At 46.0% G+C, this 288,358-nt stretch overlaps 3 protein-coding genes and 1 long non-coding RNA gene across 7 annotated transcripts; 1 reads left to right on the forward strand and 3 right to left on the reverse strand.

Annotated features, from left to right (window-relative positions):
• Positions 1 to 12,122: 12,122 nt before the first annotated feature.
• LOC125135374 (uncharacterized) lies at positions 12,123 to 14,745 on the reverse strand. Its single transcript, XR_007136951.1, has 2 exons — positions 14,427 to 14,745; positions 12,123 to 12,443 (listed from the first exon to the last, which is right to left on the reverse strand). It is a non-coding gene; the product is annotated as an uncharacterized LOC125135374 (long non-coding RNA).
• On the forward strand, positions 13,461 to 141,995 carry IL16 (interleukin 16). 4 transcript variants are annotated; one of them, XM_047795470.1, is made up of 19 exons: positions 13,461 to 13,848; positions 45,748 to 46,160; positions 86,243 to 86,351; positions 94,859 to 95,001; positions 97,480 to 97,590; positions 100,681 to 100,795; positions 107,568 to 107,641; positions 108,777 to 108,996; positions 109,931 to 110,048; positions 112,634 to 112,766; positions 117,182 to 117,269; positions 119,771 to 120,252; positions 124,401 to 124,551; positions 127,224 to 128,334; positions 130,311 to 130,479; positions 133,163 to 133,264; positions 138,420 to 138,678; positions 138,912 to 139,034; positions 141,522 to 141,995. In XM_047795470.1, the coding sequence occupies exons 1-19, from the start codon at positions 13,809 to 13,811 to the stop codon at positions 141,713 to 141,715; spliced, it is 4,155 nt and encodes a 1,384-aa protein (XP_047651426.1). In that variant the 5' UTR covers positions 13,461 to 13,808; the 3' UTR covers positions 141,716 to 141,995. The 4 variants fall into 4 exon arrangements, with proteins under 4 accessions (XP_047651426.1, XP_047651423.1, XP_047651424.1 ...); XM_047795467.1 differs by having other exon boundaries at positions 13,701 to 13,848; positions 127,161 to 128,334; positions 138,909 to 139,034; XM_047795468.1 differs by having other exon boundaries at positions 13,703 to 13,848; positions 127,161 to 128,334.
• Positions 141,996 to 146,360: 4,365 nt separating this feature from the next.
• On the reverse strand, positions 146,361 to 157,948 carry STARD5 (StAR related lipid transfer domain containing 5). The gene is made up of 6 exons (XM_047796553.1): positions 157,734 to 157,948; positions 156,988 to 157,037; positions 156,501 to 156,633; positions 153,059 to 153,176; positions 151,980 to 152,073; positions 146,361 to 146,994 (listed from the first exon to the last, which is right to left on the reverse strand). The coding sequence occupies exons 1-6, from the start codon at positions 157,830 to 157,832 to the stop codon at positions 146,847 to 146,849; spliced, it is 642 nt and encodes a 213-aa protein (XP_047652509.1). The 5' UTR covers positions 157,833 to 157,948; the 3' UTR covers positions 146,361 to 146,846.
• Positions 157,949 to 167,354: 9,406 nt separating this feature from the next.
• TMC3 (transmembrane channel like 3) lies at positions 167,355 to 222,439 on the reverse strand. Its single transcript, XM_047796365.1, has 22 exons — positions 222,272 to 222,439; positions 220,690 to 220,836; positions 213,705 to 213,780; positions 208,488 to 208,569; positions 204,791 to 204,897; positions 203,560 to 203,658; positions 203,321 to 203,463; positions 201,164 to 201,311; positions 200,158 to 200,201; positions 193,414 to 193,561; positions 190,891 to 191,000; positions 187,726 to 187,804; positions 185,888 to 186,124; positions 184,731 to 184,859; positions 184,367 to 184,434; positions 181,899 to 182,027; positions 179,105 to 179,215; positions 177,434 to 177,559; positions 176,694 to 176,772; positions 174,274 to 174,316; positions 171,850 to 172,099; positions 167,355 to 168,192 (listed from the first exon to the last, which is right to left on the reverse strand). Exons 1-22 carry the CDS (start codon positions 222,358 to 222,360, stop codon positions 167,355 to 167,357), a joined length of 3,282 nt encoding a protein of 1,093 aa, XP_047652321.1. The 5' UTR covers positions 222,361 to 222,439.
• Between the last annotated feature and the right edge of the window lie 65,919 nt (positions 222,440 to 288,358).

Raw genomic sequence — 288,358 nt, forward strand, 5'->3', positions numbered from 1 at the left:
ATTTGCCTTCTAGCCTGGGCTTCCATATGCCGCAAGTGCGCTCCCTTCCCTGGGAAAAAAAAAAAGTTTGCTGACTCCTACGGTAGACAGATAGTCCTCTGGACCGAGAGCAGCTACATCTGGCTTGATGCAGAGACCACTGTGCATCTGCTGGGAATTCTGATCTTTTGAGCTGGGAGCTGGGACCGGATGGGAGGGTGCCTCGTCTCCCATGGACTAGGGGTGTTTTCTTTGTGTGGGGGAAGGGGACAGAAGCGGGATATTGGTGACCAGGCTATAGCTGAGACATTGAATCCTTGTGCTCTTTCTAGCTGCCTGTCAGCTGGGCAAGAGCAGAGGGTGAGTTCTAGGCAATAGATCATGAATGAAAATGACACGGGTCATGTCTGGCCTGAGGCATTGAAAAGCCCACGGGTAAGTCTCCACGCTCCTTTGTCCTCTGTTCTGGAACTCTGGAGGCGTCATGTTGAGATGCTGGAGACACAGGAGGAGACAGCCCGGGTCCCTGAGTCACCACTTGGAAAGTGCTGCCTTGGAGAGTGGCCTGAGTTGCATCAGACTTTGTGTGAATGAGAACTAAACGTCTGTTGGGGTGAAAGCACTGAGAGTTGAGGATTGATTTTGTTATTGCAGCTGAAACTGCTATTCTTTAAAAAAATTTTTTTTTGCATTGAGGTATAAATGACGTACAACTTTACACTCATTTCAGGTATGCAACGTAATGAGTCAATATTTGTATATATTGTGAAACAATCAGCACACCAAGTCTAGTTCACATCCCTCACCTTGCAGAGTTACAGAGGTTTTTTTGTTTTGTTTTGTCTTTTTGCCTTTTCTAGGGCCGCACCCGTGGCATATGGAGGTTCCCAAGCCAGGGGTTGAATTGGAGCTATACCTGCTGGCCCACGCCAGAGCCACAGCAACGCGGGATCCGAGCCGAGTCTGCAACCCACACTATGGCTCACGGCAACGCCGGATCCCCAACCCACTGAGCCAGGCCAGGGGTCGGACCTGCAACCTCACGGTTCCTAGTCGAATTAACCACTGCGCCACGACGGGAACTCCTGGAGCTCTGTACCTTTTGACTCCCTTCATTCGATTTGCCCCTTGCTCTGGCTGCCTGCCACTAGCAACCACTAATATGTTCTCTGTATCTGTGAGCTTGGATTTTCTTTTGTGTTGCTGTTGTTGTTTCTTCAGATTCCACGTATAAGTGATATCATGCAGTATTTGTCTTTCTCTGCCTGATATTTCAGTTAGCATAATCCCTTCAGGGAGCATCCATGTTATCACAAATGGCAAAATTTCACCCTTTTTTATGGATGAATAATATTCTATTGTATGTTATATATTTCATCATCAACGAAATAACATGTTCTTTCCTTTATCCATTCATCCATCGATGGACACCGAGGTTGTTTCCGTATCTTGGCTATTGTGAATAATGCTACAGTGAACATAGAGGGGCATATATCTTTTTGAATTAGTGTTTCTGTTTTTTTGGGGGTAAATACCCAGAAGTGGAATTGCTGGATCATATGGGAGTCCTCTTTTTAATTTTTTGAGGAACCTCCATACAGTTTTCTGTGGTAGCTGTACCAGGTTGCACTCCCACCAAGATGGCACAAAGATTCCCTTTTCTCTGAGTTCTTACCCACACTTGTCTCTTCTTGTCTTTTTGATACTAGACATTCTAACAGGTGTCAGGTGATATCTTAATGTGATTTTGATTTACGTTTTCCTGATGATTAGTGATGCTGGGCACCTTTTCATGTACTGAAACTGCTGTCTATCTGATATAATACACATCTCCTCTATGTAATAATTTAAATAAAATTGAGCTTACACTTGTATATAATTATTAGTCAATGATACAATTTATATTTATATTATTATTCTTATTTTGTCTTTTTCAGGGCCACACCTGCAGCATATGGAAGGTCCCAGGCTAGGGGTCAAAACGGAGCTGGAGCTGCCAGCCTACAGCACTGCCACAGCAGTGTGGGATCCAAACTGCATCTGTGACCTACACCACAGCTCACGGCAATGCTGGATCCCACAACCCACTGAGCGAGTCCAGGGATTGAACCTGCATCCCCCTGGATACTAGTCAGGTTCTGAGCCACAACGGGAACTCCCCATATTTATATTATTAATCGCCTTATGTCCTATGTCAAATAGTCTTGTAAACATGACTTTAATAACTTCTTAACATTTCATTATATTATTTTATTGATAACGTTCAATTCTTTGGCAAGTATGCTGAGAAAGACGAGTTCAGAAGGGTCACTTAATGCAATTTTTCTGAAATGAAGTTGAAGAAAGTGTTTGTCTCCTGTGATCCGGTATTTCTATTTCTGGAAACTTATCATCAGGACATAATAAGAGATGTGGACAAAAATTGATGAACAAAGATTTTTGTTTTAGCGTTATTATATCAAAATTGAAAATCATCTGGAGTTCCCGTCGTGGCGCAGTGGTTAACGAATCTGACTAGGAACCATGAGGTTGCAGGTTTGGTCCCTGGCCTCGCTCAGTGAGTTAAGGATCTGGCATTGCCGTGAGCTGTGGTGTAGGTTGTAGACATAGATTGGATCCCGCATTGCTGTGGCTGTGGTGTAGGCTGGCCGCTGCAGCTCCGATTTGACCCCTAGCCTGGGAACCTCCATATGCTGTGGGAGCGGCCCTAGAAAAGGCAAAAAGACAAAAAAAAAGAAAGAAAGAAAGAAAAAGAAAATTTTCTACATGTTCAACAGTAAGCAAAGAGTTACATAAATGACAGTGCTTTTCCAGGCGTTGCCTGTTTGTCGATGCGGCTTATTTAGCATCAGATGTTTGTAGCTAGAGACACAGAAAATCGGTCTGATCTAATACCTGGCAGATTGGATGCTGCTGCCTTTCACACTGTACCTATTCATTCCCTGCTGACTGCCTTGGATTGGGTGGGGCTGGCCAAGGTTTGTCTCCGTTTCATTTCTTTGGCGACTCACAACTCCTAGCTGCAAAGATTCTTCAGATGGTCTCTTGGACATCAAACAGTGACAGCCCAACATTTGGTTGCACAAAGTGCAAATGAATCATGAACACGTGGATTCTATTTCCTTTCAAATACACAGGGATTTCAATTTATGGGAAATGGACTGTGGGCTGCACAAATTAGCACTAGGTTTGGGAAATTGGTTGAATCCCTGACCAGGTCCTGAGTTTGGTCGTGTCCATCTGCTCTTTCCCTCAGCTCCCCTCCTTAGCATCCTAGAAATGACAGCTGTTTCATTCCAGGGAATGCGAAAAGCTAGCCTTTCCTCCAAGAAAGATGGGAGGCCAGCTTATTTTGCCAGAGGTTCCTGAAGTTTATTTCTTTTGTCCCCAAGCCAGCGAAGACTAAACAAAATACAGAATGGATCCTCCCTTCCCCTTGGCTTCTGTGTTGGAACTTAATTTTTATTTCTCTCTTTAGTTTCTTCTCTGCCTTGATGTGGCATGTCTCTTCTATAGCATATCCCTTAAATGTTGGAATTTCCTGAGGCTTCCTCCTGAGCCTGTTGTTCTTATTGCACTTTCCAGGTGATTTTAAATCTGAACCTTCAGGTTGGATGACTTCCTCTAGGCTGATGATGCCCAGATTTCTACCTCCAGCCCAGACCTGTCTCCCGGCCCCCAGGTCTTGCATCCATGTGCCTACCAGGCATCTTTACTCTCTGTAGCTACAGATGCCCCGAACTCACTATGTCCAATCGCCACTCATCCTTTCCCTCTTCACTCCAGCCATTCTTTCTCTGCCCTTAAACTATTTTAGGAACCAGCAGTGCCAGTCATTCGGTCACCAATGCCATTATTTAACTAGTGCAGGAAACTTTGAGCTCTCAGTGTATGCCAGGCACTGAATTAGATAAGGGGCCACAAAGATAATTAGGACCTAGTTCTTGCCCTGAACATCCTCATAACGCCGTGGGCTAGATGGACATATGAATGAGTGACCACAGCACTCTAGAAAGCCCAGCATTAGACATGTGCAGAGGCTCCTCCACAGCATGGCAAAGGGGACCCATCACAGTGGAGATGGGGGAAATTAAAAGGAAGGTGTTTTGTTTTGTTGGTCGTGCCTGCAGCACGTGGAAGTTCCCAGGCCAGGGATTTTTTAAAAAATTGTATTGGCCTAGAGTTGATGTACAATGTTGTATTAGTTTCAGATGTACAACAAAGTGAATCGATTATACATATAAATATATTCATTCTGGGCCAGGGATTGAACCTATGCCACCGCAGTAACCAGAGCCATAGCCATGACAACGCCAAGTCCTGAACCCACTGAGCCACCAGGGACTTCTTCGAAGGAAGGTTTTAGAAGCCTGATGCCTGAGCTGAGGATCAAAGGGTGAGTTGGGTAAAGCTGGAGAGGGGAGGCGGTGTGTGCAAAAGCCCTGGGGTGGGGCGCAGTGGGGTGGGAGCAGACAACCAGCACAGTTTCATTGCAGTTGGAGGTTGGAGGCTGGTGACGGACAGGGCTTGGCTGGGATTGCAGGACTGACAGGGGCCAGATCCTGCAGGTCTTACACATCTTGTTCGTAGGTCTGGATTTTATCAGATAGTTTATGGGGAATCTCAGAGGAACGTTAACTAGAAGGTGTAAAGTCTGATTTCTGTGGCTGCGGGAGAGGAGGAATTTGAGGAGAGGAAGAGAGGAAGGCAGGGAAGTTGAGATGCTAGGGTTGTTCTGGCTACGGGTCTGAGAGCCTAATTCAGGGAGTGGCAGAGGGAAGAGACAGAAGGCAGTGTATTCGAGAGATGTTTGGAATGTAGCCTGGCAGGATTGAGTTGAAGTAGGGATAAGAAAAAGGAGTCAGGGATGGCTCCTAGATATCTGGCTTGAGTGATAAGGAGTCTAGTAATGGTGCCAGGAGAGAAAGCACAGGGCGTTTCAGAAACATTCTCCCTAGGTTGGCTCATGGTTCCAGATCCCCTCCTGTTTCATATCTCCTGGTACCCTGGTGGGTGCTGGTTCCTCTGGTACAGACGTACCAGCATCCTTACTCACCTCAACTCACCTGAGTGTCAGTTCATCCATCCGGAGCCTCTCTGACCTACATCTCTGACCTGCATCTGCCCTCCTCTGTGCCCTCGCACCTCCCAGGACTAGGCTTGATCCCTGCCCCCACCCCACTGCAGTGTGTGTAACTGCCTCTGTCCCTGCCATCACTCTCCATTAGAGAGCCCCTCAGGACCACAGCCCAGTGGCCGTTCAGTTGCTGTTTGCTGCCTACATCTTGGTTATAGGATGGAAACTCAATGCATCAGCGAGATGAGGACAGCATGGGGGGGGGGGGTGTCATCTGAGCTTTGATTTTGTGGCTGTTGTTCCAATGTGGTCTCAGGGACGTTTGCAGCAGGGTGGCCAGCATCTGATGGTGTGACTTGGGGCTGTAGCAACTTCTTTGGACCACATCCGCCTATTGGGTGAGTGGGAAGTTTCACCTGCGCAAATGGATGGCCAGCCCTCTGGAGGCAGAGTCCACTGACCATAGGGTGTGGGCTCAGGCCTTTCAGAGACCCGCTCGGGGCTGATGGAAATGCTGAGCAGCGGAAGGAACAACATGAAGGCCATAAGAGGCCACAGCGAAGGGAGCCGGGATGGGAGCATTACTAGGCCTTTCCTTTGGTTCCTCAGTAGCCCAGGCAGACAGCTGCAAGCAGGATCTTCACAGAGGACAAGGATAGCAGATGATCGAGGTGTTGAGGGCAGAGGATGGGGAAGGCAGAGACTAGAGCAGTGGAAGGAAGAGGAAAGGGACCAGTGGCCCTGGTGAAGCAGCATGCTGTGTCCCCTGCAGATAGTCAGCCTCAGAGACAGTGAACTTGAAGCTGGTAGGGGGACTGACATTGGGAGGCTCCAGGCTGACAACCTCCCCTGTGGTTCTCCCGACTCTGTGGCCAGTGGAGGGGGCGGGAGGGTGGCGCGGCCTGGGAGGAGCTGGGAAGGCACCTGGACGGAGTGAGGCTGCCCTTGAGGCCCAGCTCCATGCCACGTCCTCCACGAAGTCTGGTCTGTGTTCTCACCACTGGGATTCCTGTTCCTCCTGGAGCTCACTCTGGCCCCCCACACCCATCCAGTCCACCCCCGCAGTGTGTCCTCAGCTCCCCAAGGTCCTCCCACGCTGTCCTTTGGACACAGGCCTGGGGGCTGGTCTTTGCAACTGGGCTCTTCAGCTTCCTTTGAGAATAAGCTCTGGCCTTTGTTGTCTCCTCTCTGGACCTCAGAGACGAGACCTGGCCTGGGGAGGACCTATTTCACTTTGGCGTCCGTCCAAGCACGTCCAGTTTCCCCTGCAGAGGTGGGATTCAGACAGTGGTCCTTTGTCTCCCTGGCCTCCATCAGCCTCCATCTGAGCACTCCCACCCAGCTGCTGCCTGGCGCAGCTCCCCTCTGCTGGACCCTGAGTCATTTCCCTACTGGGTAGGAAGGGTCAGCTCGCTCCATCTTCCCAATGGTGGGGTCACTGCCTACCTTTGTGATTCCATTGGCCCCCTGGGACTCTTCAGGATTGTCCCTTTATTTCAAAGTCAGCTGATTAGCAACCTTAATTCCACCCCCTCAAAGGAGAGCGAAGACATGACACAGGGCTTATGATGGGGTTTTCATGTTGGTTCTGCTTCCCATGTCCTTCCTGTGTCCTCACCCCTCACTGGGTCCCTTATTGCTTCCTCCCCCCCCCTCCCCCCCCCCCCCCCCCGCCTGGCCTGGTCCTGGAAAGACTGTCCTTCTTGTTCCCTGTGCTGCAACAGACAGCCTGGCTGAAGCTCTGGGCTCGGCCAGCCAGCCAGAGTGTGGCCACCAGGGTTTGTAGATAACTTGTCCGTTCCTTCCCTACCTTCTTGTCTGGAATGGAGGCGATGGCCAAGCTTTGCTGCAGCATTCTGCAGTGTGATGCTGACCGCTGCCTTGATTAAGACCAGTAGATGTGAGAAGTTGCCGTCGTGCCTCAGTGGTTAACGAACCCGACTAGTATCCATGAGGGTGCAGGTTCAGTCCCTGGCCTTGCTTAGTGGGTTAAGGATCCGGTGTTGCTGTGAGCTATGGTGTGGGTCACAGATGTGGCTCAGATCCCGAGTTGCTGTGGCTGTGGCGTAAGCCAGCAGCAAAAGCTCTGATTCGGCCCCTAACTTGGGAACCTCCATGTGCCGAGGGTGGGGCCCTAAAAAAAAAAAAGACAAAAAACAAACAAACGAAAGACTCGTAGATGTGAAATGACTAGTGTGGTGCCTAACATGGAGTAAAGACTCAGGAATTGGTGACTTTTTCCTGGGATCACCAAATCTTCCAGACGAGAAAACCGGTCTGTGCTTTTTCTCTTGTTTGAATGTTGTAGGAGGTTCGATTTGTCCTTCCAATACATGCTTAACAATGATAAGGCATTGTAAATATCAGAAATTGACACAAGAGGCTCTCAAAATTCCTGAGTGCAAAAGTAAAATTTAAAGGCTGTAAGCATTTTTAAAGTGAATGGGTTGGTTGAACAAGAAAATTGATTTTTTTTGGTGCATTTACCATCCATGGGGATAAAGGCATTTGGGCTCATGATTACATGAGATTGAAAAAAATAGTTTCCTGGCTTTCACTGAGCCATCCCAGGCTTCCTCGGGGTCCCTGTCATGCAAGCTGTCACATGTCCCTCCATGCAGTGTGGCAGTCCCATCTGTGGGCATGTGTGGGCGTCAGCACTGACCTCATCCGAGGACAGAACAGGCCACTTGCTGCACAGGCCCTGAAGGAGAATGAAGAGGCAAAGCCTTAGATGTCTGTGACATTTTGGTGCTGCTGGCAGACATTGGCTCAGCTCATCCTTCAGTGTTAAATGTGATTTGACAATGACAGCAGGGAGCTCAGACACCCCAGCAGAGGGGACAGGGTTTGGGAGGAGGAAGTGGGCTGTGGGAACTGGCCCTTGGGCTGTTGCGAGCCTGGCCTCAGGGAACACCACCAGTCCGTTACATAAGAGGCACTTGGTTTGGGCTGTTCCTCTGGGGGAAGATGCCCATGCTGGTTCCTGTCAGGGGAGTAGCTTGTGGTTCGGAAGAATGGAGCAGGGACAGGTGCCACGGGCCAAGCTAGGGGCCACTAAATTAGATGAAATCTACAGTCAAGGGTAGGCTTCAGATCCAGCTGAGGGTGGACAGGCCAGTCAACAAAAGTAGGAGGAAGGCTTGGCTGAGCAAGTTAACACCTGGGAGGACTCGGGACTTCTCCAGGCAGGTCGATCATGGGCTCACCAGCCAAGCTCTCTGAGCCTCCAGCATCCTGGGTGCCTGGTCAGACTTGGCTCAGGATTGGGTAGGGCTCACTTTGCAACGGGAGGCATCTATGTCTATAACCCTGAGGGGCTGGGGGACACAGGGACCAGCCAGGGAAGGAAACCCAACCCTTCGACGTGAGCATGGTCCAGAGGGCTGCTGAAAGGGTGTGGGGGCGAGACAAGTGCCAAGCCCTAGGATCCCAGTAAGGGACACTGCTGGGGGAGGCAGAGGCCGGGGCCAAGAGGAGGACACAGAGCTGAAACGTGGGGGTTGAGGTGACATCTTTCCTCAGGTAATTTGACTGGTAGGGGATGTGACAACCCCCTCCGTACTTTGTTGCAGACCCCGGGTGACAAAAAGATAGTCCCTTGGTCACCTTTTGCAGGGGAAGGATACCAAGGACAAGGCTTTAGTTATGGGAGGAGGCCACAGAGAAAGAATGGAGGAAACAGAGAGAAAGCCCCCCATGAAGGTGAGACCCCCATCATATTTCCCTTCTACTTTGTGGTTGTAATAGAGATTGTGCCCCTACACCCCCATTTCATTCCCTTGGGTTGGGGGTGTCTTCTGAGAGGAAGGAGCTGTGTGAGGAAGCTTTGGGGGCTTCTGCCTGAAGCTGGCGGTGGCCAGAAACTCAGAAGTCAGGGTCAGGGCCTTCGTCTCAGACATGAGCCCCTGGAGGCCGGAGGCTGAGAGCAGCTCGCTCACGGTTCTGCTTTTGTTTCACCCCTGCTGCGAACTGCAGAAATGTTAACCTCAAAAGCCACGGCGTTGGGCTGGTGATTCCTCGTGCAGCTTCCCAAACTTTCCACCGAAGCCCCTGGGGACATTCAGTAGTGGATGAAACTGTTGTCATCATTGCTAGAAACGGGACATGTAGGTTGTCTTAAAGGCATGCTGAGCAGTTGAGGAAATCATTCAGCAGATCCTTCCTTCCTTCCATCTGTCCGTCTGTCTGTCTGTCTGTCCGTCGTTTTAGGGCCGCACCTGCAGCATATGGAAGTTCCCAGGCTAGGGGTTGAATCTGAGCTGCAGCTGCCGGCCTACACCACAGCCACAGCCATAGCAATGCGGGATCCAAGCCACGCCTGTGACCTACACCACAGCTCACAGCAACTCCAGATCCTCAACCCACGAGGAGGCCAGGGATCAAACCCACAACCTCATGGATATAGTTGGATTTGCTAGCCGCTGAGGCACTATGGGAACTCCAGCAGCAGATATTTCTTAAGCATCTACTGTGCTAGACCCCAGCTTAGGCACCTGGGATAAATCAGTGAACAAAACCAAGACCTCTTCCTCAGCTGCTCAGCTCTGGCCTCCCAAACACTAGGGGCTCGTGTGTGTGTGTGTGTGTGTGTGTGTGTGTGTGCGTGTGCGTGTGTGTGTGTGTGTGTGTGTGTGTGTGTGTGTGTACACAAATCTGTTCCTTTTGGAAAAATTAATTAGGAAATGCAGACAAAAAGAAACGAAAAGCACTCATAATCTCACTAGCTAGAGATAACCTTTGTTTATATCTTGGCATAGACTGTTTGTAGAAAAAAAATCATGTATAAACATGCAATCTTCCTTATTTCTCTGTTATTGAACTTAACTCTTAGGCCCCCAATTCTGTGGATGGTGGAAAATTTGATTTTGCCAATTCAAAGTACATTCAGTCATTCCTGGTTGACTCCTGATTTTCCTGTCTCCTCTGGATACCTGCTCAGCCAGTTCGGGGTCTCCCTGCCTCGTTGCTATGTGTTATAGAGGCGCTGGGGAGGGTTTATACAGCCCACGGTTGCCTTTCTGAGACATTCACTGTGGAGGGAGCCTGATAGCCTCTCCTTTGCCTGGGAGGTTCCAGCCCCACTGTGTTGGCTGCCAGGGCATCTGGTCCCCCACCATGAAGGTCACCCTGTTTCCTCCACATCCAACTGTCCAGACCTCCTGGGTCAACTGGCATGTTCAGGCCTTCTGGGTACCTCTTTAAGGCACAGGGAACTTCCAGCTACACCCTCTCCTACCCTAGCCTCTGTGTCCCCATAGGAAGCTCAGGGGATTGTCCCAGGATCTTGGTCCAGATATCCCAGGTGGATATTTCCACTCCAAGTAGGCTCAGGACACTCAGTTGAGGCTCTTTCCTCTAAGTGTTTCAGGCAAAGGATGGGAGGCAGGTCTCCCTGCTAGGTCTTGTCTCCAGGGTGTACTGCCCCTGTGTCTTGGTGCCAACTGGGAAGAACACCAAAAGCAAGGGGTTCCTTCTCAGGCCCCAGCCTGTGGCACTTGAAACCCATCTTCCCTCCAGTTGGGCAGACTTTTATCTTCTTTTAAATAAGAAAATAGCTTTTCTTATATCATCGAATGTTCTTCCCAAGTCTGTGGTTTTATGGTGTAAATGTTGTGCTTTGTATCCTCCAGGCTTTGCTCTTTGTAGTCAAAGCCAAGCTCTTGGCATCAAAGAAAGAAACACAATAAAAAAAAGTCCAAATGTGTTAGTTTCCAATTGCTGCTGTAACAAATCACCACAAAATTAGTAGCTTAAAACAATATAAAGTGGTATCTTACAGCTCTGGAGGTCAGAAGTCCAAAATGGGTCTCATTGGACTAAAATCAAAGGGTTGGCAGAGTTAACACTCCTTTCTGGAAACTGGAAGAGAGACTCTTTTTTCCTTATTTTTTCTAGCTTCTGGGGGCCACCCACATCTTGGACACCCTCCTCTTGGACTCTTGTGATTCCATTGGGCCCACCTGCATGATCCAGGATAATGCCTTTTATTTTATTTTATTTTATTTCATTTATTTGCTTTTTAGAGCCTTACCTGCAGCATACGGAAGTTCCCAGGCGAGGGGCTGAATCCGAGCTGCAGCTGCCAGCCTACACCAGAGCCATAGCAACATGGGATCTGAACCGCGCTTGAGACCTACAGCACAGCTCATGGCAATGCCAGATCCCTGACCCAGTGGACAAGGCCAGGGATCAAACCCTTGTCCTCATGAATACTAGTCAGATTTGTTTCCTCTGCACCACAACGGGAACTCCTAATCCCTTTATTTTAAATTCAGCTGATTAGCAACCTTAATTCCATCTGCAACCTTAATCCCCCCTGAGTGAAACATAACTTGTTCACAGGTTCCCAAGAACAGCATGTGGCATCTTTGGAGGGGCCTTTATTCTGCCCACCAATCAAACAATACATCCTTTGTCAAAGATTTAACACACATGATCTAAAGATATGACTTCCAAAAATATAGTCTTTGCTACTGATTTAACAAAGTCTACTTAGGGGTTCCAAAGCCAATGACTTGACTTAATTTTTTTAAATTTAAAAATGTTTCTGGAGTTCCCGTCGTGGCGCAGTGGTTAACGAATCCGACTAGGAACCATGAGGTTGCGGGTTCAGTCCCTGCCCTTGCTCAGTGGGTTAACGATCCGGCGTTGCCGTGAGCTGTGGTGTAGGTTGCAGACGCGGCTCGGATCCCGCGTTGCTGTGGCTCTGGCGTAGGCCGGTGGCTACAGCTCCAATTCAACCCCTAGCCTGGGAACCTCCATATGTCGTGGGAGTGGCCCAAGAAATAGCAACAACAACAACAACAACAACAACAACAGCAACAAAAAAGACAAAAGACAAAAAAAAAGTTTCTATCATCCTATAGGTGGTGTGAACTGAAAGCCCTTGCTATTATCTTGACTTATGTAGATAACATTATGGATGTTGGAAAGCTCAGTGGATGCTGGGAAGCTCATGAAGAAAACACCCCTCAATTTTACTTCTCCACATTTAATCTAGTTTCACGTCCACTGAGCACACTCCACACTGATTTAATTCACTTAGCAATGTAATGCAGACATCTTTCCATGATAATAAATCTTACTTTATTACATCATTTTAACTTCTGCTAAGTATTCCCTATTTATCTAGTCAGTTTCTGTTGTGGCTGGAACTGGGTACCACTAGAATGCAACCAAAGTTTCATGCATAGTTTAGCTGCAGCATCCTGCAGGTTCATGGCCTGGGCAGTGAGTTGGTTACCCAGAGCGAGGCTGAGCAGGCAGTAGGGGAGCGCCATCTCCAGATCTTCACCCTCATCCTGGGATAAGGGTGACTTTCAGGGAGCTGTTCTGACTCCAGGTGCTGATAGCAGAGGTTCTTCTGGCACCCTGCAGCACTGCCCTGAGAAATGATTATTTAAGGGATGTGTAGGGGATGGGGAGGTGGGGGGATGGCTAGAGTGGTCACAGTGACCTAGAGGTGGTTTGATCAAGCGACAGTGACTCTTCAAGACTATGAATGCCAAGGGGCCTGAGGCAGCCGCCGCAGGGGCCCATCCCTGGAAGACCTGGGTCACTTGGCAGGTGACATGTAACCCAGGACCTGGCCCGGGGTCTGTCTCACTTGCTTCCCTGGTGAGTTTTTCTCTCTCTCTCTCCAACAGAGCAGGCTTTCCCCTTGGTCTGCTATCACACTGCTGTGTCCCGAAAACCATCACATTCTTCCCCAGTTTTCAGCGCTGACTCTTTGCCCACTGATTGTATATTCCTTTGGTTGTTTCGGTGGGGGAATCCAAGGATTTATTTAACCCAGCAATCAAATTGGTCATTTAAAATAATAGTACGTCTCATCCAAGTCTAAAAATAAATCCCCCTAGTATGGGAAGGCTAGTAAGGGGAAGTGGGGCAGAGTAGGCTGAAAACATTTTATAGCCCCGTTACCAGGGTCTGAGTCCACTTTTCTTTCATCTCTCCTTGTCCTGACATGGGCGGGGAGTCAGAGCGCCTTCTGTTTGTCTTGATTAAAAATCAGCCTCCACCTTCCCCTAAGGCCAACTGCCCTTCTCGGGGGACACAGGCTGCATTCACCATGCCCAGCTCTGCCCCAGCCCTGTGCAGATTTTATGAAAGGCGTTTTCACTTGGATTAAACAGGCGCTGTGTTTGTGTGTGGTGTGTGCAAAGGAGAAAATGAATCACTTCAACTTCAGGCAAGGATTTTAGGTGTTGTGTTTGTCCCTTGCAATTACATAAACACAGTAGAGCTCATTAAAAAAAAAAAAAAGACTTGGGGAGGGGGGGAGCCGGGTTGAGTACTTGGGATGATTTAACAGTTTAGCACAGTTTCCATACATTAGATCTCAGAAGGCGTTGTGTTCTGCCCTCTCACAACAGACTCCGAGCCCAAAGGAAAGTTTGAGGTTTTACATTTCTGTTTGTGGTACAGGAAAAGGCTTAGGATCTGAGGGCTTGATTCAGTGAAATAACATTGCCTTCTACACATTTGCTTCGCAAGGAGGGCAGGAGTTGGAAGCGACCGTTTTTTTTTTTTTTTTTGAGACGTTAAAGATTTGCTGGCAAAAGGAAAGGGTTTTTTTTTTTCCTCCCTCCCTGCCGAGGAAAAACAGTTCTAACGAGGAGTTACTTTGTAATTTTAACTCCCATTCAAATACTCCCAGCCGTAGGCACTGCCGTTGATCCCCCACGACTTCGGGATCCAGACTCAGAGGGACGGCTCCCGGCTCTCTGGCATCCTCAGAGCCCCCGTCATGAGTTTACAGAAGACAATCTTCCCTCGAAGGGAGAATGGTAAGTGGGGTGGCTTCCTGGGGGATTCATGGTGAGGTGGGGATGGAGGGTTTGACTTTTGGACCCCTTCTTTGGGAGTGGAAGCACAGGGAAGCATTGTCTTGGTTGTGCCCTGGTTGTGTGTGTGTGTGTGTGTATGTGTGCGTGTGCGCCCGCCCGTGAGTGATCGCTCCCGCACGTGTGTGGTACAGCAGGACGCGGTCCCTCCCTGCCTGTCTGCATTGTCCTCCCAGATGCTGGCTGAGCGCTTACTAGGCTGCTTGGCAGAGGGGTGAGGGATGGGCATATTGCAGGACCCACAAGGGCATGAGACTGAGCCCAGGCTGGGGCAGCTGGTTTCTACCTGCCCTGTCTTCCTGTCCGAGTGTGCCTGGCCACACTCAGGGGAGGGGCATCTGATGGGATGATGCCTAAATACCCAGCCCGTCCGGCCAGGCTCTGCTTCTAGCCAGATGCGAAACAGGAGGGGGAGCTGCTCGGCATCTGGGGGAGATGGGAAAGAGAGCAGGTCTCTGGAGCAGGGGACCCTTCTGAGCCTCGCAGATCTGAGCACTGGGAGGGGCGCCAGGACTCCTTACCTTGCTGCAGGTACAGCTCCGTAGACCAGATCGCTTCTTACGACAACCGCCTTCATTTTCTCGGGAAATATAAACAAACAGGCATCAGGGAAAAGGATTTTAACCCCTCAGCCCAGCTTTTAAAGTCAACACTGGCAAAACTTCAGCTCTGTCGTAACTTTGGCATAAGAGAATAAACACGTGGTTTTCTTTAAAAAGGAGAGCAAGTCAAAGGCACATTCTGACTTTTCCAGCTCCAGGAAGATGTGGCAGATATGGCTAGAATCCTGGGATCCCTTTGGTTAGGCTCTATTAACGCATCCGTGAGTTCTGAAGAAAGGCAGTGGAGCAAAGGGACTGAGAACCAGGGCTGTGGGGTCTGACCATCGGGGATGGAATCTTGGCTCTGAGATTAACAGGCTGGTTGCTTTGGGGAAAGATATTTAACCTCACAATGGCTCAGTTTCCTCCCCTGCAAATCGGGGACCATAAATTGCTGTCATAGGAGCAATGAATGAGATGAAGCTTGTAAATGGCTCCAGCAGCATCTGTGTAACACAGAAAAGATTTCAACACCCAGAGCAGCTACTCCCCCTGTTGTGACCCAGGGACCCTCACAGAGCACCCCGCCCTCGGGGATGAAAGATGGAGTGTTCCAGGGCTTCGGGTGGCTGTGGCCGCCCTCTGTTACAGAAGGTGGGCCAGGCACTCAGAGTGACTCTCTTAGGAGGTAAACTATAGAATGCTTTTACTTAAACTGGGGAGTCTTGGAGGACTGGCTTTAACCTGGTGTTTAGTAGGTGCTTGCTCTTTGGTGAAACCATTTTATTCCTTTTTATTTCCACGGCGCCTTGCCACTTCCTGTCCCTGGCTGCATCACCATCTCTGGTTGGGTTTCCTTGGTAACGGACTCTGAGATAGAGATTTGTGTGTAGGAAGTTCATTGGAGACTGTTCCTAGGAGCAATACCTGTGAGGGTGAAGGAGGCAGAACTGGACAGAGGGAGGAGTTGGGGTGAGATGCTCCCTCAACTCAGGCCTCAGTCGAACCAGCTGATCCCTTGGGGCTTTGTACCCTTGCTGTGACCCATCACTGCGTGTGGGCTGCCCTGGGGCCTGGAGCATAACTTTGAGAGAGGCAGCTCCCTTCATTTGAGGGTAATTCCTAAGAGAGACACTCAACTCTGAGCTGTCACAGGCAGCCTGCATGTCAGCCGTGGGAATAAATGCTTGGTCCTAGGGTTCGATATTTCTCTGGGTGTCAGCCCACATCACTCAGCAAGGATGCCCAAGTCTCTTCTCTGAGTTCAGCAGCTGGAAGATTGGGTGTTAAATGCATGGACATCCATTCAGTTAAATCGTTACACAGCACTGTGAGCTTGGATAAGCCCCTTCATGGATCCGGGACTCACTGTAGGATGGATGGAAGGGGTTTGCAGCAGAGATGGTCTCTCTCTCTCTCTCTCTTTTTTTTTTTTTTTTTGTCTTTTTAGGGCCACACCCGAAGCATATGGCCACACCCAGGCTAGGGGTTGAATTGGAGCTGTAGCTGCCGGCCTACAACACAGCCACAGCAACACAGGATCCGAGCCGTGTCTGCGATCTACACCACAGCTCACGGCAGCGCCCCGGATCCCTAACCCACTGAGCGAGGCCAGGGATAGAACTCACATCCTCATGGATACTAGTTGGGTTAGTTACTGCCGAGCAAAAGCCTTGCAGCTCAGCCTTTCAAGTGCAAATTCTGAGCATGTGGCAAGGTGGTTGGTTGTGTCCACAACAGTAGTCAGGTCACATGATCTGCACAGGTGCCTCAGTTCCTTCTTACAGAAAATGGAATCCAGCCCCCTGGGGGCCCTTATGGGTCCCCATGGGCAGCTATCAGCAGGGAGGGGAGAGGCCTGTGAGATGCAGAGGGCTGGACAGCAGGAAGTGGGATTTGAGGAGAATTATGCCATATGCCTTCTCCCGCTTCACCCTGACTGCCTGTCCCTCCAAACAGAGTAAGACCACTGTGGACACTGCTCTACTGCTTTAATAGTTACAAGTTACATATCATGTTGTCCAGGATAAACATGGATGTAGCTGGATTTATTTTATTGCCTTTCCCACCCCACCACCAATTTCTCTTTATTTTTCCATCTCCAAAAAAGTGAAGTCGCTTGGAATTCATTTTCAACCAATTATGTACTTAGAGCCGTCTATGCTCCAGGCACTGTGTTGGGCTCTGGGAGACGTGAGATAAACAATCACACACACACATACATAGAATGACAAAGAGGACCGGGTACTAGGACAGGCTCCAACCAGTGAACCCCTCCTAGCCTGGTGGGTCAGGGTGGGCCTCCCGGAGGAGGTGCTGTGTGAGCTGCGTGCGGGTGTTTGGGAGCTGGGGTGGGTGCAGAACCAGAGAAGCAAGCCGGGTAAAGGGAACAGGGTGCCGAAGAGTAGGGATGGGAAAAAAGAACTGTCTCAAATCTTCTGAGCTTAACGTCACCGCTGTGAGCTTTATAAGCATACTTTGATCCAGTCTGTTTATCTTGCAGCATCTCTTAAAAAATCATCCTGGTGATTTGTTAGCTCTGGGAAAAAGATTTTGCTGGTGGGGCAAGACCTCAAGAGTGCATTTCTCTGCGTGTCAGTTGGTTATCTCTGTTTCCACATCTGTGGCCAAGCCCCAAGGGGGCCTCCTGGAATCAGAGATTTTTTTTAAACGCTGGCACTTCCTTCCAGCTGGGTGCTCTTTGACACCAGGCATTGATTTAGGATCCCGATGGGCACTGATGCGCTGGGTGTCCCCTGTCCCTGCCTCCCACAGCTCTATGAGGCAGATGCCTTGTCTTCATTTTATAGGTGAGCAGAAATGAGACACAGGGAGTTTACCCAGATGGTCAGTGCAGGGCTGAGATTTGAACCCAGGCAGGTCTGTCTCGTGCTAAAGCCCACATCCTCATGGATACTAGTCGGGTTCGTTGCTGCTGAGCCACAGTGGGAACTAAGATGGTCTCTTTTCAGCCACCATGTGGCCGAAAAACAACAATAATGATCCTTAGAGACAGACAGACTGAGTCGCCGGCTGATGTTTCTTTTCCACGTTAGGCTTCTGAATTCCTGCGAAGTTATCAGAACCATCACTGTTGTGGCCTCAGAAAACCACATCAATGACACAGTTGATTTTACCATCCCCCAAATGATCGATCCTTCAGCTTGCTTTCAATTATATTTTTTCCAGAATAGTTTTATTTTTAAATTTATTTAAAATTTTTATTTACTTTTATTATTATGGCCGCCCCCATGGCATATGGAAGTTCCCAGGTCAGGGACTGAATCTGAGCTGTAGCTGTGACCCTATGCCACAGCTGTGGCAACACCAGATCCTTTAGCCCACTTGGCTGGGCTGGGGATCGAACCTATGCCTCCACAGCAACCCGAGCAGCTGCATTTGGATTGTTAGCCCACTGCCTCATGGCAGGGACTCCTTAAATATTTTTATTAAAAAAAGTTAAACATAAGAAAAGTGGAAAGAAGGGTAGCCAACAAGCATTTACCCATTATTAGACTCTACAAGTAACATTTTATTCTGTTTACCTTGTCACATGTCCACCCCTCCCTCCATCTCTCTATCCATTCATGCTCCCAACTTAATTTTTTGGACACATTTCCAGATAAGCTTCAGGCATCACTACACTTCACTTCTAAACACTTCAGCATGTGTGTAATTAAATAGAGTTCAGTGTTTGATTTCTCTGCTGCTTCTTTTTTTTTTTTTCTTTTTTTTTAGGGCTGCACCCATGGCATATGGAGGTTCCCAGGCTAAGGGTTTGAATCAGAGCCATAGGCTCCAGCCTACACCACAGCCACAGCAACGCTGGATCTGAGCTGCATCGGCAACCTACACCACAGCTCATGGCAACACCAGATCCTTAACCCTCTGAATAAGGCCAGGTATCAAACCCGAACCTGAGTCCTCATGGGTACTAGTCAGGTTCATTAACCTCTGAGCCACGACGGGAACTCCACTTTCAGTTTTTTACTAATAATATATACTGTGTCGCTAGATTTAAAGGCCTGGTTTAATAAAGTACAGTACCTGCTTTGTCCTACCTTGGCCAAGGGACAGAACCCTTGGTTGTAAAAGGTTAACTCTGCTGAGGAGGCCTCATAATGGGTTCAAGTGCAGATTTGGGTTGGGGTTTTGGGAGGAGGGAGCCACACCAAGCAGGAGGTGTTCTGGGGCTGAGGGGAAGCAGGAAGAGAGAGCAGAGCCGGCTGGGCATGGGGTTAGAGTTGGGGCTCTGGGGTCTGACAGTGGGGTTAGGAACAGGCCAGGACAGAGGAGATGGAGCTGGTGCCCTGTCCTGGGAACTGGACCCTGGGTGGTGGAAGAACTATATCAAGCTCTGTATATATTCCTGTGACCTGGGGCCTCACGTGGGGTCCCTATGGATCCTGGAGGCAGGGTGATGGGTGCCAAACTGTTTTCATGGGGGCTGCCTTTGTCCTTCCTGCTGCAGTCCATCTGATCCAGGAATTGCGTGTATCTATCCCTGGGAAGATGAACACAGAAGCAGCCAAAATGGTACTATGAGGTATGGGGCGGGGGAGGGGGGGGAGGTTTCGACCGTCTCAAGTGCTGTGTTGGTACGAGACGGAAATGGAGAGGGTCCAGACGCAGGGACTCCTGGCTCATGCACCCTGCATTCTGTCCCTCCTGTTGCTGATGGAGTGCCATTGAGGGAAGGCAGTGCTGGGTCTTGTTGAAACACTGCCACACCTCCGGCAGTGAGGGCATTCATGTTTAAGTCTCTTTTTTAATTAAATTTTTTATTATAGTTGATTTACAACATTCTGTCCATCTCTGCTGTACAGCAAAGTGACCCAGTTATATACATTTTTTTCTCACATTATCCTCCATCCTGTTTCATCACAGTGATTGGCTATAGTTCCCTGTGCTGTACAGCACGATCTCACTGCTTATGCACTCCGAATGCAAGAGTTTGCATCTCCTCACCCCAAACTTCCAGTCCATCCCACTCCCTCCCCTTCTCCCTCCCGCTTGGCAACCACAAGTCTATTCTCCAAGTCCGTGAGTTTGTTTCTTTTCTATAGATAGGTTCATGTGTGCTGTGTATTAGATTCCAGATAGAAGTGATATCCTATGCTATTTGTCTTTGTCTTTCTGACTTCACTTAGTATGAGAGTCCCTAGTTCCATCCATGTTGCTGCAAATGGCATTATTTTGTTCTTTTTTATGGCTGAGTAGTATTCCAGTGTGTATATATACCACACTGTAATCCATTCATCCATCGATGGACATTTCGGTTGTTTCCACGTTTAAGTCTTTAATTAAATAACATATTTTATAATGAGACATGGGAGGCTCAGAAGGGGGTGTGGCTTATCCCATGTCACACAGCCAGTTAGCAGCAGCCTGGGGGTGGGGCGGTGAGGGCTCAGGCCTCTGGACTCCTGGACCGGAGCTTTGCCCAGGCCAGACCTTGCCTGTGGCTGGAGCATGCATAAGCAGACCTGGGCGTGCAGCTAGTTACATCCATTTGTCTCTGCATCTATACTATATCTGCATCTATTCATCTGACCACGAAGGTACCTCTCTCCCTCCTTCTTCCTACCTTTTCTCCCATTTCTTTCCCTCTTCTCATCCCTTCATTTAACAGCTATTTAATACCCACTTTGTGCCACAGACTGTGTAGGGCTACAGAGAGAAAGAGCGAGAAAGAGAGAGAGAGACTTAAGACACAGTCCCTGGCATTGAGGATCACGCAGGTACCAGGTAAGGCTTAGATGAGGGAGCTTTGAGAGTACAGAAGGGCAGCTCCTAATCCCATCAGCAAGTTGGGAGGGATGTGTCAGGGAGGGCTTCCTGGAGGCGGTGACTCTGAGCCAAACCATGCAACACACGGGAGAAAAACAGGGGCCCTGTGAGTTCGCAAGGGCAGCGTGTGCGTGAGCTGAGGTGCGGAGGTGGGAGACAGCACAAAGCATCTGGAGGAACTTCAAGCCTGGGGGAGACAAGCCTGCAACCTTGGGCAGGGATTTAACATTTTTCCTCATTGAGTCAGGCATGTCATGACAATAACAAATTAAGAAAAGAAAGTAGGGATTTCTTCATCTTTAAAAATGTTGCTTTCTGATGCAAGGCAGGGAGCAGCGTTCCTCAGATAATTGTGTGGGCAGAAGAACGGCAGGAGGGGAGACTGGCCGCCTCCCTGGCCAAGCATGCTCCACCTCAGCTCCCCCCTTGTCCAGGCTGAAAACACTGGAGGGGGCCGGGCCCCCTGGCTTGGGGCGGGGGAGGGGGCGGCCTCCAGCATCCTGTAAGAGCCAGAAAAGATGAGGGACTGAAAAAGTGTGAGACCCCAAAGTGAACACACAGTCCCTGCCAAAATCTTGCTGAGTGGAAACATCCCTCCCCCGCCCTCCGTGTCATTCATTAATACCTGGGCTTTTTTTGTGGCCTGGTGGAGGGGAAGCATGCTGTGCAAACCTCCCTGATCTTGGCCTTGAAAAAGCACCACCCAAACCACAATGGTTCCCTCTCGCTTTGGGGGTTTAACCCTTTCTCAACCCACCCATGTGACGGGGCGGACAAGGATGGGTGGGATTTCCAGGTTGCTCAGCTAGGCTTGGTCTATTTATTCAGCTCTTATTCCAAGGGCCAGAGTTGCCTGGACTTTGTTGTCAGATAACCCTGGCTTCAAATGCCGGCTCCGCGCCTTGGGAAAGCCATTCTACCACCCCGCGCTTCCTCTTTCTCCTTTCCCCGTCCGGAAAATAGGAATGACTCATGGCATCGACCCTCCAGGTAAGTTGTGGCGATAGATGCTACAGAACTCAGTACCGTGTCCGGCCCACAGCAAGGGCTGCCCAAATGACAAAGTGTTACTGTTACTAATCAGTCAAGGTTCTGCATCTCCAAGTGTTTTTCTTCGTCCTAGAGTTAGGAATTAAAACCAAGAGATTCTGTTTGTCCAGTTCAAAGGGAAAATCACTCTCTCCCCCTGGAGAGAACATTCCTACCCCATCCTGATCTGTGCCCTTGAGAAACTGGGAGAGAGAGTATGAATATGTTTTTCAAGTTCCATCTAAACCTGAGCCTAATCACATAAATTAGGTTAAGAAAATGTCTGCAAGAGCTCTTTGTAAGCTCTAAAACACAAACAAATGTAGACGCTCATTGCATGGCATTAGTCATTTATTTATTCATTCAGTTGGGGGTTGATTCATTCAGTGAGTGTTTACTGAGCCCTTCTGAGCCAGGCGTGTCCTAGGGCTGGAGACCCTGCAGTGAACAAAGCTGATGAATTCCGGTTTGGGGTGCTTGCGCTCTAGATGGAACAGAGATGATGCTCGAGGACCAAATAGACTAACAAGACATCTTCAGACGGGGACGAGCGAACCCCAATGTACTCTATGGAGTTTCGTTAATCATAATGTCTCAATACTGATTTATGAATTGTAAGGATGTACCACACTAATGAAGAAAGTTAAAAAAAAAAAAGGAGATGTGATAGGGAGTACCTGGGGGCTAGTGTACATTGGGTAGATGGGAAAGGCCACATGTAGGATATCAAGGCAGGATGGAGTTAGCCATACGAGGATCTGGAGGTGGAAACTTCTCGGAAGAGGAAACAGCTTGGACAGAAGCCTTAGGGTAACATAGGCCTGGCTTATCCAGGAAAAGGAAGATCAGGTAAGTCTTTGGGGACATGGTAAAGAATTTGGATTTGATTTTGAAAAAGCAGTGCAAAGTCTTGGGGAGGGGTAGCGGGTGGGGCCCAGGGCATTTTTAGGGCAGCAGCACACTGTTCTTTGTGACAGTGCAGTGGTTGATACGTGATACCGCGCCTTTGTCAAAAGCCCATAGAACATGTAACACAAAGAGTGCACCCTAACATACACCATGGAATGGAGTTGGTCCTAATGTCTCAGTCCTGATTTATGAATTGTAAGAATGCACCACACTAATGCAGAATGTTAATAATGGAAGAGACTGTGCCTGGAGCCAATGGGAACTCGCTGTCCTTTCTGTGCCATTTTTCTATAAACTTAAAGCTGCTCTAAAAATAAAGTCTTTTTTTAAAAAAAATAATTTCAAAGAGCAATGCAAAGTCCTAGCAGGGTTTTATATAGGAAAGTGCCATGATCCATTTTATATTTTCAAAAAACCTGCTGGCTTAGTGTGTGGAAATGAACTATGGACACCTGACGGGGAGCCAGGATCCCAGTGAGAAGGCGAGTGTGGAAACCAGGCCGGAGGCAGTGGTGGTGGGGTTAGGACCGTGGCAGTGAAGACGGAGAGAAGAGGAAGGATTTGAGTTATCTTTTGGGGACAGGCCAGTGGGAATTGCTGATAAATGGGGTGTGATGTGGGAAGAGAGGAGGAGGGGAGAGAGAAGGGGAGAATCGAGAGAAAGTCAGAAAGAAGGAGGGGAGTTCCCATTGTGGTGCCGCAGAAATGAATCTGACTAATAGCCCTGAGGATGCGGGTTTGACCTCTGTTCTCGCTCAGTGGGTCTGGGATCCAGTGTGCACTGTGGTGTAGGTCGCAGATGCGGCTCGGATCCTGTGTGGCTGTGGCCGGCCCCAAGCCTGGGAACTTCCATAAGCCATGAATGTGGCCTTAAAAAGCAAAAAAAGGAGTTCCCGTCGTGGCGCAGTGGTTAACAAATCCGACTAGGAACCATGAGGTGGCGGGTTCGGTCCCTGCCCTTGCTCAGTGGGTTAACGATCTGGCGTTGCCGTGAGCTGTGGTGTAGGTTGCAGACGCGGCTCGGATCCCGAGTTGCTGTGGCTCTGGCAGTAGGCCGGTGGCTACAGCTCCGATTCAACCCCTAGCCTGGGAACCTCCATATGCTGCGGGAGCGGCCCAAGAAAAGGCAAAAAAAAAAAAAAAGAAAAGAAAGGAGGAGTTAAGATTAATCTAAGCCAATGTGGAGGGCTTGTTCTGGCAAGCGCTTTCTCGAGAACTTTACAAGTGTTCCCACATTCGGTCTTAGAGCAACCTCGGGAGGCCAGTCCTAGTGCAATAACCATCCTGTGGATGGGAAGTCAGTCCACAGAGAGGGACCCCTTCACCTGCCCGTGATCACCCCCCTGGCCAGGGACAGCGATAAAATGTGAATCCAGGAATTCTGGCTTCAGAACCCATGTTCCTAACTCCTTGATGTGGGTTTTTTCTTGGGGGGAGGGGGGAGAATGAGTGATGATGACACCTCCCAACATATGGAAACCTGGGAGGAATAGGTTTCTCTTGGGGGAGATCAAGGGTCCTGTGGGGTGGTGTAAAATTTGAAATACCTGTTAGACTGTCTGAGGACATGTCAAGCAGGTGGTAAGAAAAAAGAGTTTAGAACCCAGAGGAGAGTCCAAGGCTGGGACGTGAATTTGGGAGTTGTTGGCATAGGGGCAGCTCCTACACGCCAATGAGACCCACCGCCGTGTCTTGTATTTATCGCATATATAGTGTATTAGTGATGGAATATCGTTTTGAAAGGATGCGAGCCAGAACAAAGTAAGAGCCAGAGGAAGAGCGACATGGTCTCTAAGGAAGTCAGCTAGAATGTTCATATAAAGTGAGATCTTTGGGAGTTCCCGTCGTGGCTCAGTGGTTAATGAATCCAACTGGGAACCATGAGGTTGCGGGTTCAATCCCTGGCCTTGCCCAGTGGGTTGGGGATCCGGCGTTGCCGTGAGTTGTGGTGGAGGTTGCAGATGCAGCTCAGATCCCCGAGTTGCTGTGGCTCTGGCGTAGGCCAGTGGCTACAGCTCTGATTGGACCCCTAGCCTGGGAACCTCCATATGCCGAGGGAGCGGCCCAAGAAATGGCAAAAAGACGAGGAAAAAAAAAAAAAGTGAGACCTTTGGTTTGCATCGATGTATTGTGCAGGGTGGCGGGAAGAGAAGGAGGAGGAGGGGTCAGGAGACCAGCAATCCTGATCGCATGACCTTGGCCATTTCACTTTCCTGGGCCTCGGTGTCTGCATCCATAAATGAGGGGTTATAGTGACAAGGTCAAGTCCTGCCCTCACCCTGGTCTGGTTGTTAAGCTGAAAGTGCTGCATAAGCAGAGGATTTATCCATCATTGGATTATGGTGTTTCATTTCTGGCTGACACCGTTCCATTATGTTCTGCATCTTGACAAAACAGCTCTCATGACCCAGAGTTCCCAGCGTAAGGAATCCCTGGGGCTTTGTGGCCATGTAGCAGGGGGTTGTGTGTGAGAATCAGCGGGCTCTCCTCTAACATGTGGAGGGGCGAGGGCAATAGAATGGAGGGAGGCCCCTACCTCCTGTGTCCAAGTGTTTAAAAGTTACCCATCAAGCTTAAGAAAGTGTGAAATAAAAATATTGTATCTCTTACCTTGAATATATAGTCTTTATAACAAGAAAATTGAAATATGCATGTAAAGCTGTGGTTTTATATAATGAAAAGTTGGCAAAATAGCAAAGGCAACTTAATTTAATTATTATTGAATGTTTCTGAGATGAACCAGCACTGTTTGGAGGAGCAACGATATAAAGACAGACAAGCTCATACATTATTCTGTTTTCGTGACACTTTCTTGCTTTTAATTCAGCAAAATCACCATGTTGTTATAAACAGGATTTTTTATATACTTGTGTTCCTATTAATAAAACTTACAGAATGAAACAAAAAAAAAAAATGAAAGAACACTAGATGCTTCTGTTTAGAGCTCTGAGCAGCCCAGTCAGATTGTTGGTTTATTGTTCCCATTTTGTGGAGGAAGAAAATGAGGCTCAGAACGGTAAAGGGACCTGCCCAAGTCGGCAGAGCTGGCTTGGGCAGAAGCTGGGGTCCCAACCCTGCTTGGAAAGCCCTGCCCTCTTTATTTTGCTGCTGTATAATCAGAGGAAGAGATGACCCTTCTGTGGTGTTTTAAAAAGAAAGCACTTTTGCTTTTGCCTTCTGGCTGTTTTGACTTGCTCTGGCAAGCAGGTATTACTTCTGTCCTTGCAAAAAACAAAAGGGCAAAAAGCATCAGAAGAAAATGTAATCATAGTTAAAAAAAGTAAAACATCACTGTATAAATAGAACTCTTGGGGAGTTCCCCAGTGGCCTAGGGCTTCAGGATCCGGCATTGTCACTGCTGTGGTTTGGGTCACTGCTGTGGCTCGGGATGGATCTCTGGTCCTGGAACTTGCACCTGCTGTGGGCATGGCCAAAAAATATAAAAATAATAAATAGAACTCTTGGTATAATCCCAGAAGATGCTGGCGGTCTAGGGAGACTTGTAGGAAAGGCCTCCTGATCACTTGGCACTAATCTGATGGGACACATGCAGGAGTGTCTTGTCACTTTATGCCCTGACCTTCAACATGCGTTATGTGTTCTAGTGTAGGTCGTTGGTTATGAGACTTTAGCAAGCCTCAGAATCACTTGCTGAATAGATTTCTGGGCTCCACAAGCTGGAAGGAGCAACACAGTGAGCTCCTCTCCTTCCTGAAATGTCCACTTCTTCTCAGACTTTGCAGGCAGCATGGCCTGTGGATACATCCAGGGGCTGTGAGGCTGCTCCAGAAAGGCCAGCAGCATATTCTAGTTGCTCCACCTCTAAAATGGGTGTAAAAATAGAACCTACTGGAGTTCCTATCATGGCTCAGTGGTTAACGAACCCAACTAGTATCCATGAGGACACGGGTTCGATCCCTGGCCTTGCTCAGTGGATTAAGGATCCGGCATTGCTGTGAGCTGTGGTGTAGGTCACAGATGTGGTTCAGATCCTGGGTTGCTGTGGCTGTGGTGTAGGCTAGCAGCTGCAACTCTGATTCAGCCCCTAGCCTGGGAACCTCCATATGCTGCAGGTGTGGCCCTAAAAGGAAAAAAAAAAAAAATAGAACCTACTTCACAGAGAGGGTGAAAGGATTAAACAAAATAAAGTGCTCATGGGAGTGTCTAATACATGGAAAGCTCTCTGCAAATGGCAGCCCTGCTTCATATAACTGAGAGTGGAGATATGTGTGCACGTGTGTGCATGAGTGTGTGTGCAAGTACATAGGGAGGTCTCATGGGCTGAATTTTGATTGATTTTCATGCTAAGGGAAAACTGAGTTAATGATATGAGGAGGGCATGGTGATTTTCTTATCTTTTTTTTTTTTTTTAAGGGTCGCACCTGGGGCATTTGGAGGTTCCCAGGCTAGGGGTCTAATTGGAGCTGCAGCTGCTCTCCTACACCACAGCCACAGCAACACAGGATCCAAGCTGTGTCTGTGACCTACACCACAGCTCACGGCAATGCGAGATCCTTAACCCACTGAGTGAGGCCAGGGATTGAACCTATGTCCTCCTGGATGCAAGTCATATTCCTCTCCCCGAGCCATGCTCGGAACTCCACCTGGTTATTTCTAAGCACAGGGATTTGCCGAGCTGTTGCACGAGGATCCCTCTTCTGTTGTCTCTCTCTAACACCCTGCAGTGGGTGGGAGTCTTTAATTCCATTGAGCAGATGAGTAAACCGAAGCTGAGATGTAACCAGGCTCCCACGGCCGAGCTTTGGTGTGCAGCGGGGGTTCCCCAGTTCTCACCAGGGCAGGGATCTCCCAGCTGCGTCTGCCCCCCTTTCTTCAGGCATGAGGTGAACTGGCCTTCGGAGAGTTCTAGGGCTCAGAGGGAAGGCTCTCCCTTTTCTGGAAGAGGTCGTGGAGGGCACTGACGTGATACGGTCTCCACCTCAGGGGAAACCACCCTGAGTCAGTAACAGTCTGGGCAGGAGCACCTTCGCCTTCTGAGAGTGGACAAGCCATGTATCATCTGAACATGGAGAAGCAGGGTCTGGGTTCGGCCCAGGTGACCTGGGAGGAGCTTAGGCCTGGTGTGGGAGGGAGGCTGTGGGGCCCTCCCAAGCTGAGGGATCTCACACCTTAGCTACCAAATCGCTCCCACCCCACACCCCCAGCCTTACTGCCAGTGAAGCAGCCTTGAGGGCTGATCTCTGGGCCTGGCCCAGCCTGCACTGCAGATGTGAGGGGAGTAGGCAGTGTGACCAAGGCCCATGTTCTGGGTACTTTAGAATTGATTCCACGGTGCTCCAGACTCAGCCCTGCAATGCGGAGCTGTCCCCCGCACACCCTGACAAAGGCCGCTTTATCCCCAAAGTGCCTTCCTTGTGACTGTGGGCCTGGGTCCCACTTCAGTGACTGGATCTCTGAAGCCTTGCCCGGAATTCCTGGGGCTTCCTACGAGTTGCGCCTACACCCTCATTAAAACCCCCGTCCATCCCTGAAATGTTTGGTGGTGAGCGGTGGCAGACATTCCATTTGTTAGACGACAGGGCCACACAGATGTCCCGGCCTGGCGCTTACAGACAGCTTACAGAGGCCATGCTTAGGAGAGACGCGTGGGATGGTCCTTAAGGGGCAGATGGGTTAAATGTCACCTAGATTAGGTGCTCTGAGGGGACGTGCAGCGGGGGGCAGGGGGAAGCACTCTGGTCACATGATGAGAATCCTGAAAGGATGCACCGACGTGCTTTGTGCCTTGGTGCTGTGCTTCTCAACATGCTCTTCATAAGGCCTTGGTTCTTGAACGTGAGCAGGTACCAGAATCACCTGGAGGGCTTGCAAAAGCCGAGTGCCAGGCTCCACCCTCATTTTCCGGTACAGAAGGCCTGAGAATTAGCATTTCTAGCAAAATCTTCTATGTGTTCAACCCTAGTACAAAACTTATTTTTTTCCTTTATTTTTGTCCCCCGGAGGCCTCCCCCTTGATGCCCACTGCTGGCCTGAGGACTAGACTGGCTCCTAAGAGCCAGTTTCTTATTTTAAGGACAGCCTGTCGTAAGGAGGCAATGTGATACCATGAAAAGAGTCTGGGCTTTGGAGTTCCTGACGTGGTGCAATGGGATCGGCCGCATCTTGGGAGCGCTGGGTCGCGCAGGTTCGATCCTTGGCTTGGGCCTGGTGGGTTGAGGATCTGGTGTTTCCGCAGCTGCAGCTTAGGGCTGTGGCTCAGATCTGATTCCTGGCCGGAAACTCCATATGCTATGGGGCGGCCAAAAAAGAAAAAAGAGCCTGAGCTTTGGGGTCGGGTGGTTCTTGATGAGACCCTTGGCTTGATGACTTACTAGCAAGGTAAGCTCTGGAAAGTCACTGGATTTGGCTGAACCAGTGATGGGCTGTGACCCAAGGTCACCAGGCCTGGCACATAGTAGGTGCTTGATGAATTTTTGTGCAGTGACTTTTTCACTTGTGGAATGAGTACTGGATGGATGGTGAGATCGTGTAAGCTGACATTTGCCAGGCACTTTGGAGGCGTTGAGTAGTGTTTGTTACTTTCGTACCACTTCTGGGTTGTCCAAGGAAGTCAGGGGGTGGGGAGCAATGGGGGCCACAGTGAAGGAGCCTTGCTGGGTTCTGGGGTTCTGAGCAGGGCTGACCTCCTGGATATTCTCTGCCAGCCCAGCAGATGGTGGACTTTGTACTGAGGCTGAGCTTCACAGCGCTGGCAGCCCAGCCCTTCTGGACCACGCGTCTTCACGCCGAGAAGTCAGATGGCTCGGGTTGGGAGTCTCCGCGCCAGCCCTGCCAGTTTGGACCCGTTTGCCCTGAGTCACCTGCCCAGAGCAGGTGGTGAAAGCAGTGCCCAACTCACCGCATCCCAGCTATCGGAGTCTGCTCCGCAGATCAGTCTGAGGGAGAAACAAGCATCCCTTTCTCATTCTTTGAGGCTCTGACCCAGGCCTGGGTCCTGGCTTTTCCGGGCTTAATGGTGCTTTGGTCCTGGCTGGGCAGGTGGAGAGCGGTGCCAAGGAGGAGGCAGCCCCAGGGACTGTGAACAGAGAGGTAGGTGGGCCTGGGCGAGTGACAGTCCCTTGGGCAGCTGTTGGAGGCTGGAGGCTGGCCCCTTTGACCTGCGTTGGGGAAGGGCTTGGTTGCTCGAACTTGGTTTCCTGTTTGGAAGCTGGTGGGAGGGTGGGGGGGCTGGAGCAGAAACCAGTCTCTTGGGTGAGAATTGTGTGCAGAGTGGGGGGAGGAGGAAGCTGCTTGGGAGCTTGGGTGGGGAGGGGGCTCTCACTGGTCCTCGCTCTGCAGCCCCCGGAGCTTCTGGTTCTGAGATTTCTGCCTTATCAGCCGAGATGTCATCCTTGGGACTGGGGATGTGGAAGAGGCAGAAGGAAGGTTGGAGAGGAAGGAGTGGAGGTGCCCAGAGGCGGCTGTCCCCACTGCCCGCCAGGCTACCCCGCTCCCGGGCGGGTGTTGCCTGTGGGAAGAGTGTTCTCTCTGTGCAGCAGTCACTCCGCTTGCTTCAGATGAGGGTCCACTTGCTTTAGACATCCTCCACGTAGTTTCAGCCCCAACCATTGCTGTTCTTTGGGTGGGTCGACGTGCTTGCTGTCTGCAGGTCAGAGGACTCAGGAACCTAGCAGATTCCTTGCTCCCTGTGGACAAGAGGAAGCATCCAGTCCCTTCTCTTGCCAAGTGAAATCCTCCTGTTTTGGGCTGAGCCCCTTGAAGGCAGCACCCTTGTCTCAGGAGCCCTGTGCCAGGCCTTCCCCAAACAGCCCGGGATGCCTCGTTTCCCTTTCTCCAGGCTGCTCAGAAGGACAGGATGGCTCTATTCCTTTCCTCTGTCCTGTTCTCCTTTTTCCCACAGTTAAGTGGGGGTCAACACTTAGAACCACAGTAGAGGGCACCTCCTGTATTCCCAACATGGCGAGGGCATGAGCTGGCAGGGTGGGCTGGTCCCCTCCTCGAAGCCCCTGCTAGCCACCTGTTCACCCCCGCTGAGGCTTATTCATCATACTTAATACCCCAGCCACTCTTCCTGCCCCAGACTCTGTGCTAAGATCTTCACCTACATCAGTTTATCAGAGTCTTATAACAACCCCGAGTTAAGTAGCGTAGCCCCCAAACTGAGAATGAGGTGACTTGCCCAGGGTCCCTCAGCTGGCAAGTGGAACCGAACTCCAGCCTTGTCTGACTCCAAAATCTACACTCTTAATTACTCTGCTCCATATGCCTCAACAAATAGTCCTGTTTCTGAAACGCACACATGAAAATCAGAGTTGGATTATAATTACCTACAGCAGTTGTTTTCTAGTTCTTTTTATCCATGGAACCCTTTTTAGAGTTGAAATCTTTTGTAAAAATTCATATGTAAACAGTTAGAAGCAGGATTTTTCAGGCTGAAGGCAGGCCAGGAGTTTGAGACCTGCCCTCTTGCCAAAATCCTTCCTCCTCTTTCTGGGCCCCAGCTTCCTCCCCCCCCCCCCCCCAGCCTCCCAGGGTTTGGAGGTGACGGGGCAAGAGTGGACTTGGAAAGGAAATCCACTCGCTGACAGGATGGGGTCTTCACTCCTTGCCTGTGACTGCTCCTCTCTCTGAATTGACGATTTGGTCCCTTCCCCCTGCTCACATCCCCAGGCTCCAGTGCCTCCAAGAGATCTGCTCTGATCTGAATACAGAGGGCTCTTTTCAAGCTTTTCGTGCCTATGCAGGTTGTTCTCTCTACTGGAACTGCTCTCTGCCAAACCTTCTGTCTTCCCTTCTCCACGTGGAGAACCCTCCTCAGCTCCTGGGCTGGTTCCTTGGTGAAACCATCCATAAGGTCATTTCGGACTGTGGCACCTGAGTCAAACCTTTATTATTAGATTTTCCATGCTAGGAATATTATCCGTTTACACAGCTGTCTTCTCCGACTGGCTGTGAAGGACCCTGTCTTCATCTTTACATCATCATCACATGGCACACGACCAATCTCAGAAAATAGTTGTCAAAAAATAAATGACTGGGGTTCCCATCGTGGCGCAGCAGAAGTGAATCCGACTAGGAACCATGAGGTTGCAGGTTCGATCCCTGGCCTTGCTCAGTGGGTTGAGGATCCGGTGTTGCCCTGAGCTGTGGTGTAGGTCCCAGATGCGGCTTGGATCCCATGCTGCTGTGGCTCTAGTGTAAGCCAGCAGCTGCAAGGCCAGCAGCTGCAGCTCTGATTAGACCCCTAGCCTGGGACCCTCCATATGTCGCGGACGTGGCCCTAAAAAGATAAAAAAGGCAAAAAAAAAGAGACCGATATCGATATAACAGCAAGCCTAACTCTAATAATAACAGGTAATATTGGCCTCGTCCACTTGGTCTGGCAACACATTTTCATCTATGAGACTTTCTTGATACTAAGACACGAATCAGTGAAAATAGCCACATACTCGTATCTGCAGGGAGGAGAATACCCAGTGAGGTGAAATAAACAAACTAAGAGCTTGGAGTTTGGTTAGGAAGGCGGCCTAAAAGTAGGAATCGGTTTTGGGTTCTTCTTTTGGATCACAGCTTAAATAAGGACAAATCTACATTGGTCCTGTAAGCTCGGCAAGTTATGGGAGAAACATTGAGGGGTCTGCCTGGAAGCATGCAAGGATGCTGAGGTCAGCTTGTGGAGGAGCGGGATACCTGGGTGGAAGGGTAGAGCCCCCTGGGAGCTGCTGTGCTTGTGATGCTTGTGGATGCTGGAGGAGACGGTGTGCCTTGAGTGGGAGCACCTTGGAGGGCTGGCGCCACCTCTGGGCACTGACCTAGCTCTGGGGACCACCCAGGGCGGGGATCTCTGCTGGTCTTGCTTCTGTCTGAAACTCGGCAAGAAATGCTTCTCAGGCAGAGAGTGACAGCAGCTAGGACACGGCTATCCTGCCGGGTCAAAAGGAGGTGGGCCTCCCCCCCCAAATGTGCTCTCTGAATAATGCAGAAGCTCTCTTTACTCCCGTTCAGCCGGCAGTGGTTTGCCCTCCTTGCTGCTCACAGCAACTCTCATCAGGCAAGGGAAAGCGAGAGGCTACCTGAGCCCTGGCTCAGTCTTCCATCCACATGCGAAAGATGTGAACAGAGAATTTCAGGGTTCATCCCATCTCTCAAATCTGGATCAGCACAGGTCCCTGAGTAAGAATGAGCAGGTGCCGTAAAAGCAACAGACACGTGAAAAGATTCTGAGGCTCAGGGAGTCCCATCATGGTGCGGCGGAAACAAATCTAACTAGAAACCATGAGGTTGTGGGTTCGATCCCTGGCCTTGCTCAGTGGGTTAAGGATCCTGCGTTGCCATGAACTGTGGTGTAGGTCACAGACGTGGCTTGGATCTGGCGTGGCTGTGGCTTGTGGTGTAGGCCGGCAGCTGTAGCTCCAATTAGACCCCTAGCCTGGGAACCTCCATATGCCGCGGGCACGGCCCTAAAAAGATAAAAACAAACAACAAAAAGAAGAATAGGTTCTTAGCAAAACCATTTTAATATTATGTTTGCCAGGTTTTTCCATGATTACACTGTAGTAAGTGTATTCTTTCATAAGCCTTTTATTTGAATATTTATAAATATGTATATACATCTCATATGTGTTTATTTGTATATTTATAAATATGTATATACATCTTATGTGTGTCTATGTGGTATGTATTGTCATGTAACATGTAAATTCTTACCATAAGTCAGGATTTACAAAAATTCCAAAACCGTGCTGTGGAAAGGACGTTGGGATCTGGAATAGCAGAGATGTGTTAGGAGAGCATTTTAAGTCCCAAATATTCCTGATGTTGCCTTTCAACATGCTGGTCTTCTCCCCATGATCCAAGGCAGGCATTCCAGACCTCAGTCTGCTGTGAAGTGATCTTTCTCTTTTCCTGTCCTGTTCCTTATTGACTAGAAGAGTTTCGGCAATTGAAGGAGTCGGAGCAAATGGGCAGGCAGGCCGGCCTCATGTGCTGTCCCTTTCCTTCCTGCTTCTCCTCATCCTCTAAGGGTGTTCAGGGTCAATTCCAGCCGGACCTCCGTGTCTGAGCCCCTGCCTTGAGCTCACTGTCACAAGAAAACAATAGAAGTGTTTGTGCATGTGTGTGTGTTGAGACAAGTAGAAAATCGTATTGAAAGATGATATATTATCTCTTACCAAAACCCAAACCCCAAACAGTCATCACACACACACACACACACACACACACACACTGGCAGCAGTTGGACAACAAAGGCAGAACACTCCTCTCAGGCCAGAGACTCTAAGATGATTTGTAGCTGTATTTTGCTTTTCTTTGAATATCCTCTCTGTTCTATTTAGAGATCATGGGATTTTAATTTGATGGCCCTGCCATGCCTTCCCCAGGAAAGGATCCTCATTGTTTATCCATGGGGGTGTTTTGAGCATCTTTCTTGATCCAAGTCTTTTAGCAAGTGGGTCATATCTTGAGTTTGTTTTAAACTTGCTTTGTTGTTGTTGTTTTTAATCTTTTTTCATTTTTAGATTGTAGTTGAGTGGTATGTACAGATTTATTACCAGTTTACTACATCGCCACTTTGCACACAGAAAGACACCTAGAAGAGCCCTAGGTCTGGATAGGGTGTGGTTTTAATTCAAAGGAGTGTTGTCTAAAAATGGAATCTGAAGAGTGATGAAAATGTAGCGTCAGCAAGGGTTACAGAGAACCAGGTTACAAGACATTGAGACCTGTCTGCGCCGTGGCTGGCGGGCTAGATTAAATGAGGGTTGTTCAGGAGACTAAAGGGTTTAGGACTGCAGTGTACAGAGTTCAAGAAAGGAGCAGAACAAGAACTTGTGAGGGTGGACGGGGCAGACTGTGCTAATGAAAGAGTGGACATTCAGGGCACAAAATAAGGCTGGCTTTAAGTTAAATCTCAGAAGGCTGGCTCAAAGTCATTGTTCTTAACAGGATTTTGAAATAATACAAGTAATAAAAAATAATCTCGGGAGCTCCCGTCATGGTTCAGCAGTTAACAAACACGATTAGTATCTGTGAGGACACGGGTTCGATCCCTGGCCTTGCTCAGTGGGCTAAGGATCCAGTGTTGCCATGAGCTGTGGTGTAGGTCACAGACGCAGCTCGGATCCTGTGTTGCTGTGGCAGTGGTGTAGCTCCATTGAACACTTATCCTGGGAGCTTCCATATGCCGCAAGTGCAGCCCTAAAAAGACCAAAAAAAAAAAAAAATCTTGAAAGAGATAATGCATAATGTCCTTCCCCAAACTATTTGCTCTGAAGTGCAGACTGAGAGGTTGGGATGGGGAGGAAGTGAAAGAGTTCCCGGCACCTATAGGAAGAGGCATCAGATACAGTGTCTTTCCTGGGATGGATGAAGAGGAAACATCTTTGCTCAAATATCACTTCCAAAATTTTCTTATGGAGCCACCTACAACATAAAAATAGGATGTAAAACCTCTGATTCATTAAGGAGGATAAGAAAGAGTGAATGACTTGCCTGGAAAGCAAGAAAAGGAGGCAGTTAAGAAGCCACCTAAAGAGAGCAAAACAATATCAGAAGGAAGATGTCTCAATTAAGATATAAGATATATTGGAGAGTTCCCGTTGTGGCTCAGTGATAACAAACCTGACTAGCCTCCATGAGGGTGTGGGTTTGGCCCTTGGCCCTGCTCAGTGGGTTAAGGATCCAGCGTTGCCGTGAGCTGTGGTATAGATCACACACGTGGCTTGGATCTGGAGTTACTGTGGCTGTGGCGCAGGCTGGCAGCTGCTGCTCCAATTTGACCCCAGTCTGGGAACTTCCATATGCCTTGGGTGCTGCCCTAAAAAGACAAAAAAAAAGTATAAGAAATGAAGTTGTATATTAAGTGTGTATCAAATATATACAATATAGTATAATATGTAAGGTTATATATTAAAAAAGGAAGTCTCCCAGATTCAGCTTTAAAAAAGGGAAATTAAGAAAGCCAAATACTACAGAAAATAAACAAACTCATGGACATGGAGAACAGACTTTTGGTTGCCAAGGGGAGAGGGTAGGGAGTGGGATGGACTGGGAGTTTGGGGTTAGGAGATGCAAATTATTACATTTAGAATGGATAAGCAATGAAGTCTGCTGTACAGCACAGGGAACCATATCCAATCGTTTGTGATGGAACGTGATGGAAGATACTGTGAGAAAAGGAAGGTATATATATATATATATATATATATATATATATGGGTAACTGGGTCACTTTGCTGTACAGCAGAAATTGACAGAACATTGTAAGTCAACTATAATTAAAAAAGAAAATGTATAAAGTCAAATTAGAAGGGGTTGATTATTAAAAAAAAGAAACCCCAAGAAACAAACTCTCTGTCCCACTCCAACTTCATCCCACTTTAAGAGACACATTTAAAACTAAATCGAATGACGTTAAAAGCAAAGATTTGGGCAAAAAACATGCAAATGCAGATGAAAAGAAAGTGGGATAACATTGTTAATTCTGTCAGACAAAATAAAAACCAAAGCAACTGTTAAATAGATCATGAAGTACTTTTTACAACATGATCAAAGAAGAACATGCAATGGAGATATGAAACTCAGGGAAACTCAGGGAACTTTATGCACCTAAGCAAGGCATTGAAATATGTCAAACAAACATTTTGGACATATATTACAAATATGGTACCAGATTTCAATGCTCTAAGGTTTTTCAAATTAAGTAGACAAAATATAAAGAGTTAATGACTTACACGATTGAATATATACATATATATGTAGCTTAATATCACATTTGAATATTACATATTTGAAACTCCAGAGAATCATCATTCTTTTCAAATGTGTGCAGACCATTGAAAATATTTAGTGACATCACATACTGGTTTACGAAATGAACCCCAATAAATTCCAACAAATAAAAATTGTCCAGGACATATCCTGTGGCCACGATACAACTAAACTGGCATTTTCTAACAAAAAATTACAAGAACAACAAGGCTAAATCTTGGAAATTTAACCAGAAGAAATTAACACTAATAACAGCAGTCTTCTAGAAAACTGAGTTTAAATTTGAAATAAAAACTGCAACTATAGAACATTTCTAAAATAGCAATTAGAGCATCATGTTTCAAAATTTATGGGTTGCGGCCAAAGGGATATTCAGAGGAGAATTTCTAGCTTTTTATTACAATGGTGAGTGTGTGAACATTCAGAGATCACACAATTGGAAACTCAAGTGAACCTGTTGAATGGTTTCTGCAATAAGACAGCTGTCAGATTGCCTCTTATGAAATAAATCTGCACAAGTCATAACTCGCTTGTAGATAAGCCATAACCAATTAGAAAAAAATATTTTATAAATGGTTCCATTGAAAGCAGTAACAAAAGTGCTGAGGAATCAATGCTATTAGAGTTACTTAAAGCCCATATGAACAAGAAGAAAAAATTGGTTTGAAGGTCTGAAAAGAAAATGTAAATCTAGAATAAAATATAAAATAAAATATAAAAACAAAACGACAATTAAAAAGTGTTCCTGGATGGGAAGACATTCTCCCCAAATTCACCTGCATACCTAAGGCAATCTCAATAAAAATTAAAATTGGCTATTTTCAAAGCTGAGAAAATTATAAAGTTAATCAGAACTGCTGGTTAACAAAAAGAGCCATAAATTTCAATTTTTATTCTTCAACATAGAAACCTTTATTTTTCTGGTTATAATTTTGATGCATGATTGTCATCAACAGAAATCAGGAACAGGAAGCTATTAAATAGAAAGGAAAAACTTGCCGTAAATTCCATCCCCAAGCACCTTACTATACTTTCAAAAAAAAATTACCAACAATTTCATGATTATTCATACAAGTATATTTTTATAACCCAAATAGTCAATATGATTACTTTATGGTATTTCTTAGATTTACAATATACTGTGGACCTCTTTCCACACCCATATTTTGATCCTTGATATTGCTTACATAATGTTCCATTGTGTAAATATATCATAATATATTTAATCAAAGCTCCTCTTGATGTACATTTAGGTGGTTTATACTATTTTACCTTTTTTTTTCTTTTTAAAGGGCTGCACCTGCAGCATATGGAGGTTCCCAGGCTAGGGGCTGGATCAGAGCTACAGTTGCTGACCTACACCACAGCCACAGCAATGCAGGATCTGAGCCACGTCTGCGATCTACACCACAGCTCACAGCAACGCCAGATCTTTAACCCACTGAGCAAGGCCAGGGATCGAACCCACAACCTCATGGGTCCTAGTGGGATTTGTTTCTGCTGCGCCTCAATGGGAACTCCCTACTTTACATTTTTTTGAGTAATCCTTTGCTTTCTTTTTTAGTTCATGTTTTGTGTCAGGCAGGAAGCTGAGTCCCTTTCAGGATTATCTTCTTTTGTTCTCAGAGTGGTGAGCATTGCTCACCATTTTATAGGTGATCACCTAAAGCCATAAAAGAGTTGAGTGCTTTGCTTGAAGTTGCATAGGTAATGGGCGGATGTGGCATACAAACTAAGGCCACCTCCAGGACAGCTGTACACCTGCTTGTCACTGCTCCCAATCCCAAACATCCTGGTGGATAGCTCTGGGCAGCTGACTGCCTGTTTCCCGTCAACAACATTTATTGAGTATCTCCATATGTGAAGCCTTCTTCTAGGCGTTGGGATTTAACGGGGAATTACCCTTGGCCAGTCCTTCCAGAACAGAGGTGAGTGGATGTGCCTTTCTTGGATTTCTCTAGGTTCTTCTTGAGGTTAATTGCATTTTCAGCCTTTACCATCTTGGAGGGAGTACATGCCTAGGGGAATAGCCCTGTCTATCTTCATCCTTCATCTCAGCGGCCTGGGTCTTTGGGGGGTGGAGGGTGCATCCTGGTGACCCCACTTGTGTCTGTGTGTTGATGAATTCGATGGCCTTCCAGGATGCCGAAAGTTCAGTGGCCCATGTGAGGAGCCCTCTCAGGATTTCCCCATGCCTTTAGGATTTTCCCAAAGAAGCAGACTCCAGAATATTTTTCCAATGGCTTCAATGTGTCATCTGCTCGACATTGCTCTGATGTCAGTCAGTTATCTGGATCCTTCATTCTGTGGTCCTGGATGGGATGTTTTCCCTGGTGTATTAGTCAGGGCTCTGCGGAGAAGCAGACCAATAGGAGATAGATAGATAGATGGATAGCTAGCTAGCTAGCTAGATGATAGATAGATAGATAGATAGATAGATAGATAGATAGATAGATAGATAGATAGATAGATAGGTAGATAGATGATAGATAAATGATATATAGATAGATAGATGATAGACAGACAGACAGACAGATAGATAGTTAGATAGATACAAAGATGGAGATTTGTAATGAGGAATTGGCTCATGTGAACGTGGAGGCTGAGAAGTCCTAAGATCTGCTGTCTGCAATTCAGACGCCCAGGGAAGCCAGTGGTACAGTTTAGCCCAAACCCAAAGGCCTGAGAACCCCGGGAGCCAGTGGTGTGAGTCCTGGCCCAAGTCTGAAGGCCCAACAACCAGGAGCACCAAAGTCCAAGGGCAGGAAAAGCTGGCTGCCCAGCTCCAGCAGAGAGAGTGATTTTGCCCTTCCTGTGCCTTTTCTTTCCATTCAGGCCCTCAAGGGATTGGATGATGCCCGCCCACGTGGATGAGGGCAGCTCTTCTTTCCCTCAGTCTACCTGATTTGATGCTGATCCCGTCTTCTAGAGACTCCCTCACAGACACACTCAGAAATTATGTTTCACCAGCTCTCCAGGCATCCCTTAGCCCAGTCGAGTTGACACATCAAATTAATCATCACGCTGGGCATCATTTCATCTCACACTGGTGTGAGAAAGGTCATTTGAGGGCAAAGGGACCTTTGAGATGTTCGTACACTGTTTAGTCATTCATTCACTGGGTGTGCAGGTGTCCCACCTCTGTGCCAAGCCCCAGCAGAGCTCTGGGGACATAAAAATAGTGAGATGTGGTCTCTCCCCTCCAGGAGGTAACGGTGCAGAGGTCGAAAGACCAAGGGTCTAACACTGGCTTCGACACAACCTACTCCAGTTAGGAAAGAGGCCGGGAGGTCCTGAGCCATTCGTCTGTCCTGTGGCCAGAGTATATAGACCCACCCCCCACCAGTCCTAGCTGCAGGTCCCCTGGAATCCTATTAAAGATGTTCCTTTAGGAAGAAAAGGAGTCATAAATTCCCTCCCTTCTTTTCTTATCTCTGAGTCACTTTTCAGCTCAAGACAAAAAAAATACCCCCTGAGCCAGAGTGACCAAACTATAAAAATCGCCTTGGATATAGAACACTATCAGAGAATTCCGAAATTTGAAACACATTTGATGGAGTTCCTCTTTCTCCATCTGGTTATTTACTCTGAGTTCTCCGGTGAATTAAGTGTATTTCAACCAGATGGCAATACCATGGCCTTCCCTCCAGTGGGTTAGATTTGCCCAGTGTAGAGACAGGCGCCTAATAGCTTTTCTCAGCAAGCACTGAGAATGAGCACATGAAAAGGAGGGAAGGAAAGAAAGAAGGAAAAAAGGAAGGACTTGCTCCCAGCACCCAGTCAGGAAGCTTTTCAAGTCCCTTTAGAGGAGGAACTGCCCATTTCTTTGCACCTCAGCTTCGTGCTTTCAGCTCTGCATTTTCTATACAGATGACAGCTCAGCCAAGGTGGGTCAAAATGTGTGAAGGGGAGACCCCTTCCAGAATGTTCTATGGAAGCAAATACCATCATGGTTTGGAAAGAAAGGACTCCAGGGAGCAAGAGAGCCACTTCCTAGGGTGAAGCGGATCCTCTGGATTTTTCTGCTGGCAAGTGGAAGCAGCTGGTCGACTTAGCCCTATTGGAAACCTTAGCTGTGCTTCACTGAGAAGCCTCTGGAAGAGCCCCGCAAGACAGTCTGGTGGAGGACCCACTGGGGGCAGAGCAGATCTGACAAGAGTTTGGCAAAGGCTCGTGGGGCCCCGGGGGCAAAATCAGAGAAAGCTCATTAGTTCTGACCTTTTAAAGATGGCTGGAATTGAGGAACGGCCGGGCTCGCCCCCAAGCTCTGCTGACATTTGTATCCATTAGGGAGCAAGAGCTGGTTCCAATGTCCTGAGCACAATTACCAAAGCTAAGCTGAACCATGTGATCACGGCGCTATGTTTTCAATTATTGTCTCTCTCTCTCTCTCTCCATGCCAGGCCTAGAGGGAACGGCTGTCTCCCACTGATGTCCAATCCTGGCTTCTCTATAGGCCTTTTGCAGCCACCCCCGCCTTTTTTTTTTTTTTTTACATTTTCCATAACGACAAGGCTCATTTTGAAAACCATCTTTGCTCTGGACAAAGGGTTAATCCCTTGTCCCTGGTGCATGGCTGGCCTTTTATCCCCTGGCTCCTGCCATCCCATGCCAGGGCCAAGACTGCAGAAATCGCAGTTCTCTCTGGAAAAGCTTATTTTTAAAGATGGACGATACTCATCAGACACGCCTTCAGTGGTCCCCTGGTATTCAATCCCTCTGCTGTCCTAAATTCTGCATGCAGCCAACTTTTCCATCACAGAGGGAAGCACACAGCCTTGTACCTGGTCCCAAAGGTCCCTAGATGCTTGCGTCCTGGGAAATGCCCAGTGAGCTCGCTGGCCTTTGCTGGGACAGCTCTTATGGGTTAGGGTAGAAGATGGAGGGAAAAGGGGATTGGTTTGCAGTCTAAGAGCCCATGCAGATGGTGGCAATGTTTGGTGAAAAAAAGAAGGCCAGAGGCCTTTATACCAGAGCCAGGGACTGAAGGGGAGAAGAGTTTGGGCCTTGACTAGGGATGGCTGGCTTCTCTCCTTGGCTCAGGATGGGGAGCAAAAGACAGTCTCAGAAAAAAGCCTCCTGGCCCTTGAATGTGACTGTTTTCCATAACTTGTGCCAGTGGCATCAGAGAGAAGAACAAACTATGTCAGGGGGATTATTTTAAGCAAAAAAGAGGAAGTGTTATCAGCTTGTCTAAGTGAATAGAGCGACTTCAGGCATGGCTGAATCTAGGTGCTCCTGTTGTATCAATTAGGCTTATCCTTCACTTTCTCTCTGTCTCCCTTCCTTCCTCTCTCTTCCCTTCCTCCATGAATTCTGTACCTTCTGTGTTGGCTTCACTTTCAGGCAGGCTTTTCCATGTGGTGGCATGAGCAACTCCATTTATATTCTCCCTGAATAGTAGCAGCACAATCAGAAGGATTTTAAACTTGATCTTTCAATATTTCAAATGCCTAATGGATCAGTGATGACTGTCACACACACACACACACACGCACACACACACTCTTCTCCATGAATCCCATGAACTGTGGGGAGTTCCAGTGAAGCTGAACAAAATGCAAAGAGGCATGGATAAATTAATCCTTACAGTGATGCTGGTGTTGAGAGCCACTAGTTCTGGGAAGTTGAATGGACAGAATGCAAATGAACTCCTGGGTTGGGGGCTGGTAGCAGGAAGGAGAGCATTTACAATTTGGATTTGAAAGATGCCATCTGGAAGTAAAAGTGAATCATGGGGAAAAAAGAACTACTCTAAAAGCTTGAATTCTCCCCATTCTTTTTTTTTCTTTTTCTTAATAATTTTTTATTTTTTCTATTATAGTTGATTTACAAGAATTCTCCCCATTCTATAGCCAATAGATCTGAGCATTGACATTCAGGTTTCGAGCCTCTAGAAATGAAGCAGGTTTTCCAGCAAGCAGACCATGCCCTCTAGACTTGGGTTCATGACCCGTGCATATAAAATGCAGAACTGATAAAACAGAGTTTCAGTGATTTGGGGGAAGGAAGTGGACTCTGTGACCTGTGGTTCATAGAGGAAGTGAGCTTGAAGATAGAAAGTACAGAGTATAAAACCTGTTCACGAAGATAGGAATGGCTGGATAATGTTCAATTGTCAACATTGTGCCTATTGATAAGAGCACTGGGTTGTACACTTAAAAACCTGTTAAGATGGTAGATTTCATCTTAAGTATTCTTATCATAATAAAAAGAAAAAGTTCATGAAGGGGCTAAAGAGAGGTAGTTAGCAAGAGGAGGATATAGACTCAAGACATAGGTTTTAAAAAACGAACGAGTATGTTTTTGTGTTGATGATCAAACCCAGAACAAAGGGGAGAGGTTGAGACGGTTGAGAGGGTAAAGAGATGATAATCAGTGGCAGTGTGGAGCCATGGGAAAGATGCAGGCTCTAGGGTCAGACTGCCTCGTGGGATTTCTGCTTTCACCGAGTTCTAGCTGTGTGATCTTGGGAAAGTTACCTAACCTCTCTGTGCCTCAGTTATCTTTTTTTTTTTTTTTTGTAAAATGAGGATATTGAGGGAACGTCCAGTAGATTTTGTGAACACCTAATGGTAAAGCAATTAGAACAATTCTTCATAAGCACTCAATAAGTGTTAGCTATTATTATTTTTATTGTTGCTAAACCTGAATGAGGAGCAGGATTCAGAGAACAGATGGGTGGATTGGCCTTAGTAGGAGGATCTATGTTTCACTACAAAGGGTATGTTTAGGTCTGTATGGATGGCAAATGGATTTGCAAATTTCTTTTTCTTTTTCTTTTTCTTTTTTTTTTGTCTTTTTGCCTTTTCTAGAGCTGCTCCCATGGCATATGGAGGTTCCCAGGCTAGGGGTCTAATCGGAGCTGTAGCCGCCGGCCTATACCACAGCCACAGCAACGCCAGATCCAAGCCGTGTCTGCGACCTACACCACAGCTCATGGCAACGCTGGATCCTTAATTCACTGAGCAAAGCCAGGGATTGAACCCGCAACCTTGTGGTTCCTAGTCAGATTCATTAACCACTGAGCCACGACGGGAACTCCCTGGATTTGCAAATTTGATGGTGAAAAGCTGGGAGGATTGCTGTCTGCTAGCTTGTATGTGTCTATGTTTCTGTGAAGGTGACATTACTAGAGGTAAATCTAGTTTTGAAGAAAGTGAAGTCTTGAAATAGTTGTGATGGAGAAAGGATCATCAAGCTAACCATGGAAACACAGTACAATTGTTGGCCAGAGCTGGGGGCCCAGTTGGTGGTGGTGAATGTTTCCTGGTACCAAGCTGCTCAGGAATGGGAGTGTCCCCTGCAGGGCTCAGAAACCTGCAGGCAGGCATGGAACTCAGTAGAAGATTGGATTCATCTGTGCTTGGGGCTTTGCTATTATTTGAGATGGAAGGACGCAGAGTATAGGATGTTGGGATGTTGCCAAGAGGGTGCTTGGTGAAATGGACCAACATTGAGTTTGTTGGTTGGTTGGTTTATTTTTCCTTTTTAATAGCCGAACCTGTGGCACACGGAAATTCCCAAGCAAGGGGTCCAATTGGAGCCATAGCTGCCAGCCTATACCACAGCCACAGCAAGGCCGGATCCGAGCTGCATCTGCCACCTACTTTCCACCTTGCAGCAATGCTGGATCCTTAACCCACTGAGTGAGGCCAGGGATCGAAGCCGTATCCTCATGCAGACAACATTGGGTTCTTGACCTGCTGGGCCACAATGGGAACTCCTTGAGTGCATTTACACGAAAGCATTAAGAAGAGTGCCATATATATTGTAGGCTCTCAAACAGTTATTCTTTCATTCATTTAATTTTTTTTAAATTTTAATTTAATTTATTTTTTTTTTTGCTTTTTAAGGCCACACCTTCAAAATATGGAAGTTCCCAGGCTACCGTTTGAATTGCAGCTGCAGCTGCCAGCCTATACCATAGTCACAGCAATGCCAGATCCATGCCTAATATGCAACCTAAACCACAGCTCATGGCAATGCTGGATCCTTAACCCACTAAACGAGGCCGCCAGGGGTTGAACCCAAATCCTCATGGATACTAGTCAGGTTCATTACCACTGAGCCATGACGGGAATTCCCATTCATTCATTTTAATTCATTGCTATTGGTTGCTATAGATGGTTGGTGAACACATCGATAAAATGCAGAGGCTGGAGTTCCTGCTGTGGCACAACAGGATTGGCAGTTCCTCTGGAGCACTGGGATGCAGGTTCAATCCCCAGCCTAGCATAATGGGTTAAGGCTGCTCCAGCATTGCCGGAGCTTCGGTGTAGGTCGCAACTGTGGCTCTGATCTAATCCCTCTCCTGGGAACTCCACATGCTGCGAGGTGGCCAAAAAATTTAAAACATTTTAAAATTAAAAAAAAAAACACTTTATAAAAAAAATGCAAAGGCTAATGCGGAAAATGATAAAATGGTGCAACTGAGTATTGAAAAACACTGTCTTTTAAGAAGATCTCTTTGGGGGAGGATTACATAATGTGAAAGGGCTTGTGCTTGATAAGATGTTGGAAGGCCTCTGCTTTTCCTTATTCGCTACTAGTTGTGCACAAACAGCAATACGCATGGGCCAAGGGCATCCCACAGCTTGTTATCCTGGCAGCAGGCTGTGTTTTGTGGCTTGGGCCTGAGTCAGAACATCTTTGGATGTTGCACCAGGGCCCCTATCGCCACCTGCCTCCTGGAGAGACGGAATCCACGCAGGCGCCTCTTGGTGAAGCTCAGCTGGGCTGGGCTGACAGAGATGCCATTGGCCTGATGGGAGACGGCAGACTTTGATCCACCAGCTTGGGAGGGTTTGCTCCCGTGGGACTAGGTGACGGGGCAGGAGACCCTAGGCCTGGCCATGATACTGGTCCCAGGGAAGGGCACCCAGGTTTGCCGGGTGCCTGCTGTATGCTGAGCACTTTGGCGTGCATCATCCATGCATCTCCCTCTTTTACACTCACAGGTATCCTGGCGGATCAGCATTAGGTGAGATTCCCAACCTCCCCAGTTCATAGACTTTTGTTCTGTGACTTGAGGGCCTAGAAAATCAGTAGTCATCAGGTTGGACTCCATGAATTCTCGGGGTTCCTGGGAGGTGGTATAGGAGTCACCAGGGGGAGGAAGAGGGGACCGGCAGGTGCGGTGTAGGCTTCCTCTTCACCCTGGTCGGCTCTGTAGTCTGGAGGTCCCTGCCCACTTTGGTCTGTGTTTAAAAATCTCTGATATCTTGGAAATTCCCATTGTGTCTCAGCAGTAACGAGCCCAACTAGTCTCCGTGAGGACGCAGGTTTGATCCCTGGCCTTGCTCAGTGGGTTAAGGATCCGGCATTGCCATGAGCTGTGGTATAGGTCGCAGACGCATCTTAGATCTGGCTGTGGCTGTGGTGTAGGCCAGTAGCTGTAGCTCTGATTCAACCCCTAGCCCGGAACCTCCATATGCAGCGGGTATGGCCCTAAAAACAAAACAAAAGAAAACAAAAAACTGTGATCTTTAACTCTGATTAAAGTGTGAGTCTGATCACTGGCTCTTCTTCAAATGCTCTTTGTGGCTTTGAGTTTGCATGTCCTTCTCTGTGCCTCTGTGTCCCTGTCTGTCGAAGGGTTTGGCTAGGAGATGTTCTGGCCTCCAGGAGCCTGGGAGCGGAGGGCATGGTCAACACGTGGGCTCACCGAACCCCATGTGGCTGGCACCCCGAAAGGGCCAGTGATCCCGAATGAGGATCTTGCTGTCTCTTCTTCACTGGCACCGTACCAGGCACTCATGGCCCAACTCCTGGATGCTCGTCTCGCTCCCCTCATCAGCTGCAAGTCACGTTGCTTCTTCCCATTTTCTTTTTCCTCTAGGCACCCATGAAGTGGTAGCTAAGCCCAGTCAAGTGGCCTCCCGTCAGCCAAGGGCCAGGGATCAGGAAAGGAAGAAGGGCAGCTTTACTTCCTCTCTGAGGATGGAGCCACACAGCCGTTCTGGAAAGAGCCGAAAATCCACCAAATTCCGGTCCATCTCCCGGTCCCTCATCCTCTGTCATGCGAAGACCAGTGACGAGGGCTCAAGCCCCGATGAGAGATATCCGGATCCTTTTGAGATTGCCCTGGGCCAGGGCAAGGACAGAATTTTCCACTCATCCATGCAGCTGGCAGACACGTCGGAAACCGGACCCGGCAGCACCCCTGACCTCACGCTGGCCTCCGAGGCCGCTCATCTCCAGACAGCTGGGAGCGACCGAGGCAAGACCTACAGGAGGCTGTTTTTCATGAAGGTGCGCCCAGGATTTGTGGGGCTGGAGGAGTCTGTGGTTGGCCTCTGGTGCTGTATTAAAGTCTTCAAACCCTTTCATTCCAAAGTCGGAAAGGCGCAGGATCTCTATTCAGAACAAGAGCAGGGAGGAAGCTGAGGCAGGGCCTGCTGGAAAGGTAACAATGAGCAAGGCAGTGAATCAGGCTCAGTTGACCTTCCTGCTTGTGAGATGCATTGAGATACAGTGGCAGCCCTAGGTAAACTGAGCCTTGATCCCTGCTGGAAAAATGCCAAGTGCAATAGTCAGTACACTCAGACGAGCTCATCTCCAGACAGATAATATCCAGCAGACCACAGGCAGCTCCAATCACACCCAGTTGACAACCCGATAGAAGCTACTTATGGGGCCCGGAGGGAGAAGGAGCCCATCTGTCTGTTAAGCAGGGTAAGGAGTCAGGCTGAGTGAGTTTGCAGCTGGATGCTGACCATGGACGTCCTCCAGGGGGTCCCTGCCGGTTCCAGCACAGGTATGAGTGCTGACGGTGGCAAGCTGAGCCATAGTGATGGGAAGAGGGAAAATTGAATAGGGTTTGGAGACCTGCCAGGATTCAGAATGTTTTCTTTTCTGTTAGACCATATTTGCATTTTTTTGTCATCACTGCGAGGTGGAAATTGCAGGGTACCATGTGATAGAGGCTGATTAAAGGATTTGAGTCTCGAATTATTCTAAGGACTGGGCCTTCAGCCTTCCATCAAAGGTGGAACTTCTCAAGGGTCCAAACAGCCCCAAACCTTGGAGCCGGTGAGGCCACTCAGTGATGGGCCAGCCCCAAGGGGTTTTTCCTACATCTTACCACCGCCGAAGTCCCCCTGGGCACAGTCATGTGACTGCCAATAGCAAGTAGGGAAGTCATTCCAGTACCTTTGGAGGGGATCCAGTTTTTTTGCACCACTTGCCTCTTTGAAGAGGAAAATCATTGCTTAACACGTGTATAATAAACAACATTGTGAAACATTATGTAACAGTTTAGCCGGTCTAGCCTAATAATCTCCAGACACAAGCAACTGAGCTGCTTCAAGGGTCCCACCCAGCCCAGGCAGCTCCATCTGTTGATATGACCTGTGCTTCCCTGATAGGGTAGAAGGAGGGACCAGAAGCCCAGTGGGCTTGGGGGTGCCTGCCGAGGCTCTGGGGTTGCTATGAATGATGTCATAGCCATAGCACATCATTGATCAGCTGAGAGTCAGGTTTATTAATAACAATACCAATTTCTCCAAGTTCGAGCTCAAGTCAAAGAAATTTAAAAATCGTTTGAGATTCCAGCCGATTCCTCGAAGGAACTTTTCTCTTGCTTCTGTTTGACTGTGTATTTCCTGAGCACCTGTTATGTGCCAGGCCCTGTAAGAATCCAGCCTCTGCCTTCAAGGAACTTGTCTAGAGTGGATTAAAAAATGATACTCCACGAGGGCTGTAGGAGGCTCAGAAGGAAGCGGCATGTCTCTGGGGGTGGGTCTCAGGACATTCGGTCGATGTCAGGCACGGCTCTAGGGAGTAAACCAGGCTCAGTCCCTGCTGGGGCAGCTTGTATTCTGGTTGGTGGATATAGATGTCAGTGACTTAGCATATGATGTAATATTAGTGAAGGGCTCTGAAGAAATATGAAGCAGGATAAAGGGGTAGAGAGTGATGAGGAGGGGTCACGGCCCTTTTTGAAAAGGCTTCTCTAAGGAAGTGATGCTTGAGCCAGGACCTGAATGCATGAAACAGAGGAGGGAGTCCTCTGAACATCTGAGGGAAGAGCATTTCAGAGGGACGGGAACAGCATGTGCAAAGACACAAAGAGAAGAGTCTGCTTGTAGAGCAGGGATGACAAGAGTGTGCACGGGGTATTCACGGAAGAGGGGAGTGGCGGAGCTGGAGTTGGGTGGTAGCCGGGTGCCAACGTGGAGTCTTATTCTAAGAAGGAGGGCAAAACGCTGGGATACTGAGCAGGGGAGTGATATGATCCTTTTCAGGAGGACTCTGGCTGCTGGGCTGAGAATGGCATGTAGGGAGGCCAGTTAGCAGAGCTATGACAACAACCCAGGCTGAAACGGGGGACTGAGAGGGCAGTGCTGCAGGCACGGAGAATGGCCAGGGTGGGCATTTATTTCCAAGCCAAAGCCAACAGGATTTATCTTTGGAAGGATGGAGGGCATGGGAGGATGTGAGGTGGCGATTTGAACTGCAGGTTTTGACCTGGCCGACAAAAGCGATGACGGGGGAAAAGCGATGACGGCGTGTTCTAAGATGGGAAATACTCGGGAGTGCAAAAAGGATCAGGAAAAGGGGAGACGTCGTCCGAAGACCCCGGGGTTGGACAAAGCAGGGGTGGGTGGGAGGGAATCCTGGGTGGAGGAGCTGGCAAAGACGTGGAGCTGAGGAGGCACCACGTGCCTATGTGTGGGCCACCGTGCACAGCAGAGCGGGTCTGCAGCTGTGTTCTAGGCACCTGTCCAGTGGCAAGAGCCTGGGGACCTGGGAAGCTATAGATGAACATGCCCAAGGGAGGAAACTGGCAAGGGGTCAAAGTCAGGCTTCACCTTTTTCACATAGTATGGCACAGGGGCTGGAGGTGCACGTTCATTTGTCTAACTGCTTGACTCCAGCTTTCCCATCTAGTAGCTGTGTGATCCTGGACAAGCCACTTTACCTTTCCATGCCTCCATTTGCTCATCTATGAAATGGAGAATGTTAATAACAATATGAGTTTTATGGGGATAAAGTGTTAAGTATTTGCAAAAGAAAATCCACCTGAAACACTGCAGTGCACATTGTTATTACTGAATTATTATGCTTATTTCTGTTTTAGGATGGGGATACTGAGTAATTAAGGAGTTAATGAATTCAATAGCATATGTGAGGTGCTTTCAGTAATGTGCCAGGCAGTGGGCAAGACTTGTCGCTTTGCAGTGCTCACAGGCTAATGACAGAGGCAAGGACCAAACAGATCATGCCAGGGCGTGTTTCAGGGCGTGGCTGCAGATCCCTCACGTGCAGCTCTATTTGGGGAAGGGCATCCTGGAGGAGGTAAAAGAGGATCTCCAAATAGACGCCTCCAGATGATGCGGTGCAAATGGCAGAGGTGAAGGGGGACCCAGAGGCTAGAAAGAGGTTTATTTGCTGAGGGTGGGGGAGGGGTGGTGTGCATTCGAGTCAAGTGTAGGGCAGGGATGAACTGGGAGACCAAGAAGGGTATTGGCCAGCTCAGATCTTTTTTTTTTTTCTTTTTTTAAACTGTTTTTGAAAGTTATTTATTTATTTTTTTAATTGTTATTTCCCCAATATAATTTTCTTGTCTACTGTACAGCATTTTTTTTTTGTTTGTTTTTTGTTTTTCTTTTTAGGGAGAACAGGTGATCTGTAACCATCCATTAGTGGGTTCTAAGCAAGGGAGGGTTTTAGTTGTCGGAGCAGGTCCTGAATCCAAAGTGCCAGGGCAGAATTGGTGACAGCTGGTCCCAGTATCCTTTTCTAGAGGAGCCTCCGTGCGCTCAGCAACACCCCCTCCCTCTCCTTCTCTCGGCGGCACTGTGGTCCCGCCCTGGCTCCTGCCCTGCCTTGCACCCAGGCATGACTCAGTTGGCCCAGATGGAGTCTTCAGCTTCCAGCAATGCCATGGTTACACTGATTTCAAAACAACATCTGGAAGGAGGCCCCGTGACCTCAGCCTCTTCTCTAGAAACGCCTCATACGAAAATTAAAAAAGAGGAAGTTAGATAAACAGCCAACTGAAAGAAAAGCCTTATTGGATGTGTTGTGTTTGGCACAACCAGGACTAAGTCAGTCACCACTCAGGGATGTGCCAGCGCTAAGCAGGGATGGACAGGATCTGGAGCAGGCATTTAACTCTGTACTATCCCAAAGGGACCCCTGGGGCTCCTTCCTCTTCCTCGTTTGGGGCGGGGGGGAGCTTCCAGATCCCTGGGGGTGAGTTCAAGTGGGAGAATGTTAAAAGCAGGGTTCCCCAACCTAACCCACAAAAATGCAATTTGTCAGGCCTAGGCCTTTCAAAGGAGGGAAGGCACAGACTCCTTGGCTGGAGTATTTCCAAATGGAAAGAGTATTTTAAAGTGCCCTTTAAGTAGGATGTTGAGACCAAAGGGAAGGGAGCCCAATCAAGTGGGAGCGAAGCTTATACAAACCGCTATCTCTCTCCTCTCCTCCTCTCCTTCATCCCTTTCCTTCTGTTTCTCAAACTCTGGCAAAGCCTCCGCTAGGAGCTATCCGCTGGGGATGGAGAAACACCTTTGATTCCATCGCTTTCCTCAAGGAGGGTGCCTTCTACAGAAGGGAACAGGTGCGAGTGTAATTAATCCAGTCCCTCGTCCTCTCCCCTGAGTTATGGCTTCGCTTGTTCTGTTTTCTCATGCAAAGAGCCTCGTGTTGAAGGATGAGTAGTTGGGGAATTAGATCCTCAAAGGAGCCTTGGAGATTACCTTTCATTTCCCCAGAGTGTTCTACAGGCCTAGGATTTATGTCCTTCACTATGGAACCTCCCTAGAGGTGAAAGGATCCAGCTCAAGCCCTGGGACATCTAAGCAACCTCAAAACAAGAGAATGGCTTCAGTCAAGCAGAAGTCCCTCCTGCCTACCCCTCCAGGAGGCTCAGCACGTGTGGTTGAAGGTAGTACTCTCCTGGAGAGTTAGGAGAGAGTCAGAGCAGAGGGGCGTGCAGGGAGGATTGGAACAAAAAGTCAGAGGGAGACAACAGAGAGGGGAGAAAAAAGAGGTGGTGGGAACGGGAGGGAGACCCTTGCACATCCCCCAAGTCAAGCCTGGCTCCAGATTTACTAGGGAGCCTTTTAAAGAAATTTTTGTCTACCTCAAAGCTGTCAAGATATTTCCCCATGCTTCTTCGGGAAGCTTTGTTGTTTTATCTTTCGGATTTAGATCTTTAATTCTCATGAAGTCCATTTTTTTTATACCTTGTATGATACACATTGAAAGAATTTTTTTCTTATGTGAATAGCCAATTGACCCAGTACTATTCTTTTCCCCCAAAGGCAGCACTCATGGCATATGGAAGTTCCTGGGCCAGGGATTGAATCCCAGCTGCAGCAACACCTGATTCTTTGACCCACTGCACTAGATTCCTTACCCTCTGTGCCACAGTGGGAACTCCCTCCCCAGCATTAATTTTTGAACAGCTCGACTTTGCTCCACTGCACGTCAATATTATCTTTTTGAGTCAAGAACTATCTGTTTATCTATCTATCTATCTATCTATCTATCTATCTATCTATCTATCTATCATCTATCTATCTATCTATCTATCTATCATCTATCTATCTATCTATCAATCTGTGGTCTCTCCATTCTGAGCCATTAGTATTTTTTTTCTTTGCACTAATACCATGCAACTTTAATTATGGTAGTTTTATATTAACTTTTTTGGTATCTGGTAATATAAATCCTATAGCTTTGTTCTACAAACTAGGCAATTATTCTGGTGGGATTTTTATTGGAATTGCATGCACTCTATATATCTATTTAAAAGGAACTGATATCTTTATAGTATTGAATTTTCCAATCTTTTGACATGATGTGTTTCTTCAAAGTTTGGCTGCGTTTTTTTTTTTTTTTGGTTTGTTTTTCAGCATACACAACCCCCCCCCCTTTTTTTTTTGCTATTTCTGAATAATCATAGCTCTATTTCTTCCTTTTAAGTTTTATATATTTCCCCCCTTTATTTTGCTAGCTAGAGCCTATAGTGCAGTGTAAACTAGAAGTGGCAAAAGTAGGCATCCTTGTCTCATTCCTGATCTTAAGGTGGAAGTTTCATTATTTTGCAAATGAATTTGATGTTTGCTATGGTTTTTTGGTAGATATTCTTTATTGGATTGAGGAAGTCTCCCTCTATGTGCAGTTGGAAAAAAAGTTTTATTTTCCCCTTCATGAATTGTTGACTTTTTTTTTTTTTGTCTTTTTGCTATTTCTTGGGCCGCTCCCACGGCATATGGAGGTTCCCAGGCTAGGGGTCCAATCGGAGCCGCAGCCACCGGCCTTCGCCAGAGCCACAGCAACGTGGGATCCGAGCCGCGTCTGCAACCTACACCACAGCTCAAGGCAACGCCGGATCGTTAACCCACTGAGCAAGGGCAGGGACCGAACCCTCAACCTCATGGTTCCTAGTCGGATTCGTTAACCACTGCGCCACGACGGGAACTCCTGAATTGTTGACTTTTATCAAATGACTTTTTCTGCATTTATTGAGATAATTATATGGATTTCTATGTTTAGGGGTGTACTCGCAGCATGTGGAAGTTCCTAGGCTAGGGATCAGATCAAAGCTTCAGCTGCTGGCCTACACCACAGCCATAGATAGCAATGCCAGAACTGAGCCGCCTCTGTGACCTACACCACAGCTCATGACAACACCAGATCCTTAACCCACTGAGCGGGGCCAGGGATCAAACCGGAGTCCTCATGGGTCCTAGTCAGGTTCGTTACCACTGAGCCACCATGGGAACTCCCTGTGTTATTCTTGTTAATGTGGTGATTTACATTGATTGACTCTTTTGAGTGTTAAAACAATGTTGCCTACCTGGAATAAACTTAGTTATAATATATTATCCTTTTAATATAACCATGGATTTGATATAGTAATATTGTTTGTGATTTTCGCTATTTGTATTTGTGACAGAGATTAACCCCAAATTTTCCTTTCTTGTAATGTTCTTGTCTGATTTTCATATTATGGGTATGTTGGCCTCATGAAATGATTTCGGAAATATTTCCTCTTTTCCCTCTTCTGAGTTGTTTGACCAATATTGGTGATAAACTTTTTTTAAATGGATGAAAGAATTCAGCCATGAGCCATCTGGGCTGAAGATTTCTTTGTGGAAAGGCTTTAAACTGCTATTGAATCTATTTAATAGATATAGAAATGTTCACATTTTTAATTTCTTCCTGTGTCAGTTTTGGTAAGATGCATTTTTGTTCTAGGATTTTTTTTCACCTAAATTTCTGAATTTATTAGCATAAAGCTGTTCATAAACTCTTAGCACACTTTAGTTGAAATTTTTGTTGAGATTATTGTAGATTTACATGATGTAAAGAATAATACAGATATGTCTGATATTTTGCTTTTGTTTTTCTGGCTTTTTGGGATGGAAATTTGGATAGTTGATGTCCATTTTTTCCCCTTATTTAAGGCTATAAATTTCCCTCTCAGTTTAGTAGCTTCTGGTTTCCCCTAAAAGTAACATTTGTAAACTTAGGGCATCACAGTCAGCGTATTGACGTTGATACAACCTACTCATCTTACTCAAATTTCCCCAGTTTTGTTTGTACTCGTGTGTATGTTTTAAATGTGTGTGTGTGTGTGTGCGCGTGTGTGTTTGTGCTGTAGTGATGTCCATTTTTCAGTCCTGATATTAGTAATTGTCTTCTTTCTCTTTTTTAATTCATCTATCATTCCAAGGATACATCTATTTTGTGTCTTCTCAAAACTTTTGATTTTGTCGAATTTCTCTGTCCTATGTTTTCTATTTAGTTAATCTTGACTGTCATGCTTGTTATTCCTTTCTTTTACATTCTCTAGGTCTAATTGGTTGCTTTTATCTTTCTGGATTTGGGGGATGGAAGCTTGGATAATTTCCAGCTTTTTTTCCTTCTAAGTTTAGTAGCTTCATTCACAAATTTTGACATCCTTATATTTTCATTATTTTACATAGGTAGATAGATTAATAGATGTAGTTTTTTTTCTATTGTGGTTTCTTGTGTGACTCATGGTTTATTTAGAATTGTTTTCTTTTATTTCAGGTAGTTGAGGTTTTTCTAATTTTTCTTTCTCCCTCTCTCTCTGTTCCTCGATTGATTGTTCTATAGTCAGAGAAGAGAACATATTGTGAATGATGTTAGTCAATGGAATTTGCTGAGACAGACTATATATAATATAGTTGTTGTTTAATGCAGTGTCCTCTATGTGTCAATTAGGTCAAGTTCAATAATCTCATTTTCCTGATTTTTTAAAAATCTTTATTGATTCCATTCCTCTTTTAGCTGAAAGAAATGTGTTAAAGTCTCTAATTATGATTGTAGATTTATTTTGCCTTTTTTAGTTTTGTCAACTTTTGCTTTATATATTTCAAAGTTATATTTTCATGTGCATACACATGTAGAATTTTAAAAATGTTTTCCTTGTGGATTAACACCTTTATAATTTTGGAATAGTCCTCTTTAGTCTAGCGTTGATGTTTGCTGAAAAACTATCCAATATTAGTATACTTTAGCCTCCTGTCTTTTTGTTAGTATTTGCACTGTCTCTCTTTTTCCTCTTTTCTTCTTCAGCGCATGTACACATATTTAAGGAATATCTCATGTAAACAGCATGTAATTAGGTTATTTTTCTTCCATCTTACGATCTTCATCTTGCGATAGTGAGTATTATTACTATTTCCATTTAATGTAATTTCAGATGTGTTTGGGCTATATCTACTCTCTTATTGTTTGATGTCTAGCTGTCCCAAAAGCTCAACATTTGTTTTTTTCATTTCTTCTTGCACTCTATGAGAGTAACACTTTTTTTTTTTTTACTACTCCATTTCTTCTTCTACTAGCTTGTTAGTTATACATGTTCTACTATTCTTTTAACCATTAAAATATACGACTGATGTTCTTGGAGTTCCTGTTGTGGCTCAGCGATGGTGAACCCGACTAGTATGCATGGAGATGCGCGTTCAATCCCTGGCCTCCCCCAGTAGGTTAAGGATCTGGCGTTGCCATGAGCTATGGTGTAGGTCACAGACATGGCTCATATCTTGCATTGCTGTGGTTGTGGCATAGGCTGATGGCTACAGCTTTGATTCAATCCCTAGCCTGGGAACTTCCATATGCTGCAGGTGCGGCCCTAAAAAGACTATATATGCATATATATATATATATATATATATATATATATATGCAACTGATGTTCTTAATGTATTAGAGCCTCACAGAAGTGAGTACTCCTATCAGTTCTTAGACAACACTGAGACCTTAGAACACACAACCCCATTTGTACTGGCCCACTTTTTTGGATATTAAGCATCCCAAGTCAACATATATTTAAAACTCAAGACTAGATCACTATTAATTGTTTTGTAGCATCGATATTCATTCACATTAATTCACATTTGATGCGTTCCCTCATTCTTCATTCCTTCCTGCATTCCTCTGCCTCTCACTGAGATCGTTTTCCTTCTGCCTGAAGCAGGCCCACCTCTAAGATGGGCAGACCCTGGGACGAGAGTGTGAATGGAGATCTACATGCCCAATGTCTCAATATTTGAAAGTGATAAATTGAGATGAAACTATGTTTAAAAATATATGTTCTGTCCTTCTGCTTTAACAAACATACCTACCTAAGAACTTGGATGGACAAGTTCAAAGAAGTTAGATTTCTCAGCATTCTGCAGTGGAATGTGGTGGCACAGGGGGAAACATTTCCTGGCTCTTGGTCACTGGCCATGGTCCCCATTTTCTTATTGCTCCCAAGCACTGTCCAGTACCACAAGGGGCTTTACATGGAAGCATGTGGACACCTGCACTTCTCTAAACATCACCCCCACCCCCGCACATTCTGTCAAATAGCCACCCTGGCCTCCCTCCAGCCTAGGGCCGTGCACACTAATGGTATGATTTGTTCTTGATCAGAAAGACCCAGGGGAGAGAGATGGGGTTGGGGACACAAGGTCCCTTGATGCAATCTGATGCCTCCCACCTTCATGTGTTTCTCAGTTTCTCTCTGGCTAAATATGAGGAGATCACCAAATAGGCCTGAAGCCCAATATTTTATCCACCCTGGAGCTGGCAGTCTTTTTGTGGCACTGGATGAGACTGGGCACAGGCACATAGCAATGACTCTATAAATATTTGTAGACAGAATGGTTGCAAAAATGAATATAATGAGCCCACCCTTAAGGCTGAGAGTGTATTGACATAGCCTGAGCTTGCATCGGCTTTTTGCCAACACATGGGTTTACCTTGGATATCACTTTGGGCATTCCCACTGGTTGGGGTCTGGAGTCACTGGACACTCAATCTGGGAATAAGACAGCAGCAGATGAGATCAGACATGTGGGAGGTCCTCTCTCTGGGGCTGCCCTCCTAAAAGGATGCAAAACGCTTTGATCGACATGGGAATGGCCTCTGTAGTGGGGAAAATCCTGCTTTTCTTTACAAATTCAAATTGTCGGTTAGGCAGAGTCACCACTCACGCAGAGTGACTCAGGATGTGATGAGGTCAGATCAACCGTCTGAATCTCTGGCGTGTGCTGTTGGGTGGAGAGAGGGCGGTCAGGGCCCTCCATGAGCAAAGAAGGAACTTCATTTTGCTGCCTGTGAGCAGCTCAGCCTTGTGGCTTTGAGGCCCGGCCTTCCTTGGCAAGTGGGAAACCCAATCCTTTGGCCGCTTGCCTCTTCCTGCCACAGAAGAGCAGCTTGTGGAGGCTGAGAACAGCCACTGGGAGGGAAGCTTGAGGCTCTAGGACTCCCACGAAGCCAGCCACATCCTTGAGGTGGGGGAAGATGGGGAGGGAGGCCAGCATGGTCCACGTGCAGGAAACCGGAGGGGCGGCCCACAGGTATGATTAAGGACCACTTGCCGCCTCGCCTCCCAGACGCCACGTGATTTCTAGTCATTGTTTCCATGGTCAAAAGACCTTTGGAGCTCTTTGCCTAGAAACTGGTCTTGTGGATCTCATTGGTTCTGAGAGGACACCATTTGGTTAGGGAAAAAGGGCTTGGTGGAAAGAAGCAGGAGAAGAAGGGAAATTGGGAAGAAGTAGTAAACCATCTCTCTTTCCAACTCTGTTTCTCAATAGGACCCTTCATATATACATTACAAGCCACTCAAGGAGGTCTTTGCATACAGTCTGCTGGGTACCATCTCCAAGCCTCTTCCCCAGACACCCCCTCTGCTTGAATACCTTCCTCTCATTCTCATGAATCTACGCCTTAGGCATTCTCTAAGGCTCAGCTTCAGTGGAATACCGGCCATGAAGCTTTTCTCCCTCCTTCTTGTATTCTTTAGTTTCTACTATCCCTACTTGAAACAGCCTTCTCCCTCTGGATTTTTAGGGCATGCTGTGCTTCCCTATTTTACTACAGTAATTTATCATGGAAGTACAAATTTATATATGTTCCCACTGAAGAACATAAGAATGAATTCTGAGTACTAGCCATAGGAGAATGTCTGGAAAGATGTTAACAGCTATGTTAAGCTTAAGATGTTAAGAGATTCCATCACTTGGAGGTATCACAATATATTATCTTAGGATCTTAAAAATCCGGGGGTGGGGGTGGGGGGCATGCCTGTGGCACGTGGAAATTTCCAGGCTAAGGATTGAACCTGCATCACGGCAGTGACTTGAGCCACTGTAGTGACAGCACCAGATCCTTAACCCACTGAACCACACAAGAACTCCTTATCAAATATTGAGAATATAAAAATGAATTTATACAATTTCATGCACTCTGAAAAATAAAGATGCCCTAAATACCTATCAATTGTGACGTTTAAGAAACAAACTTTCCCATGAACTCGGAGGTCCTTTGAGTATCCTTACCTGATGCCACCTCGTTTTCACTCTTCTCAGAGGTAACCACAATGCTTAATCTCTGCATATCTTTTTTTTTTAATTCTTTTACCTTTGACCTACCTCTGTCATTATGTTTCAAGTGGATCATTTAAAATTTTTATCAATTCTGTTGATCTCTGTGTTTTGGATATATTTAGATTGTCTACATTGAAAGGAAAATCATGGACCTGGAGAACAGACTTGTGGTTGCCAAGGGGGAGGGAGAGGGAGTGGGATGGATTGGGAATTGGGGGTTAATAGATGCAAACTATTGCCTTTGGAATGGATGAGCAATGAGATCCTGCTGTGTAACACTGGGAACTATATCTAGTCACTTATGATGGAGCATGATAATGTGAGATGAAAGAATGTATACATGTATGTGTAACTGGGTCATTGCAAAAAAAAAATCAATGTATTTGGATCATGTACATTTAAAGTAATAATACGTCAGGACTCAAGACTGCCACTTTATAATTTGTTTTCTGTTTGTTCCCTCTATTTCTTGTTCCTCGACTGCTTTTGCCTTGCCTTCCTGTGGATCACTTGAACATTTCTTAGAGTTCCATTTTGACTTCTCTATAATGTGTTTAGTATATCACTGTCATAATTTTCGTCGTGGTGGCTATGTTATCATATTGTATATGTATTACCATATTGGTACTAACATTTTATTATTTTGAGTGAATTGTGGAAAACCCACTTCATTTAGGCCCCTAAAGGGCCTCTTATTTCTCAAATATCTTTGTCTTAAATATTTCCTCTACATCCATTGGGTACCATATCAGGTAACATTATAACTTTTTCTTCAACCATAAATATGATTAAAAAAAAAAACTCATGGAGGAAAAAATAATCTCTCTCTTTCTGTTTTTACTCATTCCTTTAAAAAAATTTTTTTTGCCTTTTTAGGGACACACCCAGGCATATGGAGGTTCCCAGGTTAGGGGTCGAATTGGAGCTGCAGCTGCCAGCCTACACCACAGCCGCAGCAAGGTGGATCCAAGATGCGACTGCAACCTATACCACAGCTCATGGCAACACCAGACCCTTAACCCACCAAGCGGGGCCAGGGATCAAACCCAAGTCCTCCTGGATACTAGTTGGGTTCGTTATCACTGAGCCACAACGAGAACTCCTGTTTTACCCATTCTGATGTTCTTTCCTTTATGAAGCTTCCAGCTGTTTTATCATTTTCTTTCTATTTGCAGAGTTTTTCTTGAGCCATTCTTTAAGCGTAGACTGGCTAACAACTCATTTTCTTAGTTTTTTCTACATCTGAGAATATCTTTATTTCCCCTTAATTTCTGAAGGGTATTTTCAATGACTACAGGATTTGCAGTTGGCATGGAATTTCCTGTACTTGAAAAATTTTGTGCCTCTTCCTTCTATAGTCCACGTTTCTAGATGTGAAATCTGTCATTTGTCTTGATGTTTCTGTACGGGCAATGTGTTGTTTTTCTCTGGTTATATTTAAAGAATTTTGTCTTTGTCTTTAGTCTTTAGAAGTTTAATTATGCGGTATCTTGGTGTTAATTTCTTTGGGGTTCTTATATTCAGTTCTCCAATATCCATTTATTTCTTTTTTAAAAAAACTTATATTTAAAAAAAAAGAAGAAAAGGAATTTCCTATCATCTCAGCACATTAAGGATCCAGCATTGTCACTCTGTGACTCTGGTTGCTGTGGCTCTGGTCACTGCTGCGGCGTGGGTTCGATCCCTGGCCCCAGAAATTCCGAATGCCACGGGCATGGCCAAAAAGCCCCCCACGAATTCAGTTTCTTGGTTGATGTCTCTTAATTTTTCACTTCTTTCAAGAGAATTTGTTCATGGTTGTTGAAGCATTTTTATGATGGCTGCTTCATAACCCTTGTCAGATAGTTCCCGCGTCTGATTCATCTTTGTACTGGCAAGACAGTAGCTGTCTTTTCTCATTCAAACCATGTATACCTGGTTCATGATGTTAGAAGTGACTTTTAATTGCATCTTAGGCATTTTCATTAGTATGCTGGACTCTCTTGATCTGGTTTATACATTTTTTTTATACTATCTTCCATCATGGTCCATCCCAGGAGATTGGATATAGTTCCCTGTGCTGTACAGTAGGACCTTATCATTTATCTATGCTAAACATCATAGTTTGCATCGGCTAACCCAAACTCCCAGTCCATCCCACTGCTTCCCCTCTCCTCCTTGGCAATTGCGGGTCTATTCTCCATGTCTTGATCTGGTTCGAATATGCCATTTTAACAGGCAGCCCTTGCTCACATTTAGCATATAATTCTGGACTACTTTTTTGGGGGGGGAGGGCACTCGCAGGATATGGAAGTTCCTGGGCCAGGGATTGAACCCATGCTATAGCAGCAACCCAAGCCTCTGCAGTGACACTGCCGGAAACTTAACCCACTGCACCCCAAGAGAACTCCAGTTCTGGACTATTTTTGTGGGCTCCTGTTGAACCAATATTTTAGTTTTCAGAACCCTTGCGATGCTATTCTGGTCTGTTTCATTTTTCTGACACAGCTAGAGCTCTCACTTAATCCCTGCAGTTCTGCCTGCTGGGATGGAGAGAACTTGGTATACTGGCCTGCCAGGTATCATTGGTGACCATCTGCTGCTCAGGGTGGGGATGGGCAGAAGGTGGTGGGCCTGGGTCTCTTTTGCCATGAGGTGGAGGGTAGGAAAATGAAGCACTCAGCAGATCCTGGCCCCACAGGTGGCTGGACCTCCTGCTCGGGGCCCAAGTTATATAGTGGGGGCTGGGCCAGCCTGGGGCTTTGCTGCTACTCCTTCTGCAGGTAGATTGGACCACCTGCTGGTGCCCTAGTTAAAGACCAGGGGCTGGGACACCTGCCAGCGTTTCCTGCCACTAAGGCAGGCAAGTCACACTTCCTGCTGGTACCCTGGTTTGTGGGGGAGGGCCTGGGACTCCTGCTTTGTCTTCGTTTGTTGATCTTTCCCCCTCTTCTGGTATTTTGGCCAGTCCAGAGGAAGCATTGTTGTTGGTTTATGTGTTTCTCGTCTTTGCCTATTGGCGGTTCTGGGTTGCAGGCCTCTCTAGTGATTGGTCTGGGTGTATATACTTAATAAGAAAACACAGGGGATTCACCATATTGTTATCCATCAGGTCCTGGGTCTCTAGCCAGTTAGCCTTCTCCTTTCTGGCATTCAGAATCTTTTTATTGTTATCTGTTGAATAATTTTCAGGGTAATTTAGTTGTATTTAGCAGAAAGGAAGAAAGTGAATTGACACCGCCTTGTTCTAGAACCAGAAGTCTCAGTTCCACTTGTTTTTGAAGATGATATCAACATAGTTGTATAGATTTGCTCCTATTACTCAGCATTATATTCCAGAAATTCATTCTCGTTATTTCATTTGGCTTTTCACTGCTTTATGGTATGCTCTTGTGGCAACACACAGCTGATTTATCTGTGCTACTATCAGAGAATTTGGGGGATAGTTCCCCCTCCTGCTCTTCAAGAGCCTGTAGTGCTGTGGACATCCTCGTACGTGTCTCCATGTGCATCTCTGCAAGTTGCAATGGGTCATAAAGCGAGATGCTGAATCAGTGAGTCTTAGGGTATGGATATTCTCCTTTGTACTAGATGCGCCAAGTTAGTTTTCTAAAGTGATTGTGGCATTGACACTTGCATCCGCAAGTGTAAGTTTCTTAGTGGCTCTGTACCCTCATTAATTCTTGATATCATCAGGCTTTTCCACTTTCCAGTCTGGGGCCTATTAAACTGTTTTTCATATTACTTGTAATTTGCATTTCTCTACTTCATAGTAAGGTTGCACGTATTTCCATGTGCTTATGGAACTTCTGAATTTCTCCTTCAGTGACAGGCTCGTCCAAGCCTTTTCTGTTTTGATGTCAGGTTGTTGGTCTTTTTCTTTTCTTAGCTTTTAACTTGTCCTTTTACTCTTTTCATTGAGGAGTAGGGTTCTTCATTTTAGTCTAGACTTTATCAATCATGTCCTTTATTGTTCGTGCTTTTTGCATCTTATTTGAAAATTTTATCATTTGCTAAAGTAAACACATTCTGTTATAATGTCATTCTCTTCTATTGTCTTCTGAGCAGCTATAATTTTGCCTTTTTTTTTTTGCTTTTTGCCTTATCTAGGGCTGCTCCCGTGGTACATGGAGATTCCCAGGCTAGGGGTCTAATCGGAGCTGTAGCCACCAGCCTATCCCACAGCCACAGCCACACAGGATCCGAGCCGTGTCTGCAACCTACACCACCGCTCATGGCAACACCGGATCCTTAACCCACTGAGCAATGCCAGGGATCGAATCTGCAACCCCATGGTTCCTAGTCGGATTCGTTGACCACTGCACCATGATGGGAACTCCAATTTTGCCTTTTGGATTTATGCTTTTAATCCACCTGGAATTGATGTTTGTAAAGCATAGGGGGGATTTTTCCACATGGTTACCCAGCTGTCCCAGCACCTGCTACTGAAATGTCCATTTTCCCCGCAGAGGTTCAGTGCTAATTCTCTCACAAATCACGTTTCCTCATAGAAACATGAAGTTGTTTCTAGGCTCTCTGTTCTTTCTGTCAGTCAATTTGTTGTTGCTATGCTGAAACTCTATTGTCTCAATCACTGTATTTTAAAATAAGTGGTGTTCTTGTCTATGGAAATTTCTCCCTTTGTGCTTATTAAGGTCCGTGTCTTTATTTGAGGTCCTTTGCATCTTGATAAAGATTTAAGGGTCAGTTTGTGATGTTGGAAAAAAAATACTTGAAATTGTAGTTAGTACTACATTAAATTCTAAATGAATTTAGGGGAGAACTTACATTTATATACTAGTTTCCCATTTTCATGAACAAGATATATTTCTCCATTATTGAGGCCTTAGTCAATGCTTTCCATTAAGTTTTGTAACCTTCTTCAGAAGGGGCTTATATATCTTTTTTTCTTTTTCCTCTTTTTCCTCTTTAAGGCTGCACCTGTGGCTACATATCTGTCATTGGATTAGTTGCTAGGCAATCTTTATTTTCTGATGCAATTGTAAATGTTTCTTCCTTTTAATAATTCTATTTCCTAACAGCTATTTCCTTGCGTATAGAAGTGCATTTTAAATAGTTTTTTAAATTAATTTTTTATTTCAAGATTATTGTAGATTCATATGAAGTTGTAAGAAAATAATCCAAAGCGATCCACACCTTAATTTCCCCCGGTGGTCACATCTCGTAAAACTGCAGTGTTACTACAGCAATCAGATTATTGATATTGAAGGAGTCAATATACAGAACAATCCCATTACTACAAGGGTTCTTTAAAAATTTTTTTTGTTAAATTATAGTTGATTTATAATATTCTATCAATTTCTTCTGTATAGCAAAGTAACCCAGTCACATATACATAGCTTCTTTCTCTCACAGTATCTTCCATCATGCTCTATGACAAGTAATTAGATAGAGTTCCCTGTGCTATGCAGCAGGACCTCATTGCTTATCCATTCTAAATGTAATAGTTTGCATCTATTAACCCCAGGCTCCCAGTCCATCCTACTCCCTTCCCCTCCCCCTTGGCAACTACAAGTCTGTTCTCCATGTCTGTGAGTCCATTTCTGCTCTGTAGATAGATTCATTTGTGCCCTATTTTAGATTTCACAGATAAGCCATGTCATATGGTATTTGTTTTTCTCTTTCTGACTTACTTCACTTAGTATGAGAATCTCTAGTTGCAGTTATGTTGCCACAAATGACATTATTTTGGTGTTTTTAATGGCTGAGTAGTATTCCACTGTGTATATGTACCATATCTTCATAATCCATTCATCCGTTGATGGACATTTAGGTTGTTTTCATGTTTTGGCTATTGTGAATAATGCTGCAATGAACATGGTGCATGTATTTTTTTGAATGAAAATTTTGTCTGGATATATGCCCAGGAGTGGGATTGCTGGATCATATGGTAGTTCTGTATTTAGTTTTCTTAGGAACCTCCATACTATTTTCCACAGTGGTTGTACCAGTTTATATTCCCACCAACAGTGTAGGAGGGTTCCCTTCTCTCCACACCCTCTCTAGCATTTGTTATTTGTGGACTTATTAATGATGGCCATTCTGACTGATGTGAGGTGGTACCTCATGGTAGTTTTGATTTGCATTTCTCTAATAATTAGTGATATTGAGCATATTTTCATGTACCTATTGGCCATCTGTATGTCTTATTTGAAGAAATGTCTATTTATGTCTTTGGCTCATTTTTTTTTTTCTGTTGATTTGTATGAGTCGTTTCTATGTTTTGGAGATTACCATCTTGTCCATTGCATTGTTTGCAACCATTTTCTCCCAATCCATAAGTTGTCTTTTTGTTATTTTATGTTTCTATTTGCTGTGCAAAAGCTTATCAGTTTGATTAAGTCCCATTGGTTTATTTATTTTTATTTCTATTGCCTTGTGAGGCTGACCTGAGAAAACATTTGTACCGTTGACGTCAGAGCATGTTTTGCGTGTGTTCTCTTCTAGAGTTTTATGGTGTCTTGTCATTTTTAAGTCTTTAAGCCATTTTGAGTTTATTTTTGTGCATGGTGTGAGGGTGTGTTATAGTTTCATTGATTTTTATTCTTGCCCCCTTTTCAAAGATTGACCATAGGTGTCTGGGTTTATTTCTAGGTTCTCTATTCTGTTCCATTGATCTGTATGTCTGTTTTGGTACCAGTACCACACTGTCTTGATTACTGTAGCTTTGTAATATTGTCTGAAGCCTGGGAGAGTTATGCCTTCTGCTTGGTTTTTGCCCCTTCAGGATTGCTTTGGCAATTCTGGGTCTTTTGTGGTTCCATATAAATTTTTGGATTGTTTGTTCTAGTTCTGTGAAAAATGTCATGGGTGATTTGATAGGGATCACATTAAATCTATAGATTGTTTTGGGTAGTATGTCCATTTTAATAATATTAATTCTTCCATTCCAGGACCATGGAATATCTTTCCATTACTTTGAATCTTCTTTAATTTCCTTGATAAATGTTTTATAGTCCTTGCCATATAAATCTTTCACCTCCTTGGTCAGGTTTATTTCTAGATACTGAAGTTTTGGGGGTGTAATTTTAAAAGGTATTGTTTTTTCTATCCATTTCTAATATTTCATTTTTAGTAAATAGAAATGAAACCGATTTTTGAATTTTTTAATTTGGATGTTCCTTTTATTAATTATGCTTTTGGTGTCACATTTAAGAACTGTTTGCCTGACCAGAGGGACAAAAATTTTTTTCTGTTTTTTTTTCTAAAACCTGTGTAGTTTTACACTTAAGTCCATTTGAATTAATGTTTATATAAGATACAAGATTTGGACAAGCTTCTTCCCTCCCCACTCCCTTCCATGTGCGTTTGCTCCAGCACCATTTGTTTAAAAGTTTCTCTTTTTCCCCCATTGAGTTGCTTTTGCACCTTTGTCATAAATCAGTGGGCATATTTGTGTAGGTCTGTTTCTGGGTTCTCAATTCTAGGCGGGTATTCCCTCCTCCAATACTATGCAGTCTTGCTTACATAGCTGTTATATAATAGGAAAATAAGTAGACTGATTCTTCCCACTTTCAAGGTCATTTTAGCTATTCTTGTCCCTTTGCATTTGTATATAAATTTTAGAAAAATTCTGTCTTTATCTATAAAAACTAAAAATAAAAAATAATTCTGTCTCTATCTATAAAAACTATGTCAGTTGGGGGAAAATTGATTTTCATTATGCTACATTTTCCAGCCTTTGAATATGGTGTGTCTGTTTATTTAGATCTTTGAAGTATTTCATTAGTATTTTACAGTGTACAGTTCACAAGTCCTGTACATATTTTACTGGATTTATACCAAAGTATTGATTTATTTTTTAGTGATTACAAAGGTTATGCACTTTAATTTTGGTGTCCACATGTTCATTGTTTATAGATAGAAATACTCTTAAGTTTTGTATGTTTATTTTTTATCCTGAGAAGTGCTGAACTCACTTATTATATTTCTAGGGTTTGTTTTTATAGATGACTAGGGATTTTCAGTGTAGCCAATCATGTCATCTACAAGGAAGGATGTATTTTTTCCTACGTTCCAATCTTTATGCTTTTCATGTCCTTTTGTTTTCTTATTGCAGTGGCTTGAACTTCCAGTACTATGTTGAATAAGAGTGTTGAGATTGGGCATCCATTTTTTACTTCCAATCTTAGCAGGAAAACATTCAGTTTTCATCAAGTGGATTCTGTTAACTTACTTGAATATAGAATCATCCTCATATCCTTAAAATAATTCCACTTGGTCATCACGTATAATTCTTTTTACATATTGCCGAATTCTATTTGCTAATATTTTGTTAAGCACTTTTTCAGCCCTACCCTCTTTCTCCTCGTCTTCCAGAACCTGGATGACACAAATCTTAAGTATTTCATCATAGTTTCACAGGTCCCTGAGGCTTTGCTTGTTTTATCTAGTCTATTTTTGTCTCTCTTGTTCAGATTAGGTCATTTCTATTGTGGCATTTTCTAATTCATGGATTCGTTCCTGTCCCCTGAGCCCATTCTCCTCTCTTTAAAAAAATTCCAGTGGTTATACTTTTCAGTGTTTGAATTTCCACTTGGTTCTTTATCTCTTTTCTTTGCAGAGACTTTCTATTTTTTTTATTTGCTTCAAGCATGTTCATAATTGCTTATTCAAATATTTTAAGATGCCTGCTCTAAAATCTTTGTCATATAATTCTAATATTTCTTTCACCTATGGGTGTTGGCACCTATTGATTTTGTTTTCATTCAGCTTAAAAACCTACCGTTTTTTTATATGATGCATGATTTACAATTGAATCCTGGATATTTTTGTGTTTTGTTATGAGATTCTGGGCCTTATTTAAACCGTTTTAATAACTGTACCATTTTAGCCCTTTTTCTGTGACCCTGTTCCTGCAGTGGAAGGCAGAGGAATCACCACCTCATTCCTGCCAGGTCAAAGTAGAAGTTCAGGTTCCCCACTTGGCCTCCTGTGACGGTCAAGGTGAGGGGCTTCTCATTACTCTGGACAGCTATGTGCGTGACAGTCCCTCTCCCCCTCCCAGTGGTTTCCATTCACACTGGGAGCAAAGAGGCCTCATTGCCATAGTGCAGGGTTCACAGTCCCCCCTACTCAGCCTCCTCTGACACCACCCTGTTGGGGAGGTTAGAACACATCATTAGCCTGGCAAGTCTGTATGTCTAGGTTCCCCAGTCAGCCATGGCTGGCATGGCTGGGGATAGGGCCACCGTGTTTTGGAAATTCCAGTGTGGGGATGTGTTAGGCAAAAAATGTTCCCAGGGACCTCATCTTTTTGTTTCATGGGTCCTAGGGTTTCCACCTGGTCTGTCTTCTTCTCTTTATTGTTTAGAGTCTTCGTACGTTTGCTTTCTGTATAATGTCCAGGGTTTTTAGTTGTCCTTAGTGGGCAGAGTAGGGTAACGTAGGTCTACTCCATCTTTCCAGAAGCAGAATTGCAGTTCATTTTTGTACATTAATATTATATTCATCATCTTGCAAACTCTTACTTTATCTATAGATTTCATTTTGGTTTTTACATAATCATATCATCCTTGCATAATGGTGGTTTTGTTTCTTCTTTTCAAAGTCCTTGCCTTTATTTTTAATTAAAATTTTTTTTAATTTTAATTTTTTTTTCTTTTTACAACTGCACCTGTGGCATATGGAAGTTCCCAGACTAGGGGTTGAATCAGACCTGCAGCTGCTGGCCTACACCACTGCCACAGAAGTGTCAGATCCAAGCCACATCTGAGACCTACACAGCAGCTTGCAGCAACGCTGGATCCTTAACCCACTGAGTGAGGCCAGGGATCAAACCTGCATCTTCACGGAATCAATGTTGTGTCCTTAACCTGCTCAGCCGCAGTAGGAACACCTAGTCCTTGCCTATAATTAAAATTTTTTTAAATTAACATACTATGAAACATAACTTTGTCTTTTTGGTGTATAATCTGAGGTTTAATGTGTGTACGTTCCTGAAACCACCGCCACAATCGGGATACAGTACAGTTTTATCACCTTCAAATTTCCCTTATACCGCCCCATTGTAGTCCAACCATATCCTTATCCCTAATCCATGGAAACCACTGATCTGTTGTCTGTGTCTGCCGTTCTGCCTTTTCCAGACTAGCGTATAAATTGAATTCTTACACTATGTAATCTTTTGTAAATAATTTATCTTTTTTAGTCTGTTAAAGTGATGGATTATTTAATCTCCCAATGTTAAGTAATTCTTTGGATCCCTAGATTCAGTGTAGTATTTTTATTTATTTATTTATTTTTGTCTTTTTGGGGCCGCCCCCTTCAGCATATGGAGATTGCCAGGCTAGGGGTCAAATTGGAGGTGTAGCCATGGGCCTACACCACAGCCACAGCAATGCAGGAGCTGAGCCTCATCTGCCACCTACACCACAGTATTATGAAATTTGGTTTGATGATATTTTCAAAATTTCCCTGCTTATTTGTTTTATTGTTAACAAAGTAAGGTGTCTGAATTTGCTAACCTTCTAAAATGTGAGGTCTGTTCTATCTTAATCTGCACTCTGGAACATGTTGTCTGTGTTTGGGATTATTTATTTCTTGAATGATTTGTATAACTTACTCTTAAAACCATCTGGTGCCAGTGTTTTTCTTATGGGAACATTTAAGACTACTTGGTTTCTTAATTTATACAGGCCTATGAAGCCTTCCCAGCTTTTCCTAAGTTGATTTTGATAAGGTTTATTTTTCGAAAAATTTTCTTACGTTATCTCCTTTTTAACTTTTTCTATAAAGTTATTTATAAGATCCTCTTACCTCTTTAATTTTTACTGCATGAGTAATTATGTTCCATTTTTATTCCATATGTTATTTGCATTTTGTCTGTTTTTTCTCGCTTAATTAATCTTGCTGGAGTTTCACCAATATTTTAAAATATTTTCACAGAACCAACTCTTAATTTCGTCACTTCCCCCATTGTGTATTTTTTAATTTCATAAATTTTGTTTTTATTATTATCATTGTCTTTCTTCTTGCTTTGATGATTAGCTCACTTTCAGCCTTCACCTTTTTTAATACAAGCATTTAAGATTATAACTTTTCCTGTTAGTACTCCTTTATCTTTAGCTGTATTTCCACAAGAATTTGATGTCTAGATTTTCACTGTCATTCAGTTCTAAATGCTCTAAAATTTCCAGTATAATATCTTCTTTGACTCATTTAGAAGTGTGTTTCTTAGTGTTCAAACATATGGGTATTGTCTAGTTAATCTTTAAAAAAACTTTTATCTAGAGTTCCCATCGTGGCCCAGTGGTTAATGAATCCGACTAGGAACCATGAGGTTGCAGGTTCGATCCCTGGCCTTGCTCAGTGGGTTGGGGATCCAGTGTTGCCGTGAGCTGTGGTGTAGGTTGCAGACGCGGCTCAGATCCCGCGTTGCTGTGGCTCTGGCATAGGCTGGTGGCTATAGCTCCGATTTGACCCCTAGCCTGGGAACCTCCATATGCCGCAGGAGCGGCCCAAGAAATAACAAAAAGACCAAAAAAAAAAAAAACAAAAACCTTTTATCTTTAATTAATTATAGACTCACAGGAAGCTGCAAAGATAGTACAGATAGCACACTCTTCACCCAGTTTTCCCCAATGATTACATTTTACATAACTGTAGTACAACACGAAAACCAGAAATTTGACATTAGTACAATGTGTGTGTGGTTTTATGCTCTTTTATCACATATGTAGGTTTCTGTATCTACCGCCTTAGTCAAGATACAGAGCTTCTCCATCACCACAAAGGTCTCCCCAGTGCTGCCCGACCGCCTCACACCACTCCTAGTCTCAAATAACAACTAATCTATTTTCTATCTCTCTAGTTACTGCTACAGATTGGGAGAACATATTTGCCAAAAAACAAAAACAAAAACAAAAAAACAAACAAAAAAAAACCATACACACAAAACACATCTGATAAAGGACTGTTATCCAACATATACAAAATCAACAAGGAAAAAGAAAAACTCAATTAAAACATGGGAAAAGACCTTAACAGTCATGCCACTAAAGAAGACAGCCATATAAAAAGGAAGATGAAAAGATGCCCCGCATCGTGTGGCATCAGGCAAACACAAATGAAAACAAGATACCCCTGTATACCCATGAGAATAGCCAAAATCAGACTGTTGCCTTTGGAATGGATGAGCAGTGAGATCCAGCTGTGTAGCACTGGGAACTATGTCTGGTCATTTATGATGGAACATGATAATGTGCTAAAAAAGAATGTACACATGTATGTGGAACTGGGTCACCATGCTGTACAGTAGAAAATTGAGGAGTTCCCGTCGTGGCGCAGCGGTTGACGAATCCGACTAGGAACCATGAGGTTGCGGGTTCGGTCCCTGCCCTTGCTCAGTGGGTTAACGATCCGGCGTTGCCGTGAGCTGTGGTGTAGGTTGCAGACTCGGCTCGGATCCCGAGTTGCTGTGGCTCTGGTGTAGGCCGGTGGTTGCAGCTCCGATTCGACCCCTAGCCTGGGAACCTCCATATGCCGCGGGAGCGGCCCAAGAAATAGCAAAAAAAAAAAAAAAAAAAAAAGAAAGTTGACAGACCACTGTAAACCAGCTATAATGGAAAAAAAAAATAGAATGGCCAAAATCAGAACACCAAAAACACCCAATATTAGCAAGAATGGAGCAACAGGAACTCTCATACATTGTTGGGAATGCAAGATGGTACAGTCGTTTCGAAAGACAATTTGTCTGAACATACCCATATAGTATGACCCAGCATTTGCCCTCCTTGACATTCACCCAAATGAAAACTTATGTCCACACAAAAACCTGCACACAAATGTTTATGGCAGTTTTATTCATTATTGCCACAATGTGAAAGCAAACAGATGTCCTTAAGTTGGTGGATGGAAAATAGAGAGTAGTATATCCAGAGAATGGAATGTTATTCAGCAGTAAAATGAATGACCTATCAAGCCATGAAAAGACATGGAGGAACTTTAAATGCATATTATTAAGTGAACGAAGCCAATCTGAAAGGGCTACACACTGTATGATTCCAACGATGTGACATCTACAGAAGGCAAAACTACAAAGAACAAAAAGATAAGTGGTTGCCAGGGTTGTGGTGAGTGGAAAGATGAATAGGCAGATCACAGAGGATTTTTAGGCTAGTGCAAATACTGTTTTGATATTATAATGTTGGCTGTATGTCCTTATATGTTTGTCCAGACCCACAGAATATACAATACTAACAGTGAACCCTAAAGCAATCTATGGAGTTTGAGGGATTATGATGTGTCAATACAGGCTCATCTTTGGTTAAAAAAATATAGTTTTAGAAGTTCCCATCGTGGCTCAATAGGTTAAGAACCCGACTAGAATCCATGAGGACGCAGGTTCGATCTCTGACCTCCCTCAGTGGGTTGAGGGTCTGGCGTTGCCATGAGCTGTGGTGTAGGTCCCAGACATGGCTCACATCCTGTGTTGCTGTGCCCACGACATAAGCCGGAAGCTCTGATTCGACCCCTAGTTCGGGAACTTCACATAAGCTTCAGGTGTGGCCCTAAGAAGCAAAAAGTATATATAAATGTTTAATCTAATATATATATATAAATATTGTATTTTCTAAAAATATGAATATATACATATATTTATTTATATATAATGTTCTGGGCAGTGATGTTGATAAAGGAGGAGACGGCATACATGGAGACAGAGGATATACGGTAAATCTCTGTATATCCTTCTCAATTTTGTTTTAAATCTAAAACTGCTCTAAAAAGTAAAGGTTAAAAAATTAAATGCTTAAAAACATTAAATTGAATCCATCCTGATAATCTTTGTTTGTTTTTTTTTTTAGGCTGGATTGTATGGACTTTTTAAAATGCACACAACATGTGTGTATGTAAAATTAATTCATTTTGTCATATTCCACTTTTCCAGTTTTTTCTCTGCTTTCTTGTCTTTCATTGCTTTTCTTATGTTTTTTTCTCCTCCTCTGTTGGCTGTTTGCAACTCTATTTCTATTATGTCATGGTTATCCCAAAAAGCTTGGCATGCACACTCAGGTTTTCAGGGTGTAAAATTTATCAATTTTTACTTTTACTCTCCCTCTGAACAATACAAAAACCATTGTTTTTGGGGTTTTTTTTAGGGCCACACCTGTGGCATATGGAAGTTCCCAGGCTAGGAGTCAAATTGGAGCCGCAGCTGCTGGCCTACACCATAGTCACAGCCACGTTAGATCCGAGCTGCATCTGCAACATATACCATAGCTCACAGCAATGCCAGATCCTTAACCCACTGAGTGAGGCGAGGGATCGAACTCACATCCTCCTCACGGATACTTGTTAGGTTCTTCTTCTTCTTCTTCTTTTTTTTTTTTTTTTTTTCTTTTTAGGGCCACACCCGTGGCATATGGAGGTTCCCAGGCTAGGGGTCAAATTGGAGCTACAGCTGCCAGCCTACACCACAGCCACAGCAACTCGGGATCCGAGCCGCATCTTTGACATACACCGTAGCTCATGGCAATGCTAGATCCTCAACCCACTGAGTGAGGCCAGGGATTGAATCCACATCCCCATGGGTACTAGTTGGATTCATTTCTGCTGCACCCTGTTGGGAACTCCACTAGTTGGAGTGAACCACAACAGAACCCCCAAGCCATTAAGTATTTTCACTCCACGAGGGCTCTCTCCTGACTTATGTTGTTTTCAGGTAATTCGCTCTACTTTTATTTGTAAAACCACAGGTATTATTATTTCAAACAGTCATGCTTTGTTTAGATTTTTCCACATACTTCCTCCTTCCTGTTATCATCATTCTTTATACTATAGGCCTTCAAGCTGGGATCACTTTACTCTCGCTAAAAACATTTTTTTCGGGGGGATTTCTTGAGTGAGATCATGCTGGAAGCAAAATTCCTCGAGTTTTATATAGGAAGAGATCTTTCTTTTACTCATTCTTTACAGATATTTTAGCTGGTACACAGTTCTATGTGGATGGTTATTTTCTCTTGCCACATTGACTTAATTATTTCACTGTGTTTGACTTAATACAATTGCAGTTGGATGTGAGTTTTAAGTTTGTGGCCCACTTGAAGATAGTCTGGCTTTTCCTTCCAGATATTTTAAAGGTCTTTCATATGTGTTGATGTGCTGCAGTTTCACTAGGAGCTAAGTATGCATTTCTTTTATTTGTCTTATTTGGAATTCCTTGGGTCTAATGAACCTGGATTGATGTCTTTCGTTAGGACTGGAAAACCACAAACATTATCGTAAGCACATGTCTCTTTCTGATGACTTCTAGCCCCTCTGTCTGGAACTCAGATTAGATGTGATGCTTTTTCACTTTTATCTTAATGCTTCTTAACCTCTTTTCATATTTTCCACCCCCTTTTGTTGCCATCTGGGTATTTTTTGATTTGTTTTTCATCCTTTTATCTTCTCTTCAGTGCCATCTAATCTGCTGTTCACCTGCTTATTTTTAAATATTCTTAATTTTTTTTTTGTCTTTTTAGGGCCACATCCATGGCATGTGGAAGTTCCCAAGTTGGGGTCGAATGGGAGCTGTAGCTGCCGGCCTACACCACGGCCACAGCAACGCTGGATCCTTAACCCACTGAGCGAGGCCAGGGATCAAACCCACGTCCTCATGGATGCTAGTTGGGTTTGTTACCACTGAGCCATGATGGAAACTCCTAAACATTATTAATTTTTTAAAAATGTCTTAGTTCTTTTTCAAGTATGCTTGGAAACTTTACCGTTTCTCTCTCCTTCAAGTCTTTAATGATATCTTTAAAATAGTAAACAAATTTAAAAATTTTTTGAGTGTCCAGTCTTTCCACGATTTGAAGTCTTTTCAGATCCAATCTTGAAGTGTATTACTACTTCTGGTTCTCTCTCATGGTTCCATATTTCAATGTGTGTTTTATGTTAAACAATTTCTTTGTTGTTGTTGTTGTTGTTGTTGTTGCTATTTCTTGGGCCGCTCCCGTGGCATATGGAGGTTCCCAGGCTAGGGGTTGAATCGGAGCTGTAGCCACCGGCCTACGCCAGAGCCACAGCAACACGGGATCCGAGCCACGTCTGCGACCTACACCACAGCTCACGGCAACGCCGGATCGTTAACCCACTGAGCAAGGGCAGGGACCGAACCCGCAACCTCATGGTTCCTAGTCGGATTCGTTAACCACTGCGCCACGACGGGAACTCCTATGTTAAACAATTTCTTAAAAAAATTTTCCTCCGAGATCTCATAACATCTGTCCCCTTCCTTGCAGGACTCTTTGTGACTTAAGTCAAAGCTGGTTCCTTCCCCCAGAGAAGATTTGAATTTGCTTCCACCAGGTGGTTAGGGTCCTACTGCCCTGGAACAATTTTAAGCTGAATTCTTGTCTAGAGGTTTTTTAAGACATCCATGTGGTATGAATTAGGGTTGCCAACTCTTGTGAGGACCATGTGGTAATTATTATTCACCAGCAAATCAGGAAGGATTTTCCCCCTTCCATTTAGGGCCGTTTCCAGACTGACAATTTTCATGCAGTTCCTGAGGGTGGGATGGATTTATTTCCAGTCCACATTTAAAATGAAGATAAAATCCTTTGGGGCTCCCTCTATGTAAGATGAGAGTTCTATTAAACTCCTCATCTTGAGACGGAACCAAGACTTCCTGTCTGCTCTCAATAACCCATAAAGCTATAGAAAATGAAGTTTAAGTTCAGTCAGTTCATTAAATGATTCAGGGCAACAACCAGCTTCTGGACTATGGTGCAGCCTTTATTTTACTTTTTGGCCTTCGAGAATTTCTTGCCCATTTGCTATTTCATTGGTACATTTACATCTGGCCCAACACTTTTACTTGTTTAAGCAGAAGGATCCAAATAATTAGTCCATCAGACTTCCAGAAATAGAATTCTCCTGTTTTTTTTTTTTTTTTCGTCTTTTTGCCTTTTCTAGGGCCGCTCCCTTGGCATATGGAGGTTCCCAGGCCTAGGGGTGGAATCGGAGCTGCAGCGGCCAGCCTACACCACAGCCACAGCAACATGGGATCCAATTTATGTCTATAACCTACACCACAGCTCACGGCAACGCTGGGTCCTTAACCCACTGAGCAAGGCCAGGGATGGAACCTGCAACCTCATGGTTCCTAGTCGGATTTGTTAACCACTGCGCCACGACAGGAACTCCGAGTTCTCCCGTTTTAAACTTCGATCACTTTCCTAACATTGAACATTTCCTCCTGTGTTTTCTTCCTTCCTTCCTTTGTCTTCTTTTCTTCCTTCCTTGCTTTCTTTCCTTCCTTCCTTCCTTGTCTTTTTAGGGCTGCACCTGCAGCATATGGAGGTTCCCAGGGTAAGGGTCGAATCAGAGCTACAGCTGCCAGCCTACACACCACAGCTCATGCCAGTGGCAGGATCTGGGCCACATCTGTGACCTACACCACAGCTCATGGCAATGCCGGATCCTCAACCCCCTGAGCAAGGTCAGGAATCGAACCCAAGTCCTCATAGATGCTAGTCAGATCCATTTCCGCTGAGCCACAACGGGAACTCCTCCTCCCATGTTTTCTATTACAAATAACACGATGATGAAGATCGTTGTACACATGTCTTTTTGTATTTTGCCCTATTATTTCTTACAATAAATTACTAGCCTACTAAAAGGAAGTGGCAGAATTGAGAAATTGACTCTACTTGGTAACCGATTGGATGCTTAGGGTTCTTGCTGGTCATGGAATCAGGTACTTTGCATATGTTATTTCGTTTAATCTTCCTAATAATCCCACTGTAACTTAATGTGATAAAAATTCCACTGAGAGGCATTTCTGTTAAATATTTAGAAATAAAGACCTTGTTTTTAGAGAAAAATATCCAGCTTTTAGGAAAGTGGTATTTTCTACAGTTGTTGTTAGATTTGGGGTAGCTCTTCCAAAATTAGTAAGAAGATTTATTTAACCAGACAACTTAATTCTGTGGTGTATTTGGAAAAACAAACATGTAAGAATAGTTGACTGAGCCACTTTGCTGTACACCTGAAACTAATACAACATGGTCCATAAGTCAACCATACTCCTATAAAAGATTTTTTAAAAAAGAGCAGTTGAGGAGTTCCTGTCGTGGTGCAGCAGAAACGAATCTGACTAGGAACCATGAGGTTGTGGGTTCTATCCCTGGCCTCACTCAGTGGGTTAAGGATCTGGCGTTGCCATGAGCTGTGGTATAGGTCGCAGATACTGCTCGGATCTGGCGTTGCTGTGGCAGTGGTACAGGCCCAGGGCTACAGCTCCGATTCGACCCCTAGCCTGGGAACCTCCATATGCTGTGCCGCAGGTGCAGCCCTAAAAAGACAAAAGACAAAAAAAAAAGAACAATTGAGAGTTCCCACTGTGGTTAAGCAATAATGAACCGGACTAGTATCCATGAGAATGTGGGTTCTATCTCTGGCTTTGCTCAGTGGGTTGGGGATCCAGTGTTGTGGTGTAGGTCGCAAACATGGCTCAGATCTGTTGTGGCTGTGGCTGTGGTGTAGGCCAGCGGCCGCAGCTCCAATTCAACCCCTAGCCTGGAAACATTACTATAAAGTTAGTGATATATAAATTGATTTCCCCCCCCCTTTTTTTAAAGTCTTTTTTTTTAGGGCCACACCCAGGCTAGGGTCAAATCCAAGCCATAACTGCTGGCCTACATCACAGTCACAGCAGCACCAGAGCCAAGCCTCATCCACAGCCTATGCAGCAGCTTGTGGCAATGCCAGTGCCTTAACCCACTGAGCGAGGCCAGGGATCAAACCCGCATCCTTGTGGATACTAGTTGGGCTTGTTATCGCTGAGCCACAATGGGAACTCTCCTAAATTGCTTCTCCAAGAGAGAAGGGGTGCCAGGATGGGTAACTACACAATCAGGACAGGACAGGACACACAAGGGTCCACTGATAGGAAATGTGACTAACTGGGTGCAAGGGAGGCTCGAGTCAGCCTGGGTAGTGTGAGGGAAGGAAGGGCCTTCAATGACATGCTGGGGAGTTTGGATTTGATCTTGAATCCATCAGAGGTTTACTCAGGATGTCTCCTGAGTACCATTTGCATGTTTGCAAAATTGTGCTTTGGCGGAGTGTAGAGGGACTGAGTGAGAAACGATTGGGGGCAGGGAAATTGTGAATGAATGACTGTTCTATTTTAAATGGTTTTATTAAGATATCACTCACATAACATACAATTCACCTATTTAATGTGCACTATTACCTGGTTTTTAGTGTGTTTACATAGTGCTGCAGGTTTCACCACTATCTGATTATAGAATGTTCTCATCACCCCCCAACGGCAGTCTAACACCCAGGAGCCGTCATTCCCCATTCCCCCCAACTCTTCTGCCTATCACACTACTGCTCCATCCCTAATCATCTGCTAATCTACTTTCCATCTCTATAGACAGGACTGTTCTGGACATTTGCTATAAAGGGAATCATATACTATTTTGTCACTTAGTGTCATGTGTTCCAGGGTCATTATGTCACAGCATGTGTTAGTACTTCATTCCTTTTTGTTGCCCAATCATATTCCATTGTATAGAGATTCCACATTTATTCATATGTTCATCAGCTGAGGGACACGGGTCATGTCTGCTTTTTGGCCATAAGGTATAAATGCGGTTTTGAACATTTGTGCACCAGTCTTGGTGTGGATGTGTGTTTTCCTTTCTCTTGAGTAGATACCTAAGGGAATTGCTGAATCGTCTGGTAACTCCATATCTTACTTTCAGAAGAGCTGCCAAACTCCTTCCAAAGCATCAACCTGATTTTACATTTCCACCAGTGATGCATGAGGGTTCTAATTTTTCCAAATCCTCCAGGTATGAGCGGATGTTAAGAGGGTGTGAAGAAAGCTGTCCGAGTTGGTGTGAAGTGGGATCTCATTGTGAAGGGGTTTTTTTTTTTTGGTTATTTTGCAGGATATTTATTTTACATGCTAGTTGTTTTCATTATTTTATTAAAGGGTAGTTGATTTACAAGGGTGTGTCAATTTTTGCTGTATAGCAAAGTGACCCAGTCACATATACATATATGTATACACATACATGCAAATATATATTCCCTTTCTTATATTATCTTCCATCATCTCATTATGGTTTTGATTTGCATTTCCTTGATGGCTAATGACATTGAATATGTTTTCATGTGCTTCTTGTCTTCTAGTATATCTTTTGGTGGAAGATACCTAATCAGATACTTTGTCCATTTAAAAATTGGATTATTTCTTTAGTATTGAATTGTAAAAGTTCTTTATATATGTATATGTCTTTTTTTGGTCTTTTTAGGGCCATACCTGCAGCATATGGAGGTTTCCAGGCTAGGGGTCAAATCAGAGCTGCAGCTGCTGGCCTGTGCCACAGCCATCGCATTGCCAGATCCGAACCGCATCTGTGACCCACACCACAGCTCATGGCAAGGCTGGATCCTTAACCCACTGAGCAAGGCCAGAGATCAAACCCACATCCTCATGGATACTAGTTGGGTTCATTACTGCTGAGCCATAATGGGAACTCCTCTTTATATATTCTTGATACAGGTTCCATATCAGATACATGATTTGCATACATTTTCTTCAATTCTGTGGGTTGTCTTTTCACTCTCTTGGTGGAATCCTTTGAAACACAAAAGTTTTTAATTTCAAAAAAGTCCATTTATCTGTATTTTCTTTTGTCACTTGTGTTTTTGATGTCATATCTACCCAGTCTTTCTCTGACCCAGTCATGAATCTTTATTCCTGTATTTTCTTTTAAGAGTTTTATAGTTGTATCTTTACATATAGGTCTTGATTTATTTTGAATTAATTTTTGTGTATGGTGTGAGAAAGCAGGGTCACAGCAGGCTCATGCCCTGAAGACTGTGCCTCCCAACTTTATTCTTTTAAATGAGAATATCCATTTGTCCCAGAATGTTTGTTAAAAATATTCTTAAAAACACTTTTCCTAGACCCCCTCGGCCACTGTAATAGTCTAATCTCAAAGGAATACTATGAACTAGAACATAGGCAGGGAGAATGGATGTGTTGGAGAAATTTGAGAAGGTGGAATTATAGGGACTTGGTAACTGTGGTCATGGGGGGACCACAGGAGGAGAAGGAGGACACTGGGGGGACTCCTAGGTTTCTGGTTTCCACCCTTCCTTTCCATATCAGGAGGGATGCAGCTTCCACATCCCACGTGAGCATGTGACCATCCCAGAACCAATCTGTGGGGGCCAGTTGTTTATCCTTATGACTTAGAGATCAAAGCCTGCTGCTGTATGATCAACCCAACCACAGAAAACCAGCCTTGATCAGGAGGGCACTTGAATTATATTTTGTGGTTCCCTTAGACTGGAGCAGCTATAGCTTCTCAGTTCAAAGAGAAAATGGAAAGGCTTGTATTTAAGAGGAATGCAGTCACCAGCCTCCAGAAGTGTCAAGCTCTGTCAGCAATGTCAAGGTTCTGTGTATAGATGGAAGCTTCCTAAGAGAGCAATAGAGCCTTCTAACCCTCAGGGAGGAGGTTAGACTCCAAAAATAATGTTGCTTGCAGGACAGAAATGCCCCAGAATTCTGCATTTTCATTCGGGTTTCTTCCTTGGTTACATGCAGGTCATGTTTGTCTGTTTGTTTGTTTCCATTTCTTGAGGTTGGCTGTTAAGTTCTAACAGTTACCTGACTGGTCCTTACTTGGGGAAAAATACCATCAAGGGCTCTCTGGACCATCCCCCTTATTCCCCACTCAGGCACCAGGGGGGCTGATCCACGTAGAGATTTTCCGCCCAGGTGACGATGGTGATGTCACCCACAGAACTGCTGCTCTGGGTGCAGTCGCTGATGAGAACAAGGAGAAATGTGTCTGGAAAGGACTTTGCCAGCCTCTGGCCTCAGGGGACAAATCCTCAGCTTTTGAGAGCAGCCCCACCTTGGGAGCAGGAACACAGAAGAGATCTTTTCTGCGGGCTGGGAGGGGAGTGGTACCCTGCACATGTTCCCAGGGGCTCCCACAGAGACTCCTTTGATGAGAAACCGCTCCACCCAGGACCTCCTTGCTGGAGAGCGACCAGGCGTCTCTGAGAGCCAAAGGAAAGTCGTTCGTTCTTGTGAATGATCTTCTGACATGTGATCATTTCAGAGAGGACAGTAGCCCTTTCGCTCTTTCAACAGGATCAGCAGTTACATCAAAAGGATAGGGCTGTCAAGTGGTTGCAGAAGTTAAGTCCACCTCTCCAGCTTACAGAACAGGATACTGAGCTCAGACAAGTAGCTGACAAGTCCAGGGTCATGAGAGGCTTTAATGCTGCTGGTCTCACGACCCTCTCTGCTCTCTTCCACTGTGCTTTTCTTTTCCTTCCTTTTTTTTTTTTTCTGTCTTCTTGTCTTTTTTTTTTTAGGCCTGCATGGTGGCATATGGAGGTTTCCAGGCTAGGAGTCGAATAGGAGCTGTAGCCACCGGCCTACGCCACAGCCACAGCAACGTGGGATCTGAGCTGCATCTGCGACCTACACCACAGCTCACACAACACCAGATCCTTAACCCACTGAACGAGGCCAAGGATCGAACCCGAGTCCTCATGGATGCTAGTTGGGTTCGTTAACCACTGAGCCATGATGGGAACTCCCACTGTGCTTTCCTAAGAGGAATGCAGTCACTGTGCATTCTAAGAGGAATAAGCTCAGGGTTTTTTCCATGAAAAGAAGGAACAGTACCTTGCGATGATCCCACAGTCTGGGCGAGCACTGGACCCTGGTTGATGTCCAAGAAATAGAAGGTCCGCAGAACTTGTGCATTACTTGTATTTTTGGATTTTTTTAAGGAACCATGTAGTTTTTTACATACATGTCTGATGGAAAATTGCTACTTAGACCTCATCTTCTGTTTGCAGTAGTACATTTCCATTCTCCCTGTAGGTAGTAACCCTCCAGTATTTAAGTTCATACCACAACCATGTCAAAATGAAGCACATTAAATTTTTTTTAAATTTTTTTGGGCGAGTTCCTGTCGTGGCACAGCAGAAACAAATCTAACTAGGAACCGTGAGGTTGCGGGTTCGATCCCTGGCCTCACTCAGTGGGTTAAGGATCTGGCATTGCCGAGGGCTGTGGTGTAGGTTGCAGATGCAGCTTGGATCTGGCATTGCTGTGGCTGTGGTGTAGGCTGGCAGCTGTAGCTCCAATTAGACCCCTAGCCTGGGAACGTCCATGTGCTGCAGGTGCGGCCCTAAAAAGACAAAAGACAAAAAAAAAATTCTTTTTGAAGTATAGTCCTTTTACAATGTCATGTTAATTTCTGCAGTACAGCAAAGTGGTTTATTTATATTTATATATGTATGCTTTTTTATATTCATATTTATATTCTTTTCCATTATGGTTTATCACAGGATATTGAGTATTCTGTGCTACACTTGCTACCTTGTTGTTCATCCATTCTATATATACTAGTTTGCATCTGTTAATCCCAGCCTCCCAATCCTTCCCTCCCCTTGCCAACCACAAGTCTGCTAAGTCTGTGAGTGTGTTTCTGTTTTGTAGACATTCATTTGTGTCCTATTTTAGATTTCACATGTAAGCGGTATCATATGGTATTTGCCTTCCTCTCTCTGCCTTACTATGCTTAGTATGATAATCTCTAGGTCCATCCATGTTGCTGCAGATGGCATTATTTTGTTCTTTTTTATGGCTTAGTAGTATTCCATTGTGGATATGTACTGCATCTTTATCTATTCATCTGCTAATGGACATTTAGGTTGTTTCCATGTCTTGGCTATTGTGAACAGAACTGCTATGAACGTAGGGGTGCATGTGTCTTTTCGAATTAGAGTTTTGTCTGGGTCTATGCTCAAGAGGAAGCACATCAATTTTTCTTTGCCATCCAAGAGCTTGACAGTAACTTAGTTAGATACAACTAACTTATTGAGGTCTCCAGCTAGTTCAGAGACCTGCTACCTGGAAGAGGCTGCATGTCTCATGTCTGAGTTGGCTGTAGTTGGAGGACATAGAGTTGTGAGGAGAGACTCGTGTGTGCAGAAGAGGCTCCATGGCTGGCAAGTGCACAGTGAGATTGCTGCTCCTGGCGCGTGGTAGAGAAGGCTGAGCCACTGAAATGCAGAGAGCAGAAGTCAAGTGGTTGATCTGGTTCAATTTCTTTTGGATAAGGTCTAAAGAATTTTTAAGATTCCTTCTTCTAAATGTGACATGAAAAGAAAGCTCCACTGTCATTCATTCTCCTGCCATCAACTGGCTCTAGATGTCAAGCAATTTCTAAATCATGCTTTGGACAGGGAGCTTTATAAAGAGGATAAAAAGAAAGAAATTTAACAACAAACACTCTTTGTCTTAAGTCTACTAATGACAATTGAAATAAAGATAGAATTAATCATTTCTTTCTTGTCCAATTGTAAAAGTAATACCTGCTTATTGTAGCATATATGAAAAATGCTCAGGTGTAGAAAAAAGAAAATAAGTATCTGTAACCCCATCACCCAAACACATTCCTGCCATTTCATGAGAGTAGGACCTTGTCTTTCTCAAGTACTGCAATATACATGTGTGCGTGTTTATATACATATATGCATATATACGCACAAAAATAAACACATATGTATACTTCGAACTGTATATATACATATATATATACAAACATATACATGTTTAGAACTGTGCTTCATATATAGCAAGTGTTTAGTAAAATATGGTGAATGAAGGAGTGTTACTATTTTCGTGTATTTATTTACAGTCCTTTTTTTTTGTCTTTTTTAGGGCCACACCCGTGGCATATGGAAATTCCCAGGCTAGGGGTCCAATCGGAGCTATAGCTTCCAGCCTATGCCACAGCCACAGCAATGCCAGATCCTTAACCCACTGAGGGAAGCCAGGGATCCAACCTGCGTCTTCATGGTTACTAGTCAGATTCGTTTCCACTGAGACATGAAGGGGACTCCTACAGTCCTTTTTCTATGCCTGTTTTACTTGATTGTAGTCAGACTCTATTCACAATATAATATCTTTTTTTTAAAAAAACTTACTATGAAAATACAGGTACATCTATGGCCCCAGAGCTCCTTATAAATGTTATTTTATTTATTTTTTAAATTTTTTTTTATCTTTTGTTGTTATTGTTGTTGTTGTTGCTATTTCTTGGGCCGCTCCCGCGGCATATGGAGGTTCCCAGGCTAGGGGTCGAATCGGAGCTGTAGCCACTGGCCTACGCCAGAGCCACAGCAACGCGGGATCCGAGCCGCGTCTGCAACCTACACCACAGCTCACCGCAACGCTTACACCACAGCTCACGGCAACGCCGGATCGTTAACCCACTGAGCAAGGGCAGGGACCGAACCCGCAACCTCATGGTTCCTAGTCGGATTCGTTAACCACTGCGCCACGACGGGAACTCCTATAAATGTTATTTTAAAAGATGCTTAGTATTTCATGTTTTGGTGTATACCTCATTTACTTATTTATCTTCATCTTACTAGATATTTGGTGGAAAATATACATTTCAACTGTGCTTTGCAAATAAGGCTCCACTTGGAACAAGTACACACACTGGCTGTTTTATTAGGCTCTTCTGTGTTATGTGAATCCAAAAGAGCTACTGAAATCTCACCTTATTATTTATTTTCATAGTCACTGGAGAACATCAAGAAGTGGGAATAATGCCAGAGGCCTGTCTTTATGTTAGAATTAGGACATGACCTGGAGAAATTATTGTAGTGGAGTAAAAGCTATTGATTAATATATTTTGCGAAACAATTAATTCAAGGAACCAGTCATTATTAGGACTTAGAACCAGTCATTCTAAGTCTTAGAAATTTAGAGTGCCAAGGATTCAACTGAACTAACCACCTTCTGTTCTCTCCTTTAAAAAGCACCTTGGGCTACCTGGGTTAGAGAAGATAATTTTGTTCAGGTTAATATAGCGCCATCTGCTGTCGAGAAGGAAAATGAGTGTCTAAAAAGACGAATTCTCTGATTTTAAACATTGATGTGTACAAGAAATAAAAGGGAACTGATGTGTGGTTTCTTGCAGGATCCCCTTATGTCAGAACTGGATACAGTTTTAAAATGAAAAAAAAAAAGCTGTGAGTGGACTTCTGGCTCCAGATGGTTCCAGAGTACACTTTATTAACTCCCCCCACCTCTTAGAAATGCCTACCAAAAATTAAAAACAAAACAACAACAATAACAAAAAACAGTGGTGAGAAATGCATGTCAGAACAGGAAGCCATGGGAAGGGGCCAACCATATTCTGGGACCCATGAGAAATTTCTCCCTGACTTAGTGCAGGTGAGATAAGATTGAGGGAATGGTTCCTTAGCCTCATGTTGACCACACGAAAGGGAGAGGTCTGGGAAATGAGTGGGACAGAGGCCAGCAGAACCCTCCAGAACCCACCAACTCATGGGGCCAGGGGCTGGAGGGAAGGCTGAGTTCCTAGGTGCATAGTCAGAGGTCTCAGAGAGGTCTTCCTTCCACTCTGGGAAATGCACCAGCTGCTGGAAGTCTGCAGGCACTTGGCACATGAAATTAACCAGGCACTGCCAAGCCTGGCTTGGAACAAGACGGACCTGTCAGAAAAGGGTGGCAGTTACCCCTAGCAAACCACTCCGCTTGAACGCTAAATCCCAGGTAGCATTTGAGCCAGCTAGAGTTTCCAGATAGAATAACCTATACCCCCAAATTCTATACTCAGCAAATTATTCAAGTGTGACAACCACAGAAAGACATTCTCAGACATACAAATATTCAGAGAGCTTTCCATCTGCACAGATTTCTTGCAAACACACACATACTCTCTCTTTCTCTCTTAAGGACTATGGTAATGAGTAATAAAGCCAACATAACTCAAGAATTAAGTCAAGATCATTGCGGCTAATAAATGTATGTGATAGAAAAACAATATAAAAAACAATTCTGGGAAGAGAAGTAAAATAAATCATACCATTATCCTCATTATCAACCTCTATCCTCGATCCCTGTATCCCCAGTTTCTAAAATACCAGCATCAGAAGAGGGAAGGGAGTGAAAGTTGTGTCAAATTCTCATCTTACTTGAGGAAGGGTCATGTGTTTTCTCTTTCATTACTGGCCCTTATAGATGAATTCAAGTGTGTTGTTTAATACATACTGCTTATAGGCTCGGTACAATGAGTTTCCCAATTATTAGTTTGAAAAAGAAGCAGGGAAAATTTGATCAACAAGCCAAAGTGGAAAAAGAATAACAGAATGATAACCAAATTTAGCTTGAGAATATTGATTTTTAGAATATGAAATCTTCACAGAGAAAAATCAGCAGTATAATAAAATCATTTTAAAAAGGCAAAAAAAGGAGTTCCTGTTGTGGCTCATTGGAAACGAATCTGACTAGGAACCATGAGGTTGTGGGTTTGATCCCTGACCCTGGGTTCAGTGGGTTAAGGATCTGCGTGTTGCCGTGAGCTGTGTTGTAGGTTGCAGATGCGGCTCGGATCTGGTGTTGCTGTGGCTCTGGCGTAGGCTGGCAGCTTTATCTTTGATGAGACCCCTAGCCTGGGAACCTCCATGTGCCATGGATGTGGCCCCAAAAAGCAAAAAAAATAAAATAAAAAATAAAAAATAAAATCATAATACACTCAAGAATGCATGGATGGTTCAATATTAAGAAGTCTGTTTATATAGTATTCATTCAGTGACTGATTCTGAGTGCCTATTATGTGCCCGAACAATGGAACTTACTTGATCTTCTTCTCTAAAACATACCTTTCAGCCTCCCACTCATGTCACTCTCTAGTTTTTTCTTCATAGCACTTCTTATTCTCTGTCGTCCTTTTTCACCATTATTTGCTTGCTTGTTTGTTTGTTGTTGGCCTTCCTTTACTGAAATGTCTTTTCTTCAAGATCAGTATCCTTCCCTGTCTTAATTCAGAGCTAAACCCCTAATGCCTAAAAAAGAACCTGACACGTAATACCTGATATAGCCTTTCAGCATTTATGGTGTTAGTTCAACATTGATGCAGTTGCTAGTTTCTTTATTATAATTTATATTCTTTATAACATAAAGAGTATTACTTTTTAATATTCTTTTTTTAGGCCATACCTGCAGCATATGGAAATTCCCAGGCTAGGAGTCTAATCGGAGCTGCAGCTGCCAGCCTACACCACAGTCACAGCGGGGTCTGAGCCACATCTGAGACCTACACCACAACTCGTGGCAATGCTGGATCCCTGACCCACTGAGCAAGGCCAGGGATCAAACCCTCATCCTCAGGGATACTAGTTGGATTTGTTTGCTCTATGCCACAATGGGAACTCCTTAATATTCTTTATTAAATGAATTGATTTTTTTAAATTTTACTAAATGAATTAATATATCTATGAGTTAATGGATGACGGTAATTCTAAATCTCTGTCCTCAGAGAGCCTGTCATTTAGAGGAACAAGCACTTCCATGTTCAGTGTCAAAATCTAAGCTTTCTAGACATGTTTTTCTGTTCTAACTAACTTGCTGAATAAAACATGGGCATTGTTTTGCAGGAAGCTTCTTCAACTTCCTCTCGAGAAAAGTCTGGAAAACTAGACGCGCAAGGTAGTAACTTCCTGTTTCCCAAAGCCTGTCACCAAAGGACACGCAGCAACTCAACTAGTAAGTGTGTCATCGAACTGTCTTCAGGAGCGGGGCTTACCTATGAATGCTGGGAATATCAGTGATGTGGGAGCATGGGGGAGGGTGGGTCTCTGCTTGCCCAGCTGGACCACCCCAAGATGCTGGTCTGCTTGCCTCCCAAGAGCGTCCTTCAGTGCATGTGCATGTCCTGGCCAGCTACAGCACCTCTGCTTTTGCCAGTAGACTCTGGGTGGTTTAGGCACCTGCTCCTCTAGATGGTCTTCAGTTGCATGTTGGGAAGACATTACATAGAGGATAAAAGACAAAGGTTCTGTGCCTGCTCTGTCATCTGGGGTACTCCTTGATCTCAGGGAGGTCACTCTCTCCCAGGACCTCCATCCCCTCCTCTGCTGCAGGATGGGAGGGGGGCTTGGAAGATGTCGTGACTCTTGGTTGTTGCAAATGGAAGAGCTCTAATATAAAGCCAGGGAAATGTGAAGAATGCAGAAAAGCATGAAGAAATTAAAACAAAGCTAAATCCTCATATTAGAGACAATCTCTGTCAACATTGTCAATTATTTCCCTTCTATGCCCATATACGCCTGTAGAAGACACACATACACACACACACACACACACACACACGCACTCCCTCTTACCTCACGTCATTGGAAATTCTTTTGTAAACACTCTTTTTCATGGACACAGTATTCCATCATGTGAATGTACATGATCTAGTTTGCCAACTCCTTGTTATTAGATAATTCGGTTATTCTCAGCTTTTCACTGACATTAGACCGACATTGCTGAGGTTGTCTATGAAATTTTGTTTATGATGATTTTCTTAGGGAAAATATGCAAGACTAGTGCATGGTTAAGAGCTCATATTTGGGAGCCAAGGCACTTGGATTTAGTTCTTGCTTCCAGAAATAGTTCTCTATGTGACCTTGGGCAAATCCCTTAAACTCACTGAGCCTCATATTATTCTGTTGTAGGATGTATGATCCTTAAATGAATCATTGACTATTTTGGGACTGCTCGTGGCCTTTTCTAATCACTTTTTTCCCTTTAGCATAATATCCTAGAAATGGAGTTTCAAAAGATAAATGTGCCTTAGATTTTGATCTATGTTGCCACATTTCCATAGCTAATACTCTGATAATGTGTGAATGCCCATATCCTCAATCATAGCCCACCGTGGATGATAATTTCAAAAATATTTGCAGAACATGATGGAAGATAATATGAGAAAAAAAAGTGTATGTATATATGTATGACTGGGTTGCTTTGCTATACAGCAGAAATTGATAGAACATTGTAAAGCAACTATAATAAAAAATGTTAAATATTAGAAAATATTCGCTATGTAGCTTCTCTCTATTTCCCTCTTCCCCTACCCATTGTCTTTTTTGGGGGTTTTGTTTTTTGTTTTTTGGTTTCTTTGCTTGTTTGTTTCTATGGCTTGTTTTGCACCCAAGACCAACTACACAATTTGTGGGGATTGATGTAAAATGAAAATGTGGGACCCCTGTTCAAATATTATTATTATTTGTCTTTTTAGGGCCACACCTGCAGCATATGGAGGTTCCCATATGGGGTTGAATCAGAGCTGTAGCCACCGGCCTATGCCACAGCCACAGCCACACCAGATCTGAGTCGTGTCTGGGACCTACACCACAGCTCACAACAATGCCAGATCCTTAACCCACTGAGTGAGGCCAGGGATCAAACCTGCGTCCTCATGGATGCTTGTCAGATTTGTTTCTGCTGAGCCGCGACAGGAACTCCTCAAATATTATTAAAAATCTCAAAAAGGTGACAGTAGAGCCTTCAATCAAGCTGAATACCTTCCAAGTCTGGGCTTCTGTGTGACTTCACAGGCTGCATGCCCGTGAAGCCAGTACGGCTTACACCCCGGGCACTGACTCTTACTGATGGCATCATCCAGGCCCCGTGGCCCTGTGGTTTCTAGTTGAGTTCAGCCAATGAGAGGGTCAGCAGGAGATTGGAGGGTGGAAGAGAGCCACTGGGGTATTTCTCCTCCTGTTCTCCTGCCTTGGCATTGCAGCTCTGTCAGTGTCTTGGTCCCAGTACCTACTGGGCTGGCGATGCTGTTTCAGCTTCTCAGGTCTGGGATGGTGACATCCTCCAGTTCTTGCCAGTTTCTAAGTGCCTCGAAGGGCCTTGTTATTTTCTTAAACCCCGTCTACTCTAAATGGCCCTTTCATTCAGTCTTCTCAAGGTCCTAGCTGAGTGTGCCTTTGGCTTCTGTCAAACCCTGACTGGTACATGTGCCTGTAAAATCAGTGGGAAGAGCACCTCTCCACACAGGTGCGGTTCAATGTTCCTTCATTTATTTGTATTTATTTTTTTAAGATTTTCATTTTTTTTATTATAGTTGATTTCTAATGTTCTGCCAATTTCTGCTGTATAGCAAAGTGACCCAATCATACATATATATACACATATACATTCTTTTTCTCACTTTATCCTCCATCATGTTCCATCACAATTGACTAGATATACAGCTATACAGCAGGATCTCATTGCTCATCCACTCCAAATACAATAGTTTGCATCTGCTAACCCCAAACTCCCGGTCCATCCCCCTCCCTTCCCCTCCCCCTTGGGAAACACAAGTCTGTTCTCCAAGTCCAGGAGTTTGTTTCTTTTCTGTAGGAAGGTTTATTTGTGCCCTATATTAGATTCCAGATATAAGTGATCTCATATGGTATTTGTCTTTCTCTTTCTGACTCACTTCACCTAGTGTGAGAGTCTCTAGTTCCTTCATTTATTTATTTCTCTTCTGCCTCTTTTTTTTTTTTTTTCTTTTTTGACTGCATCATCTGCGGCATACGTAAGTTCTTTAGCCAGGGATTGAATTCTACACCACAGCTGCAGCCACGCCAGATCCTTAACCTGCTGTGACACAGGGGAAACTATTTCCCTTCTTTTGAGGGCACCTTTCTATGAGGATGACCATCGTTTTATCATTAATTTATAAAAAACCTCTTGGTTAAATTCATATTAGGCTGCCATATTTATTGAATGTAATTTTCTTCATTTTGTTATTTTTCTTTTAATTTAATTTTTAATATGAAGATGTTCTTATGTTTGTGTGATTGAATCCATCAGATTTTTCCTGTCTAATGTTAAAAGTTTCTTCCACATCCAGACAACTATTAAATATTTGGCTATTTTTTTTCTGTTTTTTTCCCTCATATTTACAACTTAATTATTACACTATGACACCTTTAAGTTGCTTCCAATTTATCAACATTTACAAAATAATTATAGATACATGCTTGTACATGTTGCTTTCATCATATCTGATTGCATATTTAGAAGAGAATCATAGAAATTATATAATACAAGGATTATTTAGTATTAAAACCACATCAATTATTTCTACCTAGTATCTTCTAGTTTTTTTTAATGATTTGCCTTTTAAAAAGAAAACTTACTCTATCTGTAATTTATTTGTGGTGTTTGATGTTAAAGAAGGATCTGTTTTTTTTCTCTAAGTGGCTGATTTCTGCATCACTCATTGATAGTGTCTGCTCATCCTTTTATTTTATTCTTTTTGTTTATTTTGTGTATCTCTTGTAAATGAAATACAGTTAGATCTTGAGAGAAAATCTGGCAATCTTTTTTTTTTTTTTTTTTTTTTGAGTCAGATAGAGCTGGATTTGGCAATCTTTTTGAAGAGAGAAGAGATTGGGGAGTTCCTGTTGTGGTGCAGCGGAGACAAATCCGACTAGGAACCATGAGGTTGTGGGTTCGATCCCTGGCCTCGCTCAATGGGTTAAGGATCTGGCATTGCCATGAGCTGTGGTGTAGGTCTCAGATGTGGCTTGCATCCTGCATTTCTGTGGCTGTGGTGTAGGTCAGCAGCTGTATCTCTGATTTGACCTCTAGCCTGGGAACCTCCATATGCTGCGGATATGGCCCTAAAAAGAAAAATAAAAAGAGAGGAGTTCCCGTCATGGCTCAGTGGTTAACGAATCCGACTAGGAACCATGAGGTTGCAGGTTCGATCCCTGCCCTTGCTCAGTGGGTTAACGATCCGGCGTTGCCGTGAGCTGTGGTGTAGGTTGCAGACGCGGCTCGGATCCCGCATTGCTGTGGCTCTGGCGTAGGCCCGTGGCTACAGCTCCGATTTGACCCCTAGCCTGGGAATCTCCATATGCCGCGGGAGTGGCCCAAGAAATAGCAAAAAGACCAAAAAAAAAAAAAAAAGAGAGAAGTTTAAGCCATTAGTTGACATTAGTATTATGTATTTGTATATTTCAGTATATATCAATTATTAGTATTAATATATATTATTTAGTATATATTATATTTAGTATATACATTTGTATGCATTTAGTATTATATATTTACTTTTACTTAACTTCTTTTTATACTTTCTGTTTTTATGGTCACTTATTTGTTTTCTGCCTCTTGCTGTTTGGGTGTGTATGTATTTAATTTTTGTAATCATTTACTGCCATTTCCGGTTTCCTTTAATCAATTAAGTTAAATTGATTACTCTTAGACTATACTTTCCAAATTGTCCCTCTTTCACATTACATAATTCAATGTAAACTTAAATTAGAAACTCATGTTATTAAGATATAATCATCAAAAATATAAAGCTTCCCTGTCAAAAATTATTTTGGCTTTTGCATTTTATTTATTTATTTATTTTTTGCTTTTTAGGGCCTCACCCACAGCATATGGAGGTTCCCAGGCTAGGGGTCAAATCGGAGCTCCAGCTGCCAGCCTACACCACAGCCACAGGAATGAATGCCAGATCCGAGCCACTTCTGTGACCTACACCACAGCTCATGGCAACACTGGATCCTTCACCCACTGAGCGAGGCCAGGGATCGAACCTGCAACCTCATGGTTCCTAGTTGGATTTGTTTCCACTTTGCCACAATGGGAACTCCTGCATAGCATTTTATAACTACGTCTTCAGTGAACTCATTCAATGCAACATGTTAACTGGTTTTAACACCCCTCCCCCCAGGGTGGTAGTTTTGACACATTTCCTTGTCTTTGGGGCACAAGGAATAATTACTCAAACCCAAGAGTAATTTTCAGGAAGAGCAGCATGGATAGGTGTGGAACTGAATCACTTTGTTGTGCAGCAGAAATGATCACAACATTGTAAATCAGCTATACTTCAATAAAGCTTTTAAAAAATGGAAAAAAATTAGAATTTAAAAAACTGAAAAAAAAATTTTAAACTTAACAAAAAAGAAAAGAAAAAGAAGAGTAGGTGAGGGCTCAGACCACTTAGTGCTTGGAGAGACAGCTCTGTCCTGACTCCGGACCTGCACCCCCGATGATCAGAATTCACTGCGGGAGCAAGAGCCACAGGAAGCCGAGGGTTTTCTGCCTGGGTCAGTGAGGGCAGGAGCAGAGCTGGCATGGCTGGCCTGCCCCCAAGGTGCTTGCCTGTGGCTCTAGGTGCTTGCCTGTGGCTCTAGGTGCTTCTGTTCTGTGAGCCACTCCGAGTGGGCCACGTGTTTGCCTGCCCTCATTCCCCACCGGCCCCAAACCACATGCTGACCTTCTTCTAAGGGGGGTTACCTTGCCCTGCTGCGGGAGACGGGATCCATGCCCTCACTCATAAAGGAGGGCGCTGAACTCCCTCACGGTTCCCCAGAGGACTACTGAGGGGCTGGCCGAGTTTTCTGGGGAGCCAGATAATATTACATCATTATTATAAATATTGCACAGACTCCCCCAGAGCCACCAGTGCAATGTGGATTCAGTAGGTCTGGGTGTGGCATGGACATTTGCCCCCCTTTTTGCTGTCGTTGTTTAGGGGTTTTTTTGGTTTAGTTTTTTTAATTTTATTGGAGTAGTTGATTTACAATGTCATATTCGCTTCAGGTTTATAGCAAAGTGCATCAGTTATACATAGACATGTATCCATTCTTTTTTCCTGTGTAGATTATTACAGAACATCAAATAGACCTCCCTGTGTTACACGGTAGGTCCTTGTTATCTATTTATATACATAGTAGTGTGTGTGTTAATCCCATCCCCCCAATTCATCCTCTCCCTCAAGGTTTCCCCTTTGGTAACCATAAGTGTGATTTTGAAATCTCCATAAGTTTTTGTTTTATTTTTTATTTTATTTTATTTTACCTTATTTTATTTATCTTTGTCTTTTTAAGGCCACACCCGCGGCATATGGAGGTTCCCAGGCTAGGGGTCTGATAGGAGCTGGAGCCGCTGGCCTACACCAGAGTCACAACAACGCTGGATCCAAGCCTCATCTGTGACCTACACCAAAGCTCAATGCAACACCGGATCCTCAATCCACTGAGCCAGGCCAGGGATCGAACCCACGTTCTCATGGATGCTAGTTGGGTTCGTTAACCACTGAGCCACATCGGGAACTCCTGTTTCTGTTTTATAAGTAAGTTCTTTTGTGTCATTTTTTATTAGTTCCACATATAAGTGACACCATATATTTATCTTTCTCTGACTTATTTCACTTAATGTGAAAATCTCTAGGTCCATCCATGTTGCTGCAAATGAAATTTGTCTCCTATTTTTTTGTTTTGTTTTGTTTGTTTGTTTGTTTTTGGCTGCACCCCAGCATATGGACATACCTGGGCCAGGAATCAAATCCCAGCCACATCTGCGACCTACGCCACGGCTGCAGCAAGGCAGGATCCTTAACCGACTGCACCGGGCTGGGGATCAAACCAGCACCGTAGCAGCAACCCAAGTCGCTGTCATGACAACATTGAATCCTTAACCAGCTGTGCCACAAGAGAACTCCTGCCCCACTTTTGATAAAACACCCAGATGAACATGATGCCCAGGCAGATTTAGGGCTTGACCCTCTGAGCCCCTCTTCCCAACCCGTCTCTGTGATTCTGTGTCCCCTTTTTCCAGGGCATGGTTTTCTGAACCTCTTGGCTTCCTCTCTCTCCTGGCTTCTCTGGGGAGCAGTTGGTCCTGTAAATCAGAAAGAACCACTCCTAATGTGGAGACAGCTGCCGTGAGCCCCTGTGGACCAGCATACCTCCTTTCTCCCTCCCGCCTCTGCCCTTTTCCTCCTCCTCCCTTAGGGATGTCACATCCCCAGGAATGTCCACTCTGTCTCATTTTCTCAGCCCACCCTGGGCAGCGGCTTCCTTTTTTCAGCCTATAAACAAGCTTAAGTCTTTCCCATCCTAAGAATAAAAGCAAACCAGAAACCCTGCTCCAACTCGCCCTCCTCCCTCTGAACCACCACCAAGCTCACTTCTTCCTCTTGGGGAATTTTCCACAAAGCCTTGGGCACGCACTGAAGTGGCAGAACACTAGGAAAAGCCTGCCCCTCTCTGGGTGCTGGCTTTCCAGTACCGTGGATGCCAAACACCCCATTAATACTTTTATGTATTATTTATATGTTGAAATGACAACAGTTTATGTATCTTGGACTAAATAAAATACATTTTTTTTTCTTCTGGCTTTTCTTTAACGTGGCTACTAGAAAACTTAAAATCGCAGAGTTCTTGTCATGGCTCAGTGGTTAACAAACCTGACTAGTATCCGTGAGGATTTGGGTTCGATCCCTGGCCTCGCTCAGTGGGTTGAGTCCAGCGTTGCTGTGAACTGTGGTGTAGGTTGCAGATGAGGCTCAGATCCTGCGCTGCTGTGGCTGTGGTATAGGCTGGCAGCTACAGCTCTGATCGAACCCCCATATGCCTCAGGTGTAGCCCTAAAAAGACAAAAGGCAAAAAGAAAAGAAAAGAAAAGAAAAATTCAAATCGCATATGTGACTTGCATTATGTTTCAGTAGCTAAGTGCTGCTCTAGAAAGTGAGGGGCTATTGCAGATAATCTCTGAAGATTTTTCCAACTTTTTGAGGTAGAGTTCCTAGTTGGATGAAAGGAAGTCTGGGGTCCTCCAGCCCCACAGCAAAGAAAAAAAAAAAAGATGATTACTTTGCATTTTCTTAGATCCCCAAGGAATCAAGAGTTGACTCATCGTGTTAGCGGTGTGTACATGTCTATGGGTGAATGTGTGTGTTTGTGTGTGTGTGTGTGTAAGAGGCAGTTAGATGCTTTCGGGAAGTTGGGTGTTGCCATGGCAGAACCCCCAGGCTCCTACCTGGTCCCTCCTCTGTTTTACCTTGTCTGGAGCATCCTTTGTGCTTTCCTCCTCTCTCTCCTGCATTGGGATTGAAACCCCCCCTGCAGCGGGGACTGGAGTGGACGGAGCATTGTGGTTTCCTGAGGGCCTGGACACTATTTGACACGTAGGTGATACCTGTTCACTCTCATTGAGTTGAACTGAGGTGAAGTGGAAGTGACAGTCCTGCCTGTACCCCATGGTGCAGGGAGCGTGTCCGGAGGTAATGAGAATGCCACCTACTTCTTCCCTGGCCCCCTTTCCCTGTCATGCACCTGGCACTGGGCACTACATGGTTCAAGTTCACTGTGACCCCGGCTATTGAGGGCCGGCCTTTGGCGGAGCTGACATTGCTCTCCCTTGAGCTTTGCTTTCTGAAAGCACATGTGATTTCTTCCTCTTTTCCTCTCCTGGTTTAGGTGTTAATCCCTACTGCACAGGAGAGATTGATTTTCCAATGGCCAAGAAATCTGCAGCTTCCACAGACAGGCAGCCGTATTCCCTCTGCAGCAGCAGGAAGTCTCTCTCTCAACAGCTGGACTTTCCAGCAGGAAAGGCCATGGTAAGAGCAAAGGGGGTGGGGGGTCCCCGGAGGAGAGGGAGAGAGGGGAGGGAGTCCAGACCTAGCAGTGGCTGAAGAAGTCTTCCTAGTGGATTTATGTCCACTAGACGTAGGGGAGAGGGGCTGACATTTATGGGTGTGGTCACCTCCAGGCGAAGAACCACTTAGGTATGGTTACCTATTGTGTCTGCGCTGGTACCAGTTCCCAGGCTAGGTGTGGAATCCGAGCCTACGCCACAGCCAGAGCAACGCGGAATCTGAGCCGTGTCTGTGACCTAGACTGCGGCTCACAGCAGCGCCGGATCCTTAACCCACTCAACAAGGCCAGGGATCGAACCCACATCCTCACGTGCCATGTCCAGCACTGCAGGGCAACAGGAGATCCTGAAAGACGGCCGGCACAGTATAACAAAACACACAAGACTCTTATATTTAGAAAGTGGGGACCAGGAGGCATCTGTTCAGCAGAACAAAGGCACCTGGGCTTTAGCCCACACGACTTGTATTAAGGAAGGTGACAGTGTGTATGTGAGCAAGGGACGGGCATAGTGAATATTCATCTCTTAGTGAATAACAAAGGAAACTCCTAGTGAGGGAATTACTGGTGCATCCCTCTAGGGCAGAGTGGAGCTGCTTATGGAATAGTATGGTTAATGCATAGCTCACTTATCTTGTCTTTGAAGGAGACCCTCTATTTTAGAACTGCGTCAGCAGATATTTGCCTTCCGCAGAGTTCTGCAGTTCAGTGGTCTCCAACACTCATAGATCCTAATCGGATTCATTTCCGCTGAGCCCCAGTGGAAACTCCATTGACTGCTGTTGCCTCAATGTGCAGAGAACAGTCCACCTGCGCAGACTCCTGCCCGAGGCTTTCTGTGGATCCTTTTATTTCGTCTGCATGATGACCCTAGGAAGTGGGCGAGGGGACTGGAAACAGATGAAGGGAGGCATGTGAGTTCATGCTGTTAACAAGAGTCGGCGCTGGGATTCAAGGCAGATCTTCAGGATTCCAAAGCCTCTGCTTTTAGCTCCTGTGATATAGTGACTTGCTTTACACATACGGCCTCTAATTCTTAAGCTTAGAAAGGAATGTCACGTTAGCTCCGTGGTGCAGGGAGGAAGACGAGGCGTGGCAAGATGAGTAGCTGCCTGAGTTCATAAATCTTGAAACCCTAAGGGACCAGCATCTGAACCCAGCCCCGTGTGGCTCCCCAGCCTGTGCCCCTCCCATCCTGGGGCACCAGTTTCAGACTGGGAGCTGAGCAAGTTCGAAGCACCGTCCCCTCCCATGTCAGCCCAGCCAGCCTGTAGTTTCCCTGAGCCCCAGACAAGACACAGAGCACCTGTGGTGAACAGCGCCCTCTGTCTGCAGCACCCTGCCCCCCACCCCCTTGCCTCACCTCTAGCTCTACAAACCCTAACCCATCTTCCTAACACCACTTCCGCTGGAAGCTCTCCTGACTCTTCCAACTGCGTGACCGTTACGTGTTTCCTGACGCCCATTGTAAACACGTCTGTTCTTTTATGGCCCACCCAGCGTGCCTTGTTGGTGTCATCACTTAAGTGAGCATCTTACCTGCCGAGTGAGTTCACTGAGGGGGGGCTCCATGGTCAAGTGAGGTTTGACTCTTCCCACAGGGCACATAGCAGATGCTGGACGATTTCTGCTCTCTTTCCTTCCTTTCTCTGAGCTATTATGCTTTCTGCTCGCAAGGGGGATGCACTGGTGTTCTGGTATTAGAAAAAGACTGCTTCTGAAGCAACAGGTGGCTTTACCAATGAGGAACCAGAGACACAGAGGGGATAAGGCAGTTCCCCACGATCACCAGCTGGTAGTTGGCAGAGCCAGGAGATGAATGCAGGCCGCAGGGCTCCCAGGCCCAAGACCTACCCACCATGCTGTCGTGACCCTCCGGAGGCAGCTTCTCGTGGTGCACGGGGTCTGCGTCTATTTGGGACACTTTCCTTCTCTTGTGTAAATGGTTAATCGCCTGGCTGCCTCCCCCCAGAATTTATGTTCTGAGTTTTCACGTTGTTGGGTTCCTGACCCTTTGTCCAGCACCCCCTGCCGGCTCTGAAATGGGCTCTCAGGAAATGCATCCTGAGTTCTGCTGAGGGCATTCTTGGCTGTTGGCTTTCCAGCCTCTGCTGGGGACCGTGGTTGTGGAACTCACTGTCCGGGGTCAGCATGGTCTGCGATGTGACTCGGGACCCGCTCCCGTGTCAAGCCTTAATGAGCCTCTGGCTGCCGATCTGAAGCAGGGTTGGGCTCAGCACAGCTGGCTCCTGTGGCCACCCAAACCAGCCCTCTCCCCCAGACTCCCACTGCACCCCATTAACCCCTTCCAGCCCTTATGCTGCACGCCCTCAGGCAGGAGGGGATTTGATCCTCTCCTCGGCTGGGCCTCCACATCGCCAGAGGAGGGTCTGCTGCCATCCTGGTGCTTCATCCTCCCCTATCCTGGTCTCTCATTCCAGGGCACGTCCAGACCCACACGGTCGCTCAGCACGGCTCAGCTCGTGCAGCCCTCGGGGGGCCTCCAGGCTTCCGTCATCTCCAACATCGTGCTGATGAAGGGCCAGGCCAAGGTAAGCCGGGGCTGTTGGCAACAGAAACTTCCAGACAGACACGGGTTCTGAGGAGCTTCGGTGTCCAGGGGAGGAGAAGGAGAGAAAGGAGCATCAGAATGTGAGTGTTGGGACACACTCGTGTGTGCACAGGGAGGGGCCGTCAGGCTTGCTCTGCTCCATGAAGGTCACAGAGGACGAATGTTCCCTGGTGTGTTCCTGGCATGGGATTTCCCAGAAGTTAGTCTTACCCGATGATGAAACTCAAATCATATGAATAGCATTGTAGCTGGTCCAGGCCACTCTTAAAAATACTATAGACTGGACGGCTTAAACGACATTTTCTTTCTCACCCTTCTGGAGGCTGAAGTCCAAGGTTAAGGTGCCAGCAGATGCCACACATGTTGAAGACTGCTTTCCTGATTCACAGATGCCTCCTTCTCTGTGTCCTCACATGGCAGAAGGGGCAGGGAGCTCTCTGAGGGCTCTTTTATGAGGGCGCGAATCCCATTCATGAGGGCTCTGCCTTTTTTTTTTTTTTTTTTTGACCAAGGCAGCATTTTTCTTTAGTGCAAACATATTTTGTAAACCAAGCAAGTACAGATGTGAACACATTAGCATTTCTTTTCTTTTGTTTTTGCCTCCATTTTATTAAATTTTTATTTTGTTTTATTTATTTTTTTTTAGGGCCACCCTCATGGCATGTGGAAGTGCCCCGGCTAGGGGTTGAATTGGAGGTGCAGCTGCCAGCCTACACCGCAGCCACAGCCACAGCCATGCCAGATCTGAGCCACATCTGTGACCTACACTGCAGCTTACAGCAATGCTGGATCCTTACCCACTGAGAGAGATCAGGGATTGAACCCACATCCTCATGGGTCCTAGCTGGGTTCGTTACCACTGAGCCACGACGGGAACTCCAGCTTTTTAAAAAATGGAATGTATAGTTGATGTACAACATTGTATAAGTCTCAAGGGTTCTACATAGTGATTTGCAATTATTAAAGGTTATATTCCATTTATAGTTATTGTAAAATATTGGCTATATTCCCTGTGATGTACAGTATATCTTTGTAGCTTATATATTTCATACATGGTAGTTTGTACCTCCTGATCTCCTACCCTGATCTTGCCCGTCTTCCCTGTCTATGGTTTAGTCATCTTCTGAAGGCCCCCCACAACATATTAATTAGGGGGGAACACCAACATTCAGTCCATGTGAGTCCCTCGTGTTTGTATATTCAGACTGATTTCTGCCCCACGATTGTGTGACATTAAAAGGGAAAACAGGGTGTTCCCGTCGTGGTGCAGCGAAAACAAATCTGACTAGGAACCATGAGGTTGCGGGTTCGATCCCTGGCCTCCCTTGGTGGGTTAAGGATCTGGTGTTGCCGTGAGCTGTGGTGTAGGCTGGCAGCTGCAGCTCTGATTCAACCCCTAGCCTGGGAACCTCCGTATGCTGCCAGTGCGGCCCTAGAAAAGGCAAAAAAGACAAAAATAAATAAATAAATAAAATAATAAAAGGGAGAACAAAAATGGTGGCAGGCGTGGGACATCTCCAGTATTTCTTTGTACACCTGTGCATGGAGTTGACATGTACACTGAAGAACTTCTGCAATAAACCCAGCCACGTTCTCAGACTAGTACAAGCCAGCAAAATGCTTAAATAGTGGGGGGTGGGTTTCTTCCCACCTGGTGATTTTGCTGTGTGGTGTGAGGGACGATCTAATCACCACTGTGGTCTTCTCCGAGCAGAGTCCCCAACTCTGCAGTTCTCTCTCTCTTTCGCGAGTGTGCGCGTGCACACGCACACACACACTCCTTCTGTCTCCTGGGAGCTCAGATAGAGGTAAGAAGTGCTAAGATGATTGTTCCTCTAATTACCAGAGAGTAACTACCTCCAGTGCTGACTTCATGGGCAAATGTGTCGCCAGGCAGATTGATCTGGCCCCGATGGAAAGTGTGATGTATTTGGTATAGGAAGCCTGGAGCACAGAGCAGTGGTCATGGACTCAGAAATAAGGCAGATCTCTCACTGTCCACCTGATCCAACCCACACACCTAAGGGACAAGTAGGAGTGAGGTCAGCACCGAGTTCAGGTGGAGGAGGAAGAACCAGAGCTAGAAGGATGTACAATTACTTGAGATAGGGTCAAAATCAAATAAAACCAGCCACCCAAACCCAGGCATTGTGCTAAGGGCTTTCTTTGCAAGGACCATTCCTTTCATTCTCACACAAGCACCGTTATTATCTCCTATTAATAGATGAGGAGCCTGAGGACCTGGGAGTTATAGGACGTTCCCAAGGTCACTTGGTTACTGAGCAGCTCAACTAAGACAAAGACCCAAGACTTTCTGACCCTCAGGGGTCAGCCATCCGCCTCACCAGGGCGGTGCACATTTGGGTCTAGAGCAGTTCTTTTAGCCAGAAATCAGAGGGGGGCTGTACAGGAGCCTGGAAACTCCTCTCTTTTTTCCTACCCATGTGCTACTCCTGGACGTCGTTTTATCTTTTCCATCCTGGAACATCTACTGCCTTCACCAGAAGCTCAGAACGGCACCTCGTCCACACAGCTCTCCCACCAGGCCCCCGCTCACCCGGTCCCCTCTGGGGTCTTAGCGTTGGCTGCCCGGCCTGCCCCCTCTGTGGTGCTGGGGTGATGCATGTACTTGGCTCCGAGCAGCTGCTGGCCTCACAGGCAGTGCTGCTGTTACACAGCGGCGATCAACTGGAGGGGGTCTTCCTGGGACCCAAGCTGCTGACACTCCTTGTCGTGCTTGTGAGTTGGACCCAAAGGCCTGGCCTCCAGCTGGCATGGGTGCCTCTACTCCACCAGGCACCTGTCTTGAGCACTTGCTAGAGGCCAGACACGGACAGATTAGATGTGTTCATGGACCTCACAGGGTGCACAGTCTAGAGAGGAGTTCACCGGGTCCCAAGCTAAGCCTCCTTGGGAAGGAGGGAGCTCCTCGCTCATCAACCAGATAAGGCAGGCTGCTCCCTGGTGCGGCCCAGGTCCTTGTCCTCATCACGGCATGGCTGCAGGAAACGGCAGCCCGGGGAATGGCGTGGAAATCTCCGAAGGTTGACCGTCTCCTCTTCCTTCCCAGGGCCTGGGCTTCAGCATCGTTGGAGGACAGGACAGCATTTATGGCCCCATTGGGATTTATGTTAAAACCATCTTTGCAGGGGGAGCAGCGGCAGCTGACGGAAGGCTCCAAGAAGGTAAATTTCCCAGCTCTTCGTAGCTGATGTCAAGGTGATCCAAAGCAGAATTGCTAGGCTGCCCATAGTAGCTGCTGGGGACACGACACGTGTCTTGGGCCTTCAGAACACAGTTCCGTGGATTTGAAGGTCTGCAGACGTGACAGTTGCCCCGATGGCTCTGTCATGGCTGGCCTGTGTGTGTTTTCACCCTCAGTCCCCATCCTGTTATGGCCTGGGACACACTGAGGTGTCTGCCCTGCACCTCCCGTTCCCACAGCCGCCTTCACCTTTCTTTCCAAGGCCCCTCTCGGTTGCTGGCATACATTGACTTCCCGTTTCCTTCTTTTTCTCTGCCCTCCTGAATCTGCAGCCACAGGGAACCAGACCCAGTGCTTCTCATGAGCTGGAGAAACAGTCTCCGTGAGCCTGCCCCTTCCTGGGCTCTAGGAATCTGGAGGGTTGTCAGAGAGGATCCCTCTATTGAGGGGCTCAGCCGCCCACCCCACTCCCATCCACTGCCTCGCTTCAGCACTTTCATCAGAAGCCCTTGGCCATCCTCAGAGGAAGGGGCCCAGGGAGCTGAGGGCCCTCCCCCCAGTACCCCTCCCTGTCTCCTCAGCCACCTCTGATCCCACCCCACAGTCTGCTGTGGATCCGTGGGTAGTAGGCAGAGATCCCCAGGTTCTAACCAGGAGGCAGAATATGGGGGGAGGGGCAGGCAGTCAAGGAGCAGAGGGAGGACCCTGGGCACCTGACCCTGGGCCAGCGTGGAGCTCTTTAAAGAGAAGGGATTTCCCAACCTTTTTCCTCTCCTCTCTCAGATCCGTGTCCGTAAACTATGCTGGGAGCTTAATTACCTTTCATAACCTAACTTGTTTAGGGCAGGGGGGACCAGCTACAGCCTATGGCCCACATCTGGCCCAGTGCCTATTTTTACAAGGCTTATGAACAGAGAACAATTTTTATGTTTCTTAAATGGCTGAAAAAAGTCAAAAGGACTTTTGCTTCTTTTGTGAGAATTAAATTCCAATTTCAGGCTCCATAGGAAAGCTTTATTGGGACACAGCCATGCTCACTCACTCACCTCTGGTCTCTGGCTGCTTTTGTGAATAGTTTCAACAGAGTGCATATGGCCTGCAAAGCTTAAAATATTTACTGTCTGGCTCTTTATAGAGAAAGATTGCCAACTTTAACCTTATGCAGGATTATGCATATGGATTTTATTGTATGGGCCGTGGGGAGCATTTGAAGGTTTTTATCATTTGGGAGGGACCAGTTGGGTCCAAGGTTTTTTGATGCTTCAGGAAGCTGAGTGTAAGATGAAATGGGCTGGCAAGACACCAAAAGCAGTAAAACTGGTTCCGAGGCTATGGTAAGAGCCAGACTCCAGCTCTTTAGGGTCTGCCCTGAGAATGTAACCCTGGGAGAAGAAGAGTGCTGGTTGTAGGAGAATAGCTCAGATCATCAGTGTCAGAAAACGAGACACATGAACACGGGGACGTCTCTCGACAAGGCTCTTTACTTCTGCAGAAGGGCGCAGGTCCTCCAAAAAGCACGCGCAAAGAAGAAAAGACCCTCCCTAGTTATCCCTAACGCAGGTGATGTACCTGTTCCCTTCCCATTGGTCAGGTCAGGGCGCACATTCTTCCTGGTTGGCTGATTGAAACACACTTTTGCTGGGAAAAGAGGTAAAGAGGAGGGGGTCGCAGGAGGGCGTTTCAGCCAAAACCGGAGCAAAATAGAGTAACCACGATTTCTTGGTTGTCTTGATAGAAAAGACATTGTGTTACTTTGCACACCGGTGGAAGACACACAGCCTCCGTGGAGGTGGCTGATGAGATGTAGGTCAGAGAACACATGAAGGTTTCAGGTCTTAATAAATGAGAGAATGATGGTGAATTACATAGGACAAGAGGTGGAGGAAGAGGAAAGAAAAAGAAGGCAAATGAGGATATTTAACAATGGAGTCGAGTGAGGTCTGCAGGTGACCAACAGGGGGAGCTGTCCAGCAAGGAAAGGAAAATTTGGATCCCAGCTCAGGAAGGGAGCACCTGTTGAATGTAGATTTTAGGGTCATTGACATTTGGAAAATAGCTGAAGTTATAGAGTGGGTGAAGGAGGCAAGGAAGAGGGCTGAGGCACAGCTTGAGGGTATAGCTAAATCCGGAGGCATGGAGAGGAGTCAGTGAGAGAAGGAAGGATGGTGGCCCCAAAATCTTGAGACTATGCCCTTTGGCTTTATTGTCTTCTGTACTTTTCTGTATTTGAATAAAAGACGAGGAAGAGGAGTTGAAGTGTCCATAAGAGATAAGCCTGTCCAAGCCATGCTTCATTCTTTTTTGTTTAATGGGTATTTGTCTCACTTGGTTAGTAGCAATAGTAAAAATTCGATGAAAATGACACTCAGCTAGTCTGCAATCCTTGCTTCCAGCCTCAAATAATTGACCAAATTATCTTTTGTAACTTCTTTCAAAAGTGAAGTTTTAGAATCTGCCCTTGAGTTTATGGGGGATATATCATTTGCAATAGAAGTTTGGTGTCTGCATCAAGGCTAATCATGTTTTTATTTGTATTCCCTTTGGGGAAAAAAAAAAGGAAAGAAAGAAATGACTGTGTAAGGCTTATATGGCAAATCCAAAGTTAATCACCTTCTAACAGGCATGGCCAAATAAGGATAGGGACTGGATTTGGGCCACGTGGCCCTATGGAGATGGCCATTCTAATAACCTAAAGACAAGTACCCTCCAGCCTCTGCATCATTAAGTATGGATGTTTCGGAAGTATGTTCTTTGTAGATCCTTCCCTCAGCACATATACTGATTTTTTTTTTTTTAATGCTGCACCTGTGGCACATGGAGGTTCCAAGGCTAGGGGTCGAATCAGAGCTACAGCTGCCAGCCTACACCGCAGCCACAGCAACACCCGATCTGAGCTGCCTCTGCAGCCTACACTGCAGCTTGTGGCAACCCGGATCCTTAGCCCAGGGATCGAGCCCAGGGATCGAACCTGAATCCTCATGGATACTAGTCACGTTCTTAACCCGCTGAGCCACACTGGGAATGTCCATTGATTGTATTTTAATCTGCCTATGTTCACGCCTCAACTTGGCATCATATGAGGGCAAGAACTGAGCCTTTTGTTTTTTCCCTCTATTTTTAACAGCTTAACAGGTTAAGGTAATTTGAATATTCTTTCCACCCCTTTAGTGTCAACACATAGACATGTTGGGTAAAATAGCACATCAGAACTTGAAAGAAAGGAATGGAATACCCAGCTTCAAAGCAACAAAGAAATAACTTTAAATCTATGTCTGACCTTGCCCGGAGTTGACGTTGTGATAGCACATGGCCCTGCTTATAGGGCCTGAGGGCCAGCAGCCAGGATCAGAATGCCCACACAAGAGCAGGCGAGGTAGCCCCAGGCCCCTGGGAACCTCTGAGAACAAGCAGAAAGCCTTCGTGCTGAGGAGCAGCTCTAGTGAAAGGCCAGCAGGCCTAGGAAAGCAACAAGTAAACTCAACTTTGTCCTTGGCTCTTGGGTGGGGAGACATCTCCCTCAAGACACCTCCCTCCCTCCCTCCCTTGTCAGCTTCTGACAAGCCTGTGGCAGTTTACCCTTAGAGCTCAGACTTCCACCAAGGAGTTAATGCTGACACTAGTCCTGAACCAGTGAAAACCCTGGATGCCTACTGGCAATAAAGGAGCAGCTGCTTGGTAGCAACCTGAGGGATATGGGAATCCTACAGAAAAACAAGCTCCCCTTAAAAATGAGTTGAAGATTAAGATTCCAAGTCTTCAGCTGTAAAAAAAGAAGGAAATCCTGCCATTTGAGACAACATGGGAGGACCTTGAGGGCATTATGCTGAGTCAGATAAGTCAGAGAAAGATAAATACGGCATGATCTCATTCATATGTGGAACCAAAACCAAAAACCGAAAACCCCGAACTCATAGATATGGAAAACAGATGCCAGAACTGGGGTGTGGGGGGGTGCAAAATGGGTGAAGGGAGTCAAAAGGTATAAACTTCCAGTTATAAAATAAATGTCGTGGGGATTTGTCATATATCATGGTGACTCTAGTTAATAATACTGTAGGGAGTTCTCGCTGTGGCACAGTAGGTTAAGAATCTGACTGCAGCGACTTGGATCACTGCAGATCCAATCCCACGTTTAATTTCTGGCCCAGAGCAGTAGGTTAAGGATCCAGCACTGCTGCAGCTGTGGTGTAGTTCACAACTTCAGCTCAGATTCAGTTCCTATCCTGGGAACTTCCATATGCCACAGGTGTGGCTATAAAAAGAAAAAAAATGCTGTAATGTATGTTTGAAAGTTGCTCGAAGAGTAGATCTTAGAAGTTCTCATCACAAGGGGAAAAAACCTTGTAACCAGGCCTGGTGACTAATATTAACTAGACTCATTGTGGTGATCATTTCTCAATGTGTGAGATCTTTAAAAAGATAAAAGAAGGAATATAGAAACAATAAGGACAGAGCAGAATAAAATGAAAAATAGATGGGACATGAAAAATAACTTTTAGAAATGAAAAAAGAAGCAGTCATTGAAATAAAACATTTAAAAAAAACAGAGTTCCTGTTATGGCTCAGCAGGTTAAGAATCTGACTAGTATCCATGAGAATGCGGGTTTGATCCTTGGCCTCGCTCAGTGGGTTAAGGATCCAGCGTTGCCATGAGCTGTGGTGTAGGTCACAGATGCTGCTTGGATCTGATGTTGCTGTGGCTGTGGTGTAGGCCAGAAGCTGTAGCTCTGATTTGACACCTAACCAGGGAACTTCCATATGCCATGGGTGCAGCCCCCCAAAAAAAAAATTTTTTTTAAAACTCAATGGATGGGTTAAATATCATTAAATGAAGCTGTAGGGAGAATTTGTGAGCTCGAAATTATCCAGGAGGCCATGTGGAGAAAAGAGAAGAAAAAGATGAGTCCTAGAGAAACATGGAGAATGGGTTGAGAAGGTCTAAAGTAACCTAATGAGAATTCTAGAAAAAATGGAATCAAAGAGGGGAAGCAATAGGCAATGAGATTATGGTTAAGAATTTTCCAGAACTTGGAGTTCCTGTCATGGTGCAGCATCAACAAATCAGACTAGGAACCAGGACGTTTGGGTTCAATCCCTGGCCTTGCTCAGTGGGTTAAGGATGGGGCATTGCCGTGACCTGTGGTGTAGGTCGCAGATATAGCTCGGATCTGGCGTTGCTGCGGCTGTGGCATAGGTTGGTAGCTGAAGCTCCGATTCGACCCCTAGCCTGGGAACCTCCATATGCCACAGGTTCGGCCCTAAAAAGATAAAAGACCAAAAAAAAAAAAAAGAATTTTCCAAAATTATCTTAAGGCATGGAACTTCAGTATAAGGAAGCACCCTAACACTTCCTAGTGAAACTTCAGACTATCAAAGACAAAAAAGGAGTTCCTGTCATGGCACAGTGGTTAACAAATCCAACTAGAAACCATGAGGTTGCGGGTTCAATCCCTGGCCTTGCTCAGTGGGTTAAGGATCCGGCATTGCTGTGAGCTGTGGTGTAGGTTGCAGATGTGGCTTGGATCCCGAGTTGCTGTGGCTCTGGCATTGGTGAGCAGCTACAGCTCCAATTTGACCCCTAGCCTGGGAACTTCCATATGCCGCGGGAGCAGCCCTAGAAAAGGCAAAAAGACCAAAAAAAAAAAAAGACAAAAGGAAAAGTACATTAAAAGCAACCAGAGATGGATGATTTACGGTGGAACTGTAATTAGGTGACAGCAGATTCACCAACAACCACCAGGCCAGAAACCCATGTCAAAAGTCATGTTTGCATCAGAATTTCCCAGCACAGTATTGAATACAGAGACAGGGCTCCTCGTCTGTGTGTTGAACAGATTGAATGGAAGGGAGAAAGCAGTTTTCCATCCACAAAAAAATGGACTTCTGGATAAAGGAAAAAGTCTCCTATTAGGTGTGTAGTGTTGTGAAGATATGATTTGGAGTAAAAAGATCCGGGTCCTAACTCTTTACCGCATGACTTTGGACCGTCTGAGCTCACTTTCCTTTTCTGTAAAATGGGCTTCCTTTGCATTATGGAAATATCATGTCTCGTCTCCACATTTACCGAGCACTTTGGAGGCCTCACCCACAGTTGGCCCTGAGGGTACAGCATCTAATATAACAAAGCCTCATCCCCAGGGAGCTGCCCGCAGAGGGGGGAGATGTCCACAGGTTGTCGGTTACCCCAGGGTGACAAGGGCTGTGAGAGTGGTGGATCCTGGGTGCCATGAGAGGACAGAGTCAACGGAGACTGAGAGGTGAAGAAGCAGGAGGTGAAGAAGGCAGGAGATGTACATTTTAGTTGAGATGGTGGCACGGAAATAGGCATGGAGCTGCAGGGACCACTGTGGGAAAGGCAGGCCTGTGGCATCAGAAAATGGTCCAGGGGAGCGAATAGTGGGAGGTGCAGGGACGCAAAAGGGAAAGAGGTGTAGCCAAGAGGTGGGCAGGGGGCCGATCAGGCCAGGCCTTGTGTGCCTGGCTAAGAACCCTGGACCTCATTCTGAAGGTAAGAGGAGCCAGAGATGGCCCAGCACCGCTGCCCTGCCTGACCCCCAGGGGGAGAGCGCTCAGTGGGGGCAAACCTGATAACCACTACCTTTAGCGAATATGTTCTTCACAGTGGGTGCTTTGCGTGTGGCCCCAAAAGCTGTCGGGGTGGGGGTGGGGAGGCACTAGAGTTTAAGGTGGGGATAATGCCCCCTGATCAGGCAACGTTCTTCTCAGCTACGGTTTCCTCCCTCTCCCAACAGGTGATGAAATTCTGGAACTCAACGGCGAATCGATGGCAGGACTAACACATCAGGATGCTCTGCAGAAGTTCAAGGTGACCATTTGTTTTCAATACACAGCCCTGCTCTGGGGCTTCCAGGCAAAAGAACCAAGCTCCCAGCATCCCCCGCCTTCCTTCAAACCTATGCATTCAAAATGTGGGGTCCTTCACATGGGGCGCCCAGCCAATGTTGATCTTGGCACAGCACTCAAAAATAGACCTTACTCAGGAGCTCCTGTCGTGGCGCAGTGGTTAACGAATCCGACTAGGAACCATGAGGTCGCGGGTTCGGTCTCTGCCCTTGCTCAGTGGGTTAACGATCCGGTGTTGCCGTGAGCTGTGGTGTAGGTTGCAGATGCGGCTCGGATCCCGCGTTGCTGTGGCTCTGGTATAGGCTGGCGGCCACAGCTCCAATTAGACCCCTAGCCTGGGAACCTCCATATGCCGCAGGAGCGGCCCAAGAAATAGCAAAAAGGACAAAAAAAAAAAAAATAGACCTTACTCAGAAAAGAATCAGCGTAGGCGTTCCCATCGTGGCTCAGCAGTAACGAACCTGACCAGCATCCATGAGGATGTGGGTTCCATCCCTGGCCTTGCTTAGTGAGTTAAGGATCCAGCATTTTGGTGAGCTGTGGTGTAGGTCGCAGACAAAGCTCAGATCCCACATTGCTGTGGCTGTGGTGTAGGCCGGCAGCTGTAGCTCTGATTCAGCCCCTAGCCTGGGAGCCTCCATATGCTGTAGGTGTGGCCCTAAAAAGAAAAAAAAAAAAGAAGAAGAAAAGAAACAAAAACAGTGTTGTTGGGACTATTGTTAAGAGATCTGTCAACTCTTTAAGGTTCATAGAATTATTTTGAAAGCCTTCTATGTATGTATACTATAATCTGTTTTACGTTTTGAAGACAATTGCTAAAAGATATTTTTGAGTCTCTAGTTAGTTCAAGACTATTTGGCATATGTGTATATCTATGTACATATGTCATGTACATTATATAGCATATCTATATAGACACGTACAAATGTCATATGTATGTATACACACACATATCACAGGCACATACACACACACACACACACAACACACACACGGCAGCATTTCCTTCAGAAGTATTCTACTCCTGTTAATTCACAAAGGCTTGTTCTCTTCACCTCGCCCTGAGCTGCCGCTGGGAACTCTCTGTTTCCTTGCAGCAAGCCAAAAAGGGGCTCCTCACCCTGACCGTGAGGACCCGCCTGACGGCCCCTGACTCCCTGAGCAGCCACGTGTCCCCCCCGCTGTGCCGCTCCCTGAGCTCCAGCACCTGTGTCACCAAGGACTGCAGCTCCTTCGTCCCGGAAAGCCCGGAAGCTCCTGCCAGCGGGGGCGCCAAGCCCAACTACAGGGTCATGGTGGAGGTGTCCCTGAAGAAAGGTAGGTGCCTCCTGGGGGACCCAGCAGCCTCCGCACCCTCTTCCTTGGGCCGCCACCACTGTGTCGTCTCCCAGACCTTCTGCATGTGGCACAGCCCAGGGACAGCCCCCGAGGCATGGTCCATTAAGAGATTTTGTTCAGCTGCAAGGTCTAGGGCTCTGTTGGGTAATAGAAGCCCGGGACATACTGTCCACACTCAGTCAGCATGTTCTGGTGCAGCGGTTAAAATAAAAGAAAATAAAGCAAACGCAAGTCTCTCTCTCTCTCTCTCTCTCTCTCTCTCTCTCTCTCACACACACACACACACACACACACACACACACACACACACACACGCATGCACACCAGGAATTACATCTCTACAGCACACCAGGAATCACATCTCTACAGCTAATCTGCCGAGACCTTGTGCAGGTCACTTTCCTGCTCTGGGGCTCAGTTTTCTTCCTTGCGGTAGAGAATTGAGGTTTGGGAATGGATATCCGGTCCTTTTGCCCCCCCTGGGTGGATGCTGACAGCGGGGGCTCGGCAGCCCTCTCTGCCGCTGTGCAGCTGGGCTGAGACCTGGAGGGTGAAGAGGAGGCTTAGCACAGAGCTGGGCTCCTGCAGAGGGACCAGCCTGGATTCTTTCTTCTGTCCCTTCCTCTTTCCCTCCTTCCTTCCTTCCCACCTCCCCTCTCCTCCTTCCTTCTTCCCTGCCTCCTTCCTTCTCTTTCCTTACTCGATCTCAGCATCCTCATCTGCCTTGGTCACTGCTGCTAACCCTGGCAGCCCTATTCACAGTGAAGCTCCATAAATGTGGGTGGGATGAATGCCTTAAACATAGGAGACACCAAGTAACCAGCATAGAGTTCAGGGACCTGACAGACGAGTGCACATCTGTGGAAGCTCAGTCACAAGTGTCACCCCCCCCCACCCCTGTTCTGCCTTCCAGAAGCTGGCGTTGGGCTGGGAATTGGCCTGTGCAGTGTCCCCTACTTCCAGTGCATCTCTGGCATTTTCGTTCATACTCTCTCTCCAGGATCTGTGGCCCATCTGGATGGACGACTCAGGTATGTCCTGATTTCTGTTTTGGAAAAGACCCCTGATTTACAACAGAGGGAAGGCATTCCTAGCATGTCAAGAGACAGATGTGGAGATGAAATTTTTTTTTTTTCTTGCTGCTTTTTAGGGCCACACCCGCAGCATATGGAAGTTCCCAGGCTGGGGGAAATAGGGAGGGAAGGCGGCAGCGTTCATTCTTGTTGAAAGGCAGGAAATGGATTATTGGCAACCCACACAGGACAAAAATGAGGTAGAAAAGATCAAGTTGCATCGATACATAGAGGATTTGTACAATCCGATCCCCTTGTTTCATACACGGGGAAAATGAGGCAGAGGTGAAATTATCTCAATAAGACCTCATTTAGGCATTGAAAAGCTTTTTCTAGAAAGTGCCAAATAGTATATACTTTAGGCTTTGCAGACCTTACTGTCTCTGTGGCAACTATGCACCTCTCATGTCATAGCAGGAAAACAGAAGCCTTAGACAATATGGAAATGAGTGAGCACGGCTTTGTTCCAATACAACTATTTTATTTTATTTTATTTTACTTTATTTTTTAGAGCAGCACCTGCAGCATATGGAGGTTCCCAAGCCAGAGGTCCAGTCGGAGCTGCAGCTGCCGGCCTACACCACAGCCACAGCAACATCAGATCCGAGCTGCATCTTCAACCTACACCACCACTCGTGGCACTGCTGGATCCTCAACGCTCTGAACAGGGCCAGGGATTGAACCTGCAACCTCATGGTTCCTAGTTGGATTCATTTCCGCTGCGCCATGACAAGAACTCCCAATAAAACTTTATTTTAAAAAAATAGATGATGGACCCCTTTTGACCATCCTCTGCCCTAGCTGGTTATCAGCAGGGCCAGGATTGGAACTCAGATCTCCTGACACTGATTTCACTGCTCCTCCTGCGGTACAAGGCCCCTCTGTCTACATTTCTGCCGAGTTGGGTCACCTTCTCCTCTGCTAAGATAGGACACTCTTTCCTTGATGTCACTGAAGACTGTGCCCATTCAGCACTTGGTGCCAAGGAACACGGAAGCTTCCCAAACAATCCCTGCCCAGCTGCAGGTCTGGGAGGGAAGACCCTGTCTGAAGATGTTAGGGCTAAGGCAATCACTCCGACCCAGGTAATAAATAACACAGCAGCTCCGCCAATCAGCTGTCACCCGGCCCCCTCTACCTCTGACAGAGGCAAACCCATCTCTAATTCAGAAGCTCCACCAAGATACCAGCCTATGCAGGGCTTGTATATACTGCAATTATAGAAAGACTTTTGTTAAATATGGCAACACTGTCCAGAGTTAGTAAAACCCAAACCCAGTAGAGAAGATATACATGAAGATATGCTGAGATACATAATATACAGCATATACATCACATGCTATCTGAGAGATGAAATGAATGTCAGAGTATAGAGCACTGTAACAAGTTAACCTGGACCTAAGTGTTTACTAAACACAGACCACTGATTGAAACTAAAATTTCGATTTTTGCTTCTCAGAAGTCATTCGTAGAAAGATCAACGTGGATTACCCGAAAATATTTTGTTTATGCTACCATGAAATAGAGTTAATACTACTGATTTACTTAGTAAGCATCTTTTTCCATACAGACTATACGGGTAAACCTCATCGGAGCTCCCATTTATGTCACTGTACGGTCTATATTAGTTACAGCTGAATTAAAGGTCTAAACGTTTTCCGTTTCAGACCGGTACCTTCTGAGACAATGCCTCTTAAACTGCAAGGTGCCTACAAATTCCTGGGGATCTGGTTAAAATGCAGATTCTGGTTCAGTGGGTCAGAGGAGGGCCCTGAGCTTCTGCATTTCTAAGGATCTCCCACGTGATTTCGATGCGCTGAGGGTCCAGGGACCCAAGGAACCAGGCTCTGAGCTATGCCTGGATAACTCTAAATATCTCATCCTGGGAGTTCCTGTTGTGGCTCAGAGTGGACACGAGCCCAACTAGCATCCATGAGGATGTGGGTTCAATCCCTGGCCCCACTCAGTGGGTTAAGGATCCGGCGTTGTGATGAGCTGTGGTATAGCTTGCAGATATGGCTCCAATCCCGAGTTGCTGGGGCTGTGGTGTAGGCCGGCAGCTGCAGCTTCGATTCAGCCCCTAGCCTGGGAACTTCAGCAGCTCCTCCACCCAATGATCTCTTCTTTATCTTTTAGCACCTCCCACCCGCCATTCCTCTTAACCGTGGGAACACTGAGGCCCCAAGAGAGGACAAAAGGGGTTAAATTGTGGGTAACTGCTTAATCCGTTGAATTGATTAAATTCCACCCTCCATCCTGATTGAGCTTAGTTAAGTGGGAAAGGGCAGAAAAAAAAGATTCCAAACTTTTGTGAATGTTGCCTCACTGTGGGTATGACCTGTCTCCCACTTTGTGATTGTGCGTTAAGCGGGCGTGTGATGTGCTGCTTTGGTCGCCCTCTCCTCTTTCCGTCAGGAGACTAAGGAGGATGGGAGTTTGCAGTCTCATCACACAGCCCAGGCAAGAGTGGGACGTGAGGAAAGTAGCCCTGCCTGTGCCATGTGATCGAGCCTGCTCATGGCTTCCTGTTGATGCCTTGGCAGGTGTGGCGATGAGATCGTGGAAATCAACGACTGCCCCGTGCACTGCATGACACTCAATGAAGTCTACACCATCCTGAGTCACTGCAGTCCCGGTCCGGTCCCCATCATCGTTAGCCGACATCCAGATGCACAGGTGACACCCCGTTCAGCATCCTCTTCTTCCCGGACGCACTCTTTCTGTACTCAGATTGGAATGAGAAATGGATGAACATGGAGACATTGTTGACTGAGTTTGAACTTGAATTTCCCAGAACTTGCCCCATGTGTCTGCAGTAACAAGTGTCCACAGCAGAGGTCCCCTGACAAACTCCTGGACTCCAAAGTGGCTGGCTTTAGCTTAGGGAAGCTCTTGCAGCTGTGTTACAAGCTGTAGGGCAGGGAAATATAGACTCAGGCTTCCTGCTAGTTGATGGAATAGATTCACTGAGCCATGCATCAATGGTCCCCCCTGTGTGACTGGAGCTGGGCACTGAATGTGCAGAGAGCCTGTCCTCTGGCACACAGCTCTGCCCTCTGGAAGCTTATGTTCTCGCTGGAGAGACTGACATAGAAAGAATTGCAATACACAGCGGTGAGTAGTCTGAGAATACAGGCAAACAGAAGGAAAGCAGATAAAAAGCAAGAAATAGCACAAGTTAGTTTTCTCCAGGCTCAGAATTTGAGGAAGGGCCTTCCAGGCAGTGGACACATAACATTAAGGGGCAGAATCCTGAAGGGACCTGTTGCATAAGGGGAAGGGTGGGTTCTGGGGGCTGCGATGTTAGGACTGGAGGAGAGGGTTGAGAATGGAGTTTGGCAGAGGCATTGGTGTTATCTGCCCAAGGGCTTTCCATGGGAGGCTGAATTGTGCGCCTGTTGTTCTGTGGGTCGTGAGGAGGTAGGAGGAGGCCTGCGGCTCTAGATGTAACATGTTCAGGTTTGGTTTCTTTTGTCCTTTGATTGAACTGCGGAGGGCAGGATATAGTTGGTGGAGCTTGGAGTTTTTAAAAGGAAGGAAACGGATGGTGAGGGCCTGAGCTAAATCGCAGATGTGGGAAGAAAACCGAGAAGAAAGGGCAACAGGAACCAACTTGGGAAGAATCCATGAGGTCTGCTGGCTGAGTCACTCTGGGGCAAGACAGGGGGAGCCCAGGAGCACCGGAGTATTTTCAGATTGGAAGACGGAGTGATGGCAACACCACCAGCAGCACAGCGAATTGGAGAAGGGGAGGAGGCTTGGAAGGGAAGAGAGTGAACTCAGGGTGGGACCCAGTGAGATGGAGGGGCCTGTGGGATGTCTAGTTAGAGATGCCGGCAGGCAATTTGATTTAGGGCTGATAAAGGCTGGAATCCAGGTGGGAGCTAGACTTGGGAGGTGAAGCCGTGGCATGGGTGAGATGACCTTGGAGAGCCTGGTGATAATCACCACCAATATTGAGTTCATCCTTGTGTGCCAAGGTGGGCTTGCCAAAGACCTGACATAGACAATTGCATTTAATTGTTACACCATCCTCTAAATTCAGTATGATTCCCCACCCCCCAGTTCACAGATGAGGAAACTGAGGCTTAGAAAGGAAAAGGAACTTGCCCAGTGGTTAAGCTACGAAATGGAGAAGCTAGGATTTAAACCCACAATAGCCTATGTTCTTAGTAAATGGACTCCCAAACTCCCAGCAAAAAAGGCAGAACTCTGCAGGCAAGGGAGACCCAGTGGCCCAGGTAGCAGGCCCCGGGCTTGGCTCATGTCCCTCTTTGCTGCTTAGTTTGAGTGACCTTGGACATTCATCTAACCTCACAGAGACTTTGGCTCCTCAACTCTGAAATGGGGGCATGGTCTTTACCTTCCAGGACTGCTGTGGAGAGTTTACTCTTTGCCAGGAACTGTGCCCAGCACTTCCTTCCTTCCTTCCTTCCTTCCTTCCTTCCTTCCTTCCTTCCTTCCTTCCTTCCTTCCTTCCTTCCCTTCCTTCCTTCCTTCTTTCCTTCTTTCTTATTCTTTAATTTTTTAATTTTTTATAATGATTTTTATTCTTTCCATTATGGCTGGTTTACAGCGTTCTGTCAATTTTCTACTGTGCAGCATGGTGACCTAGTTACACATACATGTATACATTCTTTTTTCTCACATTATCATGCTCCATCATAAATGACTAGATGTAGTCCGGTGCTACAACAGCAGGATCTCATTGCTAATCTATTCCAAAGGCAATAGATTGCATCTATTAACCCCAAATTCCCAGTCCCTCCCACTCCCTCTCCCTCCCTCTTGGCAACCACAAGTCTGTTCTCCAAGTCCATGATTTTCTTTTCTGTGGAAAGGTTCATTTATGCCATATATTAGATTCCAGATGTAAGTGATATCATAGGGTACTTGTCTTTCTCTGACTTACTTCACTCAGTATGAGAGTCTCTAGTTCCATTCATGTTGCTGCAAATGGCTCTTTCTTTCTTGTCCTTTTTTTTTTCAGGGCTGCACCCATACCATAGGGAAGTTCCCAGGATAGGAGTCGAATTGGAGCTACAGCTACCAGCCTACACCACAGCCACAGCCAACGCCACGTCTGCGACCTGCACCACAGCTCATGGCAACGCCAGATCCTTAACCCCCTGAGGGAGGCCAGGGATGTAACCCATGTCCTCATGGATACTAGTCGGGTTCATTACCACAGAACCACGACAGGAACGCCTGTGCCCAGCACTTTAAGTGACTTATTTAGTATTATTATTTTTTATTGTGATAAAATACAGCTAACATAGGGTTTACCATCTTAGCCATTTTGAAGCATAGAGTTCTGTGACCTGAACTGTGCAGCTGTCAGCACCAGCCATCTCCAGGATGGCACTCACTTAAACGTCTCCTTCTCCCCTTCCCCCAGCCCCTGGAGATAAGCATTCTACTTTCCATCTCCAGGATTTTGACTTCTCTGCCTACCTCATGTAAGTCGCATCATAGAGTATTTGTCCTTTTGTGACTGGGTCATTTCACTTACCATAATGTCCTTTAGGCTCATCCAAGTTATAACCACCAACAACATTTCCTTTCTTGGGAGTTCCCGTCGTGGCTCAGCGGTAATGAATCTGACTAGTATCCATGAGGACACAGGTTTGATCCCTGGCCTCGCTCAGTGGGTTAAGGATCTGTGATGTAAGTCGCAGATGCAGCTCAGATCCCATGTGGCTGTGGCTGTGGCGTAGGCTGGCAGCTGTAGCTCCAATGGGACCCCTAGCCTGGGAGCTTCCATGTGCCACAGGTGTGGCCCTAAAAGGAAAAAAAAAAATTTCCTTTCTTTTTAAGGCTGAATAAGATTCCTATGTCTGTGTATACTGTGTTTTGTGTGTCCATTCATTTGTTGATGGACACTCGGATGGCTTCCACCTCCTGTCTCTTGTGAATAAGGCTGCCATGCACATGGGTGTACAAATATCTCTTTGGAGTCCCTGCTTTCCATTCTTTTGGGATGTATATCCAGAAGTAGAATTGCTGGATCATATGGGAGTTCTATTTTTAATTTTGTGAGGAACTGTCATACTTGTTTTCTATATTGGCTGTAACCTGGCCATTTTACATTCCCATCAGCAGCGCATAAGTGTTTCAGGGTCTCCAGACCCTTACCAGCACCTGTCATTTTCTGTGTTTTTTTTTTTTTTTTTTTGATAGGAGGCATCTTAATGGGTGTGAAGTGGTATCTCATTGTGGTTTTGATTTGCATTTCCCTAATGATTAGTGAGGTTGAGCATCTTGTCATGTGCTTATTGGTCATTTGTGTATCTTCTTTTGTTGAAATGTCTGTTCAGGTCTTTTGTCCACATTTTAATTGGATTGTTTGTCTTTGCTGTTGAGTTGTAGGTGTCTCTGATTTGCAAATATTTTCTCCCATTCCGTGAGTTTCCTTTTCACACTATTGATTATGTCCCTTGTTGATACACAGACTATTTTCCTTTTGACATTGTTCAATATATTTTTTCTTTTGTTGCCTGTGCTTTTGGTGTCAAAATGATGTATTTAAAAAAAAAAAAAAAACCCTAAGGACAGCCTTACTGTGAAGGCTTTAATTGTTATCACTTTACAGAAAAAGAAATTGAGGTTTAGAAGGTCAAGTGAGTTATCCAAGTATATGCAACTAGAAAGTGGGGGGACTGAGACCTGAACACAAGTCTGGCTCCAAGACTCCTACTCTTAACTATTACTCGAAGGTGACCTGCGGCACTAACATGGTCCTGGTGATGGTTATGATGTTGTTGGTGGTTGGTCATAATGATGACATCACGGCAGCATTGCCAAGAATGGAGTAACTCCCAGCGGTCAACTCTGAAGTGAGTAACCTCTGCCTAGAGTTTTGCCGAAAGTAACGGAGAGAAGTTTGGAGAGTTGAGAGGGACCACTTTGGGGACTTCGTCCAGAGTTTGGACTTTGCCTGGGGAACTATTGATTCTGGAAATGGAATTTGTGGACTCTTTACAGAGTTGATGTGAAGTATCTGGGGGCCCAGCTTAGGAGCTTGTATAGGACTCAAATCCTGCTGCAGGAGCTTCCATGGTTTACTTAAGGTGGTGATGGATATTTTCTAGGTCTCTGAACAGCAACTCAAAGAGGCTGTGGCCCAGGCTGTGGAGAATATCAAGTTTGGAAAGGAGAGGCATCAGTGGAGTCTGGAAGGTAAGGAAACAGTGAACTTTCATTGGCAATATCTTTCCCTTAGAAATCTTTGTGGTTTTTTTTTTTTTTTTTTTTTTTGGTCTTTTCTAGGGCTGCTCCCTTGGCATATAGAGGTTCCCAGGCTAGGGGTCTAATCAGAGCTATGGGCGCCGGCCTATGCCACAGCAATGCTAGATCCTTAACTCACTGAGGTAGGCCAGGGATCGAACCTGCAACCTCAAGTTTCCTAGTCACATTCGTTAACCACTGAGCCACGACGGAACTCCTCCCTTAGAAATCTTTGAGTTGAGCCATTCACTCACCCTCTGCCCCAGGAATACATAATAGTCATTGTTAGTGATCTTGGTTCATCGAATTGAGAATTGAAAGCTAGCAGTCTGCTGGCTAAATCTGGCTCACGTTTTGCTGGGAGGCACAAGACTTTAAACTCATCTGAATCTGAATTGTTTTAAATAGGCGAGCTCTCTCGTTCTTTGTAGTCCCCACTGCTCGTAGCCTGTTGTCTTATACCCGCTGGGCAGTCACACACTGGTCTGTAGGCATTGGAGATTTCAATCCTTAGCCCATAATAATAGCATTTTTAGAAATAATAGTATCTACGAATAGAATTTCTGACACATATGGAGTCTTTACACTGTCAGACACTGGGCTGACTGATGCATTATTTCCCTGAATCCTCACATATAATTTGTGTGCGTATCTGTAAGGAAAGAGTGGGGCCCCAAGGGCTCCCTTACCCCAAGTCACTCAGTGCACAGAGGATCTGGGATGGGAACCAGGCTGTCTGGTGGTAGTGCCCCCCTGTGAGGCATTGACCAAGTCTTTGGGGAATGTCCATGTGATAGGACGGTGTGGAGCCATTAGCCCTGATAGTGACCAGGAGGTTAAATGCTCTGAAAAATGTTCAGAGAAAAGCTTGGGACACAGAATTTTATTTCAGGGATGTTCTGCCCTTTCTACCCACTCAACAGTGCATATATGCTCAAGGAAAGATGATAGAGAAAAATGGGTTTTTTATTATTTATTTATTTGACAGAGGAAATTTTTTTTTTTTTTCCTGGACCGAGGAAAATTTTTAACATTGGTTATCACTGGCCGATAGGCTGCAGGTGAATTTTTACTTTCATGTCTTCCTTTTTACGGTTGACTTTAAGACTAGGAAAAAGCAAGCTTTTTCTTTAAAGAGGATTTGAATTATGAGCCTGGTCTGAAGCGCTCCCATGGAGCTCGTGTGGCTCTCCCAGCCCTGCAGAGTGTGCTGGCATTTGAGCAAGAGAATGGCCCTCAGTCTGCTCCCACTCCTTGAGCTGTGATTCTAGGAAAGGGGCATCATCAACAGTTTACCACTGAGAGAAGGGCCAGTGAAGGAGGTGTGGATGGCCCTGGTCCTGGGGGAGAAAAGGGGGGTGCTAGATGGGCACCAGGAAGTGGGGCTGAATGGGTAAAGAAAAAGAAGAGGTGACTCTGGCTAAGAAACAGAGGCTTTCTCAGGAATTCTTGTTGTGGCTCAGCAAGTTAAGAACCCAACTAGTATCCATGAGGATGAGGGTTCGATCCCTGGCCTCACTCAGTGGGTTAAGGATCAGGCATTGCTGTGAGCTGTGGTGTAGGTCGAAGACTCGGCTTGGAGCTGGTGTTGCTGTGGCTGTGGTGTAGGCTGGCAGCTGCAGCTCTGATTAGGCCCCTAGCCTGGGAACTTCCTTATACTGTGGGTGCAGCCCTAAAAGAGCAAAGAAAAGAAAAAAAAAAAAGAAAGAAAGGAAAGAAGGAAGAAATAGTGTCTTTCTGGCCTTGGGTCATCCTCATGTCTGGGAAGAAATGGTAACTTCTTGGTACAAGGCTTAAAGCACCTTCATAGTCATTATCTCTTTGACATTAAGCCTCCAAATGCCCAGTGACCCAGGAATTATGATCTCCATTTGATAGATGGGGAAGTAGAGTGGGAGAGGTTGAGTTCCCCAGGAGGCTGACTCCGAGACGGTGTTGAGCATGCAGGATGTTTGTTCAGAAGCATCCTGGGGCTGCATACCTGTGGAAGGGACTGGCCCGTTGCAGGGCTGGGCAGAGAGAAGAGCTGAACTGAGATGAGCCCAAGCAGCTTCAGCCAATCTCCGGAGCTCAAATGGCCCAGCAGAGTTGTCCTGTTGGCAGAGAGGACTGGGCTTTTCTGGTCATGTCTCCGTCAGTTATTAGAGGTGGGCGGCCCCTCGGGTGATGCAGTGCTCTGTAGGACACCCACACAGGACACCAAGCCCCTCTGAAGGGCAGTCTAGGGGTGCCTCTCAGTAACCATTGCATGGAGGCTCAGAAAGTGTGCAAGATTTTCCCAACCTAAAGTCGTTGGAGCTGGGCACCAGACCCAAGACTGCTGAGCTCCAAACCAGTGACCTCCTCAGAGAAGAGGACAGCCCCGGGCGAGCAGGGCACCACCCCTGACAGTCGTGAGCGAGGCCGGGGTGTGTCTTCTCCAGCTGCAGAGGTTTCCTTTGCTTCCAATGCAGGCGTCAAAAGGCTGGAGAGCAGCTGGCATGGGCGGCCGACCTTGGAGAGGGAGCGGGAGAAGAACTCGGCTCCCCCGCATCGCAGGGCTCAGAAGGTCATGATCCGCTCCAGCAGCGACAGCAGCTACATGTCCGGGTCCCCTGGGGGCAGCCCCAGCAGCAGCGGAGAGCAGCCTCCCTCCGACCTGGAAACCAGCACACACAGCCCCAGCCTGCCCCTGGGGCAGGAGCCAGGGGGCCCTCCGGGGGCATCATCACCCAGGCCTCCCCAGGAGAGCCCGCCCCTCCCCGACAGCCAGGGCAGCCACCCGCCATTGAGACTGAAGAAGTCCTTTGAGATTTTGGTGAGAAAGCCAACTTCCTCCAAGCCTAAGCCTCCACCCAGAAAATACTTTAAAAGTGACAGTGACCCTCGGAAGAGTCTGGAAGAGAGCAAGAACTCCCTATGCCCTTCTGGGCACACCTTGCCCACCTGTGGCCAGGTAAGACAGGTGTCTGGTGGGGTTGAGTGTTTTCCTGCACTAAGCACAGTTGATCTTGAGACTTGGCAGAGTGTTAACTATGGGCAAAGAAGGTTTCACCCCCAGCAGAGAGAGGAGACTCAGCTAAGCTGAGGGCTGACTGCAGAAAGATGGGTTTGAAGTTTGGCAGATCTCAGGTGAAGCCCCACTCTTGCTGATGGACTTCTGGCTTCCTATCCATTACGCATTGGAATTCAAGGTTGGTTTAATGGCTCTCTCAGCCTCCGTTTCTTTATCTGTTCATTGGGGTTGAGTGTAGAGCCTGCCTCCAAGGCTAGGATTCAACCAAGTAAATACCCATCTGACTCTGAGGCATAATAGTGTTTATGACTGATTGTTCCTCCATCACTCCTCTAAAGACTTGAGTTTCCTTTCTCCGCAGCCCCATCCCACGCCCTTAGAGGCAGGCAGGCTGACAGCCAGGCAGCTCTGGCACCCTGGGTCGTTTGTATGCCCAGACGCTGTGCAAGGCACTTTGTATGCTGTGTCTCAGTTAACCTTGACAGCCATCTCGTGCAGCGGGGGGGGGGGGGGGGGGGTCCCATTCATGCAAAGAGGGAACCAGGGGACTTCCTCAAGTTCACATAGCCCATGGGTTACCATTTATCTATAGGCCAGGCTGTCTTTCACTTCTGACCCCAGTAGCTGCCTTCCCCGGGCAGGTGGAACTGGGGCCCTGGAAGTCCCCTGTCACCATCTGTAATGAGCGCGGGCAAACTTCAGGAGGTGTAAGAAAGCCCCAGGAGGAAAGTGTCAAGTAGGAGGGAAGGGTGAGAGTGAAGGCGGGAGAGGAAGCCAGGTTACAGCAAAGGAAGCAGGTTAGCAGCGAGCCGGCAGGATGTGGCCGGGTTAGCAGTTCACGGTGGAGTTGGCAAGGTGGATCTGTTCCCCTCTCCTCCTTGACAAGCAAACATTTCATTCTCCTTCGAGCCTGAGACCTCTAAGTCCAGGAGGGCCACTTAGGAACAGAGAGGCTGAGAAGCCAGGCTTTTTTGCTTTATTCCTGGAGACTAAGAAAAGTGGATTTGCCGGAGTAGGTCTGCGGGACCCACAAGGGCTGCCTGGTGATGCCCTTGAACCGCCTGGTCCGACTAGACCAGATAGGGGGCAGGGAGCCTGCCCAGGTGAGGCTGCTGGAGGAGCAGTGGGCTTTCTGCAGGAAAGGCCAGCAAGGCGCTTTGTTGCAAGGCAAACATCCCTTGTCATTGCTGCCCTGTGCTGCCTCTTCAGCATCCTTGGTTCCTGCCCACATCCCTCCTGCTGTAGCTGCCATTCCTTGTCCTTCTGCTTTGTCCCATGTGGCCCACAGACCCTTCTCTAGCCTTTTACAAACAACGAACAACGCCACATTGTTTCATTGGACGTTAGGGATACAGAGAAAGGGTCATAGCACAACAAAACACGAGGCTGTGTGCACATCATTCTTCTTAGAATCTCCTCCACCACTCTGGGGATTTCTCACTGGGTCTCGGTGTAGAATATGCCTCCATCCTTCCTTCCTCCCTCTGCCAGCTCCTCCTCTTCTTTCTTCTCTGTGTGTGTGTATGTCTCTCTCTCTCTGTTCCCTGCCCTCCACCTTCACCCACCATCTTTTCTCACCAGGGTCCCAAGGCCCTTCTCAGGCTCTGAGGACCAGCCCCAAATCTTTCCCATCTACTGTGACTCCAGGAGACTTCCACAACCCAACATGGCCTTCAGCACATCTTCTTCACCAGAATATCAATTCTCTCCCTTCTAGAAAATCAGCTCCAGGAGTGCTCATGGTGGCTCAGCAGAAATGAACCTGACAAGTATCCATGAGGACGTGGGTTCAATTCCTGGCCTCACTCAGTGGGTTAAAGATCCGGCGTTGCCATGAGCCGTGGTGTAGGTCACCGATGTGGCTTGGATCTCACGTTGCTGTGGCTGTGGTATAGGCCGGCAGCTATAGCTCTGATTCGATCTCTAGCCTGGGAACCTCCATATGCCGTGGCTGCGACCCTAAAAAAAAGAGAAAACAACAACACTAACAACAACAAAAAAAAAACATTAGTTCCAACTATCACTTTTAATTAAAAATCACTTTCTCCCCTAAGTCCACATCTCTGACTTCTTTCCTCCCTTCCCCTCTCTTACCCTCATTCACCAAACAGGAAATGCTATTTAGAGAAAAATTCAAGTAAAGTCAATTTATTTCAGGAGCTAATTGAAAAACAAAACAAACAAAAAACCCTCCATGAAGAGGGTGCAACATCAGGTGTGTTGATAAAAAGACAAAACACATCTGTGTCTGTTTGAAGGTGCTGTTGCTTTGGCTACTGTAGTGGGTACCAAGAACATCGGCTTATGAAAATGTCAATCATTCAGGGATGTAGACAGATGTCACCTTACAGAGCTCCCAATTGGGTGAAGTTAAATGTCAGCCACGTGCCTTTTTTTTTTTTTTTTTTTCCTGCTGAGAAACATCTTGGTACCATCTGTCTAAGGTCTTAAGCTTCTAACACCATGGCCAAGCCTGGCTTTTTCAAAGGATTAGCTCAAGCAGTGCAATGATCCCTTTGGGTTGGTTGGTCTCTTAGTGTTTCCGAAATGCTCCCCGAAAGCTCAGTTCTACAGTGGGGACCTTGGGCTGGGGCACCGTTTTGTGAGCACATTTCTAGCTCTTGTAGAACTTCCATCCCCAAAGATTGTTTTTTGTTTGTTTGTTTGTTTTTGTCTTTTTAGGGCCTCACTCAAGGCATATGGAGGTTCCCAGGCTAGGGGTCAAATCGGAGCTGCAGCTGCCAGCCTACAACTTAGCCATAGCAATGCAGGATCCTGGCCACATCTGCAACCTACACCACAGCTCACGGCAACAATGGATCTTTAACCCACTGAGTGAGGATTCACCCAGGGATCGAACCTGCATCCTCATGGATGCTAGTCAGATTTGCTTCCTCTGAGCCACGACGGAAACTCCCCCAAAGAATGTTCACAGACAATGTAGGTGTGGAGTCTCAGGCCCCAGATGTTTGCTGCTTCTTTTTTAGTCCCGAATGATGCATTTGTTTTCTCCTTCCTTCCTCTTGGGAGGCAGCCTGCAACCTCATCAAATGGCCAGCCCGTCATTCCATCTGACCCTGGAATGAGCAGAACCTGGACCCACTGCAGCATAGCAAAGTACTTCCCTTGCAGACAGATTTAGATCGCCCCATTTGGGTGACGTCTGACTTCTCTGGTTTTTTTTTTTTTTTTCCTTTTCTCTGTGTTTGTCTATAACACGCTTGTTCCTTCCACTGTGTATGTGTGTCTCTCTGGAACACTCCTTCTCAGCTTCTCGGCCTGGAAAATTCTTAGCCTTTACTCAAGAGCCAGATCAAAAGCCTTTCTCTCAGAGAGCCTTCTGGACATCTCTGGGACAGAACCAGTGCTCATTATTTCCTCTGGACCCTGGCAGCGCCTCCTTCATGCTGTACGAAAACCCAGATTCTAGCCAAGCGTGATGTAGTTGGTGCCTGATGATGCTCCCCCTTAGGCTGTTTTGTGAAGGTGCCTGAGCCTGCATCCAGGCTCCGTGGGGAAAACCATCCGGCCCTAGATCGATAATGTCACTCCAGGGGCTACAAAGGGAAGCGCTGGCCCCAGTCCAGGGTGTTGCTCCTCCTTGGCAGCATGCGTTCTAAGTGAATGAATAACAAGGGACCACATAGAAAGCAGTAGGCACACACGTTCCTCTGATTGCTCGGACCCAAACTTATGAAGACTAGAAGGCAGTACTTTGCCTGCTTGTTTTCGCCCTGTCTTCTTCCCTCTGGCAATAGGTAGTTCGCCAGGATGCAGGGGTACGTGAAGCCATGCCAGCCCCCTTCCCACTCCCAAGCTTCTTTCCCTAGCACAGGATGAGCCCGTGTTCTGGACCCCGGCTCCTGGGAGGCAGAGATGCTCCAGGCCTCCAGGAGGGGCCGGCTCCCTGGCTCCCCGGGTCCGTGATGCAGGCAGCGCAGTGGAACAGAGGACCCTCAGGGCTGCTGCTGGACTTCTCACCAAAGCAGCCCCACGCTGGCTCAGCAGTCCCCATCAAAGAGCGCCTTGCCTTCTCACAGCTGGAGGCTACCGTTTTGACACAGTCTCGCTTCCTGTTTACACCACAGGAAGCCAGAGAACTACTGCCACCACCACTGCCTCCGCAGGAAGACGCAGCAGGGAGATCCCCCCAGGCCTCTGCCTGCTGCCCCGGAACTGCAGTCCCACAGACACCATACTCCGCTGAGGACCAGCCAGGGAGGAGAGGAGCCGGCCCAGGTAGGCTGTCATTGAGATCCTCCAGAGGGAAGGACCTTCTGCATGAAGGTCTGGTGGTCGTAGAAGAACCTGAGTCTGTCCAAAGCATTGTGGTGGTGGGGGTTCTGCACAACTGGACAGCTGGACGTGAGCTGCTGAACAGCCAGGAGTCCCCCCAGGACAGTAGAAGTGCTAGCTAGGGTGGGAATCTCCTGTTTGGATTGGTGATGCTCTGAGGTGGGGGGATGTATGGAGAGCAAGCCAATCCAGATAGTCAACTGGAGGATGGAGCCTTGGGGAAAGGCCAAGACACGCCCACCCATCCTTAGTGGGCAGTTGCTGCCTCTGGGTGACCACGTTCTAGCAGGCTGCCTTCACTATTTCCAAGCCTGGAAATGCAGGGTCGGAGAGGCATGAATGAATAGTCTGTTTCTGAGGGTCACCACCTCTCTGGGGGATGGAGGGGGTGTGCCCATGTGGTACCCCAGGAAACGCTGAGACAGGAGTTGAGTGGGTAGAGGTTTGCTGGAAAGAGTGTTGGATTTCGGGTCTGGAGGACCAGGGTAGGAAATCTGGCTCTGCCCTTCACGCGTGTCATTCCGGACAATTTTTCTGAGCCTTGAGCAAGGTGTGGGGAATCAGATAGAAGTCCAACACACGGTGCGATTCCTCAAGCATGGATCGAATGCTGGCTTCGTGAGGCCCTGTGCTAGCATCTTGGGAGGGAGAGAGGGAGGACTTGAGAATGAAGGAGAAAGAGAACGAGAGGAAGAAGAAAAACCAGTCCCTGACATCAAGGCGCTCCCGCCGTGGCAGGGTAATAATTATGTAGGCTACAAACCACACACCATTTGAGAAACACTATATGAAAAGGGAGGGTTAATGGACATTGTAAGTGGAACCATCTGGCACAGTGCACCAGAGCAGGTGTTCTACTCCTGGAGGCTCCTCCTCCTTCCCCTCCCTTCCAATTGAGGAACTAGCCAGGGAACGCCTGCCTTGGTGTTCTGCTGGCAAGAGCTCCCTACCCATTTGCAAAGGGCTTGCCTCTAGAAATCCGACTCCTGAGTCCTACAATGGCTCTGCAGCTGAGCAGTGTGTAAACACAGAGTCAGGCTGAGATGGCTGGGCTCACTGGCTAAAGCCTCCGAGTCCGTGGTAACCATCCTGACTTGGAATTGTGCAGAAGGTCTTTTTAGAGTCTTTTTTGGGGGCGGGGAAACACTTGCAGCATATGGAGGTTCCCAGGCAAGGGATAGAACTGGAGCTACAGTTGCCGGCCTACACCACAGCCACAGCAACACCAGATCTAAGCTGCATCTGCGATCTACACCAGAGCTCAGGGCAACGCTGGATCCTTAACCCACTGAGCGAGGCCAGGGATCAAACCTGCAACCTCATGGTTCCTAGTTGGATTGGTTTCCGCTGTGCCACAACGGGAACTCCTCTTTAGGGCCTTTAAGGCTTAATGCTCTGCATGGTTTGTGTCCTTTGAGGCCTGGCACTAATCCAAGAGGCAGGAGGACTCAGCCCTCCTTAAGCTGGGTTGCGTTCTGTGTTCAAGCATCCCCAAAGTGTGGAACCAGGGCAGCCTTCTCTTAACCAGGGAGAGTGCAGACCTGGGGTGACTGAAGAGCCATAGCTCTATTTGGCTTCTTGGCTGTACACGGCTTGGGGACTAGCCTCCCTCTGTTCCTGGGAAAGAGGCAGAGGCAGAAGCTGCTCTGTTCTGGCTTGTTCAAGGCTCGCTTCCAAGAAAGACCTCCATGTGCTGCCCTTCCCCGCCCCGCCCCCGCTCCTGCCCCCCATGGTGAGGGGCTGAACTTGGCGAGATGAACTTGCCTGATGGAGCGCATTGGAATGACTGTGGAGCTGCCCCAGTGCCAATGGCCAGGTGTAGTAAGTCAGACCCCAGGGCTGGGCATCAGTATTTTCTAGATCCTCCAGATGCCAGTGTGCAGTCAGGTTCAGGAATCTTGGTCACAAAGCTTTTTCCCTTTGCTGGAACCCTTTCAGCAGCTCTTTAGTCAGGGAGGACCCTCCTTTGCTGAGCAAGCTGGTTTTTCCCCTTTGAGTTGGTTGAGTGGCAAACTCACCTGGGACCTTATATGTGTGAAATGCTGTGGGGGCCGGGGGTGTAGTGGGAGGGTTGTAACTGTTTTGAGCTGGGATATGTGTGGTCTGACACTGCTTTTTAATGACCTGGGTGGTCCAAAACAAATACGGCTGCCCCTGCCAATTTGTGACCCATTGGCTTCAAAGTTTAAAAGGGTCTTTTAACTTTGTTTTAACCCTTCACGTTTTTATGCGTTAGCTAAGAGGCTGCTTAGTTCAGGGAAAGGGCAGGAGAGCGGGGCATCAGGAGACACTGAGTCTCGCCCGGGCTCCGCCAGCGGATGACAGCTTACGCTTCTGAATGTTGGATTCCTCAGCTGTACAGAGCCAGACATCAGGCTCCATACAGTCTGTGAATGCTTTAGCTCTAAAATGCTAGGATGCAATGGAGTTCTGGTCCTCTGGTTCTGTGACCCTGCCTATTTGCCCTTCAGCCAGGTAAGAGCATCTGAACCAGGGGTCCAGCACTTCTACTCATCTCCTCTAAAATCCTCACTCTCCGTCTCCGAAATTAGAACTTAGGGAGAAACCACAGTCAGGCGTAACGCCCAGCTTTGGCCTTCTTTCTGCTCCCCTAGTGACGCAAACATCCCCAACCAAACACCCACTGCTTAAGAGGCAGGCTCGGATGGACTATAGCCTTGATACCACAGCGGAAGACCCTTGGGTTAGAATCTCTGACTGCATCAAAAATCTCTTTAGTCCCATCATGAGTGAGAATCATGGCCACGTGCCGCTGCAGCCCAGCGTCCGACTGGGTGAAGATGAGGGGACCCAGGGCCACCCAGATGGGACTGCATCGAAGCTGGATGCCACCAGTGGTGGCTCCAAAGTTTACAAGTCGGTAGACGGCAGCACAGTAAAGAAGGGTCCTCCCGTGGCCCCCAAGCCGGCTTGGTTTCGCCAAAGCTTGAAAGGTTTGAGGAATCGGGCTCTAGATGCAAGGCAGCTGCCCGAGGCAGCCTCCTGCAGCCAGCCCACACCCACACCCACACCTGCCTCCAGGCAGCGCCCGGGGCCGCCCCTGCGTGCCACCTCCTCCTCCATCAAGCAGAGAATCAGCTCCTTCGAAACCTTTGGCTCCTCTCAGCTGCCTGACAGAGGAGCCCAGAGACTGAGCCTCCAGCCCTCCAGCTCCTTGGGAGAGGCAACAAAGCCTGCTGAAAAGCCAGAGGGAGGACCTGCTTCTGGTCCCTTGGGACGAGGGGCGCCCCCCACCGTCAAGCAGCCGCGGCCAGAGTTAGAGCAGCTGCCGCAGGCCTCGCCCACAGCCCCAGAGGCCAGTGACCCCAGTGTGTCGGAGTCCCCTCCCCCAGGACAACAGCCAGATCAGAAAGCCCTCCCCTTGGACCCTGACCCTCTGTCGAGGCTGCTGTTGACACAGGTGGAGGGGTCTCGAGGCCCAGTTGTCAAGATGCCAAGCCAGCGGGCACGGAGCTTCCCCCTAAGCAGGACCCAGTCTTGCGAGATGAAGCCACTGGATGAAAAGACCAGTAAACTCTACTCCATCAGCAGCCAAGTGTCATCGGCTGTCATGAAATCCCTCCTGTGCCTTCCTTCTTCCTTCTCCTACGGCCAGAGCCCTTGCAGCCCCAAGGAAGGGGCATCACCACCGTCGCTGTCCAGCGAAGACCCAGGTGCAAATAGTTTTGCTGAAACCCCTGCCACGGACACGGGCTTCTCGCTCAAGTGAGTGTTTCTGCCCAGTGACGACCTTTCTTCCTTTCTCTCAATGTCTTTTTAAATGTTTCTCAGGCGTACTAAAGGATTATTCTACTGGTTCTTTTTTTCTTTTTCTTTTCTTCTTCTTTTTTTTTTGTCTTTTTGTCTTTTTAAGGCCACACCTGGGGCATATGGAGGTTCCCAGGCTAGGGGTGGAATCGGAGCTGTAGCCTCCTGCCTACACCACAGCCCCAGCAATGCCGGATCCGAGCTGCGTCTGTGACCTACACCACTGCTCACAGCAACGCCGGATCCTTAACCCACTGAGCAAGGCCAGGGACCGAACCCACAACCTCATGGTTCCTGGTCGGATTTGTTTTCACTGTGCCACGACAGGAACTCCCTACTGGTTCTTTTAAGTTGATGTGTGTGCGCTTGTGTGTGCATGTGTGTGTGTGTGTGTTACACATGTACCTTCCATATTAAGGTGGAGTTTTCACAACACCTGGCCTTGGGAGGGGTGGGAGGTGAGGACAGAACTGAACTGGCCTCGTGGTAAATGACACATGCATATTTGGAACAAATGCGCATCGGACACGTCTGGCCATTGCCCAGGAAGACCAGGAGATAATCCCCTGGGGATTCTTGCTTCCTCCTTCTCCCCCAAAAAGAATCCACAGGTCCTCTGCACGTGGGTTCAGCAGCCGGACTGGCCATTAGGGTGTCTGGGTCCCAGTCCCAGCTCCTGCACTGATGCCCTAACCACGAGCTGGTTCCTGCCAGGCTTAACTTGTTTTCCCTTTCGTTGAAATTAGGGGCTGGATGAGTGCTGCCCCACGGAACCAGGGCCTCCCAGGGGTTCCCCAGAGCTCCTGCTGTGGGGCCAGGCTTTAGTCTTCTGCCTTGAATTCCAACAGCTCTACATCTGTCGGTGTTATGTACTGTGCTTATACCGCTGAGAAATGCTTGAGACTCACTGACTCAGGTGTTCCATCAGGTCCCAGCTATGGTGAGAGAATGGGAATAATCCTCCAAAATATACCTAGAATGGGGTCTGCAGAGTTAGAATCCTGTTTGTTAACATTTAGGTTTCCCGGAGTTCCTATTGTGGTGCAGCGGAAACGAATCTGACTGGTAACCATGAGGTTGCGGGTTTGATCCCTGGCTTCGCTCAGGAGGTTAAGGATCCAACGATGCCTTGAGCTGTGGTGTAGGTCGCAGACACGGCTCGGATCCTGCGTTGCTGTGGCTGTGCTATAGGCTGGCAGCTCTAGCTCCGACTGGACCTCTAGCCTGGGAACCTCCATATGCCTCAAGTGTGGCTCTGAAAAGCAAAAAACACACAAAATTTAGGTTTCCCAGTAGCTTTGCTCTTTCTGCCCGAGAGCCTCTTCTCCTTTTGGAACTGCAAGGCTCATCATTAGAATTTATTGCTGGGGGAGTTCCCTGGTGGTCTAGTGGTTAGGACTTGGCACTTTCACCGCCCAAGGCCGGGGTTCAATCCCTGGTCTGGGAACTGAGATCCCACATCAAGCTGCTGCATGCCACAGCCAAATACATAAACAAAACTGATTAGGGAAAAAAAAAAAGAATTTATTGCTGCAAGACCCCTTCCACTAGCAATAAAGGTCTGTCAATCAGAGGGAGTGCATGATTGCTGTGACATTGAGTACAGATTTGTCTGAAGCATCAGCTGTACTCTGGAGTGAGGTGTGGAGATTTAGAAGATGGACTTTGGCGTCAGACATACAATGATCTCTGATTATGAGTCCCAGGTCGCTGCATTTCATAGCTACGTGACCACAGACAAGTTATTTCCCCTCCCTAAGCTCCAGTTTCCTCATCTGTAGAATGAAGGGATGCTAGAATCTAGTCACAGATTTATTGCACCCAAAAATAGAAGGCACAGTTGCGCCATGCCTGGAGTAGAGTCGTCACTGCAGTCGATGCCAGCTCTTATGAATATCATGATTCATACTGTGTGCCGCTTCTCCCTGTGACAGCCTTTCGGAGCTGAGAGAATACACAGAGGGTCTCAGTGAGCCCACGGAGGCCGACGACTGGGACCACTGCACCCTTCAGTCTGGCCAGTCAGTTATCTCCCTGCTGAGCTCCGAGGAGTTGAAGAAGCTCATAGAGGAAGTGAAGGATCTGGATGAGGCGACATTAAAGGTAGGCTTCCCTTGGAGTTCCCTGGTGGCTCAGCAGGTTAAGGATCCAGCTGTTGTCACTGCTGTGGCTCAGCTTTGATCCCTGGCCCTGGGACTTTCACAAGCCTTGGATGAGGTTAAAAAAAAAAAAAAAGGTTGGTTTCTCTTAGAAGCACCAACAGAGACAAAGGCCTTGCTATGAGCAATGTGGTCACCTCACATGGGCTGGGCTGGGGGGAAGCAGCTCATGTAGCCCTGGCCCCCCTGAGGTTGAGAAGGCAGCTCCTAGGGGCTGACACCAGACCCAGTTGTGTCCTGCTCCAGGGGCAGAGGGGTGCTTTATTGAGGGACCACAGTAAGACCTTCTAGAGCGGGGAGCTTTGTAGCTTATGAAGTGCTTTCAATCACTGACGTATATTTTTGACCATTTTCGAGTGAGAAAGTTGAGGTTCAAGGCTGCAGAGCCTGGGTTTTCCATCTCCACGTTTAGTGTTATTTCCACGCCCCATGGGCCGCCTGCCTGGCGTGCATCTCCAGGGAGATGCTGCGTGGGAGAACTGTCCCTTGTAACTTCTGAGCTGCCGCCTCAAGACTTGCCCTGCACACCGAGAGGTGACGAATCCCAGGGTTCACCACGCTCCAGTTAAGTCATTCTGAAAGTCCCGCTTCCCCTCTGCTTTCTGAGCACGACCCAAAGGTGTGTGGAGAGGAAGTGGTGAGGCAGAGCTGGGGCCCGTTCAGCCCGGGTGAACACGGGCTCATGGGCCTGCACCCGCCTGGGCTGCCCTGGGTCCACGAAGGCTTTTTCTCTTTCTTTCTTTCTTTCTTTTTTTGCATAGCAATTTTTAATTTATTTTTTTAAAGTTTTAATTAAAGTATAGTGGATTTACAATGTTCTGTCAGTTTCTGCTGTACAGCAAAGTGACCCAGTCATATATATATATACATATCTACATTCCTTTTCTCATATTATCTTCCATCATGTTCTACCACAAATGATTGGATATAGTTCCCTGTACTGAACAGCAGCACCTCATTGCTTAGCCACTCCAGAGGCAAGAGTTTGCATCTACTAATCCCAAATTCCCAGTCCAACCCACTCCCCAACCCCTGGCAACAACCACAAGTCTGTTCTCCATGCCTATGAGTTTGTTTCTGTTCTGTAAGTAGATTAACGTGTGCCATAGTTTCGATTCCACCTATAAGTGATATCATACGGTATTTGTCTTTCTCTTTCTGACTTACTTCACTTAGGATGAGAATCTCTGGTTGCATCCATGTTGCTTCAAATGGCGTTATTTTGTTCTCTTTTTATGGCTGAGTAGTATTCCATCGTGTACATATATGACATCTTCTGAATCCATTCATCTGTTGATGGACATTTAGGTGTTTTTTCACTGGAAGCATCCAGACTGGGATGAGAGGATAAAAGGGGGCATCATAGCTTGTGTTCCCTAGGTCGAGGGTGTGGGTGAGCTTGAGGAACACAAGATGCCCTGGGCCAGAATTCCTCCTCTGGGGCTCACACTCATCACCTGTGCACTGGAACCATCACCCCCAGGGCCTGATTCAAACAAAATAACAGGGATAAAAGTGTTGTGTTAAAATAGAAAGAGCTGTCCTGCCCGCTGCATTCCTGGGAGAGTATTTGCACTGGGTAAAAGTTGGGGGGGGGGTTGGGCCAGTGCTAGGGTAGAGTGTGAGGCAGTGAGGTCCATTCACCCCTTCATCCTTCCTGGATCCTGTGGACTCCAGATCAAAAGATCATTAAGCCAGCCGTGTGGCAGAGGCTCTGGCGGTGCCCAAGCAAGTGAATTCTTTGACACAAGCTTATTCCTGATGGCCCCAGGAGCCTGCAGGTATATTTTATTTGGTCTGCATGGGGACTTTTGCAAATTATTACATTCTAAATATTATAAAACTGGAATCCAAACCTGGATTTCTGGCTTCTCTCTTTTCAGAAAGGGAACAATCTGGTAGCCCTGGATCTGCATTTCTAAGTAGCAGCAGGTCCTTTTGAGCGAGACATGTGCCCTGCCATTCTCTGCAGTCCCCGCTGCTCCATGTCTACATCTGCCCATTTTACTCTTTTAAGTGATCTGCTGGGGCCCTGAATGCATATGAGTTTGAGACCCACCCCTACCCCCATCAAGACCAGAATGAGGGTGTCTGACTTTAGACACTGCAGAGGGATGATCTGGCTCCAGGTGAGCCCGCGTCTGGGCTGGGAAGTACTGCATGTGCCTGGTGTGTGTGTGTGTGTGTGTTCTGGGGCGAGGAGTCTGCTGGGTTCCTTCATGCTGCCGCTGTGCCCCATGGAGCAGCTGGGGGAGGGAGGGCACAGCCGGCTTCTGCAGAACAGCGCTGACCTCGTCTCATCCCTCACTGATGTGGGGAGCTGTGTTATCCACTCGCTAAGATCTCCAGCAGATTTAGCAGCGCCCGGCTCTGTCCGTACTGATGTGGGTGTGGATGGAATGAACAGGAGAGGAGAACAACTCTGCTTGCTGCTGTACACACATTTTTTTTTTTTCTTCTTCTGAGTATCCCATGACTCCAGAAAGTATAGTCTTCTCATCACAAATGATGAAATGAGTGTGCCGAGCTGGGGTTTGAGATCAGATCAGCCTGATGTCAAAACACTTGTTAAATTGTTTAGACTGTTACAGTAAAATGGTTGTTAATACATGTATTTCCTTCTGCAGCAATTAGACAGCATCCATGTCACCATCTTGCACAAGGAGGAAGGGGCTGGCCTTGGGTTCAGCTTGGCAGGAGGAGCAGATCTGGAAAACAAGGTGATCACGGTGAGTGGCCCAGCCAGGGTGGCTCGTCGGGGCCAGCAGCAATGGCCTTGGGAAGGGGCCAAGGAATGCATGATCCCAGGCCCACTGGGCAGGAGGTTAGGGCAGGATCTTGGGGTCCATTTCAAGAACATAGTAACTGCCATCTACGTGTCACTCCTGTTGTCAACCCTTGTCATGATCTTTTTTTTTGTCTTTTTTTAGGGCTGCACTTGTGGTATGTGGAGGTTCCCAGGCTAGGGGTCCAATCAGCTGTAGCTGCCAGCATACACCACAGCCATAGCCACAGCCACACCAGATCGAAGGCACGGCTTATGGCAACACCAGATCCTTAACCCACTGAGTGAGGCCAGGGATGGAACCTACATCATCATGGATGCTGGTCAGATTCATTTCCACTAGCCACAGTGGAAACTCCATACCCTCATTACGATCTTTAATTTTAGAAAAAGGTCTCTAAGTACACAAGACACCTTTAAATTACCAAAATAAATCCGAATCATTTGTGGCACTTTAAAGAAAAATGACAAGGGTGGCAGCCTCACTCAGGAATTATTGAATCAGAATTTCTTCAAATCGAAGCCGTTATGCCTGCATTTCTGAAAGTTCTGGAGGGATGTTTTAAAAATCCAAACCCGTGGAGTTCCCATTGCGGCTCAGTGGTTAACGAACCCGACTAGTATTCATGGACACGTGGGTTCAATCCCTGGCCTTGCTCAGTGGATTAAGGATCTGCTGTGGCCGTGAGCTATGGTGTAGGTTGCAGAGGCAGCTCAGATCTGGCATTGCTGTGGCTGTGGCGTAGGCTAGCAGCTGTAGCTCCAATTCAACCCCTAGCCTGGGAACTTCCATATGCTGCGGGTGCGGCCCTAAAAAGACAAAAGACAAAAAAAAAAAATTCAAACCTTCTCAGTGTCACTGCATTGTACACTTTCAAATGGTTAACTGAATGTTATGTGAATTTCACCTCAACGACAATGACACAATAGAAAAAAAGTGCACGGCAAATTTTATTTAATGTCATCTCTTTTGGAAATAGGGACCAGTGGTTAGTCACCAACATTTAGAGAAGAATGACTTATGACCACAGGGGCCTTTACGGAAAGCTTTACAGTCAGGATCAAAGACCTGGCCATGAAACGTAGCACAGCACACCTGAATGGAAAGGGGCCTCACCTGGAAAGAAAGAGGCTTTGGGAAGGCAGGTCCTGCAAAGGAGGCTGTTTTCCTGGTTTTGCCCACTTGGGGATTGAGGATATTACCATGAACAGTTGCGAGTGGATCTGATGGTTGGTCGAGGGCAGTGGGGCTGTGCTGGAAAGAACAGGAAGCAGTTTCTGTCCCTGTTCACAGAGTCACCTGAGGCTTCAGGTCTCGTGGTCCAGCCCCCTCTGTTCTCTCAGGACTGGCTAGAGCCGAGGGTAAGAGTAGGTCAGGCAGCAGCTCTGGGTCACCTGCATCCTTTCCTATGGGCCCTGTTTTCCTGGCCCACACAGTCTGATCAGCATTGGCTGGCGCCCTCTGCCCGCTCTTGAGGTCACTTGCACCTGACTCAAGTGGTTTCTGGTCATCCCATCCTCATGGACCGAGCTGTGACATGGCTGCTCCATCCCTCCAAGCTGCGTGCAATGTTGTCACCCCATGGCTGCGCTGTCTCACATAACATTCAGTATATCCTTCATGTGGGCACATCTGAACTTCCTTGCCCAGCTGAAAACCAACCCTCCAGCTCAGAGCAGCCGCGAGCATTACACACACCATAGCCCCTGGCAGTGGTAACTTGGCCCGCTCCTATTGGTTATTTCAGAGCCAGTCGTGTGTGACCAACTTCCTTCTTTGCAAGCTAGCTCTCTGCAGCACACACACAAAAAAAAACACATAAAACCAACGAGGACCTATTTCTGTCACCAAGCACATAATAGAGCTTCATAAAGAGGCTCCTGATGGTGCCGTTTGCTTTCTGTTTGATGAGAAAGAGAGCTTGTCTGTGGGAACAGTACTTTGGGTCTGCGGGTCTGCCCTTGAGCAGGGACTTTTCTGCACCTCTCTTGGCCGCCACCTTGGAGACACTGCCCCCACTCAAAAACCCGGAGGAAGCACTATCCCTCGGCTGATTGAATGCACCACACACCACACTTCTCCTTTCTCCTTCCGTGTTTGAATGCTTCTGTTCCTTCCCAGAGTCATAAAGGAGAACTAACGTTGAGCCCTATCCTTGACCAAGAGCAAGCTGGGAACTCCCTGCCATGTTCAACAGATCTTTCCCACAGCTCAGGATGGGCATGTGCTGGCACATATGCTTCCTTTAGAGAGGAGCGACTGAGAAGCAGAGCAGAGACTCTGCTTCCTACTGGGATCTTACAGCCTGGGGACCCTGACCTCATCTGACCACCTAACAGAATTTTCCCAACACAGAAACAGTTTAGAGAAACAAAGAGCCTCGTTCAGATGACAGTAGTAAAGCCACAGTCAGCACAGTGAGGCGCTGTCACTCGATCCTCTCAATGAAGCGCATTAGAACTCACATCATTAAAAAGCCCAAGGGAGAGTTCTGTTGTGGCTCAGTGGTAACAATCTGACTTGAATCTATGAGGATGCAGGCTCGATCCCTGGCCTCGCTCAGTGGGTTAAGGATCTGGCGTTGCCATGAGTGACTCGGATCTTGCGTTGCTGTGGCTGTGGTGTAGGCCAGCAGCTGTAGCTCCAATTTGACCCCTAGCCTGGGAACGTACATATGTTGCATGTGCGGCCCTTAAAAAAAAAATAAAGAAAAAATAAAAAGACATAAGATTTTTTAAAATCTCACATATTTTTTCACAAAGGGAACTGGAGCAGGGGATGGTCCCTTTTAACTGGAGTTAAACGATCAGAATTTTTAGGAGGGAGCTTTAAAAATGTTGAGACTTCTTGGAGCAGGAATTATGCATTCTGCAGGAGATGGGGCCTGAGACTTTCTCTGTGAAAAAAAGGATGTCTTTGCTGAGACACTTTTGGGAATCACTGCATTATTATTTAAATTTTTTTTTTTTTTTGGTCTTTTGTCCTTTTAGGGCCACACCTGTGGCATATGGAGGTTCCCAGGCTAGGGGTCCAATTGGAGCTGTAGCAGCTAGCCTATGCCACAGCCACAGCAACACCAGATCCGAGCCGTGTCTGCAAACTACACCACAACTCACGACAACGCTGGATCCTTAACCCACTGAGCGAGGCCAGGGATCGAACCCACAACCTCATGGTTCCTAATTGGATTTGTATCCACTGCGCCACGACAGGAACTCCTAAAATTTTTAAATTACAGTTGATTTACAGTGTTGTGCCAATTTCTGCTATATAGCAAAGTGATATATATATATATATATATATATATATATATATATATATATATACACACACACACACATTCTTTTTTTTATTCTTTTCCATCTTGGCCTGGGGGATCACTGTTACTGCCTGTTCTTAGAGAGCTATCATGCAAATTCGCACTGTAGCATTTCTTATATATTTTTTAAACTGTAGACACTATCAGACTTGTATTTTATCCAATGTTCTTAAGTTTCTTAGACTTTAGAGTCTTTTCTTATATAATCCCTATTACATGGCACAGAATCAGTGCTCGGAGAAAATTTCTCTGGAAATGCTGATATAGAGCAGGTATGGCAAAAGATTTTAACTGAACAGTTCCCACTCTGGCACTGTGGGCTAAGAATCTGACTGCAGTGGCTCAGGTTGCTGCAGAGGTGAGGGTTTGATCCCTGGCCCAGTGCTGTGGGCTAAAAGATCTCATGTGGTGTTGCCACAGCTGTGGCTCAGATTCAGTTCCTGGCCCGAGAACTTCCATATGCTGCGGGTGTGGCCATAAAAAAAAAAAAAAAAAGATTTTTACCAAATGTTAACTAAGATTGTAGTGATATAGTCTAGGACCTTATGTTGGGAAGGATTCTGAGGGTCAACTGGGCCATTTTTGCTAATGATCTCTGCTTTGGGTGGAGAAGGAGGGGATGCTGGTCAGCAGCCCTGATCTAGCACACATTTAGTTTTATTTTCTCTGGCTTAAGAATGTCCTGGGAGGCTCTAGTTCCACCCATGTTGCTGAAAATGGCATTATTTTCTTTTTTTTTTTTATGGCTGAGTAGTAGAGACCCTCATACTAAGTGAAATAAGTCAGAAAGACAAAGACAAATACCATAGGATTTCACTTCTATCTGGAATCTAATATACGGCGCAAATGAACCTTTCCACGGAAAAGAAAATCATGGACTTGGAGAACAGACTTGTGGTTGCCAAGGGGGAGGGAGTGGGATGGACTGGGAATCTGGGGTTAATAGATGCAAAGTATTGCCTTTGGAGTGGATAAGCAATGAGATCCCGCTGTATAGCACAGGGAATATATCTAGTCACTTATGACGGAATATGGGAGGGTAATGGGAGAAAAAAGAATGCATACATGTATGTGTGACTGGGTCACCTTGCTTATGCCGCGGGAGCGGCCCAAAGAAATAGCAAAAAGACAAAAAAAAAAAAAAAAGAATGCATACATGTATGTGTGACTGGGTCACCTTGCTGTACAGTAGAAAACTGACAGAACAGGGGCGTTCCCGTGGTGGCGCAGTGGTTAACGAATCCGACTAGGAACCATGAGGTTGCGGGTTCGATCCCTGCCCTTGCTCAGTGGGTTAACGATCCGGTGTTGCCGTGAGCTGTGGTTTAGGTCGCAGACGCGGCTCGGATCCCGCATTGCTGTGGCTCTGGCGTAGGCTGGTGGCTACAGCTCCGATTGGACCCCTAGCCTGGGAACCTCCATATGCCGCAGGAGCGGCCCAAGAAATGGCAAAAAGACAAAAAAAAAATAAATAAATAAAATAAAAAATAAAAAATAAATTAAGAAAAAAAAAAGAAAACTGACAGAACACTGTAAACCAGCTATAATGGAAAAAAATAAAAATCATTTAAAATTTAAAAAAGCCAAGGCTCTGTGTGTGTGTGTGTGTGTGTGTGTGTGTGTGTAAATAAAATCTCCTGGGAGATATAGATATAGATATAGATATCTAGTATATATATAGTATCTTCTGGGTTTGACTGACTGGTTTGAATCTTGCTCCAGCAAGAATCTGGATCCAGCATGGTGAGTCCTGGGTCCTGACGTCTTTGCTTTGCTCAGGTTCACAGGGTGTTCCCTAACGGGTTGGCCTCCCAGGAAGGGACTATTCAGAAGGGCAATGAAGTGCTTTCCATCAATGGCAAGTCTCTCAAAGGGGCCACACACAACGATGCCCTGGCCATCCTGCGTCAAGCTCGGGACCCCAGACAAGCCGTGATTGTCACAAGGAAGCCAACCCTGGAGGCCTCGCCTGACCTCAACTCCTCCACAGATTCTGCAGCTTCCGTCTCTGTGGCCAGTGACGTCTCCATAGACTCCAGTGAGTTCTTTGTGCCTGATGGGAGCCCCGTGGACCCTCTCATCTTCAGATACGTGAGGGAAGCTGCTGGGTGACACGAGGGCTGCCTTGCATGCTGCTCGGATGTGTGTCTGAGTTCATCTGTGCACGGGCCCAAGTTCACTGGCCGCATCAGCCAGGCTTGCGTGATGCGCCCTGTCTGTAGGCTGGAGAAGAGGGCGTCCCTAACAAAACCCCTGTGTTTTTCTCAGCAGCAGAGGCCACAGTCTGCACGGTGACCCTGGAGAAGACCTCTGCAGGGCTGGGCTTCAGCCTGGAAGGAGGGAAGGGCTCCCTGCACGGAGACAAGCCTCTGACGGTTAACAGGATCTTCAGAGGTAGGCTGTGTGTCTGCCTCTTGTCATTCTCTCCAGCTGCGGATGTCAGGTCAGGCCCCCGCAAGGCTTCTGGGCACCTTCTAGCCATGTCAGTTTCTCACAGTCCCAGGCCCTTTGGGAAGGCAGGCAGGCCTGTTAAGGACATGACTTTATTTATTTATTTTTTTGGTCTTTTTAGGGCCACACCCGCGGCATATGGGGTTCCCAGGCTAGGGGTCTAATCGGAGCTCCAGCTGCCGGCCTACACCAGGGCCACAGCCACACCAGATCCAAGCTGCATCTGCCACCACCTACAAAACAGCTCCTGGAAATGCTGGATCCTTAACCCACTGAGCAAGGCCAGGGATCGAACCCGCAACCTCATGGTTCCTAGTTGGATTTGTTTCTGCTGCGCCACGACGGGAACTCCAGGACTCGACTTTCTTTTTTTACCTGTTCCCTTTGGCTCAGACATCCCCTAATCCCTCTGTTTTGCTCGGTATTTGTAAGTGATGGAGCACTGGGCTTGGATCAGCTTGGCAGCACTGGGACTTGGTGAGGCAAGTGGGATGCTCTCCTGGGCACAGAATTGAAGCGGGCACCGAAAAACTGTCATCAACACACATACAACATACATACTATTTCAATGCAATATTTTAAAAAAATCAAAATTAATTCAAAAAGCCTGTCATAGGGTGTTCCCATCACAGCTTAATGGCAACAAACCCAGCTAGCATCCATGAGAAAGCAGGTTTGATCCCTGGCCTCACTCAGTGGGTTAAGGATCTGGTGTTGCCGTGAGCTGTGGTGTAGCTCCGATTGGACCCCTAGCCTGGGAACTAGGGTGCGGCCCTAAACAGACAAACAAACAAACAAACAAACAAATACATCATGAACAAGATATCACGTTTTAAATACAGAGTCTGACTTTTCACTTGCACGACTCGGCCTCAGTCACTTCACCCTACTCTTGAGCCCTTCAGCTCCTACTTTTAATCAAAACTTCGAGAATTTATTCTTCATGGATTGGGGAGCAAGCCAGTCCATAGTGGGGGATCACTTGGATTTTCCTGCGAAAATCATGAATGGCCCATACTCTCACAGAGAATCACTCCTGATTCTTCACTGCTTCTCAAGCTGGACCCCCGGAGTCACAGAGCACAGAAGTGTAGACAGGGAGTCATGGCTCGGGTTCTAGTCCCAGCTCTGCTTCTAACTTGCTGTGTGACCACTGCCTTCTAGGCCTGGGGCACCGTATCTATAAAAAGAGGTGCAGGTGTGTGTCTGAGAGCTCTTAGTACTGAGACCCAAGTGCTCTCCCAGCTCTGCTTCCTGTCCCCCTGGAAGCCCCACTGCAGACTGGTTTTGTTAGCAGGAGATATACTACAGCTGCTGAAACCCAGGGGGTGGACCCAGGCTCAGGGGGAGGCTCCCCAGGGATCCTTGTTGACTCTAATTCTGGGAACAATTCTAACTTTTGAAGGTCAACTTGGAAGGAGCATAGGGTTCAAAGTCAAGAGACCTGGCTTCTAGCGTCAGTTCTGCCACTAATGGCAGCATGACCTTGGACAAGTCCCTTCACCATCTTGGTCTCATTTGCTCATGTGGGGATTAGCCTCTGAGCTGCAGGGTGATATGGTACCAGGGTATGTGAGTTCTGGAGTCAGAAAGTCTGGGTTCAAATCCAGGCCCCTCCACTCAGCAGCTTTGAAGCTTGTATGAGTTATTAGAATCCTTGGTTTCCTCCCATGGAAAAAGGGAATACAAATACTAGGTACCTCAGAGGATTATTGCCATAAATGCAAGGTGTAAACACAAGGACTATTCTATATATAATTGCCCAATATAGTTTAGCTATTTTTCTCATCATCATCATTATCATTATTTTTTTACTCTTATTCAATACCCGTGAATATCATTGTGTCAAAGAGATGGGAAATTTTTCTTTCAATATACATAGTCAAATAGCATTCTTTCCCCACGTAGCTTTGAAAGAGCGGGAGCCGTGTGTGTTTATGTCTTTACCTGGACTCACGGGTCTTCTCCAGGCCATTCAGAGCCAACAGCGCTTGAGGATTGTTTCATGAAAATCCCACCAGCTCCGGTCCCACACCACCCAATGCCTGCTGACCTCATTAGAAGTGGAGAGACCACATGGAGAGGAGTGGGGTGTTGGGATGGTGTCCAAGGAGGCTTGGAGGAGCACTCAGTTCCCCAGAGTCCCCTAGGCCCCGTGGATGGCTCCCCAACCAGGCTCTGGCTTGGAGACGCCTGCAACCTCCCTTCTTTGCAGACAGCACAGGGCTTACTTTTCCCAGGGGCCGCAGAGAGCTGGAGCCCAGTGTGCCATCCTTGAAGGCACACCATTTGAGGAGGTGCTTCACCAAAACAAGCTGCAGAGGGATGAGTGCCAGCTCCCTTCTGAGCTGACCCGGGTCCTCAGAGACCAAGGGTAACTCCCCATTCTCTTGCCACCTGTGGAACCCATTGTGTCCTCTCTCTTCTCAGGGGCGGCCTCAGAACAGAATGAGACGATCCAGCCAGGAGATGAGATCTTACACTTAGCCGGCACTGCCGTGCAGGGCCTCACACGGTTCGAAGCCTGGAACATCATCAAGGCATTGCCTGATGGACCTGTCACGATTGTCATCAGGAGGAAAAACCTCCAGTCCAAGGGGACCACAGGGGCTGGAGACCCCTAGGCCGAGTGCCAGTGCTGACGCCAAAGCCAACAGCACGCAGCTCCCCACAACCACTCATTCTCAGGGTCACTGTAACCCCATCTGATGGGGGAAAGCATAGGTGTGTTTCCTGGTGGCTACCAGGTCCGGACCTTCTGGGATACTGCCCAGCAAGAGGGTTGTCCCAGATGTTATGGCAGAGTCACACTGGGGTGGCTGATACAGACTACAGGCTATGTATAGAGAGAACTTCATGATAATATTGTGGTGCTGTAAATAAAATGGATCTATTTCAATTTGATTGGAAATCCATGTTTTGCTTTGCAGATTTTCCAAGTCCTCTCATGGTGCAATGACCCACCCCAAACAGCAGCCTTTGTTTTTCTCATGACTCTGCACTGGTGGCAGGCCTGGAGGGGACCACTCATCCTGCTCCACATGGCATCAGCTGGAGCAACTCAAAGGCCAGGGGTTGGAACCACCCACAGGGTCACTCACCCACACATGGGGCTGCTGATGTTGGCTGTTGGCTGGGAGCTCAGCTGGAGCTGTTGGCCGGGACCCTTGCTGGGGGCCCCTCCCTGTGTCCTGGGCTTCCTCACAACATGGCAGCTGGGCGTCCCCTGAGAGTGTGAGAGCCAGGGAGGAGCTGCATCCTTTTTAGGACCTTGCCTCCGAAGTCCATCGCTTCTGCTGTGTTCGAGCAGTCAGAGCTGGTGCAAGCCTGCCCAGCTTTAGGGGGAAGGGAAAGATGGCTGGGGCTATTTTTGGAAAATACAATCCATCACACAAAACACCTACAAAACTGTTTGTCTTTGGGTTGGAGAAGTGCTCCTAGCAAGGCTGGTACCCGGTGGCAGAGCAAGGGAGTCCAGGTGAAACTCTACGTGTGCTTTAGCCATGCCCACAGGATGGACTGGCATGAGTCTGAGAGGGCAAGATGCAGTGGCTGCCATTTACCTCCCACGTGCTGAGTACCATGTTGGCATTAAGCAGACACGGTCTTTAGTAACCACAGCTGTGTCTACAGAGCATGGTACTGTCCCACTGAATAGATGAGGGCACTGAGGCCCACATCTACTGAGGCAACAGGCAACCTGTCCAGCTGGTAAGTGATATGGAGAGGGCAAGTCTTTTCTCCTCTGGTTTTGAAACTGACAGCATGAATGGCCTGAACCCATCCAGAACACAGACTGGGACTTGAACCCACGTGCTGGGACTCCAACACAGCTTAAACCCAGATTGGGACTTGAACCCACAGTTTTCAATTAGAATCACTCACCCTGTGTCTGGACTCACTGAGGTTCCAGTTCTTCATGCCTCCACACAGAAGGAATTCAGTGAGAGACAAAGTGATAGGCAAGAAACAGATTTATTAGGATAGGATGCTTGTGAGAGGTGCAAGTGGGCAGGCACGGAAGCTCTGCTCCAAGGATCCGGTGGGCTACAGTTTTATCATCTAGGGGGGTAGGGGTTGGAAAAGCCTGCCTCTTCCTTTCTGGGCACAGTAGCTCCTCCTTAGTATCAGGTAAAGTGTGTATTTAAATCAGCAGAAGGGCGGTCTTCAAACTCTTGCCCTTGGTCTGAATCTGAATGCGGGTCTCATCCCATCCCCCACCTAATGACCTGAGGCAATTTTCACACCTCCACTAGTCAAGCCTGCCTTGTTCTGATGGCTTTTTTGAGCAATTTATTTACTTACAGTGATCTCCCAATGTCCCCTAAGTTTCCCTCATTATCTGTGGTCCTTTATTGGGACTTCTACAACCACCTGTACCTACTCCATCCTTATCAGTTTCGCAGAGACTAACAGACAGGCCAAGATGCTTAAGTGCAGACAGAACATTGTAGGGAAAATAGCTGTGTGTGCCTGACAGAAGGGCTGTTTGGTTTAGTCACCACTTAATGCCTGCTTGTCCAGTTCAGGACAAGGAAATGCATTCACAACACCCAGCATCCCTTGACCAGGCCTGGACAGTGTATCTTCCCTGCTCCAGCCCCTGTTCCCGTGAATAAGGATGCAAAGGGAGACATGGCAAGGAGCACAGACATCACACAAAAAGCAGCTTACGAAAGGCCAATATTGGTGGGGAAATGTTAATGTCATCTGGTAGCTTCTCCAGGCTCCTAGGAACCTAAGAATCCACTTCCTGGTCATGAATTCTTAAAAAACTCACCTGGGATCCTAATCTTGATGCCACCCCCTTTAGTGACCTCACCACGGGTGGCGCCAGCTCCCTGCTCTATTCTGAGAAAAAATGGGCTTAGAATCCTTGGTCCCATGTCCCATTCTGAATTTTGTCAAGCCCCAGAGTAGGCAAGAACTTTGTGATGCCATTTTGTGTTGCCTCTTTAGATTAAACAGAAATGCTGAAGATGAACATGGTCTGATAATGAAGGGTGTGACCCAATTTGAGATCCACCCCACAGGACCTTATGGTGTGCCTGGCCGGGGCTGGGCACCCAGGCCATGTGATTCAGAGAGCACATCCCTGTCCCCACAGCCTCGCGTGTCTGCACAGTGAGGTTTCCTCTAGTTGGTCTATTGTTTTGAGTCCTATCAAGCAGTCAGGTGATGAATGTGGACCAGGCTGGGGAAGGAGAAAGCGGCTTTTCCATCGGGACTGGGAGGTGGTGATGTGCATGAGCACAGCGCTGGCCACGGCCCTGGGGTGGGGAGAAAGCCTCCTTGGGTGCTCAGATAAATCACGTGAGTGCCTGGGGCAAGGCTGTTTGTGGACCAGAGTGCTGCCAGGGTGCGCCCCAGGCACCCCCAGGACCTCTTTATGCCTCTGAAGACCCCCTTCTCCCCCAGCTCAAATCAAACCACTAAGGATGCACCATTGAGGAGGACTTCAAATCAACAGTCAGCAAGAAGGTCCTAAAACGACAGCGTGTGACACTGCTGCCACCTTCTTCAGAGCTGGCAACAGGCGGAGAAAATGATGCCTCTGCAAACTATGTTACCAGTCACCCCAACACCGCAAACATCCCAGCCAAGAAGCCCGGGTCCACTTTTAACTCTCCACTGGAAAGAATCCACCTGAGCCTCTCCCAGGCACCCTTGTTCTTGGCTTTGTATAGCATCTCACTGATTCACACATCAGCTCCTTTGCACAGACTCTTAAGAAGCTGGCTACCATGGGACTGGTATTCACATCCCCGAATTTCCTTTATCCGGAAGCTAGGGCACAGGAATGTTAAGTGACTTTCCAGGAACCTCATTTCTGAGTGGCAGGGATTGGACCAGATGCATGTTTTCCAACTCCTGGTCCAGTGCTCAAACCTGTTAAACCTGCTGCGAGCAGATGGGTGTAGAAGCAGTGCATCTTTTTTTTTTTTTTTTTTGCTTTTTGGGGCCACACCCTCAGCATATGGAGGTTCCCAGGCCAGGGGTTGAATCAGAGCTGTAACTGCCAGCCTACACTGCAGCCGAAGCAACACGGGATCCAAGCTGCATCTGCAGCCTACACCACAGCTCACGGCAACACTGGATCCTTAACCCACTGAGTGAGGCTGGGGATTGAATCTGCCACCTCATGGTTCCTCGTTGGATTCGTTTCTGCTGCGCCACAGAGGGAACTCTGAACATTGAGTTCTTAGGAAGCTGCCTTTCTGCCTGGCCAGACAGGGCAGCACAGGCAGCTCCATCTTGGTAAGACCATCACCTCCCTGGGTTTCCAGGGCTGGTGTACTCAGAATTGGCTGGGTTTGGGAGATCAACTCATGAAGCTGATAGAAAACAATGCCTGGCACAAAATAGGGCCTTGTTAAGTACTTACCCAATGAATGAATGAAATCTAAGTAAATTGGAGTCCCGTGAAGATTTCTTGGCGAGAAGAGAGTTGGCCGGATGATGTTCATGGCATGATTGCAGGATCTGCAGCTGCATTAGACCCTGGCAAGAAGGCTTTCTTACTCCTGGATCCTGAGCTTTTCTGTTTTAGGGTTTGCTCAGACTTCAGCACATTCTGGAGACAGGCACCCCGGGACACAAAGTGGGGAAGATAGTGATGACGCCACAAGGGGAATGTTTTGCATCTGGAGGAGTGAAGGCTGAGGGCTCTGGAAATTTCCCGCACACAGGTGCTAGTAACCAGAGAAACTGCAACTTGGGGCACTCTGCTCAGACATACGAGGGACCTTGCCCACCAGCAAGGTGGTGGGACCGCAGAGGAGGCTGTGAGGGAATGTTGGAAAATTCCACACAGGATTGCATGGCCCCAACTGGACAGGGGGAAAGGGAGTCATGTGGCTACGGAAGTTGTTCCAGGCAGCTTCTGATGATGTACCAGGCTGGGCAGAGCCTATTTAGGCTTGTGCAATCCTGCAGAGCAGAATCCAGAGGTGGGTTCCAGCCAGCCCTGCTGGGGATGGAGGTACCCGCTCTTCTCTCCTTTCTGCTGGCAGCGGTGTGGCCTGACCAGACCCTGGAGGCCAGAGGACGCTGGTCTATCTCCTATAATAAAGGACAAGGGCAGGCAAATGCCCAAGGGACAGAGGCCTCTCCTCAGGGCTCCACGTGCAAGCTTGCTCAGCTCAGAATCAAATCCCGGAATGCTGCCTGGGGCAAACTCAAACCACCTGAGTTTTGGGAGCACAAACCTTAACTCACGTTGGGGAAAAAGAGAGAAAAATGACCTGAATCAAAGGGACAACCAAGGAGTACTGGAAGTGCTTTTCGCAAATGCTTCTCTCATATTTTAAACATCACTTTCCAAGTGGACACCTTTATAAGGGGGAAAATCTGGCACAGTGCCATCAGGAGTGAGCGCCCGGGGATCTGTGGCACAGACAAGGGCACTATCGGTCTGGATGGTGATTCTTTTCCACAAACAGGGAAACGTGGTCTGAGAGAGACGGGCACAGAGAGGCCCAAGTGCCTGGCTGAGTCCCTGTCCAGAAGCCAGAATCCTGGTCTACCCTGTGGGGGAGGAGTGTGTGGATAACAGGGGGCGTGGCCAGCACAGGAGTGACTCCTCCCCCACCAACCCCGCCCCCCCCATGTGGAAGGAGGAGCCAAGGGGACAGGCTGCCCCAGGCTGATGTCCCTGGAGATGAACTGTCCAACCACCTGGTTCCCTGGAGGCGTCCCGACAACTTCAGGTCCGCCTGAGTCACAGGAGTTCTTGGCCGGCCAACCAGCCAGCTCTCAGCCATAGAATTTCTTCACTGCTTTCTGCAGGTTGGCGTAAAACCCGGCCATGCTGCGGGGGAAGAAGGAGTCCACCACGCCCTGTGGGAGGTAACCGCTGAGGTCGGTCTGGAAGAATGTGACCAGGCTGGTCTTGCTGGGGTCCCTGCAGAAAGCAAGGGCAGGGCTGTTAAGCATCCCTGACATGAGAAGTGGGCTGAGCATCAGGATAGGTGGGGAGCCGTCCCCCTGGGAAATGCCCCAGACATAGGGATTTGCCTGGGTGCACTGCCCAGGGGTCCCCTGAGGACCTGCTTCTTTTCAGGATAGAAGTGTGTCCTCCCGTGGATGCTTCGGTGGCCCTGCCAGGCTATTCGGTGAGAAGCTCCCACTTCCAGCCCAGGAAGGTCATCTAGTCCCTGCGTGTGATTCCTTTAGCAAAGGCTTCTGGGGAACTCTCTGTTGGGTCCTCGGAGGAGCAGACGTGACACTGCCCTCCATCCATGTAGGGGAACCGTTGTCCAAGGGGTCAGGGAGCTCCTGAGTATTCCTGACACCCTTTCCAGGGAGCAGCAAGGTCAATGCTGTTTTCCTCACAGCACTAGGATGTGACCTGCCTCTCACTCCCATTCTCTCAGTGCCTACTTCACTGTCACAAACATCCCAATGGCCAGGATAACAAAGGCACAGGCTTGTGGAGACCACTGAGCATCTTATTTGAATGGGGCTGTCCACAGCTCCAGGGGGGTTTCTAGAGGCCACATGATGTATGATATCACAAAAGATTGAATGCAAGAGTCCCTGTTGTGGCTCAGCGGTAACAAATCCGACTAGTATCCGTGAGGATGTGGGTTCAATCTCTGGCCTTGCTCAGTTGGTTAAGGATCCAGCATTGCCGGGAGCTGTGGTGTAGGCCACCAGCTATAGCTCCGATTGGTCCCTTAGCCTGGGAGCTTCCATATGCTGCAGGTGCATCCCTAAAAAGCCAAACGAACACACAAACAAAGCCAAGAGAGTGAATGCAGGAGCAGATATGAGCTTCTAGTAAACCTAACATTAAAGAGATTTCGAAACATGTAAAACAAGGTCACTCCTCACGATTTTTCTCTTGAAAAAATAGGGTTATTTTTCATCATAATATTTATGTTGACAAATAATAAATGTATTATTTTTATGTCCCAGTTTTAATTTCAAATACGGTAAATGTAGATGGATATAATCCCCATGAACAAAAACCCTTTGATGCTCTGAATAATATTTAAGAGTGTATGGAGACTTAACCAAAAATGTGACAATGGCTAACCTAGAGACCTGACAGATAGATACCTTGGGCACAGGTGAAGGGACTTTGGCTAGAGGTGGCAGAAGCCCAGGGGGAGGCAGGCACATGGAAGATGGCACAGACCCTGGGCTGGAAGGTGAGGGGCAGGGTCCTGTCACCAACTAGCAACTCATTTGACCTCACCGAGCTGCAGATATAATGACCTCATGACAGCAGTGATGCCCAGAGTCAGATTCAGTGGGAGACATGCAGGGGAGGAGATGGGACCCAACTTGGTAGGGACAAGGGGTCTTCACTGTCACAAACTTCCCAATAGCCAGGACAACAAGGGCACAGGCTTGGAGACCATCTGGCCTTTCATTTGGATGAAGCTGTCAAGAGTATTACTGATGCATCAGAAACCCATGGCGCATCGCACCTGCCCATCAAATGTTTCCTGAGATTGTGAAGGTCAGAGTCTGAGAAAAGGAGACCCTTCAGAACCCAGCCTTCTCTCCTAGATGCACAGCCAGGGACCATGCCAGCAGATGACACGTGCTGCCCGGGGTGGGAGCTTTTCTCCTCTGCTTGAGCCATCTCTGCACAGAGCTTCACCCCTGCAGGGCAGAGACCTTCTTACATTTCCAATCCTCAGCATCTTCAGACTGTTTCTTGCTCACGGACCCCCCCCCCCCCGCCCCAGGCCCTCCACCTTTGCTGGGACCCTCTCTCCTCCTTCTGCTCCTCCTCCTCTCAAGCCCTCATACCCCTCAGCAGGGTCCTCTTTGGTCTGGAAATGGGAATAGGTAAGGGAGAAATTCTGCTCAGTGACCATGGTTCCTCCGTGTGAGGAATGGGCTCGGTAGGAGGTGAACAGGCAACAGGCTGGGTGGAAGAGGCAAATTTGATACCTCCCAGAGCAGCCCCAGTGAAGCATGGTCCCTGCTCAGACATCACTGACTGAGCAGGCAACAGGGGCTCAGGGACGGGTTGGAGGCGCCCGGTCTCCTCACAGAGAAGGCTGGCTAGACGTGGCGTCCACCACCGCTGCGTTACAAGGACCAAGATAACACATGGACTTGCTGGGCACAGAGCAGGCTCCACTGATGGCATGATCATGCTGCTGCTGTGTCAAACAAAGACACTGCCCCCACCTCCGCTGCCCCACCTGGAGAACAACCAGACCCCAACACTCTCCCCTCCCTACTGCAGCCACTCCACTCAGCCACCACCACTTCTCTCCCTTAAGTAGTCCCCTTGCTCTCGCTTAAGACCTTGTCCACTCTAGAGGCATCATAGCACTGGAAACCCAACTCAGAACACGTCCAGCTCAAGACTCTCCATGGGCTTCCTGCTTCATTCGGAGGAAAGCGCCCACGTCCACAGAACCCTGACACCTCAGCGACCCTCGCCTGTGCCCCTGTTCACTGCGATCTGGCACGATGGCCTTGGTGTCCTTCCCCACCTGCCTGCACCTCAGGGACACTGCACCTGTTCATCTCTCTGCCAGGAACACCTCCACCCCACCCGCTCCCAGGCTATCCCCAAGGCTCCCTGCATTGTGCTCTCTCAAATGCCATGTTAGGGAAGCGAGACCTCTGATGACCACCAGGTGCCTCCTTCCACCACTCGTCCAGCCACCTTCATCTGGTTTTAGTTGTCTCCAAAGCACTTAATATCCAATAATGACGTCTGATACAATCGCTGTGATTCAGCTTCGTCTACCTTGTTCCCATGCGACTCAAAGCTCCAAGAGGGCTTATCTGTTTAGAGAGATCAATATCTAGATAAGAGCAGAGATTTTGGAGTCAGATGCCTGGATTTTTTGTTTGTTTTGCTTTTTAGGGCCTCACCTGCGGCATATGGAGGCTCCCAGGCTGGGAGTCTAATCAGAGCTATAGCTGCCGGCCTACAACACAGCCACAGCAATGCCAGATCCGAGCTGCGTCTACGACCTACACCACAGCTCACAGCAACCCCAGATCCTTAACCTAATGAGTGAGTCCAGGGATTGAACCTGTGTCCTCATGGATGCTAGTCAGATTCGTTTCCGCTGAGCCACGATGGGAGCTCCTGGATTTCTTTTTTTTTTTTAATGCCGCACCTTTGACATATGGAAGTTCCCCCTTAGGCCTATGCTCTAGCCACGGCAACACCAGATCTGAGCAAGCCGCTTGTGGCCATGCCAAATCCTTAACCCGCTGCTCAAGGCCAGGGTATCTGAATGCGCATCTTCGTGGACACTATGGTGGGTTCTTAACCCCCTGAGCCACATCAGGAACTCCAGGTGCCTGAATTTAAACTGTAGCTCTCTCACATCCTGGCTGTGTGATCTTGAGTAAGTTACACAACCTCTCTGTGCCTGAGTCCTTATATTAAAAAATGAGGGTAATAATAGAACCTTAGAGTTGTTATAAGAGTAAAAACTCAAGCGCCTGAATAGAGTAGTGCCTCACACACCGTCGTGATATATAAGCATCTGCTGTTGTTCCCGCTGCTACTAGTATCATCTCTTGAGTCCACAGAGCCTAGAACAGGCCTGTACTCATAAAGTAATGAAATTCATCATTGTCACAGGTTTCAGACCCACCTAAAATGCCTTCGATCAAGCTAAGTCAAAACCTCCGCACTAGCTGGGTTCCGTGACACCTTTCTGCCTCTAACTGTCCCAGCTACAAAGCCTCTGAGTCACCCCAGCTCTCTGGCATATGAGGCATGATGATACTCATATTGTGTGTTCTCCCCAAAGAAGACAGCTATGGAATTTGGCCCCTAAGGAGAAAGGGCTCTGCCTCTTCCTCTGAAAATTCCTGTGTGTGGAGGGATCAAAATGAGTACAGGGTGTGTGTGTGTTTGTGTGCGTGTGTAAGGGGAGTGTGTAGGACTGCACAACACTACTTTCTAACATAAAGTTTTGCTGTGTTTAACATAAGTCTTCCATGTGATGTTTGAAAAGCCAGCTTCGCATAAAGTATCACACGGATGTGGGTTTTCAGTAAAACGCTAAGGCCACCAAACCCTTCTCCCGGGATTGTATGGTGACAGCACAGACACTTCTCCTGGTGCGTATCGTATGCTCAAGGATTTCAGCATGACACAGGGACATGCCCTTGGGTACGACTTCTTTCCTTGTCAGCTTGGGTAGTTCCCAGGATCAACTAGTGACCTTAGGGTTATTATACCCAAAAGTTCCTGGTAAAAAACCTGGCCATGATCTGTGAGAAAATGGGGAGAGAATCATTTCTGAATTCAGTTCTACAGCGACTCACGACGTGCTCTCAGAATCACCCATCAGCTGGAGCATCTCCACCCTCTTCCTCCTTGAGGAAAGACAAGCACCGTGTAGGATGTGGGGTGACAGACAGAGCCCCTGCTCGGAGCTGGGATAAGCCTGGGCTCCCAGCCCCTGCAAGGCCAGCCTATGAGCTTGCACAGACTACCTAACCTCCCCAAGCCTCCGTTTTCTCATCTGTCAAGTGAGACTATGACATCTGCTCAGCTTGCCTAAAGCTGGAGGGAGGAGTCCCCACATCAAAACCAAGGCACCTCATCTACCCTCCCCCATTCTTTCTCATGCACCTAGAACTTTAGAGCATTGGGTCACTGGCATGCATGTGTATGCTATGACATTAAGATCTACAGAGCTGGAAGGATTTTTTTTTTTTTTTTTTGGCCGCACCCATGGCATGTGGAAGTTCCCAGGCCAGGGATAGAAACCGTGTCACAGCAGCAACAATACCAGCTCCTTGGTCCACTGTGCCACCAGGGAATTCCTAGAAGGTGTTCTTAATTATTGCAAATCATTATTAATGTGCCCTTTGAACAGAACATCCAGTTAAACCAGTAAGGTAGGTCGGGGCACATAACTCGCTCCAGGAGACAATCCTTACCCGGGCAAAGGTGCACAGAAGCAGCCACAAGGATGGTTAAATCCCCTCACATAACCTGGCTTCGGGGGACATAACGGATGCTCCACATTGGTAGCTGGAAGACAGAACAACAGGGTCACTGAACTACAACTTGGACAGTCAGGCCACTGCCGCTGAAGGGCCTTACCCAGCACCCACGGTGTTTGCAGACCAGTTACCTGGGGTCCAACGAGTTAGCCTTTCCTAGTGCCACCGCAATGTCCCTTATACTCACACACACACGCTCACGTTCCCAGCTTCCCCAAATGCCAGAATACACAGAAAAGAACATTTCAGACTATAAGGCTTGGGTGGACGAAGGTACCCCTCTCAAATCGCAGCCAACAGAGGCACGAATGTGCCCTGCACCCACCCCCACGTGGAAGATTCAGAGGAGCGGCAGGGGCTAGAGCTTTCAGAAGGAGGCACCATAAAAAGTACAGAGGCAGGAACTTCACTTGGAAGGGAGGGCACAGCCCCGCAGCCCTCTGGGGAAGATGCTCCATGGATTCGGCGAATCACTGCTCCCTGGGGTTCTGTGACACCAAACCGTCTGCCTCAGGCCTAGGGCACAAACTGTGCACCTCAGCAGGGATAAAAACGGGGTGCTGACCAAATCTGGGATTTAAACCTAAGATTATGCAGTTCCCGCTGAGGTGCAACAGGATCGGTGGCATCTCTGCACTGATGGGATGGAGGTTCGATCCCCTGGCCCAGCACAGTGGGTTTAAGGATCCAGGGCTGTCGTGGCTATGGCGCAGCTGGCAATTGCAGCTTGGATCTGACCCCTGGCCCGGGAACTCCATATACTGCAGGGCAGCCAAAAAAGAAAAAAAGAAGAAAACTAAGATTACTAGTGTGTGAACTCTGGCACCTCAGACGCTCCTGGCTCAGAATCCCCCCAGACCTGACAAGGGGAGGCAGACACAGGAAAAGGGACCCAGGCTGTGAGCTTCCCAGTGATTTCCAGCTGCTCTGCTTTCCTTGAGCAACTGGGCAGATGTGGAGAGAAAGAGCCCAGTGTCCCACAGAGGCCTCGCAGCCGTCCCGGCGTCACTCACCATTGGAACTGATGGTCCCGTCCTCATACTTCCTGACCAGCACCAGGTCCACAAAGTCCCGGGGAGAAATGAGCTTCATGGCGGCTGACGGGGTGGTGGTTCTGCTGACACACAGTGTCTATCAGAGCAAAGGGGGATCCAGCTGCATCTGAGGCCAGGCACCTGCCCCCGCCCCACTCTGAGCTCAGGGACCTGTTCCCATTCCCCAGAGTCTGGAAAAGGGGAACCGCGTGATCGCAAGGTGGCGCTGTGACCTGGAGGGTCTAGAGTGAGCTTCCCTGCAGGTGCCAAGGGTCACAGGAACACACTCAGTTTGTAAAACCTAGGGCTGTGACCCGTGCTGCCCATGGCTGATCAGGGCCACTCTGAGCTCTGTCTCCAAAGATCATGGAAGTTGACATTGACTGAGCACCTAGTAAGAGCCTGGCTGGACAAAGCTCTCCATGGGCCTTTGTGACTCTGAGAATAGATGTCACCAGCCCAGGTGAGGAAACTGAGGCCCAGAGAGATGAAGGAATTTGTCACAAACTCATGTTGGAGATGAGACTTGAGCGGGGCCGGGACTAGGGTGAGGCAAGAGGCCGTTCCTTTCTAAGGCTGACCTTGTACTTGGCCTGACCCTGAGAGCAGTGCCTCTTTAAGTGGGTGTCCTGGGCAGCTTTCTGGTTAGCCCCAGCCCTAGGAGGGAGCACTCCCTTGACCTTCATCCTATCTGAGAATATCCCACCAAGTCCACTCTCCCACTTTATAAGCCAAGGAGCCTCCAAACCCGCCCCATGCTCCATCCTACTCTTCCCCTCTTCCAGAAGGATGCTTTCAAGGTCAAAAGGTATAGGTCAGGCCTGAGGATGGGACAGTCCTGGGGAGACCTCTGGGGGGACAGGGGAGAAGGGCTTGGAGAAGATCCAGCCCTCTTATTAGTCTTTTGCCTTTGACTCTGGGCACCATGTGGTGCTGAGAAACCTCTGACCTCAGGGTATATGAGGTCAGGTGGGCATATGCAATCTTGGAAACGTACGAGAACTTTCCAGTGGGTGCACCAGGAACCAATTTCCAGACACCTTCCTCCTGGAATGACCTGCCTGAGAACAGGCTGCACCTTCGTGCAGGTTGCCCTTTTCCGCTCGAAGCAAGGGGCCACCACCCCACCCAACAGGATTCTTGTAATCATGCACTGTCCTGGGGGGTAAAATCCCCCAGGAACACTTAGGGATGCTGAGTTCAATATCTAACCAAGGCAATGCTCACTAGAGTTAGAATGTCATGTTTTCCTCTCAAAGCACATTCTTTTTAAAGGCCAATGCTTGCTGTTAAGAGCCAGCTAATTTTGCCTTTTCCGAATTCTGATATTTTGTAGTAGGAATGGCAGAAGTAAGGAGATTTTTTTTTTTTAATACCTATACGTTTTCACTCCTGATTACAGCTACAAAATGCTTCAATTCTGGAGGAAAGTGTCTGGAGAACACGATGAAGAGGACATTGATGAGAAATGCTAAAGGCAGCAGGATGTGCTATAAATGCAACAAACACATAACATGACTTTGTGTCTCATCTTTTTATCCACCTTTCCATTCATTCTTCCATCCACCCACTATCTATCTAGCTTAGAATTTTTGAGATTTGTCAAAATCATTCTGTCATTGTTAATCCATTTCTATTAAACGTTTTGAAGGGCATTAACCCATGCTTCCTCGGCTTTAAGAATCTGTGTACCATTATTTATATACTATCTTCACGAATTTTTCCTATCTCTGGTAGCACCTATCCCGTTATTCACTAATATTTTCATCTAAATGTGCTCACTTTTTAAAACTTAAATTTACTTATTTTTAATTAATTAATTGCTTTGTGGGGATGCACCTGTGGCATATGGAAGTACCCAGGCTAGGGATAAAATCAGAGCTAAGCTGCTGGCTTACGCCACAGCCACAGCAATGTGGGATCCGAGCCACGTCTGCGACCTACAACACAGCTCATAGCAACGCCTGATCCTTAACCCACTGAGCAAGGCCAGGGATTGAATCCTCATCCTCATGGATCCTACTCAGGTTGGATAACTGCTGAGCCACAAAAGGAACGCCTAAAACTTAAAGTTATTGTAAAAGTAAGCTATTTAAAGACTGGAAATGGGGCGGCGGGGGGAAGACTATCATTTGACATAACTAAAAAGCAACTGCAAAATACACACACACACACACACACACACACACACACACACACGATTGTTGGAGCCTAATTCTAATTGAGAGCCTAAGGCCAGCCATCTGATAAAGGAGATCAGCAAGTGTTAAACAGGTATCGAAAGCAATGCACACCTAATTGAAACTTTCCTCTTCACGTATCAGAGAGACTGAAGATGTGAAATGAGAGGACCTCACTATGTGCGTCTCAGTTTCAGCACTAAAGACCCAACATGACCTTGAGCCCTAACACTATGCGCCCCACCCTTCAGGAAACACTGACATAAATCCTTGGGATATCGAATGGAGGGAATTCTTGGTCAAGGTTAAGAACACTTGGGTCCTTCCGGGAAAGAACTATACCTTGAGGTTTCACAACACCATCTATGGCAACACTCAGGAGGCTACCATGTACAGGGATGTCAAAGTCAAGGCATCATTCAAATCCAAAAGACTGGCAATATTTCCCCAAGACAACTTCTAAATTAGTTTCGGCTATACCTTGTTTTTTTCCTCTTAATGCAAAATGTGGTGGGTTCTTAACACAACAGAGGATCCCGGCATAGGATCATCTAGAACTTCACTGTCCCATATGGTAGCCGCTAGTTCCATGTGGCTATTTAAATTTACATTGAGAATCATGAAAATTAAATAAAGTCAACAATTTATTTCTTCAAACTAGGTACTTTTCAAACGCTCTGTGCCCACATGGAGCCAGTGGCTACTGTACTGAGTAGGGCTGCTAAAGAATATTTCCATCCCTGCAGAAAGTTCTACTGGGCAGCACTAAACAAGTTACCACACGTTTTTACCAGTGCAGAAGCTGTCATCCAGAAATCGCCACCTGGTACAGACCTACAGCTGGCAGAGAATCCTGCCTTTTTGGCCAGGACTCAGTTTATTATCATGGTCCATCAAGGGGCCATATTTCAAACTTGAGCCGATGTGTCCAATCCAGGAACTGCTTCAGCATCCTCAGAGCTCACACAAAATTCGCATTCACTCTATACTCCTGCCTCCATCAGCAGCTGCTATATTCTCTCAGCTCTGTTCAGGGTGCCTCTCGCCTTCTCAGTCTCACTTTTTCCTACCTGTACCTGGGATGAGGCTGGGCTTGAGTGGCAAGCAGTGGTCAGCTTGTATTTCCTGAGTACCAGGGGGTCACAGGGTAGTCCCCTTGCCTAAGGGTGTCACTCACCCCCTCCAGAGGGACAGAGCCAGGTTACTGACTAGGAGTAACAACAGTGCTTGGAAAGACTTACATCAGTGATGCTTTCGATAATTTCAAAACCGGCCACATTCTCATCCCACTTATCTCGTAGGGTCCCAGCAAGTGGCTTTATGCAGTCCCACACCTGCTCTAGAGTCCCATTCACAATGCCTTCTCCTCGGTACCTGGAGCACAAAGAAGAATGTGTCCCCAAGGCATTAGTCAAACTTATCCTGGGATAACACAGAAAGACTAGAAGCCATCTCATCATCACTTTTTTAGACAGTCTTGCAAGAGAAGGGGCTGAGGTTTACCAGTCCTCCTCCCTCAGGCCTGCAGAAAAGGACAGACAATAAGCTTTCATAAGAAATACAGCTTGAGGAAAAGCAATTTAGTACAACATGGAAGCTTTTCTGGAAGATAACCGATAAGTTGATTCCAGGTGCTAGGGTGACTGGGGTGTCTTGGGAAACAAACCCACAGAAACTGCAGGAAAGGGGTGGCACCTCTGACAAGCTTTGAACAAGGCATGCACTTACAGGTTCCCTGGAAACTCCACAGATGGCCTCCAGGAAACTGAAACTCCATTCTGTCAAAAGGCACAGAATCACAGAATTTTAGAGCTAGAAGGGCTCTGGGAGATCACCTGGCCCAGTCCTGTTTCATGGAAGCAAAGTCTAGAGCCTCAGGAGATGCGAATCTCCAAGGAGACCCAAGTGATACATGGCACCCTGGGGACCAGTCCTGGACAAAGCTGCCTCATAGGAGCAGGAGATGGGTAAAGGGGGGCGGGGGTCTTAAAGCTTGAAGAGCTCTGGGGAGGGGGTGGTTTCAAACTACCTTAAAAGCCACCAGCATCTAGTTTCCTCGAGCAATTTAGGTCTGCTTGTTCAAAATCCTAAGTATTCGGTGAGTAGCACTATCCCCACGCCACCCTCCCGGAATCAAGAGAGGGCCGCAGGCTCTGAGGAACCGAGTAAGAGCTTGGGAGCCTGGTGCCTCGGGTTCCACTTCGAGCATTTACCAGCCAGGTGACCTTGGCCAAGTCTTTCAATGAGAGGGGCAGAAACTTACTTCCCGGCGTCATTGTGTACACAAAAGGCCCGATATATTTTTTAAGGGAACAACCCGCAGTGGAATCTCCTTCTCAATCTAGCTCCGGGGGGCGAGGAGGGGGGGTTGTATGCAAAAAACTACCGGGAGAGGAGGAGCCTGGGGGCTTCTGAAACCCTGGCCCCAAGGAGCAGAGGTGCCCGGAACCCTTCCTGCCCAGCTTCTCACTCACGCCTTCCCGGCAAATCTTCCAGCCTGACTTGTCTTGCCGGTACTGGAGCATCTTCTCCGCTACCGCCTCGGTTATCTGCGCAGCCAGAGCCGGGTCCATTGCGCCGAGAGCTGCGCGAGGCTGCGGAATCGCGGGTAGGGTGTGCGGGGATGGCCAGGTACCTGGCTCCGGAGCCAGGAAAACGCGGGCCCCTGGCGGAACCCAAAGCCCCGCCCCTAACCCCGCCCCCGATATAGGATTGGTCCGGGCCGTGTGACGGTTCCTGCCCGGCTCTGGGATTGGCAGGGCCGGAGATCGCCCGGCCGGGCACCAAGAGACACACAGCTGGCTGGGTGGGTCCGAGACACTCCCCTCACCATCCTGCCCCGTCCGCCTCCAGCCAGTCCCGTCTCAGGGAGGGACGCTGGAGCGCGGGGACTCCAGAGGGCCGGCCGCTGAGAACAAAGTGGGCGGGCCAGATCAACGAGTACGTGATAGGCTTGTTTTAGGAATTTGCCTTGAATGCTCAGAGACTTTCTGCCAGGCGGGACCATAGGAAGATTTGCATCACAACTACCTTTCTAGGGCGGCTGTGGAGACCGGAAGGCCAGCTAGGCAGCATCAGCCTTAACGGGAGAGACGGTGGTGACCTGTAGGGAGTGCGTGGTGGACGCGGCGAGAAGAGGACCTCTCGTAGTGTGTTTAGGAGATAGGATATAGAGATCTCCGTGCTAGACCGTGGAGGCTACGGGAGCAGGAAGCATCCTGACTCCCCCCTCCAGGCTTGAGCCACCGGTGGTTAGCTGAGATGGGGACGAGAGACAGGATTGAGGGGAAACATGATGAATTTAGTTCTGGGGAGACTCAGTTGCAGGTGCCTGAAAGACTTGTAAGTGATGTCCAGGAGACAGTGAGATACCCTAATATCCGGGAGAGCGCTGGCGTTTAGATAAGAGGTCGCACAGCTCTGCGCATCTTGGTGGCTTCTATCTTGGGGAGTGAGTGGGGGTCACATCCCCCAGCCTCCTTTCCTCCTCTTCAGCGCTATAACCAGCTAAATATTTGAAAGGTGAACGGTGAAATCTGCATTTTCTGTATTGTGTTTATTGTTTCCTTTAAAGGTTGAAAAAAAAAAGTAGTGTAAAGAAAATGACCACTTGAAACCTCTTTTTGGACGATTTGATGGGCTGACAGGTGTTAAGACGCCTGGATGGGGCATTAGAGAGTCCAAGTTCTAGACCTGGTTTCACCCACAATTCCCTGTGTGGTTTGGCCAAATCACTTAGCTGTTGTGCTTGGAGGCGAAATGGAACAATAATGAATGCCTCACTGTGCCATTGTGCTGGGCAAGGGAAGTAACCTGTGTGAATGTTCCTAGGAGACAATAGAGAAAAAGATCAATAACCAAGTCTGAAGAGGTTTGTTAATTCTCTGTGTTGGTGAGTGGAGAAACAGTTGTTTTTACACACTGAGTGAGCATGTAAATTTTTGTAACCTTCTGGGAGCAAAATAACATTGATGGAAATTTTAATTTACCTGTTTTTGACCCAGCCACTCCTGCATGAAGATGTGCTGGCCACCGGAAACAACCTATTATTTGCTAGTAGATTAAAGTTACAGGATATCCATGCAGTGGGTTATTATGTAGCCATTACCATAATGTGGTCCAGATGAACAAAGGTGGAGCTGGAACAGACAGGAAATGCTCAACAGAGCCTAGGGGATTAGAAATATGAGTTGATGTGAGCAGATTGTTCTTTCCAAGAGCAATATCACTCTCTGTGAAGAAAATAAAGGTGGTTCAAACTTAATTGTTAAAATAAAATTATTTAAACTCTTACCTCCACAAAATACATTACAGAACAATATATATATTATGATACATACATATATATTCAACATGTAAATTGATGGCAATAGTACTGCACATAAGAGAGTCAGTGCCCAAGTCAGATTGCCCGGGTTCAAATCCCAGCATCACTGCTCACTAGCTGCTTACCAGTGACCTTGGTAAGTAACTGACCATTCCAGACCTTTGTGTCCTCCTCGGGAATGTGAGAAAAATAGCAGTACTAACTCATAGGGTGGACACATGTGTTAAAGGATTTAATAAATGAATAGCAATGAGAATGGTCCTTGGCATACAGTAAACATTGTTATGTAATATCACACTTATAGTATCATTTATATCATATCTCATGCACATGAATCTTTTTTTTTTTTTGTCTTTTTGCCTTTTCTAGGACCGTACTGGTGGCATGTGGTGGTTTCCAGGCTAGGGCTCTAATTGGAGCCGCAGCCGCCGGCCTACGCCAGAGCCACGGCAACGTGGGATCCGAGTCGCATCTGTGACCTACACCACAGCTCACGGCAACACTGGATCCCTAACCCACTGAGCGAGGCCAGGGATCAAACCTGCAACCCCATGGTTCCCAGTCGGATTTTTTAACGACTGCGCCACGATGGGAACTCCTCATGCACATGAATCTTGAGTGAGAAAGAGAAATAAATACCTGGAGATGTGCTTGCATATATTTATGTTTTTAGGTCTACATAAAGGTTGTGCATGTTACTTTATGTCTAGGTTTAGAATATTCACTTCTAGAAAAGTATAGAATAAACTGTTAACAGTAGGGGGCAATGCCAAAAGACACTTTTTTTTCATTTTATATCATCATATACTGCTTAATATATTAGCTACAAACATGCAGGTCTTCTTGAACTTACAAAGTGTCATTAAAAAATCCAATGTGGAATATTTCTATAAAACTACAGCTCCAGACCCTCTCAGTCTGAAGCCTGAAAGAATTTTGCTTGAGAATAAAACACTATGAAAACAAAGCTGAGGGACAGTAAGTCTTGCTGCAGAAAGCGACTTTTGTCAGACAGTGAACATTTACAAGATTTTTATCCAAACGGAGCATGAGTTTTACTTAGCCAAACAGAGCATGAGTTTAACATTTTTTCTAACATAAGACTGTAATCTTTGCTGCCAGAAAGTGTCAGTCCTGGGTGTATGTCAAATGTTTGGAGAAGCAAACTGTTTATCCCTGAGGCCTGTGCCCACGGGCAGCAGGAGACGGTGAGGTTGGGATGGCCGTGGGCAGGCCTCTGCTGTGTTTTGCCTCTGGAGGCCTGGATGGGGCAGGAAGAGCCACTGGCTAGGGCCAGGGGCGATGGGAGCTGCTCAGCCCTGCCTGGCCAGGGGTGGCTCTCTGTTTAGCAATCTGCTTAAGGTTCAGAGATGACAGGACGGAAGGTATGCCTGACGTCTATAGATTCCTTTGGTCAGCGCTCCTCCCTTGAGGTCCTTGGGTCTCCAAGTCACCTAGTTGTCCAGAGAAGACCTTACTGAGTTCCTATTTGCATTTTTTTTCTTTCTTTCTCCCTCTCTCTGTCCCTCCCTCCTTCCTTCCTTCTTTCCTTTCTTTATTTTTGCCTTTTTAGGGCTGCACCTATGGCATATGGCGATTCCCAGGCTAGGGATCTAATTGGAGCCATACCTGCCAGCCTACACCACAGCCACAGCAATGTGGGATCTGAGCTATGTCTTCGACCTACACCACAGCTCATGGCAAGGCCGGATCCTAAACCCACTGAGCAAAGCCAGGAATCCAACCACATCCTCATGGATCCTATTGGATTCATTACCACTGAGCCATGACAGGCACTCTCCTACTTGAATTTTAAATAGGTGTATATGGGGGCTGGGGACCAGAGATTTCTAACCCAAACCACCGCCAGACCATCAAGGGGATGGGCTCCAATCCTAAAATCTCCTGAATGGAGTATCTGTTTTGTACTTAAGACACTTATGAAGAATTATACGCCTTTTTACTTACTTAGCTCAGGCAGATGTTAGGTGAATCCACTCCCACTCTGTGAGCGTGCGTGTGTTTATTTATTCACTTAGCAACAACTAATTGTCAGTCCCCGCTTACTGCTTGCCAGCCACTGTCCTAAGTGCTTTACCCACATTGTGCCGTTTCACCCTCACAGCACCACACGCGTCTGGAGGTAGAGACAACTACCCTCATTTTTATAGGTGAAGAAACTTGGGATCACATAGGTTATCCAAGGCCACACAGCTAATAAGTGGCAGGGCTGTGGCACCCACCGCACCCAGTTTCTATTTCTGAAAGTCTCATGTTTGCTCACATACTTTACTGATTCCTACTTCCTGGAAGGAGGGGCCGTCTCTCCCACAAAATGGGCAAAGATTAAAACACACACATGCATAAGAACCTACAAACCCTAAAAAGGAGGAAAACACACAAACACACATACGCAGGGTAGCAGGAACTCAGGAATACTACCTCAGATGAAGGAAGTGAGTCTTTTAGAGGTGCGGAGCAAAGGTTTCTCTGAATTTCTGGGCATTCACAAATTTGGAGACAGAAGGAGTAACCAAGAGAATCATCCTTAAGTTGCTAAGATATTTACCAGACTATTCTTTTTTTGATAGGTTTTTTTGGTTGTTGTTTTGTTTTTTTAGGGCAACGCCAGATCCCAGCCACATCTGCAACCCACACCACCCTCACAGCAACGCCAGATATTTAACCCACTGAGCAAGACCAGGGATTGAAGCTGTGTCCTCATGGATGCTAGTCAGATTCATTTCTGCTGAGCCATGACGGAACTCTTTTTTTTGTTTGTTTGTTTTTTTGTCTTTTTTTTTCTTTTCTAGGGCTGCTCCCACGGCATACGGAGGTTCCCAGACTAGGGGTCCAATCTGAGCTGTAGCCGCCAGCTTACGCCAGAGCCACAGTAATGCGGGATCCGAGCCAAGTCTGCAACCTACACCACAGCTCACAGCAACACCAGATCGTTAACCCACTGAGCAAGGCCAGGGATCGAACCTGCAACCTCATGGTTCCTAGTCGGATTCGTTAACCACTGCGCCACGACGGGAACTCCTGAAGTATAGTTGATTGATAATGCTTTGTTAGTTTCAAGTATAGAGCAAAGCGATTCAATTATACCTATGTGTATTCTTTTTCAAATTCTTTTCCATTTTAGGTTATTCCAAGATATCGAGTATAGTTTCCTGTGCTATACAGTAGATCCTTGTTGTTTATCTATTTTATATATAGTAGTATGTATATGCTAATCCCAAACTCCTAACTTATCCCCCCTATCCTTTTTGGTAACCATACGTTTGTTTTCTATGCCTGTGAGTCTATTTCTGTTTTTAGACTGTTCTTATCCAGAGCAATTCACCCTTTATATTTAGTGGACACAATTGTTCTGATTTCTGACACCTGAGAGGAGTTGGTTCTACAGGTACTTTTAGGAGAGATTTTTTAATAATATTGTGGATGAGAGCCCTCAAGGAGTTTGACCAAAGCCAGGCATGAATCATCCCGCCTCCCCTCTCCATCCCCCACCCGGGACTATTACTAAAAGTCAAAGGAATATTGTGAAACCACAGTTATGCAAAGGTATTTTGATCATGTAGATACAGAGCTTTCTGTTGCTAAGACTTAGATAAGGGCTGGAGGTGATGGCTCTTGTCAAAAGAAAAATGACCAAAGATGTTGAATCAGCAACCAGTTTATGGAAAAGAAAATGCAAATGCCTAATCAGCACAAGGGGTAATCGCTAACAAAGAAATGCAAATGAATGCAGATAACTTGGGACCTATTACTTTCACCAGGTGGGTAAAAAGGACAGAGCATGGCAATAGCAAGTGTCATGTAAAATGTTCATGGTGAAGCTGTAGGAAAAATGGCGCGCCCACCATCTGTAGAGCTTGCTTGGGGGTCTGGGCATGTGGAGATGAATAAAAGAGCAGCTAGTGAAGCTGAGCGTACTCTTCCTATAGGAGCCCAGGAGTTCACCTTTCATGGTACCAGAATCTCCTTCTAAGTCAACCTCAGCACATGAGCAGTAGAAGCCATAAAAGCTGTTTACTACAACATTATTTTTAGCTGCCAAGTAGTGGAAATAACATCAAAATCCATCAGTAAAAAAAATGCATAGTGTGCAGTTTATTGATAGGATGAAACACAACACAGCAGTTAATGATAAGTGACCTTGATCTGTGTACATCTTCAACAGACCTCAAAAACATAAATACGTACAATACACGCAGTATGATAGCACTTAAGCAAGACATATTTACATTTTTTTCAAAAATTTTGTTTTGGTCTGGTTTTCGGCCAACTGCTCCTCTCCACTGTGGCATGTGGACATTCCCAGGCCACAGCTCGGGATGAAATCCGAGCCACAGCGGCAACCCTAGCCACAACAGTGACACCGCCAGATCCTTAACCTGCTGAGCCACTGGGCAACTCCTACACATTGTTTATAGATGGTCATACATATATAGTGACACACATGCACACAGCATCTCTAACTATAAAGAGGTGACTGAATATAGACATATGATGAATTCTTGGTAGCATGAGGGGAGTAAACTAAGCATGGGGATTAGAGTAGATTTCGATGCTATCTGAATATTTTCTTTAATAATGATAACAAAGGGACTAGATGGAAATAAAATTTCAACAGTTGTTGACACAGTGGGAATATGGGTGCTTGTCACACTAGTCTCTGTGCTATTCTGTATCTTTTAAATTTCTCTAGGAGTTTCCATTGTGGGTTTGATCCCTGGCCTCACTCGGTGGGTTGGGGATCTGGTGTTGCTGTGAGCAGTGGTGTAGGTCGCAGACGCGGCTTGGATGCTGTGTTGCTGTGAGCTGTGGTGTAGGCAGGCAGCTGGAGCTCTGATTTGACCCTTAGCCTGGGAACCTACATATGGAGCAGATGTGGCCTTAAAAAAAGCAAAAGCAAAAAAAAAAACAAAACACAAAAAAACCCCACCATAAATTTCTCTAAATTAAAGACATAGCCCAATACCAGATGCTGGAATAGTACACGTGAGCTGTATTGCTCAGATCTGCAACTCTGCGTGTGTATTAGCAAAACTCAAGTTTTCTTAGGAATGCTGTAAGGGCCCTGATGCTATTAGGTCGCCTCCTCCTCTCATACAGACACAGGTGCTCCTACAGGTGCTTGGGGGCTGGGCCAGGCTTTTCCAAAACACGTTTTGATGTCCCTGGGAGTACGAGGGCATAGCCTAGACCAAGCATGTGGAAAGGGGGTACCCACATCGTGAAACACCTGTGGGCACCTGGATCACAAAAGGACGTTCTCATGGCATAGAGGGCATTTCATTTTGAACAAACCACAATCTTTTTTGATCCATCATGATCAGGAGGTCAAGACCTGAAGCAATTAAACACTGTCAAGAAATTTGAAAATATTGCACACTTCTTTATGAATTTGGGCAAGAGTGTGAATCTGTGTCTACTTTTATTTATTTATTAAAAACATTATTTTTTTGGCTGGGCCCATGACATGCAGAAGTTCCTCAGGCCAGGGATCAAACCCATGCCACAGAGTGACAGATCCTTAACTATTAGGCCACCAGGGAACTCCAATTTGTGTTTACTTTTAAAATGACGTTATTTATATCAGAATTTTCTTTTCAGTTAGAATTTGCAATAGATCTTGCAAGATAATCCTGTTACCATGTCATTCATTAGTACAGTTCATTATTCATCCATCCATTGACATTCACCAAATGTTTATTAAGTACCTATGATAGGCTACATTCTGAGATGGCCCCCGGGATTCATGCTCCTGGTGCACATTTCCTATAAGATTTCTTGTTGAATGTGCTGGCACTTATCATTCTGATGAGATTTCACCCCCACGATCAGGTTTTGTTATATGGTAAAAATGATTTTAAAAATGTAATTAAGATCTCAGATCAATTAACTTTGAATTAATCAAAAGGCGATTACCCTAGGTGGGCCGGGCCTAATCAGGGGATCCCTTAAAAAAAAAAAAAAAAAAAGTCCATGGTGTTCTCCTGTGGTGCAGTGAGTTAAGGACTCAGCATTGTCACTGTAGCTGCTTGGGTCACTGCTGTGGCACAGGTTTGATCCCTGGCTCTGGAGCTTTTGAAAGCTGCGGGTGTAGCCCAAAGGGGGAAAAAAAAAGAGCGAGAGTGTCCACATTTTGTCAGGAGAAGAAGATTAGAGGCTGTAAAGGCCTTCTCTTGTCGGCCTCAAAGATGCAAGCAGTCAGAGAGGGCCATGGGGTGGGGGAATGTGGGCAGCCTCTGGGAGCAAAGGGCCTCAGTCCTATAGCCTCAAGGAAATGGATTCTGCCAATAGCCATGTGAGTTTGGAAGATGAGCCCCAGCCTCAGATGAGAAGCTGCTCTGGCTGACTGAGTCCCTGAGCAGAAGATCCAGCTAAGCCACCTCTGTCCTCCTGACCCATGAAACTGAGACGATAAATGTGTGTTAAGCCCCAAAACTTTGTTATGCAATAAGAGAAAAGGGGTACAATCGCTGTTAGGTGTCAGTTACTGGGGCTGTGGAAATGAATAAACCCAATTCCTGTCCCAGAAGCACTCAGAGACTCATTGAGAAGACTTCAGAAAACTTGAAAGACACAATTGAAAGTGAAAAGAATTATCATGGACATAGGAATAGGGGTGCCCTTCTGGCGAACCCTGGCAGCTGAACACTCCCTGCTGCCCAACCCCCAGCACCTGCCCGTGAAAGAGGCATTGACCCCTAAGGTGAACATAGCATGAAGGAGGAGGGACAACTCTGTTCTTTCCCTGGGGCTCACTGGCTGGGTGCCAGCAACCTGGAATTTTCTGTGGCTCTGCATTCCTCCTCCACCTACTGCATGGCAGTAGAAGAAAATGTGGTCAAGAAACAGAAATAGACTTGGGAGGTGAAAAGACAGAATCCTGAAGCTGTCTGATGCCCAGATCCAACTGAGCCTGAAGCCAGCTTGAGTCCCATCCCTCCCAGTTAAAGGGACTAATAAACCTTGGGGATTTTGTTGCTTCCAGCCCACGTGTCCTAACTCATTCATACAGATCTAGAGCCAGATAAACAGTAAGGCGAGCTCTCAATAAATTTCTTGTCATTCCTAAACTGATTATTGATGTGATGTAATTACGCACTGGAAAATCTTGAAGGGCAGCCGTCTCATTTCGGGGTGCTGACTGGGGAGGACTGAGTTTTGGGTGCTGAAAGACACAGTCTTAGTTCACTCCTAAGATTAAGGACAAGTGCAGCCTTCTGCCACTGGCTAAGTTGTCTGGCTTGCCTATGACTAGGGGTCACCCTGGATGAAGGTCAAAGACTGAGGTTTTATTTTTTGTTTTTGTCTCTTTAGGGCCGCACCGATGGCATATGGAGGTTCCCAGGCTAGGGGACAAATCGGAGCTACAGCTGCAGGCCTACACCACAGTCACAGCAACACAGGATCTGAGCCGAGTCTGCAACCTACACCATAGCTCATGGCAACACCGGATCCCTAATCCACTGAGCGAGGCCAGGGACCAAACCTCCTTCTTCATGGATACTGGTCAGATTCAGTTCCACTGAGCCACGACAGGACCTCCAAGGACAGAAGTTTTTGAAACAGCACACTTGTATATGGTTGCTGTAGAAGAGGGAGTTGGGGCCCTGTGAGTCTCAGGGCTGCACACAGTGCCCTGGTTATGCCCTGAGGGTCTCACCTACTGGGCACATTTGTCTCTCTTCCCAGCAGTGAGGGACATATGCTATCATACTAGGCACTCCACTAGGGCTCTGATCTCTAGGCCCTAGACGTTTGAACAAATCAGATCATTCAGATCTTCCATCACCTCTTGCCTTGATATGGCCTTCCTCCTGCCACGTTGCCCCGCAGACCTCAGGAGCTTGCCTTGGCTGCGGGAGACCTGGAGGTACTGGTCAGCGCTGCTGTTCTGCTGGTCGCTACTGGACGCCGCCGACATGGAATCCGACTCTGTGGCGGATGGCTCGAACCTGGGCTTCCCCCTGGGCTTCCCTGGGTGCTGTGGGTACTGGAAATTCCGGGAGCGTGGCTTTTTGAGCACATACATCGGCCTGTCAAGTTGACCTTCAAAACCATCATCCCAAGACGTGTAACGGCTCCAGCATCTCTGGGGCTCAGGAGTCAGGGCGTGACTTTCTAAACTTTCTGCGACGTAAAAATGAGGAGCCCCGTGGAGGTCGGTCAGGGAGCGTGGGTGGAAAGCCCGTTGGATCACCTCTCTCCTCAGCATCTCGTCCTCTTCTTCACTTCGTTGTGGAGAGCAAGCCTGATGGGAGGCCCCGGGCACACACTGTCGCATGTTCCTGGGGTACCTCTCCACTATGTCCCCAAAGGTATCTATCTCGAAATGTCTTTCTGGCTGGAAAGTCGAATGGTTTTTTTGGTGAGAGTCATGTTCATTAACAACATAGTATCTGGGGCCATGGGACCGGCGACCCTGTGGCCCCAAGGCCGAGACCGCTGATCTGTGGTCGATTTGCTCAAAGTCTTTTCGGAAAAGAGGCTCCAAGTGCACGTCTTCGATGTGCTTTGCAAACATCCCAGGGGTGCAGGATCTGCTCCTGTGAAGGTCACCTGTGCTTGCACAGGGGCCACGTGGATACCTGCAAGACAGGGACGGTTAAGCCCCAGGGCCTTGGTGCTCTCAGAGCCCCATGCCAGCTGAGCACTGCAAGCGAGCCAGGGCAGCCGTTCTCTCTGCGTTTTCACGAAACTGGTTCTGAAGTGTTAATGAGTGTTTGGGGAACTGGGCTGACCGTATTTTTTTAAGCTGGGATTCTCAGCGCCCTTAACGTGTATCTCCATGGAGAGCAAAGAGCTCTGTGCTAGTGTATATCAGTCTGGAGTCCTTCTTTTGTCCAGGAGCAGGCACCCAGGGGGACAAGCTGGGGAGCATGTGCGAGGAACACCACCCCTCACCATCTCTGCCGTGCCCGGCTTCTCGGACACCTCCTTGCCAGAGCCTCTGTGGACCAAGAATGTCACCTGCCATTTCCGTAAACAAAGGATGCAAAGCCATCAGCCCCTACAGCTGCCCCCTCCCCACCACGGTGCACCCTGAGGGATATTCAGGATGGAGAAAAATAAGATACTGACCCTAAATAGTTAAGATGCATATCAAAAGAATGACTTTTTTTTTTCTGTCTTTTTAGGGCTGCACCCACAGCACATGAAATTTCCCAGGCTAAGGGTGGAATCAGATCTGTAGCTGCTAGCCTACACCACAGCAACCCAGGATCCAAGCAGCATCTGTGACCTATACCACAGCTCACAGCAACATGGGATCCTTAAGCCACTGATCGAGGCCAGGGATCGAACTTGTGTCCTCATGGATACTAGTAAGATTCATTTCCACTGAGCCATGATGGGAACCCCCAAAGGAATGATTTCTTTTTTTCTTTCTTTTCTTTTTTTTTGTCTTTTTTAATCTCTTTTACGGCCGCTCCCACGGCATATGGAGGTTCCCAGGCTAGGGGTCGAATCGGAGCTGTAGCCGCCGGCCTACGCCAGAGCCACAGCAACACGGGATCCAAGCCGCGTCTGCAACCTACACCACAGTTCACTGCAACGCCGGATGGTTAACCCACTGAGCAAGGCCAGGGATCAAACCTGAAACCTCATGGTTCTTAGTCAGATTTGTTAACCACTGAATCATGACAGGAACTCCAGCCAAAGGGATGATTTCAATGAGCCTAGATTCTTGCATCTTCCCTTCCAGGAAAAAAGCATTAAAATCATTAACTTGAGATATCTGTTTTTTTTTTTTTTTTTTTTTGTGATTAACAGTCAGCTTTTGGTGTTCCACTTCATGATTTTTTCTGGTTTTTGTTTCCCAGCAAAAACTCCAGTATATCCTGGCTTCTCCCTTACCTCTTCAGAGCTATCTGAGAGGCCATGTCCCAGGCCCTAGTCCTCGAGAAGTCCACCGAATAAAACGTAATTCTCAACTACCAGGTTGTGCTTTTTTTTCTTCTTTCAGTTGACACCTACCCAGTACCATTGGAATCCCTCCTCTTTGCCAAAGCCCAGTAGATACCTGAAGACAGGTTCTCATACAGCAAGATTCTGACTTCTTTGTTAATTTAGTCATTGTTTTTAAAAACAAAACAACTCCCCCAACAACCCTCCTACATTTTATTTGTATGACTTTCACTGTGTCACATTTAAATCAAATATCATTCTCGGGGGAGTTCCCATCGTGGCCCAGTGGAAACAAATTTGACTGGGAACCACAAGGTTGCAGGTTCGATCCCTGGCTTTGCTCAGTGGGTTAAGGATCCAGCGTTGCTGTGAGCCTGTGGAGTAGGTCGCAGATGTGGCTCGGATCTTGTGTTGCTGCAGCTGTGGTATAGGCTGGCAGCTGTAGCTCTGATAGACTGCTAGCCTGGGAACCTCCATATGCCTTGGATGTGGCCCTAAAAAGACAAAAGACAAAAAAAAAATCATTCTGCACATAAGTTAGGGTCAGTGCATCCTTCCAGATGTCCTATCTCCACACACACACACACACACACACACAATATGCAGGGTTCGGAGTTCCCGTCGTGGCTCAGCATTTAACAAATCTGACTAGCATCCATGAGTATACGGGTTCAATCCCTGGCCTTGCTCAGTGGGTTAAGGATCCGGCGTTGCCGTGAGCTGTGGCGTAGGTTGCAGATGTGGTTCGGATCCTGAGTTGCTGTGGCTCTGGTATAGGCCAGCAGCTATAGCTCCGATTCCACCCCCAGCCTGGGAACCTCCACATGCTGCAAGAGCGGCCCTAAAACGCCAAAAAAAAAAAGCAGGGTTCTACTCCTTTCTTGTGTGTATATATATATGCATGACTGAATGACTTTGCTGTACGCCTGAAACCAGCACAGTTTTGTAAACTAACTGTACTTCAATTAAAAAAAAAAAAAAAAGATAAAGTCCCAGCTTCGAAAAGATTCACATGCATTAGTGTCTTGGATCACACTTCTTTCCAGCCTCATCTCCCGCCTTGCTCCCAGGCTCCCTCTGCGGCTGTCATTTCCCGAAGACCCCTCACTTCTTCTGAACATCCTACCTTTGTTCATGCTTATTCTCCACTATGGTGTATTCTTGACTCTTCTCCATTTAGTGAGCTTTTACTCTTTAAGGCCCAGGTTTATTATTATTGCCTCCTAGGACATATTTATTTACTTATTTAGTCTTTTTAGGGCCTCACCCAAAGCATATGGAGGGTCTCAGGCTAGGGGTCGAATTGGAGCTATAGCCACTGGCCTATGGCCACAGCCACAGCAACATGAGATCCGAGCCATGTCTGCGACATACACTGCAGCTCACGGCAACGCCAGATCCTTAACCCACTGAGCAAGGCCAGGGATCGAACCTACGTCCTCATGGATGCTAGTCAGATTCGTTTCCGCTGAGCCAGGACGGTAACTCCTTTTTGTGTTTTTTTGTAGACTTGATCTCATCCTTCCTTGTCCTCTGAAAGTATACTATTTATCACAGAAGCATAGCGTGTATTACATTGTATAATTAACTTTGGCCCTTCTCTCACTGTACTGTCAATTCCTTAAGGCAGAGACTACATCTGATCAATTTTTGTGACCGTGTATCTACCACAGAAACTGGTATAGAGCCCATTCTTAGTCAAAGTGTGTTGAAGTAGATACTAGCAACTCCTTTACAACAAAAATGTATTTGGTTACGCTAATTTGGAATTTATGAGTTAGAGTGTTGTTGCCATTTATAATCAAATGGCTAATATACTAGTTAAAATTAATCCTTTGATTTATTAAAACAGGTCCCCAATGAAAAAAAATTTTAAGACATTTTCTTTTCTTTCTTTTTTTGACTGTGCATGCAGCATGTGGAAGTTCCTGGGTCAGGGATCAAACCTGTGCCACCGCAGTGCCAACACTGGATCCTGAACCCAATGCACCACAGGAGAACTCCCAGCATTTTCTTTTCTTAGACGATGGAAATAAATACCCTATGCTGTCGAGAAGATTGGCTTACAGGTTATATGGCAGCAGGCCAAGGAGGATGAATTGACAGACTTTTTTTTTGGACAACCTTTGTCCCTTCATTTCTTCTCAATACCAACTGTCACAGTCTCTTGTCCTTGTGGCCTTCAGGCAGAGATGGAATTTAATGGCTCTTACTTCCTGCAACAGTTAAAGCCTTTGAAGCTCTAATGGTTTTTACAACCTGCACTTTATGGCTCTGGGCTGTCCTGGGTTGGTGTCACCAAGGAGGCAGGTTTCCCGCCCAGCTGCAATTAAGCTCACCTGGTGGTGTGGTGCCTGGATCTGGAGATGCCACGAAGAGGTGAGCTGGGACTGCCAGGCCCTGGCTGGGGACTCTGGGGCGTGGGTTGGCGGATGGTCTCTATTCTGCCACTCTTGCTGCTTAAGGAGTCAACATTGACCACATTGCCATTGTTCTGGGGTGTCGCCGAGTGAGCTGAAGACAGCTGGCTGCCCAGGTCGCTGTCCTTTGGAAGCCTCTTGGTGCTCTCGTCTTGGGTTTGGATGCGGGCTGCGGGAAGAGGGAGGGTCATGAGAAGACAGGCTGAGGGTGACCCGCTCAGGTTCGTTTAGCTGCAAGAGCGTCATGACTTCCCGCAGGTGGGTCTACAGACAGTTGTGTATGCTCACAGATGCACCTAACCCACGGGCAACAAACAGCATCATTCAAATTGGGTCTTTCCAAGAGCTGGAGCTGGAAGGGCGTGTAGGAGGAATGCAATGACGACACACCGTCTGATGCCCCCATGAGGCGAAGTGGGTTATTCACCAGCTTTGGGGCTTTGGTTCTTTAGAATGGATAAAATAAAGCTTAGATTATAATTATGATTTTTTGGGAAACAATTCACAGAGCAGTCTGAAAAAAACATGTGGTCCTGAGTTGGAAAAGGGACTCTGGACAATGAGGTTGCTATCCTGAGACCGTTTATGAAAATCCTAGTTTTTGAGCACAAAGTGGACCCACTGGCAAATAATACTTAACAAGTACAGGGGAATTTTATTTTGTTTTTCAGCTATCCTGTGGCTTATGAAATTGCCGGGCCAGGGATCGGATCCGAGCCGCAGTTGCTACCTAAGCCACAGCTGTGGCAATGCTGGATCCTTAACCCATTGTGCCGGCCTGGGGATCAAACCTGCGTCTCAGTGCTGCGGACACCGCCAAGCCCATTGAACCCCAGTGGGAATTCTTACAGTGGAATTTTCTATCACATGAGCTTCAGTCTCTTCCTATGACAATTTTTATTTGCAGGCTGCTCGCTGAGGAGGTGGGTGGAGCAGGCATCACCCTTAGGCCTCATGACTCTTACCCGGGGATTTTCCTGGAAGGGAACACGTCCCTCCCAATTAGCTCTGTGTTAAAACACACCAAAGAGTTGGCCCATAGAGCCTTTGGGTCTCATTCTCATTTTTTGAGAGAGAATATGGACCATCCATTTTGCCGTTGCCCAGTGATCCTTCGAGCTTATAACGTGACCTGTGAGTGGCCCCAAGGGGCAGATGGGTTTCCTTTGAGCTGCACCTGCCCACGTTCCCCTCTTTTCAGCCTAGACCAGACTTTTGCTCCTTGCAGTTTTGTTCTTTCCACGGGACGGTTTCCTTTTCCCTCCATGAACCTTGGTGGGAACAAGTGGGTCCAGGAGCTGGAGAAGATGGGAAGAGAAGGTGTATCCACTGCGTTTGTATTTCTTACTCTGGAACCTGTTTGCCTGGCTGGACCTGCCCACCTGGCATTGCTCTGCAAGGGTGGGACTGGGAGGATGGGACTTAAGGGGGCAGAGACCCCGGGAGGGGGTCTTGCAAGGAAGAAACAGACCATTGAGAGGCAGTACACAAAAGTGAACAAGGTGACTTCCCGTCGTGGCTCAGCAGTTAACGAACCCGACTGGCATCCATGAGGATGTGGGTTCGATCTCTGGCTTTGCTCAGTGGGTTGGGCATCCAGTGTTGCTGTGAGTTGTGGTGTAGGTCGCAAACATGGCTCAGATCTGTTGTGGCTGTGGCTGTGGTGTAGGCTGGCGGCCGCAGCTCCAATTCGACCCCTAGCCTGGAAACTTCCATATGCCTCGGGGTATGGCCCTAAAAAGAAAAAAAAATGAATTAAAAAAAAAAGGTGAACAAGGCCAAGTAGTTCTTTTGGCTTTTCTCCAGATTTGTCTTCTTTTTCTTTCCCTTTTCTTTTCTTTCTTTCTTTTTTTTTTTTGTCTTTTTGCTATTTCTTGGGCCGCTCTCGTGGCATATGGAGGTTCCCAGGCTAGGGATCTAGTCAGAGCTGTAGCCACCGGCCTATGCCAGAGCCACAGCAACATGGGATCCGAGCCGCATCTGCGACCTAAACCACAGCTCACGGCAACACCGGATCGTTAACCCACTGAGCAAGGGCAGGTACTGAACCCGCAACCTCATGGTTCCTAGCTGGATTCATTAACCACTGCACCACGACGGGAACTCCTTTTTCTTTCCCTTTTCAACAGTTCTTCCTGAATGCTGATATTTCGGGGTTACTCACAGGCCTGGGTCTGATGTAAAAATTGCAGATTTAAACCAACATGTGGATTCCTAGATTTTATTTTATTGTGCCTAATTAATTGTGAAAACCACAGGAATTTTTATTAGTGGTACGCCTTAAACTGCTGTATTTTTAAATGCCCACCAACAAAGACATCAGGGATTTTTGTTTGTACTTACCTTCTACCATTTGAGCAACCTTTTTCTTATCTTCAGATCTTGCCTAAAATATAAATGACAATCATATGTTTGCTTGGGATTTAGCAGGAAGGAGTAACAAATACTACTCTTGGGGGAAAATGATGTATGTATCACCCGTCACATGACAGGCCACGACTGAACTGCTTCTGCTACCCGGGGACAGTGTGCTCTGGGCTCAGGCCTGCTACCTGAATGAATAAAGGCTGACACCCAAGAGCTGAAGTTTTATCCCTGGCAAGTTTTAATTTTAGGGGCAGCTCTTTGATAGGCCAGGTTTCTATGTATAGATACTGCTAAGAATGGTTTGCTTGGGACCAGAAGGGAAAGTACAGGAGATGTGTATTTCCATAAAGATGCCCTTTGCAACTTCAAATGCATTTCTTTCTTTCTTTTCCTTTTTTTTTGGCTTTTTAGGGCTGCACTTGCAGCATATGGAAGTTCCCAGGCTAGGGGTTGAACTGGTGCTGCAGATGCTGGCCTACACCACAGCCACACAGATGCCAGATCCGAGCTGTATCTTCGACCTATACCACAGCTCAGGGCAACACCAGATCCTTAACCCACTAAGTGAGGCCAAGGATTGAACCCACGTCTTCGTGGATACTAGTTGGATTCATTTCTGCTGTGCCACAATGGTTAACTCCTTTTTTTTTTTTTTTTTTCTTTTTTGGCCACCCCATGGCATATAGAAGTTCCTGGGCGAGGGACTGAGTCCCAGCTGGAATTGCAACCTATGCCACAGCTGTGGCAATGCTGGATCCTTAACCCACTGTGCCGGACCCAGGATCAAACCCACATCCTTGCCACTACAGAGACACTGCCAATCCCATTGAGCCAGTGGGAACGCCTCCAAGTACATTTCTTATTTGACTCTTTGTGAAAGAAGTGGGTATTTCTTTACACAAATTGATATCCGTGAAAGTCATTTTTTTAAAACCAGAGAAAGCTGGAAGTCTTTTGAAAGGGGTTCTGGGGCTGGGGTGAAGCAAGTGAGGCATCCCGGGGTCAAAGGAGAAGCTCACTTTAGGGGCTGTGAGGATGAAGGGTCACCGTGACCCTGAGAGTTTGTGTCTTGAAATTTGGCATCCTGCTGCCTCGCTTGCCTCACCCTAGTCCTGGTCCTAGGGGAGCACCTCGGGTGTGCAGAGGAGAAACTGTGGGAGGATTGGGGATTGTTGGCCTCCCTCTGATTGTTCTGAGATCATTGAATTGAGTCCCCGGTGGGAGAGAAGGTAAAAGAAATCAGAATTTAAAAGACGGGCAGGAGTTCCCTGGTGGTCTGTCTAGTGGTTAGGACTCAGTGCATTCACTGCTGCTGTCTGGGTTCAATCCCTGGTCTGGGGACTGAGATCCCACATCAAGCCTCTGCATGCCATGGCCAAAAAAGAAGTTTAAAAACCAGGAGTTCCTGGGAGTTCCCTTCGTGGCACAAAGGTTACTGAATCTGACTAGGAACCATGAGGTTGTGGGTTCGATCCCTGGCCTTGCTCAATGGATTAAGGATCCAGTGCTGCCGTGAGCTGTGGTGTAGGTCGCAGACGCGGCTTGGATCCCGAGTTGCTGTGGCTCTGGCATAGGCCGGCGGCTACAGCTCCAATTCGACCCCTCGCCTAGGAACCTCCATATGCCACAGGAGCGGCCCTAGAAATGGCAAAAAGACAAAAACAAACAAACAAACAAACCAAAAAAACAGGAGTTCCTGCAGTTCCCATAGTGGCTCAGAAGTAACAAACCTGACTGGTAACCACGAGGATGAGGGTTCGATCCCTGGCCTCCATCAGTGGGTTAAGGGTAAAGGTGCTGCTGCAAGCTGCTTTGTAGGCTGCAGATGCGGCTCGGATCTAGCATTGCTGTGGCTGGACTGTGGCACAGGCCTCGGCTGCAGCTCTGATTCGACCCCTAGCCCCAGGAACTTCCATATGCCACAGGTACAGTTGTAAAAACAAAAAATAAAACAAAATAAAAAATTATGAAAAAGATGGGTCTTTGGATCCAAAGAGTGTTTTGGGGCTCAGATGCCCAAGTTGCCATGGGACTGAGGAGGGACCTTCCCTCCCTTCCTGGTCCAGCCGAGCCAGCGGAAGAGCCCTGCACACTGCAGACTTGGTGTGGCCACAAGAGGGGCGCTCAGTGCTCAGGGCGTCAGCAAGTTCTCCTGGAGAGGAGGAAAACATAGCAGCCTCCTTTCTGTTCCTGGCAATTGGGAGCTGCCCCTGGGCATTCTTTGAAATAGCTCTGGGAGATCCTGGGGGAGGGGGAGGGGGAGGGTAGCCTTGCACCCTAGCAGGTGGCCAAGAATCCTACAGCAGTAGGAAAATGGAACCTCACTTGTATTCCCTGGCCAGTGAAACCAGTCAGATGGTTGACTCACACAACAGCAGAGATGACATAATACTTGCATTTTGGATCTGCATTCTGAGCTGGTGATTGCTGAGCTTTAAGGATCTTGCGATGCTCTGAAGGTAATAGATGAGCATGCTAGGGCAGAACAGCACAGGGCGGTGAGTGGCCTTCTCCCGACTTGTCGGCTTCTCCGCGCGGGTTCCCTGCCTGATGAGGGCTATCCACCAGCCCCCCAAGCCCACCCCACCCTGAGGACAGAAGATATAATGAGGTCTCAAGCTGGCAAGCGCTAGGAATGGGCTGTTCTCCTTGTCTTTCTCCCTCTTTTCAAAGCCACCTGCCTTGACCCGGAATTCTGCATGAATGACAGCAAGAAGGAAGGAGCCAAGACGAGAGAGGCATGTTACACTGTGTCAGGCTAGGAGCACTGCACCCATTACTTGCTGTCATTTTTCCTTTAAGGTAAAATAGACACCACTCAGCTGCAATGTAAAATTCCCTTTCGAGATGAAACTTCTGGAAAATAAGATCATGAGGAAAATAAGTCCATTCAACCCCACAATAGTGGCCACAACGATTGTCCAAATAAGTGCTTTTGATGAATCAGTCATGCTGTACCTCCCTGGCCCCAGTGTGACTCAGTGTCCCTGCTTAGATCATCAGACTCTGCAAGGGACTTTTGAACGAGCTCACTGATTTTTATCACTTGTTGGAAAGCGGTGCTTTCTTGTTGGCCCAACAGGCAGAGCCACCCCCACCCCTACCCCCACCCCAAAGCTGGCAGGAAAATACTCACAAAAGAAGCAGCACAGCTGGCAGGATAACCACAGGGCTACTGACATAGCCAACCACAGAGCCAAACCACGCGGGAAAGTCCTTCTCAATCGTCTCTGACACGATGTCGTAAATTTTCTCTTGCCCGCTGTGAGAAAGAAAACCATAATTCCAGATTATATTGTTTTTGGCAGAGGGATCCTGCAAGTCATCTAAAAAAGTAAATAAATAAATAAAATAAATCAAAGGCTGGCTGGCTCAAGTCCAGTCCTCAAAGTCAGTTACAAAGCTAGAGTTGAGCATCTGATGAATGTGAAAGATACATAACATTCTCACTGGAGGAGTCATTTTATTAACATGCAGGTTTGAAGATAAGGGTCAATAATTACATGATGTGTGTGTGTGTATGAATAATGTACATACGGATAGACTCTCAATGTTACATATATGTCATCAAAACTGACTTAAAGCAAATGCTAGGTGGAAGCTGGGTGGACACTTCTCTCTCGATGCAGTCAGATAGTGCAAATCAAAAGTGACATGGATTCAGAGTTCCTGTTGTGGCTCAGAGGGTTAAGAACCTGATATAGAGTCTGCAAAGATGCCGGTTCGATCCCTGGCCTCGCTCAGTGGGTTAAGGATCTGGCATTGCTGCAAGCTACAGTGTAGGTCAAAGAGGCAGCTCAGATCTGGTGTTGCTGTGGCTGTGGCTAGACTGGTAGTTGCAGCTCCCATCTGACCCCTAGCCTGGGAACTTCCATATGCCATAGGTGAGGCTGTTAAAAAAAAAAAGAAGAGGAAAGAAAGGAAGGAAAAAAAAAAGTGATTATCTTTCAATAAAAGTTCTCTTGGAGTTCCATAAAAGTTCAGTAAAAGTTCTCTTGGAGTTCCCGTCGTGGTACAGGAGAAACGAATCTGACTAGGAACCATGAGGTTTTAGGTTCGATCCCTGGCCTCGCCCAGTGGGTTGAGGATCCGGCGTTGCTGTGGCTGTGGCATAGGCCGGCAGCAACAGCTCTGATTAGACCCCTAGCCTGAGAACCTCCACATGCCGTGAGTGCTGCCCTAAAAAGCAAAAAATAAAAAAATAAAAATAAAAATAAAAGCTCTCTGAGTTTCTGAGTTCTGGAAGCGGAAGACTGACCAGGTAGAATTTCGTTTCAGCACTGGGGCAATATCATTTTCCCTTTTGATTTGGAACGGGCTGTATCTTTTAAAGATAATCACAGAGGAGGTCCCATCATGGCTCAGCGGTTAGTGATCCCAAGTAGCATCCATGAGGACTTGGATTTGATCTCTGGCCTTGCTCAGTGGGTTAAGGATCCAGAGCTGCCAGGAGCTGTGGCGTAGGTTTGCAGATGCGGCTCAGATCCCGTGTTGCTGTGGCTCTGGTGGAGGCTGGTGGCTACAGCTCTGATTGGACCGCTAGCCTGGGAACCTCCATATGCCGAGTATGTAGCCCTGAAAAGACAAAAAGACCAAAAAAAAAAAAAAAGATGATCAGAGAGACTATTACACGCCAGGGCAGCCTGCTTAGCAAGGAAAAGGTCTCGGATTCAAAAGATGTGAGGTGGCACATCTTCTCTGTGGCTGCCCTCCCTTGAGCCAGAAAGAAATTCAGTTCCATGCCGGGTCCCAGCCCTAACAGCCATCCTTAGCTCCAGGTAGAGCTGACCAAAGTAAAATAACTTACCTGAAGGGCCCGCAATTTAGAGATGGCTTGTACCGGACAATGGCAAAAATGGTTGGCAGCATGCAGAGGAAGAGCATAAACAAGAGCATTGCTAAGTAGAAGTTGTTGGATCTGCAAAGAAACCGAGGGCCAGGCATTGGGTTCACTCTGTGGCAACTGCCAATGAGGGATATGCCCCCCACCAAAAAAACAACAGCCCCGACTCTGCAAACGGAAGAATCCTCTTCCTATACCTGCCTAGGAAAGGGGCTTTCATCGGGTCACAGGCAGCTTAGCAAACTCAAAAATCACCAAAGGTACTTCGTAGACCACCCAACCCAACCTGTTCATCTGCTAAACATCTGCTGAGCGCCTGTCCTTCTCAAACCAGGACAGAACTCAACCCAGGGCCATCACACAATAAGCTTAATTCATGAAAAAATTTAGAACCTTTGCTTCATCCACCTAGTGGTTCCCTCTCTTGTCCCCAGCCTTGAACTTGTCCCCTCCGTCTGAGGATGGTTTGACTCCTTTGTTATGGTTCTTGACGCTCTTACTTGAATGTCTCTCTCAACCTCTTATGGGCTCTGCTCCTGGCTGCTCAGGGTAAATCGTTTGTCTGATTAAGCCTTGGGCCCTGGGCTCTAAGCTGGTATCTTGGAGATTGGCTGCCCAGACCTCCCCCAAGGGCAACGCAGATCTATTTGGTGTGCGAGGCCCTGTACACAGTTATGGGAAGAGAGTGCGTGATCCGTCACCCTAGACCCTCTCAGCCAACACGCTCTGTCTCTCCCTCTCTAATGAAATAGACTGGACTATAAGAGAATAGAAAACATCAGAGGGGAGTTCCTGTTGTGGCTCAGTGGTTGACGAGTCCGACTAGGAACCATGAGGTTGCAGGTTCAATCCCTGGCCTTGCTCAGTGGGTTAAGGATCCAGTGTTGCCGTGAGTTGTGGTGTAGGTTGCAGACTTGGCTCAGATCCCGAGTTGCTGTGGCTCTGGCGTAGGCCGGTGGCTATAGCTCTGATTGGACCCCTGCATGGAGGACCCCTGGGAACCTCCATATGCCGCAGGTGCGGCCCTAGAAAAGACAAAAAGACAAAAAAAAAAAAAGAAAGAAAGAAAGAAAACATCAGAGCACATAGAATGTAGTAGGTAGGTGAGTGTCTGTGAAATGTCTCTTCGAATGTGTCTGTGAGTTTGTATGTATGTGTGTCCATTTATAAGTATGTGTGTGCATATATATATGCATATATACATATAAATGGATATATACATGCATATATATGTTATATATAAATATATATTTATGAATGGAGTTCCTGTCGTGGTGCAGTGGTTAACGAATCTGACTAGGAACCATGAGGTTGCGGGTTCGATTCCTGCCCTTGCTCAGTGGGTTAACGATCTGGTGTTGCTGTGAGCTGTGGTGTAGGTCACAGACGCGGCTTGGATCCCACGTTGCTGTGGCTCTGGCGTAGGCTGGCAGCTACAGCTCTGATTAGACCCCTAGCCTGGGAAACTCCATCTGCTGCGGGAGTGGACCAAGAAATGGCAAAAATACCAATAAAATAAATAAATAAATAAATAAATATTTATGAATGTATGCATTTGCGTGTCCTGGTCACTGGGTAAAATATAAATAGAGTATTGTGTGGTGTCAAAAAGTTTGAAAGCCACTGACACATACACACCCACATAAATAACTACTATGTCAATTAAAATAAATGCGTTCTAGTCAAGGTGTTCAAAATGTGTTCGGAATTCACCACAATGGCTCAAATGAAAAATGCAGAGAGGAACGAGTGTCGGCAAGGTTGTGGGACAACAGGACCTCTCCTAAGATGCTGGCAGGAGTGGAAAGGGCCCCATCACCTTGGAAAACTAGTCGGCACTGTCTGCTCGAAGCGACCACATGCATGGCCCACGCGGCAGAGTCAGCAAGTGCAGCCCTAGGTAGGTACCGACAGAGGCTCTCGTGAGCAAGTTCAAGGCCACGTTGTTCTGTAAAGCTAACAGCAGGAGGACGGATAAAGAGCCTGGGGTGGGTGTCCTCAATGAGGTGAATCTCACAAGCACGGTATTGAGGGAAGAAGCTGGAAACAAACGAGCTCAGCCTGAGTGCGATTCTATTTAAAGTAAAAAACTGGGGGAAACGAATGATGCCATTAGAAGCTGATAGAGAATGGAGTTCCCATCGTGGCTCAGTGGAAAAGACTCTGACTAGTATCCATCAGGTTGTTCGATCCTTGGCCTCGCTCAGTGGGTGAAGGATCCAGTGTTGCCATAAGCTGTGGTGTAGATGCGGCTTGGATCTGGCATTGCTGTGGCTGTGGTGTAGGCTGGCAGCTACAGCTCCGATTGGACCCCTAGCCTGGGAACCTCCGTATGCCACAGGTGTGGCCCTAAAAAGAAGAAAAAAAAATCAAGTTGGTAGTGACTGGAGCTGCGTACAAGGGGGCTTCGGGGTGTGCTGTTCTTGTTCTGCCTCTCAGTCTAGGGGCTGGCTACAGAGTTGTGTTCAGTTGGTGGATGTTCCTCCAACCAGACATGTGTGGTCCGTGTGTGCATCTAGATGATTACTCAGCATCAGTGAAAAGCTGGAAAAGGTGCGCCATGACCTTAAGGAGAGTCCTGATCCACTCTAAGGGTGGGGCACTGGCAATGGCTTCATGGGGGACATGAAATCAGGGTGGGGGGGCAGACATGATTTTGATAGGCAGAGCGATGGGGAGAGCCCCTGGCTGGAGGTGGCCCTGGATGGGGGCGTGGGGATGATGGGAGCTCTGCGAGGCGGACCTGATGCTCACTGACCTGGAGGCTCGAAAGACTTGCTGGTGGGGCACGTTGCAGGTCAGCACAGCCCAGCTGCGCAGGTACATGAGGCCAATCAGCTTGAGGACGTTGAAGGCAGGAAGGCATGGGGAGAAGAAGGCCCCCATCCTGAAACGTGATGGGAGGCCAGTTAGCATCTGCTCTCCTCTGGTCTATCCTGCTCCTGAGAGCTTGAGATTTGTACCCTGTGCTTAGAGAACTAAAGACACGCCCGGAGATCTGACACCCCCACCCTCCACTTTCTGGATGTAAGACAAGTCACTTCTGCAGAGGACCAGTGGGCTTATTTGCAAAAACATCTTCTTGGGGCAGGAATGCTAAATGTCTCTCTCTTCGTTCTTTTTTCTTTTCTTTTTAGGGCTGTACCCGTGGCACACGGAAGTTCCCAGGCTAGGGGTCGCATTGGAGCTGCAGCTGCTAGCCCGCACCACAGCCAGAGCAAGGCCTGATCTTTATCTCACTGAGGGAGGCCAGGGATTGAACCCACATCCTCATGGATACTAGTTGGATTCTTAACCCACTGAGCCACAATGGGAACTCCTCTCTTTTCAGTCTTAACAAAGACTGGTAGCCTCTTCTGGTACCGAGGCAAGTAATCGATAATAATGGTTTCCAGCAAGCTCTAGATTTTGCTCATCCATGGTGAGGGCTGTGTTGATAAATTATTAACTTCCAGGGTTTTTTTTTTGTTTTTGGTTTTTTTAGGGCCACACCTGTGGCATATGGAGGTTCCCAGGCTATGGTCGAAGTGGAGCTGCAACTCCTGCCTACACCACAGTCATAGCAATACCAGATCTGAGCCAAATCTGCGACCTACACCACCTGCTAAGCAAGGCCAGGGATCAAACCTTCATCCTCATAGATACTTAGTCAGATTTGTTTCTGCTGAGCCACGATGGGAACTCTGGGCTTTCAGGTTTAATCAACATATGTGAAGCAGCTACTTCTGTGAGACCTTGTACTAAGTATCTTCACATATTTTAGCTCATTTAATCTTCTGCCATCATAAAAGGACGGGTAAATACATAAAGTTTGTAAACAGGGAAGGTGGATCTGGGAAAATTAGATGATTTGCTCAAAAGCATGCTGCTAATAAAAGGGTCACCTACATCATCCAGACTGAGATGCTTTTGAGAGTGACAGATCTGGGACAATGGGAGAGATCTGGACCGTCTCAGGGAAAAAGATGCATCGTTATACCAGATGTGCATTCAGTATAATGCTTGTGGAATTTGCATTTAGTAGCAGGAAAGTAAATATAGATATAAGGATATGTTTAACAAGGATGTGTAATAAAAATAAAAGTAAAAATAAAAAATAGAAGAAACTTTTGGTTTTTCACATCAGGTAAAAATATTACTGTCTGTGGAATATTAGGCAAGAGACTTAGCCTCTCTTTCCCTCAGTTTCCTCACATTTAAAATGGGGAACATAGGAGGTCCCATCGTGGCTCAGCGGTAATGAGCCTGACTAGTATCCATGAGGATGCAGGTTTGTTCCCCGGCCTTGCTCAGTGGGTTAAGGATCCGGTGTTGCTGTCAGTTGTGGCGTAGGTCACAGATGTGGCTTGGATCCCTTGGGACTGTGGCTGTGGCATAGGCTGGCAGTTCAGCTCTGATTTGACCCCTGGCCTGGGAACTTCCATATGCCTTGGGTGTGGCCCTAAAAAACAAAACAAACAAACAAAAAGATAAAATGGGGGAAATAATACTAGTTACCCTGGTTACCTCGGAGGGGGGGTTTGTAAGGATTAAACTAGTCATTACAGGTTAAAAAAAAAAGTGCCCAATATCTAGCAAATGTTATGTAAATGTTATATGGTATTTTTACTACTCTATTTGTGAAACTATTTTTCAAAATAGGTGGACTACAAGAATATAGAATTTGAGTAAAGAAATATTACTTTTTTTTTTTTAGTGTGCCCAAGGCATGTGAAAATTCCCAGGCTGGGGGTTGAACCAAAGCCACAGCAGCAACCCGAGCCACATCAGTGACAATGCCAAATCCTTAACCTGTTGTGCTACCAGAGAACTCCAGGAACATTGCTTTATGCTCAACTCTCTCTGTCCTCTCCTGACTCTTATCACTGTTTTTATTATGGTCATGTTCCCACCAGACTGAGTAGGTTAAAATTTAGCCCTGATGAGAAGTAAGCACAGGCAGGAAGCATTTTTTTTTTTGCTTTTTTAGGGCCACACCCACAGCATATGGAGGCTCCCAGGCTAGGGGCCAAATCAGAGCTACAGCTGCTGGCCTACACCACAGCCACAGCCACAGCAACACAGAATCTGAGCCGTATCTGCGACCTACACGACAGCTCAGAGCAATGCCAGATCCTTAACCCACTGAGCGAGGCCAGGGATCGAACCTGCAACCTCATGGTTGCTAGTTGGATTCTTTTCCACTGCACCACAACGGGAACTCCAGGAAAAAGCTTTGATACCTACCAAATCATTCCTTGATTGTAGACTAAATGTAACACATTCTCTGCTATTTTGAATTCCCCATATTCAGGCTACAAGAGAAAATGGGTTTCTGCATCAAACAACATGGTAAAACTTTTTGCATAAACCAGTTCACTGTAGTCACATGTATTGAATTCTTTGCTCACATAGATACACAGAGATCACATCCTATGTGGCCAGCCCAGCCAATAGCAAATGTAAGAAGGCATGAAAACTCTGCTTTGTATACCCTTTCCCTCTTCCCTCATGTGTTCTCTCTCAATCACATCAGTTTCCCAGGCTGGCCATCAGGAAAGGATGGATCTAGCCACATGAATGTCCCCAATGGACGCAGCATCGTACTTACAAACTTGCTTTCCAGGTCCCAACACCAGTAGTCACTTAAGTACCGAACAAAAAGTCCTCGGAAGAAGTCGATGAGCAGAATGCTGGCCACGGTGAAGAGCATGTCAATGATGGAAAGCTTCAGCATCTCCTGAAACACAGGGTGTCCTCGGATGCTGCTGTACCCCGCCCCTCCCACGGTCCACCTGTTCCTTCAGACTCCTCCTTTCTCTGTTCATTCCCATGGCTTGAGCCACTGGGGCCCCCTCCAATGGCGACCTCATTCTTGGCACATAATAGGAGCTCAATAAAACTTTGTGAATTGGAATTTTGATATCTGAGACCAGTATTGCTCAAATTCAGAAAAAATTCTCTGGTTCTGAGCCACAGGAGATGACTCAGGGATGACCCTGGGGTAATACCTGGGGGTTGAAATTCTCTGTGCAAGATTCCATGGCGAAGGGGCAAGGCAGCACAGTTCAGAGCATGGGGTTTGGAGCAGGTGCTTGGGTTTGGGGCTTCATTCTGCTCTCTACTATCTGCATTTTGGGCAATTTACCTAAACTCTGGTGCTTCAGTTTCCACATCTCTGCTTATAAGGACGATCGCAATAAGATAAAATAAGACAGTAAGACCAAACACTGAGAATGGGACCAAGCACACTGTTAATGCTGCCTGAGTCTTTACACTGATGAGATTAGTATTAATTTTGAGCCCTGGACTATCTTAAACCATCACCGAACTTTATTTTCCTTCCTTCCTTCCTTCCTTCCTCCCTTCTTTCTTTCTCTTTCTTTCCTCCCTTCCTTCCTTCTTTCTTGTTTTTTTTTTTTTTGTCTTTTCAGGACCATACCCATGGCATATGGAAGTTCCCAGGCTAGGGGTTGAATCAGAGCTTCAGCCGTCGGCCTATACTGCAGCCACAGCAACTCTTGATCTGAGTAGCGTCTGCGACCTACACCCCAGCTCATGGCAACGCCGGATCCTTAACCCACTGAGTGGGGCCAGGGATCGAACCTGTGTCCTCATGGATCCTAGTTGGGTTTGTTACTGCTGAGCCACGATGGGAACTCCCTATTTTCCCTTTCTATAAAATAGGGCTAATGCCACTTCAGAGAGTTGCTAGAGTTAAGAGATGAAAGGGATGCTGAAGGGCTTTCTAAGGGGAAAGGGAGTCACCTGCCCAACGTATGTCTCCCAGCACTGGTCCTGTGGACTCTGGGTAGAGACAGCCGTCTTGTTGGCCTCTGGCAGAGGCGAGGGGTAAGTTGGAACACTGGCCTCTCCTGGGGCCCACGTGCTGTTTCTCCTGAGCCCTATCCTAGGCCCAGGCGTGGACCATTTCTCTTCAGGGGCTGCCCTGGTGGCAAAGAAGATGGTAGGATCTATCCTCGTGCTATTCAAGGGAGCAGCTTCCTGCAGCGAGGGAAGGAAGAAAAAAACTTGTCAATGCATTTGTAAATAAGAAGCTATCATGAACAGCAAGGATATGATTGCATTGAGTGGGGATAGTCTCTCTCTCTCTCTTTTTCCTGTTTCTCTGTTTCTCTCACTCTCTTTCTATCTCTAGCTTGGTTAATAGCCATTTGACCAGAGTTGGGCCCAGTAATGAACAGGAATTTGCAATGTGGAGTATTTATTGGTGCCTCGTAAGTGTCAGAGCCTGTCCTAGGTGAAAGCATGTTATATTTCTCATCCTCCCAAGAGGGTCAGGTAAGAATGAGTCTGCGTTGCACAGGAGTGACTGAAGCTCAGCTATTGAAGCTGAACCACCAAGGTCACGTTGCTAGTAAGTGGCAGCTAAGGAGCCAGTCTACGCCACGTCAAAGCCTGGAAGCAGAATGATTCCTCCCCGTGGCCTCTTCTGTCTTATAAGCTGTAGAAGTTGAGGCTAGTATGCTGTGGCTTGGGTAAACCACCCAAAGAACCTCCTCATCCCTGCCTTCCTTTCCCTTGCCTTGTGGGGTAGCTTTAAAGTGACCTCTAAATCCACCCTGGGCTGGGAGTGGATCTCCCTGTAGGGTGGGGATGGTGGGGCCTATGCTGAACTGTTCTCCATGCGAAATTTATTTTCTCCTGATTTTCTAAGTGAGTATCATGGTCTGCTGCTCTCCTGGGATCATTTTTTTTTCTTTTTCTTTTTGTCTTTTTAGGGCTGCCCTTGCAGCATATGGAGGTTCCTAGGCTAGTGGTTGAATTGGAGCTCTAGCTTCTGGCCGACACCAGAGCCACAGCAATGCAGAATCCGAGCCGCGTCTGCGAACTACACCACAAGCTCAGGGCAATGCCGGATCCTTAATCCACTGAGTGAGGCCAGGGATCAAATCTGTGTCCTCATGGATGCTAGTCAGATTTGTTTCCGCTGAGCCACAACGGGAACTCCCCTCTCCTGGGATCATTTCCAACAGCTGTCGATAGACTTTCCTGATGGAATTCAAGGAAAGAGGGTCAGGAGACCCAGGTGCTCATTCCAGCACTGTCACTGACTGGCCATAAATCCTGGCCTCAGTTTCTTTATCTTAGAAATGGGACTAATTTTCCTAACTTTATGCTGAGAAGACCACAACTGAATTAAGTTTCGAACAAGTTGAACAGTGTGCAAGCACAAGCAATGATGTTCACAACACTGATGATCACTCGTGTGTGTGTGTGTGTGTGTGCATGTTATATGTATGTGCGTATATATGTAGCTGTGTGTATATGCAGGTATATGTGTGTATAGCGGGTATGTGTACATAAGTGTACACGTGTGCATGTGTGTATATGTGCGTACATGTGTGTATATGTATGCATGCCTCTATGTGTGTATGTGTCTGTATGTGTATATATGTATGTGTGTATATGCAGGTGTATGTGTGTACACGCGTGTATATAATGTGATATATGTGTGTATGTATGTGCATACATGTGTGTATATTTGTGTATATGTGTATATATGTGTGTATGTATGTATATCTGTGTGTGTGTGTGTGTATGTGTGTGTGTCTGGTTGGCTGGGACCAGGACAGAGCACTCACCTCAATGCTCATGCTGTTCACTTTGTCCAGGAGGGCGATGATCAGACTGTAGAGGTTCCCCAGATACAGCACAAGGACCCTGAAAGCCACAAACTCACCTTCAGTGACCACCACACAACATCCATGGTTTGTCTCTAGACAGCCCACAATTTAGGAGGGACTACCATGGTCAGACTAAGACAGTGGTTGGCTGCCAGGCTTGGTTTCCTTCAAAATCAGATCATGGGCATTTAAAAATATAGAATCCCGGGAATCCACCGTGTTTCAGAAGGTCTGGATGGTGTCTGGGGACCTTTTGTCATCCTAGCAGATTCCCGTGTAGCCCAGCTCTGGATCCGCGTTTTAAAACTTCTAGTACAGCAGAAAGTGTGTGAGCTTAGAGAGCGGGGCCCTGAAGTGCAGTGTGAATTATACGGGTCCTTGTGTCCTACCTTCTGCTTTATAAAGTGATTTTCCAGGCTTTATTTCGTTAGATACTCACACCTCTGTGAGGTTCACATCAACCTAACCCCACTCAAGAGGTGAGCACATTGAGGCAGGCCATGCGACCTGCTCAGGTCACACAGTTCAAAAGAGGCAGGAAGCAATTTCCAGATCTTGGTGGTCTGGTTCCAAAATATAGGCTGAACCCTTCAGACAGGCACTGAGGGGCCAGAGAGGTGAGAGACTGTGGGCACAGCCACACCTCCTCCCAGGTGGGCCCTTGTGAGCTGGTGGCATCTGCTGGAAGCAGCCTCCATCAGCCCGTGATGGAAGACGTGGTACCAGTTTCCCTGGAGTTGGAAGGTTTGGGAAAACATATTGTGGCGTTTCCCAGGCAGCAGCCTTGGGTCTTATCAGAAACCTGTCTGGGAAAATGAGTTGAGGAAAGAAAAGGGCAGGTTTACAAATCCCTCCCAGGACAGTGGTTGGCCCTTTGAGAGTCTTGGAGGCAGTGCCAATTGGTGAAAAAGAGAAATGGTGAGGTGAGGAAAAGACTCTAGATTGGAACTTTGAGTTGCCCATCCCCACAGTCCTCCTCCATCTCAGGCGTAGAGTTGACCACCTGTGAAGGGCTCCCCTTGGGCCTTGGGCTGGGACTTTTCTATCTCTGTGTTCACCTAACACAGGGCAGGACCCCTCAGAGTCAAGTGGGCAGGCGCTGGCTGAGGGAGGCACTGAGTCAGCGGAGCCTCCCGCCATCTTGGTATCCTACCCCTCTGGCTCCCACTGGGCTGCGAACACAAGGTACCTCAGTCTGCGGGGGAGTTAATGGAACCAAAATATTATGTCTTACTTTTATTTCTAGAATTAACTCCAATTCATCAGGGGGACATCTCTGGATACCTCTGTTTCCCTAGTTTTGAACCCAAGAATAACAAGGCCACTCTATAGCAACAGGACTGTGTTCAACCCAATGCAATCATAGAATTGATTTCCCCTCAATGCCTGCTTGTGAGGGGGTTTCGAGGAAGGTATTTCCATCTCTGAGGTCAACAGAAGCGCCAAGCCGCGCACAGAGGCCAGGGTTTGAGCCCAGAAGCTAGGAAGCTCCTCCAGAGCTACCCCGGGTGAGGGGCTCCCGCACACCTCTGGATCTTTTGTGTCATGTTTTTCTACCTTTGAAATGACTCTTGGACGCCAGGAGGTGGCAAGCCACGACCTTCCAACCAAATCCTACCCTCACCTATTTTTTGCGAACAGAATTGCAAGGAACACGACCACGGCCTTCGGGTCATGTAACATCCATGGCTGCTTTTCCTGCTACAGCCTGAGTTGAGCCTATGCTACAGAGCTGTATGACTCACACAACTAAAAATATTTACTGGAGTTCCCATCATGGCTCAGTGGTTAACGAACCCAACTAAGAACCATGAGGTTGAGGGTTCGATCCCTGGCCTTGCTCAGTGGGTTAAGGATCTGGCGTTGCCGTGAGCTGTGGTGTAGGCCAGCAGCTACAGCTCCGATTAGACCCCTAGCCTGGGAACCTCCATATGCCGCGGGAGCGGCCCTAGAAGAGGCAAAAAGACAAAAGACAAAAAAAAAAATTACCGTTTGGTCCTTGATGGAACAAAAATTGGCCGACTCCTGAAGGAGAGCCCATTCTTTGCAAAGTGGTCTGTGGGAAATTCATTCTATAGAATGTGATCAAGTGTTATAAGAAGAAATGCAATCAGGACAAGTAGACCCAGGAGGGGTGGGAGGGCTCTGCCTGGGCCTCCGTTTGCTGCAGTCACCCTAACAGTAACTCCCCAAAAGCTGCTGCTTTACTGATAGAGGAAGAGACCGCACCTAAGTGGAGATGGAGATTTCTCAGGAAGACGGAGATGAAGCCAGAGTTAGAGATGCAATGTGTTGTCATGGGAACGGCCCCTTTGCACCCCCCACCGCCCGCCCCACCCCGAGACCTGTCCTGTTGTGACTTATGGCTGCATTTGCCACCTGCTGTCACACCCACTGACCACCCCTGCACAGCCCAGATGCTCCCCAACTTCTCCACAGGAACCTCTTTGAGTCTACGCTTTGGGGAATTCTCAGCAAGGCATTATGTTTGTCTCATATCTGGAAAGACTGTATGGATCTCTCACTCCTCAGGGTCAATCCACTGAGGGAATCAACATCTGGAAAACGGCATAATTTTCATCATTTTCTGGGCTTTCTTTCTTTTATTTCTTCTTTTTTGGCTGCCCCAAGGCACATGGAGTTCCCGGGCCAGGGATTATATCTGCGCCCCAGCTGCGACCCATGCCACAGGTGCAGCAACGCCAGATCCTTTAACCCACTGTGCCGGCCAGGGATCAAGCACGCATCCTGGGGATTCAGAGATGCCCCTAATGCGGTTGCACTACAGCGGGAACTCCTTGGCTCTCCTTCTCTCGTATGTGCTAATTCTGCCCGTTTCGCTCTCTTCCCCTCCCCCTCTTCCTCCTGTTGTTCTTGTCACCACCTTTTCTTCCAGTTCCTCTGTCCTGTCCACCTGGTCCTCCTCTCCGGCCTCCTCCTCTCTCTCTGCCTCCTCTTCCTCCCTCTTCCCGCCCTCCTCTCCCGTGGTCTTGAGATACAGTCATTGGGGAAACCTGCGCTAGGTGTGGGGGGCAAGCCCTGGCTCTCGAGGGACTGCGTTGCCACCATGGGTGGTCAGGTGGGTGACACACTGTGGGGCAGTTCCCAGCAGGGCGGTGGTACCTTGCTAGCTGGAAGCGCAGTGTGGTCCGTGGGTGGTACATCTCCAAGGCGGCGATGAGGTCAAAGGCTGATGGTGCCAACATGGTGACGAGGGAGACCACCACGCTCACCTACCAAGAGAGCACGTGCCAGACTGAGCTCCTCAGGGTCCCACATCCCAGCCTCCCTCCCCTCACCGTTTTGGTCTCTTAGTCTGCTATATATATATTTTTTTGGGGGGGCATGCCTGTGGCATATGGAAGTTCCCAGGTCAGGGATCAAATCCAAGCCACTGTATTACAATGCCAGATCCTTAACCTACTGAGCCACAGGGGTACTCCTCTTAGCCTGCTACTAGTCAGAGGTTATTCGGAGGGTCAGACAGTACTTTTTTCTTTTTATTTTTTTTGTCTTTTTAGGGCCGCACCGGTGGCATATGGAGGTTCCCAGGCTAGGGGTCCAGCCAGAGCTGTAGCTGCCGGTCTACGCCAGAGCCACAGCAACTCAGGATCTGAGCCTCGTCTGTGACCTACACCACAGCTCATGGCAATGCTGGATACTTAACCCACTGATCCAGGCCAGGGATCGAACCCACAACCTCATGGATACTAGCTAGGTTTGTTAACACTGAGCCATGATGGGGATTCCTGGGTCGGGCGGTTCTTACATGGAAACCCTCCCCCAAATCTCTGCTAATTAGCTGTTTTCAAAAGGCCACTTTGTCATGGGTGTATTCCTTCTAGGCACGCTCCTTAATCTGAAGACAGTCACATGCCATTCAGCATTTGCTGACATTTCTGCCACCTTCTCCAATTACCATATCATCCTATTTATTCTTCCCTTACCTTGGATGAGGAAGGAAATAACTACAGCTATTAAGAATAGAAAAGGGGAGGGGGAGAAAAAAAGGAGTTCCCGCTGTGGCACAATGGGATCTGGGGTATCTTGGGAGTGCTGGGATGCAGGTTTGATCCATGGTCTGGCACTAAGGATCTGGCATTGCCACAGCTTTGGCTTAGGTCACAACTGCAGCTTGGATCTGATCCTTGACCAGGAAACTCTATATGCCGAGGGTAGGCAGAAAAAGAAAACAAAAAAAAGAATAGAAGAGGGGGAGCTCCCTGGTGGCCTACTGGGCTAAGGATCCTTCAGTGTCATGGCTGAGTCACTGCTTCACTGCTGTGGCTCAGGTCATGGCTGTGGTACAGGTTCAATCCCTGGCTTGGGAACTTTCATATGCTGTGGGTGAGACCAAAAAAAGAATAGAAAAGGGAAGGCTGAGAGGTAATTTAATATTCTTTCTGCTCATGGAAGATTAATTATCTAGAGAATTACGCCTGGCTCTTATTTCTCTGTACTTAAGGCAAATGAAAGAGGAGGTTTAGCTGGTACCTGAGAGGTGCGAGGAGAGTAAGAAATAATTTCTAACTATATCTTTTAAAAATTTATCTATTTACACACAAGCACACATTTACATGATGCACTTAACTGACATAAAATAGAAAGGGGTATAGGAAAATATTACCCAATACAGTCTCAGATTTTGAAAAATTATTATACAGTGAGGATAAATTGGTAAGTATCATATTACCTGCACCCTTTGTTTCTTAAGTCCCAAGGAGGAGGAGTTCCCGTTGTGACTCAGCAGTCATGAACCCAACTAGTATCCATGAGGACACAGGTTTGATCCCTGGCCTTGCTCAGTGGGTTAAGGATCCAGCGTTGCTGTGAGCTGTGGCGTAGGTCACAGACATGGCTCAGATCCTGTGTTGCTGTGGCTCTGGCCTAGGCTGGGGGCTGCAGCTCCTATTGGATTCCTGAGAACTTCCATATGTGGCCGGTGTGGCCCTAAACAGTCAATAAATAAATAAATAAATCCCAAGGATGATAATCCTTTTCACATAAGTGGTCTGAGAGGTGGCACTTGTGCCATTTCTTGCGTTCCCATCTCCACAGGTAAACTGAACCAAGCTCTCAGGACAACAGTCATAATAAATATTAAGAATTAGAAAAGTATTCATACCCTTTGTCTTGGGTCTTGGTAATTTTCTATGCATGAAAAGAGTCACATAAATGGAGTGGGAAACGATCTTCCGAAAAACAAGCCATTGGTGTGGGGCTGGTTCGGGAAGCATTATTTGTGCTTTGAAAATACGAAAACCACGTCAAGGTCCAATAATGGCCACAGGGTCTGCTTTGACACATGCAATGGAGTACAACGCAGTCGTGAATGCAAGTCTAGGTGAAGTCAGTTTTGGGACGTGTGTATATGAAGAAACACCAAGTGAGAGAAGCAGAACCCAAGTTAGCCAAATAGAAGGTAAAGAAGATGCAAATGCTTGAAGACGTTTTGCATAGAAATCTTTCCTCATCAAGACCAGTGACATCATTGAGCCAAGCCTGGGTATTTCTACTCTAGCTCCAGGCCCTTGTAGGACCGTGCTCAAGAGCAAGAGGATTACCATGTTCCCGTGGAGATGTTTCCAGGTAACCCACTTAGGAAATCCCGAGGAAAGAGAGGGTTGGCTACTGTTGTGTGGGTACCTCGTTCTTTTCCCAGAGTGTCAGCTCCTTCTTGGACTGCTCCAGCTTCTGAGACCGGTCCACCACAAAGTAGATGAGATAGATGCTCCCGGCCAGCGAGAGAAGCACCAGGATGTTGGCAATGACCCTGAGGCAGATGGTCACTGCCCTGTGGGGAGAGGCAGGTGTGAGGATGGTACAGCGGGCTCTGCACAGGGCACCCGACGCACAGACAATGCTCGCTCAGAATGTGAAGACACTTCCTGCCAAGGAGATTCTCTGCCCTGAAGGATCAGTGCTCTTCTGCCTGCCCCCACCCCAAGTTCCTCATTTCCTAAGAGATCAGCAATGAGTAATAAATCAATGCTCAAGTCCCAGAATTCAGAGCCAGTCGTGCCTGTTAATGCTTGCAGATGACATCCGGTCCGGTGCTGGTAAGACTGCGAAGTGACCCTTTGTTTATAATCTTAGAAGCAAACAACCGATTCAGGCCAGAAATGGAAAGCCCTTAACATTTTAAAAATAAATGCCTCTGGCAAGCAGGTGGAGCTGATAGGTGCCAAGACAAAAGCATTGTCCTAAATGTTTTCGTCTACTTTTGTCCTATTATAAATATTGACATTGAAGGAAGCCATATGGCACAGTATAAAGAACTCCTACTTGAGGAGTTCCCATTGTGGCGCAGTGGTTAACGAATCCAACTGGGAACCATGAGGTTGTGGGTTTGGTCCCTGCCCTTGCTCAGCGGGTTAACGATCCGGCGTTGCCGTGAGCCATGGTGTAGGTTGCAGACGCGGCTCGGATCCCATGTTGCTGTGGCTCTGGTGTAGGCCGGCGGCTACAGCTCTGATTCGACCCCTAGCCTGGGAACCTCCATATGCCATGGGAGCAGCCCAAGAAATGGCAAAAAGACAGAAAAAAAAAAAGCTCCTACTTGGGTTCAAATTCAGACTCCTCTGCTTTCTAGCTGTGTGTCCTCAGGCAAGTTACTCGTCTCTCTGAACCTTGGTCTTTGCACCTACAGGGTGTGGGTAACAACAGTGCCTGCCTCTGGGTGTGGTGAGGCCTGAAGAGCTATCATGTGCCAAGCATCCTGCATTTGCGAGACCCTCAATAAATACATGCTGGTGGCATCCTGCACAGCCTGTCTGGCAGCCGGGGCTGGAGAAGGAGGTGTGGCCAGGAGGATTTGAGAGGCACAGGAGAGGTGTACCACCCCCTGCCCAAAGGGCATTTCTACCTTCTGGATGACCCCAGGTAGGTCCCAATATCTCCTTTTGCAGGCATCTTGGCCCTTCCTCTGTCCCATGAGGGAATTCACCCTTAGATAAAATGATAAATGTCACCTTGTCGTCCAATGGAGGAGAGATTTGATCAGAACTGTAGAGCATCAGAGATGGAAGATGTGAGACAGAGGTCCATGAATACCAGCTTAGGGCTTCTTCACTTCCTCCTGTCCCCAGGCCATACTGTCATCATTTGTAGGGTCCCACTACCCACATGGTCCCCCAAGGCAGGGCTTGTATTAACGGGCCCCCTCTTTCCACACTGTTGGTCCTCCTGGGGATTACACTGGAAAATGCATGCAATGGGCTCTGGGGAGCAGCCAATCAGTTTTCCCCTTTCTCCACCGTCTTCCTTCCACCTCCTGTTATAATATCAGGGACATTATCCCAGAACGCCTATTACACATTTATTTTCCTCGAGGTGGTTTTTTTTTTTTTTTTTTTTTCCCATGTTATGGCCACACCTTTGGCACATGGAAGTTCCTGAGCCAGGGATTGAATCCAAGCCACAACTGCGAGCTACCGTGGCAATGCCAGATCCTTTAACCCACTGTGTCAGGCCAGGGATGGAAAATCTTTGCCTCCGCAATGACGGAAGCCACTGCAGTTGGATTCTTTTTTTTTTTTTGCTTGTTTGTTTTTGCCATTTCTTGGGCTACTCTTGCGGCATATGGAGGTTCCCAGGCTAGGGGTCAAATCGGAGCTGTAGCCACCGGCCTACGCCAGAGCCACGTGGGATCCGAGCTGCGTCTGCAACCTACACCACAGCTCATGGCAACGCTGGATCGTTAACCCGCTGAGCGAGGCCAGGGACCGAACCCACAACCTCATGGTTCCTAGTCAGATTCGTTAACCACTGCGCCACGACGGGAACTCCTGCAGTTGGATTCTTAACCCACTGCGCCACAGCGGGAACGCCTATTTTCCTTGAGTTTTGACAGAATCAGGAAGATTCAGGATTTGTTTGTGGCAGAGAGCTGAGAAATAGGTTTCCTGATGACCTGTTTGCTTGTAACAATAAATCACTGAATGAGGTGTTTTTGAACTGGAAAGCATTTAAGACAGCCGGAGCTTTCAAATTTGAGGGGACATAAAAACCATCTGAGTTTTGCTTTGCAAGACTGGCCAAGAACCTGGGTCACTGTGTCTCACTCCCAGAGATATTAATTCAGTCCGTCAGGGTGGACTTCAGAGGGGTCTGCATTTGTAGTGATCGTAGGTGATTCTGATGTGGGTGGGTGCTCTATGTCCCCAGAGAGGCAGGGATGGAGTTCCATTCTTTTATTTCATAGACGAGGAAGTGGAGGCCTGGAGACAGCGTAGAAACTAATAAGGGAGTTCCCATCATGGCTCAGTGGTTAACGAACCTGACTAGCATCCATGAGGACACAGGTTCGATCCCTGGCATTGCTCAGTGGGTTAAGGATCCAGTGTTGCCATGAGCTGTGGTGTAGGTCGCAGACGAGTCTCAGATCCTGCATTGCTGTGGCTGTAGTGTAGGTCGGCGGCTACATTTCCGATTTGACCCCTAGCCTGGGAACCTCCATATGCTGTGGGTGCAGCCCTAAAAAGAAAAAAAAAAAGACAACAACAAAAAAAGAAATTAATGAGACAGGGAGGGTGAGAGCCATCTCACTATGGAGCGTTGTGCTTCCTCCCAGGGGATGAGGGTTTCTTTAAACCCCCAACCCTCCAGTTCCTCTGGACAGGCTTTCTGCATTGTAGGAACTAATCATGGGGCCCAAAGAACCAGGAAGGGTATCAGATGAGCAGAAGTGTGGGGTCCAGAGGCCAGCTCACTGCTCCCTCCTGGAGATGGCCCTTCCTGCTGTCGGTTCTCTGGCTAAAGGGCCTCACCCTCATCAAGGAAGCCCTCCAAACCTTGAGAAGAACTTCAACCCTGAGAAGTCACCTTAGAAACTTTGTCAACAAGAACTGAAGACTCTTTGGGTCTTAAAACTTCAGAGATACATTGCGAAATAAAACTAGTCTTTGCTTGATATAGCAAACTAGAGACTGGTATTAAAAGTGCCTTTTATGGAGTTCCTGTCATGGCGCAGTGGTTAACGAATCCGACTAGGAATCATGAGGTTGCGGGTTTGGTCCCTGCCCTTGCTCAGTGGGTTAATGATCCGGTGTTGCCGTGAGCTGTGGTGTAGGTCACAGACACGGCTCGGATCCCGCGTTGCTGTGGCTCTGGCGTAGGCTGGCAGCTACAGCTCTGATTAGACCCCTAGCCTGGGAACCTCCATATGCTGCGAGAGCGGCCCAAGAGATGGCAAAAAGACAAAAAAAAAAAAAAGTGCCTTTTATGATCTAAGTTAAATAATAGGATGCTGGTCAGCCTCAGCCCTCTCACCCTATTGCCAGATCCGTGGAAGGAAGAACAACTCCTAAATACTGCTATTATGGGGTTCCAGAGTTCCTGTTGTGGTTCAGTGGGTTAAGAACCTGACATAGTGTTCATGAGGTTGTGGGTTCCATCCCTGGCCTTGCTCAGGGGGTTAAGGATCTGGTGTTGCCACAAGCTGTGGCATAAGGCTGCAGTTGTGGCTTGGATCCTGTGTGGCTGTGGCTGTGGTGTAGGCCAGCGGCTGCAGCTCTGATCCAGCTCCTAGCCTGGAAACTTCCATGTGCCACAGGTGCAGCTGTAAAAAGAAAAAGAAAAAAAAAAGAAAAATTATGGGGTTCCCCACTCCCAAAGACATTCTATGATACCACCATCATCCTAATTCCAAAACCAGACAAAGATACCACCAAAAAAGAAAACTATAGGCCAATATCTTTGATGAATATAGACACACAAATTCTCAACAAAATTTTAGCCATCTGAATCCAACAACATGTAAAAAAGATCATACACCATGACCAGGTGGGATTCATCCCAGGTGCACAAGGATGCTTCAACACATGCAAATCAATCAATGTCATACACCACATTAACAAAAGAAAAGTCAAAAACCACATGATCATCTCAATAGATGCAGAAAAAACATTTGACAAAGTCCAACATCCATTCATGATCAAAACTCCTACCAAAGTGGGTATAGAGGGAACATACCTTAACATAATCAAAGCCATTAATGACAAACCCACAGCAAGTATAATACTCAATGGATAAAAGCTGAAAGCCTTTCCACTAAAATCTGGAATAAGACAAGGATGTCCCCTCTCACCGCTGTTATTCAACATAGTATTGGAAGTCCTAGCCACAGCAATCAGACCAACAAAAGAAATAAAAGGCATCCAAATAGGATGAGAAGAGGGAAGAGGTAAAACTGTCACTGTATGCAGATGACAAAATACTACATACAGAAACCCTAAGGACTCAACCCAAAAACTACTTGAACTGATCAACAAATTCAGCAAAGTAGCAGGATGTAAGATTAACATTCAGAAATCAGTCACATTTCTGTATACCAACAATGAAATATTAGAAAAGGAATACAAAAATACAATACCTTTTAAAATTGCACCACAAAAGATTAAATACCTGGGAATACATCTGACCAAGGAGGTAAAGGTCTTACATGCTGAGAACTATAAAACATTAATCAAGGAAATTAAAGAAGATGTCAAGAAATGGAAAGATATTCCATGCTCCTGGGTTGGAAAAATCAATATTATAAAAATGGCTATACTACCCAAAGCAATCTAAAGATTCAGTGCAACCCCTGTCAAATTACCAATGACATTTTTCACAGAACTAGAACAACCCCAAAATTTATATGGAACAACAAAAAACCCAGAATTCTGAAACATTTTGAAGAACAAAAGCCAAGCAGGAGGCATAACTCTTCCAGACTTCAGGCAGTATTACAAAGCCACAGTCATCAAGACCATGTGGTACTGGTACCAAAACAGACAGACAGACCAATGGAACAGAATAGAGAACCCAGAAATAAACCCAGACACCTATGGTCAATTAATCTTTGACAAAGGAGGCAAGAACATAAAATGGGAAAAAGACAGTCCCAGCGTTGCTGGGAAACCTGGACAACTGCATGCAAATCAATGAAACTAGAACACACCCTCACACCATGCACAAAAATAAACTCAAAATGGCTTAAAAACTTATGTATAAGACAAGACACCATCAAACTCCTAGAAGAGAACATAGGCAAAACATTCTTTGACATCAACCTCATGAATATTTTCTCAGGTCAGTCTCCCAAAGCAACAGAAATAAAAGCAAAAATAAACCAATGGGACCTAATCAAACTGACAAGCTTTTGCACAGCAAAGGAAACCAAAAAGAAAACAAAAAGACAACTTACAGAATGGGAGAAAATAGTTTCAAATGATGTAACCGACAAGGGCTTAATCTCTAGAATATACAAGCAATTTATACAACTCAACAGCAAAAAAGCCAACAACCCAATTGAAAAACGAGCAAAAGACCTGAATAGACATTTTTCCAAGGAAGATGCACAGATGGCCAACAAGCACATGAAAAAATGTTCAACATCGCTGATTATAAGAGAAATGCAAATCAAAACCACCATGGGATACCACCTCACACCAGTCAAAATGGCCATCATTAATAAGTCCACAAATAACAAATGCTGGAGGGGTGTGAAGAAAATGGAGCCCTCTTGCACTGTTGGTGGGAATGTAAGCTGGTACAAGCACTATGGAGAACAGTATGGAGATACCTTAGAAATCTATACATAGAACTACCATATGACCCAGTAATCCCACTCTTGGGCATATATCCAGACAAAACTTTCCTTAAAAAAGACACGTGCACCCACATGTTCATTGCAGCTCTATTCACAATAGCCAAGAGCTGGAAACAACCCAAATGTCCATTGCCAGACAATTGGATTATGAAGATGTGGTATATATACACAATGGAATACTATTCAGCCATAAAAAAGAATGAAATAATGCCATTTGCAGCAACATGGATGGAACTAGAGACTCTCATCCTGAGTGAAGTAAGTCAGAAAGAGAAAGAAAAATACCATATGATATCACTTATATCTGGAATCTAATATGAGGCACAAATGAAGCTTTCCACAGAAAAGAAAATCATGGACTTGGAGAATAGACGTGTGGTTGCCAAGGGGGAGAGGGAGGGAGTGGGGTGCTTGGGGAGCTTGGGCTTAATGGATACAAACTATTGCCTTGGGAATGGATTAGCAACGAGATCCTGCTGTGTAGCACTGGGAACTCTGTCTAGTCATTTATGATGGAGCATGATAATGTGCGAAAATAGAATGTGTACATGTATGTGTAAACGTCACCATGCTGTACAGTAGAAAAAAAATTGTATTGGGGAAATAACTTAAAAATAATAATAATTAAAAAAAAGAAAAAAAATTATGGTGTCCCACATATCATATTAGCAGAAGGACAGATTTGGGGAAGAAAGAAGAATGGCCTAACAATATGTAGAAATAAGATATAGTCTGGCAATTTCTGTACCAAATTAAAAGAACTTAATGAATTTAGTATAAGAAAACTTAATACATACAGGTTTTTGCTCTTCTTCTTTTCCTGTTCTTCCAGTATAGCCTCCTTTAAAGAAAGATACATATGTATTGAAAGCTTAGCATTATCATTAATCACAAATCTTTAGAAATAGTTTATGAAAGAAATGACTTAATCCAGTATTTCATTTTTTTTTTTTTGGCTTTTTTTGGGGGGGGTGCACTATGGCATATGGAAGTTCCCAGGCTAGGGGTGGAATCAGAGCTGCAGCTGGTAGCCTACACCACAGCCACAGCAACGCCAGATCCGAGCTGCATCTGTGACCTACACCACAGCTCAAGGCAATGCCTGATCTTAACCCACTGAGCAAGGGCAGGGATAGAACCTGCGTCCTCATGGATGCTAGTAAGATTTGTTTCCACTGAGCCACAAATGGAAACTCCAATCCTGTATTTTTAATAACTTCCATGTCTAGACTACATTCTCTAAGATTCTACTGTTATCAATGCTTTATATAATAACTAGATAAGAAAAGAAATTGGGGATTGGGAAGAAGAGATGGAGGAGAAAATTATTGAGATCATTGAAATGACCTCAATAATTTTTTTCTCAAAAGGGGGCACCATTTAGCTGTCTGTGTTGTTCAGTTGACCCAAGTCTCTGAATGCTTTTTACTATGATCTTCTAAGTCAACACTAAAATCTTTCATCCCCCCACATATGTGCTTATTTACCAGTTATATACATGCAATACAATAGTAAGCATTGTGCAAATGATCAAAGATTAAAAGCATTGACATTTTAGAAGAATAAGACTTTAAAAAATAAAGAGAAGTTCCACCACTTTCCTCCTGTACAGCATCGAATTGTTTGGGGGGGATGGGGGGGGGCATGTCATGTCACTGAGGAGAACGCTGCCCTGCCTATGAGCACGGTGGGAGGGAAGGGGACTGTGAAGCCTCTCCCAGCAGAGGGCCAGCGGCTCCCGCTGTAAGCGAGGTGGGCTGTGGACCCTGACTCCCCACATCCTGGACAGGCTCCCTTACTCACCCTGATGCTGTTCACGATGGCAGCCGTTTTGCTTTCTGCCGCCTCCGGGTTCCCAATGAGATAATCCCAAGCGCAAAACACCCGCCAGCAGAAGGTGTAGTTTTCATTGGAAGCACTGGCGAGGCTCGTGCGGGAGTTCTTAGCCATCCTGCACAGCAGACCGGAAAGAGTCACACAAGAACAGTGTTAGGAATAGGCTCAGCCTCTGGGGGCTGCCGTGAAGCCACAAAGAGCCTCGTGGGAACCAGGGCACGCTGCTGCATCCGGGTGAAGGCAAGCAGAGCACCGGCTGGATTCGGCCTCGCTTGCATCCTCAGCTTCCCCTTGATCGGTGTGAAGACGGCAAAGGCTCATTCTTAGGTGAGTCCACTGCACAAGCCCTCTCATCACTGGTGGCCAGGAGGTCCCTGAAGGTGTGTGGACCCATTGCATCTCTGTGCAGCTGTGACTGTGAAACAAATTTCTCTCCTTGGGGCTGAATCAGTCTTCCCGGTGGCCCTGCCCACTGAGGGTAACGCTTGCCCACCTCACCGAGGACAAACTGCAGATGTCATGTCCCTCTTGTACATGACATTCCCTGGATGTACTGGAAGGGAGGAGTCACGCTGCCTCCTCAGGGGAAAGTCTTCCTGTCCTTTAGACTGTTTCTCCTGTTATAAGTATTTGCCTTGTCTCTCCACCCACATTTCCGGCTCTCAAGTTTACATCAATTTGTCTCTTACATTGTAACATCTCAGCAAAGGACCTGTGTTCCGAGTGGGGTTTTGAGGCTATGCAGAGGCTAAGCTGAAAAACTTTCCTGTGAATTGAAGGTCCTCAAGTCACTATGCATCTTCACAGGTTTCTGTTTCATGATGATGATGGCGGTGGTGGTGACTGTTTCATATTTTTTATCCCAATCATTTCTACCTGCACTTTGCTGAGACGCCACAAGGGGCAGTGTGATACAGACCAAATGGTGCACAGCCATCAGAGAGAAGTAGCAGGCGCAGCCAGCAGGTGGCGGCCAGGTTCTCCTGGATTCAGAGCCTCTGTCCGTCTGCATTATTCTCGCTCCTACACAGCACAGAATGTGACAGCCAGGAGGGAACATGGTCGTTCTCTGAGCCAGGTTGCCCATTTTACAGATGAGACCCAGGGAAGGAAGGTGAGTTGTGGTGGCCTCACGATGGGAGTGGTGCGGGACTCTTGTGGCAGCCAGCTTGCTTTATTTGTGCTGTGCCTCCTTTCAATAATGCACTGCATGTTCGAACTATGTAACAATACATTTGAGGCTGGCCTTTGCAAAGTTTGTAACTAGGTCACAGGCAAAGGAAGATGTTTTGCTTCCTGCAAACTCTGGCCACCTAGAACATCTTATTCATATCTCTGTTAGTACAGTAACCACACTGTCTAAAATTACAGTAACTGGGGAGTTCCCATCGTGGTTCAGTAGTAACAAACCTGACTAGTATCCATGAGGATGTGGATTCAATCCCTGGCCTTGCTCAGTGGGTTAAGGATCCTGCATTGCTGTGGCTGTGGTGTAGGCTGGCAGCTGCAGCTCCGATTCGACCCCTAGCCTGAGAACCTCCATATGCCACACCCGCGGCCTTAAGAAGGCAAAATAATAATAATGATAAAATAAGTCAAATAAAATAAAATTACAGTAACTGGTAAGTCTATATAATTCTTGTCTCTCCAGACCCAGTACAGAACCTGACACAAAGTAGTAACTCTTTAATCAGTGTTACTTAAAGTGAGCATATATCTCTTTTATTCGTGGTCTTCTCATCTGTAAAATGGGTCCACTTATTTATTTATTTTTTTGGCTGCCCCGGTTTTTTTTTTGGGGTGGGCCGCACTGCGGCATATGGAGGTTCCCAGGTTAGGGGCTGAATCGGAGCTGCAGCTGCCAGTCTACACCACAGCCACAGCAATGTCAGATCTGAGCAGTGTCTTCGACCTACACCACAACACTCCTGGCAACACTGAATCCTTAACCCACTGAGCAAAACCAGGAATCAAACGCGCATCCTCATGGATATCAGTCGGGTTTGTTTCCACTGCACCATGATGGGAACTCCCCAAATGGGTCCACTTATGCCTTTACACGGTTATTGACAAGATGAAATGGGGCCATTTTGGCGTGTCTTTTGAGAAACTGAACAGACATACTTTTTTAAGAGAATGATGAAGCTGTAAGCAAACACTGCCATCCCCACCAGGAAATACGCCAAGGGCAGCCGGTAGCCAGCTCTCCCGATCCTTCTTTCCCTGCCATAGTAGCCGTAGAAGAGGACTGAGTACTGGAGGTAGCCCTGCAAAGAGAGCACTCGGTGTCACTTCTGAATCCCAGCCCCAGAACCGATTCACCCCTCCCCCAGGATAAGGGGGTGGCCAGGCCTCAACCTCACCCCCAGGGACCAGACGGTGTCCAGGTCTTGGGCAGAGGCAACATGCTCCTTGGGGATGGTCTTGCTGGCCGTGCTTCCAAAGGGTTGACCTGCAATGAGCTGGTGAGAAAGGAAAGGATGTCATAGGGTCCTATGGGGGGGACAGGACCAGAAGAAAAGGGGCCAAGAGTCCTCATGCACCTGTGAAGATGCTGCACATACAAGATCTCTAGGGGATGGGTTCTGCTTGATACCCAGTGATGACAAATTAATCGTGGGTGATAACCGCTGATGAGAAATTAATAGCCAGATTTTCTTTTTGCCTGATCAGGGCCTGTCTGGTGTGCTCTCTCTGGGCCAGACATGGCTTCTATGGGTGGATGATTTAAGCCACTGGGTTTCTTCCCCTGCCCCCCTTCCTCCCTCCCTCCTTCCCTCCCTCCCTCCCTCCCTCCTTTCCTTCCTTCCTTCCTTCCTTCCATCTTTCCTTCCTTCCTTCCTTTCTGTCTTTCCTTCCTTCTTTCTCTCTCTCTTTTTAAATTATACTTGATTTACCATGTTGTGCCAATTTCTGCTATACAAAAAAGTGACTCAGTCAAACATATATACACATTTTTTAAAATATTTTTTCCATCATGGTCTATGTGAAGTAACCGGGTTTCTATAATGGCACAGGAAATGGCCCCATTTCCTTGGTGAGGATAAAATTTGATTGAGAAATGGGTTGTATCTTAACACAATGTCTGCAAACCGGCTCACAAGCCAAATCCAGCTTGTCACGTCTTTTTGTGTGGTCCGAGAGCTAAGAATGGCTCGGGCATTTTTAAATGGTCGGAAAGAAACCAAAAGAAAAGTGTTTTGTGACACATAAGAATGATGGGAAATCACACAACACTGTCAATCAACTACACTTGAATTTAAAAAAAGTTTAAAAGAAGAATGATAGGAAAGTCAAATGTCAGGATCTACAAATAAAATTGTGTTAGAATATAGCCACAGTGATTAGTTTTCTGCTGGCTATGGCTGCTCTTGCACTACATGGTAGATTTGAGTAGTTGCGACAGAAACCATCTGGTTCCCAAAGCCTGAAATATTTACTATCTGGCCCTTTCTGGAAAAGGTTTGCCAAGCTGTTTTAACAACCAAATGATCCTTCCCACGAGGATAATGAGGGCGTTATTTTATGCTACTGCTCTAAATGCCTCTTCTTGCTAGCGAATGGCAGTTTTTACTCTCCTGAAACAGTTCTTACCTCTGGAATGACAATAAATGCACCTGTCATAATCGTGAGCACAATGTTGATTCCAAATAACCATCTCAAGAATATGAAGTAAGAGGCAACACCCGATCCGAAATGACCTGAAGAGAGACAAGGTAATGAGAATGGTTTATACAAAATCTCCCCCATGCAAGCCATTCTCTGTAAGGCAACACTGTAATTTTTCTTAGATCAGCGGGACATAGAGTAAGAAGGCCAGAATTGTACCAGTCAGGGTGTTCCCCTCAAATGATCACTTATAGGAATTAAAATCTTCATGAATATCTGCCAGTTTTTTTGCAGAAAAACATCCCTAATGTAATAATTTCCCTAAGGTCATATTGATCTAAAATGCTTTTATCAAATTTATATTTTATGTAACTTCAGCATCTCTTGAGAAGTTAATATACTTCCTTTTTCTTTTGCATAATTTTGAAAATGTAGAGGATTTTTCTAAGGATTCTTTTGTCTGAATCTCTTTCTGTTTTTTTATTTTTTATTTATTTTACTTGAACTTGTGGCATGTGGAAGTTTCCAGGCCAGGGATCAAAACCCTTGACACAGCAGGGCCTTGAGCCACAACAGCGACAATGCCAGATCCTTACCTGCTACACCACCAGGGAACACCTCTTTTGTCTTAATTTCAAAAGAAATAACACTATGCTAGATAGTAACATCAGGGGAAGCTGAGTGAAGTGGTTATGAGAACTCCCTTTGCCACTTTGCCATATATTTAAACTTATTCTAAAATAAAGGTACAGGGAATTCCCGTTGCGGCTCTGACTAGCATCCATGAGGATGCAGGTTCAATCCTTGGCCTTGCTCAGTGGGTTAAGGATTCGGTGTTGCTGTGAGCTGTGATGTAGGTTGCAGATGTAGCTCGGATCTTACATTGCTGTGGCTGTGGCACAGGTCGGCAGCTACAGCTCCAAGTGGACCCCTAGCCTGGGAACCTCCATATGCTGAGGGTGCGGCCCTAAAAAGCAAAAATAAAAAGACAATAAAATAAAATATAATAAAATAAAAAAGAGTATGTAAGGATTTCTTCTGAGAAAGTAAGGGAACATAGAATTAACTGGATGAGAATGAAGGTGATGCTTTGATGTCATTTTGTGGCAGACGGACGTGTACCAGACTTTGGAAAAATAACATCTTGAAATTTTATTTCAAATCTAGCTTAGGTTTCTTAAGAATTAGGAAAATACATCATAAAGAAAACCAAAAAAAATTGCCTATTCAAGGTTACTAAATAAAAATCACCACTAGAATTACTTTCCAGTAAATTTTTAGTGTAACCCTTCATTATAATTCTATACATACTTTAAAAAAAATTGGCATATCTCTACAACATGCATCGCAAGTTATCAATACACTATGAGCATTTTCTCATATAAAATATTTCCCTATAAAATGAATTTTATCATTTCATCAAGCAAATTTTACATAATTTATTTAACCTATCACGGCTGGACATTTAGGAAGTTTCTAACTTTGTATTTTTAAGCTCAAATTGTGTTTTATTTTTTGGCCTCACCCTGTGGCATGTAGAAGCTCCGGGACCAGGGATAGAACCTGCACCACAGCAGTGACAATGCCGGATCCTTAATCTGCTGAGCCACCAGGGAACTCCTGGAAGTTTCTAACTTTTCACTAGATAAAGAATTCACTAGGGAAATAATTCTGGAAGAAGCAATTTCCGTCTAAGATTGGATTTCCTAGAGCAGAGCCTGAGAAAAGGGTTCAGCTCACATGTCATATTGAGGAAGTAATCTCGGGAGGAAGGGGGTGAGGGGGTCAGGAGAGGTCTGGGGACAGAGCCAAGCAAAGACGTGGTCTCAGCTGGAGCCTGGCTTAGCCTTATCCCATGGGGCACTCTGGAGGGCACGTGGCATCATAGAGTTGGTCCCACCATGAACAAAAGGCTGGACTTGAATACCCCTTAGTCATTGCCCCTAGGCTCTCCAGTGGGGCCATGAGGGCAGGTAATGAATGCCCAGCATCTGGAACAAAACGGGTGGAGACTAATCCTCTGGAGAAGGGGGCAACGATGAGTCACAGCAGCCAAGAACAGCTGAGAAAAGGCGGACCAGCCAAGGAGATGGATCTGGGCAGGGCACCATCTGTGTCCACACAGCCTCGTGCTCTGATTCTGTTGTGGCTGTTGTTTTCCCTGGTTGTTAAGGAATGGAAGAGTTCTATCAAAGAGGATAAACATTTTGAAGACATTTGGTACAAATTATAACTTTCGCCTAGGAATATCATCTCCATTGACATTTTCACCAGCTGGTAAGAACGTGCTTAATTCCTTTTAAATATTGAACATGTTCTTTTTCCCCTTCGATCTGCCATTTAGCTGTGTTAATTTTTTATGCACACAAAATTTCTCTTATATGGAGTTAAATATAACAGTACTTTCCTGGGTAATTTCCTTCTTTACTTTTATAATTTGACAGGCTTCCATTCTGGGATCCCATTTCTCTTTTAATTCTCTCATGGTTTTCTATTTTCTATTTAAATATTTAATGGAACTTTAAAGCAAAGGAGCTAAACTTACTCTGTAAAACAGTTGAGTCAATTGTTCCAGCATCATTTATGCTACACTGTTTCAATTCTTATACCTTTTATAATATATTTTTAACATTTTGGTTATGCAAGTTCATCTGCACGTTTCCTTTTTAAAAAGTTTTCAGGAGTTCCCATTGTGGCTCAGTGGTAAGGATCCCAACTAGTATCCAAGAGGCTGTGGGTTTGATCCCTGACCTTGCTCAGTGGGTCAAGGATCCAGCGTTGCCATGAGCTATGGTGTAGGTTGCAAATGTGGCTTGGATCTGGTGTTGCTGTGGCTATGGCAGGGAGCTGCAGCTCCAATTCAACCCCTAGCCTGGGAACGTCCATATGCCAAGGGTGCTGCCCTAAAAAGACAAAAAAAAAGTTTTCAATTAGTCTTCCTTTGATATGAGTTCATTTTGTTGAATACAAAAACCATTGCACTGAGAATTTCTTTGGAATTGCAATAAACCTGTAGATTGATATTGAGAAAATTAACACCTTCCAAATATCCAATCACCCTATGTCTCTTCACAAGACTTTTTAAACATCCCCTGGTCCAGTTTTACAGTTTTCGTTGTTTCAGACTTCTGGTTACATGTATTCCTTGTCTTGGGTGTTGCATCTCTGTGTTTGTAGTGTGTGTGTGTGTGTGTGTGTGTGTGTGTGTGTGTAAACGTGATTGTGATTGATTTATTTTGTAGGATACTTTTCTAAATGATTTCAATCACCTCCACAGGGATCGAACCCACATCCTCATGGATCCTAGTCAGGTTCGTTAACCACTGAGCCACCAACGGAACGCCCAAATTTTTGTATTTTTGTTTTGTCCATGTTACCTTTTTATTCATCTACACAGTTTTTCCCTCTGTTCTTTTGGGCTTGTGTTGTGTCTGACCAAGGCGTGAGCTGACAGAAAAATGTGGAACGTGGGGCTGTTTTTATCCTGGGAGGTGGTGAGGACAGACACCGTATCTTCCATCTCCACGGTGGTCCCATGTCCAGCCCAGGTCAGCATCACCTGTGCAGGTGCCCCTGGATGCCCAGTATAAGGACCAGGACATCCTAGACCCCTCTCAAGTTCGAGATTGGCTGGTCACTAGTTCCACACCCCTAACTTGCCCCTCCAAGTGCCAACACTTACTCTCAATTTTCTTTATCCTCATTTCCCAGGGGATGAAGATGACCACAAAGTTACAGGCCAGACGTGCAAATTTCCGCCAGAGCTGGACAGGAGGGAATAAGATTAGAAGACCTGACATTCACAGCCTCTATCCAGAGAAAACCACAACTCGCAAAGACACATACTCCGATGTTCACTGCAGCACTATTTTCAATAGCCAAGACATGGAAACAGCCTAAATGTCCATCAACAGACGAGTGGATCAAGAAGATGTGGTACATATATACACAGTGGAATATTACTCTGCCATTAAAAGGAAAGAAATAACGGCATTTGCAGCAATGTGGATAGACCTAGAAATTATCATGCTAAGTGAAGTCAGCCATACCATGAGACACCAACATCAAATGCTTTCACTGACACGTGGAATCTGAAAAAAGGACAGACTGAACTTTGCAGAACAGATGCTGACTCACAGACATTGAAAAACTTATGGTCTCCAGAGGAGACAGTTCGGGGGGTGGGGGGATGTGCTTGGGTTATGGGATGGAAATCCTGTGAAATTGGATTGTGATGATCATTACACAACTACAGATGTGATAAATTCATTTGCGTAATTAAAAAAAAAAGAAGAAGACCTGACATTCACGAAGACAGTGATAACTTTGGAGTACCAGGGTCCTGAATGGAGGCGAGGCTCCCAGAGGCACCATCTAATACCTCTCATTATGACTTCACAGGCCTTTAGGGAGCTTAGGGAGCGCTTGGACCAAAGCAGCTGCTTCTCTTCTCTGTGCTCCTGCCGAGGTGAGGGCTTCTGTTCTGGGCTCTGAGCCGTGGTGTCTGTACTGTAATTCTCTAGGTTGGCAGCCTGCCTTATTCACACCATTCTGGCTGTGAGGACCAGGGGCAGACAAAACTACTTGAGGAATGATGTCCAAACACTCAACCCTGTCTGGATATGGGGGAACCCACATTTGGGCTCGGGAACCCATATGACTTTACAAACTGGCAGTGATTACAATTCCTGTCCCTATTTAAGGACCAAGAGTCTAGAACACATCTTGAAAATAAGCCCCAGTATGTGCCTCCCAATCCTACAGCCAGAGCTTCCTTCCCAGCCTCTGTCCTGGCCCGGGTTGCCATGATAAAGTCTGGAAATTTGCCTTGTACCTTATAGAGACAATTACCAAAAGTTCAAAGGTTTTTTTTTTTTTTTTTTTTTTCCCCTAAAGGGGGAGAAAGCAAAGGGTGAATATGTGCCCTGATACGGGGCTTTCTCTCCCACAACATTAGCAAGTCGTTCATTTCAATGCACAAACAATCTGGGTTTGTGCTAGAAGCAAATGATATCACTGCAGAAAAGAAGGGCTCCTAATGTAATTACAACCTTCTGAGCGATGAGACGGCACGTGGCCCCGATGCAGACACGCATCATTATGTTATTCTGAATGTGACTGCTAAGGCCAGAATGGCTGCTTATAAAGGAGAATCTGAATTTTATCAGAAGTTGGAATGGTTCACCTTCTGCTCATGATTCAAGACCCAGCTCAAATACAGCCACTCCCATGAAGACCTTGTAGCCAGAAATACATTCTTCCATCCATAAACTCCCCCGGCAGTCGTTTTTGGTCTCTGAGCTAAAGCCTATCATGTCCTGGGCTTGCATTGCCTTTAAATTGCTCATCTGGCTTATCTCGTCTAGCATGGAGAGGAAGACCCAGGCTTTCTGACTTTTCATCCCCTAGAGCATCCAGAGGCAGGGTGCCCAACATCCACTGGGGAGGATTTGGTATTGAAAGCATTTGAGACGCTGATCCATTGTAAAGCCCTAAAGTGGAAGAAGCACTGGGTGGGAAGCCAGAGACCTGAGTTCTTGCTCCAGCTCAACCTCTATCTTACTATGGGCCCTGGGAAAGTGATTTGCTTTCTTTGGGATTCAATTTCCTCATCTGGGCAAGAAGGAGGATTCGATCAGTGGGATTCAGAATGCTCTTTACATTTAGAATTCAAATACATTTTAATGAGAATGTCAAGACACAAAACCAACTAGAGCAGAGCAACTCTGTCACGTAGGAGATGCAAAGCCTCCTTCTCCAGCCTCTGATGCTTATTTGAGAAGTCTGGGGCCCCATTAAAGAGCACTGGATTGAATGACCCCTCAGCACGCATTCTGGTAAAGGGGAATCTATATTAGCAAGGAGCTTCCTAGAGGCAAAAGTCATTGAAAAACAGGAAGCGTTGATGACCAAGAATCAGTAGTAAGGCATGGGGAAAAACAGCATGCTTCTTTGATGATTGGTACCAAATCTCCATGGCAAAGCCTTGAAACTTTGGAATGAGTCCTGATTTTAAGAGCAAAGTGAACACAAAATAAAACAAAACCCAAAACCAGGAGTTCCCATTGTGACGCAGTGGCAATGAATCTGACTAGTATCCATGAGGACGCAGGTTCTTCGATCCCTGGCCTCGCTCAGTGGGCTGGGGGGATCCAGCGCTGCCATGTACTGTGGTGTAGGTCGCAGACGCAGCTCAGATCTGGCGTTTCTGTGGCTGTGGCATAGGCCGGCAGCTGTAGCTCTGATGTTACCCCTAGCCTGGGAACCTCCATATGCTGCAGGTGCAGCTCTAAAAAGCTGAAAAAAAAAAAAAAAAGGTAGAGGAATGGTGTTCTGAATGAGGAGGGAAAGAACCAAAATATTAGGAAGACATGGTGGGAGAATGACTTTCCTTGGACATTTTGCTGTGACTCCAGGGAGCAGAAGCAGCTGTTCTCAGTATCTCTTTACCCCCAGTGCCCAGCACAAAGCATGGCACATGGATTACACTGCACTGGATGGAACTGCCTTCTGCAGGGCCATTGGTAATATGGGAAGTGCTGGGTCTGTTAAGTGCTAGCTGACAGCATTTGGAAAATCTCTAGGTAAGGCTGAACATTTGGATTCCCTTTCTCATTTAAAACACCCTGAACTAATAATTCAGGCCATTATCAAATTACGCCTTACCTTTAATCTATATTGAGCTCATTGTTAATAGAAGCCTCAGTACTTTTTTTTTTTTTTTCTTTAGGGTCTCACCTGCAGTGTATGGAGGTTCCCAGGCTAGGGGTCCAATTGGAGCTTCAGCTGCCGGCCTGCACCACAGCCACAGCAATGCCAGATTTAAGCCACATCTTTGACCTGTGCCGTAGCTTGCGGCAACTTCTGGATCCTTAACCCACTGAGTGAGGCCATGGATGGAACCCACTTCCTCACGGACACTATGTTGGGTTCTTAACCCAATGAGCCACAACGGGAATTCCCCCAGTACTTTTTCATTGTTATATATATTACAGCTTGTCTGAACCCAAGTGAACCTTGTATTTATTTCACAGATATTTTCCCTAGCATTTCATACACCTTATTTAGAGAAAACAAGAGAGTTTGGTAGCACATGTGCTTATAAAAAGATAATTCTGGGAGTTCCCGCTGTGGCACAGTGGGTTAAGAATCCGACTGCAGTGGCTTGGGTGACTGATGAGATGCAGGTTCTGTCCCTGGCCCGGTGCAATGGGTTAAAGGATCTGCTGCTTGCTGCAGCTGTGGGGTAGGTTGCAGCTGCAGTGTGGATTCAATCCCTGGCTTGGGAACTTCATATGCTGAGGGTGCGGCCATTAAAAAAAAGATAATTTTGTTTTAAATATTTATTCCATAAGCTCCATCACAGTATGACACAGCATAAGGAGTTGAGTAATTTTGGTCATAGGAATGGATTAGAGCCAGCAGACAGAGTCTGTGAGCAGTAAGAAGAAAGCAAGCCAACGTAGAAACTTGTGGATTTTTGATATTTTATAATTTTTCAGTTATGCAAAATTTATGACTGGCTATAATTTAAATGTTACTAAGAATATTTTTTGTTTCAGAGAATCTGAAAAGAGAATTTGTCAGTTTTTGTCTGTTAATAAACTTAAAATACACAATATCCATTATTGGTGGAGGAACTGTGAAGACAGCAAGTTCTTTCAATGTAGATGGCAATGTAAATTATCAAGGCTTTTGAAAAATAATTGATTAATATTTATAAAGAGCCAAAAAACATGGATCATGGTCTTTTCTTTAGAGATCATAGTTTTGACATTTATCCTAAAAAAAAAAATTTAAGATAGGAAGAGCCATCTGTACAAAGATATTCTTTGCAAGGCTGTTAATAATAAGGAAAAATCAGAAGCTATTTAAGTATCTCCAGTAGGCAAGTAGCTAATTAAACTATATGTTTTTCGGGAGTTCCCGTCGTGGCGCAGTGGTTAACAAATCCGACTAGGAACCATGAGGTTGCGGGTTCAGTCCCTGCCCTTGCTCATGTGGGTTAAGGGTCCGGCGTTGCCCTGAGCTGTGGTGTAGGTCGCAGACGCCGCTCAGATCCCTCGTTGCTGTGGGTCTGGCGTAGGCCGGTGGCTACAGCTCAGATTCGACCCCTAGCCTGGAAACCTCCATATGCCGAGGGAGCGGCCCAAGAAATAGAAAAAAGCCAAAAAAAAAGAAAAAAATTATATATTTTTCGGATGGAATATTACACAATCATTGAAAATGATAAGTGTAAAAACTGTATAGTCAACATCGAGAAAAATCCTTGTTACAGTGTTAAGTGAAAAAAAAAGCAACACAAAAATATTTGTATGCTATAATTACTCTGATGCGAAAATTATATACTCAATGACTGAAAAGTGAAGTCTAAAAAAAGATACTCTCTTGGGAAGTAGAGGATCATGGTAGAAATGGTTCTTTTCCTTTGTCTTCTAAATGTTTATGAAAATTATCAAAAATGTCTTCATAAACAGATAATTTTAATGTATACAAAAATTTAGCTGTAACTGCATGGGAAAAGTAAACAAAAATCTTAGCATGGTATTATAAAATGAGCATTGGAATATGCCTGTAGTTTTCTCATTATATGCAATACAGTGAATATAACCTACCTGGATGGGTGGGATTACCTTGGGAAAGAATTACTGTCCATCTAAGGGAAGGTATTCTTTTTTTGATGAGTTGGGCTTATCCAGGGTCACACAATTGGTAAGTGACGGCACTGGGGACCAAAAGTTTTGGGAAATTCGGACCTTCCAGTTCATCATACTGCTCTTCAGCTATTAACGATGGATGTTCACAGCCTGTGTAGCACAGCAAGTGCAGGGCGTGGACCACTGCCCCCCGGCCGGGAGACCACGGGAACGGGGGGCATGTCCAAGTGTGCGCTCTTTACCTCTGCACCTGCTGCTTGGTAGCCTCGGGTCCGGGTCAGCCTCCCTTCAAACTTCAGCACAATGTCCTTCGCTCGTCTGAGAGAAGAAAAACACGACGATGAGCCTGTTTTATCACACCGATCATCCTGGCAAAGTATGCGAACATGCAGCAGGAATCGGGAGCCAAGCAGGGCAGGATGAGAGGCGGTTTTGCCAATCTTGCATCTCCTGATGTTTGGTAACCAGAAAACTCCCTCAAAATGTTTCCTTCCTTCCTCCCACCCTTCTTTCCTTCCTTCCTCTCTTTCTTTTTTTTTTTTGGCTTTTTCTGCGGGGGCCGCAGCTGTGGCATGTGGAGGTTCCCAGGCTAGGGGTCGAATTGGAGCTGTGGCTGCAGGCCTACACCACAGCCTCAGCAACCGGGATCCAAGCCACATCTGCAAGCTACACTCAGCTCACGGCAACGCCGGATTCTTAACCCACTGATCCAGGCCAGGGATCAAACCTGAAACCTCACGGTTCTTAGTCGGAATTGTTTCCTCTGTGCCACAATGGGAACTCCAGGAACTCTTAATTTATTTTTCTTTCTTTCCTTTTTTCCTTCCTTCCTTCCTTCCGTCCTTTCTTTCTTTCCTTTCTCTCTCTCTCTTTTTCTTTCTTTCTTTTTTTTTTTTGACTGTGCCCTTGGCATGCAGAGGTTCCCAGGCCAGGAATTGAACCTGTATCACAGCAGTGACAATGCTGGATCCTTACCAGTAGGCCACCAGGGAACTTCCTCCTTTGAAATAGTTTCTATAACATTTACATACATGAATTCTTAAGAAATGATGAAAGACTACCAAAATCAATTGCAGCTGAATTTCTTTTTTCTTTTTTTTCTTTTTACAACCACCCTTGCTCATTACAGAAGTTCCCAGATTAGGGGTCCAACTGGAGCTGCAGCTGCCAGCCTATGCCACAGACATGGCAACATTGGATGCGAGCTGCATTTGTGACCTAAACAGCAGCTTTTGTGGCAACACCAGATCTTTAACCCACTGAGGGTGGCCAGGGATCAAACCTGTATCCTCACAGATACTATGTCGGGTTCTTAACTGCTGAGCCACAATGAGAACTCTGCAAGTGAATTTTTATATGTGTCTTTTTATGGCCTCACATGTAGCATATGGAGGTTCCCAGGCTAGGGGTCAAATCGGAGCTATAGCTGCCAGCCTACACCACAGCCATAGCAATGCAGGATCCTCAACCCACTGAGCGAGGCCAGGGATTGAATCTGCAACCTCATGGTTCCTAGTCAGATTCATTTCCGCTGTGCCACGACGGGAACTCCTGCAACTGAATTTCTCAATGCCCTTCCCTGATGCTGGCTGTTGGCTGGGCATCCTGGGCTTTGGAGATTTTACAGCATCTCAGCTCTTCCACTTTATCTCAGCACCCTTCCCCCTGCACTTGATTCTTTGGAAGTGAACGTCAGACCTAGCCCTGAGAATCAGCTTTGAGGAAAGGGCGGTGTTGTTTAATGTGAAAAAGAAAGGTGTCTACGCAGCTATGCACAACCTGATGTAGCCTAAACCAACTACTGACCCACTAGCTGACCACTTTGGTGAGTTGGCCTGATGTCTCGCCTAAATGATTTAGCCTTGAAAAATGGACTGAATTTATTAGAATAGATGGTTAAATCCACACTTCCTTGTGGGATTAGAAAACAAAGGTTAGTGCCAGGGGACAGATGAAGTCAAAGACTCTTAGAGATGAATGTCACCTGTCAAGGTGGCCTCATCTGTCACTACACGGATAAGATCTTCGTGATTCATGGTTGACCACTTGCTTTGGGATCATTCAATTTATTCTTTTGACCCATTTACATGTTAGGGAGTTCAGGCGTGTAGATCCCGAGCAGTGTCCTAGCCACACCCACTGGTGTCTGGTGCTTCCCTGAGAAACAAAAGGAACTAGCTGGACCCCCTTTTCCCACCAACAGCATCATTTCTTGAGACTGTGATCTCGCCAGAGGGCCAAGCTTTGGATCTTTCTCCCTTCCTGGCCCTGCCAGTGCACTGGTTTCATTGTGGTCAGACCCAGAAATGCAAGCCAGAGGGAAGGTCAATGTTTTACCTTATACAGCATCTAAAAGACGGGGGAGTTCCCGTCATGGCTCAGTGGTTAACGAATCCGACTAAGAACTATGAGGTTGCGGGTTCAATCCCTGCCCTTGCTCAGTGGGTTAAGGATCTGGCATTGCCGTGAGCTGTGGTGTAGGTCACAGACACGGCTCGGATCCCATGTTGCTGTGGCTCTGGTGTAGGCTGGCGGCTACAGCTCCAATTCGACCCCTAGCCTGGGAACCTCCATATGCCGCGGGAGCAGCCCTAGAAAAAGGCAAAAAGACAAAAAAAAAAAAAAAGACAGGGGCCTGTAAAAGTGAAATGATAATTCACTTCACTTTGTTGCTTATACGTTTTTGCCTACAAACCTTTTCAGCACCCTCAATTGGGTCAAGTAGCATGGAATAGAGAGATGCTTAAAACAGAGTCGCTGCCATAGAGGAGCCTCTAGCGAATAGGGATGAGAGAGACCTGGAGTGACAACACGAGAGGATGGGGGCGAGTGCTACCATGGAGGGCTGAGGCAGCAGGGAGGACCTGATCGCATCTCACGCAGGCCCCCTTATAGACCAACACTGGCTCCACCAGTGCTAAGCCCTTGTTTTGCTACAGGAGAAAAGAACGTGTGCTCTCTCCTCCCAGACAGGTGGCTGCTGGTCCACACCCAGAGCCAGTGCTGCCTCCTTTCACCTGTGCTGCCAACGCTCTCTTGAGCCCCAGGCAGTCAGGGTCCAGCACTCTCTGCGTATCCTACAGACTTGATGCATGCTGGCAGCTCCAATTAGGGAAGCCTTGCTCCAGTAGCTTCTCAAGGTGACGGGGAGGAGATGGGTGACAAGGGGGTGACAGATACAGGTCTCAGAGGGCAGGCTGCTCTCTGGGACCTTGACCACAGGCCAAGGCCTGGCAGGTGTCGGCCGTCTCAGAGCCCTGGCTGAGGGCCCTGGTCGCACCCATGGCAGAAGGCGGAAGGTCGGGGTTGTTCTCTTGATTCTGACAGAAAAGTTATCATTTGCTTGGCTCTGCCCACGGGTCAAAAAGACTCAGACTCAGAGTTCTCGTCGTGGCTCAGTGGTTAACAAATCCAACTAGGAACCGTGAGGTTGCAAGTTCAATCCCTGACCTCACTCAGTGGGTTAACGATCTGGCGTTGCCATGAGCTGTGGTGTAGGTTGCAGACAAAGCTTGGATCCCACATTGCTGTGGCTCTGGTGTAGGCCAGCGGCTACAGCTCTGATTCGACCCCTAGCCTGGGAACCTCCATATGCTGTGGGTATGGCCCTAGAAAAGACAAAAAAAAAAAAAAAAGACTCAGACTCCTGCAGTTCAGATAATCATTAAATCATCAAAATTCTGATAACATGCATGACTTTTTTTTTTTAAGCATAGATTGGTAGAATAGAACAGAATATTGGAGTTGGGGTTCCAGAAGCCTAGATTAAAATTCAATTCCAGGGAGTTCCCATCGTGGCTCAGCGGTAATGAACCCAACTAGTATCCATAAGGATGTGGGTTCGATCCCTGGCCTCACTCAGTGGGTTAAGGATCTGGCATTGCCGTGAGCTGTGGTGTAGGTCACAGACACAGGTCGGCTCGGATCCTGTGTTGCTGTGGCTGTGGTGTAGGCTGCCAGCTGCAGCTCTGATTCAACCCCTGGCCTGAGAACTTCCATAGGCCATGGGTGAGGCCCTAAAAAGACAAAATAAATAAAAGATAAAATTCAATTCCAGCACTCAGAAGCTGTATGTCCTGGGAGAAGCCCCTTAACATCTCTGAGTATTGGTTTTCTCATCTGAAAAAAAAAAAAAAAATGCCCTCCTTACTCAAAGGAATTCAGGTGATTAGAGCAGATAATGGACATGGAGAATTAAGAAACTTCTGGGGGTGGAAACTATGGATGACCTTAGCTGCCCACCTCAGCCACCTGGGGGACAGGCTGGATCTTTGGCCAGATTGGAAGAACAGTGCCTGGAGTGGAAATCTAATGAAGGCACGATTCGATGGGAAAGAAATGCAAACCAAACGGCAGATTGGAGAGAAAAGGCAATCTGCTTGGCATCTGGAAAGGGGCGCTAAATAGTAAGATGTGGCGGCGCTTCCAATCCTGCCCACACAGGGGGTGGCTGAGGAGCAGGGGTTGTGTCTGTTTCTCCAGGAAAGTCCACTTCATGGGTCAGAGGAGCTCAATGGGCCTGGTCGTTAAGACCATTCTACGCATGCCCTTTACTGCGACCCCAGACATCGGAAATATCAACCACTAGGGAGTGACTCCTAGAGCCCAGATGCAAGAGCTTCATGTCACAAAGTTCATCATCTCATTGAATCCTTGAACACCTATCAAGGGATTGTAAGAGCGGGACCCTGTGAGGCCTTCCCTCCTTTTTTTGGGGGGGGGGATCTTTTTTAGGGCCGCACCTGTGGCATATGGAGGTTCCCAGGCTAGGGGTCCAATTGGAACTGTAGCCGCCAGCCTATGCCACAGTCACAGCAACGCGGGATCCGAGCCGCGTCTGTGACCTACACCACAGCTCAAGGACAACACTGGATCCTTAACCCACTGATGGAGGCCAGGGATCGAACCAGAGTCCTCATGGATACTAGTCGGGTTCGCTAACTGCTAAGCCATGACAGGAACTCCACCACCTGCCTTTTTTTTTTTGTCTTTTTTTTAGTTATTTCTTGGGCCGCTCCCGCGACATATGGAGGTTCCCAGGCTAGGGGTCGAATCGGAGCTGTAGCCGCCGGCCTACGCCAGAGCCACAGCAACACCATATCCGAGCCGCGTCTTCGACCCACACCACAGCTCACGGCAACGCCGGATCCTCAGCCCACTGAACAAGGCCAGGGACCGAACCCGCAACCTCATGGTTCCTAGTCGGATTCGTTAACCACTGCGCCACCACGGGAACGCCCCTGCCTTTTTATCTATAGAAAAACTTTAGTCAAAGAATCAATTTAATCTGAGAAGTTGAGACAATACAAAGAAACAGGAAAACAGTCAACAAGACAGAAAAATCATAGTTTAGCCATTCAGCAACGTCAAGGACCTTTAGCTCTTCCTTGAGGACTGCAGAGAATCCTCTGAGCCATGTCCTCGGTGCTGTTATGCAGGTGCTGAAGCCCCCACCAGGTGGAAGAAGTCAACTTTGTGCTGCCCACAAGCACTGGTGGGAACCGGAAGGCTGATGTTGCTGACTCCCAATCACCTCAGCACCCACCAGTGAGGAAATGTCCACGAGCTGATCCCACCCTGCTCCTCAAACACTATAAGGTTCCTCACTACTCCCTCCAAGGTGGCGCTGGGGGTGGGGGGGGGGAGGGGGGGCAGTCCTGGAGACACTAGCCTGCTGTGTTCCCTCTTTGCCTGGCAATTAAAGCTACTTTATCTGTTTCTTCCAACTCTGTCTCACGTTTCTTTCTTTCTTTCTTGTCTTTTGTCTTTTTAGGGCTGTACCCGCGGCATATGGAGGTTCTCAGGCTAGGGGTCTAATTGGAGCTGTAGCTGCCGGCTGACACCACAGCCACAGCAACGCCAGATCCGAGCCGTGTCTGCGACCTACACCACAGCTCATGGCAATGCCGGATCCTTAACCCACTGAGTGAGGCCAGGGATCAAACCTACATCCTCATGGATGCCAGTCAGATTTGTTTCCGCTTATTGCATTTGGAGTGGATAAGCAATGAGCCACGACAGGAACTCCAAGTCTTCACGTTTCTAGCTGGCATCGCCGTACAGAGGCAGCCGATACTTCAGCAACAGGATCTCAAACTCGAGTTTGCTTTAAGAATCAACCTGAATGCATATTAAAAATGCTAGCACCTTCTGCCATCATTTCTGACCAACTAAGTTAAAGGGCAACCAGGACTTGGAGAACAGACTTGTGGGTGCCAAGGGGGAAGGGGAGGGAATGGAATGGACTGGGAATCTGGGGCTAATAGATGCAAACTATTGCCTTTGGAATGGATAAGCAATGGGATCCTGCTGTGTGGCACTGGGAACTCTATCTAGTCACTTATGATGGAGCCTGATGGAGGATAATGTGAAAAAAAGAATCTATATATGTACATGTGACTGGATCAGTTTGCTGTACAGTAGAAAGTTGATAGAACACTGTAAACCAACTATAATGGAAAAAGTAAAAATTATATTTAAAAACCCCAAAGAACAGAGCAGTGGTTACCAGAATGGGAGTGTGGGGGACGGTAAAATGGGGATGGGGATGGATGGCAGCTAAATTTTTGGGGTGAGCAATGCTGTAGGTACACAGGGGCAGAGACAGAATGTGGTACATGTGAAGCTTATAAATCAATGTTACCCCAATAAAAAATAAATTGAAAAAAAATAAAGGACAATCAGGGGTTTTTGTCTTTAGCAGCAAGCACCCAGACTGCCAAACGGTGAACACTGGGAAACACTGCTTCAGGAAGTCAGTGCTGCCCTTCCCCAGCACTTCAACTTAAAGGAGCAAGGAAGGGATTTTTAGAGTTATGAAAAGAGCCTGAGATCATGTGGCTAGGCAATCTGCGTCCCAGTCTTCAGCGTTTCATTATTATCGAAATTGACTTTGCACTATGACTCCATGTGTCCCACTAATCTCGGTTTCTCTAGAGGGAGGTGACAGCCGAGCAGGTAAAATGAACATGGGTATTCATTCTGGAGTGTACACCCACCTCTAGTGAGTTTAGCTATTTTGTTCACCTCTAGGCAGAGGGCTAGAATCTAGCATTGGAAAAGAAGGTAGAAACTCCCCAACTCCCTACCAACATCCACACCCAACCCAGACACGGGTACGCAGACACACACTCTGATGGGTGGTGATGCTCGTTTCCCCGGGCGGGGTAGGGTGGTTTAGGGGGAAGCGTCCTTGCAATAACCACCCATTGTAGCTGGGGCCCTTACCTCAGTGCCCGCAGCTTCTGTCCCATGGTCCAGGGTCGGCAGCGAATGTTGGCCATGAGATCTTTCTGGAACTGTATATTCTGGAAGATTTGTTCTGGATCGCTGCTGTCCCCTGTTTCATCAGCAGTAAAGCTGTCATCCAAGTTGCTGCAGGGATCAGGGCATTAAGGAGGAAATCTGATTAGCAGAATTGCTTCCAGCCAAGATCTTGCCCTGGGCAAGTTCAGCATCTTGCTGCCTGGGGTCATCTGTATGAAGTGAGCTGTGTGTAGAAGGGGACGGATCCAGGGAGGCAGAGAGGGAGTTCCAGAGGGAGTTCCGCAGCAGCGTTAGCAGCTACTGGAACACGTTTGCTGTGATTCTACTATTTAGGTGGGTCAGTGAAAGAGGATATCTTCTCAGGATAAAAAAATATTATCAGAAGACGTCGTAAAAGGAACCAAGAATGTGCTTATGCAGGATTCCTGAATAGCAGTATCGTTGATGGCAAAACAATTCCTTTTTCAGGCTCATTGGAATGATCAGTTAATTTTAGAGAAAAGACTCCTCCTGTCACCTAATGCTGGATGTAAAATAAATAAAAACCAAACTCTCTCACCTAGAGATCCATCCCTGTACACCTGTTTTTTGTTGTTGTTGTTGTGGGGATGTTTTGATTTACTTTAAAATTTTGGCTGCACCCGTGGCATGTGGAAGTTTCCAGGTCAGGGACTGAACCCACGCCACAGCTGTACCCAGATCCAGAGCAGTGAAAACACCAGGTCCTTAACCCGCCGAGCCACCAGGGAACTCCCCTATACTCCTGCTTTGCTTCATTTGAAATCTGAGATAACAGAGGCAAACAAACAGTGGTTTCTATGAACAAGAAATTAGCTAAGCAAATTTGCACGGGCAAATATTTCAGGGGAATAATTACTCTCTCAGACAACAACTTTTCAACATGTAGCAACATCCATTCTCAGTGAAAATGAATACACTAATCCCAAGGCAAGGTTTCAGAAGGAGATAAGAATATTCTGCTCTGGCTATTTGATATACGATGCACTTAAGAGTAAGAGAAAATAATTCCCTTGCCTTTCTCTAATTCAGATTGGTTTTACCTACACAAAGGAGAATTTTCTCCAGTTTCTCCAAATTAATGGAGGTCTGAATATACCTTTATGAATACTGAACAAATTTGAATAGCCCTCCCCCACTTCCAACCAGCCTTTCCCAACAGAAACCTCATTTATTATGACAGATGTATTGTCTGCTCTCTCGTGACATCGCTGATTGAGGAAACAGAGAGAAAACAGAAAGCACGTCTGTGGATGTGGCCAGCAATAAAGCCAGGTCGGGGCACAGGCTTTTAAAAGGATTCTGATCAGAAGAGGGTAGAGCCTTTGCCCTCCGTGAGCATCGCTGAGGTTGCCGCCCCAGTAGTTCATGGACCTGGAGAAAGGAGTTTCTGAATTCATTCTGAAGGGGAGTAGGGCAGGGTGGGAACTTGGTCCTCTGGTCAGAGGCAAGCAAGGGGCACCCAGGCTTTCCCTCCTCACCAACCTTGCCTTTACTGCCCAGTGGACAGGTGGGACCGGCTCACCTGAGCAGCAGCGACTCTTGGTAGAAGTAGTGCTGGCTGGCATTTCTTCCGATGCTTCTATAACGCTGGGATGCCTTTGATGGTTTCATGGGGGTTGACTCGCTGGCGTGAGCAGGAGGGATGGGCAGCGTGCTGGGGAGCTGGCAGGCAAGGGGTCTGCTTCCACTGAGGTTTCTGAACAGGATCGGCGAGTTGCTCTGCCTTCCAGTTCTCAGAAGCAGGACTGCACGTCTGTAGCTGATGCTTGGAGCAGGGGAGAAGCCAGGAAGTCAGTCATGCATATGTATGTTAAGGTGGCTGTGGCAGCAGAGATTGGCTGGAGGCAAGACAGCCAAAGGCAAGAGGCTTGGCCAGGTGATCTAAGATCACTTGGTGCTGCCCAAATAATCACATCTGTGACCCCTCGAGCCTAGAAAAGAGCGCCATAGTTTGCAAAGCACTTTTCATCTGTTACCACAACTGTTGTTCACAAAATATTTAGGGGGATGCAAGGCATACTTAAAAAACAAAACAAAACAAACAAACAAAACAAAACGAACAAAAAAACCTATCAAAAAAGAAGCTTGGGGAGGACATTAGATTTGTTTCTTTTACTTTAATTGTTATATTCTATTGCTTTTGCTTTAAGAAAGTTGCCTATAGCCTGAAATATACGGGATAGCCCATTTTCAAGGCTCTGACCTTTAAAGGTATGACACATTTCCATTCATACAGAGATAAAAAGTTGCAGAACAGAGAATAACATTTATCTTGGTGGAGATTTACAGGGACATTGTGACCTGACCTACACAGACAACAGATTTCTGCACCCAGGAGTTTGCAATAATCAACCACACCCTTGCCTTAAAAAACGCTTTGCTGGAGTTCCCTGGTGGCTCAGCAGGTTAAAGTTCTGGCATTGTCACTGCTGTGGCTCTGGTTATGTCTGTGGTGCAGGTTTGATGCCTGAGCTCAGAACTTCTGCATGCTGCGGACTTGGCCAAAAAAAAAAAAAAAAAAAATGCTTTGCTGAAACTCTTCTGGGAGTCCTGGGTTTGGGGGGGCATGGCCCTGCAATAAACTTTGCTCCAAACATTTCACTAGCTTATTCTTTGGCCTCACTGTGCGTCAGGCACAGGAATTTGCATCTGGTAACATTCCCATAGCAGGGTTCAGGAAAAGCACCATCGTAACATTTTATTTGTTTTTATTTATCAATTCCCCCCATTTTTTTCTACTTTGAAAAAAGTCAAACCTACAGAAATGTTGATAGAACCGCACCATGAATATCGTATACACCTAACCTAGAATCACCAATGGTTAACATTTCGCCACTTTTGCTTTATTTTAATTTACACATGTTGTCCTTACACCATTGAAAAGTAGGTTTCGGGAAGAATAACCCATCACCTCTGCATACTTCAACATGGTATCAATAATAATCAAATTAACATTTTATTATATTTTATGTTCACTTAAGTGTGGTCCCATCAAGGAGTGTGATGATACCATGATTCTGGGGCTAAGAGAAATTAAATGATTTCCTAGAGTTTCATAAGAGAAGTCAGAATTTGAGAGAGATTACTTGATCACATAGATATTCAAAAAGAAATCTGCTGTCAAATGGGAAGCCTAGCCCATCCTAATTGCTGGGTAAACATGGCCAGTTCCCTGGCCCCTGCCTCAGCCACTGGCAGAATGGTACCCAGGTCTCTTGTTACCTACCGGTTCCCACTTTTCTCCATTCACAAGCACCATTCACTAGGATTGCCTGTCAAAGAATTCATCCCTAAGTCCAAGACTTTCCCGTAGTTTCTCCACATAAACCTCCACTTTCCAATTAACACAAGAAACAGTTTGCTTGCAATAAGGTTGATTGTACACTAACAGAATTAGCAGGTGCAGGACTGAGATAGAAAAGGCCTTTCTGGTGAAGACTTCTAGCCAGTACACTAGAGACCCCACAAAGGATTGTGTCAGTGAAAGGGCAGCGCCCGACCACGGGACAGGAAGGAAATCTATCAGCAGCCCCAGGTGTGGGGAGGAGGAGAGGAACTTCATTCACTCACTCATTCCTTCCTCCGTTAGTTAGTTCATTAGCAAAACATTAGATCCCTCTTGCTTCTGCCATGAACCATGCTAACAAAGGAAGCCAGAGCTCTGGGCTGGAGCCCTGGGCTGGGGCCCTGAGCTGAACCTAACAGACAGGTGTTCGACCTCCGGTTCAGGGCGTGGGAAGGAAGCAGAGACTCAGGTGACAGAGCTGGCCTTTGCTCAGAGATGGATGTGGGAGCCTGTGAGACAAGGTCATCTGTCTGCCAATTTGCCCGAGGCCATTCAGCTTGACAGTCTATCTAGTAATGTTGGATAAAATTTGCGCTTATCAAGTGGACAAAATGGCATATATAATAGAGTTATTTCTAGCCTCCTGAGGGTTTTGTGTTTTTTTGGCATTCTTTTAGAGATCTTTACTTACATGGACTATATCTGGGCACTTCAAAAATTTTTTTTTCATTTTACTTTCTCTAAAAGCCACTTTACCTTATTTTGAAATATTTATTCAAAGAATGAAATGTTTTAGATTAATTTTATGCAATCAACTATTTTGAGCATTTTTGATGCTTCTTTGCAAATATATGTAAATTGTGTATGTATATATATACATATATACACACGCAGACACACACATATATATATATACTTGTGTATTGCAAGAGATAATAGCAAATTTTAAAGCATACTACAGGGATTTATTAAAAGAAAATTATGGGGAGTTCCCGTTGTGGCTCAGCAGGTTACGAACCTGACTAGGATCCATGAGGATGTAGGTTCGATCCCTGGCCTCACTCAGTGGGTTAAGGATCTGGCATTGCCATAAGCTGTAGTGTAGGTCACAGACCCAACTCGGATCTGGCATTGCTGTGGCTGTGAACTTCCATATGCCGCAGGTATGGCCCTAAAAAGCAAAAAATCAAAAATAAATAAAAAAATAAATTATGATATGATGTGTTTTTATATTTTATTATTTTTTTTTTTTTACAGCTGTACCTGTGTCATATGGAAGTTCCTGTGCTAGTCATCAAATTGGAGCTACAGCTTCTGGCCTACACCACACCTACAGCAACACCAGATTCAAGCTGCATTTACGACCTGGATCCTTAACCCACTGAACGAGGCCAGGAATTGAACCTGCATCCCCAGAGACTAGTCAGGTTCTTAGCCCACTGAGCCACAAGGGAACTCCTGATGTGTTTTTGTGAACATTGGTAAAATGAGTTTTAATGTGCTAAAATTTGCCTGTGGTCTTTTTATGGTGTCCTCAGTTTGATTTTTAAAAATCCTTTTTGAAGTCCACCTGGCATTGGTCTTGGTGATGAGTTCAAGGTGAGGCTGTCATTGCTGCTCCTTACTCTGGCTCAAGGCACTCTGGCACTTCCCCAGTTCCCCCCGGGTCCCTGCTCCTCTGGGCTCCCAAGGGCCACAAAGAAAGGGCACATACAGGATGGAGATGTCGCTTTGCTTTCTGAAGGCAAAGGAAAAATTACTGGGCATATCTGACTTCCTCAGACAATTTGATTAGAGGCTTTAGATGTGCTGGATGGTTTTTAAATTAAGCCAGCCTGTGTATATAGATAAAAACGACTAAAAAGCCATCAAATGCTAACAACAGAATCACTTTAAAAAATCAGAAAGGATCCAATGTCAAAATGGGCTAAAACGATTATTTCCTAGACCAACTGCTTACAGGGTCTGGCTGGTGGGAGAAGAAAGAGGATAATGCGGGAAAAAGGAGAGGCACAAGGGAAGGTCTACTCGCATAACACACGAATTCCTTTCAGTAGGAAAAAAAAAAAATAAAGAATAAAATTGTGTTGTAAATCCCAGGAAGCTTTCACAGAAATCATCAGATGTCTTAGTTTACAGGAACAATAACATCTACTCCCCTCATCCTCAATTAGGCATCTTCCCCCTCCCCTTCCTGCCACCAAATGAATCCTATTCTAAGACATTAATAGCCCAGAGAGCGGCAAGCGTGCTGAGTCCCATCCGCGATGCCAAAGCACCTTTTTCCGCGCTATCAAAGTTTTAGCTCTGGGTTTTACAAGAGAGATGGTTCCATTTCCAAGATATATTTACGTGCCTGTTAACATTGTTTTCATGATTCTAAAAGCTTTGAAGTTTAGAACTACAGTGTGGGTCCAGAAAATGTCATCTCGGGAAGGTGTTCAAGAATGGTTTCCAGTTTTCTAAATCACAATGGAATTGTGACCTGAGAGCAAATTTTATTGTTGTTGAATTCCTCCTGAAATCACCAGCTGCAAGTAAGTTTGAAATAGAGCAGACACTCTGAGGGTCCCATCAGGGAAATTGCGATACTCTGTTTCTCATTGAGACAGTTGTGGATTGACAGCAGGGCTGGAGGCCGGGGTGGGGGAGTTGTCCTTGGCTTACGATTGCCCCCTGCCCTAAGTAAATTCAGACTGTCACCAACCCCACAGAATCCTTTAGAAGGAGGAACTGATTGTCAGATGAGTTGCAACTGGGCTGCATGTTATAGCACTTTCCTTTCTGCAGTAGTGCTTCTTCAAAAAGAAATTCTTTTTTATAGGTGGCTGTATCTAAACACACAAACCGCCCTAGGAAACAGAAAAATATAGAACAAAATGGGGGTAAAGGAAAACAGTTGACTTCTTTGTCAAGTAACTGTTTAGTAGTTGGCTGTGATTTTTCTTTTTCTTTTGTCTTATTAGGGCTGCATCCACGGCATATGGAGGTTCCCAGGCTAGGGGTCAAATCGGAGCTTTAGCTGCTGGCCTACCCCACAGCCACAGAAATGCCAGATCTGAGCCGCGTCTGTCACCTACACCACAGCTCACGGCAACTCTGGATCCCCCACCCACTGCGTGAGGCCAGGGATCGAACCTGCATCCTCATGTTCCCCTGCGCCACAACGGGAACTCCTCATCTTGTTTTTGACATATCATTTTCACTTCTTGCTTCACAATGACCTTTCAAAATCCTTTCTCTTAAAATGCAAAGCATTTTAAAATTGACTTTACTGTTCCCAAGCAAGACTTTTAAAAAGTTAAATGCTCTTCTCTTTTATTTTTCTTTTGGAACTCGAGCTCCTTCTTTTAGGTTAAAGTGTATTTTCATAGGTTTGCTCATATTTGCTGATTTTCACACGAGGAGAGGTCTATTTCGGCTGATGTATGCCCAGAAATAGTGCATGTACAAATCGAATTCTCATCTTAAGCATGACTGCCAGGAGGATCTTCCTTACAGATCCGCAATTTTTATATTACTTGCTTAGAGACTTGCTAGCTCAGGGCAGGGGTAGCTGGAACTGGAGGGAAAGCAGACAAAAGTAAAATTTCTAAGGGTGTTTCTTTTTCTTTGGCCAACATCCATCATCACCATTTGTTCCCAACCTCACTTTCATTCCAGCAGCTTCCGCAGTGTGTTGGTGGCTGACTGACTGCCTTTCTGCTGATACCTCCTGCTGTTTCTGGGGTGGGGTGGGGAGTCCTAATGTTCCACCAAGGCGTAGATGGAGGGCTTCTTGGCGGAGGGGGAACCTTGTAGAAGTGACAAGAAGGCCAACGAGCAGCATCCTTTGGTATTCGGTAAGGAAACATTGCCTTGAATCTCGTGGGCAGACACAGAAGAGTGCTATGGATCTGTTATGAGAAAAGAGATTCCAGGGCTTCCTATCGTGGCTCAGTGGGTAATGAATCTGACTAGGAGCCATGAGGTTGTGGGTTTGATCCCTGGCCTCACTCAGTGGGTTAAGATCTGGTGTTGCTGTGAGCTGTGGTGTAGGTCACAGATGTGGCTCGGATCTGGCATTGCTGTGGCTGTGGGGTAGGCCAGCAGCTAAAGCTCTGATTCGACCCCTAGCCTGGGAACCTCCGTATGCTGTGGGTGCAGCCCTAGAAAAGACAAAAAAAAAAAAAGAGAGAGAGATTCCAAATATCGGGTCTTCCTCTCTCTCAAGGGGGCTTTGAACACAGCTAAGCTGGAACAGTGTCTCCAATGTCCCCCCTTTCTACGTGGTTCTGGGTTGTGATTGGTTACAAGAAATATGTGTACCCTTGTAAGGTAGAAGAGGAGGAGCTGCCCTTTTCTGTGCTCTAAATGTTGGTGGGGAGTTCCCTGGTGGCACAGTGGATTAAGGGTCAGGGTTGTCACCCCAGTGGTTCCAGTGGCTGCTGTGGCACAGGTGCTATCCCTGGCCTGGGGAACTTCCACATGCTCTGGGTGTGGCCAAAAATGAATAAACAAAGAGAGATGGTGAAGGGCGGCAGGCTCTGGGGCAGTTCACACACATCGTCTCTGAATGGCCAGCTTGCCCTGCTGGCCTGGGTTTTTTCCCCAGCCCTCAACTCCTTGGGCTCCTCTTGGATCTCCTCTTTCAGCTCTCTGAGCCCTGGGCCACGTGGTGTGCAGCTCTGTGTGAAGGCACCAACCCCTCCTGTAAGTCACCTGCATTGCTGAGGTGGGGGTTGATGGGATACACAAGTGGGTTCTAGTTTGCCCATGTGGGCGCCAGTCATTCTGGGGAAGGGAGGAACCCCTTTTGCCCTCACCCTCCTCCATTTCTCATCCAGCTCTCCTGACTCCCAGTCCTGACCTAGGACCTAGCAACTTCGGCCCAAGAGCAGAGGCAAAACCCATACCTTTCCATCGACTTTACCAGCTGCTGTGACTAGGGGGTTTCTAATCCCTGCTGAAAATTCTAGGTGTGAACCCTGGCTGGAAAAGCTCTCCTGGATACCCTTGCCTCTGGATTTTTCCCTTAAATTAAGAGATGGTTGGAGTTCCGGTCGTGGCTCAGTGGTTGATGAATCCGATTAGGAGCCATGAGGTTTTGGGTTTGATCCCCGGCCTCGCTCAGTGGGTTGAGGATCCAGCATTGCCGTGAGCTGTGGTGTAGGTCGCAGACATGGCTCAGATCCTGTGTTGCTGTGTCTCTGGTGTAGGCTGGCAGCTGTAGCTCCAATTAGACCCCTAGCCTGGGAACCTCCATATGCTGCGGGTGCGGCCCTAAAAAGACAAGAGACCAAAAACAAACAAACAAAAAAAAGAGATGGTTGTACTGCTATGCCAGGACTGTTCAACTTTTTCCCCCCCAAAATCCTTCATCATAAAGGGCAAAGAACCAACTGGAAATTGTGATTAGACCCTTGATTATCTACTGTGGCTTAATAGTTTGGTCTCTCTATGTTGTATCTTTTTTTTTTCTTTTTCTTTTTAGGGCCACAACTGCAGCATATGGAAGTTCCCAAGCTAGGGGTTGAATTAGAGCTGCAGCTGCTGGCCTGCACCACAGCCACAGCAGTGTGGGATCCGAGCTATGTCTGTGACCTATGCCGAAGCTTGTGGCAACTCTGGATCCTTATTAACCCATGAGAAGGGCCAGGGATCCATCCTACAGCCTCATGGACAGTAGTCAGGTTCTTAATCCACTGAACCACATTGGGCACCTCTATGTGGTACCTTTAAAAAGCTCATTGCAATATGTGTGATATGACTGATATCCTTCCTTTCACCATGTTTAAAAGTATTATTTTTTATTTTTTTGTAGGGCTGCTCCCAACAAGGGATCTGAGCTGTGTCTACAACCTGCACTACAGCTCACGGCACCACGAGATCCCCCACCCACTGAGCAAGGCCAGGAATCAAACCTGCATCCTTATGGATACTAGTCGGATTCATTTTTGCTGAGCCACAACGGAAACTCCTCCCTTATCTTTATAATCCATGACCTTAGCCCTTCCTGCAAGGCTACTGAGGGGCGTGGATTACCCTTATCCTATTTAGTGGGATTCTGCTAATCCAGTTTTCATTTTGCCATAGCAATTTCCACTCACATTTTCTTTCTTCCTTTTTTTTTTGGGTCTTTTGTCTTTTTAGGGCCACACCTGTGGCATATGGAGGTTCCCAGGCTAGGGGTCTAATTGGAGCTACAGCTGCCAGCTTACACCACAGCTACAGCCATAGCCATGTGGGATCCAAGCTGTGTCTGTGACCTACACCACAGCTCATGGCAATGCCAGATCCTTAACCCACTGAGTGAGGCCAGGGATCGAACCCACAACCTCAAGGTTCCTAGTCGGATTCGTTTCTGCTACGCCATGATGGGAACTTCTCCACTCACATTTTCTTAAGTCTTCTGGTTTCCTTTGTAACTCACTATCTTTTCTTACTACCTCCATTTGCATCCTTTTTCAGAAAGAAGCATTTGATTTTATTTCACAGAGGAAAGTAAATACGGTCTAAGATCTACATTTTATTTTCTGTAGCAAATCTTTTTTTGAAATAGGCATTCTCTTTACCTCTGGCATACTCTATGTTTGTTTCCCTCTTTTTATGTTGCAGAATTTTTAGTTAGGCTCCATGGGAATCCTTTTCCTGTTCATGCTTTTTGAGTAAGTAGTGGTTTATTCCAGTTCGGTATTTGCTCCACCCTAACGTTCTTTGGTTTTCCTCACTGTTTCAGGGATGCTGTTAGTTTCCATCTCTCAGCTTGACAGGCGCTGGTGGAGACGGGAGATGACTTTGTGGGGTGAGGTGGTGGAGGGGGTGGCCAGGCTGGCAGCATCCTGAAAAGGGGAATTGGGTCTTTGTTCTCTTTACTCTACCCTTCTTGCACCAGAGGGCAGTTCTCTCTTTCTATTCCTTTCTTCAGCGTGGCCTCTTCCTCAGATCCTTCTGTGCCCTAATCCTTCCTCTTAGGGACTTCTCTGCAGCAGGAGGATCTCACCACATGGGAGAAAGAACCTGCAGAAAATACCCATGCTGGAAACTTCCTGCTTGAATGGCCACTCGTCTTATCTTTTCTTCGCTTCTCTCCCTAACTCCCTTCTTCTACTTCACTTATGGAATCTATTCTCTTTTCCATACCTCACCTTTCCCTCCTCACGCACTCCCTACCTAACTTCTCCTATCTCTCTCTCTTTCTTTCTTTCTTTCTCTCTTTCTTTCTTTTTCTTTCTTTCTTTCTTTCTTTCTTTCTTTCTCTCTCTCTTTCTTTCTTTCTCTCTCTCTCTTTCTCTCTCTTTCTTTCTTTCTTTCTTTCTTTCTTTCTTTCTTTCTTTCTTTCTTTCTTTCTTTTCTTTCTTTCTTTCTTTCTTTCTTTCTTTCTTTCTTTCTTTCTTCTCTCCCTCCACCCCCCGCCTTTATTTCTTTCCTTTTTAGGGCTGAACCTGCAGCGTATGGAAGTTCCCAGGCTAAAGGGTTGAATCAGAGCTGCAGCTGCCGGTCTACACCACAGCCATAGTAATGCTAGATCCAAGCCGCATCTTTAACCTACCTGGCAGCTCATGGTAACACAGGATCCTTAACCCACTGAGCAAGGCCGGGGGTTGAACCAGCATCCGCATGAATACTATTCAGTTTCATTATGCTGAGTCACTACGGGAACTCCCTTGAATGCCCGCTCTTATTTTGATCACCTCTATCTCTACAATCTAATTCTGAATATTCATAGTATTTGTCATTTTAACCATTTTTAAGCATACAGGTCAGCGGTATTAAGAATATTCACGTTGCTGTGCAATCATCACCACCTTCTATCTCCAGAACTTTCTTCATTGTGCAAAACTGCAACTCTGTATCCATTAAAAGCTAACTCCCCACTCCCCTCTCCCCACCACCCCAGCCTCTGGCAACCATCGTTCTGCTTTCTGTCACTATGCCTTTGACGCCTTTGGGTACCTCATAGAATTGGAACCCTGGAGTATTTGTCTTTTTGTGGCTGGTTTATTTCACTTAGCATAATGACCCCAGAGTTTATGGATGTTGTGGCATGTGTCAGAATTTCCTTCCTTTTTCAGGCTGACTCCTCCCCCACTGTATGTTTACCGCATTTTGTTTATCATTTGGAAAGTTTTTAAGCTACAACAAGGAAAGGGGCAGAACAAGAACAAGTGGAAAGGCATCCTTTCCACTGCCTGTCCTCACATCTATCCCCGCCCCTCCACAATCCTGTTCTTGGTGGGGCTCTAGAAACTTCCTGGTAATGCACCTCCGATTTCCTATGCACGGGAGCTCTAAGGTGGTCAACAGAGCTTTCTTTAGTCCTCTTCCATTTTACGTCTTCCAGAAACTGCTTGAAGCATTTAGGATGTTGAAGGCTCTCTCCCAGTTTCTGGTGCTACTGCAGGTTTCCTTCTTCTTCTTTTTTTTTTTTTTGTCTTTTCCAGGGCTGCACCCACAGCATACGGAGGTTCCCAGACTAGGGGTCTAATCGGAGCTACAGCCACCGGCCTACACCACAACCACAGCAATGCCAGATCCTTAACCCACTGAGTGAGGCCAGGGATCGAACCCACAACCTCATGGTTCCTAGTGGGATTTCTTAACCACTGAGCCACGACGGAAACCCCAGGTTTCCTTCTAATTTGAAAAAAAAAAAAAAAAAACCCAAAAAACAAAAACGGGCCTCTGCATTCATTCTTTCATTCATTTATTTGGCGAACACTCACTACACACCCGTGTCGCAATAGTCTCCTAAGACGAGGGTTGTGAAGGTTGGGAAGATTCTAGGCAAGTCCCTTGGGGCCCAGGAAGAACTTGCGTGGACTTGTTATTTAGAGAAGATGGGTCTGACCTGGAGATTCACTTTTAGTAGAATCTACCCAAGCGCAGCACACAATTAATATAAACAAAGCTCTGGTGATGTTTAGCCTCAGACTATGCTCCTGTTGCCGGAATTCACTCTCTGCCTGCCAGTGACGAATTGAGAAGCAGAGACAGAGTTTTGGGGAAAGGAGAAAAAAATAGCTTTATTGCTTTGTCAGGCAAAGGAAGGCCACAGCAGGCTAATGCCTTAAAGACTGTGCCCCCACTTTGAAAGAACTGCAAGGAGTTTTATAGCAAAAAGGAGAAAAACAGGTTTTCAGATAGGAATCAGGATTGGGACAAACATGCATTCTTCTTTCTTTGGGGGAATCTGAGCCATCAAAGCGGGAGTCAGGAGATCTCAGCCTGATTCTGAGGGTGGTCTTCTGGGTTGTTGCCTAGAATAACAGTACTTGCCTTGAAGGGCATATTGATCAGAGATTAGAACAAACTAGGAAAGTTCCTGAAAAACATCCTGTGCTGATAATCTTTAACCCCCAGGAAACTGGGCTCAGGGGGCCTAATCTTTAGCTTACGGGTGATGGTGTTTAGGATGTAACGAAGTCAGGGAGACGGACAAGGAAGGACTCTAAGCTGTTCAATTTCAAAGAACTCACTTCAAAAAGATAAGGAAGATAATTTTTCTCTCAGGGGTATGAGGCGCCTGCATCACTCTCAGTGTCACTGAGGCAGGCTGGAAATGCCCCTACCCCAAAGAGATTCACACCCTAATCCCTCAATGCTGGAATGTTATCTCATAGAGAAAGAAATAAAAGTAAAAATGGTAAGGGGTCCTTGCTGGTATGGTTAAGTTAAGGATCTTAAGATGGGAAGGTTTTCCTGGACGATCTGGGGGAGCCCTGCATGCAATTACACGTATGTACGTTTATAAGAGGGAGGGAGAGAAAGAGTGTACTTCACACAGAGAAGATGCTGTGAAGACAGAGTGGAGGTAGATTCAGAGATGCAGGTCTTGCCAGTTGGAATCATGTCATGGAAGCCAAAGCTTGGAGTCATGTGACCAGAAGCCAAGGCTTGGAGTCATGTGACCAGAAGCCAAGGCTTGGAGTCATGTGACCAGAAGCCAAGGCTTGGAGTCATGTGACCAGAAGCCAAGGCTTGCCTGTGCCCCTGGAAGCTGGAAGAGTGAACAGATTCTCCCCTGGAGCCTCTGGAGGGACTGGACCTGTTGACGCTGTGGCCCAGTGACACTGCTTTCAGAATGCTGGTCTCCACCACTGTGTTTTCAACCACCAGGCTTAGGCTCGTGTGTGTCCCAGCAGCCCTAAGAAAGGAATGTAGTCACTTTAGGTCTAAAATGAGATAAATAATTGTTTCCACGTTCAAGTTTTTTGGTGATGATAAAATGATTGAATATCTGCAAAAAGCTCATGAGAGTGCTTTTGGTATAGTGAGGGTTCATGCATGTGAGACACGATTGTCATTAATTTATTCAAAACCTTGGGCCATGTAATTTTTCATCATGGTAAAGATCAATGATTGAGATGTTCATGAAATGTAATATTTCATAAAAATAATTCAGTCATCAGAGCTTTTCCAGAGCCTGTGTGTTTCATCCCTCCCTGCTACGAGCACCCCAACCCCAGCCACCATCCTGTCTTGCCTGGATTATCAGTTATTGCAATAACCTCCTAATTGTCAGTTGTCCTATTTCTCTTGATTTCCTCCAAAGTCTATTTCCCTCCCAACTTTACCTCATTCCCCTCACAGGAGCCAGAGAGTCCTTGGGAAAAAGGTCCTTTCTCTTTTAATAACCTCTAGCGTCTCCTCTTAGTCAAAGTCAAATCCTTACCAAGACCTGTCAGGCTCAATGAGAGCTTTTGACACCTCTCTGAGCTCGTCGCCTATAATTTGACTCTCTTGTCCCTCTGCTGCGGTCACACTGGCTCCTTGCTGTGTCCAAACACACCAACTCTGGGGCCTCAGGACCTTTGCACGTCTTCCAACCTGGTGGGAAAGCTCTTTCCACACACATTCTTTGGCCTGCTACCGTTCCTCCTTCAAGCTTTTATTTTTTTTTTCCCCAAATATTAGAGCCTTACAAGAGAGTTCTCAATACTAGCAGTCATTGCCTATCCCCGAGCCTTTCTTTTCTTACCTGTAGAATAGAAATCACTGTGCATGGTTGTTGTAAGAATTAGTGATAGTGTGTATGTTCAGCCCAGCCCAGAGTCTGGAGAAGAGTGGAAGCCTAAAAACTGGCAATGATACTTTATTATTGTGTCTGCAATGGTACTGTTATTTAAACCTCACCATGAAAGTGTGGCTAGGAGGGTTTCGAGTTCAGCAATTATATACGAACTACTCTTCTGACCATTATCATCACCATTTCTAACATTATTTTAACTTCATCCTAAAGCTTGATAAGAATCGTTTTGAAATGTTTATGTCTTGAGAACCGAACTGATTCCTGTAGAGAGTCTGCAAAGAAAGTCTATCTCAAATCTGTTTATTAACCCCAAGACGGATACACAGTGTGCCTTCTTTAAGTCAGCTACAAATACACATAAAATTTTGAAAATGCCTTTCCCCTGCGGAAAGCCTGCAAATCTAATAAACAAGCTCAAACAGTAGCCAATTACCAGTGTAGACTATAACTCTGGTTGTTTGCGTTTACTGCAGTCGGCCACAGATGATGGCCACCTGCCAAGGCCCAGAAACGTAGGGATTAATTCCCAGAGCCTCCAGGGAAGCAGGCTGATGGCTGAGAGAGAACGTACTATGGAATGGAACATGTGGTCCCAGCCCAGTTGTGGGAAGGATGAAATCTGTTAAGTGGTATCTTTCGTGAGATGTAAAAAGGAAGACGAACTAGCCCTGATTATGATAGGGTCTTATTAAATTTCTGCAGATTTGGAAACTGTGATAATGCAGACTTGGCATATGAGACAGAGGATAAAGATGAATGATTCAATGCTGTCACATGGAAATTTTCTCTTAACCGTGCACTGCTAGATGACACTGGACAATCATTTATTTAAGTTGATTTTTTTTTTTTGGCTTTTTTTTGCCATTTCTTGGGCTGCTCCCGCGGCATATGGAGGTTCCCAGGCTAGGGGTCGAATTGAAGCTGTAGCCGCCGACCTACGCCAGAGCCACAGCAACGTGGAATCCGAGCCACGTCTGCGACCTACACCACAGCTCATGGCAACGCCAGATCGTTAACCCACTGAGCAAGCGCAGGGATCGAACCTGCAACCTCATGGTTCCTAGTTGGATTACTTAACCACTGCACTACGATGGGAACTTCTTATTTAAGTTGATTGTATCTCAACTTTGCATACTTATTTTTGACCCCTGTGTGCCATCTGTGTGAATGTTGTCTCAATTCCCTTCCAGCCGTAACGCACAGAATGTGGGAATAAGGCCCCAGGGCCAGGAAAGCATGTGAGTGATTGCAAAATGGAGAGAAGAGTCACAGGTAAGGAAGCAGCAGGGGTAGACGCAGGAGAGTTTTGTTTTGTTTCTTCCCTTTTAGGGCCACACCCGTGGCATGTGGAATTTCCCAGGCTAGAGGTCGAATTGGAGCTACAGCTGCTGGTCTACACCACAGCCACAGCAATGCAGGATCTGAGCTGCGTCTGCAACCTACGCCCCAGCTCACGGCAACACCAGATCTCTAACCCACTGAGCAAGGCCAGGGATGGAACCCGCATCCTCATGGATACTAGTCAGGTTCATTTCTGCTGAGCCATAATGGGAACTCCCAGACAGGTGTTAATGCATGCTGCATATATCAGTCCCAGGATGACTACTAAGATCCCAGAGCAAAGAGCTGAGCCAGTGTGACTGAGTGAAGCACAATGGTCAGGATGATTCAGGATGGACCCTGGAAAGGATGGCACCGTGATGGTCACACTTGCAAATGTGTGGAATGAGCCCGTGTTGAGCTTGCTGGCTCCCCCTGAGCATTGCCTGCCAGTGACCTCCCTGGGCAGTGGTTTCACTCAGCTGAGAAAGCGAGCCTTCTGTTCTTCCTTGTTGGTTTCACCATAGGATATACAATCCTGTAAACAAATTAATTTCCCCTGGGACTTTTGAAAGCATCCTAACTTTATTATCATTTTTCTGCATAAAGGAAGCTTAGCAAGAAAACGATTATGGAATGGACCTCAGATGATCTCCAAATGACCATAAAATAGGGCAGTCAACAGACACGCAGGAGGGAAAAAAAAAATAAAGTTTTGCTTGCTAAAATACAGACTTGGTGTATCCTGAAATTTGGTTGACCCTTTCCTGTCCTTTCTCTCTTCCGCCAGAAATCTTTTAGCATTCACATTTAAAAAATGTCTTTTCCCCTCCTACTGTCCATAGCCTTTCAGCTCTGTCCCCCCGACAGTCCATCCTAACGTCAAGGCCAAGGGAGAATTCTCAGGCTTGGCCAGTTCTTGAATGAGATGACATGGCTTGGGAAGGATGAGCTGGGAGAGTAAGATGTAAAAGAGCGCAAAGTTCCTGTGTTGGCTCGTCAGGCATTGAGTGACTGGTTTGGGCCTGGTTCAGTGCACTTCCTTAGGGAAGAAATGGGAAACAATACGTGATGCTCCTCTTCTTCCTTTTTTTTTTTTTTTTTGTCTTTTTGCCATTTCATGGGCCGCTCCTGTGGCGTATGGAGGTTCCCAGGTTAGGGGTCTAATTGGAGCTGCAGCCACCTGCCTACGCCAGAGCCACAGCAACGCAGGATCCGAGCCGAGTCTGCAACCTACACCACAGCTCACGGCAGCACTGGATCCTTAATCCATTGAGCAAGGCCAGGGATCGAACCCACAACCTCATGGTTCTTTGTCGGATTCGTTAACCACTGAGCCACGACGGGAACTCCGATGCTCTTCTTCTTAAGGCCACTGGATGCTTCGTGGGCTGATAGACACACAAAGCAAGACTCAGCACGCATGCAGGTAGCTGCTGTGTGATGTAAGGGAAGAAAAATTCTCCTCCGATTTGAGTCTCTGGCTGGACTTAAGAATTGCACTGATAGGAACAGATTAACAGGACTAAAGCATTCAAATTATGTTGAATTTTTTTGTTTTTCTGTCTTTTTTTGGTCTTTTTTATTTTTAGTGCAGTACCCTCGGCACATGGGGGTTCCCAGGCTAGGGGGTCCAATCACAGCTGCAGCTGCCGGCCTACAACACAGCCACAGCAACACAGGATCCAAGCCGCATCTTCGACCTACACCACAGCTCACGGCAACACTGGAGCCTTAACCCACTGAGCGAGGCCAGGGATGGAACCTGCGTTCTCATGGATACTAGTCAGATGTATTTCTGCTGAGCCACAGGGAACTCCCAAGTTTTGTTGAGTGTTTACATATACATGGAAGCCTTCACAAGAGAATGAAGACCTGGACAAGGGACCAGAAGAGGAAGCATTTGCACTTTGTAAACAAACAAGACATTTGTGAAGAATTGACAAGACAAAGGGATTTGGACTAAGGATAGTAAATGGTGAAGAAGTAACAAGTTTTGTTGTTGTTTTTGTTTGTTTGTTTGTTTGTTTTCTTGGCTGACCCTCGCAGCATGAGGATATTCCCCCGCCAAGGATCAAATCTGAGCCACAGCAGTGACAACAGAGTCCTTAACCCCTAGGCCACCAGGAAACTCCAACAAAGTTTGTTAATACAGCGTTCTTGGGCCTAAGTTCCCTCTTTGGTGACAAGAATGCCTTCTATCATCCCAGTACAGGGAGGGTAACTTTCACAGGGGAGGTGTCCTGTTTTCAGAGGGATGAAGGAGAGTCAGTGTCCTTCTTGCATGGCTGTTTCTTTCTTTCTTTTTTTTTTGTCTTTTTGCCTTTTCTAGGGCTGCTCCCTTGGCACATGGAGGTTCCCAGGCTAGGGGTCAAATCGGAGCTGTAGCCGCCAGCCCATGCCAGAGCCACAGCAACGCAGGATCCGAGCCTTGTCTGCAACCTACACCACAGCTCACGGCAACACTGGATCCTTAATCCATTAAGCAAGGCCAGGGATGGAACCCGCAACCTCGTGGTTCCTAGTTGGATTCATTAACCACTGTGCCACGACGGGAACTCCTTGCATGGCTGTTTCTTAAGTAATTCAAAATAATCAATGTTCGGAGTTCCTGTCGTGGCTCAGAGGTTAATGAATCCGACCAGTATCCATAAGGACGCAGGTTCCATCCCTGGCCTCGCTCAGTGGGTTAAGGATCCGGCATTGCTGTGAGCTGTGGTGTAGGTTGAAGATGAGGCTCAGATCCTGTGTTGCTGTGGCTGTGGTGTAGGCCAGCAGCTGCAGCTGTGATTGGACCCCAAGCCTGGGAACCTCCAAATGCCATGGGTGTGGCCCTAAAAAGACAAAAAAAAAATCAATATGCTGAAGTGACATATTTTGGGGTGACATGTTTTGAACCCCTCAGTAGATGGATGCTTGGAGCTACAGAAGGGTCAAAGAGAAGCAGGAAGTATCATTTAATCTGAGCCTTGAAAGATTTATTTATTATTAATTTTATTATTATAATATTTTTATTATTTTATTATTTTGTATAATAATTTTATTATTATAATGTTATTTATTATTCTGAAAGGACCATGGAGGCCTGGTGAGGGGCACTGGGTAGGCCATTCAAGACTAAATGCTATAATGGCCTATGGGGACACCTAGGAATTGCCACACCTCCTCCAATCACGCAGGCTTTGAATCATAGCTTTGACTTTCTATCCACTTATCTTTCACACTCACCTGCAGGGTACAAATGAGGGAGTTACAAAATATACGCCAGGGAGTTCCCATCGTGGCTCAACGGCTTAATAACCCACCTAGTATCCATGAGGATGTGGGTTCGATCCCTGGCCTCGCTCAGTGGGTTAAAGATCCAGCATTGCCACAAGCTACAGAGTAAGTTGCAGATGTGGCTTGGATCTGGTGTTGCTGTGGCTGTGGTGTAGGCCAGCAACTGCAGCTCTGATGTAACTGCTAGCCTGGGAACTTCTATATGCTGCAGATGCAGCCCTAAAAAGACCAAAAAAAAAAAAAAAAAGGCAGGGGTCATGGGGTGTGGCCATTTAGACACCAGGCACAGATCTGAGGAACCAGAATCCAGAATCTAAAGTGGAGGTTATGGTAGCCAGGAGGAGTCTAAAAAGAAATGTAACGTGGGATCCTGGATGGGATCCTTGAACATAAAAATGTCACTAGGTGATAGCTAAGACAATCTTAATAAAGTATGGACTGTAATTAATGATAAGGCATCATCACTGGTTTATTAATTGTGAAAAATGTACCATCCTAATGTAAGATATTTATAACAGGGGAAACCGGCTGTGGGCTATACAGGAACACTGTAGTATCTTTACAATTTTTCTTTAAGTATGTAACTATTACAAAGTTAAAGCTTATTTAAAAATATGGGGAAAAAAAGGGAGTTCCCTTCACATGGCTCAGAAGTTAACGAACCTGACAAGGATCCATGAGGATGCAGGTTTGATCCTTGGCATCTCTCGGTGTGTTGGGGATACTGTGTTGCCATGAGCTGTGGTATAGGTTGCAGATGCAGCTTGGATCCTGCATTGCTGTGGCAAGCAGCTGTAGCTCTGATTTAGCCCCCAGCCTGGGAACTTCCATATGCTGTGGGTGTGGCCCTAAAAAGCCAAAAAAAAGTAGCATCCATTACCGAAAAAAGCCATAAGCTGCCTTTCCAAATGTCATATCCTCCTTTTATTTTTATATTTCTTTTGTGAAAACTACACATTTACTCAAATGACATGGAATAATAAATAATAACAAAAGCTAGCATTTACTAGGTACCTCCTGTGTGCTCTTACCATCTATTAACTATAATAGTGTACCTCTAATATAACCCTGAAAATAGGGACAGTTTATGAGGCGATAGGAACAACAAGGACTCCCTCACATCTGTTTTTCTTCTGTCCTTCATGGACACGGGGGTGACTATACTTCCCAGCACGTTTGTAATTAGTCCAGGACCTATGTATGGTTTAATGACATGTGGAGCAAAGTAAAACCTGTTATATACAGACCAAGACTTTAAGGGCTGCCATAACCCATCCACATGACTTAGCCCCTTTGGCGGTGACTGTGGTGGTTATGGGTTGCGACAGCAGAGCCACAGGTGGGAGTGAGCTGGAGCTCTGAGTCACCACATGGAGAAGAACTTCTCTGGAGCATCACTGGAACCACATCAGTCTCGACAGGAGGCAAATACTAATTTTTTTTTTTGTATTTTTGCTATTTTTCTTGGGCTGCACCCACAGCATATGGAGGTTCCCAGGCTAGGGGTTGAATTAGAGCTGTAGCCGCCGGCCTACGCCAGAGCCATAGCAACTCGGGATCCAAGCCACGTCTGCCACCTACACCACAGCTCACGGCAACGCCGGATCCTTAACCCACTGAGCAAGGCCAGGGACTGAACCCGCAACCTCATGGTTCCTAGTCGGATTTGTTAGCCACTGAGCCACAAAGGAAAATCCCACCAGATACTAATTTTGATTGTGTTGAACATAACCTCTTTCATGATGACCCTCAAAGACCCGAGATTCAATGAATAGTATCTGTTATGGAATCACAATGCAATTATATACTCTTTATTGTAAGATTGATGGTCTATCATTTTGTAATAGAAATCTCCTGAAGAATATTGGCTTAAGGAATGACAATCCCTGAGAGCATTATAGCCTCATGTCCTGCCTTTTTTGTAAGTCCTTGAGGCAAACCGTTCTGGTTCTTTCTAATCCCAGTGGCCACCTTTCAGTATCATTCTCACATATTCTGACCTCCGTTCTTTCCTTGGCTCGATGATCTTCCTATAAATTGTATAGGAAATGAAGCAAATGTAATTACAGTGTCTGCCAGCCCTGATGCAGATAAATAGGTGGAAATCTAGCCAAGTGTCTTCCCAAAGCAGCCCTCGGTGTCTGTTACTCAGAACAGAAAAAAGTAGGCTATTATTTGCAGCACTGCCTTGTTCCAATGATATCATTAACTCCTGGAGAACAGGGATCAGGAGAAAGGCATTTCAAATGAACATAACAAGTCACCACAAGCAAAGATCCTTTTGGAATAGAGCCTCTATAAATTCGCATTTGAATTCGGACTTCCCAGTGAATCATCTTTGACTCTTCAGGCCATGGCCAACTTTTGATTATGACCTCCCTCATCTCTGTGTCACCAGAGACCTCGTCTCCAGCCTGGGGCCAGGTCCCTTCATATAGCAGAGTCATCACCAGGCATAGTGGACCAGTCAGAGATTTATCTACACGAGAAACGGAATGATTCATTGGTTTGGAACAGAGTGCTGGTCCTTCAGAATGAGACCTCCAAGCTACTCTTTAAGTTTATGGGCTGTAAAAATGAACTTCACTCAAGGGAAGAGTGGAAATAAAGAGGGAGTGAACCAACCCCTTTGTCCTTCCTTATGTTTTTTTGTTTGATACTATGAGAATAAAAGCGATGGCTTTCTTTGACCCAGACCATGATAAGATGCTAGGATTCTCGCCCAGTGTCTTCAGCACTGATGCAGTAGGAAGGAGCAAGGGAAATTTCCCTAGGCTATGTAGACACAAGAAGTGTTTTAGTGTGTGTTTGGACAGCAGGATCAATATTTGAAGGCTGAGGTTCTCCAAGAAAATCTGGGAACCATTATTGAGACAGCAATGCCAGAAGAGCCCACAGGAACATTGGAAGATGACAGCCTTTGAAAGGGTCCAATGTTCCCCATCTCATAAACCAGAGAGCAGCATTCTCCCCATTGCTCCCTCATACTCCAAGACCTTGTTCTGCATCACCCCCTGTTTCCTAACCCCACCCTCTGTGTCTTTTGACGCTCACACGCTCTGACTTTACCATCCTCACTTTCCTTGTACCCAGGATCTGACCTTGAAATGGACCCCTCCCCCAACCACTTCTTGTCACCATCCTTATTATTTTAATCGGTGTCTAATAAAGAGCATGGCTGATCCTTGTCCCCCATCCCAGCTTTAAACTTTTAGAATTTCTTGCATGATAGAGGAGTTTTTGTGACTCATGGGCATCTGAGACCATACCATAGTTTATGGTAAGGAGATGACTCAGGATGGGCTGGGCTGGTCAGAAAGATCAATTATGTGATTAAAGAGTTGAGGCTTTGAGGCAGGTGATACCAGACCAATCTCCAGGGAGGGCAGCAGGGTTGGAGATTGAGTTTACCCATGTGGCCAGTGATTCAATCAATTATGCCTGCATAATGAAACTCCAATAAAAACTCTGGATACAGAAGCTGAGATAAGCTTTCCTAATTTCTTCATAATGTCACACATTGATGTGCCAGGAAGATGACCCATTTTGACTCCACCATTCTGCAGGAGTCCAGGACCCCTTTCTGTGTATGGGGTACAGCTGAAGTGTGCTCTGTACCACAGAAAGCGGGGATTTCCACATGGCGTGGGCTGGATGAAGGCTGTGTTCCTACAACACAGAGAGACGTTCTTCTCCCTGGAAAACTGAAAGCAGTGGCTGCTGCTCTGTATTTCTGGTCTTTCCTTGGTGACTAAAAGAAAGACAACTGGGCTCTGAGATGATTGGGACATGTGATGCTCACTCCTTCTGCTGCTGAAGATCTTTGGGTCTTATTCTGTCTTTTCTACCTTGTTCCTGCCTTCTCTGGCGCTCCCTCAGCTCCTGGTATCTAAAAAGGCAGGAAACATCCACACTTTCTCTCCCGTACTTAGACAAGTTTCCTGTCTTGATGCCAGTAAGTGTTTGAATGTAATCATCAGGAGTTCCCCTGTGGTGCATGGGTTAAGGATCTGGCATTGTCACTGCTGTGGCCTGGGTTGCTGCTGTGGAGCAGGTTCAGTCCCTGGCCTGGGAACTTCCACATGCCACGGGCATGGCCCAAAAAAGAATTTAACAGTCAAGTATGTAACAGACGAGCAACCCTTGTCTTCCGGTTCTGTTGTGAAGAACTGATGTCTCATTGTCTGGCCTTTGAGGGGAGGGGGAGGGAAGTGCAGGAAGGTAAAATAAACTCCAGCCTAAGTGATGAAATTAGGAGATCACAATGTGTGCGTACGTGTGTGCGCATGTGCGCGCGTGCATTCGTGCATGTGTGTGTGCGTGCGCGCATGCCCATGGGGTGCACATGGACTCATTTTCCTTTCCAGACGCTGAAGCCCAATGATGATAAGGCCACACTGAGAAGACAGCTCCTGACACCTTGGACATATAGGAGACATATGTCCGAATACTGACACTAGACTTTCCCGCTTCACATTTACAATTCCTGCTGGAGAAAGATCTTTCCCTGTGATAATCAGCAGACAGCAGATCTTGTCCTACTCAGTGAGAGTGGGTAGAAGGGATACCTGAAGTTTTTAAGGGATCCCATCCTGAGGACATGATCTTCAAGGCCAGAAAGAAAAGGGATGCTCCCCACCCTTCCTTTGTGCTGGCTCTACTGCTCAGTCCTTTACTGCATTCCACTCAGTGGGGTGTCTAGGATGTGCAGACTTACCTTGGTAAAGAGACTGAATGGTACTGCGACCTTCATCCCATAAGAAAATACTCAATTTGTTCTACTGCACAGCACAGGGAACTCTATCCAATCTCTTGTGATAGAATATGATGGAAGATAATATGAGGAAGAGAATGTATATATATGTATTCTGTATAGCAGAAATTGACACAATACCATAAATCAACTATACTTTAATAAAATTTTTTTTTTTGGAGTTCCTGTTGTGGCTCAGCAGAAATGAATCTGACTAGCATCCATAAGGATGCAGGTTCGATCCCTGGCCTCGCTCAGTGGGTTAGGGATCCGGTGTTACTGTGAGCTGTGGAGTAGGTTGTAGACACAGTTGGAATCTGACATTGCTATGGCTGTGGTGTAGCCAGCAGCTACAGCTCCAACTGGACCCCTAGCCTGGGAACCTCCATATGCCACGGGTACGGCCCAAAATAGAAAAAAAAATTTTTTTAAAGAAAGAAACTACTCAATTTGAATTCCTCCAAATCTGATATAAACTCCTGAATAAGTCCAGTCCTCCCTGGTCCCCTGCTCTGTGGCCCTCTTCTAAGGCAGTTCACATCACTGCTGTTTTTCCCCCCAGATCAGCAGGAGAATATCTGTCCCCTGAAAACTGACGCTGTGACCTCTCTGTGACCGCCCCCCCACCCCCATGATGGGGCCAGAGGCTGGACTAGAAATTAATGAAGGGATTTCCTCCTGAAATCCCAAGTACAGAAATTCCAGGAGCTGGGATGCTTTCCAGAACCAGGACAAAGTCTCCATCTCGTGGCTAAACTTAGCTCTGCGCTCATTCTTGAGGGTGCTGTGAACATCAAGCCATCTCAGTCAACTTGGAGGAGCAGCTAGCGGTCAATGTCGTCCACGAGAAACATAAACGCAGCTTGTCAGCGTCCATCCAGCAGGGAAGGTTTCCTTCAGCCACTTGGAAGGGGATTGCAACTTGTACAGTGATCTGTGCAAAGACAGCTATTCATTCTTTTACTCAAGAGAGGGGTCACTATATGCGATGACACACTGATGATCGTGGACCGGACCCAGCCTCCAATGAGTTCACAGTTTGGTGGGGCAGGTAAACACCTGGGGAAGTTTGCGATGTTAGAGGCTATGCAGGTAGGGTGAGCTGGGGCCTCCAGTGGGTATTCTAGAACAGGAGGCATCTGAGCTGACACTTGAGGGAGATGTGGGAGTTAACTTGGGGATGGCAAGGGGAGGTGCATTAGGGCAGAGGAGAGAGCAGCTGATTATTACATAGGAGATGAAATGGGTAGAATTTAATTCTTTAATTTAATTTAATTTTTGTCTTTTTAGGGCCCAAGTTGTGGCATATGGAAGTTCCCAGGCTAGGGGTTGAATTGGAGCTACAGCTGTTAACCTATACCACAGCCACAGAAAAGCAGAATCCAAGCTGCATCTGGGACCTACACCACCACTCATGGCAATGCCAGATCCTTAACTTGCTGAGCGAGGCCAGGGATTGAACCTGTGCCCGCGTGGATACTAGTTGTGTTCTCTGAGCTACGACGTCAAGTCCAGAGAGTGGGTAGAATTTTAAAAAGGAATACAGGAGTTCCTGTTGTGGCTTAGTGGTTAATGAATCCGACTAGGAGCCATGAGGTTGCGGGTTCGATCCCCGGCCTCGCTCAGTGGGTTAAGGATCTGGCGTTGCCATGAGCTGTGGTGTAGGTTACAGATGTGGCTTGGATCCCGTGTTGCTGTGGCTGTGGTGTAGGCCAGCGGCTACAGCTCCAACTGGACCCCTAGCCTGGGAACCTTCACATTCCACGGGTGCAGCCCTGAAAAGACAAGACACACACACATACACACACACACACACACACACACACACACACACACACACGGAACACAATCTTAGACCACAGTGGAAATTCCTATCCAGAGCTTAGATTTGGTCCTGAGGTCAACATGTAAGTCATATGAGTTTAGGAAGGACACTCTGGTGTCCTATGAAATTGATTGGAAGGGCAGGTGAAAAGTTAACAGTGCCAACAAGACAGTGGCAGGAGGGATGGAGAGAAGAGGGCAGAGGTGGATTAGAGCTAGGATATGACAAAGACCTAGGTGCTATTATGATTGTGGCAGCTAGAGTAGAATAAAGATTTTAAAAGGTTAGGGAAGTTGAGGTGGGCTGAGGAAGTGAAAAGTCAGGACAATGGCTGGGTGGTTCCTGTGGAGGCTGGCAGCATCTGAGCTGCTAAACTGGGTATCAAAGTGGCATTCGTTTCCTATTCTGTGTGGTCAATGACCACACATTTGGTGGATTGAAGCAACAGTGTTTATTATTTCACAGTTTCTGTGGGTCAGAAGTCCAGGCACAGTTCACCTGGGCTTTCTGAGCTCAACTGAGTGTCTTGCTCAGGGCATCGCAAAGCTGAAATCCAGTGTCAGCTGAAGCTGTGGTCTCATCTGGAAATGTGAGGATCTGGGACACTTAGCTGGATCATGGAGTCAGCCTGGTTACTCTTTGGCCGCGAAGTTAGATTCAAAGGACTGAGCTCCTGCTTTGTTCCCTGTGAAACAGCCCTTGCCTCCCATGTGCGATATCACATCTCCATCAAGACCTCCTGTGCCTGGTCCCCTCCTAGGCACATGCATCTTTCTCCTAAAGAGAAGCCTTGTCCCCGAATCTCTGCCCACGATGGGATAGGGGTGGGCTGCAGCCCATGAGACTCCTCTGGGGTTTCTGTGCCCTTGGGGGAGGAAGCTGCTGTCAGGCACTGTGGGCTCCTCTCCCACCAGATATCCTCAGCATCAATGTCAAGGGCACACGGCTCAAGTGATACCTGACTGGAGAAGTGATTTATTTTTTTAATTTTTGTTTTTAAATGGCTGCACTCACGCCATAGGGAAGTTCCTGGGCCAGGGATTGAATCTTAGCTGCAGCCGTGACCTGTGCTGCCGCTGTGGCAATGCTGGATCCTTTAACCCACTGTGGGGGGCCAGACATCCAACCCATGCCTCTACAAAGACCCAAGAGGCTTCAGTCAGATTCTTAACCCACAGCAGGAACTCCAAAAGAAGTGTGTTAAATCAGGGCTTCCTAAATAGCACTCTACAGTTTATTGAGGGAGGTGAGGGGTGAGAGGAAATAATACAGCACGTTTTGGAGACTGTCAAATCCAGTAGCATACAAGGGGATCTGAGCCAGTCAAATAGTAGTCTTGACACTAGTTTAATCCAATATTTTCCAAGTGTTTCTGACCCATTATTTTGCATAACCCTTTTCCCCACAAAGCAGTGATCTCTAGAATACACTATTGGAAATGCTGTTTTGGACAAACTAGCAATTTTTTTTTTTTTTTTGTCTTTCCTAGGGCCGCACCCATGGCATATGGAGGTTCCCAGGCTAGGGGTCGAATCAGAGCTGTAGCCGCTGGCCTATACCACAGCCACAGCCACAGCAACTCAGGATCCAAGCCGCATCTGTGCACTACACCACAGCTCACGAGAACGCCGGCTCCTTAACCCACTGAGCGAGGCCAGGGATTGAACCTGCAACCCCATGGTTCCTAGTTGGATTAATTAATCACTGAGCCACGATGGGAACTCCTAACTAGCAATTTCTTTAAAAAATCGAATTTCCCTCCCTAAGCCCCCATGACATAAGGAAAAGGAGGAGAGATTTACCGTCTCCATTTCCAGTGAATCTAGAAAGCAGTTGAGACTGGATAGAAGCCACCCTTACTAAGGAAATAGGATAGACAGTAAAATGACAGCCCTGTGCCAGCAGACCTCGGAAAGGAGCGAGACCTCTTTCCTGGAAGTCAGTCCTGTGCCCCGGAGGACACCTTGTTTGCAACAACAGGTGCAAGGACCGCAGTGAGCGAACATTCCCTCTCCCACCCCCACCCCCCCGCCCCCGCCTCCAGGGATGATTTGGTTTGGAGAAGCAGAGGGAAGAAGAATTTCAAGGAATTAAACAGGAGAACCATACACACAGGATGCAGCCCATTTCTCGAGTAGCAGAGAAGGTGAGAAAAAGAGTAAGTCGTTAATAAATAAATAAAAGAGCTGATCTTAAAAACAAATGATTTTATGATGAAGGAAAAACAACCAAAAAAGATTTTTTTTTAAGGAAAAATGCGGAAGAAAACAGAAGTAAGACTTTTGAGAGATGAAGGGCACACTGTAAAAATGTTGACTCAGAGAGATAAAAGCAGTGACGGAGGAATTTGCCAAGGATTTTTTTTTTAAGCCTTCATGAGCATGAAAAATGACTCAGGTACATAAATGTGGAAACACAGGGGAGAGATGGAGAGACAATAGGAAAGAGCATGAGGGACAAAAGTCACAGGTAAGTGTATAAAATTGGAAGGGGCACAGGAAAAAATGGCATTGTGAAAAACACAATGAAGACACAAGACAGAAATGCAAACAGTGAACACGAAGAAGTAAACATGAAAGGATTGGCGAGAAAATGAGAAATAGGAGAGAAGGTGAAGAGACCCCAGCATCTCTCCAATGAGAAAAACCAAATCAGTGGAACAGAATTGATATTTAAAGCTTTAATCCAAGAAAGCATTCCTGAGCAGAATGGATATTTAAAGCTATAATCCAAGAAAGCATTCCTGAATGTATACATTGTAAAAAGACATCTTGTATCAGGGAAAAATGACCTACAGCCAATACCACAAGGATGTGTCTGAATAAAATGACTTCCCCTTATAGATAAAGAAAGACCCTTTCAAGTGTCCAAGCAAAAAACTAGTTGATTTAGAGGTGGAAAAAAAAAATTCAAACTGACTTTGGATTTCTCCATAGCCACCTTCAAAGCCAGAAGATAGACACTTGGAGAGGTTCAACACGAGAAAGAAAAATGCAAGGATTTTATTTCCACGTGAATTGTCCTGCAAGTATAAAGCCTTCATATATTCTTTTGAATAATCAAGAGCTCAGATTCTTTTGAGGAAACTTCTAAAGGACGTGAAAAAAGAAATGATCTCATTGAAAATAAGAAGTGACAGAGGATCCTATGGCAGAAGAACCCATGAAGAGTAAGAAATACATTTACTTGTAGAACTAGGACTACCATGTGCAGAAGTAAGGGTTTGGAGCAGAATAGACATATTGTACTTGCTGATTTATAATATTTGATAGAAGGAGCAGACATGGATGCGAGGAGTTGATTCAAGGTGCGGAGATAAAACAAATATACTCATGACCTAGTCTGCAAGAATTAGGAGCCAAGGCAATTAATTTAAGGCTTCATCGAAGTCAAATAATCACATTATCTAAGAGTCAAAAAGCAATAGGGAGAGAGATAATTTTATAAAGTAATATGTTGCAAGAAATGGAGGAGGGGAAAGGAAAAAGAAATTTGCTTATATATCACAATTTTTCCGTTGTATCTAAAGAAATAAACAATGATATTAAATGATGCCATGTAGGTAACCACTAGAGCTCACATACAAACCTTTAGAAATATAGGTTTTCGGAATTCCCATCGTGGCTTTGAATGAACTCGACTAGTATCCAATGACTAGTATCCAAGAAGACTTGGGTTTGACCCCTGGCCTCACTCAGTTGCCACGAGCTGTGGTGTAGGTTGCAACTGTGGCTCGGATCCCTAGTTGCCATGGCTGTGGCAGAGCCCAGCAGATGTAGCTCTGATTCGACCCCTAGTCTGGGAACCTCCATGTGCTGTGGGTGTGGCCCTAAAAAAAGAAAAGAAATGCAGGTGTGTGTGTGTGTGTGTGTGTGTGTGTGTGTGCGCGCGCGCGCGTGCGCGCCTCCTCCCCCCCCCCCCCCCCCCCCCCCCCGCTGTCTGAAAATACTAGGTAGAGCTTTTTTTTTTTTTTTGTCTTTTTGCTATTTCTTTGGGCCGCTCCTGTGGCATATGGAGGTTCCCAGGCTAGGGGTCGAATCGGGGCTGTAGCCACCGGCCTACACCACAGTCACAGCAATGCCAGATCCGAGCCGTGTCTGCAACCTACACCACAGCTCACGGCAACGCCGGATCCTTGACCCACTGAGCAAGGCCAGGGACCAAACCCACAACCTCATGGTTCCTAGTTGGATTCGTTAACCACTGCGCCACGACAGGAACTCCCAAGTAGAGCTTTTCTATGAAACTTTTCTTAAGCTGAAGTGGTGTAAAGTGACAAGGGTCCCCTGTTTCCGGAAGTTCACTTTAGGCCAATAAGCTTTTAGGAAAGACATACATTCATATGGCAATGGCTTTCTTGGTGAAAGTAAAAATCCTCTTTGAATTTCTTTCCATCAGCAAAAACAGGTACTCATGCAAGGTCTTTTATTAAAGCCAAGCTGCGTAGAGCAAACTTTCAGAAAGAGGGATCTATCTGAATCAGAAAGCCAAACACACTCGCGCCGCATAGCATAAGCCTTTTGAAATGATAAAACAGGAACTATAACATAAAATAATAGGTCAGCATCAAGACAAAGTATGTTGGATGAAGAGCTGCCAGTGGGTTTTAACTCCCCTGCAAAGGGAAAAATACTTTGTTGGATCGTAAGCAAAACCTGGCTCTCTTCCGTTTCCAGGAAGAGACATGTGGAGGCGGGCTGAAAGGAAAAGATGGGCAAATGTATATAAACAAAAGCACACAGGAGTTGTGGACAAGACCAGAAAAGGTGGCATTTAGTCCATAGGACGAAGGGCATAGTACAACGCTATGTGTGCACCATTAATGTAGGAAACCCATCTCATACCTCGTGAGTGAGGCCAGCACAGCCCAGACCACTGCGTTTCAGGACGGCTGTTTACTTCCAGCCGGCAGGAGCGTACCGCTCATGAAGTGATAAATCACGTTCTTTGTGATCTGTGGTCTTGGAAAGAAGGCAAATCATGAAAGCTGGTGATGGAAGACAAGAAAAAGCATCTGAAGAAAGCGCTAAAATGTGGCAGGCCTGGGGGAAAGGGCTGAGCCAGTGGGTTTTAGCCTTAGGAGATATAAATACTGGATTTTATTAAGTTGTGGCTAGATTATTGGCTAGAAGATATAAATACTGGATTTTATTAAGTTGTGGCTAGATTATTGGCTAGAAGATAAAAGTTGGAGGACGAAGATATGAGGGCTAATGTAAAACAGACCTGTGGAAAAGGTCAGTGAGGTAAATGATGCTCTCTTGCCATTTGCAAAAATGACTTAAATAAGATACGGTGTGGATGGAGCAGAAATTTTTCACCCATGTATTATTTCTGCCATTTAAGTTTCTGGCTATTATAAAAAATCTACTGAGAATGTCCTTATGGATAAAGTTGGTGTAGGTGGCAGACGAGGCTCGGATCCCACGTGGCTGTGGCTCTGGCGTAGGCCGGTGGCTACAGCTCCGATTCGACCCCTAGCCTGGGAACCTCCATATGCCGCAGGAGAGGCTCAAGAAAAGGCAAAAAGACAAAGAAAAAAAGAATAGCATACAGTGGATGGCTTAAACAACAGGAAGTTTATTTCTCAGAGTTCTAGAGGCTGGGAGGTCTGATATCAAGGTGCCAGTAGATTCTGTGTCTGAGGAAGATTCCTGTCCTGACTTGCAGACAGCCATCATCTTGCTGTGGCAGAGAGAGAGAGAGAGAAGAGAGAGAGAAAGAGAGAGAGAAAGAGAGAGAGAAAGAGAGAGCGAGCAGACGAGCTGTTCTCCTCTTCTTATAAAAGCACTAAGATTATAGCGAGGGTTCTACCCTCACGACCTCGGCTCAACCTAATTACCACCTCAAGTTCTCCCAAGTACCATCACATTGGGGATTTGGCTTCAACACGAATTTGGGGGAAATACATCACGTTGATAGCATTGTCCTCCTGTGTCACCCTGCCCCCCAGCCCCTGCACCAAATTTCTGTCCTTCTAACCTCAAAATACGTTCTATCTGAGCAGCCCCCAACATCTTAACTGCATCATGGAGTCTGAGGTCCAAAATCTCATCAAAATGTTAATGACGTCAGTGAGACTTGGAGAGAGGCAAAAATCTTCCAGCAGTGAAACCAGACAAGTTCCATGCTTTGGAAACGCAAAGATGGCCCAGATGGAGGACAGACACACCCATTCCCCGAGGGAGACGTGTTTGAAGCTCTGCCTGGGAAAGTCATGTTCCCCAGGCTCTGAGCCACCCTGCCCTCCGGCTCTGGGATGTCCCATTCCCACCGCTCCAGGCAGAGGCTGGCTGGTTGGGTGGAACTGAGAGGGTGGTGGCCCTGAGGACCTGTGCATTGCCTTCCTGGCTGCGCTCCCCCTTGTGTTGAAGAGCAGGGCATGTCCACAGCTTACCTTCATTCTTTTCTGTGTTGCTTTTAGTTCCAGCTGGCCATGTGTCTGCTGGTCCTAATCCCAACCCTGGTCCTGGATTCCGCTGAGATGACACATTAGGTCTTGGTTCACATCCCTGATAATTTCAGATGCTAATTAAATTAATTAATTAATTTATTTTTGTCTTTTTTAGGGCCCCACGCGTGGCACATGGAGGTTCCCGGGCTAGGGGTCTAATTGGAGCCAGATCCAAGCCATGTCTGCGATCTACACTACAGCTCATGGCAACGCTGGATCCTTAACCCACTAAGCGAGGCCAGGAATCGAACCCGCAACCTCATGGTTCCTAGTCGGATTCGTTTCTGCTGCACCACGATAGGAACTCCTTATTTTATTTTTTTATTAAAAAAATTTTTTTTTTTCTTTTTAGGGCTGCACCCGTGGCCTATGGAGGTTCCCAGGCTAGGAGATGAATTAGAGCTGTAGCGGCTGACCTACACCACAGCCACAGCAACACGGATCCAGGTTGTGTCTGCGACCTACACCACAGCTCACGGCAATGCTGGATCCTTAACCTACTGAGCAAGGCCGGAGATTGAACCTGCATCCTCATGGATGCTAGCCAGAGTCGTTAACCTCTGAGTCGTGACAGGAACTCCCCAGATGCTAATTTTAGCAAATGATCGATCCCACCAGTCTAAAGTCCTCCTCTCCAGAGACCATTACACTGGGGATTAGAGTCTCAAGGTACAAATTCAGGGTGGGAGACATAAATATTCATTTCCTACAGCTATCATTTGTTTAGCTAGAGGAGTGAATGTCACTGACTTTCGAAAAGCTAAGAGCTTCCTCAAGTTATGCTTCTCAAATGGTGATCTGCATACTTCTCTCAGTGAATCAAAGGGTCCTTCTGTAGTTTTGCAGTTTTAGAGAGAAAATGATGAAGCAATTCTATTCGCATGTTTTATAAATAAAAAATGTAATACTATATTTTTATATTTTTATGAATTTTAAAATTGTGTTGCATTCCTAATTATTCTATTTGAAAGGTTGTTTGAGTACTCCAAGAAGTGCATGGATGGAGTTCCCGTTGTGGTGCAGCCAAAATGAATCCGACTAGTCTCTGTGAGGATTCGGGTTTGATCCCTGGCCTCGTTCAGTGGGTTAAGGATCTGGCATTGCCATGAGCGGTGGTGTAGCTCAAAGATGTGGCTTGGATCCTGCGTTGCAGTAGTTGTGGTGTAGGGTGGCAGCTACAGCTCATATGGAAGACTCCTACCCTGGAACTTACACATGCCACAGACACGGCCCTAAAAATGCAAAAAAAAGAAATGCATGGATTAGTCTCAACTTCAATTAAACGAATAGCCCTGTATTTCTCTATCTTATTTCTGTTTGATAGGTTGTTAGACCATTTGTATTCTTACATTATTGCATTAAAACTGATCTGGGAGTTCCCTTCGTGGCTCAGTGGTTAATGAATCCGATTAGGAACCACGAGGTTACAAGTTTGATCCCTGGCCTCTCTCAGTGGGTTAAGGATCTGGTGTTGCCGTGAGCTATGGTCTAGGTTGCAGACAAGGCTCGAATCTCGTGTTGCTGTGGCTGTGGTGCAGGCTGGCAGCTACAGCTCCAATTAGACCCCTAGCCTGGGAACTTCCATATGTTGTGGGTGCGGCCCTGGAAAAGACAAAAAAGACAATACATACATACATACATAAATAAATAAAACTCATCTCTAGTGAAGGAAATCAGAGGTTAGGAAATCAGAATGCAAAGGGGCTGCCCATGAACCGCTGAGAGGTGGAAAACTGGCCTGGGTACCATCTGTCCACCACATCCCTCCGTCCTTCAGTGTATGTGAGATCAGGGCTCAAGAGGAGACTCAACGCTGTAGAGTCATAGCCAACGGCTGGGTCTTTTCACTCTCCTCCTCTAGGCAAAATTAGAAGTGCTCCGAGAATCACAGAGATTTTGATGCTCAATAATGTCTGTGTGAGTAGGGGGTAGTGGGCTTCTCAATCCCTGGCCAGACATCTGTGTAGGCAGTGAATTGCACCTATTCAAGCAGAGGAAAAGTGGAGAGAGATGGCAGGGAGAGGGGCTACAGCAAGCACCCACCACCTCTGTGCCCATAGCTGGTGTGGCACACTGGTCATGTTTCCTGCTTTTCAAGTGGATACGTGGGAGGATGTCAGGCTTGCATCACTTTGATGGCACCTCACCCAAGTGGGCTGTCGATCAGGCAGGAGCAGATGTAGGTGCATCACAGAACACAGGGATGAGAGCATCTCTCTGGGGGCAGGAGCTGGGGAGAGGGTTATGGAGAGATTTAGCTGGAGTGACTCTCCCAAGTCATAAAAGAAAATGAGCATGAGGAAGCCACCTATGGAGTCCCCAAAGGAACACACTCACGCCTCACAAAACAGCCTCCCACACAGAGCACATTTACTGCCAGGATGACAATAACACCGATGAAGTAAAAAGCATCTTTGCACCTTTTCTCTGATTCATCCTCCTCTGCCCTAAGGTGGGAGGAAATGGGGATAATGTGTATCATCTCATGCGTAAGCCTCTGGTCTGATGCCTGGCAGGGTCCTGGGGAGCGAGACAAGTCACGTGAGATTGAGTAAGTGATTGATGTTCAAAATGAGCTGGGCTAGAGTGGGCTGTTAAATATCGTGTTAGCCCTGGAAAGTGACTGAAAAGCTATGAGGTTTGTCCAGGGCATCCTTTAAAAATTTTTTTTTCTTTTTTATAGTTGATTTACAGTGTTGCCCAGGGCATCTTTAAATGTTGGCCAGGAGAGATGCAACCTATTGAGTCTGAAAGCAAAGATTAGAGAAAAACCAAAACCATTTCATGCTGTGCTTATTTAGTTCAGACTGTTCAATACATTTACTTGCACTCATTGAATGATCAGTATCATAAGAAGCTTGAATTTATCATCCGAGGACCCAAAATGACAATTTTTAGTGTTGAGAATCTGGTATCAGAGATGATCAGTTTCAATGATAAGACAAAGAAATTTATCTTAAAGAGCTTAATTTTTTCAAATCAATAATTTACTTTTTGAAGAAAGACATATTATATTATATTTTATTTTATTATTTTATTTTATTTTTGGTCTTTTTGTCTTTTTAGGGCTACACCCACGACATTTGGAAGTTCCCAGGCCAGGGGTCAAATTGGATCTGTAGCTGCTGGCCTACACCACAGCCACAGCAACGCAGGATCCGAGCCATGTCTGCGACCTACACCACATAGCTCACGGCAATGCCGGATCCTTAACCCACTGATCCAGGCCAGGGTTTGAACCTGCGTCCTCATGGATGTTAGTCTGGTTCGCTTACCACTGAGCCATGATGGGAACTCCATGGATATATTTTAAAGTCCCATCTACCTGCGGCAACATGCTATGAAGAAATTCTTTTTAGATTCAAGTGTAACTAGAAACCATTTGCCTCCAATGATAACAACAACAAAAGCAACAACAACGCACTTAGCACTGCCAATGTGCCAAGTACAGTCTGAGGTGCTTTGCGTTCACTAACTTGGTATGTATTAAAAAACTCTCTGATCTTACTTTTGAAAATTCTTTGCAAACGACAAAGGCAACACGATTGTTAGAGGGGATGACTGATATTACAAGAATAACAATCACTAATATAATAAGAATGTTTCCTTGTTTCAGAGGTTAACTTGTGTGTTATGTTAATGTGAATTTAAGAAAAAGAAAAAAAACATGTTTAAAAAAATGCCTTTTTTTTTTTTTTTTTTTTACTTTTTAGGGCCACACCCATGACACATGGAGACTCCCAGGCCAGAGGTCTAATCAGAGCTGCAGCTGCCAGCCTACACCACAGGCAGAGCAATGCGGGATCCGAGCCACATCTGTGACTTATACCACAGCTCACGGCAGTGACGGATCCTTGACCCACTGAATGAGGGCAGGGATCAAATCTGCATCCTCACGGATGCTAGTTGAGTTTGTCACTGCTGAGCCACGATGGGAACTCCTAAAAAAATGCGTGTTTTTATTTTATTTATTTTATTTTTTTTTGTCTTTTTGCCATTTCTTGGGCCGCTCTCACGGCATATGGAGGTTCCCAGGCTAGGGGTTGAATCGGAGCTATAGCCACCGGCCTACGCCAGAGCCACAGCAACTCAGGATCCAAGCTGCATCTGCAACCTACACCACAGCTCATGGCAACGCCGGGTCCTTAACCCACTGAGCAAGGGCAGGGATCCAACCCGCAACCTCATGGATCCTAGTCGGATTCATCAACCACTGCGCCACGATAGGAACTCCTTTTTTTTTTTTTTAAATGCATGTTTTTAAATCACACCCCACCTCGTTGCCTCCTCAACGGGCAGCACACCGGAGCCTGTGGTCCTTTCTTCCATTCCACCCATATCTGGGGGCTTTGGCCCCCTTCTATATGCATCTAGAATTTTCTTCTTGTACATCTATGATGGAATTCTTCTTACTAAAACTGAATCCTGCCTGTGTGTGTTAATGTCCCCAGCCAGATTGCGAAGCATGAAAATGCTTTTCCTGGGGAGGGATCAGATTTTGTTCACCATCCAGCATCCGACACATGAAGTTCCATGGGTTGACTTTACTAGAATCGCACTGGATGTGATTCCCAATTGCAAATAGGAGGTTCAGTGATCTGTTTTCAGAAACAATGCCATCTGCCTGTGTTCAGCCTGAATTTACGCCTTGATGATATCCCACACGTGGTCAGTGTGGTCAGCTGAACACTTACCCCTTTCAGGAAGTAATCACTACCCAGGCGTCACTATCTCCACTGGCACGGAGCCTGGTCCTACCGGCTATACTAGAAAGCTTCATTCTTCAGGGGCCATTGGGTAAAGGATTTGGAAGAGTCTGGTGCCACTTAATAAGTCTTACTACAGGCTCTGTGGTAAGCACTTTACACGCATTATGCCATTTAATTCTCACAATGACCTTATAGGGCACAGACTATTAACCTCAATTTGGAGAAAATAACTTGTTTAAGATCATGATCCCACAGTTCCAAAGTGATGGTGGTGGTATTTGAACCAGTGCACACTGTCTTCAGAACTTGCACTCAAAAAAAAAAAAAAAAAGTTCCTACTGTCCTCCTAACACTTGAACTTGGGCCAATGCAGTGTAAGCTGGAGGTACACAAATGCTGAGTGGTTGCCTAATGAGTCCTGTCACTGTAGACTGTCCATCTGCATAACTCATTCTTTCTCACTCTTTAAAGCAAACCATAAACCCTGCTATTTGATTTTACATTATGAAGGATAGGAAGTCGAAAGAAGGATCTAGTTAATTTCCTTGGTACAGTGCTTCGCTTCACCTTTAAGGATGCAACAGAGTCTTAATTTATGAATTATGTACTCCTCATTGCCACACATGGTGACCTGTTTGGCAGAAATAAATGATTGGAGGTGGATGTGAATTTAGCATCAGACCACCAGATGGAACCAGAGAACCAGAAAACCAGAATGTCCAGTTCTAAAGAGACTGTGTTTACAGGAGACAGGCAGGCTACAGAAACCACCCTGTTTGTCACTAAATCATCATCTTTGACACCCCCTAGAAAGGGAGGTGCCCCAGCTCTTGGTTAATGCCCGTTGGTGTTATAGATACACGACTAGAACTCTCCGATGCCAAAATCATCTTTGTATTCTTTTTTATTGTTTCTTCTTTTTAGGGGTGCACCCGTGGCCTTTGGAAGTTCCCAGGCTAGGGGTTGAATTGGAGCTGCAGCTTCCAACCTACACCACAGCCACAGCAATGTAGGATCTGAGCTGCATCTGTGACCTACCCCACAGCTCATGGCAATGCCGGATCCCTAACTCACTCAGCGAGGCCAGGGATTGAACCCTCATCCTCATGGACACTAGTCAGGTTCATTACCACTGAGCCACAGCAGAAACTCCCCAGGCTTTGGATCCTTGCAGGACCCCTATAGGTAGGTTCTCTTGGCTTTCTCTGGAATGCATTCAGGGAAGTGCTCAAAGATGTGTCATTACAGAACTTGTTTGTGAAAAGTTCTTGTTGCAATGTCATCAGATATACATAGGACATATATAAATATGTGCCAGAAAAGCCGGCACGTAAAACATCTACATGACCCTAGACTTGGTAGTTGATCCTCTTTTAAGATAGGAAGTCCTATTACGGTCTCTCACCAAATGATAAAAAAAGGCCAGATTGAAAACTGAAGGCAGGGAAGGTATATACATGTATGATAGGGTCCCTTTGCTGTACAGCAGAAATTGGCACAGTATTGTAAATCAACTACACTTGAATCATAAAAAAAAAAAAAGAACACCAAAAGGAGCAGTCCAGCTGTTTTCAAAAAGTCTGGGAGGTGATTGGCAAACTATAGGGTGAATTCGATTGTTTGGATCTGCAGTCGGAGACCTGCACACACTTTGTCCCCTAGATGAATGAATGAATGAAAAGACCTGGCTCACTGGCAGGGGAACTGCCAGTTCTAACCAATGGTTGCTACCCAATTTACCTTCTTACATCCGGTGTTAGCTGGTCCTGCAGACACAGGTTCTACCCAAAGAAAGCAAAGAGAAGCCCCACCTGCCGCCCCACCCCTTCTATATTGCACCTCTAGCCTTCAGCGTGGGTTGTGGCTGAGCCCTCCACCAGCAAGCAGCCTCAGCACCTTTGGTCTTAACACTCGTGGTTGAATTCAGTAACACCCAGACACATGCCACAGCCAGAGCCCGGTGGGCAAGGGGACAAGGGGACATACGAGAGGCTCTTCCCTGAACTCACTTCCTGGCTTTGTCTCATCTCTGTTAGCACGTCATCTCATTGGAGAGACCTCCAGTCACTCTCTCAATCTCCCTTTTCCTTCCTTTCTTCCTTCCTTTCTTTTCTTCTTTTTTTTTTAGGGTCGCACCATGGCATATGGAGGTTCCCAGGCTAGGGGGTGAATAGGAGCTGCAGCTGCCAGCCTACCCCACAGCCACAGCAATGTAGGATCTGAGCTGCATCTGCGACCTACACCATGGCTCATGGCAACGCTGGATCCTTAACCCACCGAGCAAGGGTGGAGATTATATTTATATATATGTATATATATATATATGGTGTATAGACACTCATATACATTCCTTTTCTTATATTATCTTCCATCATGGTCGGTCTCAAGAGACTGGATAGAGTTCCCTGTGCTGTACAGCAGGACCTCATTGCTTATCCCTTCTAAATGTTAACAGTTTGCTCACTCTGTATTTCTCCTTCATAGGCAGTCACAATTGTAAGATGGAAGCTGCAGAATTTTTTGTCTCGCCTCTTTTGCCTCCCTTAGAGTATAAACCCCTTGGAGGCAGGGCCTATGTCTGTTCCTGTTCAATCCTATATACCCAGCCCATAGCCCAATGCCTAGCAAATCAAAAGTGATCGATTAAATATTGGTTGAATGAATGACTAGATAAATTGAGTATTTAGTATGCCCAAGCTACAGCTGCTGGCCTATGCCACAGCTACAGCAACGTGGGATATAAGCAGCGTCTGAGGCTCACACCCCAGCTTACATCAATGCTGGATCCTTAACCCACGGAGCGAGGCCAGGGATTGAACCTGCAGCCTCATGGATACTAGTCAGGCTCGTTACTGCTGAGCCACAACGGGAACTCCCTTGCTCTACGTTCTTACCCACTTTATTTTTCCCATTTCATCTCATACTGCTCTGTCTGTTAAATGTCAGTTTTACCCTCTTTGTATAGACAAAAGACTGAGACCTGAAAAGATTAAGCAATATAATTAAACAACAATTGAACAATAACATCTATGACAAGTTGCCTATTTTGAATGCTATTTCACTGAGATGTGTGGATTATTGTGGGAAAAGGAGATCTTGATAAAGAAATGCCTAGAAGTACACCCCATCTCTAGAGAGTAATAGTTTGAGACACCCTCACAAGGTTTTGAGGATTTGAGGAATAGATAGGATAAAACACATAAACCACATACAGAGCACATTGCCTTGCATGTTGTAAATTCTCTATGTAATTTGTTAGTAAGTAGAAGGGGAGAAAACATCTCTCAACAGAGGATAAAAATACATTTGATCAAATTTAATGTTCAACTTGACGCCTTGTCCTTGGTCTTGTCCTTAGACTTTCGCCTCCATCGGGATGGGGGTCTAAGGATTCTGAAAACTTCTGCCATATGCAAAATAACTAGTAGCTGGGTAAATTAGAATGAGCATATTGTAAAGCATTGCTGAACTTTCCAGAAAGTAAAGGACTACACTAGCCGAGTGGGGACTGAAGCCAAGGTAGGAAAATGCACAGCTTCCTTGAGCTTCCCGGAAGACAGCAAAGACGAGAACAAGAGATTAGGGCTCTGCGTGAGGAGGAGGGGAGCTGAGCCTGGGACACCCCATCAAGCCAGGACACTTGACATTCCCTCCAAAAGGGGCTTAAAACATTTATACCTGCTGCAGGATGTCAGCAAGGAAAACTGCCCATCTCCACAAGGTTCCAGACTGAGGAGAACAAACAGACAGATAAGAAATCAAAAAAGCAAACCAAAACAACACAAAACTTTTTTCACCCTGAACCGTGGTAAACCAACTCTAGACCTCGTTTGAGCCTGGGATGCCAATGGTTGCCGTCTGCAGAGCCATGACCATCCCCAGCTAAACACATGACATGAAAATGGTACCAGGTTGGTAGTGTTCTTGGCTCAAAACCCTCTCTGGGGAAAACAGTCTTCCACCCAGAGCCCTCCAGGTTCCCATAGAGTAAACTCAGCCAAATACGAACTAATTATCAAAAAATGTCCAAACTGGAGTTACCGTTGTGGTGCAGCAAAAAGGAACCCGACTAGGAACCATGAGGTTGCGGGTTTGATCCCTGGCCTCACTCAGTGGGTTAAGGACCTGGCGTCGCCGTGAGCTGTGGTGTAGGTTGCAGATGCAGCTTGGATCCTGCATTGCTGTGGCTGTGGTGTAGGATGGCAGCTACAACTCCAATTCAACCCTTAGCCTGGGAACCTCCACATGCTGTGTGTGCAGCCCTAAAAAGACAAAAGACCAAAAAAAAAAAAAAAAAGTCTAAACTAACTGCTGTGAATTTGGGGATTGGCAGACCTCCTAAAAGAATAAAAATAGTGTTGTCTATCTTCCAATAATAGACAAAAGATGATAGAATAAATGTCTATGTGTGCAATTAATAAAAAAAATCAGAAAGTGAGATAAAATAATTTTAGATATAAATACAACTAAATAATTGATAACACAAAAAGGTGAAGGGTCTAAACACATCAGTGAAGAAGCACAAATTGTGTTATAAGATTAAAAAAACAACAAATTGGAGTTCCCGTTGTGGCGCAGTGGTTAACAAATCTGACTAGGAACCATGAGGTTGCGGGTTCGATCCCTGGCCTTGCTCAGTGGGTTAAGGACCTGGTGTTGCCGTGAGCTGTGGTGTAGGCCGGTGGCAATGGCTCCAATTAGACCCCTAGCCTGGGAACCTCCATATGCCGCAGGAACGGCCCTAGAAAAGGCAAAAAACAAACAAACAAAAACAAATAAAAAAACAACAAATTTAGTTCTCTGCTGACTGCAAGAGACTAAAATACCATAAAAGACTTTGAATGGACAGAAACATCAAAAGTAAAAGGTGAAAAGAGATTCACTAGACAGATGTGACCCAAAAGGAGGCTGTTGTCTATTAATATTACACAAAGTAGTTTTTGAGACAAAAACAACAATGGGTGTAGAACGTTATTAAATAATGATGAAAGGGAGAGATTTTAATTTCAACATAATCACCTAAAATTGCATCAAAATATATAAAATGAATTACAAGGAAAAAGTGATCAATTCCTCATTGGATTAGGAAATTTCACCACCCACATCAGTAATTTTAGGCTGGACACATGCAAACACACATACACATACACACATCACACCACTTGATAACAAGATTAATAAGGTGGATTTTCATAGACATAAATAGAGAATGCAATTTTTCTCAAATACGCATGGAACAATGATAAGATTTGGATAAGTCCAAAGCCATAAAGAAAACTTCAACATATTTAAAATAAATAATTATTGTCACACACGACACATTGTCTCACCATAGTGCAATTAAACCCCAAAGCAGCAACACGATGATAATGAACAATGCACTCTGTTTTTAGGTGTTTAAAAACTCATGAATCAAATACCCCCAGATGGAACTCTATAAACACATTAGTATTGAATGCTAATAAAAGCACTAAATGCTAATAAAAGTAAGATGATGTTTTGATTCGTTAGCCTATGAGATTAGGAAGAAAAGAAAAACAGATTTGGGGCAGTTTAGACAACTCTTCCGGGCATTCTTAACGTATTGAGTGTTCCAGCTGAGTCTATTTTATCATGAATTGATGCTCATTCTGGACTGATTTTTATTTTATTACAGCATCTCTAATATCATCATCTCATGTTATGGCATGAATTGTATCTCTTCCTCCGATTCAAAGTCCTAACCCCCAAGACCTCAAAATGTGACGATATTTGGAGATAAGGCCTTTAAAGAGGCCCTTAAAGTGAAATGAGAACGAGGCCATGAGTGTGGAGCCTAACCTAAGCTGACTAGCATCCTCGTTAAAAAGAAAAGATTAGGACACGCGAGTGCACACACACGCGCGCATGCACACACACACGTGCCACACACACACACACAGACACCAAGTATGTGAAGGTGGCATTCTGCAAACCAAGATGAGAAGCCTCAGAGGAAACCAAACTGCTGACAGGCTGCTATGACTCACAGCCTCCAGATCTCTGAGCAACGATGTCTCTGCTTTTTAAGCCAACCAGTGTGTGGTGTTTGGTCAGGGCGGCCCCAGCTGACTAAGACACTTAGGAGGTAACAGCGCCAGTCCTCGCTCTCCAGGTGGTGTCCGCATGTCACCTCATTGAAAAATTAAATATTTTTAAGCCCACTTCTAAGAAAGAAGAGGGCACCAGCAAGTACTTCGATGGATCCCCTTTAATCCTTATGTCCTTGAATGTGATTTAAAAAATAGTGTCACCCTCCCGGCTGGGCAGAACCTGGGAGACTCAAGAAAAGGTCTTTCTTTGCTCATCTGCCTTTTTCTGCTCAGCCCTTGGCTTTAAACTGTAACCTGAGACTCTGAAATTGCTGAGTCCCTTGACCTCTCCTTACTCTTTTTTTTTTTTTTTTTGGTTTTTAGGGCCTGTACCCACGGCATATGGAGGTTCCCAGGCTAGGGGTCTAGTCGGAGCTGCAGCTGTTGGTCTGCATCACAGCCACAGCATCTCAGGATACGAGCTGAGTCTGTGACCTACACCACAGCTCACGGCAACGCCGGATCCTTAGCCCGCTGATCGAGGCCATGGATGGAACCTGCAACCTCATGGTTCCTAGTCAGATTCGTTCCCGCTGTCCCACGATGGGAACTCCTTTCCTTACTCTTTTGACTCTCAGAATGATCTCAGCAGGGCAGTTCCTGGTGTTGACTTTCATGTTTCCAAACTTGACCAAGACCAAGAAAATAAAACACTGGTTCCCGATGCCATGCAGCTCAGAGTTCAGACAGGGCATCCTGGTCACAGCAAATTGAGACCATGTCTGTTTTCATTTCTTTCTTTTTTTTTTTGGCCAAGCCCCTGGCATGCAGAAGTTCCTGGGCCAGGGATCAAACCTGCGCCATGACAGTGACAAGGCTGAATCCTTAGCCACTAGGCTGCCAGGGAATTCCAAAGTCTGTTTTTTTGCAACTGCTCCATCACCCATAACATTAATTTCTCAACAGTAGATCTGGCATATTAGCACTAAGCTATGATAGATCTCTTGAGAAGTCAGGTTAAACAGAATTTATGTCCCTTTGCTGGAATTACGGTTATGAAAAACTAAAGGAAGTACTGTGAATTCTTCAATTTCTATCTCTGTCTCTAAATTGTAAGTTTTAGTTGGGGAATAATTAGTTTATGCTAATTATTCTAGTTTATGCTAGAGAGCTAAAATGGAAAAATTGACTCATATCCGTAAAAATATCTTCCAGGAGTTCCCGTCGTGGCGCAGTGGTTAACGAATCTGACTAGGAACCATGAGGTTGCGGGTTCGATCCCTGGCCTTGCTCAGTGGATTAACGATCCGGTGTTGCTGTGAGCTGTGGTGTAGGTTGCAGACGCGGCTTGGATCCTGCGTTGCTGTGGCTGTGGTGTAGGCTGGCGGCCGAAGCTCCGATTGGACCCCTAACCTGGGAACCTCCATATGCCTCGGGAGCGGCCCAAGAAATGGCAAAAAGACAAAAAAAAAAAAAAATCTTCCAAACTTGGGATCAGTCTTCACAGACATTCATTAAAATGTTATGACCTGGAGTTCCCATTGTGGCACAGTGGGAATGAATCCGACTAGGAGCCATAAGGTTGCGGGTTCAATCCCTGGCCTCACTCAGTGGGTTAAGGATCCGGCATTGCCATGAGTTGTGGTGTAGGTAGAAGATGCGGCTTGGTTCTGGCGTTGCTGTGGCTGTGGTGTAGGCCGGCAGCTACAACTCCAATTTGACCGCTAGCCTGGGAACCTCAATATGCCATGGCTGTGGCCCTAAAAAGACTAAAAAAAAGTATGACCTATTTTTGACAGATAAATGTGTTAAACAAAGACATTTTAAATCACAAAATAACTAACAGATCAATACTCTCGTCCTCTTATTCTTTCACAAATGACGCATTGAATTCCTAATTGTTATAATGAACTGCTCTGGACATGGGACTATGAAGTAATCAACAAATAAACTGGTTTATGTAAGAGAGTTTTCAAAAGTTTAAGTGATATGGAAATGTAGCATTGTGGCAGTTACTAAAAATCCACTACCATGATCTATAGTTTAAATTAGTCTTTTGCTTTAAAAACATAATAGCTGGTGTATGTTGAATTTTGGTAGTAATCAACAGTCACAACCACAAAGTATAAAAGTATAAAGTATATTTTGGTGATTGTGTCACCAAAATATATAAAATTGCGATATGTCGCCATATTACATCTTTGCACAAAACGTTTTTGGTACTAGTCTCATTTTCTTGTTAAACATTTAAAAACCCAGTGTCAGTTTCCATGGCAGCTACTCAAAAATACTATTCTCTGATAATTTCTCTTCCTTTATGGTAGTTGGATCTAAACTCTTTAGGAAATGATGTGGTGAACTATCAATTCCGTTGTTCCGCTGGTATTAACAGAGCACCTTCTATACGTCAAGGGTTGTTCCATGTCAAACAGAAAATCCAGGATCAAACTGTCTTATGTAGATTTATTATTTCATATAACTGGAAGTTCAGAGGAGAAAGAAGAAGGCACAGTACATTCAGGGCTTGAAAGACAGTCTCATAGACCTGGGTGTCTTCCATCTCTCTGCTCTGCCATCCTTAGCATCAGCTTCATCAAAAAGCTAGTTTCCCTTACAGTTTTAATTGGCTTTAGTAGTTCCGAGGACGTCATTTCACTTAGTCAGTACCCTAAGGACACTAAAGGGCTTCTCTCTCTCTTTTCTTTTTCTTTTTAAGTTTGCACTCGTGGCATATGGAAGTACCTGGGCTAGGGGTCGATTTGCAGCTGCAGCTGAGGCCACAGCCACAGCAATGGTGGATGGGAGGTGCACCTGCGACCTACGCCACAGCTTGTGGCGATCCTGGAATCTTAATGCACTGAGCGAGGCCAAGGATCCAACGTGGATACCATGTTGGGTTCTTAACCACAAGGGCTTCTTTTATCATGAGTCCTTCTTAAGGGTTTCCGGGGTCTCCCAGCAGACACACTCCACTGGTACCCTGGCCTCTCCCTCCCCTAGCTTCAGCCCAGGCTCAGGCACTTTTCCTTTGCCGTGTCTGAAATTAGAGTCACCTCAAGCTTGCCTTCTACCTCCCCGTCTGGCAAATTGGTACATAATCTCACCTACCTCGTGGGGGTTATTGTGAGAAGTAATGAATTACATTCATGTGAAACATAGGAAAGTGTATGGATCAAAGATAGTGAAAATTGGAGTTCCTGTGGTGGTGCAGTAGAAATGAATCCAACTAGGAACCATGAGGTTTCAGGTTCCATCCCTGGCCTTGCTCAGTGGGTTAAGGATTTTGGTGTTGCCGTGAGCTCTGGTGTGGGTTGAAGACGCGGCTGGCATTGCTGTGACTGTAGTATAGGCCAGAGGCAACAGTTCTGATTCGACTCCTAGCCTGGGAACCTCCATATGCCACAGGTGCGGCCCTTAAAAAAAAAAAAAGACAAAAATAGTGAAAATTAACCACAATTAATATAATTACCATTATTTTATTTTATTTTATTTTATTTTTTCCCTTTGGTCTTTTTAGGGCTACGCCTGAGACATATGGAACTTTCCAGGCTAGGGGTCAAATCGGAGCTACAGCCGCTGGCCTATACCACAGCCATAACAACGCAGGATCCAAGCCACTCTGTGACCTACACCACAGCTCATGGCAACACTGGATCCTTAACCCCCTGAGCGAGGCCAAGGATCGAACCCAAGTCCTCATGGATACCAGTTGTGTTTATTACCACTGAGCCACGGCGGGAGCTCCTCATTACTCTTATTTTATTTTTACTTTCCTCTCAGTCTATAGACGTTGAATTTGATTGAGGAAATAATTATGGGTATTTTAATTAGGTAATTTAAGTAATAAAAATGAGAATTATGTGCTGAATAGATCAGTAGGTGAGAGATTAGAAGGAAAGGAAATAAAAGATACTGTAATATTTCAGGCTTGTAAAAAAATACTTAAGGTTCAATTGATCTAGAATTTGATAATGAACCCGATGAGATTTTCCTCACTTGGCCAATTATGATACCTGCTCTGCCTCTGACCATAAAGATGAAATTTCCTTTAGGGTCACTCAAACCCAGTCAGAACAAGGAGCTAAGTCTCCATCAAAATTGTAACCTCCTGTTGTTAGAAGGGAGCCTCCCACCCTTGTGGGATGGATTTATGTGGTTAGCACCAGGCTGTGGCTCCTCCGTGTTGGGAACAATGAGTCATACTAAGGATGATCAGCCTGGTGACATTGGGAAATTAGGTTGGGTGTTTAATAAACAACGTCTAGAAATTATTACCTTTCAGGATAGTGGCTGGTGTGGAACAGACTGGGTCAGAGGACCGGAGATTCCCTGGGTTGCATCTAAGGGAACTCGGTTAATCCGTAGAACTAATTTATGGCCTTGGCTTCCACCAGGATGGATAGGAAGATGTACTCTGGGATTCCTCTGAACGCAAAGCCACATACGTAACCATCTAAAAATGACCCCAACCAATCTAGCATTGGCATGAGCCCAGTGGGTCAAGAGATTTATATTCGGCTAGTATTATAATTTAGCAGCTATTTCTATACCTTCAATAGGATTGGAACGTATACTCAGCCATCGCAAAATCTTAAAGAAATTCACTCAACAGATTTTAAATGACAGTAGCCAGACTATTCGCCTACTAAATTCTGAGGTCCCACGCTGCTTTAAGTGACCCACTCCCTCGTCTTGACGGCATCCTCAAAACTGGTTTGGTGTAAGAAGCTCTTGCCGTAACTGCTGTATTGTTTACATTTCCCCTCTTTTATAAGACCGTTGTTTCTTGTATTACCAAATGTGTAACCGAGCCTCCAAGGAAATAATGATAACTAGGAGACTTGAAGCAATTGATCAAATATATAGTTCTTTACCAGAGCAATGGTTGTAATAGTGTAACTCTGGATATGGGAAGATGCCACAAGAGGGAATATTTTCCTGGACCATAAGAAACTAGTAAGACGGGTGGTCCGGAGACTTTTAGCTACAGTTAATCAGGCTAGTCCGAGGAGTTCCCAAAGTGGTGCCGTGGAAACGAATCTGACTAGTATTCATGAGGATGAGGGTTTGATCCCTGGCCTCGCTCAGTGAGTGGGGGATCTGGCATTACCGCGAGCTGCGGTGTAGGTTGTAGAGGTGGCCTAGATCCCGGGTTGCTGGGGCTGTGGTGGAGGCCAGCAGCTGCAGCTCTGATTTGACCCCTAGCCTGGGAACTTCCATATGCTGCACCTGAGGTCCTAAAAAGCAACAAAATAAATAAATAAATAAATAAATAAATAAATAAATAAATAAATAATAAGACCAGTCCAGTAATAGCACATTGAGTGACCTCCCACCAAAATCTTCTCCAGACCTGGGAATGAGCATTCCTAGCACTGTGGGATGAAAGGCCTCCCCAAACTATGGTCAAACTCATGACCATGGGGGAGCCCTGTGAACTGAAGTATGGCACTTTCCATCAGCCTCTGCATGGAGTAAAACAAGAGCCACAGCAGCTGCCAACATGCAGCACCCCCTGAGCAGAGCTCAGGGTGGAGACCAGGAGTGAGGCGCTCTGTGCTCTGGGAAAACTGGAAGAACAGAGTTCAGAGAGTTAGATATTTTCAGGAGATGATCTTATGAGCCCGGTTCTTGCATTTCTTCAAATCTAGAAAAACACTAAAATCCTTCAATGAAGACTGATGTCTGTGACTGGTAGTCACTTTCACGAGACCAGCAGCAAACTCCTATAAATGTGTGCCTGGTTGCAGGCACCACCCCCTTCACCTTTTTACTTTATATCTTTTTTGTCTTTTTTTTTTTTTTTGCTATTTCTTGGGCCTCTCCCGTGGCACATGGAGATCCCAGGCTAGGGGTCGAATCGGAGCTGTAGCCACCGGCCTACGCCAGAGCCACAGCAACGCGGGATCCGAGCCGCGTCTGCAACCTACACCACAGCTCACCGCAACGCCGGATCGTTAACCCACTGAGCAAGGGCAGGGAGCGAACCCGCAACCTCATGGTTCCTAGTCGGATTCGTTAACCACTGCACCACAACGGGAACTCCTACTTTATATCTTTTTAAAAAAATTAATTTTAAGGAGTTCCCGTCGTGGCGCAGTGGTTGGTGAATCCCTCTAGGAGCCATAGGTTTGCGGGTTTGGTTCGATCCCCGGCCTTGCTCAGTGGGTTGAGGATCCAGCATTGCCGTGATCTGTGGTGTAGGTTGCAGATGCGGCTTGGATCTCCCGTTGCTGTGGCTCTGGCGTAGGCCGGTGGCTACAGCTCCGATTGGACCCCTAGCCTGGGAACCTCCATATGCTGCGGGAGCGGCCCTAGAGAAGGCAAAAAGACAAAGAAAAAAAAATTTTTTTTATTCTTTCCAATGTAGCTTATTTACAGTGTTCTGTCAATTTTCTGCTGTTCAGCAAGATGACCCAGTCACACATACATATGTACATTCTTTTTCTCACGGTATCCTCCATCCTGCCCCATCATAAGGGACTAGACATAGTTCCCAGTGCTACACAACAGGATGACTTATATCTTGATATTCCCCCTCTGAAATACTGCCTCCCGGGCTGCAATTACATGGTCAAAACAAAAGATGTTACAGTCATCTGTGAGAAGAGTAACTCCCAAGGGTGCTCCCGTGGGCCTTGAGGGAACTCAGGAAAGAAACAGAGAAGACTGGCCCACAGCTGAGGTGCACATCAAAGGAGTGACTCCAGGAAGCCCAGACCTTTACATCTTCCCATAGAAACTGGTTTTCTGTAAATCTTTTTCTATAAATCTGGTTATCTGTAAATCTTTTGTTCTCACTACCTTCTCTTCATTGCAAAAACTCATACATCCTAGCTTCTCCGCTCACCTCGGAGAGGCTTCCCAGGGCTGAGATGCCGTCTCCTGGGCTGAAGTCCTAATTTCACCTGCAAATAAAACTTAACTCTCAACTTTCAGGTTGTATTTTTTTTTAGTTGACATCACTTAGTATGGTAATCTCAAAGTCCCTCCATGTTGCTGTAAATGGCATTATTTCATCATTTTTTATGGCTGAGTAGTATTCCACTGTGTATTTAGGTACCACATCTTCTTTTGTCTTTTTAAAAACTAAAAACAATTATTAAAATATAGTTATTGATTTACAAAAAATGGAATTTGGTAATGAAAAGGAAAGAAAAACTGCAAAGAAATTGACAGGATTTGCAAACCTTTTGTGACATAAGCGGTGCGTTTCAGGAGAAGGTATAAAGCGTGTGTACCTGGAAGAACTACACATTTGGCAAGTTTTTATCCTGTTGCCCTTATTAGATAATTCTAGCTCTATTTTCTGTTGTCATTTTTTCAAAGAGGTTATTGTCAATTTATCAGCTTTACATTAAATCTTTCCTTCCATATGTGATAAAGGTAAGTTCCCTTCAATGCTTCTCTCATCAGATTACAGTGGAGTTCAATTTCCAGGAGAGGAAACCAACTTCAGAAGTTTTAAAAAAGCTGAAATAACACCACACAGCATTGTCCTCTTTGTAGAATCACAAGTGTGGTAAATTTCAGCAAATGTAATTAGGCCTGGAGATCAAATTAAAATATGGAAGACACTCTTTCTGCCCGGAGACTTTTCCCTCTATGCAAATCAGACAGAAAACATGTGTAATTTATGAGAATGCTAATTAAATTACCCGTCAGCAACCACCTTTTCATGGTATCACTTCTCCTCCCCAAGCCACAAGAGATGTAATAATTGGGCAAGGAAATTTTTCATAAAGGACTTTAATGAAATTAAATACAATTTGAGAATTGATACAATGAACACTGGAGTCATTGGATGCTATAATCTTGGGCAAACTTGCTCATTTACATTCACAATCTTTTAGGTCAGACTCTGCATCCAACACAGACCGAACATTTGGTGTCTGTTTTGTGTTTGGATGCCACTTTGTCATATGTGTATGTGGCTAGATTTGGCCATGGTGGCAAAAAGATATTTGTTAGTGTGGCTTTGGTTTCACTGGTTTCTCAAAAACACATATCAGAAAAAAGGGGGGAGTTCCCATTGTGCCTCAGCAGAAACAAACCCAACAAATGTCTGTGAGAATACAGGTTTGATCCCTGGCCTCGATCAGTGGGTTAAGGATCTGGTGTTGCCATGAAGCTGTGGTGTAGATCGCAGACACAGCTCAGATCCCACATTGCTGTGGCTATGGTGTAGGAGGCTGGCAGCTGCAGCTCTGATTCAACCCCTAGCCTGGGAACCTGCATATGCCACAGGTGTTGCCCTAAAAAGCAAAAAAAAAAAAAAAAAAAAAAGAGAGAGAAAAAAAGAAGAAAGGGGGTGCTGATTGGGTGAGATAACATAAGGAGGGTAGCCAAAAAAAGGGTACTGGATGCCCCTAAAATGACGCTTGGCTGTTTTGCCCCTGTTCCCCCACTGCTGGTATATGAGGGAACCAGAAAGGGGACATGGGAATGCCTGGCTTCTAGAGTCCCATGTGCAAATGTGACCTGGGCTCAGCGAATTGCCTCCACTCTCACGCATTCCCACTCACATCATGAAAAGAATATGAGCAGAGGGCAATAGTTTACCAGCACCAGTCTCAGGGAAGCCTGCCTCCAACTTCAAGACATTTCAGCACGATTTCTGCAGCCCAGGTCAGATGAAGGGACAAGTCAAATCAATACAAAGATCAACATATGTGAGAATGAAAATCCAACAAAAGAGTGGATGTGAGAATTTCCCAGGAGAACACTGCAAACATCTCCAAGCTTATAGGGAGGGACTCAGGCTGCAGTTCTATGGAAGTTGCCAGGTTTGGTCTGAAAGCAATGGTTATATGTTGCCATGGGGTCACAAATTTGCAGCCCAGAACTTTCCCTGGATTTCTTGGGGTTTTTGCAATTCTTCTTCTTCTTTTTTTTTTTTTTAAGGGCTACACCTGCAGCACATGGAAGTTCCCTGGCTAGGGGTCCAATAGGAGCTGCAGCTGCTGGCTTATGCCACAACCACAGCAACACGGGATCCCAGCCACATCTACAACTTACACCACAGTTCGCAGCAACGCCTGATCCTTAACCCACTGAGTGGGACCAGGGATCTGACATGCATCCTCATGGATCCTAGTCAGGTTTGTTAACCATGGAGCCATGAACTCCTGGTTTTTGCAATTCTTAATTATAGAAGTTCCATCATTTTGAAATGTATATGTATATCAAAACATCAAATGTACGCCTTAAATACATCTAATTATTATTTGTCAATCACACCTCAATAAAGCTGGGAAAGAAAAGTAATACACATTCATTCTGGATATTTTGAAAATAATTAGCTGTCATTTGACCTCTCTGAGAAAACTATTATTAATCTTTCAGTGTTCTCTTTCCTGTTATTTCCATACATATGCATATTTATGGATGTGAAATTTTTTTTATCATGCTTTTTGAACTCAATATTATTTACATCACTGTCATTTCATAATCACAAAAATAGTATAAAATGGTTTTAATAACAGTGTGAATGTTTGTACTATAATATTTAAAGCATTTTGTTATCATTAGCTATTTATATTTTTTCTTTCCTTTATAGCTATTGCAATTAATGATTTTTTTTTGTCTTTTTTTGCCATTTCTTGGGCCGCTCCTGCGGCATAAGGAGGTTCCCAGCCTAGGGGTCAAATCGGACCTGTAGCCCCTGGCCTACGCCAGAGCCACAGCAACGCAAGATCCGAGCCGCGTCTGCAACCTACACCACAGCTCACGGCAACGCAGGATCGTTAACCCACTGAGCAAGGGCAGGGAGCGAACCCGCAACCTCATGGTTCCTAGTCGGATTCGTTAACCACTGCGCCACGACGGGAACTCCTCAATTAATGATTTTTGACCTCATCATCCAAGAGGTAGAATTGCTGAAGGGTGTGTGCTATGAAGGTGACTGAAAATAAATTTCAACCATATTTTTTTTTTTTTGTCTTTTTGCTATTTCTTGGGCCGCTCCTGCGGCATATGGAGGTTCCCAGGCTAGGGGTCGAATTGGAGCTGTAGCCATCGGCCTACGCCAGAGCCACAGCAACGCGGGATCCTAGCCGCGTCTGCCACCTACACCACAGCTCACGGCAATGCCGGATCGTTAACCCACTGAGCAAGGGCAGGGACCGAACCCACAACCTCATGGTTCCTAGTCGGATTCGTTAACCACTGCGCCACCACGGGAACTCCTGAAAATAAATTTCAAATCTCCCTTTAGAGCAACTGGATTCATTTACATTTTACTGTCTGAAATTTTAATGTCTGAATGTCAAAATTTTTGATAATCAAACCAAAATTATGGTTTTTGTTTATAAATTTTCACTTATTTGATTGTTTATGGAGTCAAATATATTTTGCGCTGAACTGGGACCTTGTTTGGATGCTCTGGTGAATTTTTGATCTCTGGTATCAATTTTTCTGTTATGGGAAAGGAGGTGAGCAGAGCGGAGGTGAGTAGAGCAGAAGTTGTATTTTGCCGCAGTATTCATGTCTGATTCCCCCCTGTCCTCAACTCCTATCTTTAAGCCATCATCAAATCCTAAGCACTCCACCTCAAAAATGTAAACAGAGTCTGACATTTTTTTTTTCCTCTTTTGGCCATGCCCATGGTATGAGGAAGTTCCTGGGCCAGGAATAGGAACCTGTGCCACAGCAATGCGCTGAGCCACAGCAGTGACAATGCCAGATCCTCAACCTGCTGAGACATCAGGGAACTGCAGAACCTGCCATTGCTTGCCATGCAATTGTCACAACCACCATCAGCTTTCATTTGTACAACACAGCTACTTCTGAACACTGCTTCCATTCTTATTCCTTTATCACGCATTCTGCACAGAGCGATGGGAGGGATCTTTGAGAAATGAATCGGAGACATGTTTCTCCTACTTAAATTCTCAAATGGCCTCTTCATCACTCATTTCCTTTTCATCCAATATGGCTGTGACCTCTTTCTGAGTCTCTCAGATACGCCAAACGGTGCAGTTTCAGAGCTGTAGCATGTTCTGGCTCCTTTGCTGAGAAAGCTCTTTCCCAGGTCATCTCGTGGACTCTCCTCCGAGGGCCTTTGACCATCCAGCCAGAATAGTCCTCCTTCAGCCCACTCTGGTTGCCTTTGTATTCTCTTAGCCTATTTTTTAAAGGCATGTTTCAGGTTCCAAAATTATATACATAAATGTGTATGTTGACAAGAGTGAAGCCACTATTCAAGGGTACCAAGAATACACACCGGGGAAAGGACAGCCTCTTCCATAAGTGGCATTGAGAAAACCAAATATTCACATGCAAAAAATGAAGTTGGACCCTGTCTTCTACCACGCATAAAAGTCAACTCAGAACGGACTAGTGAACATAAGCTCTAGAACCATAAATTTCTAGAAGAAAATAAAGGGGAAGCATTTCTTGACACTGGTCTTGGCAGTGATTTCTTGGCTATGACACCCAAAGAACAGACAATGAAATCAAAAATAGACAAGTGGGACTACAACAAACAAAAAAGCTTCTGCACAGCAAAGCAGACAATTGACAAAACTAAAAGACAAATTTGGGGATGGGAGAAAATATTTGTAAACCATATCTGACAAAGGGTTGATATTCGAAATATATAGGGAACTACTACAACTCAATAGCAAAAAACAAATAACATGATTAAAAATGGAAAAAGAAATAAAATAGACATTTCTCCAAAGAAGGCATGCAAATGGCCAACAGATACATCAAAAAAATGATCAGAATCACTCATCACCAGGGAAATGCAAGGCAAAACCATAATCAGACATCACTTCATATTTTTTAGGATGACAATTAGCAGAAAACTGAATGATAACATGTGTTGGAAAGTATGTGGAGAAAAGGGAATGCTTGTACACTGTTAGTAGAAGAGTAAATTGGTGCTACTATCATGGAAAATAGTATGGAGATCCCTCAAAAAGAAAATAACCTGCTATAGGATCCAGCTATTCCACTTGTGGGTACATATATATAAAGGAATTGAAATCAGGATCTTAAAGAGATATCTGCACTGCCATGGTCATTGCAACATTTTCCACAAGAGCAAACACACGGAAACTACCTAAATGTTAATCAATGAACAAAATGATAAAGGAAATGTGGTCTGTACATACAATAGCATATTATCTAGCCTTTAAAAAGAGGAGATTTTGCCTTTTGTAACAACACAGGTGGACCTTGAGGGTATTATGCTAAGTGAAACAAGCTAGATACTGAAGAACAATTACATGATCTCACTTATAGAAGGAATCTGCAATAGTCAAACTCACAGAAGCAGAGAATAGAATGCTGGGCTGGGAAGAGGGGAATTTGGAAGGTATTAGTCAAAAGGTACAGGAGTTCTCATCGCGCCATAGCGGAAACGAATCCGAGTAGAAACCATGAGGTTGCTGGTTCGATCCCTGGCCTTGATCAGTGGGTTAAAGGTCCGGCATTGCCCTGAACTGTGGTGTAGGTCACAGACACAGCTCAGATCTGGCATTGCTGTGGCTGTGACATAGGTCAGCAGCTGTAGCTCTGATTAGAGAACCCTGGGCTGGGAACTTCCATGTGCCACAGGAGCAGGCCTAAAAAAAATGCAAAAAGGTACAAACACCCAGGTATGTAAGATGAATAAATCCTAGAAATTTATTGTGCAGCATAGTGTCTGTAATTAATAATACGGTAGTATTTCCTGAAAAAGGTATTAAGAAGGTAGATCTTATGTGAAGTGTACTTATCACACATCATCCTCATCATAAAGACAGGAGGAAACTTTCAAAGGTGATGGATGTGTTTATGGAATAGATGGTAGCGATGGTTTCATGCTTATCTCCAGATTCGTCACATTGTATATACTGAATAGGCAGAGCATTCTGTATGTCAATCGTACCTCAGTAAAGTGGTTTAAAAAGGTGTGTTTTTGCATTTCTGTCTGTGTTAATGATCTCTCCTCTCTCTTTCTTTTTTTTTTTGTCTTTTCTAGGGCCCCTCCCACAGCATACGGAGGTTTTCCCAGGCGAGGGGTCCAGTTGGAGCTGCAGCCACTGGCTATGCCAGAGCCACAGCAGCGCGGGATCCGAGCCATGTCTGCGACCTACACTGCAGCTCACGGCAACGCCCGATCCTTAACCCACTGACTAAGGCCAGGGATCGAACCCGCAACCTCATGGTTCCTAGTTGGATTCGCTAACCACTGAGCCACGAAGGGAACTCTGATTTCTCCTCTCTTTAGCGAATAAGTACTCTGAAGGTAGAAACTTTACATGTTATGGGCTAGGGCACTTAGTGCTTGATTCATAATAAGCTTTTAATTGATCTTTGTTAATTATGTGAATGACCAAATCTGTAAGGTATATAGCACAATGATTGCCACATATTAAGTGTTCAGTAAATGGCACCTGCTGTTAATTTTTATTTTTTATTTATTTATTTTTTTGGTTTTCACATTTGTATTGGGGTCCACTGGGGAGGTGGCCGCTCTCCCCATCAGTGGAGATGCTCTCAGTTTTTAAAGCCGCTCCAGGCTGGGGCTTTGGGGTCCTGGGGGTGGCTGGGCATGTTGGACATGTTCCCATTGTCTTGGAGAGGCGCTGGGTACTTGTAGGGTGTGGCTCGGTTGATCCTGAGGGTGTAGTTGGTGTAGGGGCTGAGTGTGGGCAGAATTACAGCGAGGCCCTGGATGGTGAAGGATGCCACTAGCACCAGTTCCTTGGCCCAGGCATTCTTCAGGAAGGCAGCAAATCTCGCTGCCATCTTGGTCTCTGCGTCAGTGGTGGTGGCCAACTGCTGTTTATTATTGTCACACTGTGAAGGGCTATTTATCCAACCTTGGAGAGAGATTGAAATCTTGCTTTTTGTTGCTTTTATCTTTTCTATCCCTATCTTTTTTTTGGCCTCTGCAATGCTGTCCTTCTTATTTCTTTCTATTAAAATATTTTATTATAGTTGATTTACAATGTTCTGTCAATTTCTGCTGTACAGCAAGGTGACCCAGCTATACATTTATATACGTTCTTTTTTCACATTCTCCTCCATCATGTTCCGCTGTCCCTCTTATTTAAATACAAAACAAATTCTGGTAAAAATATGATCTCAGAATGTATTTAAATATAGATCTTATAATAGGCACAATTCCTTCAGCAACCAGGAACCCTAGTCTCTAATTAAAATAAAATTTGTGAGTTGAAAGAGGACATTAATGGCTTTGCTCGAGGCATTTGTTTTGGAATGACCAAAGGACAAGATGGCTTATTGCACCTGTGACACACTGATGGATTATTCCTGCCTTGAGATGGATTTTGGACTTTTATTTCATAGCTTACAGAGGAAATCTAACCTTACCCTCAATTACTCTTGGGATCTTGAAATAGCTTTATGCTAAATATATATTCACATAATGCAAATGATATGTTAAAGTGTGTTTGAATTCTTAACAAAGACAGGCTGCAAATAAAATTTAGAGCAGAAGGAATTACAGTAACAAATAAGCAATGCCTCATTAACAGCAGGACTTTTTTGTTTGTTTTGCAAACATCCAAGAATATGGCACTTCTGTGTGCCTCTACCTTTCTGGCAGTGTTACTCTGTGCATGGCCGTGTTGGTGCTGTGGAGCATTGTGGGTATCTTTTTTCCCTATAGGAAGGATACAGCTGCTCACAGGCTAGTGGATGGGAGGGAGGAGACTAAAAGCAGGGATTATAACCAGTGATTGTAAAGAAGGCAGTTGAACATGCATGAAGAAAGGGCAAACGCCTTCTGTGATGTGGTGGCTAATCCATGGAGAAACTAGTGGCAGAAACCTCACTTGACAGTGTTTAACCCTCTGTGGTCATGGAAATTTGTTTCCTTTCTAAGTAAAATGCACACATGCACCTATACCACTCATCTGAACACCATTTTAGGAGACACATGGGCGTGTGCTCTCCCCATGGACAGTTGAAGATGGGAGATTTTGCACATTTTGCAGAGCATCAGTGGCTTCAGCAAAAGAGAACTGACTTTTTGTGAGCTTTCTGATAATGCAAAATAGAACTGAGTTAGCCATAGGAAAGAAAAAAAAAGAAAACAGTTCCCACGCAGTGACTTAGATTTTACGGCACCATCTACCGAAGTCTTGTTAGCATTTTTGAAACAGCAGAAAGACAGGCTCAGTGATTTTTTTCAGAGTTGCTGAAAAGTATGATTAGAAAAATATCTAACACTTGGAAATAAAGCCGAAGGATGACTGCATATCCTTTAAATGTCAGACTGGGGCACTATTTCACAATCCTTCTCCTAAAGGTTATTTGTCATCTAAATGAACACACCTAAATTTTAATTTGCTACCCCTTGATTAGAATCCACACACTGTAAATTTACATGCTCACCAGCGTATTTCTGTGTCTCGTTTAAAAGGTGATTCTTAAGATTACTTTTGTTTAGTCACACTTCGAGACTACATAGTTCCATATCGATTAGCAAATTCATTTCAGTCTTTCTTGGACTAATTCTATCAATCTTCATTTCTTGAATTGTTTCCTAAACTAGCTTTACCATCCTACTGGTCTCTCATTGAGTCGAAAAAAATATTTGGCACATGTTTGTTCTATATTTGTATGAAAGTCATGAGACTGTTATTTGACATTGGAGGTGGTGCTACATTGTGGTTTTAAGAGTGCATTGCACAACAGAGGTTGCCTGGAGGCCACAGGCTGCAAATCTCAGATGCAGGAGCTCCTTGCTAATCATGAGTGCTCAGGATATGGTCCAGAACATTGATGCAGGTAACCAGGAGGGGGCAGACCCAAGATCATGGCATCATCTGGGCTCGCTGTGAGAGATCCTGAGCCTGCTTTTGAGGAAGATCAGGAAGATGGCAGTGCCTTGGGGGGAGAGGGGATAACTCACACATCCAAGGGCAGAATCAGAATTCAGAAAGGCCTTGGAAAACTGAAATATTGGGTTGAAATAAACCACATGGGAAAGCTGCGTTTGAAGGCGCAGAGTCTCAATTGCGAAAATATTTGAATCCTTTGACTCTGTAGACCCACACATGTAAATCTATCCCCAGTTAATAATAAAAAATATGGGAAGAGATTTTTGCACAAAAATGTTAATTGCAGTGTCGTTAAGAATAATGAAGAATTGGAAGCAATCGAAATGTCAACAATATGGGAATGATTAAGTAAATTGTAGTGCATCTAATTCATGGTTTTTTTCCCCTACAAATTAAGAAGAACATTTATTGTGAAATATAGCACATAATAGAAAAGTGCACGCTACATAAATGTGCAATTTACTGAATTATAAAAAAAAGAACAGCCAAATAATCACCTCTCACACCAAAAAAAATGAAGCACTACCAGCACCCTGGTTCTCTTCACATGTTGCCTCCAAACCAAAGCCCTCTAAACTCCTAAAATAATCATTATTCTGAATTTTATGATAATCACTTAAAGTTGTTTTTGGTTATAGTTTTACCACCTAAGTATGTACTCCTCAAAACTATCATTTAGCTTTTTCTTTGGAAATTTATTTTAATGGGAATTTTTGTTTGCTTATTTGTTTGGCTACTTCTGCTCAACACCTTTTTTCCTTTTTTTAAAAGAATTGAGGAATAGTACCGATGCCATAAAATGCACCCATTTAAAGTGTAGAATTCAATGGTTTTTAGTATCATTACAAAGTTGTGCAGCCATCATCTCTAATTCCAGAACATTTTTATTATCCCCTAAGGAAACCCTATACCCATTAGCAGGCTCTCCCTGTTTCTTCCCCTGCCCCCAAGCCCCCAGCAATTACTAACCTATTTTTGTCTTTATGGATTTGCCTAGTCTGGATATATCTGGATACGAAAGGTATCATAGAGTATGTGGGTTTTATGTCTGGCTTCTTTCACTTAGCATCCTGTTTTTAAGGTAATCCACATTTTAGCACATATTGGAACTTTATTTCTTTACATGGCAGAGTAACATTCTGAGGTAAGGATATACCACATTTTACCATTGTACTTCTTCATTCATGAAGTGATGGGCATTTGGGTTGTTTCCACATTTGGGCTGTTGGATATAAGGCTGTTATAAACATCAGTGCGCAAGTTTTTGTGTACATATATGTTTACATGTCTCTCAGGGATATACCAAAGTGTGAGATGGCTGGATCATATGGAACTCTGTATTTAACCATTTGAAGAACTTCCTAAACTGTTTTTCAAAGCAGCTTCACCACACCACATTCCCATGAGCCATGCAGGGTGCTTCCAATTTCTCCAATTTCTTGCCAATACCAGTTATGTCCATCTTTTTGATTATAACCATCTTGGTGTCTGTGAAGTGGCATCTCATTGTGGTATGTGATTTGCATTTTCATAATGCTGAGCATTTTTTCATGTACTTTTTGGCCATTTGTACATCTTCCTTGGAGAAACGTCTATTGTCTTTTGTCTATTTTTTTCACCCTGAACTCCTGGAAACTACTGATCTTTTTACTGAATCCACAGTTTTGGTTTTCCAGATTGCCATAGAATAAGAATCATGCAGTATGTAGCCTTTTCTTCCTCTTAGTGGTATGCATTTAAATGTCCTCCATGTTTTTTTATGACTCTATAGCTCTTTCCTTTCCTTTCCTTTTCTCTTTCTCTTGCTTTTTAGGACCACACTCACAGCATAAGGAAGTTCCCAGGCTAGGGGTCATAATGGAGCTACATTTGCTGGCCTACACTACCAGCCACAGCAACTTGGGATCCAAGCAGCATCTTCAACCTACACCACAGCTCAGGGCAATGCCAGATCCTTAACCCACTGAGTGAGGCCAGAGATCAAACCCATATGCTCATGGATACTAGTCAGGTTTGTTACTGCTGAGCCACGACAGGAACTCCCACTCATTTCTTTTTATTGTTGAACAGTGTTTCACTGCATGGATATACCACGGTTTGTTTAAGTCAATTGCTTCCAGGTTTTGACCATTATAAAAAACATCAATAAAAATGTTTGCCAAAAAAAAGAAAAAGAAAAAAGAAAAAAAGAAAAAAAATTAATGCGCAGCTTTTTTGGGTGAACTTAGATTTTTCAGCTTGAGTAAATACCAAAAGAGCATTATTGCTGGATCATATGGCAAGAATATGTTTAGATTTGTAAGAAACTGCCAAAATGACTGTACCTTTGTTTGCTTCTTTTCTTTTTACCACCGAACCTGTGGCATATGGAAGTTCCTGGGCTAGGGGTCAAGTTTGAGCAGCAGCTGAGGTCTGTGCCACAGCTACAGCAACACTGGATCTGAGCCAGGTCTGTGACCTCTGCTGCAGCTTATGGTGATGCCAGATCCTTAACCCATTGGGTGAGGCCAGGGTTTGAACCCCCATCTTCACAGATACTACGTTTCATTCTTAACCTGCTGAGCCACAATAGGAACTCCAAGGGTAGCATATTGTATTTCTACGAACAACCAGAGTTTCTGCTGCTATACATTTTTTCCAGTTTTTGGTGTTGACAATACTGTCAGTGTTTTGGTTTATTGCCATTCTGATAGATGTGTAATGATATCTCCTTGTCTGAATTCTCATTTCCCTGATGACTTGCTGTTTGAGTACCTTTGTGTGTGTGTGTGTGTGTGTGTGTGTGTGTGTCTTTTTGCTATTTCTCAGGCCGCTTCCACGGCACATGGAGATTCCCAGGCTAGGGGTCCAATCGGAGCCGTAGCCACCAGCCTACGCCAGAGCCACAGCAACGCAGGATCCGAGCCGCGTCTGCAACCTACACCACAGCTCACGGCAACACCGAATCCTTAACCCACTGAGCAAGGGCAGGAACTGAACCCACAACCTCATGGTTCCTAGTCGGAGTCGTTAACCACTGCGCCACGACGGGAACTCCGAGTACCTTATTATATGCTTTTTTGCCATCTTGCTTTTCTTTGGTAGGGTTCTGTTCAGATTTTTGCCCATGTTTTAACTGGGTTGTTTTCTGGTTGAGTTTTTAATTTTTTAAATTATTTTTTCTTTTAATTTTTAAAAAATTTATTTTATAATAGTTTTTATTTTTTCCATTATAGCTGGTTTACAGTGTTCTATCAATTTTCTGCTGTACAGCAAGGTGACCTAGTCACACATACATTCTTGTTGAGTTTTAGTAAGTATTTTATATTTGGATACCACTCCTTTCTCAGATAATGTATTTTGCAAATATTTCCCCCCAGCCTGTGACTTTTCATTCTCTCCATAGTATATTGCAAGCAGGAGAAGTTTTTAAATTTTATGATGTTAAACTTCTCAATTTTTTCTTTCATGAATCATACTTTTGGTTCCTCTAGTTTTTTGGAGCATATTTAAATTATGAATTCAAAGTCTTTGCTTAGCAAATTCAACATATGGATTTCCTCAGGAACAACATCTATTGACTGATTGTTTCCCTAGTATAGATCCTGCTGTCTTATTTCTTTGAACATTTAATTTTTTTATTTTAATTTTTTTTCTTTTTAGGACCACACCTGTGGCATATGGAGGTTCCCAGACTAGGGGTTGAATCGGAGCTGCAGCTGCCGGCCTACACCACAGCCACAGCAACTTGGGATCTGAGCTGCGTTTGCGACCTACACCATAGCTCATGAGAACACCGGATCCTTAAACCACTGAGCAAGGCCGGGGATCAAACTCCCAACCTCATGTTCCTAGTTGGATTCATTTCACTTGTGTCACGATGGGAACTCCAAAACTGAACATTTTAAATGATATAATGTGGCAACTCTTGAAATCAGATTCTCTCTATCTCTATGGTTTATTATTATTGCTGTTTGTTGTTGTTGCTGCAGCTGTTTTAACGTTTTTTTTTCTTTTTTTTTGCCTTTCCTAGGACCGCACCCTGGGCATATGGAGGTTTCCAGGCTAGGGGTCTAATAGGAGCTGCAGCCGCCGGCCTACGCCAGAGCCACAACAATGCGGGATCGGAGTCGCGTCTGCAACCTACACCACAGCTCACGGTGACGCTGGATCGTTAACCCACTGATCAAGGCCAGGGATCGAACCCGCAACCTCATGGTTCCTAGTCGGATTTGTTAACCACTGTGCCATGACGGGAACGCCTGTTTTAATGTTTTAAATCTCTTTCCCGAACTAATTCTATAAATTCTACATGCTTTGTCATGAGCAACCACTGATATATTTGCATGGTTAGTTTAGAGGTCAACTAATGATTGGACACAGATGTCTTTGAATTCACAGAATCATTAAATCTCCCTGTTTTTGTTGAGAATTCTATATATGTTGGGGCAAGCTTTCAACACTCAGCCACCCAACTTACATTCTGCCTTCACCTTCTCTCTCTACTGGCACAGAGTTTCAAGGTCAGTCAGATGTGAGGACTTAAGCCTTCTTAGATCTTTCCTGAGCTTGTGCATACTTGGGGCCCATGCACAACCCCATCCTGTGGAAATGTCTCTCCCTATCTTTGTCTCTCAAGCTTTCGGTCAAGTTGTTTGCTTTTTTATTACCATTTCAATTAGCTGCAATGTTGACTAATTGTTGTTTTTTTTTTTTAATATACAATTGCTGGGTTTTTTTTAGATAATTTAAAGAAAGCAATTAAAGAAAATAATTGCTTTTTTTTTTAAAAAAAATAATTGACAACGGGCAAAAAGCTATTAGCATGGGGCGACCTCTGAGTCAAGTCACATAAAGACAATCCTTGTGTATGTTCTTTTCTAGGGAACTGCCAGATAGATCCAATAGCGATAGTTCCCTGAGAATGGGATTTTTGAAAGGGGCTTCAACCCTGTCTGGCCCCTTGAGTGGCTGACAGGATCCTAGTTTCACTGTGGGCTGTTGGCTTTCAAATGTATCATGACTTGAGGAGAAGCTAATGGTAATAAGGAGAATTAAAATGTCACAAAACTCATTATTTTTATCAAGATTCCCCTCCTTTTCTTTTTTTGGAATAAATGTTTACTTTGTGGCAAGACTTTTGTTACTTTCTAGAATTTTGAAAAAGTTACATTTGTTAATTTTTGCTACACTGTCATTGCTTTTATGGAGAAGGTTTTCAGAGGTCTTTACTAGAGTGCAACATTCTCATTCATGTCTTAATATTAGAATTTTAAGACTCATCTGTATTAACATTCTGGTCCAAGGAACCCTCCTCCTCTAGCCAGGAGGTGCTTTTTAAATCTTGCAACTAAGCATTTGATTATGAAGAAAAGTTTCATCAGTCTGGCCAATTGGGTGGATGTCCTATCTAGACAGTTTCTGCACCTATAATCATAATAGAACAAATTATGTTTCATAAATACTAAAAATAGTCCAGACACTATCAGGTGCCTATAGCTTTGTCTAAGAGGAGGACATTTCAGTTTTTTTTTTTTCCAAATTATGAATTTGTTAAAAAAAAAAACAACTATTCAGTTTTACTACATGTGTTTCTCTCCTGTGTGTCTCTTTTTACATAAAGACTTCATTTCCAACTCTTCTGGTCACCAAATGTGTGGAGGTCCACCACCGCCCATCAAGCAATTCTCAGCAACTCTAGCTAGCTGGCTCTCCCACAACTTAACTCAATTCAGATACTAGCTGCCTGGAGATGGCATCAGATCACACAGCCTAAGGGTCCAGTTCCACAGGACTGCCCCCATCCCACCCACCCATACTTTAGATGCCAGTTGCAAGCCCAGGTTTTTGTCTGTTTCTTTCTGACCAGCCAGCTATAGATTGGAGGTTTCCACAACCCCCACCCCTACCCCAGGTTTGATTAATTTGCTAGAGTGTATCTACTGAAAAAAAAGTTCACTTCCTAAAAGTTGTGAATTATATTTTATATGGCCAATTTTCTGAGAACTTAAGCCCAGAAAACAGCCCCTTGCAGACCTCTGAGGGATGGCTCCCAAGAGGTATGTGAGGAACCAGGTCATGTAGGAGGTTTATGACAAAACCCAGGTAGTCTGAACATCAAAAGATTACATTAAATTAAGAAAACAGCATCTCAAGTAAATGAATTTAGGGCTTTTCTCTGTATGGGAAGATGCAAGCGTCTAGGCTCATGGAAATCATTCCTTTAAAATGTACCTTGACTATCTAGGGCCAGTATCCTGCTTTTCTCCACATTGAATCCCCTCAGACTGCACCTTGGGAGGTGCTAGCAGAGGCTGCTGGCTTGATGGCTGCAATATCCTGTGTTCACTGATAAGGCGGGAGACCTTTTTCACTCACAGGTGGCTCACAGAACTCAGAGAAACACTTTTGCCAGTTTGTAAAAGGATACAGATAAACAACTACAGATGCATAGGGCAAGGTACATGGGAAGGGACGTGGTGCTCCTATGCTCTCTCTGGGCACACCACTCTCCCAGCAGGTGCTCACCAACCTGGAAGCTCTCTAAACCCCACACTTTGGGGATGGAGACTTCATCATGCAGTTATGATTAATCATTAAAAGTCTAAGCTTTGGAGTTCCTGTCATGGCGAAGCAGAAACAAATCCAACTAGGAACCATGAGGTTGCGGGTTCAATCCCTGGCGTTGCACAGTGGGTTAAGGATCCGGTGTTGCCATGAGCTATGGCGTAGGCTGGCAGCAACAGCTCCGATTAGACCCCTAGTCTGGGAACCTCCGTATGCTGTGGGTGTGGCTCTAAAAAGACAAAAGACCAAAACAATTTCTTCTAAGCTTCTAATCATAGCTTGGTCTTTCTAGCGATTATCCCTCATCCAGGAGCCTTCCAGGAGCCCACCTATATTCACCTCGCTAGAACCAAAGCTATTACTATCACCTAGGAAGTTATAAGTATTTTAGGAGCCCTGTGTCTGGAATCAGGAGCAGAAACCAATATCCAAAAATAAATTTTCTATTGATTTCTCAGGATTGTATGAGTGTATGAATAATTCTAGCTAATAGTTCAATGCTCACTCCAAGCCAGAGAACTCTCATTAAAAGAGCAATAATATGGAAGCCAAGGGAAGCCTTCAGCAGAGTCCCCAAATTTTGGTAATATGGACCCAGAGTCTCTTCTGTGGAAATTTGGTAATGAGAGTTAAGTCACTGGGGGAACTGGTAAAGGGTCTATCTCAGGAAGATTTAGTTTTTCCTTGGATTTCGGTCACTGGGTTACACACGTGGATCTGATGTTTACAAGTTCATTTGAGCCTTAGTTTCCTCATTAATAAAGCTTGGAGAGTGATGACCCACCACACAGTTTGTGGTGAGGATTTGTGAGAGAAGCCATTCTAACATAAGGACTTATTATGATGCCCTAGAAAATGTCCACGAATCTGGGTCCCGAGACAATATTGCTGCCAGGAGGCATCTACTTCTACCATGCCTGGTGCACACCTCACAAGGTTCAGATTTAATTGGCCTTGAATATGTCCTGAGCATGTGGGGTTTTTGAAAAGCTCCCCGGGTGACCTATCATGTAGTCAGGGTAGCTTCATCCTGTTAAGAATAGTTAAAAGAGGAGAAGGCTTCAAAATGATGGCTTTCAGATCTCTGTTTATCTCCATGGCTGCAACTGACAGCTTGGGTTTTGCTTCCAGAAAGCTTAAAAAAAGAAACAAAATCAGTGAATGTGTGAAAACTGTTCTTGAAATAACTCTTAGAGATGCTTGAATCAACACAAGAGAATAAAGATGAAAAGATCAGCATGCTTCTTTCACTGTTCTGGATTTTTTTTCTTGTGCTGAAAACTAAATGATCACCTAACCTAGATATGGCTTTTAAAATTCTCTTTTCAAGGTTACATTTCCTGGAGCAATTTCTCCTCTTTTTGTAAAGACTTCAGCAATAACAAATGTCTGAACATGTTTTAATAATGTAAAAAAGGACTCTGTTTATGGCTATCACTGAGGGCAGTGTATGTCCTCTACACAGATGATCCAGCTGCCTGCATTCCCTCAAATGAATCCGAGATAAATGTATCTTTCTTTCTTTGACTCCTTCTGACTCATCTCAGTGGTGTTCTGACCTGTGTCACTTCATTGCTGCTGAAGTGAATTGCAGACCCAACAATTCTTCCTCATTATCTCCTTTCTTCCTATTCAGAAAAATAATATAGAAGCCATGAAGCCTGACTGTACACTACTCAAAGATTGATTGCTTGATTCCACCTAGGGCAATTCATCCCTCCCGCCCCCCCCCCCCCCAATCCCCATATACTTTGACATCTGTTGTCTGTATATAGAGGAGAAAATAAGGATCCTCTCCAACACTTGGATATAAATTGCTAAGAGCAACACACACACGCTGGTTAAAATTAGTCATCTGAGGGATCAAATCAAAAGATTACCTGTGATCCTGTGATTGAAATTTGAGAGACATCCACGACTCCAGTCAAGATGACTGGAGAGTACTCTTAAGGAGAGTCAACTTGAAAGTGATTTTATTTAATTCAAAAATTCATAAATAGCACATCTTCATTTCCAAGTTTATCTCAGAAAATTTAAATCAACTTTTTTTCCATTCAGTGCCTTTTTCCTCTCTCTGTTTCTTTTTTTCTTTTTGGTCTTTTTAGAACTGCACTCACTGCAAGTGGAAGTTCCCAGGCTAGGGGTTGAATTGGAACTGTAGCTGCCAACCTACACACCATAGCCACAGCAACACCAGCCCTGAGCCTCAACTGTGACCTATATCACAACTCAAGGCAATGCTTGATCCTTAACCCACCGAGGGAGGCCAGGGATTGAACCCACATCCTTAAGGATACTAGTCATGTTTGTTACACCTGAGCCACAAAGGGAACTCCACTTTGTCTTTTCAAATCTTTTTACTTCTTTTGACCTTATACTTTAAAAATAAAGGATTAATTTAATTTTATATTTTTACTTATATTTGCTTGGGAAGTCTCTCCCAATTCCTTTAATTTCAAATTTCTGTACTTTTTTGTTGCTTTTTAAAAATGCTATAGTTCTTTTGCTTTTTAAAAAACTTTTGTATCCGACCTTCCTACATTCTCTCCTCCATCCCCACCCCCCTCCCCAAT

Source organism: Phacochoerus africanus, chromosome 9 (genome assembly GCF_016906955.1).
Source record: "Phacochoerus africanus isolate WHEZ1 chromosome 9, ROS_Pafr_v1, whole genome shotgun sequence".
Classification (NCBI taxonomy): domain Eukaryota; kingdom Metazoa; phylum Chordata; class Mammalia; order Artiodactyla; family Suidae; genus Phacochoerus; species Phacochoerus africanus.

Excerpts from the sequence above, each read along its gene's own strand:
- IL16 (XM_047795467.1), top strand. The coding sequence starts at position 13,809 with ATGAGTTTACAGAAGACAATCTTCCCTCGAAGGGAGAATG. Across the intron at positions 13,849-45,747 it reads CTTCCCTCGAAGGGAGAATG|GCACCCATGAAGTGGTAGCT; the intron begins GTAAGTGGGGTG and ends TTTTTCCTCTAG. Across the intron at positions 100,796-107,567 it reads TGACGGAAGGCTCCAAGAAG|GTGATGAAATTCTGGAACTC; the intron begins GTAAATTTCCCA and ends CTCTCCCAACAG.
- STARD5 (XM_047796553.1), bottom strand. The coding sequence starts at position 157,832 with ATGGACCCGGCTCTGGCTGCGCAGATAACCGAGGCGGTAGCGGAGAAG. Across the intron at positions 157,038-157,733 it reads GGAAGATTTGCCGGGAAGGC|AATGGAGTTTCAGTTTCCTG; the intron begins GTGAGTGAGAAG and ends GCCTTTTGACAG. Across the intron at positions 152,074-153,058 it reads CGGGACCATCAGTTCCAATG|CTACCAATGTGGAGCATCCG; the intron begins GTGAGTGACGCC and ends TCTGTCTTCCAG.
- TMC3 (XM_047796365.1), bottom strand. The coding sequence starts at position 222,360 with ATGAAACCATCAAAGGCATCCCAGCGTTATAGAAGCATCGGAAGAAAT. Across the intron at positions 184,860-185,887 it reads GGGAGACATACGTTGGGCAG|GAGATGCTGAAGCTTTCCAT; the intron begins GTGACTCCCTTT and ends CCTGTGTTTCAG. Across the intron at positions 174,317-176,693 it reads TCAGAATGCAGATCCAAAAT|GCAAGATCTGAAGATAAGAA; the intron begins GCAAGTATTATG and ends TTTATATTTTAG.